Below are 288,358 nucleotides of genomic sequence, written 5' to 3'. Positions count from 1 at the left end.
GTGCTCAGTATTTTCTTTTGATTGTTCACTATTGACTGCTTTTATAGACACACTGTGTATGTTCTACTTTAAACAATATGAAGGGCAGTGTAGATGTCTTCTTAAAGTACACGACGCATAATTAACCATTGAAATTTTGCCTAATTGCAGATGAGGTAAAATATCTTTTTTAATATCCATTGTACATCAATACTTACACCTGCTTGAAAATATCTCAATTGGGACTTGAGAAAAAGAATTTAACTGTGGAGTCAAACTCAACAGCTATAGCAATTACCTGCCAGATGTGTCTTAGCCCCATTTTATTCCATTGTTTGGAAATATATACATCAGAGTTTTTATAATTTACCAAAATCTAATTAATAATATGGAACTTATGGAACTGTCTGTTTACAATTACAGTTTTATCTAATGGCTTGTATTCTCATTGGGCTGCTCAGCTCACCAAAACTTTTTCTCTTCACAGCCAAATGCTCTACAATGCTTGAACTAAATTTATCTTTAAATCCTAGGGCTAATTGTTAATATAAATTTTTATTATTCTTTTAATATGATGTTCTCTGTTAATAGAATCAGTTAAGTAAGGGCTGAAGAATTAGTTAAATCAATAATTTTTTAAAAGATTTTATTTTTATCTGTTTTTAGAGAGGGGTAAAGGAGGGAGAAAGAGAGGGAAAGAAACATCAATGCTTGAGAAAAACATCAATCGGTTGCCCCTCACACACCCCCAATGGGGAGCCTGGCTCGCAACCAGGCGTGTGTCCTGGCTGGGAATCAAACCAGCGACCTTTCAATTCAGGCTGGTATCTCAATCCACTGATCCACACAAGCCAGGGCAATAAAATCTTAATTATGAATATTCAGAGCAGCTAAGATCTTTGTATAAACTTCATAAGGCATCTTCGTATAAACTGGAGGAGGAGCTATTTTTCCTGACAAACCCTGTTTTCCTCTGCCTGCACCCAGGGCACAGGTTGTTTGATGAGTGGAGCACACACTAGATGTCAGTGCCCACTTGTCCAGGTTCCCTGCATGGCCATACCCAGGCACAGCTTGCTTTACAAAGCTATTGATTGATTGTTAGTGTGCTCTTGCCAATGAATACACATGTTCTAGAAGCAAGCCCAGAAATGGGCATTCTAACCGGTGATAATCACAAGTATTCTCAAAATAACAAAGAGGCAGGGGAAATGGAAGAGTCACAAGTCAGCTAAATTCATGAGGATATCTGAAAGAGTAAAACTAAACTGAATGACCTTCTGGGGTGAAAATCAGTTGGGAATAGGGACATTTGATTGTGCCTTATGTTTGTTTCATGGGACTTCTATTTTTGACTATTTTCTTTAAAACCTGTTTTCATAGAGCTATAAATTGATAAAGTCACCATACAGTTTAGAAATGACTATCATACATTTGGAAGTGCAAATCTTTGACCCAGCAAATTTATTCTAGGAATCTATGCTAAAGAAATATTCACAGAAACCAATGAAGACTACAGGATTTCAGCAACGTCTCCACTAACAAAAAATTGGAGACTACACAAAAATTCATCAATACTAGATTGGTTAACAAATTGTGGTATGCCCATACTATGAAATATAGTGTAGCCATCCATTAAAAAGAATGCGACAATTCTATTTGAAGTGACAAGGATTATAAAAAAACATAAAAGCAAGTTGTGGAATAGTAGGAGTCCCATAAGGAAACGTGGGTGGGGTGTTTATGGAGGCAGAGGAGTGTGAAGGCTTACAGAGGTGAGCTGTCTGTGAGGACACCTTCCTAGGTGGTCGTTTCTGAGGAAAGGACAGGAATTGAATGGAGGAAGGAGAGACAGGAGTGGAAAATGGGTGGGTGGAGCAGATTCCTGGAGTACTTTTACTTTCTGTTCTCTAACTTCTACAGTGTTTACCTTTTTTTTTTAACAGTAAGCATGCATCAATTTTGTAATTTAAAAGTTACTCTAAAGACATTTTAAAGGACTAAACAAAAAGAAAGTGATTGCTTTGTAATTAGATCATCCAAACTCAACTATTTTTATTTTTGTGTTGCTTTCTAGGCTCTTAATAAGGGCCTAATTAGGGGGAAAACACAATATTTCAAAAATTTACAATAAGAATGGTGATACATGATTATTGTAATTTTGAATTTCATATTTTTAGTATCAAATACATAACCATAAGATATAAATTGCCATTTTGTTGCAAATAACTATCACTTGGCATTCTGGCACTGATACATACATAATACATCTGATCATCATAACAGAATGTAATTAAATATTTTATAGCTACACATATTCACTGCTTTGAATTTTAAAGTTTTCATAAATAATGCAGAAAATAAGTTTATAACATGTTATCTCTTTGGATTTTATCTTTAAGAAAAATTCTAAGTAGCAAAATGATCAAAGTAAAAAAGGAATCTAAACATTTATGGCTCTTAATACATATTGCTGATTTTCTTTACTAAAAAAAATAGTTGTAATATTATTGCCACAAAAAGTGTATCAGTTTTAATTTTTAACTATTTTGGTAAAAGAATAATAATATAGTTCTTGAATAGATCGTGAATTTGGACATTTCTTTGTGTTTATTAATTACATTGGTGAATTAATTGTTCAGTTTCATTTTCCACTTAATTAACAATTTATTATTAATAATAATAGCTAACTCCTACTATTTATCAAATGACACTGTTCTAAGTACTAGTCAGACACATCACATTTTAACCTCACAAAACCCCAGAGTATTACTATTGCCACCATTTCACAGATAAAGAGACTGAGGCCTGCATATGTTCCCATCATAGGAAGTCTAACATCAGAGCCAAGACTCTTGTTTTGACTGCACTGTATGTGTTCATGTGAATGTGCTAAAAAATTAGGATCTCATCCCTTTATCTGTTCTACTTGTTTGAAATACTTTCCTAGTGTGTTGTATTTTTTGTGTTCTTATGCTTTTACATGCAGAGTATATCAATGTTCTTATAATCACTTCATTTTTATCTTTTAGACTTCTTCTCTCATTTCTAAGCTTATAAAAGTACCCCTGCTCCACAGATGTGAGAAATTTTCAAATCCATTTTTCTCCAGTGTGTATGCGTAATATGTGTGAATGTACATATGTATTTCCATTGAATATATATGTATGTGTACATATACATAAACATATACATATAAATCAATTCTTTAACCCACGTGGACATTATCTTGGTGTAAAATGTGAGGTGCCCCTGACACTGTTGCTAGGCAGAGAACTACTCTGACAAGGTCCAGATGAGATAGTGAGCCTCCAGGGTTTCAATCCTTGACTTAAACTTTGCTCCAAGCAATGTGATTAGCCCAAGATTATATAACCCAAGTCCCACTGAGTCATTCCAAACTCTTGAATCATTCTGACAGACCTGACTAAACATCTGCTGAACTACTGCCATGGTGGGATTCTTTACATGACTGTTGAACATAAGATGTCTGCTGAACATAGGATGTCTGCAATCCTAATAATGTATAGCTCTTCACCATTTAGGCACATGTCTGCCCTAGCAGGCTCTCCCATTTCATTACCAAAGAGAAGAAATATTCTAGATATTAAATTTGTAGGTCCCAGCTGGTTCTAAAGTGGAGATCAGCAAAACGGTGCATGTGGTATCCAACCTTCGGTTGTCTGGAGGAGAGGGAATATATATTTCCATGTATAGAAAAAGATGTACATTAATGTACAAATATAAACATAAACATAGGTAGACATAGGCATATGCATAGATGGAGATATATATATGTATACGTACATATAAAAACAAACTGGTCAGAGGGGTGCCTCTGGGCAAAAGAACCAGGTTGGCTAAGGATGGTAGGGAGTAGCTGACACTTATCACATCCTTAAGTATATTCTTATGTAGGTTTTTTATTGATTCTTAAATCATTTTTATTTTTCCATTATAGTTGACATACTTCATAATATTAGCCTCAGCTGTAACTCCAGTCCTTAGACATTATACAACTTACTAGGTAATCACCACAAGAAATCTCACACCCATCTGACTCCATACATAGTTACTAGAATATTATTGATTATATTCCCTGTGCTATACTTTATATCCTTATGACTATTCTGTAACAACCAGTTTGTACTTCCCAATCCCATTACCTTTTCACCCATCCCCCAAGCTCCCTCCCATTCAGCAACTGTGAAAATGTTCTCTGTATCTATTAGTCTGTTTCTGTTTTGCTAGTTCATTTATTTTGTTTTTTAGATATGTTTGTTGACAGATATGTATTTGTTTGTTGACAGATATTACCATTTTTAAATGTATTTTATCGATTATGCTATTACCGTTGTCCCATTCTTTTTCTCCTTTTTATACCCTCCCCCCTGCACCCTCTCCCTCCACTATTCTCCCTCCCATTATTTCATGTCCATGGGTTATACATGGAAGTTCTTTGGCTTTTCCATTTTCTTTTTTTTTCTTTTAATATATATATTTTATTGATTATACCATTACAGTTGTTCTATTCCCCCCCTTCATTCCCCTCCACCCTGCACACCCCCTCCCCCACCATTCTCCCCCCTTAGTTTATAACCAAGTGTCTCAGGTTCTTTAGATTCTATATTTCTCTTACTATTCTTGCCCTCCCCCCTATCTATTTTCTACCTACCATCTATGCTACTTATTTTCTGTACCTTCTCCCCTTTCTCCTCCTCCCACTCCCCTGTTGCTAACCCTCCATGTGATCTCCATTTCTATGGTTCCACTCCTGATCTAGCTGTCCTCTTGGTTTGCTTTTGTTTTAGGTGTGGTTGTTAATAACTATGAGTTTGCTGTCCTTTCACTGATCATATTTTTCATTTTCTTTTTCTGAGATAAGTCCCTTTAGCATTTCATATAATAAGGGCTTGGTGATGATGAACTCCTTGAACTTGAACTTATCTGAGAAGGACTTTATCTGTCCTTCCATTCTAAATGAAAGCTTTGCTGGATAGAGCAATCTTGGATGTAGGTCTTTGGATTTCATGACTTGGAATACTTCTTTCCAGCCCCTTCTTGCCTGGAAGGTCTCTTTTGAGAAATCAGCTGACAGTCTGATGGAAACTCCGTTGTAGGTGACTGTCCCCTTATCTCTTGCTGCTTCTAGGATTCTCTCCTTCATTTTCATCTTGGCTAATGTAATTATGATGTGCCTTGGTGTGTTCCTTCTTGGGTCCAACTTCTTTGGGACTCTCTGAGCTTCCTGGATTTCCTGGAAGTCTATTTCCTTTGTCAGACTGGGGAAGTTCTCCTTTATTATTTGTTCAAATAAGTTTTCCATTCATGGCTGTTTCTTTTCCCCTTCTGGTACCCCTATAATTTGGATGTTGGAATGTTTAAAGATGTCCTGGAGGTTCCTAAGCCTCTCCTCATTTTTTTGAATTCTTGCTTCTTCATTCTTTTCTGGTTGGATGTTTTGTTCTTCCTTCTGGTCCATTCCATTGATTTGAGTCCCAGTTTCCTTTCCATCACTATTGGTTTTCTGTGCATTTCCCTTCATTTCAATCAGTTTAGCCTTCATTTGTTCCTCTAATTTATGACTAAAATCAACCAGTTCAGTGAGCATTCTGATCATCAGCGTTTTGAACTGTGCATCAGATAGGTTGGCTATCTCTTGGTCGCTTAGAGTTATTGGCTCTGGGGCTTTGAATTCTTCTTGAGCCATATTTTGGACTGTTCGTGCCTATTATGTAAGAGGAGCGGAGGCCTAGGTGTTCACCAGAGCGGGGCGACCCAATCACTGGGTTGTGATGCTGTACGTGGGGGCGAGGTCAAAGAGGAGCAATGGCGTCCCGTCTGCCACCTCCCGCTGCTGCTGCCACCGTCGCTGAGGCTGTGTATTCCGTCCCACTGCGTGCGAATGTGCGACCGCGGTCAGCCTGCCCCGCACCCTCACTGGGTATGCTCTGCTACTCCGGCTGCCTGCATGCCTGGGTCAAGGGATCTTTCCTGCCTGACCCTGCTCTGCTGCTGGCTCTGCCCCTCTTACCAGTCCCAGTTGAATGGTTCATTGTTGTTGGACTTCCATATGGTTTAATTTTCTATTCTTTGGCTGTGTCTTTGTTTACTAAACCTTTGTTGTATTCAAACTTGGTTGTGGGAGAAGGCACAGTGTTTCCACCTATGCCTCCATCTTGGCGGAAGTCAGCTTTTCCATTTTCTATACTATCCTTAACTTCCCCTGTCTATTTTGTACCTACCAATTATGGTTCTTATTCCCTGTACCTTTTCCCTCCATTTCCCCCTCCCCCTCCAAGCTGATAAGCCTTTGTGTGGTCTCCATATCTGTGATTCTATTCCTGTTCTAGTTGTTTGCATAGTTTGTTTTTGTTTTTTTTTTAAGTTCAGTTGTTGATAGTTATGAGTTTGTTGTCATTTTACTGTTCATATTTTTATCTTTTCCTTAGGTAGGTCACTTTAACATTTCTCATAATAACGGCTTGGTGATAATGAATTCCTTTTAGCTTTACCTTATCTGGGAAGCACTTTATCTGCCCTTCCATTCTAAATGAAAGGTTTGCTGTTCAGAGTAATCTTGGATGTAGGTCCTTGATTTTCATCACTTTTAATACTTCTTTCCAGCCCCTCTTGCCTGCAAGGTTTCTTTTGAGAAATCAGCGGGTAGTCTTATGGGGACTCCTTTGTAGGTAACTCCTTTCCTCTTGCTGTTTTTAAGATTCTTTGTCTTTAATCTTGGATAATGTAATTATGATATGTCTTGGTGTGTTCCTCCTTGAGTCCAACTTTTTGGGGACTCTCTGAGCTTCCTGGACTTGCACATCTATTTCCTTTGCCAGATAGGAAAGTTTCTCTTCATTACTTGTTAAAATAAGTTTTCAATTTCTTGCACTTCCTCTTCTTCTTCTGGTACCCCTATGATTCATATGTTGGAACATTTGAAGTTGTCCCAGAGGTTCCTAAGCCTCTCCTCATTTTTTTGCATTCTTATTTATTCATTCTGTTCTGGCTGAATGCTTATTTCTTCCTTCTGTTCCAATTGTTGATTTGAGTCCTAGTTTCCTTCCCTTCACTCTAGGTTCCCTCTATATATTTTTTTATTTAACTCTGTATAGATTTCATTTCTTCCTTTATTTTGCAACCATACTCAATCATTTCTGTGAGCATCTTGATTACCATTGTTTTGAAATCTGCATTAGATATGTTGGCTATCTCCTCATCATTTAGTTCTTTTTCTGGAGTTTTGATTTGTTCTTTCATTTAGGCCGTATTTATTTGTCCTGGTGCACCTGTTCTATTGTAGGGGGCAGATCATTAGGTGTTTATCAGTGTGGGGTAACACACGTTACTGTGTTGTGGTGCTCTATGTGTGGGAGGGGTCAATGCCACTTGATCAGCTCTTGCCCTACTTTCAGTCTTGTCCCCCACTATCTACAAGCAAATTGTGTGCTTTCAGGGTCTGCCCTACTGCTGATTCCCCAGTTTGTGGGTTTGTGTATATTACAGGACACTGTGAGCCCCTCCAATGAACTGTCCTGTGAGACAGGCAATTTTTCCTGCCACCACAACTCCCATAGGTCTTTACAGCCAGAGATTTTGAGGCTTTATCTCCCCTCACTGGAACCCTGGGGGACACAGTCTGTCTCGCTCCCCAGTTCCTCCTAGTTTATCACAGGGGAATGTGGGACTGCCTTGTCTGCCAGCAGCCACCTTGCCCTCTCAGTTCACCAGCTACTGCCTTGCTCCATATCCTGTCTGCCCAGGCTGCCCGCACCAGTTGGGCAGTCCCACATTGGGCATCTCATACCAGTTGGGATGAATATTTCTTCTTTAACTCTTTGTTGGACTTGTGTACAGTTTGATTTTCTGACAGTTCTGGTTTGTCTTTGTTTTTAAATTGGTTGTTATCCTTCTTTTGATTGTGCTAGGCAGTGAAGCATATCTACCTATGCCTCCATCTTGGCCAGAAGCCTGACTCTAGAAGCGTTCAGTTTCCCTCAGCCTCAATCCCTGATGGTTTTCACAGCTGGAAGTTATAGGGATTTCTTTTCTTGGCACTGGAACACTGGGATGGCGCCTGGTGTGGGGCTGGGACCCCTTGCTTCTCACAGCTGACCTCTGTATCCCGATCATTATCTGCCACATGTGGGTGTAGGGCCACGCTGTTATGCACCTCCACCCCTTTTACCAGTTTAAAGTGGCTTTTTCTTGAACTCCCTAGTTGTAGGATTTCCATTCGGCCAGATTTCTGGTGGTTCTGAATGAGAGTTGTTATATAGTTTAGCTGTAATTTTGATGTCCTTATGTAAGTTATTTTTTAAGATTTCTTTACATTTAATTTTCAATACAGTTGATATACAAAATTATACCAATTTTAGGTGTACAACATAGTAGTAAAACATTTATGTATCTTAGGAATGATCATCCTAATAAGTATAGTACCCATCTGGAATCATACATATTAAATCGTTATTACAATATATTGACTATATTCCCTATGCTTTACTTTATACCCCACGACTATTTTAATAACTGCCAATTTGTACTTCTTAATCTGTTATACCTTTTTCACACATTTCCCCAAACCTCCTCCCATCTGATGACTAATTTGTTCTTTGTATGGATTTCTTTCTGTTTTGTTCGTTCATTTATTCATTTTTTTTTTTTTAGATTTCACATATAAGTGAATTCACATGGCATTTGTCTTTGCCTGACTTAATTTACTTAAAATAGTACCCCCACAAATAGCAAGAATTTATTTTTTATGGCTGAGTACTATTCTATTATATATATGTACCACTTCTTTATTAACTTATCTAACAATGGGCACATTAGTTGCTTCCATATTTTGGCTATTGTAAATAATGTTGCAATGAGCATAGGGGCACATATATCTTTTTGAATTAGAGTCCTGGATTTCTTTGGATATATACCTAGAAGTGGAATTGCTGGGTAATATGGTAGTTCTAGTTTTAATTTTTTTGAGGAAACTACATCATGCTTTTTATAATGGCTACACCAATGTACAATTACACTAGCAGTGCACAAGTGTTCCCTTTTCTCCTCATCTTTACTAACACTTGTTACCTATTGATTTATTGCTGATAGCCATTCTGACAAGTGTGAGATGATATCTTGTGGTTTTAATGTGTATTTCACCGATGATTAGTAGCAATGAGCATCTTTTCATAGACCACCTGCATGTTCTCTTGGGAGAAGTGTCTATTCAGGTTCTTTGCCCATTTTTTAATCAGGTCGTTTGTTTTTTGGAGTTAAGTTATATGAGTCTCTTATATATTTTGAATAGTAGCCTTTTATTTGATGTATCATTGAGAAATACCTTCTCCCATTCAGTAGGTTGTCTTTCATTTTGTCAATGGTTTCCTTCACTGTGCAAATCTTTTTAGTTTGACGTAGTCACATTTGTTTATTTTTGTTTGTTTGTTTTGTTTCTTTTGTCTGAGGAGACATATCCAAAAACATATTGCTAAGAGTGAGGTCAGTGAGTTTATTGCCAATGTTTTCTTCTAGGAGTTTTATGGTTTCAGGTCTTACATTTAAGCCTTTAATCCATTTTGAGTTTATTATTGTAAGGCACAAGAAAGTGGTCTAGTGTCATTGTACTGCACGTATCTTTCCAGTTTTCTCACTACCATTTATTGAATGGACTGCTTTTATTCAATTGTATGTTTTTGTCTCCTTCGTCACAGATTAATTGACCAAGTAGGTATAAATTTGTTTTTAGTCTCTCTGTTCTGTTTCATTAATTTGTATATTTGATTTTATGCCAATATATGTTGTTTTGATTACTGCAGTCTTGTAGTATAGTCTGATATCAGGTAGTATGATACCTCTAACTTTGTTCATTCTCAAGAGTTGTTTGGCTATTGTCAAAGGTCTTTTGTGGTTCCATGTAAACTATAGGATTATTTCTTCTGGTTCTGTGAAAAATATCATTAGTATTTTGATAGACATTGCATTGAATCTATAGATTGTTTTAGGTGGTATGAGCATTTTAACAGTGCTAATTTTTCCTATCCATGAACATAGTGTAGCCTTCCATTTATTTGTATCTTCTTCGATTTATTTCTTCAATGTGTTACAGTTTTTCAAGTGCATAGGTCTTTTACATTTTTGGTTAAATTGTATTCATAGATGAAATATCTATGCAATTGAAAATGAGATTCTTTCCTTCATTTCTCTTTCTGGTAGTTTGTTATTAGTATATAAAATGCAACTGACTTATGAATATTAATTTTGCAACTTTTTACCTTACTGAATTTATTACTTCTAATAGGTTTTTGGTAGAATGATTAGGGTTCTTTATATATAGTATCATGTTATCTGCAAATAATGACAGTTTTACTTTTTTCTTTCCTATTTAGATGTTTTATTTATTTATTTATATTTGTTTGTTAGATTGCTTAACTAGAACTCTAATACCATGTTGAATAAAAGTGGTGAAAGTGGATATTCTTGCCTTGTTCCTGACCTTAAAGAAAAATCTTTCAGTTGTTGCCTTTGAGTATGATGTTACCTAGGAGTTTGTCATTTATAGCCTTTATTATGTTGAAATATGTTCCCTCTATCCCCACTTTGCTGACAGTTTTTATCATGAATGAATGTTGGATTTTGTCAAATGCTTTATCCATATCTATCGACATAATCACAATTTTTATCTATTTTGTTAATGTAATGTGTCATGTTAATTGTTTTGTGACTATTGAACCAGCCTCTCATCCCAGGAATAAATCCTATTTGATGATGGTGAATGATCTTTTTAATGTACAGCTAAATTTGGTTTACTAAAATTTTTTGAGGATTTTTTGCATCTATGTTTATTAGGGATATTGGCCTATAATTCTCTCTCATTCTCTCTCTGCGCCGCCCCCACCCTCACCCCCATCTTTCTCTCTATATTCTGTCTGTCTTTGAGGGTCAGGGTAATTCTAGACTCATATAGTGAGTTTGGGAGCCTTTCCAATTTTTCAGAATTGTTTGAGAAGAATGGGTGTTAATTCTTTAAATGTTTGGTAAAGTTCATCTGTGAAACCATCTGGTCTGGGACTTTTGTTTGTTGGGAGTTTTTTGAATACTGATTTGATTTTATTAGTAGTTATCAGTCTGTTTAGATTTTGTATTTTGTCTTGTTTCAGGCTTGGAAGATTGCATGTTCCTAGGAATTTACCCATCATTTCAGCTTATACAATTTGTTAGCCTATGATGTTTATAGTATTTTCTTAACATTCTTTGTATCTTTGTGGGTTTTGGTTGTCACTTGTCTTTCATTTCTGATTTATTTGAGCCATCTCTCTTCTTTCTTGATGAGTCTGGTTAAAGATTTATCTTTTGTTTATATTTTTAAGGAACTAGCTCTTGGTGTTCCTGATATTTTGTATTGTTTCAGATGCTATTTTTTATTTCCATTCTGATCTTTATTATTTTCTTTCTTCTACTCACTTTGTACTTTGTTTCTTTCTTCTTTTCCCAGTTCATTTTGTTGTAAGTTTAGAATATTCATTTGATAATTTTCTTGTTTCTATATTGCTATGAATTTCCCTCTTAGAACGGCTTTAATTGTGTTGCAGAGATTTTTGGATCATTGTGCTTTTGTTTTTATTTGGCTCAAGGCATCTTTTGATTTATTCCTTGATCTTATTGTTAACCCATTCATTTTTCAGTAACATGTTTTTATCCTCCATGTGCTTGTGGGTTTTCTTTTGCATTTTCTTCTTGTCATTGATTTCTAGTTATATTCCATTGCGATTAGAGTATTTGGTTGATATGAATTTAGTCTTTTTAAATTTATTGAGACTTCTTTTGTGGCTTCACATGTGGTCCATCCTGAAAAATGTGCCATGTGCGCTTGAAAGGAAAGCATATTCTACAGCTTTTGGGTGAAATGTTCTAAAAATATGAATTAAGGCCATCTGTTCTAAAGTGTTATATAAGGACAGTGTTTCCTTATTGATTTTCTGTCTAAACAATTTACCTATAGATGTTAATATAGTGTTAAAGTCCCCTACTATTAATGTTTTGCTTTATATCCCTTTATATCTGTCAATATTTTCTTAGATATTTAGGTTCTCCTACATTGGGTAGATGTTTATGACAGTTACAATCTCTTTCTGGACTGATTCTCTTATCATTATGGAATTCCTGTCTTTGTCTCTTGTTACACACTTTAGTTTTAAAGTCTATTTTGTCCTATGAGTATTGCTACCCTTGTTTCTTAATATTTCCACTTGCATGAAATATCTTTTTCTACTTCTTTTGCTTTCAGTCTGTGTTCTTTGATCTGAAGTAGGTCTCCTGTAGACAACATAAGTACAAGTCTTCTTATTTTTACTCATTTAGCTACCCTATGTCTTTTGACTGGAACATTTAGTCCATTTACATTTAAAGTAATTATGAATAGGTATGCATTTATTGCTATTTTATTAATCATTTTCTAATTTTTTGTAGTTCTCTATTCCTTTCTCATTCTCTTATCCTGTTATTTTCTATATTCATTACTTTCTATAATGCTACATTTAGATTTCTTTCCCTTTGTTTCTTGTATATCTCATAAATTTTTAGTTTGTGGTTACCATGAGCTTCATATATACCAAACAATGTTTATAGCAGTCGATTTTAAGTTGATAGTCTCTTAAATTTGGCATATTCTAAAGTCAGTACAGTTTTTATTCACTCCCTTTATCTTTATGTTTTTGTCATTCTTTTTTTACTTGTTTTGTGTGTGTTTGTGTGTATCCCTTAATTTATTGTTGTAATTATACATAATCTTTTTACTTTTGTCTTTTAACCTTTGTACTTGCTTTATAGTTGGTTGATACACTGCTTTTACTGGTTTTCCTTGGCAGTGAAAATTTTTTTCCTCTATTTTCTTATTCTAATTATATATCTTTTCTTCCTTTCTTAAGGAAGTTGTTTTAACATTTCTTGTAATACTGGTTTGGTGGTGATGAACTCCTTTAGCTTTGTTTTGTCTGGGAAACTCTTTATCTCTCCTTTATTTCTAAATTATAACTGCTGAGTTGAGCAATCTTTGGTTGTATGTCCTTGTTTTTTATCATTCAGAATATTTCATGCCATCGCTTCTAACATGGGAAGTTTCTATTGAGATAACAGCTGATAGTCTTTTGGGAGATCCCTTGTATGTTACTAATTGCCTTTCTCTTTTTACTTTTACTTAAAAGTAATCTGTAACTACTCTTAAGATTCTCTCTTTGTCTTTAACCTTTGGCATTTTAATTATGATGTGTCTTAGTGTGGGCCTTTTTGGGTTCACCTTGTTTGTAACTCTGCACTTCCTGGACATGCCAAAGGTCAAACAAGTTTCACCAGGTCAAACAAGTTTTCCATAATTATTTCTTCATACCAGTTTTCAATCTCTTTCTCGCTCTCTTTTCTTTTCAGTACCCTTCTGATGTATATTTTGATATGCTTGATGTTATCTCAGAGGTCCCTTAAACTGTCCTCACTTTTTATTCTTTTTTATTTTTGCTGTTTCAATTGGATATTTCTGCTACTTTGTCTATCACATCACTGATTTGATCCTTTTTTAAAATCTAATCTGTTGTTGAGGATTTAATCCTCTAATGTTTTCTTCATTTTATAGTATTCATTTCTGAGTGTTTTTTTTCATGTTTTATATTTCTTTGTTGAATATCTCTCTGAGTTCATCAATTCTTCCTCTAAATTCATTGAGCATCCTTATAACCAATGTTTTGAACTTTGTATCTGGTAGATCTTTCTCTATTTCATTTAGCACTTTCTCTAAAGTTTTGTTGTGTCTTTCATTTGAGTAAAGTTTCTTTGTCTCTTTATTTTGGCTGCCTCCCTGTGTTCAATTCTATATTTTAGGTAGATCTGCTACATCTCTCAGTCTTGACAGAGTGGCCTATGTCAAAGATGTCCTGTAGGGCCAGTGGCACTGTTGTCCTGATCACCTGAGCCAGGTGGTCCAGTGGTCTACCCTGTGTGAGTTGTAGTTGAGGCTTGATTGCTGTTGGCACATGAGTGGTCTGGGTTGACCCTCAGCCTCACTGGCTGTGATGGCTGGCCATGACTACAGCCAATAAGCTATTATGCATGGGCTTACCTCATAGGGCAGGAGTTGCTTTAATGGTGCTTTGGTGGCAGCTGAGTCTACCCTTCAAGTGTGTCACTTATGAAGCTGATTGGGTGGCCATCTGTTGTGGTCTGTAGCTGGCCACCAGGTACATTGTTTGCAAAGCCTCTCAGGTGGTGTTTCTGTGCATACCAAGGTCAGACTCTGCTTGCACTAGACTTGGAGTGTCTAGATAAGAGCTATAAAATGGTTTACAGTTGATTGTAACTTGTGTTGGGCTTGGAGATTCCTGGGAGAGGCTATGCTGCAAACTGAGGTTAGCTACCACTTGTGCTGCATTTGGGTCCCTTTGGAGGGCACCATGATGTGAGATCAAGCCAGCTGCCACTTGTGTTGTTGTTGCTGCTTAGTTTAAGCTACATTCGAGGTCTAGACCTGCTACCACTTATACCAGACTTGGGGCCACCTAATGGATGTTATAATTTGAGACTGGTCACTTACTTGTGCTGCACCTGAAGACACTTAACAAGGGCTACAAGGCACACTGAGGTCAGCACTGCTTGTTTGGTGTTTGTGGACCTCTGAGAAATTTGGAGAAACTGCAGCATAAACTGAAGCAGGCCATTATATGGAGAAACCTCTGGAAAAGGCTCAGACCAGGCAGATGAATTAGGTGATAAAGGGTCTCAGGGAATCCCCCTTGTAGGAGCAATGGTGTTAGCTAGGTTAATGGAGAGCATAGATTTGGTACACACCTGGGCTGGGCCAGCTGAGTGGGAACGGAACTGCACAAAGATACAGTGGTACCTGTCAGCCTTTCAATTCCCAAAGAGTGTTGCTCCAACCCCTGCTCCTCCAGCCCTTGCCCTAAAATTAGTCAATTTATTTTTTCCTTATATGCCACTGGCACTTTTCATGCTGCTGTCCCTGTGCTAGAGCTTAGAGGGAGTGAGTTTGTGAACAAGTGAGTTTCTGCATAGGCCCCATAAGAGGTTTGTCTCAGTCTCCAGCAATACCCCTCTCCCTTCAGATTCATTCTCTGGTTTTCACAACCAGATATTATAGAGACTCCCTTTCCCAGCAGTGTGCACCAAGTTGAAGATCCAGGTATAGGGCCACACCCCCTCACTCTTGAGAATGCTTTTGCAGTCAAGATATATCTCTCTCTCAATTGTTAATTGCCACATTATGGGTGTGGGGCATGTCACTCCCTGGTCTCTGCCCCTCCTGCCAGTCCTGTTATGGCTTCTTCCTTACATACTTAGTTATAGGAATTTTATTCAGATAGTGTTCAGATGGTTCTCAATGGTTGGTGTTCTACAATGTGGGTGTAATTTTGATGAGGTTATGACAGGAGGTAAGCACAGAGTTTATCTACTTTGCTATCTTGACCAGATGTCTCTCCTCCTTATGTAACTTGAGTTTTGTTTCATGTGCCTATGTTAACAAATAATTTTTATATTAAAAATAAAATTTAAGTTCAGTAATGTCACTGATGATTCAGTGATATTTTCCAGTCACTTTATAGAAACAATGCAGGGCTGATAATATTAGGAGTTATTAATTCCAAGGTGGTTTGCTAACATTTTGTATTATACTAAATTTTAATGATTTGTGACCCATAGTGCACATCCAGTTTGCTCTCACATGCATTTGGTACTCTGTTTTGGTTGTAGAGAACTACAATTTCCCAGGTTCCTTTGACCTCCTGGTTTCCATCTAGATTTAGCCGATGAAAGGCATGGGCACTAGAATGAAGGTGGAAAAAAGAAAGTAACCAGGGTATTTTTCTCTGTGTCTTGTGTTATTTCTAGCACCAGTCATGTGGTCTCACCTCCAGCTGGAAAGCCTCCACTGTGGTCCTAGTTCCCACTGGGTGACCCTGGTTTCATCCTACTGTCTCTCCAGCCTTGAGGTCTCTCTCTGGTCTTAAGCTTCCTGTTGTTGCTAATCTCTAGAATTTCACTCTGGATTTTATGTTTGGTTTCTCAGATCTTCCATTTCCTAGGTAACTAATTCTCTACATCAATTTTCCTACTTTGGAAAAACCTGAAATGGTTTCTATTTTTCTGGCCAGAGAGCCTGACAAATATACTTCAGAAGCACACATAATCTTTTTCTTGCTTCAAAATATCCCAGACCATGAATAAGCAAGATACCTCAGGATTTTTTTGTATAATGTATGACCTTAGATTCAGATTGAAGAACTCCAAACACTCGAGCATTTGGTTTGTTTTTTGCACTCCACTCCTATATTTCATAACTACCATTCTTTATCATTGCCCAGTGTTGGGTATGTTTTTTTAATTAGTGCTATTTATAGATAGATACTTAGAAATAATAGCCTTTGCATTCTTTTCAGAACCAGAACATTTAGGGCATTAAATGTGAAGGCCCCTGTGGTTATATTCATCGTGGCTTGGGGCCATGGGAAGCTAAGAAAAAGTCAGGTTCAAGATTCTTCCTGACAGAGATTTTAGGGGGAAATTACCGTGTAGTGCTCAAACATAGGCTTTCGTTTCTCAGCTGGCTTTGTTTCAAGCTGCTCTAGTGTAACAAATTGAAATCTCATTTCATGTTTTTCCTCAGAAAAGACGATTATTCTTGACCAAGCCAGTGTCCTTTATTTAAAGATCACAGGCCCATTACTTGTCACCACAAAGTGTTTACTAAGGTTTATCCTACACCTAACTACTACAGATGGATTACAAATTCATGTAGGGTTACTAACAAATTGTTTTAATTTATTTGAAATGATTGGGTTTTCTCAATTGTTAAGTATCCAGGCATGCTCTGGCCTGGTATGATTACCATTCCTCATGATTACAGGCAGCGTCTGACCCCTGTCTTCCAGCTGACACAGGGCCCTTGCATCACTGCCCTTCTGGACCTGATGAGACCCAAGTCCACCACAAAACCTGCACTTGCCCCTACTTAGATGATATCTCTCTTGATTATCTTGAAACTAGGGGAATGTTCGCTCTCCAACTCCATGGTGCTTTTTAAAAAAAATGTACTTCTAGAACCGCAAATTGAACTTTGAATGCACTCAGCCTTAGATACATTGTTAAGCTTAGTGGTTAGTTCTAATTATAAGACTAGTGCTTTATTTTGGGTACTTCATATGTTAAATAGGTTTTGCTGATTGGCTTTGGAAACCAACCACCAAATAAGTGACTTATAAACAAACTTCTGGAATGTGAGCCATTTCTAAAATTGCAGGCCTTAGGGAATTAACATTAATGAAAGTTCAGAAACCACAAGATATGCACACAATTTTATAACCATGTGGAAACGTATGTGCACATACTGATATTTTGTCACATGAAAAAAGTGACCTGTTAAATTCAATCAATGGATATAGCAAAATTTGCAATTTCCAACATATTGTGTTGTATATCAGTCGATTTAGATTTTGGGGGGCAGTTTTCATTTTAAATGTTCCATTCTATGATTAGCTGCTGTGACACTCTAGTGCATCACCATATACCCAGAACCTAGTACAGTACCTGGCATACAGTAGACACTCAAGCAATGCATACAGAATTATTGAATTATTGTATGATATTGTTTGGCAGACAATATGCCCCACTTTTAATTCTAAAACTATGGTCAATGACCACATTTAGAATGGATACATACAAGCAATTTAACATACCTTTTTATGATTTTTAAGTATACACTAGCAATTGTGTAAATGTGTTTAATTTGCCAAATCTTACTTGTCGAATAAAATAGCATAGATTTCCATGGAGGATATAATATCTACATTAATGTGTTTACCCTTAGTGAAACAATTTTTTACCAAATGATTACACAACCTCTTCCACAATATTGTGTTTATTTTCATATTCATGTGAAAGAGTGCATTTATATCTATTTTAGCATGTAAGTAGTTTTATTTTTAAATAATTAGTATAGTTACAGCATTGTAACCTCCCACGTAATTCCACTAAACACTACAAATATATTACACACACTCCAATTTTCAGTCTATGAACTCATTATCTCACAGTGAGACTATGGATTCCCTGCAGTAAGTAGATTAACAAGGTGAGATTGACGAAGAAAATTTTTCACGTAAATTATTTTAGTCTGTCTAAGAATACAATCGGACTAATTATAATAGAGTGATGGCCAGGATTGTCTTTTATTTCTAGATTCTTGGACTGTACCAGTATTACAGATTGGTAGCAAGCTTCTTAATGGCCTCTTCTCCCTCCCCTTCTATCCCTTTACTCCTACAAGAGAAGTTAATAGTCAACCGTTGATGTTTGGAGAACACATTGGGGAAAAAGTAAAAGGGTTTCTTAAATTAAAATTGAACATAAATTCTTGATTCAAGGAGAATGTATAGCTTTGGGACTAGTTTGGGGATTGAAACTTTCATTTTTCTATTAGAATAGTAGTCATTAAAAAAAAAGATATGTTCTCTCCATACCATTTGCCCTTTTCCCCTACTCCACCTCCCACTCACCAAAGAACACTCCAGAAGAAATGTTTTTCCTGTCCTCTTTTCTACACCACAAGCATTTTTCATCTCAAGTCATACCCAGGCACATCAGGCATGGTCCTGAGTTGCAAAATATGTGTGTGTCCACTTCCCTTCCCAATCATTCCTCATCCTTAACCACCAAAGTGAGAGATACAGCCAAATTGCAGAGATACACTCCCTTCTCCATAGAACATGACTCACGCCTTTCATGGCTGGGAATTCACCCAGAACAGGCACAGGATGTGATAGATCTTACAGGTTTTTTATTTTTCTAAGTATATGAGCAGTCTCCATAAAAACTAGGGAAGTTGCTCAAAGTCTGGAGATGTTTTCAGAATACCTGAAAGCCAGATACCACTTAGCAGTTCTTTGAAGAAGAAAATTGCAGGCATTTCAAAGGGGCAGACCATTCAGACAACTGGTGTTCCCATTGCAAACCAGCTAATATACTGGCCACCCCCCACCCCTTCTAAAACCTCCCCATCAGAGTCATTACAGTGCTGTTTGAGATGGTGGTGGTTTGAGGGGAAATACCAGGTTCTCCCACTTCAAAGAACAGCTAGCAGAGCTGTGAGTTATTGCTTCTCCCTGGGGAGTTTTCACTGCCAGGGGTTTAAGGAGGAATTCCCGTTTTTCCCTATTCTACTTCTCTGAACTGTCCCAAAGAGAAGTCCTTCTGAATTTCACTTAAGGCAAGATTTATGAAGATCTCAAATCTACTACCTTGTTTCAGGGTTGTAGAGAAGAAAACGTGGGAATTTTGGGGGAGGAATCAGTGGTGAATTGAGTGCTTTACAAAACCAGGGCACATGTAGGGGCCAACAGCTCATTTTCTCTTTCTACCCTTTCCCTTCCCTCCCTTTGGTATGACCAGCCTCTGCATGACCTTGGTGCCCAGATGTAACAGGGTGAGGGAGCAGTTCCATCTAGTTCCAGGGAGATGGCCAGGAAACTCTTTGCTCACTAACTTCTAGTAATTTGGGGTCTTTTAATCACCAGTCTGTGCTCATAGAAAAGTGGAACTCAGCAAGAGGCTGGGAACCAGAGCTTTAAATACTAGATCTTTTCTGCCTAAGGCTTGTTAGGGCACTAGATGAATTCCTGACCTTGTTCAAAAAACGTGTTTCCAGCAAAATCAAGTGGAGCAGTCTTAACTCTATTGAATATTTGACTATATTAACCACCTTGCCTCTTAAAGCAAGTTTCCACTTAGATCACAAGCCTCCATCCTTCAACCCTGGCAGAGACAACAATCTGAAGTTTGGAAACCAGAAGCAAATTGTCAGTGGACACAGAACACCCCCTTCCCAATTGTTCTTAATCCTTCTCTGAATAACAGAGCATGAGCTCTGTCTCCTCACAGAAGCCATTCTGGGATGCTACAGGGTTTTTCTCCTTTCCCCCCTCAAAAGCTGCATTTATCCCCCTGTTATTTCCTACAGAAGTAGTCACTCATTTTGCTCTTATGAGCAAGTAAAGATGCTCAATATCATTAGTCATTAGAGAAATGCAAATCAAAACCGCAAAGGGGTACTATTTCACATGAACTAGCATAGCTATAATTTTTTAAAAGATTTATTTATTTTTAGAGAGAGGAGAAAGGAGGGAGAAAGAGAGAAAGAGAAACATCAATGTGTGAGAGATACATCAATTGGTTGCCTCTCCCACACCCCCAACTGGGGACCTGGCCAGCAACCCAGGCATGTGCCCTGACTGGGAATCGAACCAGGGATCTTTTGTTTCACAGGCTGGCACTCAATTGACTGAGTCATATCAACCAGGGCAGCATAACAATAGCTGCATTTTTTAAAAATGCAGACAATAACAAGGGGTGTCAGGGATGTAGAGAAATTGAAACTCTTATCTATTGCAGTGAAAATGTAAAATGATGCAGTCACTGTGGAAAACAGTCTGGCCGTTTCTCAAAAGGTAAAACTCAGAGTTCAGGTGGTAGAAACATTTTCCCACAAACCAAAGGACTGCAGGTTTGATTCTTAGTCAGGGTGTATGGCTGGGTTGTGGGTTTGGTCCCTGATTGGGGCACATATAGCTGGCACCAATCGATGTTTCTCTCTCACATCAATATTTCTCACCCTCTCTCTCTCATTCCCTTCCTCTCCTTCTAAAATTAGTAAGCATGTTCTCAAATGAGAATAAAAAATGGTTAGAGTTTAAAAAGGTAACTTAGAGTTACCACATAACCCTGCAGTTCTATGGCTAGGTATACACCCAAGAGTAATGAAAGCATATATTCACATAAAACTTGTATGCAAATGTTCATAGCAGCATTATTCACAATATTTGTATGGTAGAAAGAGATGAACTGCCCATCAACTGATGAACAGATAAATATAATGTAGTGTATCTATTTAAAGGGAAAGTGTTCAATCATTAAAAGAAATGAAATTTTGATGCTAGAACATGGATGAACTTTGAAAACATTATGCTAAGTGAAAAAAGAAACCAGTTACAAAGACCACATATTGTATAATTCCATTCATATAAAATATCCAGAATAGGCCAATCCATAGAGACAGAAAGTAGATTAATGGTTGTCTGGGTGGGGTCATGGGTTGGGGGAGGAATGGGGAATGACTGCAGACAGATAGAGTTTGTTGTTGTTGTTGTTTTTGCAGTGATGAAAATGTTCCAGAATTACATAATGGTAACTGTGACACAACTTTGTAAATATACTACAAAGTTACACAAGTTTGTAAATATACTAAAATTGTACACTTTAATGGGTGAATTTTATGGTACATAAAGAATATCTCAGTAAAGCTATTTGAAGGAAGGAGAGAAGGAGGGAGGGAAGGAAGGAAAGAAAAAAAGAAGGGGATCTAACCAGGTAGCATAAACCCTGAGCTATATTCAATCTTGTTCTGTCAATATTTCTTTCCCAAACAAACCTCTCCTAGGACTTGTAAGGAGGGAAGACCCAGTCCTCTAATTGGCAAAGTTTCCCCCCAGGAAGTGACCTCCAACCTCCTTGTAATTTAATTTATGAGGCTGACCTCACTTATATCCACTTGGTGCATCTTCCTGCCCCACAACTGCTTACCCACTCTGCCTAGAGCCCTGCCTTGGGCCTTCTGCTTGTAGGACCCTGTCAGGGTTTGGCTGTGACCTCCAGTCTATCAGAGCTCACCGCTGCTATGTGGTTGAGAAAGGTCCAGTTTCTTGCAGAGGCAGGTAATCGTAGCCCTTTCAAACTCACCCGGCTGCCTGTCTCTGCCTCTGCCTCTGCCTCTGGCATAGTAGAGCGCTAACTGGCCCCTAGACTTACACATCCTTTACTGATCTGACCTGTGATTGGCTTTCCTATCGTGCCTTTATACCGGTGTTTTCTTCTGTCCTCCTTGCCATGTTTATGCAGCCCCTGACCTCTGTTAGAGTGCTTGGACAAACTAGCTCAGCAATGTACACCCAACATCTCCAGTGGCCTCTGACTCACCGAGCTAAATTCAGGATGGCCTCTGCTTAAACTTTGAAAGACTTACTTCTATGTGGTAAGTGCTCAGAATACAAAATTCCACTTGATCTTCACAACATCCCTGTAAAGAAGGAATTATTATGCCCATTTTTCAAGAAGAAGAAACATTCAGAGAGAGTAAACAGCTTAATCAAAGTCATATTGTTAAAACTGATGATCTTTCTACTGCCCCAGATAATTCTTTTACTTTGTTGAGTATCTATCATATGTCACATTAAAAATATTATGTCATTGATTTTCATAATAACCCCATGAGATAGGTATTAGCATCCACATAATAGATGGAGAAACTGAGGTTCAGAGTGATTCAGTAACTCTTTTGAGATTATATGTATTTTTCACTAATTAAATGTCTGGAAACTTGGGGAGATTTTTGTTTTTCCTGATAAAGGTGAAAGATGTAATGGTACTGTCATCTTCCCCCTCTTCCTGACTTTGAGCAACTGGCATAGGACCATAACAGAAAGGGAGGAGGGAAGATCACAGAAACACTTTCCCAAATATCAGGTGGTGGTTATAAATAACAGGTGAACTGAGACAAAGCAATATGGCCCAGATGAAAGAACAGATCAAAACTCCAGAAAGAGAGCTAAGCAATGAGAAGATAGACAACCTGTCTGCTGCAGAGTTCAAAACACTGGTAATCAGGATGCTCACAGAATTGATTGAGCTCAGTTGCAAAATGAAGGAAGAAAAGAAGGATACCCAAAGTGAAATAAAGGAAAATATATAGGGAACCAACAGTCAAGGGAAGCAAAACAGGACTCATATCAAAGCTTTGGAACAAAAGGAAGAAAGAAGCATCCAACTGGAACAGAATGAAGAAAGAAGAATGCAAAAAAAAACAAATGATGAGGGCTTAGGAACCCCTGTGACAGCTTTAAGCATTCCAATATCTGAATCATGGGGGTGCAGGGAGGAGAAGAGTAAGAGCAAGATATTGAAAACTTACTGAACAAATAATGAAGGAAAACTTCCCCAGTCAAGTGGAAGAAATAGACTTCCAAAAACTCCAGGAAGTCCCAAAGAAATTGGAACCAGGGAGGAACACATCAAGGCATATCATAATTACATTACCCAAGATGAAAGATAAGGAGATAATCTTAAAAGCAGCAAGAGGAAAGGAGTTACTTACAAAAGAGTTTCCATAAGACTATCAGTTGATTTCTCAAAAGAAACCCTACAGGCAAAAAGGGGCTGGAAAGAAATATTTGAAGTCATGAAAGGCAAAGACCTACATCCAAGAATACTCTATCCAGCAAAGCTTTCATTTAGAATGGAAGGGCAGATAAAGTGCTTCCTAGATAAGGTAAAGTTAATGGAGTTCATCATCACTAAGTCTTTATTATATGAAATGCTAAAGGGACTTACCTAAGAAATTGAAGAAGATCAAAAACTGTGAACCGTAAAATGACAACAAAGTCACAACTATCAACAAATGAACCTAAAAGATGACAAAAAAGAAAACCTAAGCAAATAGAACAGAAACAGATTCACAGAAATGGAGATCACATGGAGGGTTATTACAGGGGAGAAGGGGGGGGAGAATGGGCGGAAAAGGTACAGGGAATACGAAGCATAATATGCAAGCACAAAATAGACAGGGGGAGGTTAAGAATAGTATAGGAAATGGAGAAGCCAAAGAACTTATATATACAACACATGGACATGAACTAAGTGGGTGGAGAGGATGCTGGAGGGTGGGGGAGCAATGCAGGTAGGAGGGGAAGAACGGAAAAAAGTTTAGGACAACTGTAATGGTGTGATCAATAAAATATACTTAAAATCATCTTCTACTTTATTTTGTTTTATTTTTCCTGCCACTTTCAACAAGGCCAATACAAATTCAGAAGCAAACCTTATATTTACTTTTTAAATACATTATTTCCTTATTACATAAGCAATGTTGCTCATTGTAAAAAGAATTTAGAAATGCATATATGCTTTGAAAGAAAGAGAGAGAGAGAGAGAAAGAAAGAGAAAGGAAGGAAGGAAGGAAGGAAGGAAGGAAGGAAGGAAGGAAGGAAGGAAGGAAGGAAGGAAGGAAAAGAAAGAAAGAAAGAGAGAGAGAGAGAAAGAAAGAAAGAATGAATGAAAGAAAGAGAAAGAAAGAAAGAAAAAGAAAGAAAGAAAAGGAAGGGAGAAAGCCCCACATCCTGAAACCCAGAAATAAGCTAACTAACATTTTGGGGCATAGTTTGTCAATTGGCATATCCCTTTAAAAGTCTGAATTACCATGCCATCAGATCACCCAACTACTCTGCCTAGAAAAAAGGTAGATGCTTAAAAGGCCAAGTTAACAACCTTTCTTTCCTCCTCTCTCATTCCACCCACATTCCAGGAGAACTCTGAGGAGCTTTATTAGTCAGTTTTCAAACTCTTTCAAGAGTTTCTGTTCTGGCAAAGTCTCCCCATTTGTCTCCAGCCAAACCATTCCAATATTGGCCACTTTGCCTCAGATCGTCAATTTACATATAGAATATAAATATACAACAAAAAAGGACCTCCCAAATTTTCTAAAGGAGAAAAACAACTTTCACTAAAGCAAATTCAATGCAGCAGCTGGTCTAGTTGAGTGAGAAAGTGCATATTTTGGACATGTGGCCTCCATATTTTGAAAATTCAGGCCATGCTGAAGAAATTTACATTTTCCAGGAGGAAAAAATAATGTCTTCTGGCAGAGTTTTTATAAATGCCAACACTTGAGAAATGTATGTCCATGGACATGTCCAGACTCATTGTCCATGCAAAAAAATATACAAACTTGAAGATTTTAAGAACATGGATTGAGTGCAGGCCTGCGACTCAGACGATCGCGGTTCGATTCTCAGTCAGGGCACATGCCTGGGTTGCAGGCCAGTTCCCTGCAGGTCAACTCCCAGCAGGGGACGCGCGAAAGGCAACCATACATTGATGTTTCTTTCCCTCTCTCCTTCCCTTCCCCTCTGAAATCTTAAAAAAAAAAAAAGATTTTAAGAACATTTACTAGAAAATTATATTTTTAAGTAGTATGCTCAGAGAGAATAAAATATTAGGCTACAATTCAAGAACTGGATTCTATTAAAAAAGAACAACCTGAGGAAAAAAAGGAGTTCTTAGAAATTGAAAGTATGGTAGGTTAAAAAGAAAGTTCAATAAAGAGACTGAAAGATAAACTCAAAGATATCTCCAAGAAAGTAGGAAATACACATAGATTGGAAATGAGAAAGAAAGAGTAAATTGTAATATATAAATCTAAGAGGCTAATGTCCAGTGAATAGAAACTCTAGAGAAAACAGACAAAAGAAGAGGAGACTGTAAACAAAGATACAAATTTTTTTCTCAGCTGAAAGACATGAGCTCTCAGACTAAAGAAAGATGGAAAAAAAAGTCTATGATTCCAGGCTCAATGAATGAAAAATGATTCACACTTAGCCATAGAATGGTGAAATTTCAAAATATCATAGATTTTTAAAATCCAAAAGAACTTTCAGAAACAAAAAATAAATTGTCTTTGAAAAGAAATCAGTTTGGCACTTCTTTTTAGCAATACTGGATGCTACAAGACAATGTGATTGTGCCTTCAGAGTTCTGAGAGGAAATGGTTTTGAGTGAAAATTTTAACATTCAACCAAATTGTCAACTAAATTTGAGAATAGAATTAAAATATTCTATGTCATGGGAGGGCCCAGTAAGTTTATATCCCATATTCCCTTTCTATGGAAGTGACTCAAAGACATGTTCCAGCAAAGTTAAAAAGTAAACTGAAAAGAAAAAGGTGAAGTTCAAGAAACAAGCCAATCCAAAGAAAAATGTAAGGGAGATCTAAGGATGACAGCTTTTCACCCAATCTAGATCACAAAGATCCAGTATGGAGTTGGTAGAATGTGGAATCCAGAAGGCATGTGTCTGGAAAGAGAATGTATATGAGCAGAAAAATTCAACTTGATGCTACCACTAAGAAGTGGGAATATCAAGTTGTGAAGAACAGCAATGCAAGAATTGGGGTGGGGAAGAGGGTACAGCAGAAATTCCAAGAAACATACAAAACTATGTAAAAAAGATGTGTGATCATATACTATGTGGTTGACCCATGAACAATCTTTACAGAGTCATAATGTTGTAAACACCATCGATTCGTCTTCAGCTCTTGGAGTCAACCCACAGGCCAAGCAAAAAAGAAGACTTAGGTCCAGTTGCAGGACAAAGTCCACATTTTCTTTCTTGACAACATGAGTTAAAATTAAGCATTTGATCAAGATAACAGGAAATACAAAGATGAAGGAAAGTATAAGGACATTCATACAGGTACCTCACAAAGTGAAGAGTGAAGAGATACTGTCAGTTGTTGATAGAATTAAAAATAAGGGTGTGAATATATAAAACTATATATAGTTACAAAGGCAACTGATAGAAAGGATCTAAAAATAGAGGCATCATTTCATTAGGAAGTGGAAAAAAAGAAGGTTCAGTTTGGATGATGGAAGATAAGTGAAACTAAATCTGTATCCATCACCAGAGAAATCAATAAATAATGTCTAGAAGTGTTAGATAAAGAAGTAGGAAAATAATGACAATGTATTGAAGGGTTTACTCTAGCCAAAACGTATGACGCGCCTAGCACAAAGGCTGGGCGGGAACTAACAGAGCTCTCCTGGAGGTTCTGACACTCTAGCGCCTAGCACAAAGGCTGGGCGGGAACTAACAGAGCTCTCCTGGAGGTTCTGACACTCTACGAGAGGTGCTGTGGCACCACTCGAAAGCAGATTATGATTAGTTAAAGAGGCATACAATATTTCTGCTTCCAGTCGAATGGAGTAGTAAGAAGGATCAGATTTACTGTCTTGCCTGAGGCAACTAAAACATTAGGCAAAATATATGAAACATGACACTCAAGACATTGGACATTAGATAATGAAGAATGACCATCATTTAAAGAGGGAAGAACGAAGAAAATATGTGTCCATACAAACACTTGTGCACAAATGTTCATAGCACCTTTATTTGTAATAACCCCAAAGTGGAAACAGCCATAACAGCCATCAAAAGATGAATGGATAAACAAAATATGCTATGTCCATACAACATAATATACAACTTAGTGATTAATAAATGAATGATAGGTACACTGAATTACATGAATAAATCTCGAGTTAATTTTATTGAGTGAAAGAAGCCAGAAAATAAAAAAGTGTGTATCTTGTGATTTTATTTATATGAAATTGTAGAAAAATAAAACTAATCTATAGTGACAGAAAGCAGAGCAGGGACAGCAGAAAGAGATAGGAGGGAAAAATTGAAAGGGGCATGAGGAAACTTTCAGGGGTGATGGATATGCTCACCACCTCAATTGTAATGATAGTTTTGTGGAGTATACATACAAGTGTCAAAACTGTTCAAATTATTCACTTAAATATAAGCCATTTATTGTATGTCAATTATACCTCAATGGTCCAAAAATAAGAAAGTTATGGCATTAACATATCATGGCAATAAACAATAACAAATAACATACACATCACATATCTTTATACTTACATTTACACATAACAATACCAAATATGTAAAATATATAACAAATAAATACCAAATAATATACAATAAAATATATAAATAATAAAATATGGTATAAATATATTTTAAAGGTATGGACATAACTCCCAAATAATCAAAAAGAGAAACTTTTGAAAGTAGTTCCAGTGTGCTGGAAGGGGGAAGTGAGGAGAACAGGTTAAGCAAGGGGAGAGGGAGAGGAAACTGTTGCTTCTTAATATAAACCCCCTGGATTAGGCACATTTTTAACAATGTACGTGTATGTCAGTTCAGATGCTGGCAGAAGCAGATGCTAAAATGGGATTCGATACGAAAGTGATCTATTGGAGAATTGACTATGAAGAAGAGAGGGAGGAGCCGGCAGGAATCTGACAGGAACGTTTCTTTCTCCCTTTAGAGAGGTTTGGGTAGGGCAAAACGCAGTTGTCATTATTGTTTTGTAAAGCTTTATATTTTAGTTGTATCCCTACCAGTTAATATTTTTATAGGCAAAAATAAACAAAACCCTCTAGTGGTAGTTTTCAGACTGGCTAGATGTCTAACTGATAAATAATCTATCTCCCCCAACAGGTCAAATCTCTATTTCTATCCATGGATTTCAACACATGAACAAGGAAACTCATGAAATCAATGCAGAACACACCTGGTTAAAAAAGAACCATTCAAATGGAAGGTCTGTCTGCCTTGGGATTTTCTTTTCTAATGAATTAATTTATTTAGTAGAAAAGGCCTTATAAATAATATCAAAATTTAACCCATTTTTATATATTTAATAAATTATCTTTATCAAAAAAAGTAAAATTGTGACAAATGAGAAATGCCTTGAAATTAGAGACATAGTCTTACAGAAAATGCAGGAGAGCATCACTTCTCCCTAACCAGGATAGAAATGGGAAGTTGGTCTGTATTTGAAATTACTTACAGACTCTTTTAGAGAAGGAATTGTCCTACATTCATCTTCAAATCCCAGATGCCCAGGAGAATTCTAGACACACGGAGAAGGTCTTGAAGTATTTTCTGAATGAGTAAGGAAAAAGCAATAAATGTTTCAGGGAAATGATATGACTACAAACCCAGTTCTTACCCTAATTTCCATTTTTCCCTTCATCCCCTGTGTTCCTAACATCCCCTGACATCAAGAGTCCCCCGGAAAAGCCTGGCCTTGGCATCAGTAAGTCACCAAATTCCCTAATGACTCCTGACTCTTCATTCCATCAAGGCAAATTAATTCCCTGTCCAAACTGATATTTTAAACTCTAGTCCATATTACTAAAAGAGAGTGAATCTGCCCAACCCTTTGTTCCTTTAACAAACAAAAGGCATGTATTTTTAACACCATCACATTAATTTCTCACATTTACTCTGTTTCCCAGTGTAAGAATTGTACATGGATTCTGAAGCTGATGGGTCCCACCTTTTTGTCCAGCTGGAAAGGTTCTTACAAGTTCTTTATCTTCTCTTAGTAAGAAATCTCCCCTCTCCCACCATCCCCCCCTACCCTGAGTCTGCACTCTCGCTGTTAAATTTCCCAGCAAGTTCAAAGCCGCTCTCATCTCCCCAAGAGCTGCCAGGTGACTTACGCTGCTACATGGTATTGCCTTTGATAATTTAGTCCTTCCCAGAATCAGGCTTTTCTCTATCTCAGGATTAAAATCAGATTTTATCAAACCGTCAAAGCCCTGGATTTTGGCAATGTCTCTAAAAGAGTGTTAAAACATCCCCAAACGATGAACTTTCTTGAACTAAGAATTCACTGAGAGGAAAGGAATGCAAGCAAGTCAGACGGGATCTGCAGCTTTCCCCTGATTTATTGCACCTTGCTTTGTGGGGACTAAATGTTCACTCTAGCGAGTTCAGTAAAGATGAGACAGTCTCTGTGGATTGAGCATTTCATCACCTGCGATTGGGTCATGCTTATCAAAACTCAGGTGTGGTCATCGCTGAGTTAGTAAACTCACTATGTAGTTACTTTCAAAATGTTTACCCCAGCACGTACCGTACTGCTCCAGTATTTTTTCTTTTAAGGTTGAGATTTTATCAGGCACCATTACAGTTTCTTATGAGCTATTCAAAGTTTAAGTACTATTTTTTAAAAGTCAGAGGTTTACATATTCAAGTACACTCTGGGCCAGGGTAAATCAGACCCACTCAAAATGTAAGGGCTACGATTGGCCTTTTTGTCATTGTTGTTAGAAAAGCAACTGTCCCAAATTACAGAAAGAATAAAAACAGAGCGAAGAAATAGATAAAATAATTCTAGGTTATTTTTCAGTATGTTTACTTTTAGATTTAAAAAAAAGCATAAGCCTTTCAATTCTTTTTTTTTCTCAACCTGTTATTCAAACACTTTGGCCCCCACCCCCTATCTTGCTACACAGTCCGTTCCATACCCATGGCTTCTAGAGGTAGCTCTTGTCAGGAACCAGTTTTATTAAGCAAAATTGGGCTGGAATTTTTTTAAAGAAACAAAAAGGCAAGAAAGAAACCCAAGTTATCACACATTTTATTAAATTATTTTTCACCATCAAATTATTTTTCATATATATTAGACTATTGTTGTTTCAAGCAACACTGAATAATGCATTGTATGAATTTCGGGGGAAAGCCTGAAATTATTTTTTAAGGTTTTTTAATCCAATTACATAGCAATGACACTTTTTCATCTTATTTTCTTAAAGAATTCAGTCACATGAAGAAACAGGAATGTCTGGAATTCTGAGGTCTATAGGAGACCAGTTAGTTTGAATGTGCCCCCCAAGGTATAAAAATGGTTTGCACGTTCCAGCACAGGGTGAGATCTTACAAGAATCTAGTGAATGACAGTGCAGATAGCCCACCCTGAGACCCCTGGCCCTCAAAATTCACACATAGCATCCCATTTGCTTCTCTTCGAAGTTTAATAACAAAAAATAAGTTGATATTTTGGAAGGTTTTGGAAATTGAGCAAAGATAAAAGGAACAGTGTTTTACGTTTGTAGTTCCTTTATATTTGATATCCTCTCGTACTAGAAAGGGAAAGAAAAATATGCAAGAGTACCAAGGGCAGTGTTTTTAATAAAACCTTGGCTGCTTTTCTATATAAATTGATGCAAGTAATTTCATCTCTTTGGGGGTCATTTTCAAAGCAAGGGAAGAAATAAATTGACAGTATCCTATGAAGAATTTGGAAAATGCACTCTTTCGGTGCTTTCTTTAACTCAGCTAGAGAAAACAACTCAGTGAAAAAGGCAAAATTTTACTGATTTAGTTCTGCTTCATATTAGTTTTAGGAAGGAATGGAGGGAGAGAGGGAGGGAGGAAAAAAATCCTTCTTGAATCTCATACCCTGTATCATAGCACTCATAGTGGACTTCCAAAAGGATAATAACATATGTCAACATTTTTAATGGAAGTATGATTAACTGTACAAATTTGAGTTATGGATTTCTTTAGTGATGGAAGAAAATTATATTTACATTTTTCTGACATGGTATGAAAACTTAAGTGAGCTTAGAGACCCTGATGTCAAGCTGGACTGCCATTTGAGCCCCTGAGGAAAGGTATACTTAGGGAAGATTGTGTTTTACCGTCCTGCCCTCAGCAATTCACCTGTGCTGTATTCCAAGATGCATTTCTGCCTCGTATGCCACAACCAGAAAACTTTCTTGACCCTTGGAGGGTCATATTTGGAAGATCAAGAGCAAAATGTACTTGAACCACCTTCTCTCCTAGGACAACTACAAGGCAAGCTGCCATAGAAACTGAAACAGGGCATACCTGACCAGTTCTGGGTTTTCTCCTGATGGCAGGATGTAGACCAAATTTTCTGAAAGGGTCACTGAAGTTTGCAAAACTATCTCTGCCCCTCACTGATTGAGTAAAACAGGGCCAACTCTTGTCTTAGCTTGGATTGTGAAACTTATACTTGTCATTTTTTATTTTCTCTCTTTAACTCCCTATCAGACATTGAGCAGAGTGCATCCAAGTCTGGAGCTGGTTTACAATCATACCAAAAGTAACACTCAATACAGGGTGTGAATCCAGGTGAACAGAAATCAACATGGACTCTTTGTGAACTGAATCATCATTGCACTCCCCTCTTCAAAGTCCTCATACTCCTGAGTAGCTCCCATAAATCTGAGCTGATTGAAAGGATTTGCTCCAGGCTTCCCACCAGTAGCTTACGTCTACATGCATCAGATTCAGCTGTCTCTTAAATCTGCAACATGTTATCTCTCTCACTGTGCACAAACTACTGTCCCTAACTGCATTCAAGCCATATGGGTGGCTTTGCTACTTCTTGACTTCCCTTCTATTATAAATATGAATATTTTAAAACAAGGCAACTAGGAAGCCAACATCCCAACTGAATGGGAGGCATTTATTATTTGGGGGAAAACTTTCTAATGGCCTCTCAGGAAATGAGGAAATTATGCCTCCCAACCTGCTGTATGTCTGAAATTTTCAACTCCCAGAATATGCTTCAGATCACATTTGCAAGAAGGCATTCCCAGGGTCCAACAGTGGTGGCTTTTCCCCCAGCTGGAGTTTCAATACTCAGTGAACCAGCTTGACCTCCACACCTTTCCTTCTCACTCACAAAAGAAAATTAGAATATTAATTTAATTAATTCATATTATTTAATTAAATCAATTAATTAATATTAATATCATTTAATATTTAATATCACAGGAACAAGTGATTATCACAGGAATAAGCTCTAATGTATTTTTAAAAATAATCTGCAATGCTATCACTTTATTAGTAACAACAGTTTACCATGACAGCTGATCAGGAGTGCCGGCGTTTTAATCCTGATCTACTCAGACCACCACCACTCCCATAAGTATCTCCAACAGGGCATTTGTCAGTTACATGGTGGCATTGGTTTATGTGTCCTCAGGGGCAGGGGCCAAGTCTTGCCTCTCACTTTAAATAAACTAGTGCCCAGGCTGTAGCAGGGATTCAATAATGGTTATGAAAACTAAGGGAAAGGTACATTTATGTGTTAAATATCCCTAGAGAGACCCTCAAGAAACTTTTAGCAGTGGCTGTCCTTAAGCAGAGGAACTGAGGACTGGGCTGAGAAACTTGCTTTTTGTTGTATTATTTTGTACTCATCGAACTTTTTGCCCTATATTTTGTAGTTATGTGAGTAGATTAGAATAGGCCTTTATTAAATGAATAGACAGATGAATGAATAAGCTGTATCCAGGAGCACAAAGTTGTGACCCACATATTTTTAGCTGTACCATCTCAACAGCAGTGGCTTTTCCCCCAGCTGGAGTTTCAAATCCTCCTAGTGACTCATGGTAAGCTGTGTGCCAGGTCAAGAGAGTGCTGACTCTCCGACTGAGTCACTGTGTCCAGACATTCTTTGCTGAGGAGGAGACAGAGAACTGTCACAAAAGCCAACATTTGATTCATTCAGCAGAAATGGAAACACTCACTGCTTTCCTCAATGTTAGAAGTCATATCTTGTCTGCAAAGAGAAAGTATAGTTACTTCTTTAAGATAAAGCTGTAACCTAAGCTCAAGGAAAATTGAATTCTTTAGGGGGGGAAGGCCTTTTGTTTCATGTCCTTAGGTTTATATCTCCTTTTAGCCCCAGAGAGGCATTTTATTACAGTGAATCTAAGAGCACTGGCTTTGGAGTCAGGCAGAACTTTTCTAACTTCCCCGGGCTTCAAAGTCCCCAGTTACATGTAACTGGGAGACAATGGTATCTATCTGACGATGCTGCCGTTAGGTCTAAATTACCTGGTGCATTTAGAAACCCTAGAACGTAGTGCTCAAAAAGTACTAGCTATTATTTTTACCCTAAAATAACCTAAAGCCTCTTTCACCTTTCAGATTGGCTGGGAATCAATACCAATCTTTGTAATGAGACAAGCTTTGAGAATGACCTATAAGTGCAACTACAATATGCATTTAAGGCTGTTCTGCTGTAATAAATATATTCTGGGTGTGATGTTTTCGACCTGTCACTTTTTTTGCCTATAGTGTAAAGATTAGCATTAATCTTGCTGCTTCCAGTATTCACCCTATCATCTGTCTGCCAGTCACAATCCCCAATCAATCACCTTTGCTAGCATCACTTTTTATCCAACCAGGTCAAGAGTATATAGAGTTTGATGCTGCCCTGGTGCTGTTGAAAATTTGTCAGCCCTGTAATTTCGAGGATGGTAGAAAGATGTCGGTGCTACAATCAGAATTTGTAACAGTCTACCACGCCAAAAGAATTTTTAATGAGGTTTTTTGTTTGTTTCTGGAGTTGGGAGATGAGGGGACAAAGACCAGACTCTTTGAAACCACAGCCCCCAGATTCCTGACTGTTTGTCAAGTTTGCCAAGAGGTGTAAGCTCCCCTCTCACTAGTCCAGCTCCTGCTGTTGCCTAAGCCATCTGATGACTTGTTGGGCTGCCAGAGGCCCTGCCTTTCCCAGCATGGAAGTGTGTGGCTCTCCCTACACTCCCTGCCCCAATAATGCCAAGAATCAGAAACAAGGGCCGTGAGTGTTCGCAGTCCCACATGAGTGGCAGCTTAGAGGGCCTTCATTGTGCATGGTGCACGGAGAGCAGATTGTTATTCTGTAGGCATGAATTAGAGCCTGGGCAGAAGGCGCTGTGTTCTTGCCCTGCAATGTCTTGCTGCTGCTGGGGAGGAGAAGGGGCTGCCATTGCACAGAACTTCTGGGAGCCAAGTTCTAAGAATTGTCTCTTGAGGGCCCAGCAGAAAGGAAAAATACTTATTTTCTGAATTCACAGCACCATCAAATTCCATTAGTCTATTCTTTCCCCCCACCTCTACTACCGCCCCTGCTGCAAAAAGCGTCATTTTATCAACCCCACTCAAGTATGATTATATTCTCACTCGTCAATTTATTATCATTTGAAATTTTATATTTTGCATAAAATTTTATTGAATAACAATCCAATTTGAAAACAAGTCTCCCTATTATTTTCAATTGTCATACAATTGGAATAGTTCAATTGTTATACAGATAACACTCCCTGGCAGGTTAGTTACTACAGATTTAGCCCAATAGCTAAAAGAAAGAAGTTAGTCTGTTTTTATAGGCTTTTGTGGAGGCATCAATCATAAAATGACTCTGTCTTTCCTTCAGGTATTGAAAACCCAGTTCTCCGTGTAGTCTCATTGGCATGAAGTCATTAACAATTAAATTTGTGTAGAAGATGTCAACTTCAGAGTCATCTATGACAAAATCATTCATTATACTGCAAAATTAAATGATCACTGTGTTTTCAAAGTCTCCCTGATTTTGCTGCCAACAGAAATATGCTAGAATCGATATCACACTATTCTGATGGTGGGATGCTGAATGGCTTTCAACAATCAGAAAATGTATAAATACATCTGGGCAAATTGAATGGCAGGAAGTGGTGACCAAAGACATTTGCAGAGACCATTTTGGGAAAAGCCTGCAAGAACTTAACATGCACATACCATCTCCTCTACCTCACCCTTCTCCAATCCCCACCCCCACCCACCAAAGTGGAATTTATCAGCTTTGAAGGAATGAAAAACATCAAGTGCAATATCTAAGGTGGAGTTTACAGCATTTTCCACTCCCCTTCTCCTCCCACTCACCCCTTACCATTCTGAGCCTAGACGATCAAAGACACCAAAGGTATTGAAAATCTTCTCCCACTGACTCAGACGCGCGGTAATGGGTGGAGATGGCAGGGAAGTGTGCATGAATTTCTCTAAGCCCTTTTTCTGGTTCAAGCAAAAGGCAAAGGAAATGAAGGAATCTGTCTGGTGCGCAAAGCACAGACTATGATTCTCCTCTAAGACATGTGCCTGCAAGTAGGCTATCATTATTTGAGGCAACTGTGAGTGTAATTAAACACCTTTCAGCACTCCAGTCATATTTCCTGTCACAAGAACAAGATGACACACTGAGAACTGATCAGGCTTAACTCTGTTGGCAATGGAAATAGTGAGGACATTGTATGAACATAATCCCTATACAGATATATGTATATGTAGTGACAAAAATGAATTTTTTCAACCACTCTTGAAAAATATTCCATTCAAATCATTTTTTATAAGGAACAGATTTGGGTTGTGTAGAAACCTCTCATTCATGCATTTACAAGACATTTTTTGAGTATATATAGATGGTATGTATTTTTAAATGAATAAACTGTTTGTATAACTTCTTAATTCTACTCATAAATTCATGTACTAGTGGCCCTACATTTTATGAGTTTATCCATTTTGACCAGATTGTCCAATATTTTGGCATATAGTTGTTCATAGTATTTTCTTACAATCCTTGATATTCCTTTGGTGTCAGTTGTTACTTTTCCTCTTTTATTTCTGATTTTATTTCTTTGAATCCTCTCTTGTTTCTTCTTGAGGAGTTTGGTTAAAGATTTGTCAAATCTTGTTTATCTTTTTAAAACATCAGCTCTTGGTTTCATTGGTTTCTTTGTATTTTTTTTTACTCTCTATACCATTTATTTCCACTCTAACTTTTATTATTTCCTTCCTTTGATTGTTGTTCTTTTTCTAGTTCTTTTAGGTATAGGATTAGATTGTTTATTTGAGATTTTTCTTGCTTTTTGATGTAGGCCTGGACTGCTCTGAATGTCCCTCTCATGACTGCTGTTGCTGTGTCCCACAGATTTTGGGTTGGCTGGCGTATGGTCATTTTCATTTTTTCTTGATAACTCACTTCTTCCTTGATCTCACTGTTAACTGATTCATTGTTTATTTTAAAGTATATTTTATTGATTATGCTATTACAGGTTTTTCAATTTTCCCCCTTTATCCCCCCTGTGCCCTATACCCCCCCAGCTCTCCAGTATTCCCCCCTTAGCTCATGTCAATAAGCTGTATTTACAAGTTCTTTGAATTCTCTGTTTCCTATACCATTTTTGACCTCTCTCTGTCTATTTTATGCCTACCAATTATGTTTCTTATTCCCTGTACCTTTTCTACCCTACTCCTCCCCTCCCCCTCCTCACTGAAAACCCTTCATGCAATGTCTATTTCTCTGATTCTGTTCCTGTTCTAGTTGTTTGTTTAGTTTTTATTTTCATTGTTTTTCTTTTCTTTTTAGGTTCAATTGTTAATAGTTATAAGTTTGTTGTCATTTTACTGTTCCGAGTTTTTGATCTGCTTCTATTTCTTAGATAAGTCTCTAACTTTTCACATAATAAGGGCTTGGTAATGATGAACTCCTTTAACTTGGCCTTATCTGGGAAGCACTTCATCTGCCCTTCCATTCTAAATGATAGCTTTGCTGGATAGAGTAATCTTGGATGTAGATCCTTGCCTTTCATGACTTCAAATACTTCTTTCCAGCCCCTTCTTGCCTGCAAGGTTTCTTTTGAGAAACCAGCTGATAGCCTTATGGGTACTCTTTTGTAGGTAACTCTCTCCTTACCTCTTGCTTCTTTTAAGATTCTCTCTTTATCTTTAAACTTGAGTAACTTAATGATGATGTCCTTTGGTGTGTTCTTCTTTGGGTCCAACTTCTTTGGGACTCTCTGGGCTTCCTGGACTTCTTAGAAGTCTATTTCCTTTGCCAGACTGGAGAGGTTTTCCTTCCTTATTTGTTCAAACAAGTGTCCAATTTCTTGCTCTTGTTCTTCTCCTTCTGGCACCCCTACAATTCAGATATTGGAATGTTTAAAGTTGTCCCAGAGGTTCCTAAGCTTCTCTTCATTTTTTTGAATTCTTGTTTCTTCATTGTTTTCCAGTTGGATGTTTATTTCTTCCTTTTGTTCCAAATCATTGATGTGAGTCTTGGTTTCTCTCCTGTCACTGTTGGTTCCCTGACTATTTTGCTTTATTTCAATTTGGGTGTTTTTCATTTTGTGACCAAGCTCAATTAGTTCTGTGAGCATTTCAATTACCAGGGCTTTGAACTCTCCATCAGATAGGTTGGCTATCTCCTCATTGCTTAGCTCTCTTTCTGGAGTTTTGATCTGTTCTTTCATTTGGGCCATATTTCTTTGTCTTGGCACACCTGTTAAATTGTAGGGGGGCAGGACCTTAGGTATTCACCAGTGCAGGGCAAATGTCCTTTCTGTGCTGTGGGTGCTCTCTGTAGGGGCAGGGCCAAAGAGGGAACAGTGCAGCTCGCCTACTCAGCTCTAGCCCACTTTCCAGTGAAGCCTTCTGTGAGACTGGGAGTTTCTCCCACTGCAGCAACCTCTGCCTTAGTCCAGTCAGCTCTAAATCTCAGTTTCTCGTTCAGCCAGACTCACCTACATGCTCCACCACCTTGCGGTTCTCTCTGTCCACCCGTCTTACCAATCTGGTTGGTCTGGTTGACTGTTTCTTGAATTTCTTGGTTGTTGGAGTTCCATGCAGTTTAATTTCCTGGCACTTCTGGTTGTTTATTGATTTTAGATTGGTTGTTACTCATAAAAATGATGCAAAAAGCACTCAAGTATGATTATATTTTCACTACTTCAATTTATTATCATTTGAAAATTTATATTTTGCATACAATTTTATTAAATAACAATCCAGGTTGAAAACAAGTTGTGCAAGGAAGTGAAGGGTTTCTACCTATACCTCCATCTTGGCTGGAACTCCAATTGCTTAATAACATATTATTTAGCCTCCACAAGTTTAAATGTTTTTTAGTTTTTATATTGTAATTGATTTCTAGCTTTATACTATTATGGTCAGAGATGATGCTTATGATTTCAATCTTCTTGAATTTACTGAGATTTATTTTGCATCCTAATATGAGAATGTTCCATGTGTACTTAAAATATATATATACTCTGCTGTTTGGGGATGAAATGTTCTATAAATATTAATTAAATCCTTTCAATCTAGTGTGTCATTTAAGGCTGATGTTTCCTTTTTGGTTTTTTTGTCTGGAAGATCTATCCATTGATGTCAGTGGGGCATTAAAATCCCCTACTATGACTGTATTGCTGATATCCCCTTAATGTCCACCAAGATTTTTGTTATATATTTAGGTGCTCCTATCCTGGGAACCTATATGTTTATAAGGGTTATATTCTCTTGTTGGATTGATCCTTTTAATATTAAGTAGTGACCTTCTTTGTCTTGTTATGCCCTTCGTTTTAAAGTCTGCTTAGTCAGATATAAGAATTGCAATCCAGCTATTTTTTCATTTCCATTTACATGGAATATTTTTTCCATCCCTTTACTTTCAGTCTCATTGTATCTTTTCTTCTGATATGGGTCTCTTATACACAGCATGTTATATGATCATGTTTTCTTATCCATTTAGCTACCCTATATCTGTTGACTGGGCGTTTAATTCATTTACATTTAAAATTATTATTATTGATAGGTACTTATTGCCATTTTATTCTTTTTTAAATATTTTATTTATCTTTAGAGGGGAAGGGAAGGAGAGAGGGAGAGAAACATCAATGTATGGTTGCCTCTCGTGAGTCTCCTGCTGGGAACTGGCCTGCAACCCAGGCACGTGCCCTGACTGGGAATCGAACTGCGATCCTTTGGTTCACAGGCCCACACTCAATCCACTAAGCTACGCCAGCCAGGGTCGCCATTTTACTCTTTATATGTATGTTCCTCTATTTCTTTCTTTTTTCTTCTTCTCACAGCAGGCCTTGTAACATTTTTTGCAATGCTGGTTTGGTGGAACTGAAATCTTTTAGCTTTTTTTTAAATCTGGGGAGCTCTTTATTATGCCTTAATTGTATGATAACCTTGCAGGATAGAGGTTATCAATCTTGACTGTAGGTCCTTGCCTGTCATCACTTTGAATATTTCATAAAGTGGCCTTATATTTTAGAGTGATATTGAAAATCAGTCTCAATCAAAGGGAATGTAATCACAAAACAGTAGTAGATTTTATGCTCTTTTTTCCTACTCAGCATAATAAAAATTAATATGAAGACTAGAAAAAAACTGTTTGCTTCATGTAGCTTTTGCCTGGGGAGCCTGATATCTGCTTCTGATGGTCTTCCCTCAAAAATATATAGGGTGGATAAAGGCCTAGTTTTTTGAAATAACTCACTCACCAGAGCTCTGATTCCTGAGCTTATAAAAAGACAGCTGTATGATAGTTAGATGATGGAACAGTGTTAGTAGGGCACAGAGTTCCGAAGCTCCTTCTTTCCTCTGCCAGTCTACAATCCAAATACAGACCAACATGCCATTGCTTGAAATGTCTTTCCTTTGAAATATCAAAATAAGACCCAGGAAATGTAGTTTTAAAAACAGATAAACTAATCAAAGGTGTTTTTTTAATCTGCTCCCAAAGCAAGGGGTAATAATGCTTTCTTCCCCAAAGTGTGAAAATTTGCATATAAATTAAAAAGCCACTTATTGATCTCTTTTGTACTTTACCTAATTGTTAATGCCAAAATGTGGTTTATCTGGTAGCATTCCATTTTTCAAGTTGGAAATAGAATTTTAAAGACATGGTCTCTACCTTGAAGGAGTTCACCTAATTAGGAAGATAAAATATTGTTTGCTGGCTAGATGTGTGATTAATTATAATGATTCACAGTTTCTATTCTCAGCTGTGCCATTCTACACTAGGTAGTCCTAGTCGAATTGTTTAAATCTTCCCATTTCTAAATTTCCTCATCTGTAAAATAGAGCTAAGAATATCAGTCTTCCTCAGCTATTTAATGAGAATTAATTAATGTTTGAGATCCTCAGATGAAAGACTCTCTGGATGTGCAAAGGCCTATTACACAAACAATAAAATTGCATTATACCCAGCTGGGAATGATTCACATGAGAAGAAACAAATTCCTGTAGGCTCTGCATCCTGTCAAGATGTGTATCTGCCCCTGGATGGTATAAGGCTTAGACTCTGTCCAACAGAAATATAATGTGAGGGAGAGGAGAAGATGGAGGCAATGTAGGTGGGAGCTGAGTCCACTTGCTCATACACCCAACTAGGACACTTAGCCAATCTTCCAAAAAAAAAAAGTGAACAGCCAACTGATACAAATTTTGGAAGCCAAAGTGTGCAGAGGATGCTTCAAAACAGGCAGTAAGGAGGATTTTTAGGCCAATGGGGAAGACCCGGGGCCTGGCAATGGAGACGGGGGCTGTCCCAAGGACATTGGGTGAGAGCTGGGTCAGTGATAGCGGCCTAGCTACTCTCTCTCTTCCCAGGGCAGGGAAACCCCAGACCCATCCAGGAGAGACCTGGACATGTAAAGTCACTTGGGGGAGAAGAGGGACAGTGAAGACAGCAAGCAACAGACAGCTGGCAGCTTACCTAGGCTGGGGCAGAGAATTTTGGGGATCCTGGAAATACCTGGAACTGGGAGAGGAGGTGTGCCATGACTTGCCATGACTCAGATAGACCCTGGACTTGTCAGAGAGTTGGAGTGCGTGGAAAGCCAAGCAGTGGTTCAGAGAGGCAGCAGCACCCAAAGAGACTTTTTTCAAAAGGGGAACTGAGGCACATGGTCAGGAATCTCACCAGCTTGTGTAGTGGCCAGGGCAACAAAGAGGGAGGAGTATGGGTGGGATTGGCTCTCACTCAGTGCACCTCATGGACTGATCAAAGGGGTGCAAAGTGAGGTGGCTTTTTGGAACAGGCCTGGTGCAAATGTGCAGAGTGGAGAATGTGATCAGCACAGTACTCTGAGGGCGTGAGCTGGAAACAGGGCACCTGTGACTATTATTGCCCAGACTGAGCTCCTATCCTTGCAGAACCACAGAAAGGAATAAATGGAGCCCAGCCACACTCTGCCTGCAGGAACCAGGAAGATCTGCAAAACCAGCTGGGCAGGCTTGACAATCAGCAGCAGGGTTTTTTTTTTTTTTCCTGTCTTTCTAAGAGAAAGACATAAGACCTGGAGCTGAGAGAAAACCAGAGACAGATCCAGAAAGAAGCCAAAAGGCAACACAGATCCAGATAGATCCAGAAAGAAGCCAGAAGGCAACAGCTGAGACAAATTTCACATTGTTCTTCATCAGAACTTGTGTGTGTGTTTTTAATCTTTTTCTTCTTTCCATTTATTAAGTGTTTTTGTTTGTTTGTTTGTTTCTATCATTTTTTATTCCCCCTTTCATATTGCATTTTAATTTTTCTTGTTTCACTTCACTTGTATTCCAAGCAACTCACTAGTCTTGGTCTTTTTATTCCTTTTATTCAGATTATATATTTCTTACCATACTATTGTTATTCAAATCTCACACAGCACCCTCCCCTGGTCTTAATCCATTTTGTCATCTTCCTGAGCTTTATTACTGTTGTTGTAAACTTTATTTTCTTTCACACTATGCAAAGTTTCTGTCCCTTACTCTCACTATCTCTCCTCCATCTAACCTTGCATAAGCTCGTTTCTTTCTTAAGTCAGCTCACATTCTTTTTCCTTAGAGACTTACTTCTTTTCCACCTTTTGTAAACAGTGGCTAGTTGGGTGAAATGACATGGTTATTGCTGTACTTCTCCAGAGGAACTCCTATTTGTTCACTATGTGTTTGTAATTTAAAACCTATGATATACTCTCTCACTGTCTTACTTCATTTCGCCTTTCCCCACCCCTAATCAGTTGAGTGAGGAATTTTATTTCATTGTTTTATCTCTCCCTTTCCCCCCACCTCTGTCAACCTAGGCTTTATTCCTTACTCTTATTAGTTTGCTTTTCCCACCCTCCCAGATCATTTTCTTTACTGTAGACATCTCATATTCACTTTTCTACAGTATTCTTATTTCTGTTCCACCTTTATTAAACTGCATTCAGCTGTCATTGCTAATGACTATGCTGTGGTTTTTCTGCAATTTTGCTTCTGTTGGTCCAGTAACTTTTCAGTTTTACTTCAAAACTAATAGTATACTCTTCCCTATTGTTCCCACCACCCTTTCATGTTTTACTTATGTTCTCTTGCTTTCTTCCCCTAAGTTCTACCATAACTCTTATCGATTCTCTTCCCCCTTACCACACAATAACATTTCCACCCTTTTAGTCATCTCATACTCCCTTTGATATATCTTATAATACCTGTAATCTCTCTTCACCTTTATTAATCTCAGTTCAATTGCAGTTCAGATTACTAATGTGGTAGGGGGTTCTTTTTGCTGGCATATGTTTGGTTGTCTGGTAATACTGCTTTGTTAACCAACACCTATAAAACAGCATGCAAGACAAGGTAGGAGTTGTGAATACCAACAAACCCTCCAGAGGGGAGAACTCACCAACAAAGAAGCCACCAACAGGTAAAGCCCAAGTACAACAAGAGAACCCACACAAGTGGAAGAAGGGGAAACCCTAGAGCATGCAGACAAGGAGATCAAAGAGACCATACCACTGAGTCCCACAGAGCTCCTACCACAGAAGTTCACCCCAGTAAAACAGCTGACAAAGCAGAGAATCCAGAATCACAGAAACAAACAAAAAGAGTCACATAAAATAGGGAGACAAAGAAAGAATCTGTAAATGAAAGGAATACATGATTCTCCAGTAAAAGAACTAAATGAAATGGAGGCAAGCAAACTACCAGACATAGAACTCAAAAGAATGGTTATAAGTATGTTCAAGGAACTCAGTGACAACTACAAGGAACTGAGTGGGAACTACAACAGCATGAAAAAGGAAATAGAAACTATAAACAAGAATCAGGAAGAAATGAAGAATACAATATCTGAAATAAAAAAATACACTTGAAGGAATTACAAGCAGTCTGGATGAAGCAGAGGACCAAATTAGTGAATTGGAGACAAGGTATGAAGAAATACCCAGGTAGACGAGCAGCACAAAAAATAAGACTAAAAAATATGAAGATAGCTTAAGAGAACTGCAGGACAACATGAAATACAACATTAAAATCATAGCAATACCAGAAAGAGAATAAAAGGAGCAAGGGATAGAAAACCTGTCTGAAAAAATAATGACAGAAAAATTTCCTAACCTGGAGAGGGGAAAACCAATGCAAGAAGCATAGAGGATGCCAATCAAGATGAACCCAAAGAGGCTCCCTTCAAGACACATCCTAATTAAAATGCCAAGTTTTAAAGACAAAGAGAGAATGTTAAAGGCAGCAAGGGAGAAACAGGAAGTAATATACAAGGGAGCTCTGATAAAGCTAGCTGATTTCTCAACAGAAACACTACAAGCCAGGAGGGAATGGCAAGAAATATTCCAAGTAATAATAAGCAAAGGCCTGCAACCAAAACTACTCTATCCAGCAAGGCTCTCAATTAAACTGGAAGGCAAAGTAAGGGTATTCCCAGATGAAATAAGGCTAAAAGAATAACACCTCCACCATACCAGCATTGTAAGATATGCTAAAGGGATATTAAGAAAATGAAGAAAAAGAGTGGAGAGAGAAGAACACAAGTACAAACAGGGAAAGTGAATAAGTACCTATCAGTAATAACCTTAAATGTAAATGGATTAAATGCTCCAATGAAAAGGCAAAGAGTAGCTGAATGGATAAGAAAATATGACCCTGCCTACAAGGGACCCACCTCAGAACAAAGGACTTACACAGACTGAAAGTGAAGGATTGGAAAAAAATATTCCAAGCAAATGGACAGGGAAAAAAGCCAGAGTAGCAATACTTATATGAGACAAAATAGACTTCAAAATAAATAATGGCCATAAAAAGAGACACAGAAGGACACTTCATAATACTCAAGGGAAGAACCATCAAGAAGACATAAACATTGTAAACATATATGCAACCAACATTGAAGCACTCAAATATATAAGAAAAATCTTGGAGGACTTCAAGGAAGATATGGACAACACATACTTATGGTAGGGGATTTTAACACCCCACTGTCAACAACGGACAGATCTTTCAAACAAAATGTCAGCAAGGATATTGCAGCATTGAACAATGCCCTAGATCAAATGGCCTTAACTGATATACATAGAACATTTCATCCCAAAGAAGTAAAAAACACATTCTTTTCAAATGCACATGGAAAATTTTCAAAGACAGACCATATGATAGGGCAAAAAACAAGCCTCAACAAATTCCAGAAAATTGAAATCATATCAGGCATTTTCTTGGACCACAATGGCCTGAAACTAGAAACCAACTTCAATGAAAAAACTCAAGGAGATTTAAGTCTCCGTTCAAACTCATGGAGATTTAATAGCATGCTATTAAACAATAAATGGGTCAAGAATGAGATCAATGAAGAAATCTAAAAGTTCTTGGAAAAAAATGAAAATGAACACACAATAGTCCAAAACCAATGGGACACAGTGAAGGCAGTCCTAAGAGGGAAATTCATAGTGATACAGGCATACCACAAAAGATAGAAACATTTCACATAAACAACCTAACCCTATATCTACAAGAACTGGAAGAACAACACAAACAAAACCCAGAGTGAGTAGAAGGAAGGAAATAACCAGGATCAGAGCAGAATTAAATGTCATAGAGACTGAAAGAACAATTCTAAGAATTAATAAATTCAGCAGCTATTTCTTTGAAAACATAAACAAAACTGACAAGACTTTAACCAGACTCATCAAGGAAAAAAGAAAGAGGACCTAAATAAATACAATCAGAAATGAAAAAGGAGAGATTATGACTAGAGAAATACAAAGGATTGTAATAAATACAAGCCATAGCAATACAAAGGACTGTAAGAGATGGTAACAAACAAGTATATATAAAGCAATTTGAAAACCTCAGTGAAATGGACAAATTTCTAGAAAAATATAATCTTCCAAAACTGAATCAAGAAGCAGAAAGCCTAAACAGTCTGATAACAGCTTGTGAAATTGAAACAGTTATCAAAAAACTCCCAGCACACAAAAACTTTGAACCAGATGGTTTCACAGGAGAATTTCATAAAACATTTAAGGAAGGCTAACCCTATCCTTCTTAAACTATTCAAAAAAATCTAAAGAGGGAAGACTCCCAAACTGTTTTTATGAGGCCAGCATCATCCTAATCCCCAAACCAGATAAAGACACAACAAACAAAACTGCAGACCAATATCACTGATGAACATAGATGCTAAAATCCTCAACAAATTATTGGCAAACCACATCCAGTGGTTGAAAGCAATACATCAAAATCATATACCATGATTGAGTGTGATTCATCCCAGCAATGCAAGGATGGTGCCATATTCACAAATCAATAAACATAATACATCACACAAACAAAAGGAAAGACAAAATACGCATGACCATATCAATAGATGTGGAAAAAGCATTTGATAAAGTACAGCACCCATTTATGACAGAAACACTCAGCAAAATGGGAATAGAGGGAGCATACCTCAACATAATAAAGGCCATATATGAGAAACCTATAGCTAACATCATAATCAATGGGCAAAAACTAAAATCTTTCCCACTAAGATCAGTAACAAGATAATGATGTCTGCTTTCACCACTTCTATTCAACACAGTATTGGAAGTTCTATCCACAGCAATCAGACAAGAAGAAGAAATAAAACTCATCCAAACTGGAAAGGAGGAAGTAAAACTCATTGTTTGCAGATGACATGATACTGTACACAAAAAACCTTATATACTCCACAAAAAAACAACTCAACCTGGTAAGTGAATTTGGCAAAACAGCGGGATACAAAGTCAATATCCAAAAATTGCCTGGCTGGTTTGGTATAGTCGATTGAGCACCAACCTGTGAACAAAGGGTTGTCATTTTGATTCCTAGTGATGGCACATGCCTGGGTTCTGGGCCAGGTCCCTAGCAGAGACTGTGCAAGAAGCAACCACACATTGATGTTTCTCTCCCTTTCTTTCTCCCTCCTTTCCCCTTTCTCTAAAAATAAATAAAGTCTTTTTAAAAATCAAAGGCATTTTTGTGTACCAACAACTAAAGATCACAAATAGAAATTAGGGGAAAAAATCCCATTTGCTAAAGCAACAAGAAAGATAAAGTACCTAGGAATAAACCAAACCATGGAGGTAAAAGACCTATACTCAGAAAACTACACAACACTGAAGAAAGAAATTAAGGAAGATACAAATAAGTGGAATCATATACTGTGTTCATGGATTGCAAGAATTAACATCATCAAAATGTCTGTACTACCCAAAGCAATTTATAGATTCAGTGCAATCCCTATTAAAATAGCAATGACATATTTCACAGACATAGAACAAACATTTCAAAAATTTGTATGGAACCATAAATGATCCCAAATAGCCTCAGCAATTTTGCAAAAAATGAACAAAGTAGGAGGGATCACAATACCTGATATCGAACTATATTACAAGGCCACTGTAATTAAAACAATATGATACTGGAGTAAGAACAGTCACATAGATCAATGGTACAAAATTGAGAGCCCAGATGTAAACCTATGCCTCTATGGTCAATATTTGACAAAGGGGGCAGGAGTATAAAATGGAATAAAGATAGCCTCTTCAACAAATGGTGTTGGGAGGTCTGGACAGCTACATGCAAAAAAAAAAAAGAAGAAGAAAAAAGTAGAAACTCAACCACCAACTTACACCATACACGAAACTAAACTCAAGATGAATAAAAGACTTAAATATATGTGGCAACACCATAAAAATCCTAGAGGAGAACACAGGCAGGAAAATTTTAGCTATTTCACACAGCAATAGTTTCACTGACATGTCCCCTAGAGCAAGGGATATAAAGGAAAGAATAAACAAATGGGACTTCAACAAATTAAAAAGCTGTGTGGCTAAAGAAAACATCAGCAAAATGAAAAGGGAATCGACCATATGGGAAAATATATTTGCTAATGATACTTTGCACAAGGGTTTGACGTCCAAAATATATAAAGTACTCACATGACTCCACAGCGGGAAGACAAACAATCCAATTTAAAAAATGGGCAAAAGACCTGAACAGATACTTTTCCAAGGAGGACATATAGAAGACCCAGAGACATAAAAGGATAAGTCATCAGAGAGGTGCAAATTAAAATCACAATGAAATACCACTTCATACTTGTCAGAGTAGATATCATAAAGGAATCAACAAACAAGTTCTGGTGAAGTCGTGGAGAAAAGGGAACCCTAGTGCACTGGTAGGAATGCAGACTGGTACAGCCACTGTGGAAAATAGTATGGAATTTCCTCAAAAAACTGAAAATGGAACTGCCTTTTGACCCAGCAATTCCACTGCTGGGATAATACCCTAAGGATCCTGAAACACCAGTTCAAAAGAACCCGTGCACTCCAATGTTCATAACAGCACAATTTACAATAGCCATGCACTGGGAACAGTCTAAGTGCCCATCAGTAAATGAGTGGATCAAAAAACTGTAGTACATTTACACAATGGAATACTATGCATCAGAAAGAAAGAAGGAACTCCTACCCTTCATGACAGCATGGATGGAATTGGAGAGTATTATGCTAAATGAAATAAGCCAGGCAGTGAAAGACAAATATTTTATGATCTCACTTATAATTGGAGCCTAATCAACAAAACAAACAAGCAAGCAAAATATAAGCAGACGCATGGAAATAAAGAGCAAACTAACAGTGACCAGAGGGAAGGGAGGAAAAGGGGAATAATGGGGGAAAGAATGGGAAAACAAACAGGTATAAAGGACCCATGGACAAAGACAATGGCATGGGGGAGGATTGAATGTGGGAGGTGTGGGTGGGTAGGGTGGGGGAGAGTAATGGAGTGAAAATGGGGACAAGTGTAATTGAACAACAATTTATAAAAGAAATATAATGTGACCCACATAGGAGGGAGAACCCCCCAAAACAGAATTATCTCCTGGAGGGTAGGACCCTTGTAGTGCAGGCTTTCCCACTAGGTGAGTGTTCTAAGAACCCATCTGAATCAGTGTACCAGCTGGCATTGTTGTAAGAGGCTGCATTCAGTTTCAGTGAATTTTTTTTTGAAGACTCTTTCAATGCATTTGCTCATTCCATGATGGGTGATTTACGAGCACATCTAACCACACTGCATTTAGTATTCAGCAGTTTTTGACCAAAAAAGGCATGACTCCCCACTCCATGCCCCACCCTCCTTAATCACCCAATCTCGCCCCAAGAGATTTTTTTTTTATTTTCCTGATGAAATCTGTTCCTCAGAGGGCAATGTTTTGCTAATATGGAAGAGGTGAAACAAAAGACGGCAGAAGAAAAGGCATCAAAAGCGAAAGTTAAAAAACTGTTTTGAGCAGTGAAAAAAAACATCTCAATAGGTGTGTTCCATTAAATGGAGAATATTTTGAAAAAGGTTATTGAAGTTTAAACGTGTAAGAATAAATACACATCTTTAAAAAATTAATTCTGGGGTTCTTTTGGTCCCCTCTCATATATAATTTTAAATCTTCTAGTTTCCAAATTTAAAAAGTAATGAGAAATAAGTAAAATAATAATATATTTGACTTAGGTCAATATATCCAAAATATTGTAACCTGTAATTAATGTAAACGAGTATTAATGAGTTCTTTATGTTCTTTTTAAAAACTAAGTAATTAAAATCTGGTGTGTATTTTGTACTCACAGCACACCTTGACTCAGACTAGCCAAATTTCAAGTGCTTAATAGCCACTTGTGTATCTGAAAACTCAAGTCCAAGAGCTCCCACAGTTCCAGGCTTTAAGTGTCATCCATTGATTCATGTATCTCTGTTTTCTCTTACATTGATAGGTCAGCACATATATACTCCACTTTCTTCTTCAGGACTGTGGGGCTCCAGAGAGGATGATGTTAGAAAGTCTCTGCCTCCAGTAGCACTCAGGAAATTAGCAACATGGAGATGGAAAATGCTCCAGAGAAAAATGTGAAAAAATCTTCCCTGCTTCTCCCCTTCTCACGTAGGGGTATCTTGAGCCATTTGGGGCAAGCTCCCTGTGTTTTCTACCATGACTACCAGTATACTCAAAACATCCCACAGAGAAAACGCAGCATCACAGAATCACCCTAAGTCTCCAATTAAGAACAGTCAACTTTAAATGATTCCAAGTAAAGGTGATGAGAGTTAAGTGCAATAAACAAAAATCTGTGTTGTGTTGGTTTTGTTTTGTTTTTGTTTCATCTCTTTGGAGGCAGATTGTCTTCATTAGAGTTTTGTTTGGTTGGTTGACTGTTGTTTTTCTTTAAACAGAATTTCATCAAATTGTTAAGGACCTAAACCATTGTTGATTTTAATCCTTAGCTCATTTGCTTTAGACAAATCCTAACTCAAAAACTATAAAGATTTTTCAAATAAATTTGAAATAGACAAGCTACAATGTAATCTTACATAATGGCTTGGGTAGTACAAAATGCTCAAGAAGATATATGCATTACATGGATAGTTGCCATTTTACTCTTCCCATTGATCTTTAGGAAACTTTCTTTTCTTTGTAATCCCAGGTTTCATATTGATACCAAACCGTCTATTTCCACCTGAACTCCAGTCTTGATTTGCCCTAGAATCCTGCCTAGTACCTGTCCTAAAGTCATTCTCTGTGGCTCTCTTCACACAAATTGCTGCATAATCTCAAGTCATTCCATATTGACCTCAGGTTATAAGATATATATATATATATATATATATATATATATGTTGAGCATCTACTCTAGGCAAAACAGGGCACCGCATGGAATGCTAACATAAGTATAAAGAAGAACTTGCCCTCACACTGACTATATCTGAAAAGAGTAGTAAAAAATATACATAATCAGAGTGAAAAAAGGGCCAACCCAAAGGGGAAATGCAAAGAATCCTACGTACATGGGTGTTTTCATCAGTTCAGGCTGCCACAACAAAATAGACTGGGTGGCTTAACAAATATTTGTTTTCTCACAGTTCAAGAAGCTGGAAGTCCAAGGTAATGATTGGTTAATGGTGAGATCTCTTTTCTTGGCTTGTATGTAGGTGAATGGCTGCCTTTTTGTTCTGAGCTCACATGGCCTTTCTTACACACACACACACACACACACACACACACGGCTCTTTTTTTCTAGGGCATCAGACCAACCTGCCCTATCCTCATGACCTCATCTTATCCTAATCATCTCTCAAAGGATCTATCTCTAAATATCACATTGGAGGGTAGGACTTAAACATCGATGTGATTGGGGAGGACATAAACATTCAGACCAGGAAAAGGGGTTTCAGAGTAAAGAGGCCCTCCCCAGTCGATCAGCAAAGATTTTATGATGGAAGTTGCACCGAAATAACCATTAAGATGCCTTCCCTTTTGGGTACTAACAGAAGTCATGAACCAAGGGCCAAATAGATTAAATAATTTGTGTACATCAATGCATCTGGCCAATGAGTCTCTTATCCTGGCATTTGGCTCACATGGCCTTCTCTCTCCTTCCTGAGCTCCGGGCCTGTACATCCATCTGTCTTCTGGACATCTTCACCTTTATGGCCCCGGAGTATTTANATCCTAATCATCTCTCAAAGGATCTATCTCTAAATATCGCATTGGAGGGTAGGACTTAAACATCGATGTGATTGGGGAGGACATAAACATTCAGACCAGGAAAAGGGGTTTCAGAGTAAAGAGGCCCTCCCCAGTCAATCAGCAAAGATTTTATGATGGAAGTTGCACCCGAAATAACCATTAAGATGCCTTCCCTTTTGGGTACTAACAGAAGTCATGAACCAAGGGCCAAATAGATTAAATAATTTGTGTACATCAATGCATCTGGCCAATGAGTCTCTTATCCTGGCATTTGGCTCACATGGCCTTCTCTCTCCTTCCTGAGCTCCAGGCCTGTACATCCATCTGTCTTCTGGACATCTTCACCTTTATGGCCCCGGAGTATTTAAAACTAACCATGTTCAAACCAAAATTCATTATTTTTCCCCACTCAACATGTTCATGTTTCTACCTTCCCAAAATATTTTGGTACCAACAGCCTTCACTGAGTCATTCAAGTGTGAAATCTCCTTCTTCACCCTCTAATCAACTGAGAATCCTGTATAATCCACTCCTTATCTTTTTTATCCCCATTGTCTTCTCACAATTTCCAGTGCCTGTACCCTAGTTCAGGCCCTCATTATCTTTCTTTTGAACTACTAGAAGATAATAATTATTGTATTTTAAGAATAATAGCTACCGTGTATTGACAGCTTCCTAGATGTCAGCTGCTGCCCTGAGCACTTTATAGGCATTGTTTCCTTAAACTTCACAGCTATTATGATTTGCATTTTACAGATGAGGAAACCAGGTCAACAGAGAGGCTAAGGAACTTGCCCAAATACACAGCTACTAAATAGTAAAAGCAGTTACTGAATTCCTACCAGCAGCCTGAATTCTAAACTTGCCCTCATCATGACCCTAAGCTATTCTGCCGCCTCAGCAGTGGACCCCTTTGTTCCAGACTACTCACTTTCACCTTTCTCCATATTATTCCCATCCTGATCTGTCTAAAACGTAAATCTGATGTTCCCATTTGCTTCAAATCCTTCAACAGCTCCCATTTTGAAATTAGGATGAAACTCCATGGGATCCAGGGCCACCACGCCCTCCAGACTGTGGCTCTGCCTTTCTCTCCAGCTTTGGCTGCTTTTGTTTCCTTCCTCACCCTTTTCACTCTAGCACTTCTAAAGACTCACTGTTGTCACAACATGCCATTCCATTCCATGCCTTCAGATGACACACACAGAATACCTTTTTTCACAATTCCCTATATTCCTTCCCCTTCAAACTATGATGATTCTTTACATCCCAGCTTGAATAAAGTTTCCCCTGAAGAAAGCAAGCAAACTATAGTAGTTAGTTAAAAATTATTTGCTGAGCCCTGGCTGGTGTGGCTCAGTGGATTGAGCGCGGGCCTGTGAACCACACGATTGCGGTTTGATTCCCAGTCAGGACACATGCCTGGGTTGCAGGCCAGTTCCCAGCAGGGGACTCATGAGAGGCAACACACATTGATATTTCTCTCCTTCTCTCCTTCCCTTTCCCTCTAAAGAAAAATAAATAAAATCTTAAAAAAAATTATTTGCTGAAAATGGACTCCTGAATGATCACTTTATCAACTGACCAATTCACCAAATATATTTTAAACTTTACAACTTTAAGCTATTTAGAAAGTTTACAACAATTCATCTTGGATGGGATGGCTCCTCAGCTCTTGAAGATTTCTGTGAAGTTATAGTTGAGTGCATTAATTAATCCCAGGACCCTGAACTATAGATTTTTCCTTTCTCTCTGTGATTTCTGTACCCAAGTTCATACTTGATGGATACACTTGTCACTCTGCAATAATCACATGTCTGAAATTCCCAGGATACTGTAAACTCCATAAGAGTATGGTACAGCCCTCACTAGTGTAGCTCAGTGAACTGAGCATGGGCCTGTGAACCAAAGGATCATGGTCCGATTCCCAGTCAGGGCACATGCCTAGGTTGCAGGCCAGTTCCCAGCAGGGGATGCATGAGAAGCAACCATACATTGATATTTCTCTCCCTCTCTTCTTCCCTTCCCCTCTATAAAGATAAATAAACTTTTTAAAAATCTTAAAAAAAGAGTCTGGTACTTTTACCTCTTGTCCCTGTACCCAGTGGAGTATGGAATATAGTAAAGCTTAATCAATACCATATTAAGCTGACTCTTAATTAATCAATAAATAAACACTTTTATGTACTACTCCCTTTCATCCACAAGAAAAAGGTAAATTATTAAAATAAAATACACATTCTAGAAACTTAGAAGTAATAAAATATACATATTCAAGCTTGCTCATTTGGGGGGCTTTACCTTTAATGCAATGGAGGACCACATACCTACCATATGCAAAATATTTTGAAGTTATAAAAGTAATCTAATTATTAAATTAAATATATCTTTATACATTGAAAAATATAGCTTCAAAATTATCTCAAAGGCAGCACTGAATTTAGAATTCTCAGTGGTAGTGTGGGGTTAGCCATCCCCTGACCCTGGCCCTTGGTTCCTGGCCAATGGCCTACAGTTCACAACCCTTTCTACCCCTAGCTCAGTCCCACACTGTGAAATGCCTACCACACACACACACACACACACATCCAGCCACCTGAGAGATCCGCCCCTTGGCTACCACACAATGATATAGTGGTACAGGACACTCCTCAGGAGACTAGACTCTGGAGGGGCTAAATTTTTTAAGGTGAGGAATTCTTGGTCCCATGTAACTAGAATCCATGAATTCCCTTGGGTAACAGCCATTAAATAGTATTTTGAAGATGAAAAGATATCCAGGATATAGAAAAATTTAAAAGCAGGGTTTGAAGATTTTAATACATCTGTATGACAATCTATTTGTGTGAAACATTATACACATATAAAGGTACATAGAAAAAATCTAAAGAAGTATACACATTTATTATGGTTGTTACTATCTCCAGGTGGTGAGATTGGGTGTGATATTTTTCTTTTTACTTACCTGTATTTTATATGATTTCACTATAAACATGCATTATTCATGTTATTTTTAAAATAGTAGAATCAAAAACACAAAAAATGCACTTATACTGGGATAATTTCTATACTGTTTAAGTGAAACATTACATTTGTTAAAGCCTCAGAAATTAAGTACTTCCTATCCAGAAGTAGTGGAGGATTTATAAAATATATCAGAGGACTCACTAGCTAGTGAGGAAAATGCATGAGATTATTGAGACACCTATATTTACAGACATGTGCTCATGAGGTTATGAATGTATACATTTATACTGAGTCATATAAAAATACTCAAAGTATACAGTGCACGTGTTTATCCTGGTGCCCAAAATTCTGTGGACAGAGAAGTGCCCTGTTTCCCATAGAGCCTGTCACTAGCTCACTGTCTGAATGTGGGCACACGGCTGTGGGCCCCAAACGGTGAAGTCAGGGTTTAAAACTAGTCATTAGCAAGATGTTTGTAGAGTCTTGCAGAATAACCATCCATCTGGCTAATGTTACTGCACTAACATTGAAGGTAAGCTTATTATTTGTTAATATTCCAAGTAATTTAAAAATTGTTTTGTGTATGTGTATGACTGCACCATATTCTACATACCTATGGAAATTGCAAATGGAGTCTGAATGCTTATATGAATGGCATTTCAATAACCTTAGATATTATTCAGGGTTTTGGGTTTTGTTTTGTTTTTACTACGGATAGTAACCTCTGCCTAGAGATAGAATTAGAATGATCATTGTATACATTTCAACAATCTCAGGGAATAACAAATTGACCCAAATACCCTTAAAATGTTCAAGTTGTATATTATTTCTAAACTAAGTTCTCTGCACTCATTTTTAATAGTGTTTTAAATTAGCATTTCCTGCCATATTTGTAACAGTTACATACAAACAAGAATGTGACATTTCTATTTTCAAGGGATTCTATCTCGGCCGTAAATATTCACTCCAAGATAAATGTGTGAGACCAAAAAAAAAAAAATCTGTTCCCAAAAGAACTGCTTATTTTCTCCACACTATGAAAAATTAATCTGTTCAAAAATAAGAAAATTAAATACACCAGAAAGTTTATGTATGCTGTTATCAATTGTGTTTCTCACAATACTAAAATAGAAACACAATTGCTTTTATGAGCCACACAAAAAGCAAGTGAGAAATTCAAGAAACATTCTATGGTAAACGAAAATTTAAAACATTGAACTCATTGCCATAACATGCCACATTCATACTTAGTATCATATAGTTACTCATTATATTTCTTGTTTACTCTGTTCTCTACTAATTGTAGGAGTGGATTCCAAAAGCTGGGCATCTGGACATTAAATATATATGTTTGGGATCAGTATTAAATTTGGTGGTGGGTTTACAAGACAGTCTCAGACAACCTACCACAGAATGGGCTAGTCTTGGAATTCATCACTTTTATAACATTGCTAGTGTGGGAAAATGCAACTCAAAACATAGCTCAGGAAGTCATTTAACCACCCTCCCTATACACCTCCCTACACTTTTAAACACAAGAAGACAGGGGCATAGCAGCTGGGGGAATGCTCTGGCACTCCAGGGTCAGACATGGTCTGTCTCTCTCTGTTCGCTGGTGTTTTAGCTTTTCATTAACTGTGCCTTGTTTTTCTAATTATAAAAGAAATCTATGTCTGTTACTATAAAAATTATAAAGAATGAGAAGACAGAACTTAAGAAGGGAGCATCTCCTATGATCATATTCTTCAGCTTCACCCACTCCTAACAGTTTGGTGCATGGTCTTTTTATCCTTTTTATGTATATTTTATGAGTGTTAATATGTTGCACTTTTTAAAAAATTATCACATCATACATAGTATTCTTCCAATAAGCATGTTTTAAAAACATTCAACATCCTTAGCCACTAGGGAAATGCAAATCAAAATCTCTTCACGAACCCACTAGAATGGCTATCATCAAAAAGACAGATAATAACAAGTACTAGTGACAATTCTGAGAGGTTAGAGCACTTAAACTTCTGGTGGGAATGTAAAGGGGTGCATCCACCATGGAAAATAGTCTGGCAGTTCCTCAAAAGGTTGAAATGCAGCTGCCATATGACCCACAAATTCCACCTCTAAATTGTATCTGAGAGAAATGAAAACATATTCACATAAAACTTGTACACAAATGTTCATAGCAGCTTTATTCGTAATAGCCAAAATGTCAAAACAACCCAAATGTCTGTCAGGTGAATAAGTACAAGGCTGTATATACATATAATGGAGTCTTTATTATTTAGCAATAAAAAGAACTAAGTCCTGACATACACTACAGTATGAATAGTCCCAAGGATATGAGGAATCTGGTGAACCAAATGAACTAAAAAGCAAAATAGAGACAGACTCATAGATGGACAGCATGCTGACAGCTCTGGAAGAGGGCAGAGGGGCGGAGTGAAAAAGAAGTTAAAAAAGAGAAAGAACTCACAGACAATGACAACAGTCTGGTGACTGTGGGGGAGGGGGCAAGTAGAGGTACAAGGTGGTATAGAGGGAATAAATGGTAATGGAAAAATATAATAAAAACAAAATTTTAATTAAAAAGCCAGACTCAAAAGGCTACATAGTGTATGATTCTACTTATATGAAATGTCCAGAATAGTCAAATTCATACAGAAAGAAACTAGAGATTAGTGATTATCAGGGGCTGGGAGGAGGAGGAATGAGGAGCAAACGTGTAAAGGCTTCTTATGGGAACAATAAAAATAAGATAATAATTCACTAAATACATTAAATATAATGAAAATCACTGAACTGTGCACTTTAATGGGGTAACTTTAATACTATATAAATTGTATATTAATACTTATTAATATATATATTAGCTGTGTGACCTTAGGTTATTTAATGTCTCTGAGTATTTCTTATCTCTATAGGGTTCTATGAGGGTTTATTTACATATAAGTTTAATAAATATTGGTATAAAATCACTATTATATACATAATCACTGATATATGTATATAACATACAATACTATATAATATTATTTTGAGTGAGCTATATCTATTTTATATATATTTTTAAGTGAGATATATCTACAAGATCTTTCTGGAAAAAGTTCAACCATTGTTAATATAATGAGAGCAGTCTGAATGACAACTGTGTAACCTGGCAGCCAAAGAAAGTGGACTGGAATGTGCATGTGTGAACAATGATGACTGCACTGTACTAGTCAGTGGGGGTGGTAGATGTGATTGAGTGAGCATGTGTACTGTGTGGCCATCACGTTCAAAATGACTGAGCAAGTAGAGCAACAAATCTGCATCAAATTTTGTGTTAAGCTTGAATATTTTTCTGCAGAAACTATTTGCAGCCTCTGCTACCAGAGCAAAAGGAACATCACATTAGCAACTGCAGTTGCTAATGACTTGATTCAAACCACTACCAATGAACCAGATAGAACCTTAAGAAGGTCAAATCTTTAAAGAAAACTCAGGCATCATTTTCCTGTACACGATGTTTCTTTTATCTTGTCTGTTCTTCAATAATGTCTCTATTTTCCATAGTATGCAGCTGGATACTTTCTGGACAGACCTCGTATGTCTAGATCTACATCACTTAACGCCATGCCTGGCACAGGGAAGGCCCTGTGACGACAGTACTATTTCATTAAATTCCTTATGCTGTATCAAACGCCTTTTAAAAGTGTTTTTAAGTGTCTTTTCTCAATGTAAAATAGCTAGCCCTTCTCATCTATATGATTCTTCATCATATATTTGAAAGTCATACTTACTAAGCTACTCCTCAGTTCACCTCTCTTCTTAAAAAAAAAAAGCCCATATTTTTAACAACTACATGACTGGTGATTTTGCATTTATCTGCTTGATTTCATTAATGTGTGTCCTGTACTAAACCATTCCAAGAAAGCAGGGCTCATGCCTGGGTTTTTTCTGTTTTTTGTTTTGTTTTGTTTGACAGTAGCAATATTTATTAGAACAAAATGTGACAGTACTCTTGGAGAGGCAGAGAGTGGGCCGGCAAGAAGGCAGCAGCTGCATAGACTCAGGGAAGGCAGTTCAGAGGCAAAAGGAGAGCCCTCTGCCACTCTTGCTGCCCCCCCTGGGTGCAAACCTAATGGGGACCCTTAGAGTTTTAGGAGAAAAGAAGGCAAACAGTATGTGCATGAGAGAAGGAAGGGCACAAACGTGCCCCAAGGAGAACGTGCTCATGCCTAGTTTTGTTCAACCCTGAATCATCAGTGCTAACCCAGGTCAAGACACATAGTTAGAGCTATAAAAAGTTGCTTAATGAATGAGTGAATGAATGGATAGATATTATATCTGCTTGATGAGTGGCCTTCCTATAAATGGGTGTCTCCTAGCAAGGGATGGGGTGTGGAAAGAAGGCAGGCTGTCATACAGGATATAGGTTGTCATACCTGAATCATCTTTGATGAGGTGTTGGGTTTTTTTTTTTTTAATTACCTGACAACTTCTTCCCAGGGTATACCATACCAGAGCTTACAGTGTGCTACTTCAGGGACAGAAAGGCCCACTTCACCCGAAATACACCTTGTACAACCAGTATGGTGATGGAAGGTTTTTTAAAAGGACCTAAAACCTTTCAAACATAAGCAGAAATAAAGGTTAAAGTACAAATACCTACAACCAATGTGATAAGATGGAAACACCACTGACTAGACCAGGAATCAACAAAGCTGACCTTTAGATCTGCCTTGACTCTGCTTACAGGGATACGGCAGTAAGGAAGCTTGTCATAAGGACACAGACTGCTGAGTGTAAAAAGAAGGTGTGGAAGAGCTGAGCACAAACAGGGACAAGTGTAAATGGAATAAGGTGTTTAAAGCTACATCTTCATAATTTTGCCCACCATTTCTTGAGCCCACCTGTCTTCCGCTCTCAAGGTGAAAAGCCAGTGAGTCATACTGTTCAGGTTTAGGATCCGCCTTGTCAATAAGGATTTGATCACTGGCCACCCCAGAGGTTGTTCCACATATAATCTGGGAGGATAGTTTCTTGTTTACTTGTGCTATCTCCATTCTTTTTTCCCAACATGCACTGTTTTTTAAATATATTTTATTGATTATGCTATTACAGTTTTCCCATTTTCCACCCTTCACTCCCCTCCACCCATATTTCCCCTCTTTAGTTCATGTCCATAAGTCATACTTATAAGTTCTTTGGCTTCTACATTTCCCATACTGTTCTTACCCTCCCCCTGTGTATTTTCTACCTACCATCTGTGCTACTTATTCTCTGTATCTTTTCCTCCTCTCTCCCTCTTCCACTCCCCTGTCGATAACCCTCCATGTGATCTCTAGTTCTGTGATTTTGTTCCTATCCTAATTGTTTGCTTAGTTTGCTTTTGTTTTTGTTTTAGGTGTGGTTGTTAATGATTATGAATTTGCTGTCATTTTACTGTTTATATTTTTTATCTTTTTTCTTAGATAAATCCTTTTAACATTTCACTTAATAAGGGTTTGGTGATAATGAACTCTTTTAACTGGACCTTATCTGGGAAGCACTTTATCTGCCCTTCCATTCTAAATGATAGTTTTGTTGGATAGAGCAATCTTGGATGTAGGTCCTTGCCTTTCATGACTTTGAATACTTCTTTCCAGCCCCTTCTTGCCTGTAAGGTCTCTTTTGAGAAAGCAGCTGACAAAGAGGTTATGGGAACCTCTTTGTAGGTAACTGTCTCCATATCTCTTGCTGCTTCTAGGATTCTCTCCTTCATTTTAATCTTAGCTAATGTGATTATGATGTGCCTTGGTGTGTTCCTCCTTGGGCCCAACTTCTTTGGGACTCTCTGAGCTTCCTGAACTTCCAGGAAGTCTATTTCCTTTGCCAGATTGGTGAAGTTCTCCATTAATTTTTCAAAAATTTTTCAATTTCTTGCTCTTCCTCTTCTCCTTCTGCTGCCCCTATAATTCAGATGTTGGAATGTTTAAAGATGTTCTGGAGGTTCCTAAGCCTCTCCTCATTTTTTTAAAATTCTTGTTTCTTCATTCTTTTCTGGTTGGTTGTTTCTTTTTTTCTTCTGGTCTACTCCATTGATTTGAGTCCCAGTTTCCTTCCCATCAACTATTGGTTCCCTGTACATTTTCCTTCATTTCACTTAGTGTAGCCTTCATTTTTTTCACCTAATTTGTGACCAAATTCAACCAATTCTGTGAGCACCCTGATCACCAGTGCTTTGAACTGCGCATCTGATAGGTTGGCTATCTCTTGGTTGCTTAGTTGTATTTTTATGGGGCTTTGATGTGTTATTTCATTTGGGCCATTCTTTTTTTGTCTTGACATGCCTGTTACATAGTGAGACGTGGAGCCTTAGATGTTCAACAGGGAGGGGTAACCCAGGTTGTTGGGTTGTGGGGGAGGGGTCCAAGGGAGAACAACGGTGCTTGCTCTGCTCTCTCTTGGACTTCAGTCCCCTCTGCCATTTCCCCCAAGCAAACTGGGCCCTTCTGGTTTTGATTCATGTGTAGGTGGGTTTGTGTACATTCTACAACCCTGTGGGTCTTCCCAAAAACTCTCCTGTGAGGCTGGGAGTCTCTCCCAGCACCTCAACCCCCACTGGTGTTTTCAATCAGTGTTTTGAGGCTTTATTTCCCCACGCTGGAACCCTGGACTGTGCTGTCTGTCTCGCTCCCTAGTTTCACCTGGTTTATCTGCATGTGAATGTGGGACTGCCCGGTCCACACCTTGTGTGCTGCACCCCTCCACAATCCTCCACCTCGCCGGTCCCCTCAATGCCGCTCTGGGTGCCTGGGATCCGTCAGCCACCACTTTTTTTTTTTTTGCCATCACCCCTCTCCAACTGGCCTCCAATCTCTGGACCCCCTACTGGTCTGGATGAATGTGTCTACTTTAACTCCTTGATTGTTGGACTTCCATACGGTTCAATTTTCTGTCAGTACTGGTTGTTATTTTGTTGTTTCTAATTTTTTGTTGTCCTTATTTTGGTGGTTCAAGGAAGCACAGTGTGTCTACCTATGCCTCCACCTTGGCTGGAAGGCCCCAACACGTATCATTTTTTAACTGAGCCCTAATTGCTAGCTCCCATTCACTTTGATCCAATCTGACTCCCAAGATCTTCTGCTGTATTCAAACTCTATTTTTAATGTTTTAAACTGTAAAATATAACACACATAGTACATAAAAACCAAATATGCAGTTCAATGAATTATTTTGAAGTCAACATCTATGTAACTAACATACAGGTTACATTTTACATTATGTATTATACCTTATACATAGGTTGAGTTAGTTTTATTGTTAAACCTCAGTAGGAATGATTTTTAAAGGAAAAAAACAAAAAAAATAATACATTGTGAGCACCTCTGAAAGTCCCCACCGTGGCTCCTTTCCAGTCACAACTGCTACATTCCTCCCTATTCTGACTTCCATGGCATTCACTTTTCTTGCTTTTCTTAATGAATTTACCACCTAACTATACACCCCTAAAATAGTTTCATTTTGTCTGCTTTTGAACTTTCCACAAATATAATCATTCAGTATATATTCCTTTGTGCTGGATCTCCTCCACCCAAGCTTGTTTATAAGATTCATCCACATTTATATATTTTGATATAGTATTCTATTGAATGAATGTTTTGTAATTTATTTACACATTCTAGTGTTGATGGATACTTGATGTACATATGTACATCCTTTGATGTACATATGCACCTATTTCTGTTGCCTATGTGTCTAGGACTAGGATTCTGATAACTTATCTGGTGGTATGTGTATCTTTACCATTATTAGATAATGTCAAACTACTTTCTGGCCAGCTGTGTTTGAGAATTCCTGCTACCTGGAACTGTAAGAATTTTTTATTTTAGCTAATCTGGTGAGGAGTAGGATCTCATCATCATTCTAATATTCATTCCTACTCCATCGTTTTGGTACTTTTTTCTTTTTAGTGTTTGTTCTTTGATATTTTCTGATAATATCTTCCTTATCTACCAGCATGAATTCATTTTTTGTTATTGTGCAGTAAATTATATCCAAAATTAGTGCCTTTAAACAGTAAACATTTACGATCTCACCCACTCATTTTATAGGTCAGGAATCCAGGAGTGCCTTGGCTGGGTGGCTCTGTCTCAGGGTCTCTCATGAGGCTGTGGTCAGGGTACCTACCAGAGATGCAGTCATTTGCAGGCTTATCTGGAGCTGAAGGATTCACTTCTAGGGTGACTCACTTGTTAACCTTACAAGGTTAACAAGGTTAACCTTACAAGGTTAACCTTAACCTTAGTGCTGGCCATTGTCAGGAGGCCTCAGTTCCTCTCCACAAGGAGCCTCCATAAGACTGCATGAGTGCCTTCATTACATGGTAGCTGACTTCCCCTAAGGTAGATGACCCAAGAGAGACAGCAAGGAGGAAGTCACAATGCTTTTTATGACCTAGTCTTGGGAGTCACTTCTACCATATGCTATTCATTTGGAGATAGGTACTAAGTATGGGTATTAATAAAGAGAGTAAGTATGGCCACACCCTGGCTGTTATGGCTCAATGGATTGCATGCTGGCCTACAAACCAAAGGGTTGCTGGTTCAAACCCAGCCAGGGCACATGCCTGGGTTGCAGGCCAAGTCCCCAGTACGGGGCACATGAGAGGCAACCACACATTGATGTTTTCCTCTTTCTTCCTCCCTTCCCCTCTCTCTAAAAATAAATAAAATCTTTAGAAAAGAGAGACAGAGAGCTAAATTGGGTTCCATTTCTTGAATGACAGAGTACCAAAGAACTTCTGGATATGTTTAAAATTAAAAACATGTCCATTAAAAATTAGAAAGCACACCAATTAAAAATCTCTTGATTTTTACCATTTGGCAAACATGAAAGTTATCATATTTAAGGTATCAATAGTTTAAATGACTAGGCAAAATTTCGTTTAAAAATAAAAGAGGAAATGTACATACTCTCAAAGTATTTTCTTATAAAGTACTTACCAATTACACAGAGATCCTTAATAACTTTACAGTGGAAAAGCTTGGCAAACACTTGATAACTTGACCTTGACCAAGTTATCAAAATTAATATCACCAATATTGAGACATATCGAGTGACTTCCAATATGATGCATTGAGGACACATAACATCATTTCTGTGGTTTGCTTGCCTAAAAGACATACATTACATTGAATCATGGGGAACACCAAATAAGCTAAATCTAAGTTGACAGACATTCTGCGAAAGAACTGGGTGGTATTCTTCGTAGTATCAAGATTACGAAAGACAAAGAAAGGCTGAGAAATTGTCCCAGATTAAAGGAGACCTAAAGAGACATCACTGACAATAAGGTGTGAATCGTGGACCAGAAAAAGTATGCCAGTTAGAAAATTGGTGAGATTTGAATAAGGTAGTAAACCAAAGTGTATCAATGTTAATATCCTAATTTTAATCATTGTACTTTAGTTATATAAAATGTCAACATTTGATGAAGTTGGGTGAAGAGTGTATAGGAATTTCCTTATATGAGTTTCACAACTTTTGGTGAATCTGAAATTATTTTAAAATAAAAACAAAAATAAAAATTATTTAAAAATATGTATTTAAATTTAAAAATCAATGAAAAATGTGAGTGATAGGGTCACATCAGAAGCTCACTAGCCTCTTACAAGAGTAGCTACTGAGAAGAACTACAGTACTTTCCTACATGGCCTCCATCCCTCTTGACTTCTATACCTACTAGGCCCTTCTGGTGAAACCCACAACAGCTATCTGTCTAAAACGTATCATGTCAATCTCTTACTTAAACTCTGTCAATGGTTTCTCATATCTCGGAATAAACCCATTTCCTAGCAAAAAACTCTAACATGAATCCTTGGCCATAACTAATGGAATTGAGCACATTCCTTAAGACACATCGTGGGTCTTCCACCTTCAGATCTTTACATACTCTCATTTCCTCTTTTTTACTGGAAAAGCCCTGATGTTTCTAGGAGATTTATCTCCAAGTGTCTATTTGTAAGGCTTTTTTTAACCCCTTTTCTCTCCAAATAGGGTTGTTATATCCTGTGCTTCCTATGGCATTTGGTAAGAGATTTCCTTTATAGCATCTATTGTACTGTGTCGTAAGTAGGTGCTTACGTATCTGTTGCTGTTGTTCTGAGTACTGTTAGTTTCTAGAGGGCAAAATCTACACTATATCCATTCTCAGCACCTGGCATAAAAACAAACAAATGGTAGGTATATTGTTTATTGCTATGTAAAAAAATACACCTCCAAAATTAACAGCTTAAAGCAACAAATATTTATTATACAGTTTCTGAACATCAGGAATCCAAGAGCAACTTATGTGTCTGAGTTTGGCTCATTCTTACAAGGCTGAAATCAAGGTGTCAGGCAGGGCTTCAGTCCTCCAAAAGCTTGACTAGGGCTGTTGAATCTGCTTGCGAGATGGCTTACGCACATAACTGCTGACAAAAGACCTCAATTCTTCAGCTGTTAGCAGAGGGCCTCAGTTCCTCACCACATGGGCCTCTCTAAAAGTCACAGACTGTCCTCATGACATGGCAGCTGGCTTCCTCCAGACCAAGTAGTCCAAGAGAGAAAGCAAGACAGAAGCCACAATATTTTTAATAATTTATCTCAGAAGTGACATGCCATCACTTTCGCTATATTCTATTGGCCATGCAGAAGGACCTTGTAAATGTGGAAGGGCAGTACACACTGCATGGTCATTGTGGGCCATCTTAAAGTCTGACAACCACAGCAGGCACGTGTTTGATGTCTAAATGAAGGGATGAATGAGTGAATGAATGAATGAAATGAGCTTCTCTGGACCATATCCCAAAGTGATCAAAGAGCCAGAATGAATTCATTTATCTTAAGGCAGTCTTGACTATAATAAAGTCACCCCCAGACACTGATTAGGACTACAAACAGCACTTCAGAGAAGTTCCTATGAATTATTCATACACTCTCTGATTAGAAGGATCTTGTATTTTTCAGGAATATGGACTCAAACCAGGAAAGACACTGATTGACCCGAGGTCACTCAGGAGTTCAGGTGACCCAGGAGTAGACTCCTTGTCCACTGGGAATTACCAGTGAGCTTTGCTTGAGCACGCCTCCTGGGGGCTGATGAGTTGTTTAAGATGCTGAATTTTATCTTAACTTCTTCATTCATAGGTTTAGCGAATGAGCAGCTTATAGCACACCAACATGTTAAAATTTTTCCTTTTCTAATTTTGGGATGAGACACACTTCACACAACATTCTAATTTCTGGTATAAAAGCAGAACAAACAACTGGCCATCCTTGCAGATTTCTGTAGACGGCTCTCACATTACTTCCCAGTTGTGTACATGGCCTTATACCTTCATCTTGTCTTTTTGTTTCACACTAGTCCCCATATGACTTGTCCTGTCCTTAACTTTGAACACCAACCTATTATAATTCTACCAGTTTTTCTAGTTCCAGCCAAATATCTGCTCCTTCAAAAAATCTCCCTGATCATTTCATCCAGAGTTCACTTTGTATCGGACCAGCCCTGCATCCCAATTTGTTTTACTCTTCTAGCATTTGGGTTTGTTTTACTTATTTAAGTACATGCAGGATGTATCATGTATATTTTTATTCTCTACTTCCCAAAATAAATATTTCTTGAATGAATAAATACATACATTTTATTTCCTTTAATACAGCAACATATAAAAAAGGGTCTTTACCCTTGAAAGCTCTCAGGTAAGTACTTTTGTAATATTCAAATTATTTTTAATCTTTTCTTTGTTTTATAGTTTGTTTTTGACTATTGTTTTGATTTCAAAATTTTAAAATTATTACACTCTAGAAGGCAGGACATCAATACTCTCAAGTTACATATGTGAAATACTGATTCTCTTCTCCTTTAACAAAATGAAATTTACTAATCACATTCACTTCTAAAGCCCTCTGCAAATGTGTGTCAGCTTATGGGTGGCCACATTCCAGAGAACTGAATATGTTCCATGAAATGAAAAGAGGCCTGGGGGTGGGGAGGAAATCCTGATCAGGCAAGAGAGCTGAGCATACTCGAGCAAGGCTCTGTACTAAATGCAGGAAGGCAAAGCAGCACAATTTTTGAAATTTTGACAGGAATGGAAAGAAAAGGGAAAATTAAGGGAGAGGGGGGAATCCAACCACATTTAAAAAATCAGCCAGAATCCACAAATGGAGAGAGTCTACTGAAGGAAGGACATCTTTTAATCAGAGCACTGCTGACATCCAGGATCCTCTGGTATCTCTTTACCAGGATCCACCTTTTCAGGATGCCCAGACCTAGATACTATGCCTCATACTCAGTGACTCCTAAGACTCAGCCCTTTTCCTGACGTGTGTTCTGGTACCTGCATTGAAGTTGTAGGTTTGGCCCCTGGCCAGGTAGCTCAGTTGGTTGGAGCGTCAGCCCGATACACCAGGGTTGCAGTTCAACCCCTGCTCAGGGCATATACAAGAAACTAATGAGTGTGTGAATAAGTGGAACAACAAAGCAATGCTTGTCTCTCTATCCCTCCTTCCCTTCTTCTTTCTCTCTCTATAAAAGTCAATAATAAATTTTAAAAAAATTTAAAGACTTATAGGTTTGAATTTTTGAGGGTGGTATTGTATGGTATAGTCCCATGGTCTTGAAAGAATGCTGGCTCTGCTTCTTGGAAGCTGGCAAATTACCTCATCTCTTGTGGACTCATTTTTCTCATCTATAAATTGCAGATGATAATGATAATACCTAATGCAAGTATTATTGTGGATCATGACTATCACAGATATCACAGCATTATCGTGAGGATTAAACATTAGTGAACATTCAATAAATAGCCATAAGAAGCAGTGTGCATGGTGGTTAAAAGCATGGAGTCTGAATGTAAGCTACCAATTTTTGTTTCATTCTCTACACTCTGTATGACTTATTTTTCTGTACCTCACTTTCCTGATCTATTTCACAGAGTTGATGAAATGATATGAGTGTTATAAATACAGGCCTGGGATACAAAAAGCATTCAGTAGATGGAACTAGTAGTTGTTGTTGGTTTTGTTATTATTATTATTACAAAAGAAGTGGTGGTGGAGGGCAACAGTTAAAACTGTGAACGCTAGTGCTGAATTGCCTGGGTTCAGATCCTGGTTCTACTCTTTACTAGCTCTATGACTTCAGCATCTTTATCCCCTTATCTTTAAATTAGGGATAATAATATTATCTATTTTATAAGATTAAGTAAATTTATATATGTAAAGTACTTAGTGCTGGTGCACAGTAAACAACAAATATTAGCCATTATTATCATAAATTCTAATCAGCCATAGCTCCAGTTTTTATGCAATTCTGTGGGTAACTTTTAGGCTTGATATTTTGTACCATTAAATAAACTTATGTGTTATGTGTACTGTGGTGATTAACTTGGACTGCAAGTTCCCCTGGAAAGAAGCTGGGCTTTTAACCATAAAAGGTTTTAAACTGGGTCCCAGCTGACCACCTCTTCAGTGTCTATGTGTACAGCAGATGGTGGGATGCATTTTGTAGACTCCTCCAAAGAGAAGACTGTAAAGTTCTTAGAAAAATTAAATGCCCTCATTACTAAAGTGTGCCATTGCCTCAGTGCTCTCACCCTACTTAATAACTAAGTAGTTCTGTGGAGTCCCACGGAAAAGGAAGACACCTCATACTTAGGCAGGTTGGAGAATTTCTCCGTGTGCTATGAACTGCGGTTTTCAGGGACACACCAAAAGCCGGTCACTTCTACTCAGATTTTCCCTTTGCTCTCGGGCTGTACTGCAGTACAAGTTGTTCATTTGGATACCAGAAAGGCTGACAGTTCAGGAAACTTCTTTTGTTTGTTTGTTTCTTCAGCCAATAATTTTGCAGCGTGGTGATGTCACCTAACAGTTATGCAATATGACTTAACATTTGGATAGGTGACAGGAATTCCACTGACACCAAGATCACAATGAAACTGCTTGGCTGCTAAATTAGTCATATTGTATATTGCTAAGAGGTCATTTTTAAAGTATGATTAACTACCAGGTCAAACAGCATTGTTGTTGACTTAGGGAAGTTTGGGCTCCATCACTTATAGTTAATAATCACATCCAGTCATTCCAGTGTCTGAATAATGCAGATGAGGTGGTTATTGAATTTCACAACATCATAAGCTACTTGAAAAGAACACAGTGTGAAAAAGAAATACTTTTTATTCTCTATTTTTAGCAGAAATTTTATAAAATATTTCCTTGACTGTATCCTAAAATGTTATTCTATCTCTTGATGATTTTCTCAACCCAAATGGAATAATAATAGGATCCTGTTTCTCAGTAGAAGTGGATTATTTAGTGTTGTTTTCTTTTTCTTACACAAGCTGGCCTCTGTCCTACAGTTCAACTACACTGTGAAAACAGACTTTTTACTGACCACAAACCACAAGGTAGATATCACTTATTCCACAATATCAGTTTTAAAATAATGCTTAAATTTCCCTGTTAAAACATTTATGTGATAGAAACAATTTAGAAATACTAAAAAATACAAAAAAAGAAAAAAAAAGGAAAGCCTTCACAATCTTATTCTCTCCAAAACAACCATAAATAAAACTTTGTAAATTTCTTTGAGTCTCAGAAAACAATGAATACCACAAATGTCTTGCCTGGCAGTGTGGTAGCTGCTGAGCATAGAAAGATAAATAAGTTTCCATCCCTCTCCCTTAATATGAGCACAGCTTAATGTAATGGGGTATCTGAACACAAAAGAGGCATTTAGCACAGGCTGGAGAGAGCGGAATGTGGAGTGGAGGAGATGGAAGAGATTATCAGGACAGATGAGAGAAATCCTAGAGCAGGGCTACTCAAAATGTGGTCCACAAGTGACACCAGATCTTACAAGCTACCTACAGAAACTGAGAAAGCATTCAAAACGTTTGGAGCCATTTGATAGAATATTAGTATGTCGTAATAATTTTTTAATGGGACCTATTTTTTAAATGTCCTTTTGTATTCCATTTTGTTGCATTTTTATTAGATTTTCAAAGATCAGTCCACAATGGATTAGAAATTACAAATGAAAAACTACTCTGTCTCTATAAATAGTTAGAAAACAACTGTCCTCAGGGACACAGTACCTTAGCTAAGGGTAGGGTAACCAACCGTCCTGGTTTGCAAGAAACCTGGCAAATTCCCAGGTAAACTGGGATGAGTTGGCCACCTTACAAGTGTTTAATTCCAAGAAAAGTTAGATACATAACAGAATAGATCAAATGAAGGAAAAGCAATCATCAAAGAAATACAGGAAGAAAATTTCTCTGAACCAAAAAAAAGAGAGGTTTTACTCTTTATTTAGCTAAAGAAGGTTCATTAATGGCCAGATAAGAGTATTGAAAAGAGAGCTACAGCTAGCTACATCCTGATGCATTTCCTCAATTCCAAGTATCAAGAGAAAATCCTATGAGATTATACAGCAAGTTGAAACAAAGAAAATAAATTATTAAGGTGGTAAAACACAATATTTATAATATTACATTCCTTTAATGAAAAGACATTTGCTTTAGTTTTTTAAGAAAAAAGAAATAAGAAAGAATTGTCCTTTATATACAAATATAACAATGAAGACAATAAATGGAAGCAGAAAACAATACCACAAAAGAGAAAAGTGCAAACATGTTAACATTATAATTTACTTAATTTGGCATAACATTTGGCTCAAATTTTTCTGGTTGGTGATGGTGAAACCAGGAATCACAATCGTTCAAATTGTTATTATGATAAAGGAAGAAGTATATGAGTTTCAGCAAGACATTTTTTTCTGGCACTAAAATCCAAAATTCTCCCAAAGTGTTTAATATTGGGAGCATCAAGTGTGTGATAGACACTGTCCTCCATACATTTCTATAGCAAATGTAGGAGTGAACTGCACATACATGCTTCCTATATGGCTCCTCATTAAAGTCAGCCGCTTCAAGATGTATGAATACAGGACAGCCAAAAGACCTTATTTGATGAAAGGATGGGACTCAGAGCACCCTAGAAGGGAAAATGAATAGTATTTCGCTGTTCATATTATTTTTCTCAGCCACACTAATGTAATAACATAATTTTAGGTCTCATAATACCTGAAAAGAAGTTACTCTTGTGGTCCTTGTGCTAAATGAAGGTATGTAAAAATTCTAGTCTCAAAGGAAATACATTTAGATTTTGTGTACCCAGACCATTTCAGTCCTGATTATGAGCATTAACATCAAATTTCTGTGAGATTAAGCTAGAATGCTTCACACACTAGATATTATTTTAGAATAACACTATTTATATAGTGTTAACACATTTGTTTTACTTTTCTTTTGGCACTCAATAAATTCAATAAATATTGTACACTTTCATTAATATAAATGGAATTGCTTATCAAAATATTGTTATAATACCAGTCCTAATAATTTTAAGGTAGAAAAACTTCTTTCATATGCCATCTGTTTAAATGAGCAAAAATCAGTTTGCAAATCAAATACGTGTGTACATTATAAGCATTTGATAAACTACATATTTGTATAAGCTCAGTATTTATAAACATAAGTATAGAAAAAAAGCATTAAAGAGATGTAATAAGAATGTTAATCTTATTCATCTCTGGGTGGCAGGATTTGGGTGACTTTGATTTTCTTCTTTTTTAAAAGATTTTATTTATTTATTTTTCAAGAGAGGGGAAGAGAAGGAGAAAGAGAGGGAAAGAAACATCAGTGTGTGGTTACCTCTCACACCCCCCTTGCTGGGGACCTGGCCTGCAACCCAGGCATGTGCCCCAAGTGGGAATAGAACCATGACCTTTTGGTTCCCAGGTCTGTACTCAATCCACTGAGCTATACCAGCCACTGCTAATTTCTTCTATTTATTGGTCCGTAAGTTTGAATAACTTGTATCATCTTTGCAAGAATAAAAATGATATTATTATTGTTTTATTTAAAGGTATATAGGGGTGGGAGCAAGTGATGTCTGTATATCATCCTTAAAGCACATTAGCAAGGTGACTTTTCTGCACCACACACTTCCTCTTGCATCATAGTTCCCCTTTAATGACTTACATGATGACAGTAAAGTTTGGATAGTTTAAGAAAGGGTGCAATGTGGGTTGGAGACAATTCCCCAGTTTGCCTCCTTAGCAGTTATGTGATTTTGGACCAATTTTTACACTTTTGATTCTCTGGTTTCTCATCTTCAAAATGGAGACCAGATTGTTGTGGCCATAAAATGAAATTGCTGACACATAGTAAAATGCTTGGAACACAATAAGTACTCAATAATTATTATGTCTTAATTAGCTCACCCCATTCCTAAATTAATTTGTACTGGTTGCACAGACGCTCATTCTCTTCCCTGCAGTAGCTTCATGTAAGCCTGGTTTCAGTCCCATAAAAGTGTTGGAAGAATAAGGAAGTACTCAGTCTCTCTTTTCCCATGTTCCCTAGTTAGGAGTAGAGAAAGGGATAAAAAGAAAGACTTTCTGAGGATCTACTAGGTATCAGGCACTATGTGATTTATGTTACTTTGCTTAAGGCTCCATATTTTCCCACACACTTTTAACATTTATGAAGTCTCAAATGTCTACCTTATTATTAATGCATTTGCCTCTTTTTTTAATTATATTTTATTAAGTACGCTATTACAGTTGTCTTGATTTTTACCACTTTGCTCCCCTCCACCCCCCACTACCTCGAGCAATCCCCCCACCACTGATCATGTCAGTGGGACATGTGTCTAAGTTCTTTGGCTACTCCATTTCCTATCATTTACATCCCCAGGGTTATTCTGTGACTACCTACTTGTACTTTTTAACCCCCTCACCTCTTCACCCATCCTTCCATATCCCCTTCCCATCTGACTACCGTCAAAGCACTCTGTATCCATGATTCTGTCTCTGTTCTTGTTTGCTTAGTTTGTTTCTTAGATTCAATCAATAGATATGTTTTTATTGTCATTTTATTGTTCACAGTTTTGATCTTCTTATTTTTCTTAAATAAGTCCCTATAACATTTCATATATAATGGTTTGGTGATGATGAACTCCTTCAGTTTTTTCTTTTCTGGGAAGCTCTTTATCTGCCCTTGGATTCTAAGTGGTAGCTTTGATGGGTGGAGCAATCTTAGTTATAGGTCCCTGCTTTCATGACTTCAAATATTTCTTGCCCATCCTTTCTGGCCTGTAAAGTTTCTTTTGAGAAACACACAGACAGTCTTATAGGTACTCCTCTGTAGGTAACTAACTTCTTTTCTGTTGCTGCTTTTAAAATTCTCTCTTTAGACTTCCGCCAAGATGGAAGCATAGGTGGAAACACTGTGCCTTCTCCCACAGCCAAGTTTGTATACAACAAAGGTTTGGAGAACAAAGACACACCCAAAGACCAGAACATTGAATTATACAGAAGTCCGACAACTACAAACCGTTCAACGGGGATGGTAAGAGGGACGGAGCCAGCAGCAGAGCAGGGTCGGGCAGGACAGATCCCCCGACCTAGGCAAGCAGGCAGCCGGAACCAGTTGGGGTGTGGGGCAGACTGACCGCGGTCGCACATCCGCACATAGTGAGACAGACCACGCAGGCCCCAGGGGGCAAACCCAGTGGTAGAGGGCTGACAGCGGTGGCACACTCGAGCGCAGTGGAACGAAACGAGTGGGCCCAGTGACGGTGGTGGCCGCTGCACCAGTGGGGGCCGCGGCAGCAGGCGGCAGACGGGACGCCATAGTTCCCCTTTGACCCCGCCCCCACATACAACATCACAACCCAGCGACTGAGTTGCCCTGCTCTAGTGAACACTTTAGGGCTCCGATCCTGCTACGGAACAGGCACGAATAGCCCAAAAGATGGTGCAAGAAGAACTCAAAGTCCCAGAGCCAATAACTCTCAGCGACCGAGAAATTGCCAGCCTCTCAGAAGCACAATTCAAGACACTGTTTATCAGGATGATAACAGAACTGGTTGATTATAGTCACAAATTAGAGGAATATATGAAGGCTAAACTAATTGAAATGAAGGAAGATGTCCAGGAAACCAATAGCGATGGAAAGGAAACTGGGACTCAAATCAATGGAATGGACCAGAAGGAAGAACAAAACATCTGACCAGAAAGGAATGAAGAAATGAGAATTCAAAACAATGTGGAGAGGCTTAGGAACCTCTAGGACATCTTTAAACGTTCAAACATCCGGATTATAGGGGTACCAGAAGGGGGAAAGAAACAGCCACGAGTGGAAAACTTATTTGAACAAATAATAAAGGAGAACTTCCCCAGTCTGACAAAGGAAATAGACTTCCAGGAAATCCAGGAAGCTCAGAGAGTCCCAAAGAAGTTGGACCCAAGAAGGAACACACCAAGGCACATCATAATTACATTAGCCAAGACTAAAATGAAGGAGAGAATCCTAGAAGCATCAAGGGATAAGGGGACAGTCACCTACAAAGGAGTACCCATCAGACTGTCAGCGGATTTCTCAAAAGAGACCTTACAGGCAAGAAGGGGCTGGAAAGAAGTATTCAAAGTCATGAAATCCAAAGACCTACAGCCAAGATTGCTTTATCCAGCAAAACTTTCCTTTAGAATGGAAGGACAGATAAACTGCTTCTCAGATAAGGTCAAGTTCAAGGAGTTCATCATCACCAAGCCCTTATTATATGAAATGCTAAAGGGACTTATATAAGAAAAAGAAGATGAAAAAGATTAACAGTGAAAGGATAGCAAACTCACAGTTATTAACAACCACACCTAAAACAAAAGCAAACCAAGAGGACAGCCAGATCAGGAGTGGAACCATAGAAATGAAGAACACATGGAGGGTTAGCAACAGGGGAGTGGGAGGAGGAGAAGCGGGGAGAAGGCACAGAAAATAGCATAGATGGTAGGTAGAAAATAGATAGGGGAGAGGGCAAGAATAGTAGGGGAAATATAGAATCTAAAGAACTTGAGACATGTGGTTATAAACTAAGAGGGAGAGAATGGTGGGGGAGGGAGTAGGCGGGTGGAGGGGAATGAAGGGGGGGAATAGAACAACTGTAATGGTATAATCAATAAAATATATTTTAAAAATTTTTTTAAAAATAAAATTCTCTCTTTATCTTTAACCTTTGGCATTTTAATTATGATGTGTCTAGGATTGGGCCTCTTTGCATCCATGTTGTTTGGGATTCTCTGTGCTTCCTGGATTTGCATGCCTATTTTTTTCACCAATTTAGGGAAGTTATCTTTCATTATTTTTTCAAATACATTTCCAATTTCTTGCTCTTTCTCTTCTCCTTCTGGCACCCCTATGATGCAAATGTTGGACTTCTTGAAGTTATCCCAGGGGCTGCTTATACTATCCTCATTTTTTAAATTCTTTTTTTCTTCTTGTTCTGATTAGTTGTTTTTTTTGCTTCCTGATGTTAAAAATCATTGGTTTCATTGTTTCATCCACTCTACTGTTGATTCTCTGTGAATTGATTTTATTTCAATTAGTGTATCCTTCATTTCTGACTGGATCTTTTTTATGCTGTTGAGGTCCTGACTAAGTTCCTTGAGCGTCCTTATAAGCAGTGTTTTGAACTTAGCATCTAACAGATTGTTTACCTCCATTCCATTTAGCTCTTTTTCTGGAGTCTCTATCTGTCCTTTCATTTGGTCCATTAGTCTTTGGCTCCTCATTTTAGCAGCCTCCCTGTGTTTATTAGTTAGAGCTGCTTTGACTCCATGTCTTGGGAGTATGGCCTAATGTAGTAGGTGTTCTATGGTTCAGTGGCATCCTCCTCAACCACCCAAGCTGGTACTCAAAGTTTGCCCTTTGTGGGCTGAGTACACCCCCCTCTTGTAGAGACTTGATTTCTGTTGGGTGATCAATGGTAGGGATTCACCCAGGCCAGTCAGCTGCAAGGAATGGCTGTGACCACTGACCACAATCCTCTGCCCTCTGTGGAGGATCAGCTGTGCAGGAGCAGGGTGGTGGTGCTCTGACAAGGTCTGTAGTTTCCCACTGGGTATGCAGGCTCTGGGGTTTCCTGAGTGATGCAGGGAAAGATCAGCACCCACCTATGTTTCGTCTGGGGTCACCCTACCTGAGCTATAAAGCAATCTGAGGTGGCTGCTACTTGTGTTGGGCTTGGAGGTTCCCAGGTGAAGCCAAGCTGTGAATCTGGGCCAGCTGCTGCTAGTGCTGGGTCTAGGGCTCCTCATTCCTGAGATATCCCTCCCCAATTTTTATCTACCACATGTGGATACGGGAACAGCCCATTCCATACCTGTGCCCCTCCTACCAGTCTTGATGGATGTGGTTTTTTTAATTCCATAGTTGTCAAATTTCTATTCAACTAGACATCTGATGGTTCTGAGTCATGGCTGTTCTATATTTTAGATGTAATTTTAATATGGTTGAAGGAGGAAGTGAGGCATTTCTGCCTACACTGCCATCTTGACTGGAAGACCTGCATTTGCGTAACTATCTTACATTAGTTCATAATGTCATCATTCACCCTAAAACAGCTTCTTTTTTGCTGTTTTTATCTTCACAGACTCCTGGTTATGACATAAAAGTTGGGTTGGTTGTGTCATTACCATAGGTTACATGTTCAGAACTTCATCTCATAACATTTGGGACCCTAGAAATGTAAATTATATTTTTCTATCACTTTATCTACACGTCAAAATATCTTCAGTCTTTATTTTCTGCTTTAATTGCTTTGTAATCAGTCTCTCCCATAGATGGTAAGCATATCTTACTTAAATGAGCCTTATTCAATGTGGAAAAAATTAAAGCAAAAGACAATAAAATGGAGATGCCCTAATATCAAGCCCCAGTTTTGAAAATTTGGCTAGATTTAACCTTCTAAAAAGTACTAAATCTCATTAAATTTACAATGCAAAACAGCATTCCAGTATGAGGCTATTTCTGGGTCTATGACTTGTTGTTCTCTTGATAACTTGCCTCAGTATTTCAGGCAGAGACAGTTAAGCAGTTGCACGGAGGCCTACACGACTTGGGAGCAGGGCGTCCCCTTCGAATGATCTGTTGCAGTTGGATTGCACATGGGTTGCACAACAAAGGTTTTTATTTTCCCACTTCTTGTCTTTATCATGTGCCAATTAAGCCTCTTTTTTCCTCACTCCCTTAAAACCTCACCCTTTTTTATCTTCTAAGTTTGTGCTCCCCCGACATGAAAATTGTTCATTGTAACCCTCAAAGTCCCAAATAAATATGATATAATAAACATGACCTGCATCTTTTCTGCTGAAAGCTTTCACAGCAATTTATCTACTAACACTTGGGTTTTCTTTCTACAAACACATTTCCGAGGAAATGTCCCCAGATGGCATGTGATCTTTCCATTTTAGACAGGCTGCCTTGATCAGGTGTCACCCAACTGACCTGCTTTTCTACACTTTTATTCTCAGCACAATGTTGTCTCAACAGACTATCCACTAAGTCCTGGTTTTTCTTCACTGAATTCTATTCTCAGCCCTATCCCTACACCACACTTGCCACATGCACTGGTTGCTAACATACCTTTTGTTATTCCCTCATGATTCTCACACAGCCTCTGAATGACTTTGAAACTCCAGAATCATTTCCTCAGTGTTCTTCTCAGATACTTTGGCTGTATGAAACTTGGCTTGGGGCTTGTCATCACCTCAATTTCTTTTTTGCTTTCTAGCTGGCTGGGAACCAACCATGTGCACCCTACCCCATTCACCCTCATCAGCTACCTACCTATTCAGGTCATCTCTGTTCATATTTCTTTCACTACTTAAAGTAGTAAATCCAACCCATAGGAGTGAAGATAAATAACAGGGGGAAAATAATGAGGCTCCAAGATGTTCTTAGATCATAGAGCAGAGAGCAAAAGGGTTCCTTGAGGCTGCCCAGCCCAATTCTGCCACTTTATAGATGACAAAGCTGGGACCACAGAGTCTAAAGTCACAGACTATTCAAATAAACCAGTACTAGAGCTAATAGGAAAAGTATTTCAAGTGTTTCAAATCATTGATTTTAGACTCATATAGACCTGAGTTCAAATCCCAAGCTTGTGACTTTGTACAATTAATTTAAACCCTCTTATATTATAATACATAATCTCTTTACTATTAAAATGGAAATGATAACACCTATTTTACTGCATTATTGAGTTGGCTATATGGTCACTATTAATTACTAACTAGAATCAAACTCTTTCAATCTACAGTCTAATGCTCTTCACACGATAATGCTGTTATTATGACTCTAGTACCATCCTCCTAGATTCCATTTTTAATCTTTACTAAATGGTGGCATTTCTCTGAACAACTTAATTTATAAATGGTGCTTCTAAGTTGATTAACCCACAATATAAAGCTAGTAATAATTGCATATAGATAGTAATGAGGATTAAATAGATAATCCTTGTAAGTACAACATTTCATACAGTGTCTAGCATGTGGGTAACAAAAGAATATTAAGTAGTTTTTACATAGTCCCAAATACCCAAAACAAAATGCATAAATCATCAGGATAATCTCCTGCCATGTACCCTCAGAAACAGATCTTGGGTTATATCTTGGTTCTCTTTTACCCACATATTCATTCATTCAAGCTACACCTGAAACAACAGGAGGCATTAGAGCATGTGGAGGTGGAAAAAAAGATGTTTTCTTTTTTGTTTTTTTGATTGTTTACCCCCTTTATCTGCCTCCTTCCTCTATGCCACCCCTCCAGCACTCCCATCCCCAACTTAGTTCATGTCCATGGGTTGTATATATAAGTTCTTTGGCTTCTCCATTTCGTATACTATTCTTATCCTTCCCCATCATTCTCCCCCTCCCCAATGATAATTCTCCATGTGATCTCCATTTCTGTGATTCTGTTCCTGTTCTAGTTGTTTGCTTAGTTTTTGTTTTTGTTTTTTAGGTTCAGTTGTTGATTGTTTTGAGTTTGTTATTTCACTGTTCATATTTTTGATCATCTTCTATTTCTTAGAAAAATCCCTTTAACATTTCATATAATAAGGGCTTGGTAATGATGGACTCCTGTGACTTGACCTTATCTGGGAAGCACTGTATCTGCCCCTCCATTCTAAATGATAGCTTTGCTGGATAGAGTAAGCTTGGATGTATACCCTTGCCTTTTATGACTCTGAATACTTCTTTCCAGCCCCTTCTTGCTTGCAAGGTTTCTTTTGAGAAATCAGCTGATAGTCTAATGAGAACTCCTTTATAGGTAACTCTCTCCTTTCCTCTTGCTGCTTTTAGGATTCTCTCCTTACCTTTAATCTTGGATAACTTACTGTATTTTTCAGACTATAAGATGCACTTCCCCCTGCTCCCAAATTTGGGAGGAATAATGGTTGTTAATGCTGCTGTTGAGTTCTGTTTAAATTTAAATTGGTGAAATATTATGTTATTTATGTTATGAAATATTTTACCACATTTTTTGCTTCAATTTTTTCCTATTTTCTTCTAAAATTTAGGTGCACTTTGTCGTCCAAAAAATAGAATAATTATGATGTGTCTTGTTGTGTTCCTCCTTGGGTCCAACTTCTTTGGGACTCTCTGAGCTTCCTGGACTTCCTGGAAGTCTATTTTCTTTGCCAGACTTGGGAAGTTTTCCTTCATTATTTGTTGAAATAAATTTTCAGTTTCTTGCTCTTGTTCTCCTTCTGGCACCCCTATGATACCAATGTTGTAATGTTTAAAGTTTTCCCAGAGCTTTCTCAACCTCTCCTCATTTTCTTGAATTCTTGTTTCTTCATTCTGTTCCAGTTGAATGTTTATTTCTTCATTTTGCTTCAAATCCTTGGTCTGAGTCCCAGTTTCCTTCCCTTCACTTTTGGTTCCTTGTATATTTTCCTTTATTGCACTTTGAATAACCTTCATTTCTTCCTTTATTTTGCTACTGAGTTCAATCATTTCTGTGAGCATCTTGATTACTAGTGTTTTAAACTCTGCATCTGATAGGTTGGGTATCTCCTTGTCATTTAGTTCTTTTTCTGGAGTTTTTATCTGTTCTTTCATTTGGACCATATTTCTTTGTTTTGGCACACCTGTTGTGTTGTAAGGGGTAGAATCTTAGGTATATTCACTAAGGCAAGGCAACCCTCTTTGCTGCATTGTGGCACTGTATGTGGGGTGGGGTCAGAAAGAGAAGAATGCCACTTGCTGGATCTGCTCTAGCCCCAGTTTCTGTCACTTCCCTCACTTCCCACAAGTGGTTTGATTCAGATGAGAATCAGAATGAGAATGAGAATTCATCTGAGAATCAGATGTTGATTCTCAGGTGGGTGGGTTTGTGTACGTTTTAGGACCCTGCGGTTCTCTCCCACGGACTCTCCTCTGAAACTGAGAGTTTTTCCCGCTGCCACAACTCCTGCAGATTTTTACATCCAGAGGTCTTGAGACTTTAGTTTCCCACACTGAAATCCTGGGTTCTGGAGTCTGTCTCTTTTCCCAATTGTTCTTCTCAGTTTATTGACCTGTGAATGTGCAACTGACTGGTCCACCAGCCACCTCCTTGGCTATGCATCCTCTTTGCCCTGGCTGCCTGTTTTGCCCCTCCTATCAGTCTGGATGAATGTTTATTTAACTCCTTGGTTGTCAGACTTCCATGAAATTTGAATTTCTGGCAGCTCTGATTATTTATTGTTTTTAAATTTGTTGTTGTCCTTCTTTTGGTTGTGTAAGGAAGTGAAGCATTTCTCCCTATGCCTCCATATTGGCCAGAACTCCTGGGCTGCTTTCTCCAAATCTTTGGCATATTAGTATATGAGCAGATCCACCGGAAAGATGTTTTCCACCAAAGAAACAACTATGAGCAAAGGAAAGAAAGGGCTAAGTGCATGGTGGGTCTTTTAAATGCTAATTAATTCTCTTGGGTTTCAAAGGATTCAAATTGGCCTCCCCACCTATAGTCTCATGCCTTTCTATCCATCATCATTTCTGCTGCCAGAAATAAAATACGAAATTGAACAATACAATTCTTCTGATTTTACTGCCCCCATCCATTTCAGAATAAACTCCAAACTCATTAGCATCACCTTCCAGTCCTGTCACTATTTCTTCCTGGTGGCCTTGCCAGACTCAATACCTCTACTCTGCCAACTGCCTTCCTGGATCACTTGCACTTTTCTGCATTATCTAACTCAATTTCAGCCCTTTCCATGGGCTATTCCTTTGACCAAGACATTATACTTGGCCTTCAAGACTCAGTTCAGAGGTTGCCTATACAAAGTCTTCTGTGACACCTGTGCTCACCCCACCACTGCTGCCCTAGAGCAGAATTTCTCCTTGGAGGTCCCATGGCAGCCAATATTTTCTTCAAGAACAGCTGGTAACATGTGAGATTCCATGTTTGTATTTCTCTCCCTGTAGAATGAACATTCCCTGACCACAGAGTCTGGGCCCAAACAGGGCCCACTGTATGTCAGGCACAGTTGTAGGAACTGGGAATATAAAGAACAAGAGATACAAAGTCCCCGATGTCTCAAAGTTTACGGTCCAGTAAGGGATAAATCTGACAATTCACAAATAGACAAATGCATTAATAAATATTTTCAGATTTTGACAAGTGCTATAAAGATAATAAAACGGCACAATATGCTAAAGAATAGTAAGGGAGGGGAAGAGCAACATAAATGTGTTCTAATCATGGCACTTAATCAAAAAACTGATGAACCAGCCAGTCATGCCCAGGAATGTCAAGGGCAAGACTATTCCAGGTTAAGGGAAGAATAAGAGCTTATAAGTGTTTACAGAAGGCAGGAAGGGATTGGGTAGGACCTACTTTAGGGATGACAAGCAGACTCAAACTCCACCCACAGAGAAACCAGGATAATACTGACTTTTCAGTCCAGGAATATAAGACAGAGAACAGCACCAAAAGTATCAGGTACATTTTAGACTTGGGACCTTTGGGGAGTGGGGGTGGGGAGTGGTCAGGGGCTAGGCTGAACTGGTGACCTTAGGGTAAAGCAGGTTTCTATAAAGCAATATTTCTTAAAGAATGTTGCAGACATGCTGTACTAGACCTTGGAGTCACCCTGAAGTCTCAATTTGGGAAATACTGCTTCTCTTACACTGCTCCCCACCCCCTAACCCCTATACCCTGCCTGGGCATTCATAATGCATAAGAGCAAATCAAAGGCCCTGAATACCTCAGCACTTGGAAAACCTGCTTAACTTTTAATTTCCATCTTAATTTAACCACTGTACATGTTTTGTTTTGTTTCTTTTGAACATAATACTGCTTAAATTCTGTGAACAGTGTTTTGCGAAACACACTTTGGAAAGCTCTGGTCTAAATCACTCTTCTCAACCCACAGGTCTTGCTATAGTAATCTCTAGCTTCCAGTTCCATTTTGTTCAGTGACAACATTAAATAAACAGAGGGATATGATTTTTAAAAACATGCAATACTTTGTTTGGAAGGGTGCAAGAGTCTCAATAAATCTAATTTCACCACATTTAGTCACCTTAAAATTATCTCAACAGAACTAAAAATGGCTAATACATGTAGGGATAAATATGTGTAAATATATATTAATTTAAATTCCATGAAAAATAAGAAATGTTATTACTAAAGGTTAAAGTCCAATCTGAGTGTATTTTTATGCACCAAAGATTAATTAAGTTTTTAAATTAAAGTTAATNCCATTTTGTTCAGTGACAACATTAAATAAACAGAGGGATATGATTTTTAAAAACATGCAATACTTTGCTTGGAAGGGTGCAAGAGTCTCAATAAATCTAACTTCACCACATTTAGTCACCTTAAAATTATCTCAACAGAACTAAAAATGGCTAATACATGTAGGGATAAATATGTGTAAATATATATTAATTTAAATTCCATGAAAAATAAGAAATGTTATTACTAAAGGTTAAAGTCCAATCTGAGTGTATTTTTATGCACCAAAGATTAATTAAGTTTTTAAATTAAAGTTAATAATTTCTGCTCAACCAAGTTAAAAAAATTAAGCTTACTCATCACAAACCCATCTTGCTTGTTTTGATTACAGCCATTTTAAATGGTAGAACCATTAGGCAGTTTTAGATTAATTTTTAAAAATAAAATACATTAGATTTCATAATAATATAGATACTTAATAGAGGAGAATGTCAGAGGTTAATTAATTCTACTGATCCTGTCCCAGTAGCTAAAAATAAAACTACTAGGAAGCTCCTCCAATACTGAACTATTTTATAATATATTTAAAGTTTACTTAGGAAGCTAACTTTATGTTTCTTGATTAAGTTTTTTTTTAAGATTTTTATTTATTTATTTTTAGAGACAGGGGAAGGGAGGGAAAGAGAGAGGGAGCTAAACATCAATGTGCAAGTGACTTGGCCAGCAACCCAGGCATGTGCCCTGCCTGGGAATTGAACCAGCAACCCTTTGGTTTGCAGGACAATGCCCAATCCACTGGGCCACACAAGCCAGAACACCCAATTAAGCTTATTCTAATAAATCTAACCATGCAAAATGATTTTTTCTAACCATATAAAATGTTAAATTTTAATCACAAAGTTCACACATATACCATCAGAATGTACAGAACCCACTTCCTAGTTAAGTTTTGATTATAGCCATCTTTGTCATGAGCTTCCATTTTTCCAAATGGGATAGACTGACAGCTGTAAGAGGGGAGTGTGGAAGGGGGCCTGATTGAAAGAAGGTGAAGGGATTAGTCAAAGAACATATATTGTATGAAAGGCCCATGGACATGGACAACAGTGTGGGGATTGACAATGGGAGTCAGGGGCAGGCTGGGTGGACGGGACTGAAGAGAGAAAAATTGGAACAACTGTAATAGCATAAACAATACAGTATTTAATTTGAAAAACATTTCCATTTCTCTAATACCTTTAAAATTGAGTTATCTTGATAAAGTGACCTCAGATAAGTCACTGAGAAAATGAATGCGAGTAGTGTAATGATAATAAGTGTTATCAGCATAATTCATTCCCAAAACAAGTTTCCTCTGATACATATCAAATCATCTGTTATAGTCCCCAATATGATCTTCAAAATATAAAATAGTAGCTTAACTGTTCAGCTGACTAATGTGCATTTAATAAAATAAGAACAGCATCAGTGTTAACTAAATTTAGCCTAAGCTCCCAAAAGTACTGATGGATGAAAACCTCTAGTCAAAATTCACTTTTTAAAGTCTACCTTTTATTTTGCCTTGTAACAGCCAATTCGGAATTATAACTAAGAATTTTCATCATATTTTAACAAATGCTTGGCTGTTTCTAGAATCTAAATATTTGTCTTTATAGAATAAAGTATGTTAGCACTCTTCCCAGTAATTTGTTTCTGGAAGTCAATCAGGCCAAATACCAAGGAAGAATATACAAAATGCTCAATTAAAATGCTTTCTCAAATGAAATGGCACATATACTTGTGCATACTTTACATACTTGTAAAACTTACATTGTGTGAGGAGAGAATGGCCTTTTGATACATGATACCATGTTAATTAGATACACATATGAAAAATATCTTGATCTTCTACTTAAAACTAGACCTAAAAATCAACTTTGAATGTATTGTAGGTATAAATGTGAGAGGTAAAATATATGACTTTTAGAAGAAAACAGAGGGAGTATCTTCATGACCTTAAAATGAGCCAAGATTTTACAAAAAGGACACAGAAAGCTCCAATTATAAAAGAAAGTATTGACAAGTTGGGCTACATCAAATTTTACTTTTCCATGAAAAGTCAGCATTAAGAGTAAAGGGGAGCAGGGCTGGGAATACAAGAAAGAAAACTGTACTTGAACAAGAGTTAAAGAAAAAAGAAAAAAAGAAAAAAGAAAAAAAAGAGTAAAGGGGAAGCCGTAGAGTAAAAGCAAGTGTTTGTAATACGTATCTGACAAAGAACTCATCCAAAGATAAAGAATTCCTACAGGTCAATATAGAATACACAAAAATAGGCAAATGACTTGAACAGGCATTTTACAAAACAAGATATCCAAATGGTCAATAAACATATGAAATAAAAATGAAAACCACAGGATACCACTACCCCCATCCAAACGACCCAAGTTTTCTTGGATTTCTTTAGGTGAACATATCACCATGGTAATAAAGAAGATAAATATTATCCATATGCTCTTGTAGAATTTATACAAAAAAAATAAATATATAGGCCTTATCTGTCCAGGTAAAAGAAGAGTTTAAAGCAGTTACCTTCAATGGTCTACTTTTTAACATTGAAAGTACCAAGTGTTGGCAAGAATGTGAAACAAGTGGACCTCTTATACATTATTTGCAAGAGTGTAGAATTGGTATAGCCACTTAGGAAAACTGTTTGGCATTATCTAGTAAAGCTAAACCTATGCCTACAATATAATCCAAAAGTCCATGCTCTAGGAGAGAAAGGAGTGCATATGCTCACCAGAGTTTATGTACAATGATGTTCATAGCAGCACTGTTCACAATAGCTCTGGAGGGGCAAACAACACAAATGTTCATCAGAAATAGAATGGCTAAATAAATCATGGCATGGGCATACAATGGCATAATACACCTCAGTGAAAGTAAGCCAACTGTAGCCATAAACAAAAATTGAATGAGTCTCACAATCATGATGAGAAAAGCTAAACCAAAAAAAAAAAAATCCCTACCCCTGTAGTTTTTATAAATATTTTATAATATACCATTTATTTTATAAAATACCTTTTTTTAAATCCTCACCCAAGGACATACTTATTGATTTGAGAGTGAGGGAGAGAGAGAAAGAGAAAAAAACATCAATGTGAGAGAGTAACATTGATCAGTTACCTCCCCACATGCCTGGAGGGAGGATCAAACCCACGAGCTAAGTATGTGCCCTTACCAGGAATGGAACCTGCAACTTTCAATTTATGGGACAGCACTCCAAGCAAATGAGCCACCCAGCCAGGGCTAAATATAGCTTTTATATAAAGTTCAAAACATGAGTAAGGTTGGGGTGGAATCCATGCTTTGGAAGTCGGGATAGTGGTAACACTTGAGTTGGAGCACAGTGTCTGGCAGTGGGCATGAGAAAGGCTTTTGGCATGCTGGTATGTGGTGTTCTGGGGTGCTCATTGTGTTCCATTGGTTACATGGGTATGTTTACTTGGTGAACATTCACCAAGCTGCACATTTACAATTTGTGCAATTTTCTGACTGTTACACTTCAATCAAATTTATACTTAAAAGTTCTGTTGTATCCATAGAACTATGTCAATAGTATAGTGTTAAATAATAAGGGTGCAGAGTGGAATGAACACCATGGTCCCTATTGGGAGAGAAATAAAGAGATAAATGGGTGTATGTATAGAAGTCTGTCTGGAATGGATATGTGCCAAATACTAATAGCAAGTCTCTCTGAGGGTGAGGGCTTTTATTTTTCTTTTTTGTACTTTTTCTGGATTTCCTGGATTTCCTTAAGTGAGCATATCACAACTGTAATAAGAAAGACAAATGTTATCTATATAGTCCTGCCAGGACTTTTGCAAAAAGAATAAATCAAACATATCAACATAGACCTTTTCTGTATAGGCAAAAGAAAGACCTTGAAGCAATTACCTTCAGTGGCCTGGTAAATTGAGTCAAAATATCAACCGATTTTAATATAATGAATATATATTAAATAATAATATCTTCAGTAATAACCTTACATTATGAAATATTATTATTTCCAATAATAATGGAATAAATTATTGAAGGGCTGTGAAGTAAACTTGGATCAATATGGTCAACATGTGACTGCTCTTTCAAGAATTTCTCGCTTAGGAAGTTTCCAAAAACTAGCATCATTTTGCCCATAAAATCTTAGCATATCTATACCTCATCTATCACTTGAAAATTTTAAATATCTCACTAGAAATCTCACATGAAATGCATCTTAATGAAGTAAGGGACAGGATATTCCAGCTTTCTTCTAACATAAAAAAATAGATAAAAAGAGTAAATTTTTTTTCTCCTCCTCCTCTCCTTTCTCCTCCTTTCCCTCTTTGCTTGGACTTTTCCCTCGCCTCTCTCCTTCTTCCCTGTCTTCCTAGGACTGCCTTGCACTGCCCTAGTGCCTCCACTTTTTCCTTCCTTTCTTTATTTGGTCTCAGTTCTGGGGGTGCATGTGGTGCTAAGAAAGTCCTAAGTTTCATTCTCCTAGTGTCCTTGAAACACAAGTTGAAGTGGAGGCCTCACTTACAGAGGGAGATTCGCCTCTAGTCACTCTAAAATTGGAACTGCAAAGAGGGAAGAGAAAGTGAGCAATAATCGGTTTCTTCTCCCTTCTCCCAGCTTCAGATCCTCCCCCTCAGTTCCCCAACACAGACCCAGCTATAGATCAAGATAAATGCAGCTGCCAACACTGTGATGCTAACTGTTCACACTGACCAATGCTTTTCACATGGTAGGTCACAGAGCAGTAGGGGAAAGGGAAGTGGTGATTCAACACATAATAGCCAAGCTAGGGGTTGGGACCAGAAAGTTGTTAGGATAAAAAACAAGATCCGGACAGTGGAATGAATGGAGAGGCTAGAGAAACCTTTCTCACCCATAGTCACAGAATGTACAAAGCAGGAGCTGTGCACATTACAGAACAATAAATGATGATACAAATGAGATGACATGTATACAAGTTATTTGAAAACCCTGACATTTTCCAAGTAAGAGGGATTAATCATAATTATAAAGATAAATGTTTTAGGGACTTTCAGAGCAAGTCATGTATTTAAAAATAGCATAAAAACTCAGGAAAATTAACAGCAATCCTAGAAATTCCTCCAACAGAAACTGTGAAACCTGCAACTAGACTCCATTTCCCAGGGACAAGAGGGTGGTTTCCACCGGGCCTAGCAAAGGGAGCAGAGAGGTCACCTTCCTCCAATCAGCGAATGTCTAAAATCCCCTCCTGCAGGGCTGTGACATGGGACTGGAAGAGACCGAGCACACGGGGTAAGACTTCAGGCCAGAGCCAGGAGATGAAGAATTAGCCCACAAAAAAAAAAGGGAGAGAAGCTGCTCTCTCAGTCCTGATGGCACAGCAGCCCCCAGAACACAAACAGAGGGTAAGAGGACTGCCTGACGAAACCACGGGGTGCATTGAGAAAATGGCAGGAGAGCACCGGCTAGGTTTGCGTGTTTGAAGTCTGAGGGCAGTTTGGGCGAGACAGAGAGCGAAATGGTTTGATAGGAAAACCGTGTAGGCAGATGAAAGAGACAAGACCGAAGAGGGGATGCTAACTGTAGGAAGTGATGGTCAACAGGCTGAGAGGCAGACAATAGACGTGGGGTAGGGGGCGTGAGTAAAGATAAAGGAGAAGGAAGAAAGCAGCCCCAGAAAAAGTAGAATTCAGTGCACAACACAATCTGAGGCCCATATCTGAGATTGTTCAGGCCCGAGAGCTGTAGTTTGGGATATCCTTTTTATATTCTACTGAGGACTTTCTTTTTAAATAAGGCCGAGGGTTTTCTTTTTAAGTAACCACAAATGATCCAAAAGGGTTTTTTTTTTATTTTATTATAGAAAATTGAACATACAAAAATGCAGGCAAAATATAATAATGACTTTCATGTACCCATTATTCTGAATCAATAATTGTCAGATCCCAGGTAGTTATGTATCATCCAAACTCCATCCATTTTTCCTCTCTCATATTAGCTTTTTTAATTTTGTGGTTAAATATATTCTCATATTAGTTTAAAGCGCATTCCATATACTGTTTGGTTCTATCTGTAAATATTAGAGTATTAAACTAACAAATAAGGATTCCTTTTAGCCTTTATAAATAACCATAATATCATTATCATATCTTTAAAATTATTATGTATTATTATATTCCTTAATATCAGGAGGTATTTTGAAGACATTTTCACACTAACTCACCTCCTGTTGTACCCAAAAGTGCTTATGCACTTTAGAGTATCTTAGAAGGGTGAGAGAAAATGTTGCTGTGAGAAGGGACCAGGACATGAAGCTATGTCAGGAACTCTTGGAAGGGCAGAGGTCCAGCAAGAAAGACTGTGTTTATGGCTTTTCATACAACACTGTCTGTTCTGGGGCTGTGGAGCAAAGGGCAAACACCTTAAAAGAGTCTCCACAAACTCTGTGGCTATTGGTAGGCACAAAGCCAACATTTGAGCTGTCTTTGGTGACAGCAAAGGATTGAAACCTAAGTAATGAGAAAAGAAGGTTTTATGTTGTGCCTATCTCAGAGGTGTGAACATTTTAATGGTGCGTCCCCATCTGAACTAATAAAGTATATTCACCAGAGTATTCTAAAAACAGAAATGAGAATGAAAAGTAGAGATAGACATTTTTATATATTTCCCATACCCTAGTAAGTCATCTTGAGCCCCTCCCTCTGAGACCACTGCACTTGCCACAGTTATCCCAAGCAGTCCTTAAGTGGTTGATAAGGAAGTCAAGTTTGGCAGGTTAGAAATGAGCCTGGTAATACCTGCACAAAGGACAGTAGAAGTCAGTGGTCTCGATTCTTTTGTTCATTAGAGTCAGCCTGGAGGTTTTAAGAAGTGTGAACACCCAGCACCCTCCCCCCATGCCAATCAAATCAGCAATTCTAGGGGTGGAGTCTGTGGTGCTATTTTGTAAAAGTACTCCAGGGGATTCTATGCATAGGCAGGGTTGAAGAACAACTGTTATAAGTGTTTAAAAACACAAGTGCTTAATGTGAGAATATTATTTCTGATTTACAAGCATTTTATTTGACTGTTTTCCTATCTAAGAGTGGGGAAAACGCTTCACTCTCCAATAAAGGATACTGGGAAGTAAGGAAAAAAGAAATGCAACTTCTTTCTCTCACCTTGAAGGAAACTTCAAGGTGAAAACCACAACTAATAAAATAATAGTGAGGTTTTCTAAAAAATAAAGGGTCATTTACATTTCTATATTCCAGATTCCAATTTACTACATCTTACACTGTTCCAATTTTGACAGACCTTATTTTCATTTAACAAAAAAACACATATCCTATTAGATTATTAAAATTATATAATGACTATTTCATACTGCAAGCATGGTTATTTCATATGTCAAAACAATTAATTCTGGCTACTTAAATCTTTTCTGTTTAATTCTCCCAATTGGGGAGAAAAAAACAAACAGAACTGACCTTAAAAAAATAAAAAGACATTTTTTATCTCTAAGGAACTGACTTCATCAAATTATCCTGGAGGGAAAAGCAAGTACAAAAATGTGAACTACAGACAGCTGGAAAGCAAAATTCTGCACGAGAATGACACACCAAATCCTGCCGGGAAATATGCACTACAATACATTATTTCCTGTGGCTTCCGGCCTGAGGAACACTGAAGAACAGTAAAAATTCTCCCAGAAATTGTTTCTTCAGCTGTGTCATTGATGGGTTTAGCATAGGTATTTAGTTAAATCACTGTCAACCCCAACCATGTCCATTTACAAACATTTACATATCTAATCATAAGTGGCACTTGGTTCCTTAAAATGGAGATTAAGAGAACTGAGACTTGATTCCATTTTAATCACAAGCCTGGAATGCTGAAAATGCTGCGGCAAAGCCATCTACTTATTCAACTAAGTGAAAAACCTGCAAAATTGCAGCATCTTTAGCCTCATCTTTAAATTTCGCCATTTTACTAATTCTACCAAAGAAATACTAACATTTTCTTTTGCGCTAGAAAGCTCCTGCAGGATACTAAAAGCAAACCAAATGGTCAATGTAGGTTTATTCTATGATGTTTAAAGAGGCTAAAATGAGCTTGTCCCACAAATAGCCCTCATAATCAATTCGGGCAGTTTTCATGAGGAGACTGATGGTAGCACACACCTACTACAATAGATGGCCTTGTGCATTAAACTGGCCACACAAAATATTTATTACTAGAGATAGGTTACCACAACAGACTCCAGTTAGGGCAGATAATAATTCCAATAATAAATATCTTTTTATGACTTTACATAGTACTTTTTAAAGTATATTTTATTGATTATGCTGTTATAGTTGTTCCATTTTTCTCCCTTTTATCCCCCTCTGCCCTGCACTCCACCTCCCTCCAGCATTAGCTACCTCCTTGGTTCATATCCATGGGTCTTCCATATAAGTTCTTTGGCTTCTCCATTTCCTATACTATTCTTAACCCACTCCACCCCCCCATCCCATCTATTTTGTATGTACCAATTATGCTTCTTATTCCTTGTACCTTTTCCCCAATTCTTTCCCCACACCCTCCCTGCTGATAACCCTCCATGTGATCTCCATTTCTGTGATTCTGTTCCTGTTCCAGTTGTGTGCTTAGTTGTTTTTCTTATTTTGTTCCTTTAGGTTCAGTTGTTGATAGTTGTGGGTTTGTTGTCATTTTACTGTTCATAGTTTTGATCTTCTTTTTCTTAGATAAGTCCCGTTAACATTTACATTCACATATAAAGCCTTGGTACTATGAACTCCTTTAACTTGACCTTATCTGGGAATCACTTTATCTGCCCTTCCATTCTAAATAATAGCTTTACTGGATAGAGTAATCTTGGCTGTAGGTCGTTGACTTTCTTCCCATCCCCTTCTTGCCTGCAAGGTTTCTTTTGAGAAGTCTAATGGGAACTCCTTTGTAGGTAACTCTCCATTGTTCTCTTGCTTCTTTTAAGATAATCTCTTTACCTTTAATCTTGGGTAATTTAATTATTATGTGTCTTGGTGTGTTCCTCCTTGGATCCAAGTTCTTTGGTGCTCTCTGAGCTTTCCTGGACTTGTAGTCTATTTCTTTTGCCATATTTGGGAAGTTTTCCTTCATTAATTTGTCAAATAAGTTTTCAATTTCTTCCTTTTCCTCTTCCCCTTCTGGCACCCTTATGATTTGGATGTTGGGACATTAAAAGTTGTCCTAGAGGTTACTAAGCCTACCCTCATTGTTTTGAATTCTTTTTTTTTTAAAGATTTTATTTATTTATCTTTAGAGGGGAAAGAAAGGAGAGAAGGAGAGAAATATCAATGTATGGTTGCTTCTCATGAGTCCCCTGCTGGGAACTGGCCTGCCACCCAGGCATGTGCCCTGACTGGGAATCGAACCATGATTGTGTGGTTCACAGGCCTGTGCTCAATCCACTCATTGTTCTGAATTCTTGTTTCTTCATTCTGTTCCAGCTGAATGTTGATTTCTTCCTTCTGTTCCAAATTGTTGATTTGACTCCTGGTTTCCTTCCCTTCACTGTTGGTTCCCTACATATTTTTCTTTATTTCATTTTGTATAGGTTTCAATTCTTCCTTTATTTGCATCCATACTCACTCATTTCTGTGAGCATCCTGATTACCAGTGTTTTGAACTCTGAATCTGATCGGTTGGCTATCTCTTCCTTGCTTAGTTCTTTTTCTGGAGTTTTGATCTGTTCTGGGTCATATTTATTTGGCCTGTTTCATTTGGGCCATATTTATTTGTCTTGGCACATCTGTTACTTTATTGTAAGGGAGAAAGCCTTAGGTATTTGCCAAGGCAGGGCAACCCAGGGCACTGGGTTGTGGCACTGTATATGGAGGAGAGGGAACAATGCCACTTGCTTGGCTCTCACACCACTTTCTGTCACTCCTCTCTCTACCCACAAGTGGATTGTGCCTTTTCATGTCCTGAATCCCAGGTGGGTGGTCTTGTGTATGTTCTAGGATCCTATGACCCCTCCAATGGACTCTCCTGTGAGACTAGAAGTTTCTCCCCCGACTGCAACCCCCATTGGTTTTTACAGCCATAGGTTTTGAGGCTTTAGTTCCCTTGCTGGACACCTGGGTTGCATGGTCTGCCTCACTCCCCAGTTGTTCCTCCTGGTTTATCTGCACATGAATGTGGGATATCCAGATCCTCCAGCCATTAACTTGTGTGATTTCTCCTCCCCATCTGCCTGTCTCCACCCCACCTACCAGTATGGATGAATGTTTTCTCTTTAACTCCTTGGACTTTCATACAGTTTGATATACTGTATGAAAGTTTATCAAATACTGTATATCAATACTGTATGTATTTCATACAGTTCTGGTTTGGTTTTTTTGTTTGTTTTTTGTTTTTAAATTTGTTGTTATCCTTATTTTAGTTGTGCAGGGAAGCAAAGAGTATCTACGTACACCTACATCTTGTCCAAAACTAATTTTACATAGTACTTTATATTTTTAAATTATTTCTAATTATTTATCATCCCCTCCTTGACATGCGTATTGTCATACTTCAGGACCCCCCTATCTCTCATCTAGGCTACTCCTAATTACTCTCTCACCTCACTCCAGCCCATCCTCACTGTCAGCAGTGTTCTGTATACCATATATCTTGGAGCTGATCACTCCTATTACTTATCTATGGGATGTTCTACCTCTTGTTTCTTGCCTCTCACCTCATGCTATTGCCTAAACATACTACTTGGTTCTAAACTCTATTTCTTTACTTTATGCTGTTCCTTTGCTATCCTTCACAAATATTCTCAATGTCCCCTTTACCTGATTGGCAAATTCCTTTGAGTCCAAGCTAACAATTCATTTCATCTGTTGAAGACTTTCTGGAAAGCCCCAGGGTTGGCCTTACTAGTTTTTGTGCTACCTTAAGCTTTGTACTTACTTTTATTGTCATTCTTATCATCATTGTCCATTTCCAAATCTCAGCTCCTCCCCCTCCACCATCATCCCTAAAGAGAAAATGAGCTCTTCCAAGTCAGCAACTATTCTGTCACAGTCATTTAGTATCTCCAGAGTCCATCAGGTGCTCAATTCGGGGAACTGATAAATTCAATTGATAAAAGATTGGAAGAATTAAAAAAAATTTTAATATGTTTGTTTGAGCCAAACTGATGACATATGCTAGGGAGCAAGATCTCAAGTGCTCCCAAGAACAACAATTATACAGCTTCTTTCATGCAATTGAAATGAAGAATGGAATGTATATGCGTGGGAGAAAGCAAAGCAGAAATTAGATTACAAAACAGGTAACAAGATTATGTACTTTGTTGAGGGTGGTTACCTATTTCCAAGGTGCATTAACTAGGTTAGTTTCTGGATGCACAAAAACAATAGACAGGGCTTGCTTAAGGCAAAGATAAATCTTTCACTGAAAATTTATATGCCTGGGGCAAAACTACCAATCATGCACTACCAAGATAGGGATTTATGATGAAATCACCCTGTAGGTGGTTATTCTCCACAGAACCTCTTTTTTCATGGACAGTTCTCCTTTTTGGTCATAAATCAATCAAATTGATATACTGATGACCAACCTTTTAATTAGATGGTATGGTCTCACAGCACTAGAAAGATTCATTCCTAGGCAGTCTCAGTATTGACATCATTGGGGATGGGGGCAATACCATAACCATGGGATCTGAATTGAGACCAAATTTTTTCCAAAAAGGGAAGGGCAGGTAAATGGAAGGAAGTCAGGTCTTTTGGCCTTCATTAAGAAAAAACACTGTGAATCCCATGAGTCCTTTGAAGTATCATGATCCAAGTTTGCTGTTGCTCTCATTTTTTTTGTATTTCATATCTAGTATAACATTTACATAAGCCATGAAAAGAGTGTTAACAGTTATATATATTCAGTAGCAATAACACTTAGAGTATATAGAAAAACTCGAAGAACAAGTAAAACTATTATTATGACTAATAATAATAATACCTGTCATTACAGACAGGTAAAGACAAACAAAATGGATTCTGAGTTCAATAGCAATCCATACAAGTACAGGCTGTGTCGATGTCTTGAAATAGCTGATTGAAAGGACTTTTATTCCTGCTTTAGGTTAAGAAAGGCAATAATACAAAGGAGGAACTCATTGCTCTTTCATCTAGATCAAAAATGAGAAACCTATTTTACTATGAGCCAATTCTGGAAAAATGTAAGTGGGTACTGGCTGTATTATTTTTAAAATATATAAAATAAAATATTTTTATTGAATGAAAATAGGCTCTGTTGTTATAGGCACTATACTATTAATATCTGAGCAGATTTGAGAGGTAAGAACATAGAGATTTTTCTTTAACCTTTCACCTGGAAATCCATTTTGGGCAGAATCACTAAACTGAGTAAGTGGCAGGTTGCTCTTTGCCAAACAGAATTTTTTATTCTTATCTGGATGATATAGGACCACAGGACCCTCTGGTCCCTGTTGCCTAGGAAGAATTTTCTTCAAAGACTCACTTCTCTTTGCAAATAGGTTTCTTTAGCTTCTTTTCCTAAGTGCATTCTTCTTCACCCTCCCACTTCTGCCTTTGTGAGCCAGGTGCTTGAGTTAATACTTAGCAAGGAAAAAAAATTGCTCTTTAACAGCCTCACATAAATAATACCTTAGGGGAAATACCTACATTTATGAGTAGTTGTTTAAAACCATGATTCACAAGGTCTCAGGGGTTATGTAGCAACTTGGGAGACTGGCTGGATGGGGCATGTTTTGACTACTTCATCAGCTACTGGCCTTGGAGTGTTTCTGAAGTCTTCTCATAGTACTAAGCCACATGTAACACATGAACATTCAGGTTGTGTCTACAAGACATCAAAATAGTTATCTAATTTGAGCAAATGAATTCTTTTTAAAGCATATCCATCTGGGATAGGAGAAGTGGTTGTTTTGCATATGTAAGAGGTAAAACAAGCATTTATTTAAATTTACATCTTAATTATCTACTTTATTGTATTAGATTAGACACCACTGTAATATAATTCAAATGTTTACTGCTCTGAACCTGTGAGAGGAAGAAACTAATATTTTTCGAGCTTCTGCCAAGTACTTTATGAACATAATTTTATTTAATCACTTAGTGCTGCTATGAGGCGCGTTTCACATAGCCCCATTTTACAGATGAGGAAATTATAGTTCAGAGTGATTAGGTAACTTTTCTGAGGTCACACAAATAGCATATGATTGAGCTGGAGTTTGACCTAAGGTCTACAAAGTCAGTGCTCTGTCCTTCACACCACACCTCTGCCAGGGGCCCATGGAGTTATAAGGAACTCAGAAGAGGAGCCAGGGCAATGTACTCAGGCTTTACTCCATAACTACACAGAAGGCATGCCAGATGGTTGAGTATGGACTGTTAGTCCCAAGAGCTTCAGGAGAGGAAATACCTCATCTGTTTGGGAATACCCATAAAACAATACTTACCAGAACACAGCATGAACCAAAGTCTTTTTCTTAAATTGATTTGGAGGTAGGGGGAGAGAGGGAGCGAGAGAGTGAGAAACATGAATTAGTTTTACACTTATTTATGCTTTCATTGGTTGCTTCTTATACATGCACTGACTGGGATCAAACCCACAACCCTGATGAAAAACAGTCGTCCAATCAGGAAGATGCTCTAACCAACTGAACTGTCCAGCCAGGGCCTTTTTCACACCTGTCCCCCAAATTATAAGACAGAGTTTATTTAGAATGCTTCAGAGGGAGCAGAAGTGAGCCAGCTGGGCTATCTGGGCTCGGGAAACAAGTTACAGAAGCAAAAGAAGGGCCCTTGGAACTTAGGAAAGAGAAAGGCAAAGGTAAGCCTAGGGGAGGATAAGAGGGGGAAGGAAAAGGCGCAACTGCTTCAGAGAGGAGAGTATGTGCTGGAGAGGAGAGTGAGCCTAACCAAAATCTTGACTTCACAAATACAACAAGCAGTTGGTTATCACTCTAAGAAAAGACAAATTTCCCTACCTCAGATATTATTAGGTCACCTCTTAGCTATAATTTTTATATAGTTACATAATGTGATTTTCTTTTTGGTTTTGGTTGTTTTAATCAAAATTTAAAATGCACATAGTTTAAAGAATCCAATTGATAGAGTCAGTTGTGAAAAAAAGCAGTCCCTCCTCCCTCCAATGCCCCGACATCTTGCACCGTTCTACCCAATCCATGACAACCACAATCAGTGTTTTTAGCTTTTTGCTTTATTTGATTAATTAGTTAACTAATGTTTCTGGTGTTTACTTTCACAATTTTAAGTGTGTTTTATTTGTTTATATTGCTAACTTGATTTTTCAAATGTAGGTATTATCCATAACTTCTCACTGTGAATTACAAGGATGTAGGTTTTTTTACCACCCTTCCCATCCCCATCATACACATCCCCTCTTCTCTTCATCCACTCAGTAGCATTAGATAATAATTTACATTGGATTAATATTTAGTGTTTATATTATAGTTGGTATATAAATAAATGTTATTTATAGCTAAGCTCGGTCATATATATACTATAATTATTTTCTTTTTGGCTTGAACTTTTGTTTCCCTGGAGTTCATCTTTGTTTGTTTTGTCAAGTAGATTATGTATTCTCACTAATTCAACCCACACTGTCCATCAACCGTTTAACTTTTTTCTTAAAATATTCAAACACACCTGGATTTTTTTCATATTCATCTTCTTAATGAAGTCTCTCCTGACACTTTGTAATTTACATCAACCAGATGGATGGTCCTGGACACAAGATGCATACTTGCCTCCCAGGCTCACCCTCCCCTCTGCCCTGGGAACTTCCTTTGCTTGTATCTTGTATCCATTGTCTTCTTCTAGTCTCTGATTAATTCCCTCATTTTGGGGGAGTGTATCCTGGCGTAGCTTCTGAGAATGTATGTTTGAGAGGTAAAAAATTTTGAGACCTTACGTAACTGAAGTTCGACTTATTTTCTATGTTTTCACATTTCCAAATTTCACATTTTCAGCCTTTAATAATTTTTATATTCCCTGAATCTGATACAATTCATAACAATTCCTTAAACTGGTAGGCCCATGACTGACCAGAGTATTTCAGTTAACATCTGAAGAAAGTGACACAAGAATTACCTTGAGACTACTCAATTTGGTACTCTGAATTCCTTCCTACCACATTTGCATATTACGGTTATTGTATATTTGTCTTTCATGCCTACATGTGTCCCTCTTTAAAATGATCAACTTTAAATTTCTCCAAGTTCATTTTGAATTCCATTTTTATATTCTAAAGTGCTAATAACCCTATAACTTAGAATCAACCACAAACTGAATTCATAAATATCATCTAAATCACTAATAACACATACAAAGTACTTCTAGACTCTCAAACTTGCTTCCATCTCTTCTAACGGCTAATTCAAAATTATTTCAAACCACTTAACAATGGGAAAGCTTGATACATATGACAGTTGTTTCTTCATAAATAAAAGAATACAGAGGTACCTTGGTGCTCATCATTAATTCATTCCGAAAATCATGACCAGTGTCAAAACTGATGAGTACCAAATGATAAAACATTTTCTCTTTTGGGGCGGCATAGTGATTCATACAAATGCTACCAAGCATGAGTCCTGAGCAAGTTCCAAGCACTGAAACATTTTTTTCTCGCCAAAATATGATGAGTATAGGTTTTGACAAGTTCTGAAGCCAATGAGTACCGAGGTATGACTGTACTTTGACAGTTGAGTTTCAAGGTCCAAGTGTTTTTGCGAGGGTATTCAGCTTCTTGTTTTCAAAGGCCATCTCGTTCCTTATTTAAAAAATTAGGTAGGCCCTAGACAGGTGGCTTTGTTTGTTGGAGCATTGTCCCATACACCAAAAAGGTTGCTGGTTCGATTGTTGGTCAGGGCATGTACGGGAGGCAACCAATGTTTCTCTCTCACATCGATGTTTCTCTCACGCGCGTTCTAAAAAAATCAATAAACACATCCTTCTTTGAGAATTTAAAAAAAAAATAAAAAAAATTAAAAATTAGCACATAGTTCTTTTTTCAGACCTCAAGTACCCCTTCTATTAATACTAAACAGATATAATTAAAGAGACAGCAAGACATGGTGAAAGAGCATTTGCATAAATGGTGAGAAGACTAATGCTACAAATGCTTATCTGTGATCCAATATTTGATGGTGTACTGATGACCCAATACTTATTAACCCACCAAATGTGTATTGAGAACATACTGTGTTCCAGGTACTGTGCTAGGCACTGAGGCCTGAAGAGTAAAAAGACAGGTGAGAAAAAGTTCCAGACTTTGTTCAATAGTGCAACAAATACTAAGCAAGTAATACCAAGTTGACTATTACTTAACCTCTATGAAACTTAACCCCTATGAAACTCAGTTTCCTCATGAATAAAATAAATAATACCACCTCATTGCTTCAAATGAGGTAATATTGGTGAAAAACTTTTTTTTCCAGATGAACAATGGGTATCTTCTGCTTGCTTTGATTCTCCCAGGGCAGGAACCATCTCTAAATCATCTGTACACACTCAGCAAGCAGGCAGTGCTTGTCAAATTAGCAGGAACTCAACACAGGTGTGTGAACAAATGCAACTCCAAAAGATGAATCCATATATTCCCATAATTAGATGGGAATATATCTTGTTTTCTTACCAAGATTATACACCCATTTGTGATCTAATGAACCTTATGCAGAAAAGCTTAAAGTAATACTATAGTAAAATGTTCCATTTAGCATGTGAGCATCATTAAGGTGTGTACGTTTGAATAACAAAAATATTATAACATTTAATTTTTATTTATTTCCTTTCATATAGCAAGCAATTGTCTCTAAAATCATTTTCAAGGGCAGAGTATAGTTTTTGGAATGTTGGACAAACTCATCTGAGATTTAAAAAGCACCTACATAGGACAACCAAAATAAGTCAATTACCTGAAATTTCAAAATGAGATGTTAAATTAACTCTAAGCAAAGTTTCAGCCTACAAAAATACTGTCTAACAATGCTAAAATACATTCATGTATGTATGGAAATGTCAACGGCCTGCTTCCTGGCAAGTCTACAGGATTAATGGACTTTAAGTCTTTGACACTGAAATCTGAATAGCAGACACAGCAGTTTACCATGGAAGGTAACTATTTTGGTTTTGTTTCCCAAGGGTGCGTAAGGGATAAACTGTTACTACTTTTCTTCTCCTAGAATCACAAACCTGAAAAGCTGAAAGAGGGTCTAGGAATTGTTCCTTTCAGTCTCCTTATTTTCCAGAGGAGGAAAAACAGAGGCCCAGAGAGGTGTGATGATTTGCCAGTTGCAGAGCTGGGACCAGAACCAGAGACTCTTCTCTGGGACAGGAAGCAGCAGTAGCCTGCTGGAAACATTGCCTGGTACCCCGGGAATTTGCTTGTCTGCTATGTAGAGATAGTCTGACCCTGGAATGTCTAATTCCAAGACAATTACATATACATTCCAGCTAAAGATGCATCTTCAATTTAATTGAAATAGAATGTCAGACCAACACCTCCAATTGTTTGGGGTTTTTTTTTTTTTAGGAATAGAAAAATAAATTCTTTACCTCATATTATAAAAGCTCTACTCCATAATGTAAGTGCACAGCAAGTCCTCCACAGAGCCTTATCCAATTAAGCCAGCAGTTCCCACCACCAGCCTTATTAACTGGTGCACTCCAAAGACTGCACTGGTCCACTGCTTCTTTCACATGGCAAGCACTACCTCCAGCCACTTCACCACTCAAGAACCTCACTTCAGCAGATGTCCTCCTTGGATTCATCTGAAAAAGGTTCACCTCCTTTCTCTTGGCCACTCTTTCCACCACCATGAGATCTCAAAACAAAACAAAAACCCACAAAACAGTTTCTCTTCACAAGTTTGGGAACATCTAACCTGGTACTTCATAAATTATAAAATGGAGTAAAAGGAGAAAACATGGACCTAAGCAGCACTCAGGTACAGTTCAAGTGGCTCTGATCCTGAACTCTTGAGGCACACTCAATGTCCTTGAGGTTCAATTTCTTTATCTCTACATTAGAGATGATAATGCTTATCTCGCATAGTTGTTGTGGAGATTAAATAAAGACAATTTAAGTGCCTACCACACTGCCTGGAACATGCTAAACACTCATTGTTTTCATCTCTCTCTGCTGTCACTTCTCCATTTTCTAGGAATCCAGTGAATATTGGCATTTATTATACAATTCTCTATTTTTACATGTATTGTACTTTTTCATTATAAAAAAATTAAATGAAATAACTTACAATGATCAGTTCTGATTTCAGTAATATTTAGAAGTACAAATAATCTATCAATCATGTGATTTGGGTAACCATATGTTTTTTAAAGAACAATAATTTTAAAAATAGCCAATATAATTTCATTTAAATTGAGATATATTATAAAAGTTAATGTTCTTAAGGTTTTACTCTAAAGTATGAGCTATAGCACAAGGCCTAACCACCTTAACTATTGCTTATGAAATATTATTTCTGATTATATATGGAAAAATATTTTTATCAAAAATATTACCTATTTCTTCTTCAGTTTATATAAATCATAACAATTATGGGATTAGTTACCCCCCAATTGGGTACCTTTTCAAACAAATTGGTTTTGTTATCAGTTGTCATATGTAGAATGAATGTTGATCAATGGGTGATAAAAATCATATTCAGTTTGATGGATTTAAATAAAAGTAGTGAGTCCATGGTTCAGAATGAATATTTGATTATGTTTTTACAAATTAGTATTCCCATTTATGAGGCATTTTTCCCTTTTTTCCTAAAAAGTCTAATGCTTTTTATCTAACTTGTAAAATATAAACACTTTAATTTACGGTTCTCTGTGTTTCTTGGGATCGATGTGGTTAAATACTGTAACTCAATTCAGTCTCTCTAAATTTGCTTTCCCAGTTAGTGGACTAATAATACCTTACATTTATAATAATATCTTTGTTTTAAAGAGTTCATAATATCTTGGACTACTCTATTATTAATTCTGAAACATTCTTGTAGACTTGTAGATGGCATCTATTAAATGATGCTTATCAAATGAGAGCCATGGCCATGGGCTGAGTGACTTGCTCAAGGTCACACAAATATGGGTTATAAGGATGAAATGATATGATGCATATGACAGCCATAAAGTGTTTCACAAATGCAGGTATCATCAGAGATATAAACAGATCTGTGATGAGTTCTTACAATTATTGACTGATATTCTTAACAGTTGTCTCCCTTGACTTTCTGGCCAAAACTAAAATAATACTTGCTACCACTAACCTCATGGAGAAAAATGAGGAATAAGAAGTTGAGAAGTATACAGATCGCCTTGAAAATATGGTGCCATGTTATTTTTATGAGTATTAATAGTGACCCTGCTATTGAAATAACCTCCATGACTATTTATTTATTTACCTATTTACTTATTTATAGACTAAAACAATTAAGTTTGGAATCCTTACCAAACCCTAATCAGGCATTGAGTTTCAGTACCTCTGAATCTCTCTGGTGCATCTACTCAATTTTCTATTTGGCTGGAGAATTATTGAAAAATCTTAGTGCTTTTTTTTTTGCTACAGGATGCTCTCAACACAGCTACAGAATATCAGCAAGACTTGTGTATTATTCCCCCATATCCTCAGAGCTGTTTCGGAGCATCACGATCTGCTTCAAAGGTGTTTAGGACGTGCCAAATACCATGGTTGCTATGAAAATTACCAACCAACTAGAAGTATTAGCTATTTTATGCCAAAGAAAACAGTGTTTTAACAATGATTCATTTTTTTGTCATTAGCTGATTATTTTGAGCTCTCATTATCTTGAAATTATTGGCCACAAGAAAAAAATACGTTTTCAGATTTGGCTTCTTTTATATGATAGTTCCATCTCTCATGTACCAGCCATAAATTCTTTGCCTTTGGGACTGTAAATGCTTCAGGATGTAATGGAAAGTTAGTATCACATGGCAAGACATTTGTTCCCATTACAAAGTGCAGCCAGCTCTGAAATCCAACCCCTAATGAGAACAAGTATGTAAATGAGAGCAGCCAAACCAAACAGATGAAAAAAACGAAGCGAAAGAAGTCTATAAAAGACATTTTTTTAGCCTAGGTATTCATTAATCCAGAGCATTTAGATTCTGCATTCAAAATAAAGCCTCTTTTCCAATAGTTTGTTACTATAGTGACTTATCTATGGACTTACATTTTAAAAAATTAAATGAGAAGAAATTTTTACCCCTGGAGTAGCTCTACTTATTAAATATTTCTATGTAAAAATGTAATTTAAACTAGACTATTATACCAAAAACATATTTCAATGCACATTGAATTAAATATGATTAAAAATGGCTTGTATCAAAAGAATGTATATCTTGATCAAAATTTCAATCTTGTTTTCTACAGAACACTGAAGTGCTGTATTCTCAGAATATTAAAGATACTTTCTACAGAATACTTCCACATATGATGCAACATACAGCTTTCATATTTTCTGAAATTTCTGCAAAGAATAAAATTACTTCAATAAAAAGGGTTTTTAAAATCTTTGTCTAATAATTAGAATGATATATTTCCTCTTAAAGATACATATTTAATAAAAATACCTAGTTTTGCAGAGAATTCCCCACTGTACCAATGTCTCATGATTTGGGGCATATTTACTGCTTTATTTTCTTACCACAGAATGAAAATGTAAGGTGGTGTACAAATGAAGAATTTATTTATTTATACAACATTTACTGATAAATCTATTTATAGACCTTGGGAATGTAAGAAAAGAGATGAAAGCCTTTGTCCTCCTTGGAATAATCTATTTTAGTGTGGGGAAATGGACAACAAACAACATAAGTGAATAATATATTAGAAGGTAGTAAGTGCTATAGGGAAAAATGAAGCAGGAGAACAGGATGAGAGTGGGAGAGGCTTGTAGTTTTAAGTAGTCAGGGTAGGTCTCACTGAAAGGGTGACATTTGGGCAAAGGATTGAAGAAAGTAATGAAATTAGGCATGAAATATTTCAGGTAATAAGCAGGGAGTACTGTGAGTGCAAAGGTCCTGAGGCAGAAGAGTACTTTAGGGAGTCAGACAATAACTAGCAAATTTGAAAGTCACCAAAGCTGAAGCCAAAAAATTTTGTGGAGCCATACATATACTGGCTGTTGCATGCAAAACCAAGAGTCTAAACTTTGCCTTTTAGACTCTAGGCTCATAAAATTGTAGAATTAAAAATAGCTATCTCTTTAGTTAGCCTTTTTATTTTACAGATAAAGATGAGTCTACAAAGAAATCAAAGGTTTCCTGATATTCATTTTCTTTCAACTTTCCTTCTCATATTTTAATTATTTTTCTGTCCTTTAGTCCTTTTAATTCCTTTTTTATTTCATAAATTAACTCCTTAAAGTGTCTTTGTATTAATTTAATTAAACTGAAAAAGCACTAATTATTCCTGATATTATCATTTGATGGCATTCAAATATATACTATTCTTGAGGGACAATTTATCTTTGGATAGCAATTATGAAGTGACATCTATCATATAATTAAAATACCAGTCTTGTCTATTGTTATACCTTTAGTTTTGGTTTAGGTGATGTGTGTAGGTACATTTTTTAATGTAAAAATCATGTGCAATTATTGTAGAACACTTGGAAAATATTTAAAAATCAGGCAAAATAAGCCTATAGTCTCATCACCCAAAGACAGCCACAATTTAAATTTTTATGTAATTTTTCCCCAAATTATTTTCCTATGTGTGCATATAATTTTCTTTCAAAGATGAGATACAATTTTGTTTAATGATTTTTAATTTGATATTCTACCATATTTAACATTTAAAAAATATCATCAAATGAAAACAAACATTTATCTTCAAAATAGTTTTGATTTTTTAAAATAGAAATCAACTAGCCCTGGCTGGTATAGCTCAGTGGATTGAGCTCAGGCTGTGAACCAAAGGGTTGCCAGTTCGATTCCCAGTCAGGGCACATGCCTGGGTTGCAGGCCAGGTCCCCAGTGCAGGCCATGTGAGAGGCAACCATACACTGATGTTTCTCTCCCTTCCTCTCTCTCTAAATAGATAAATAAAATCTTGAAAAAAAAAGAAAAATTAAAAAAAATAGAAATCAACTAGAAGTAAAGTTCATTAATAAGATAGCTATATAAAGTCTGGGTAATATTTGTCAATTCATAACAAGGTGCTATGGTAAACTAATATCATCAATATTAATAAACTTCATTATGTAGTTGTAAAATGATTTAAGAGTTTTAGAATGATATTTTAAAAAATGTAACATTAGAATATGTGTGTCCCTCTAAAAGAAAGGCAATCCACTAATACCAAAATGTATGGCCTTGCCTCTTACCTCTTCCATAAAGTTACCTCCTCTGCGGCTCTTTTATGACTAGCTGCATGCTTCAAAGTGTCGCTAGATTTATCTAGGTATATTTTTATCTCATTGGAAAAATGAGGCTCAGCTCTAAGCCTCCCTAAAATTAGCCCTACTTGTTAGAAGTTATCCTTGTCTTTTATCTAATGATTACATTTAAACATAATGGTTTTTTTTCACTGTTATTCAGAGGATTTTTTGTTTTTGTTTTTTTTAGAAGTACATTTCAAGTTCTTCACAGGGTAATCAAAATCACTGCCATTAAGTTACCTAGGGTTTTACTGAAGAAAAGATTCCTCTCTTACAGGCATATAATCAGTTGTTTTGCTACCAAGTCATTAAATCTCTGTATAAAAATGTCATGTAAATCCTTAAATATTTCTACTACTTTGGTATGATACAATATTATGGCCCTATGAAGATAAACTATCTTTGATTTGTAAGAGTAGCTTTTTTAGACCTGTCTAAACATAATACCCAACATATTCTAAACTATGAGAGGTAAAGAAAATAAAAAGGATTCTTTAAAAATGTTAATTGGATGATGTTAACCCTCTGCTTATAATCATCTCTTGGCTTCCCATTACATTTAAAATGAAAAGCAAGTTCCTTTATTTGGCCCACAAGGTTCATAGGTCTGATTCATCCCTGCAGAGGCCCTTTTAAATGCCCTACTTCCTCTCAGTTGTCCCTACTTCCTCCCCACCACATACTAGTTTCTTCCATAGGGCCACTGTCCACCTCTGTCTCTCTTCCTTAAATACTGGCTGTCCACTGGCTTGCTCTTGGCTCAAAGAGACTTTCCTTAGGCCCACTTGCAAGACACCTAAAGTGCCCTTGCCCCCACCTTCCACAGTTCTTTTGTTTCTTCTTAACACTTATTTGAAATTCCCACATTTAGTTGTTTATTTCTTTGGTGTCTGCTCCCCTATTAAAATACAAGAACTATTAGAACAAAGGCTTTCCTTTTCTTGTCTAGTTCATATGTTTCCCAAGCCTGGCAAAGGGACCTGCACACAGGAGGTTTCTAAATATATGTTGAATGAATAAACAAACATATATGCAGCTGTTTTCTTCAAACTATAAGGTTGTTATTACTAGAAAATTTTTTCTTACACCTAAATAAAATATTTTAAGTAAAATATTAATAATCAAAATTATTTTAAACACAGTAGTTAAAGAAATTCATTGGAGAATAATTGACTAATAAAAATCATAACCACATAATTTATGAAAAGATGCATCTTTCTTGAAAAGATGCATTTTTGTGGGATAGGTTGATTTTTTTCTTAGAGAGTAAAACCATGGTATTAATGGAGTACCTATAAAATAGGTAGGAATGTAATGAACTAAAATCTAGAATTAGGCCAGTTGTTGAATAAACATATACAACACACAAAAAAGAAAAATATCAAAATCCAGAAAAAGTTGAGGTGAAGATAGAAAAATATTCTAAATATTTGAAGATGAAAATATATTTGTGTCCAGTCAGTTTAGTTTAAAAATAGGTAAGTGCCATAAAATGGGTATCATAGAAATGCTGTTCCAATCATTCATTAGGGATTTGATGGCCACAACTGGAATGACCCTATGATTAATATTTCACCTTGATTTTGAATTTTCTGCCTATCTTTTCATTTCTTACTACCTTTCTCCTTCTTCAAAGATCCCACATTACAGATGGGAGTGGGGATTATGTATTAATTCATACAGAAGCAGATTATTACATAGCCATTTTAAGTAACACCCAAATCTTTGTGCAAACAAGGATCATGAGTTGAGTTTTTAATGAGTATGAATGCTGTCAAAATAGGATTTCAGGTACTGTAAAGTTAAATGCTAAAAGTGTTTTGTGTCCAGTGACTCAATAGCCATTTATTCTAAAATTAAAACATAATTGTGAATACAAAGTAGGTAAGATTCTATCTGTGCCTTTCAACCCTGGCTTCCTATGAATTAAAAGTAGGCTACTCAGCCAGGTGAGAATGACCTTCAGAGAGATTACCAATCAAGAGAAACAGAGAGAGGACCCAAATAAACAAAATCAGAATGAAAGAGGAGAAATAACAACACAAAAGAAAAACAAAGAAAAGAAAAAGTTATGAGCAACTGTATGCCAACAAATTGGACATATGAACAAAATGGATAAATTCCTAGAAACATACAATCTTCCAAAACCGAGTAAGGAAGAATCAGAAAACCTGAATAAACAGATTACAGCTAATGAAACTGAAGCAGTAGTAAAATAACTCCCAACAAACAAAAGTCCTGTAACAGATAGCTTCACAGGTGAATTTTACCAAACATTTGAAAAAGAACTAACACCTATCTTTCTCAAACCATTCCAAAAACATCCAATAGAAAGGAAGACTCCCAAGCTCATTTTATGAGGTCACCATTATACTAATTCCAAAATCATATAAAGACACTACAAAAATAGAAAATAATAGGCCAATATCCCAAATGCACGTAGATGATAAAATTCTCAAGAAAATATTAGCAAGCCAAATCAAGCAATACATTAAAAAGATCATACACCATGATCAAGTGGGATTTATTCCAGAGACACAAGGTTGGCACAATATCCACAAATCAATAAATGTAATACATTTCATACAAAATGAAGGATAAAAATCACATGATCATATCAATAAATGCAGAAAAAGCATTTGATAAAATGCATCATCCATTTATGATAAAATTTTCAGCAAAGTAGGAATAGAGGGACCATATCTAAAAAAATAAAGGTCATATTTGAAAATGCACAGCCAACATTATACTCAATGGGCAAAAACTATAAGCATTTCTCTTAAGATTGGTAAAAAAGACAGATGTTCCCTTTCACCACTGTTATTCAACTAGAAGTTCTAGCCATGGCAATCAGACAAGAAGAAGAAATAAAAGGCATCCAAAGCACAAAGGAAGAAATAAAACTGCCATTATTTTAGATGATATGATACTGTGTACAGAGAACCCTAAAGATTCCACCAAAAAATTTCTAGAACTGAAAAATGAATTCAGTAGAATAGCAGGATACAAAATAAATATCCAGAAATTAGTTGCATTTTTATACACCAATGATGAGCTATCAGAAAGAGAAACTAAGAAAACAATCCCATTTACAATTGCATCAAATGAAAATAAAGTACCTAAAAATAAATTTATCCAAGAATAGACTAGACCTATACTCAAAAAATTATAAGACATTGAAGAAAGAAACTGAAGATGACAGAAATAAGTGGAAGCATATAACATGTTCCCAGATAGGAAGAATTAACATCATAAAAATGTCCATACTACATATATGGATTTAATGCAGTTCTTATAAGATAACAATGGTGTATTTCACAGAACTAGAACAAATATTCCAAAAATTTATATTTGGAAGAGACTCCACAAGTCTCTTGTGGAGAGAGAGACTCCACAAGAGACTCCACAAGAGACTCCAAATAGCTACAGCAATGTTGAGAAAAAAGAGCAAAGTTGGAGGTATCATGCTACCCGTTATTAATCTATACTATAAGGCCACAGTAATCAAAACAGTATGTTGCTGGCATAAAAACAAACATATAGGTCAATGGAACAGAATAGAAAGCCCAGAAATAAATCCATGGCTTTATGATTAATTAATATTCAGCAATGGAGGCAAGAACATACAATGGAGTAAAGATTATATATTCAATAAGTGATATTGGAAAAATTGGACAGATATGTGTAAAGAAATGAACTAGACCACCTTCTTACACCATACACAAGAATAAACCCAAATGGATTAAAGACTTAAATGTTAGACTCTAAACCATAAAAATCATAGAAGAAAATATAGGCAACAAAATCTCAGACATTTCTTGTAGCAATTTTTTTCCTGACATGTCTTCTCAGAAAGGGAAACAAAGAAAAAAATAAACAAGGGAGACTACTAAAAAGTTTTTGCACAATGAAGGAAACTATCAACAAAATGAAAAGACAACCCACTGAAAGGGAGAACATATTTGCCAACGATACAGCTGATAAAGGATTAATATCCGAACTTTATAATGAACTTTTAAAACTGAACACCGAAAAAAAATCCAATAAAAATGTGCAAAGGGCATGAATAAACACTTCTTCAAAAAGGACAGATGGCCAGTGGGCCTATGAAAAGATGCTCAATGTCACTAATTATCAGAGAAATACAAATGAAAGCCATAGTGAGATATCACCTCCCACTAGTCAGAATGGCTATCATCAATAAATCAATAAACAACAAGTGATGGGAGGATGTGCAGAAAGGGGAACCCTTTCGCACTGTTGGTGGGAATGCACATTGGTGCAACAACGGTGAAAAAACAGAATAGAATTTCCACAAAAAGATTAAAACTGGAGCTGACATATGACCCAGTGATTCCACTTCTAGAAATATATCTGAAGAAACCTGAAACACTGATTTGAAACACTACATGCACCCCTGTGTTCACTGCAGTGTTATTTACGATAGCCAAAATTTGGAAGCAGTCCAAGTGACCGTCAAAGATGAGTGTACAAAAAAGCTATGGCACATTTACACAATGGAATACTGCTTGCCCATAAAAAAGAGGAAAATCTTACCTATTGTGACAGCATGGATGGACCTGGAGAATATTATGCTAAGTGAAACAAGCCAGTCAGATAAAGACAAATAATATAGGATTTCACTTATGTGTGGAATCTAACCAACAAAATAAACAAACAAAATAAAAATAGACTCATAGATACAGAAAACAGACTGACATCTGTTAGAGTGGAGGGGTATCGAAGTGCTGTGTGAAAAAGGTGAAGTAATTAAGAAAACAAAACCTTACAGACATAGACAACAGTATGGTGATCACCAAAGAAAAAGGGTAGTAAGGGGAGGTGAAAAGGGTAAAAGGGGCATAAAAGTGACTGAAGGAGACTTGACTTGGGTGGTAAACCCACAATACAATATACAGATGATGTATTATAGCCTTGTACACCTGAAACTGATATAATTTTATTAACCAATGTCACCCCAATAAATCCAATAAAAATTAATATATGTGTATATAACATATTTTCAGACAATAAGACATACTTTTTTACCACATTTTTTGTTTCAAAATGTTTTTCCTATTTTCCTCCTCTAAAAACTAGGTGCATCTGGGGTCTGCACCATAAGACACACCTAAATTTTAGAGGAGAAAAATAGGAAAAAATTTTGAAACAAAAAATGTGGTATAAAAGTGCATCTTGTAGTCCAAAAAACATGGTATATAAACACAAAAGAACACTTAGACCATCCTTCTTGTCTAAATCAGTTTATACAAATGTTGACACTAAAATACATTTTTGCCTTCTTTAAATTTTATTTTTCAATTACACTTTGTATTCAACACTTTTTTTGTGTTAGTTTCAGGTGTACAGTACAGCAGATACATGTAAGTTATAAAGTATTTCTTCCAATAATTCAGGTGTCCACCTGGAACCACAGATAGTTATTACAGAATTGTTAACTATATTCCCTGTGTTTTACCTTACATTCTCATGCCTTTTTTGTAACTATAATTAGTGCTTCTTAATTCCATCACCTTTTTTTGACCCTGTCCCCAACATCCCTCTTCTCTGGTCTCCATCAATTTGTTCTCTGTATCCTATAAGTCTATTTCTATTTTGTTTGAGTGTTTATTTTGTTCTTTAGATTCCACATACAGATGATATCACTTGGCATTTGTCTGTCTCTGTCTGGCTTATTTCACTCAGCATAATACCCTCTAAATTAGCAATTTTCAACTGGTATTCTGCAAGAAGCATACTGATGTGCCTCAAGAATTTTTAAAACATGCAATACCTAGTCAGGGGCACTGATGTCTTTTCCCTCAGATTGTCAAATAAAAAAATGAGACACTTTTATGCTTAATATTTATTTAAAAAATGACAACAGTCATCTGGTATGAATGCCCTGTCTTGAATAAATATATAGGTCATATAACAGAGTTGCATCTTATTGGTCACCTTGCATAATAATGTTGTGTCTGATTGGTTAATTCTTGGTACCACAAATCCTTACATATAAGTACAAGCACCTGATTTTTTAAAAAGTCACTTTGGAGGAAAAAAATGTAGTAATTACTATTATTATTATTATTGTAAATAAATTAAAATTATACTTTTTTACAGATAGGCAAAAAAATCTAACATTTTTTGGTGTGCCATGGAATTTTAGTAATTACCATATTTTCCTATGTATACGTACACCCATGTTTTTGGCCCAAACTTTCAGGAAAAATATCTTTTGTTTTAATTTTTTAATTCAAGTTTTAATTTATTTATATTTAGAAAACATATTATTGTATTCCTATGTATTGTATTCCTATTATTGTGTTCCTATGTATTGTATTTTTTTGCACATGGATATCATTATTGCTTTCTAGAGTTACACTTTCAATGCATAAGCATAAATAAAAGAATTAAAAACATGTATATAGGTATGGAATTAGCACTACTCATGCATAATGCTTTTGAGGTAAAAATAAATATCCTTATTTTTCCCTCCAAAATTTAGGTAAAAAAGGTGTGCATTATACACAGTAAAATGCACTAGTTTACATGTGCCATGAGATGAAAAAGGTTAAAAAATCACCATTCTAGGTCCATCCATGCTGTTGCAAATGGTAAGACTTCATTCTTTTTTATAGCTAAGTAAGATTTTATTGTATATATGCAAAAAACTTTAAAAACTTTGTAAGCTGATAATAGCAACATTCAGAAGGAACTATAATTCAGAAGATGTCTAGAAATTGTCAATGTCTTTCAATGTTCTTTTGTGTTCAAGTTACTACTTAAAATTACATGTATATTACCCACTTCTTAAAGAGATACAAGATCACATCTGCTCATATATCCAATTCATATATACAAGAAAGACAAAATAAATGGTGGTGATTCACCTTACCAAATTCTATACCAGTATATATCTGTACATAACTACTTCATCTCTGATAGAATATGGCTTCTTCATAAAATCATGTACACCTAGGACTGTTTTCTTTTTTAACTAATAAATATAATATTTATAAATAAATAAAATATTACTGCCAATAGTATCACATTGAGTTGTACTCTTTTCCCCCAAAGATGCCAAAAACACTGCCACATGTGTTATTTTTTCTATCCTTTCTTTCAGTGGGATTGATGGTTTTAAGGCCTCATCAGCACCATGTTGCTTGTTTTTAGTAATGGGAAACTGAGTGATTAATAGACTTATAAATAGTTGCCAAACAACTTTATAGTAAAACTGGTAGTAAATTCTTGATCTCAAGTCATACCTAATTGGGCAATGTAGATTTCTTTAATTTTATCCTGTAATTGTCACATGTAATATAATAAAAAATATATAGTCATTAATAGCTTTTCTATTGAGGTTGCCATACATGCAGCATTTAAGGTAGATTTCAGAACCACAGAACTTATATTTTTAATTTTAAATTAAGTTCCATAATAAAATAAAACAGGCTTTAATAAAACATTGTATTTATTATTAATTCAAAATGTACCCCTTTTTCTCCCACCAAATTGTTGTGTTTTGCTTAACCTTTAAGGTATTTGAGACTCAAGGAAATCATCACTATTTTAAAAAAAATCATTGTTTCATTGTATAGCAGATTCTAAAAGAACATCTTATAGAACTTCTCTTAAATGTGAAAATTTTACATACTTCATTCTCAACTAAAATTTGTGCATTTCAACCAGAGTGCATTTTCCTTAATAAAAGTATTCATGGAATTTCATTAGCCTTTAGTCCTTCTTTCATTGCATTCCCCCCTTTTTAAATACTATTTCACAATGGCCCAACTGCAAGGGGTTACTAATAAGATATTATTGAAGCATTGGAACCCCAGGAAAATCATAGTAGTAAATCAAGTACTACTTTTTTAGACAACTGATGTTTATTTCAAGCAAATGCTTTTGAGGACCTGAAAACTTTCATTTTTTATTTTTCTAACAACTTGGTGACAAAAACATAGAAATAAATATAAGCTATTTCTAAATCCCAGAAAATCTTGTTGGCTGGGATACAGGCTGTCCAATTTCCAAAACACACAGGGAATGCTCAATAAATGTTACTGTCTGATTGATAGTATTACTTCTGAAGAGTTTTTTCTCTTAACCTAAGCAATTGCTTAATTTTTACTGAAAGTGTGGCTTTCTTTTCTGTATCCCAGCATTTAGATTATTGTACCATTACTATTTCAAACATAATATGCATTCATTAAAAAAACAGTCTGTTTTTCTTGAGTATCTGCAGATCATATTCCAGGATCTTGTGAATATGATCTTATGACTTAAATAATGACCTAGTAGAATTTTGGGATATGGTGTTCTCAAATGATGAAAAGATCTTTCTACAGTAGTTTTTTTTCTCTTTCTTTCTATAAGTGGAAAGTCCTTAAGTTTTTAAGTTGTTCCCCCCACCACCACACTGTTCTTCCTCAATGTACATCCCATGCATGGATTCAAATTAAGTCTTTAAAGGAAGTTCCTGGTGTAGGATAGTCAAACTGGGGACAATGGAGCAGTAATCAGATTCCCACAGTATCCACCTATGCTTTCTGGATGCAGGCAGAGAGCCAGGATTGCATTAAAACTCCTGATCTTGTGGTTGGGACTCCAGGGATTTCCTCATGATTATTTACTAACAACTCTCTACATACGGAACATACATATCTACACATAAGTTCTACTTTCTATCATTTTAATTAGTTATATGAAGGCTTTTAATCCTTTGTGGACAAACCATGAATGACAGACTTTTTGTTGTTTGATAGTCATATAATTTTTTGTCCTCTGTAAAATGATTTCAAATCTATTTGCAACAATCAAAATTCTTATCATTCTTCATAAGAGTTTGATGCAATAAATTCTTTACATTTTAAAAGAGCAAGTGTATAAAAGAAACTAGGACCTTTAAAATGCTTGGAAAACTTACTTTTAAGAGAACTATTTTATTAAATACACACAAATCCTTAAACATATAAATAAAACATTTCACTTTGTAAATCTTAATCTGCTAAGATAACATTTTTAACCCTATCCTCACCAAAACCTTACTGATGATCTCTTCTAAATTACGTTTATCATCTTAATTTCATAATAAATCTTTTACATGTTCATTAAGAGTACCATAACAAGTAATAACTTGTTACATAACTTTATGTAATAAGAATGTAATGGGACAAGTAGGCATATGAAACTTACTTTTCCAAAAGCTGAAAGCTCAACATCATGCATTTATCATCACTTTTAACTATCTGTTAAAGCAATTCAAAATTACATTAAACTTTGATAAGTTCATACTGGATTTAACCAGTTGATCTAACTTATTGATGAAAAACTGCCTAAAACATTCCGTTAGCTATCCCTGACACAACAGGAGCATAATACACTTTGTTCCTTTATTCTCCTACCCCCTTAAGATACAGGAATATTATGTGGTCATATTTCACATCCTGGCCTCAGGTACTTGGGTTTGGAAGACTTAGTTTCTAGTAAGGTTAAAAGACATATCTGTATATTAATTATGATTAAGGACCTAAAAAATTCTCTGTCAATTTTAACTATCAAAACATCCTTTGACAACAATAAAGTTAAAAAAATAAATGAAACATTCTCATACTAAAAAAATCCTTTGGAATAAAAACTATTTCTATTCTTCAAAGATTAAAGAACTGAATATAATGACTAACTGATTTATGTAAGTGATCATATGACTGCTAAAGCTGTAATATTAATGACATTTTGATTCCCAGAAAGACATCTTAAACTTGACCTAAAAGATGTATTAGAATGTCAAAGTTCAAGAGCCTCCTTCCTCATTAAAAAAAAAAAAACATTTAAAGGAATGACCTTACCATTTTCTTTTGCCAGAAAGTAGCTAAAAGATAATAAATTTGCCAGTACTTTCATAAAATAAATGGTGGTGATTCACCTTACCAAATTCTATACCAGTATATATCTGTACATAACTACTTCATCTCTGATAGAATATGGCTTCTTCATAAAATCATGTACACCTAGAACTGTTTTCTTTTTTAACTAATAAATATAATATTTATAAATAAATAAAATATTACTGCCAATAGTATCACATTGAGTTATAACTGCTCTCCATACTGGGACTGGAAAGGGTGCTTGCTGAATTGTTCTGGTTTTCATGGCCCAGTCCAAACCATATAACACTCTGGCTCCAACTAATAGTTTTAAAATAAACAAAAGAAAAAACAGTAACTGTTTAACGCAGTAGGTTCTACATTTATGGAGCTCATAAGATGATTTCCTGGGGAAAGTGAAAAGTCTCAAGACTTTAAATGAACTCTTGGATGCTGGAATCACAGCAAATACAAAAAAAATTAGGAATATGTTGGTAACCTCGAATCTTTCATAAAACTGACCTCACCCTGGGCAAGTAACCATCTCCTGATGCCATTGCTGAAGACAGAACTTCTGGCTGAAAGATCCTTTTCCTGACTCGATTTGGCATGCTATTCTTGGTTAATCATCCCCATTTCTCTCAACATTTCACTTCTCTGACTATAGTGGTCAACATTCACTTTCAGGAAAGATTTTGTTAAGTGATTTGGTTCTTCCAGCCGTCTCCCTCTTTATCCTAGCTAAATCCCCCCAGACCCTTTATCTATCGCCCCTGTTTCACTAAGCTTTTGCTGAACATTAGATACATCCCATGACCTCCAGTGTTCCACTGTCTCGGAACAGACAGATATAAAAACATTGATTGGTGCGTTTGCAAGCTTCTCTAGGCTTGGTATTTAACAGTCATTAGCTCTTCCACTCTTTAAAAACCCACAGAGCAAAATTTAAATTAAAAATTTTTAAATAAAAGACGCTCCCTTTTTAACCTTTAGCCACGCCCACTGCTTCCCCCTTAAGGCTCCACGCGAATCTGCAGGAAACCGGAGGGGCGGGACAGTGACGTCATGACGCCGGTGCGTCGCGGAACGGCGGCGGCTGCGGCGCTGGCGGTGGCTGCGGCAGCGGCGGCATTTGAGTCGACAGTAGCGGCGGCCGCGGGACTGCTGCTCCTCCCAGCATCCTTGGCGCGGCCATTTCAGCCCCATCTTGGCCGAAGGGAGGGAGCTGCAGCCGCCGCTTCAGCAGTTTGAATTTTAGTTTCTTCAGGGTCTGCGGACCGGGCATACCGAGAAGGAGCCGAAGAAGCTACAGCCACTACCACACAACCGGAGCGCCTCCACTCGCCGGCTAGCCGGCCGCCGCCCCTCACTCTCTCAGGAGCTGAGAGGGGAGGCCGGGAGTGCCGCCGCTGCCGCCCGCGGGGGTGGCTCCCCCTGTGAGGGGAGGACCGAGCCGGCTTTCTCCTCCCTCCCCTGGAGCGGGTTTCCGCCAGAGACGCTCGACATGTCCCTGGGGCAGAGCTTCGGCTAGTGCCGGGGAGGGAGGACCGCCTGCCCGCGGACCTTCAACCAGCCCCAGCCCGCGCCTGTTGGCTGAATCAGAAAACCCCGGCTCAGGACTCGCCGCTCCTTCTTTTCAGCGTCCGAGAGCCCGGACCTGACGCCGGCACCAGCCTGAGGAGACCGAGCGGGGCAGCACCGCCCCTCACGCCGCCGCCTCCTCCCCCTCCAACCCCAGCGCCCTCCCACTCCCACCCCCAGCCAAGGCCTGCTGACCGCGCGGAGCGCCGAGCTGGACTGACCACGGCGGCTCGGGGACGGGAGAGGGAAGCAGCTGGACCGCCCCTGGGATCGCTCTCTAGCCTCCACTGAGGGGATTGAATCGAGGCGCCGCCGCTGCGGGAGGCGAAAAAGGAGGAGGTGGAGCAGACGCCGCGCGAGTGAGACGGGGGCAGAGCAGAGACCGACACTGAAGGAAACGGCGCAGAGGATGTCTCACAGAGCGGCGGGCGCCCGGATCAGCCCTTGACTCTCCCTGCGGCGGGCCTCAGACCCCGGCGCGGAATCGGACTTTGTCTTTGGGGGCCCGTGCTCTGCCCTTCCTGGTTTCCAGCAAGTTCACAGAGGAGCCGGAGTGCCTCTCTGCCCTCCAGCCTGCCTCACCATGTCCAAGATGCCGGCCAAGAAGAAGAGCTGCTTCCAGATCACCAGTGTCACCACAGCCCAGGTGGCCACTAGCATCACCGAGGACACCGAGAGCCTGGACGACCCGGACGAGTCACGCACCGAGGATGTCTCCTCTGAGATATTCGACGTGTCTCGGGCCACGGATTATGGCCCTGAGGAGGTCTGCGAGCGTAGCTCCTCCGAAGAGACTCTCAACAATGTTGGGGATGCGGAGACTCCCGGAACGGTCTCCCCAAACCTCCTCCTGGACGGGCAGTTGGCGGCCGCGGTGGCAGCCCCCGCCAACGGAGGAGGAGCCGTTTCGGCCCGGAGCGCGGCTGGGGCTCTGGCCAATACTCTGGCGGCGGCTGCCACCTCAGTCCCCTCCTCGGGAGCACCTGGAGCCCCCCCAGCCGCAGGTTCAACTGCGGGGCCAGGGACTGCAGCCCCATCGCAGCCCCCCACCACTTGTAGTTCCCGTTTTCGCGTGATCAAGCTGGACCACGGGAGCGGGGAGCCCTATAGACGCGGTCGATGGACGTGTATGGAATATTACGAGCGGGATTCCGACAGCAGCGTCCTGACCAGGTCCGGGGATTGCATTAGGCACAGCAATACTTTTGACCAGACTGCGGATCGGGACAGCGGCCTGGGCGCCACCGGAGGGTCGGTGGTGGTAGTAGTAGCCTCCATGCAGGGGGCGCACGGGCCTGACTCGGGAACTGACAGCTCCTTGACTGCTGTGTCACAGCTACCCCCGTCGGAGAAAATGAGCCTGCCCGCTCCGGCCTCACTGCCGCCGCCCGTAGGTGGGGCTGTGGCTCCAGGGTCCGCTCCGATGCCGCGGTTTTCGGGACCGGTTGCCGGTCCGCAGCAAGTGATGGCAGCCCCACAGTCCAGCCAGACCCAGGGAACCAATGGACAGAATGTAACCCTTGCGCAGCCCGCCATGTCCCTGCCTCCGCAGCCTGGCCCGGCTGCCAGCGCTTCTGCGACGCAGCAGCCCCAGCAGTTTTCGTATCCCCAGCCTCAGAATCCGCCGGGGCATTTGCTGCCGGTCCAGCCATCCGGCCCGAGTGAGTACCTGCAGCAGCACGTGGCCGGCCTGCAGCCGCCGAGCCCCGCACAGCCGTCGGCCGCCGGTGCAGCCGGAGCGAGCCCCGCCGCGGCGGCCAACCTTCCGGTGGGCACTGGCCAGAATGCCTCCTTGGGGGCTGCGCAGATCATGAGTTCCTCTTCCCTGCCCAGTGAAGCCGTGGCTCCGGGTCTGGGACCCGCGCCAGGTGGACAGGCCGCACCTTGTCAGCCGGCTGGAGTTCCCCCGGCCGCTCTAGGAGGCGTGGTGCAACCGGGCCTGGTTCCTACCGGGGCCGGGCAACCCCAGTCCGCGCCTCCACCTCATATGGGAGGCAGCGGTGCGCCGTCTGCCGGGCCTGGTGGCCCTCACGCCATGGTGCCCGGAGCTTCAAACGTGCCTGCCACTGTGCCCGCTCCAAGCGTGCCTAGTGTGTCTACCACTTCTGTTACTATGCCAAATGTACCCGCGCCCCTGGTCCAGTCGCAGCAGCTGAGCAGCCATACGCCAGTCAGCAGGAGCGGCAGCATAATCCAGCAAGGGCTGTCCTTAGTGCAAGGTACACCCAGTGCACCAACAAGTCTACCACAGTCTGATTTAAGCCAGTTTCAGACTCAGATCCAGCCTTTAGTCGGGCAAGTTGACGATACTAGAAGAAAATCAGAACCCCTACCTCAACCACCACTTTCTCTCATTGCTGAAAATAAGTCTGTTGTGAAGCCTCCTGTTGCAGATGCCCTGGCAAACCCCCTTCAGTTAACACCTATGAACAGTCTGGCCACCTCTGTATTCAGCATAGCTATTCCTGTTGATGGCGATGAAGACAGGTATGGAAATCTCATTTTACATATTTTATAGGAGTATTTGGACAAACTAGTTTGGGAGTTCTTCGGGAGTTCTTTTTTCAATTTGAGGTTCTTTTGCAGTTTTAAATATAACAGTTTGTGTTTAGTAAAGTTGATTTATCAGTTCGTGGAAAAACATTAGTTTTAGATTGCTGATGGAAAAGTGTGTAATGAGAATTAGTCTTGTCACAGTTGCTTAAAAGGACTAAAGTGGATAGGGAGGCAACATTGTTTATTCCAAAATGATTAATTTTATCTCAATCCTCCCAATTTGGAGGTGGTAGCTGGTAGGTTATGCCCCATAGGATTGTCCCTTTCTTAGATGTCAATCACACTTGAACACTTATGGCAGACTTTTATCAGTGTGAATTTTGAGACAAACAATAGCAGTTTCCTATTCTGAAAAACCAGAAGGCCCTTTAATACGGAAAGGTATCTATCTCCTCCAGTGTATCTGGAAAGGCTGGAGAGATAATGGTGAAATGGCAAATCTGGCTTTGAAGATCATATCTTCATTCAGCCTTTTAATGAAAGAGAATAGAAAGTGAGGACACTTCCTAGTGACTTCTTTTAAGATTTTTTTTAAAGCAAAAGTATCTGAAGATGCTCTTATCTTCCATCAGTCATTGTACTATGGGAAAAGAAGGTATAAGATACTCTTTGACAGTAGTAAAAGGTATAGTTCTTGAAATTAGAGTAGTTTAATAGTAAAAGAGTAAAGTGTCAGCAGTTGGCTCCCTCTACTTAAGGGAAGCTTTTTTTAGTGGTGTAAGTGAAAATTGGTGTATTTCCCATATCAGTTCTACAGTTGATGTTTGTTTGTGGTTTAATGATTCTAAATGGTTTTAAGGAAATGTCACATGCAAATGTGACATAACAAATTCGAAAAATTGATTTGTTACAAAGCTTTAAAATTACATTTAAAGATTACAGAGAAAGTTTCAGGTACTTCATAGGGAGACATTTATTTGCTGAGGTTTTTGTTTTCTGAGGTTGATTTTAGATGTTAAAAGATCAAAGCTGTTTAATGGATTTCTAGAACAATTGGTATGTAGAATACAATGAGATCTGTTAAAGCTTTTTCTTATGCTTCTGGGTTCCTTCACATTCTTTTCTTAACTTTTTGTTTCTGTTTAGCCTTGTATTTTGTATACTTCTGTTGGTTTGAAAAATGCTCACTGAAATTCATCTTCTCTGCTTTTTGTAATTCAAAGTTCACCTTTTTTTGTAGGTGACTTGCTTGTGGGGAGTCTTTCTTCTATTTGAGAACTCTTAGAGACTACCACGTGTCCATAAGTGAGGTCAGCTAGCTAGTCAATTGAGAAATTTTATATTGATGGGACTACTGAGTAAAGAAACTGATTCCACAAGCCACTCAGAAAAAATCCTCTTTTGCTCCCATGTTTCACTTCTCACACATAGGTGCACACACACCTAAAATGCAGTTTGAGTTTAATTGTTCACCTTTGGTAATAGTCAACAGGTGATCGTCCCTTTTTCTAGCTGTTAGAAGCCATTTTTTTTCTGATGGGTTGGTAAATAAGCATTTGCTTACCTCTCTGTTCTGTTGTACAGTGCCCCATATTTCTTAAAGAAATGGTAATTAGTTTTCCAACCCAGTCCCCACACCAATGCACACCTGTGAGTGAAGATTGTATTTTCTCTCTTCACACCTCACTCAGTTTATAGCATATGTAAATTACATTCCCCGTAACTTTAATATGATGATATTACATGAAGCAGAAAGACTTGTTGACAAATAGAAATTCTGGGATGTATTCTTTAGGGTATACTTCAAAGATGCATTTATTTCTCCCTTCTTTATTAAAAGAGTTGATAATCTCAGTCTTACTTCTAAACATGTGAATGTTTGAACTAATGTATCAGTGTTGTTATCAATTGCAATAGTTAATCCAGTGTAGGAATTTTGATGTGCGTGCATTCCTACTTTAAATGTGGCACTATCCCTCCCCCCACCCTGCACCTAATCTTTTAAAATCTGTTGCTTATCAAAGTGTATTTCTAATTTTTGTTATAGTCTTTCATTTTTAATTTACCATACTAGTTTCCAAGATGTAATCTTACACATTTGACTATTTTGTCGCTGGACCAACATACCTGGTGAAGGAATAAATCCATTAAGTAGAAATTATTTTCTTTTTTTTTAATAAGTGGAAAGCCTTTGTAAAAGGTCATTTTAAAGTTGTATGTTTGATATTAAATAACACAGTTTTTCCAGGTGTATGTTTAAATTACTGAGTTGAATACGTTTGAGGGGACGGTAGAACAATTAAAATGATATAATTTTAAAACAATTTGATTAAAATTTGCATACAATTTTAAAATATTTTTATTGAACTTACTGCAATGACATTGGTTAATAAAATTATATAGGTTGCATACAAGTTTATTTACAGTCATTCAAATGTAAAATAAAACATTTGGAGTGAGAAGTCTTGAATAATTAGGACTTAAATTGATGAGCAGGTTGAAACAAATTTCCAATCCTAAGAAAATATTTGTAAATAAGTGTTTGCTTTTAAAAAAAATGTTGAGAAAAGGAAAATGGAAGAGTAACATTAGGTTGACATACTGAAAACTGTCTTGTAAATTTGAACCTAATATAAGGTTCTATATTGGCTCATTTTGAGACCATTTATTTTAAAGAATCAGAAAAGACATTATAGTAATACTTGTATATACTTATATATACAAAGTAAGAAAATGTCTTAAAGTTTTTGTTTAATATTGTCCCTTGGCCATATATTATTAAGTACCATAAAGTTAACGTATTATTTTAGTTTTTCTCATTGGGCATATAGTCAATTGTTGAGATTCATCAAATTGATTTTGTCTAAACTGAGGGTATAGCGATGGTTGAAAATGTAGCTCATAGAAAAATATATAGCCACTTTTACAGTGAACATTACAAAATTTGTTTACCTCCACACTTAACAGACTCCTTTTTGGTAAATGGGGAAGATGCAAAACATTACTGTCCCTTTTTGAAAATGAATGCAGTACAGATAATTTCCTATAGAGGGATGACCAATGTGAACTCTGCAGGCCACATTCCAGGAACTCTTATGAATAGCTACAGTTGTGGACTGTCAACTGCAACCAAATGACTGTTGAAAACCTGATTGTAAGAATCCCTTAGACACAAATATTTCTGTGTCTTATTCATGGTTTTATTTGTGTAGTTTGTTAATTATTACTGATAAAGTATTATAAATTATGAATGGTTTAGTGGTGTGTCCTGGTATGTGCTATAAACACAAGTTTTGTTTGTACAATTATACATATATATGAGATATATGTGTATTGTACATGCATGTAAATATATATCAGGAGGCAGAACTGTCACTCTAGATAGTTAGAGTGCTAAAAGTCTTATGGCATTTTGCCTTTAAAAATAAAACTCCTTGCCCTGGCCAGGTAGTTCAGTTGGTTGGAGCATTCTCCCTATAGGCCAAGATTGTGGGTTCAGTCTCTGGTCAGGGCATATGGAAGAATCAACCAATGAATGCATAAGTAAAGTAGAGCAACAAATTGGTGTTTTCTCTCTCTCTCTCTAAAGTCAATTTTTTAAAAATCTCCTTACTTAAATCTGTATTTCTTGGGAGATTATTTTTCTTTATTTATATCGTGGAGGTAATTTTGCCCTTCCAGCTTTATAGTTGATGTTTAAATCACACACTACATATGATCTTATGCCTATCTAAGTATTTAAGTACTCTTACCACAGATTTTGTAATCAAAGTGTAAAATCCCATGTGTGAGTGACATATTATTTACTATAAAAACTGATGTTGATTTATTCATCAGAGTACCATGTTGATGACCAATATATACTAAGTTAAGGAAATTTTCATATATTTTCAGAAAGATGGCTGATCCAAAACTGTTTGCAATCCCAAAACCAAGAGTTGTATGAGTAGGAATATGGCTTTTTTAAATTCACACTGACATTGTTTAAAATTTTCCGTGAACTAAATCATAGGCTGAACATTGATTTACTTTTTAGAAAATGAATGTGCTTATATGTGTGAGGATAATATATACTCCAAGTAAATATTTTAGTTACCCTTGGTTTTTACTTGTAGGGAAGAGTACTTTTTTTACTTGTAAGGAGAGTATCTTGAACTTAATCGCCTTTATGAGACATAATTTTTTATAGTACTGTTAGTGGGGTATATATGTTTTCTAATCCCTGAGAATAAATGTAATACCAATCTGTTTGACAGCACTAATTTGTAAATAGTAAAGCATGATACTGGATTTATGGATCTGATACTTGCTAATTTAAAGTGAGAGTCTTTCTCTACACCAAAGGATATTGGAAGCAGTCTCTAGTGTCCTCCAGTAAAAAGAGCAGCCCCACCAATCAGATGGTTAAGAAACTACAGTGAAACTCTTTCCCAAAGAATGATTGATAGGGGAATATAAAATGATCTAGACTTTTCTTTCCTACATTGGCAACATTTGGGGGGACTGTGGGGGAAGAGTGGTGGCAGATAACCAAGACACAGAAAATATAGTGAAATGACATGAAATACAGTCTCAGAAGGAATAGAAACACCTGTTACTAGTGAGGAACCGTGGTCTAATTCCTGCTTCTAATGATCCTTTAACCAGTGTATATTTCCTTTTCTGAACAGATACTGTTTATTTCTGAAATACATTACTCTTTAAACACTTGAGAATGAGGAAAAGAGGCTTCACATAAACAGGTCTGGTTAAATGTACCCTGAATGATGATGTTCCCTAAGTAATTTCTTATTAATGGAAAGAACAGATTTTAATAAGAAAGCTTTATAATCGATAGTATTAAAAGAATGTATTTAACAAAATTTGCAATAAATCATTTACTTTTTTTTAACACTAAATCAGTGGGCTTGTGATTTGAGGCTGCCCTTTATATGGTATAATATGAATTACTGCATCCACAAAGAATATGCATACCTGAATAATTATTGATTGTTGTGATTTAGGTGTTTCAATTCTTAAACATACCAAATTACTCAATATTTGTTATATTCCTTATCTTAATTCTTAAGACATAAATTGGGAATCTCCCATAAAGATTTAGAAATAATAGTATTAGTATCCAGTTTGTATCAATACCTGCCTTCCATGATATATTTTAATGTGTATACTTCAAATTTGACTGGTAATATTAAAGGTATATTGATTGTCTAATTTACCTGTAAAAAGTATGTACATAATTTCTACTTCTAAATCAGGTGAATTAAATTTCACCTATGCTACTCTGGATTATTTACCTCTCAAATTTAGTGCTCCAAATCAAATATAAGTCTTAGTTTTCTTTGTACCCAAGCTAATGTATGTTTAAAAGAATGAACTCTCATCAAGCTGTACATTTACATATGATGGTTATGTGAAAATTCTGCAGGTCATTGTGTTAATTTTAATGTTTACCTAGTACACAGATTATTAGTAAATGTCTTGCCCAAATAAACTAATCAGATTAGGTAAGACACAAGTGAAGTCAAAATTTTAAATTGTGCAAAGCCTCCTTTCCCCCCTTTTGCTAAAATTTGACTGAAGATTATTGATGTATAGAAGAGAACTGATTAATGTGTTGACTATTGTACTTACTGCTCGTGTATTTTAAGTGTTATTTTTAATGTTTAGGCTACCCCTCTTCACTTTTTACACAAGTAAATTAAATGAAGGATACCCAAAGCAAAATTTAAAGCAAACTAGTTTCTAAAGTAGAATTAGAATTCACTTTTACTAAATGGTTTTGTAAGTTAAACCAAAACAAATTCTTGCTTAGTATCTGGCCTACCTAGCCTTTGAAAACAAAAACAAAAAGAAGATGGAGGCTGATGTTCAAAGAAAATCAATGGTATGTTTAATTATGCATTAGCATATTATATGACTGACCATTACAGACAATGAAGTCAGACATGCCTGGGACCAAATCCAACTTTGCTGCATATTTGAGGTATTTGTCCTTGAGCTACTTATTTAGCCCTCTAAGCCTCTCATTTCCCTATATGAAAAATGGGGATAATACCTCCCTTTGAGAGTTTGAGAGAATTAAATGAGTTATGCAAATAATTTGTGAACAATCTGTACACAACATAAGGTGCAGTATGTATGGCAAGCATATATCATACAACCTCAGTATTTCAGTGTCCAAACTGCTCTCCTATGTCACCCCTTGACATGCTACAAATCATACCATAAGTCTTCAGTTTTGATCTGAAAGTGTAATTTTATGGTATGGATATAATCAGAAAAGAAGACATTATTGCAGGCTGGAAAGTCTTGGTGTAGTAAGAAGTAAACAAATTATGTTCTGATCCTGGCTCTTGTACCACTTAGTTGGTTTCTTTGGTCAAGTCATTTAACTTCTTTCAGTTTTCCTCATTGGTAACATTAGAATTTGAGACTTAATAAGATTTTAAAGTTCCCTATATATTAGTTCATACATTTAGACATGTTTCATAAGAGAGCTGCCAACTTAAGCCTTTCCCTTGCCGTGCCCTTTTCTTACCGCCAGACTATTGTGTGCCCCCAAATGAAATTTACAAATACACGGTAAGTAGGTTGAATACCCAAGAAAACATTTAAAGCCACAGCATGTCAGTCATTCAACTAGCTTTGTGCTGAGTAGTAAGTATTGGGATACAGAAATAGGACTATCCTTAAAGATCTTGGGCTGTATGAAAATAATTTGAAAATAGAAGGCGCTAATGGGAACAGTTCAGGATATCCATATGTCAAACTGGTATGGGGAGAAAGTAGTTAAACTGATCTTCCCTTCAAGTTAATTTTGTTCTCTGCATAGGTAATGCATTTATAACGTTAAAAAATTTTGAATGTACAATAGTATAAATTGAAAGCCTCACTGACACCTCTTTCCTCCAGCCACCCAGTTTGCATCCTTAGAAGCAACCCATTATTGTGCATTCTTCTGAAGCTAACTCTTGAACTATCTTAAAAGGGTCATTCATATTAAGGCACTAATAAAAGAAGGGGATGATTTTCCAAGTAGAGGGAGAAGGCAGTTTGTATAAGAATGGAAGAGTGAAAATATGTCACATTTGGGAAATGATGTGATTAATTTGACAGGAACCAGAGCAAAGGGCTTAAATGTCATGGTAAGAAATTGAGATTTTTATCTTTGGTGTATAGTTGCTGTTAAAGGCGGTTTTTTTGAAGCCTTAATTTTAAAGTAGTACATATCTTGGAACCATTACAGTATACTTTTCATTGAATATTCTACTTGTAATTAAAATCTTGTGATAAAATTTTGTATAAGGAAATCCTGGGGGAACTCTGGCTCCCAGAACTCAGGATTCCCATCCAATAAAAAGTACTAAATAGCTTGGTATACCTAACTGTAGCTTAAGTATTCTGTTTGCTTTAAATAGCTTGTTTGCCTCAATATTACCTTAAAAATGATTAAATATTTTGGTGCATGTTAAGGTAGTCTACCAAAGATTGATTTTTGGTACAGCAGAACTTTAAAAACTGTAACCCACCCTACATTAACCACAAACCAAGCTTGTGTTAAGCCCTATGCATACATAATCTGATTTACCTTTTAAGCAACTCTAAGGAAGTGTTTTTATCCCCTCTTTATAAATGAAAGAAACTGAGGCTCTGAGGACTCACATAGTTATTAAGTGACAAAGCATAGATTCAGACTCAGGCATTCTGCTCCCAAAGCCAGTGCTCTCGGAAATTGCCAGAGTTTATTTTATTACTTTGCTGACTGTAAAATAGGAGGAAGGAAAACCTGTAGTCACTGATCTGTTTCTATTGTAACCCTTTACTTAAAGGATATTTTTAATCATTTTAAATCCCTAGATGATAATATTGGAGATGTCCCTTGTTGTTTTCTGCTTATTGTATTTCCCTGGTTTTATTTTGAGATCTCTAAAGTTGAGGTTTGAAAGAGAAGAAATTTGCATATTTCAGGGGTCATGTATGTACCTTAACCTTAAAACTTTGATGATTTTTGTAGCTTAGTTTCGATGTACAGTATACATGGGGTTTTTTTTCCTCTCTGTTATAGTTACCCTGCAAAGATAGACATATGTCACATTTGCATCAACTTTATGATGTATTACTTTCATGTACTTGGAAACTAACATGACAGACTATGTAGTATATAAAGTCAGGGAGAAAAGAATATACTTTATTCATTGGTTTTGAAAAATAGGCTGGTCAGTATTCACAAATGGCTCTTTTGAAGTTCTGGATCAGCTAGGTTTCACAGACTTGACTCCTTTAATCTGTGCCTGTTAATCAGTGTTTTGAGACTAATTACTGTTACAATTTGCTAAAAATCTTTTAGTTTATTTATAACAGCTCAGCTAAAGTATGGAAGAAACCAGAGATTTCATACTTTATACAACTGTCTTTATCCTTGCAATATGCACTGTTTAAATTTTTCCCTAGTGCATAGATTATGTAACTCCATATAGTTTTTTCATTTTTAATATATGTAGAAACTGATTGTTGACTGCAAACTTTTGCAACCTAAGTGTATTTGTTCTGACATTTAGGTCCATTTATAGTATTTTATTTCACAGGTTCCTTTCTCACCCCAAGAAAAATGACTAACTGCAGATAAGATCTTTTTTCACTTCTACATTTGACTTATGAGAACATTTCATTAATAGTCTATGCTGTAAAAATACTGGAATTTTGTAACTTAAATCATATGACTTCCTTTAAAACAGATTTATTTGGCATACAAAGTTGATTCAAATTAAATATACATGTATATGTTTTTCTAAAGTCAGGATCTGAAGTTCTTTTAAAGAATGCCATCCTTATAAATATATTGTAAATACTACTTAATGAATCTTAAATTTCAGACTTGCAGAATAACTTCCAAGTTTATTCTTTGTTACTCTCTTGTATTTACTACCTCTCTTTTCAAGTCATTCTGTTTACTTTAAATCCATGGTCTCCAAACAGACCTGTGTGAATAGCATACTTGTTCCCATATGGTCCTGGGTACGCCTTGTAAAAAAGCCAGGTTCAGTTTTCATTGGTTCAGTTGCCTTTCATTTAATTTGGCAGACCTATTCTAAGTACAGTGAAAAAAAGAGGCCTAACAAATATATCTTGAGAGGATACAAGCTGTTAAATAAACAGCAGTTAGCAGCCTCTTAATCCTTTCCTGATATTAGTATGTCTAATCAGTGCTTTTCATTGCCTTAAACCCAGTCAAGAGAAAAGTAAAGGGTTAAAAAAATAGAAAGGAGTTGAAGTAGGACAAGCAAAGAAAAGTACACATACTGTAGACTTATTATTAATCAAACCTTAGCTTTGGTGACACTCTGGCATCTAGTTTTGGATCATCTAAGAGATGCCCTACTGGTTAAAAATGTCTCTTACAAATGTGTTTTAAAAATTAAGTAGTTAACACCATGGATCTTAATTTTATATTTGAAACCATCAATTCCATTATTTGTTTTTGAGACTCTCTTAAGGTACCTGTTAGGGTCTCAGAATTGTCATACTGTATCTGAACCTCATTTTGATGATAAAATAATAGCTATTATTTACATTGAACATTTTTGAACATTGACTCTGTTTCAGGAGCTTAACATATAGTCTTAGTTCTTGAACCACCCTACAGGGGTAGATAATAATATCATTATTTAACTGATAAAGTGACAGCCTAGAGAGGTTAAATTTTAACTCTGCTATATGTTTAGCATAGTAGTTTAAGAGCATGAACTTTGGGACGAGATTGCAACCTACTAACTCTGTGATGTAAGGCTTCTATCTGACCCGTTTCATTGTCTGCGTGATTGTAATAGTAATAGCACCTACCTCTTAGGGCAGTTGTAGAATTGAGTTAATGAGTATAAAACACTTAGAGTAGTGTCTGGTATATACTAAGCACATATATTCTTAGCTGTGTTACTCTGCTACAGCATGGACCAAGAATTTTAAAAGTGGTGTTTCAAGTTTTTGTTAGTTCCCTAACATACAGGTTGGGGTTGGGAGAGACTTTGGAAATATGCTGAGCTAGAGGGGAACTGTTAGCAGGTTTGTCAAAAGTTTAGTCCCCTGAGAAGCCACTCCTGAGATGTGAGGTGAATCATGCTTCCTGGGAGCTTGCCCAGATGAGCTCATCAGTTAAGATTCTATGGTTATAGCCCTAGGGAAAGTGTCACCAGGGACTAGTAGAAATGGAAGATAATTAGGTACATAAGCTATTACCCCTTAAAGCGGCACACTACTAATTCTAGAAATTAGAAAGCTGCCATACAATTACAGCACCATTTTTTGCCCTAACCCAGAGAAACCACACATAAATAAATGGATTCTGAAGGTGGAAATTTTGTAAAGTCCAGTCTAGGAAAGGATTCATTGTTCATCATCAAACCCTATCAAATAGAGCCAATGAAAGATTTTTGTATTATGAAGGTACAGCTCAGCTTATTTTACATGTACCTTAGAACAGCTTTACTAAACTGCTAAACATATAGGGATTTATGAAGCCATCTGATACAGAGTAGTGTTCATTGGGCAATGAACTAGACACACTTGTATGTGTATGAGTGTATATCCACAAACACAATAGAATACTAGTTAATATTTGATTTTATTTCTGTTACCCCTTTCTTTTAGAAATGTGATCCTGAATTGTCAGGGTCTGCTGGATTTTGTCCAGTTTTAATTTTTTTCACAATGCTTTCAGGAAACTTTATTGCGCCTTTTTCTCTCTATTGAAGCACTTACACTGTATTAGAAATCTAAAACCTTTCATCTCTTTGGGAAAAGTAGTGATTTTACTGTATTTTCTCAACCTCGTTTCCATTTGATTCTTGGATCTCACAGGAATCCTTCAACTGCTTTCTACCAAGCGTTCCATTTGAACACGTTTCAGGAATCAAAGAACCTCTGGGATAGGTATGAATACTTACATATGGAATGCATACATGCAAAGGTGTATGCATGAATTGCTTTGCACTGTACTGGTTTCTCATCACTAAAACTGATCTTTGTTATTGGTGGGGAGGGGATCATGTATCTAGCATGGGACAAAGCAGCAAAATAAACCAAACGGGCAGTCTGTATTTTAGAGTATATAAAACATTTCTTCTTACTGAACTTTTAATTATATTTATTTTTGGAAGGATTTACATATTCTATTGGATTTTATTATATGAAACATTTACTTACCTTGTGTATTTTAATGTAAAAAATATACTATAAAATAAACTACCTACAGTTCTTTTAATTTTGTGCTATTTTTATTTCTCTGTAAGAGCCTTAGTGACTCAAAGCAAAGTGTTATTTTATATTAAGAAGTTCGAGGAGGGACAATACCAAGGAATTAAAGTAGCAGTCATTGTTTAACTCTTGGCGAGAAACTTTACCATTAAGCTCGTTTGCTAGAATTAACTAGATCTGCATTACAGTTTTGTAAACCCCTAAAACAGTTTGTCTTCTCACAGAAATGTGTAAATTTTATTTTTAACTTTTAAAAATACTGAATGAAATTTTGAGTTCATTTATGTAAAAGATACTTTGGTTTATCTTTCTGCTTAATACACATTTTACTAGTATATGCTCTGTTAAGTTATTTTGCTGAATATTTATTAGCACTCCATTATTCTGTGTCTAATTAATAGAAGTTGAGCACAAATGATGTTTTTAAAATTCTCACAAAGCTTTGTAAAATTCTTTTAATTCTGCCTGGCAACGCATTTTTGTCCTCTGGCATAGTTTGGATAACACTTGTGGACTCAACTCCATCTCTTTCATTAGAAAAGAGTATTGCTAAGTGCATGTCATGCTTAACATGTCATGTTAAGACGTGGTCTGCATTGCCTAGAAATGGTAACAGTCTTTTAATTCTTTGGCCTGATTTGCTGTGTGTGTCACTCTAAAGAAATTTCTAACAAACTTTCTTTTTAGTGATGTATTTCTTACTTACTAAAAATGTTTTTAAATAGTTACTTGCAGAAGTTTTAAAATTTATAGTACTGTGTTTATAACTTCAGTTTTTAAAATTTTTTGCTCATAATATTAATAAGTAAGTTATTTGGCTCTAGCAGTAAATTAAGACATAAATGTAAATTGTAGCATGAAATAAGCATGATAGTTTAATCATCCAAATGGCTTGCCAAATGTAGCCAGGGGGAGTACTTTGGGGTATACTTTATGCTTTCTCTTAGAAAAGAAGAAAAATAGCACTGTAGATAGAAATATAAGAATAGTTTTCAGATGTATGGTAATTTATTTCAAATAGCTAACTTTTGTGAGCTGCTATGACATCAATGTGAATGATATATATTGTTTTCATCAAATCACTGTAGAAAGGTTTGAGCTTTAGTTTTTTATCATTCGGACTTAATACTAAAATATTTCTTTTGTCCTATTATAAAACAGCCATAGAAATTGCCTGCTTCTCATTTGTTTTTACAGCTAAATACTCCTTATCTGTTTTCTTTTTTAGATACCAGAAACATTTAAGGTATCAGAAATGAGGCAAGTTGCTGTATCTATAGTTTCTCATGGGTTGAAAATATATTCTCTTCTCCTTGGAGCCTGTTGTCCAGAGTCAAAGAAGTTAATGGATAATTGTCTATAGTATGTTAAAACCAAAATATAATTAGAATTCATATTCTAGATCAGCCATTCTTTACTGTAAGTTGGCCTGTTGGTACCAAGGTGATAAGCCCAACCTGGCAGAAACTGACTACTGGCTTCCATGTAACTTTTTAACCAGCCTATTAAATTTTTAATTTAGAAGAGATAGTGACTAGCTTTTTTAGTTCCAGCTGTCTACAACTTCACTTGACAGATATCTACAGACTTTTTAATTAGCTAAAAAAGTATTGTGGGACTACTTTTTTTTTTTTTATTTCAGGCAGGAGTTGAAGATTTGTGTGTGGTAAGCTTTAAAAAATATCTGACTTCTCCTTACCTCGTTTTTCTTAGATCTCACCAAATTACCATGTTTGTTTTTCACTATTATAAATTTAGAATTTAAAAAAAAATTTACAAGTAGTTTGGCAAGTAAGTATTTTGCTGTGATTATTCTATTAAATAGAACCATTCAGGAGTTTAAAGGACTGTAAATCCCTTACATCGTCTACTTGCTTTGAGGTATAAATCTACCTATTTCAGGCTCCTATTTATGAGGTCTTGGAAATGATTTTCAGGAGGGGCAGCTTTTAAGTCCTATGCCAGTTTTCATTAAATCTGCCCTAGAAATCTTAAGATCCCTGATTTTGCCTTAATTGAAATATTGGTATCTTTTTCTAGAATTCTTTTCATAGAGTATCTTTTAATCAAAATATAAGTAACTAATAAACCTTTCTCACATTGACAGAGTTCTCACATTGTCCCTCTATTTTCTTAATTAAATTAGAATTACCAAATTGAGAAGGTTTTCATTAATCAGTCTGCTTCTGCCTATATTTAGATACTCTCTTTCCTTTCCCTTTTCTTGTAGGTGCCATCATTGTTTTCTGGCTCCCCCATTTGTCATTTGCAGAGTCCTCAGGGAATCAATGAGATGAAACCATCACCAAGTATAAGGACAATAGATACTGATATCTCAAAAATAATAAAACCTTTCTTAGGAACTCCAGATGTTTTCAAGAACTGTTTATTAAAATGAATAACATAGCCTCCATGGTTAGCTTTGTGAAGATTATCTTACCAGGAAGAAGTACATTGTTAGTGATATCATAGCCTATAAGCATTTCACCATAGTGGCTTTAAAACTTGACTTCTTGTTTTTTGCTTTATAGAACAGCTTTCCTTATTTAATTATTGGCATTGCTTTGAAAAATCGATAGAATTCGTTTAGAAATTTACCTTGTTGGGCACTGGGGAACAGGCACTCCTTGTGATTCCTTCATCTGCAAAAGTTCAGAATTAGAATTTATAGCAAACAATTTCACTGTCTTGTAAATATCATTAGGTCAGTAAGGAGTACTAGAGGGAAGAAGTTGAGCTCAGGTAGACTAAACAAGGAAATCAGGTAGCTTGTAAGGATTTAACCTAATTGATAAACAACTTGGAGTATTTCTGCCTTAATGAAGAAAATGTATAAATGCAGTCAACAAATGAGAGTAACAATTGCTAGGTGCACCATCCCCATGAGTTGCTTATTCTTGATAGCACTAGTATTTTAAGAGAAATAAATAAGGAAAGTAGTGTACATGAGTTATGAACTCAAAATTAATGTCTAGTTTATGGTATGTCTTTTACTAGATACTTTATGATTTTGCTTAAATTTTACCCAGTAATTATTTATTTATAGCTAGTTTTTGAATGATTAGACTTAAAAAAATCTTTTTTTAAAATTATCTAAAGTATTTTGTGTTAGAAAAGGCTTCCAGTATTTTCTGTCACTTTTCCCTGTGGGATTCTATTTTTGAAATTAGGAGTAAATAAGAACTAAGCTGATGCTTGTATGAGACTGTTTTATTTTACTCATCTTCCAAAAAGCTTTGATTCATCATAACACCCACTTGTTAACCCAAATGGTAAAAAAGTTAGGTGTTAGAACTTGACTAATCTAGTTTTTGAATGCTCAGTGATACGACTTATTAAAAATCTTTTTTATGAGAGTATAATTTATATCAGCAAAGTTCACCATTCATAAATGTACAGCTCACACTTAACACACCTTTGTACCCAGCACCAGATCAAGGTACAGAATATCATAAGCTTCTCCATGACCCCTTCCCATCACTTTCTGTCCTCCAACTTATAATAAGTGGAATCATACACTGTGAATTCTATTTATGTCCCCTTTGACCCAGTATTGTTTGAGACATCCATTATAATTCAGCATAATTGTAGATCTGAACTACACAATTTTTAAAGATTTTATTTATTTATCTTTAGAGAGGAAGGGAAAGAGAGAAGGAGAGAAATATCAATGTATGGTTGCCTCTCGTGAGTACCCCCTGCTGGGAACCGGCCTGCAACCCAGGCATGTGCCCTGACTGGAAATCGAACTGCGATCATGTGGTTCGCAGGCCCGCACTCAATCCACTGAGCTACACCAGCCAGGGCTTGAACTACACAATTTTAAAGAATCACCAATAGTGGGTTACTTTCTTGAGGTGGTTAGTGGTTTAATGCCTTCTTCTAATGATTATGTTGTTAAGTAGCTTGCGAATATGAACCTGAACTGTTTTAGAGCCTCCCCAAATACATTCGCTAGTTATTTGTATGTAGTACTGACATAATTTATTCTCTGATTACATTTTAACATATTCCAGTTAAGAATATCAAGTATAGGATAATCAAAGACACTAAAAATTAGAGGACAAGTTTTTAATGACCTGTCACCTTTTAGTACTGGATCTCAGATTTAGATGAAAACCTAAGAACATACTTATAAAATGTTAAGATGACATTAAAGCAGAAAGTCATAGCTACTACTGGATGACAGCATTTATAAATTTAATAATCTGAAGCACGTATAGAAATTGAAAGAACGTGTATGTAAATTCAGGAAGGTTGAGTGGGTAGAGTAAAAATACCTTGGTATATTAGTTGACTGCATTTATAGTTTTGGTTAGCAAGTGACAGGCCTACCACAAAAGATAATGAAATTTTAGGCAGTGTTTCTATAACTAGAATAAACAGGAAAAGGTGACAACACACTTACTGTGCTCCATTTATATAGGATAGTTATGCTAAATACCTACGTAACTAGACAATCTATTTTATACTCTATCTGAACAGCCAGGTGGGTGTTTCAACAGGCAGGCTTGAGCTTACTGTCTGAAATTGTTTGGGCCCCCTGGAAAATAATCTTGCCATCACTAGAAATAATAAAGCTGTCTTCTTGGCTTTTCATCAGGAATGTTAACTTAGAGCAAGGTATAGAGCCAATTTCTTTTAAAATCCCTACTTTGTGGAGTTTTATTTCCTGTACTTAGTTCTAAATGGAAAAGAGGTAAGAAAAAACATTAGAATTGAGCCCCTTTACTTTTCATCATTGTTGGCCATGATTATCAGAAAACCTCAGAGTTGTATATTTGCTTAAGAAATGGGAGGCTCCTATATCATAGGCAATTAAGTGGTAGTCCCAAATAGGGTAGCCAGTGAGCTGGGTCTTAATATGTAAAAAGATCAGATCGGTAAAAAACATCATCACCTGATTGAAAGTAATAACTACCATTTAAGATTCAAGTATTTTATGCCTCTCAAATACAACTGGAGGGGTTGGTCAAGGTTTCATTAGGAGGTAGCCTTTTGAGTTGCAACCTAAAAGATGGGTAGAATTTGGTCTGAAGGCTTAAAGAACTGAAGGAAAGGGAGTATTCTAGTTAGAGGAAATACTGTGAACCACTGTGAAAGTACAGGACTTATATGATAAGGATGGTTAAATTTGATTGGTGCATAAAACATTTAAAGATGACAGGAGATCTTGAATTGGATAAATACTAGAAAGGTAATGAAGGCTTTAATTAGGCAATGGAGATGAGGAAGGACTAATTATAAGAAGACAGGAATTATACAATTTTGCAGCTGATTCAGTGTGGTAAGGAAGCAGTCAAATTTGAGTCCAAAAATGTCAAACCTAATTGAGGGAATGGTGCTACCATTGAAAGCTTTAGTGAAAGAATTGGTTTGGGAAGAAAAACATAGTGATGAGATTCTGTTTTTATCTACTTTTGGATGAGTTTGAAGAGCTGATGGAAAGTCAAAGTGAAAGTACTTGTTGTATAGCTGGAGCTGCAGACCTGCAGCTTGGTAGAGAAGTCTAGAAGAGATTGAAGATTGATTGACTGATTGGTTTACTTATTTCTGTATAGCATTTCTTCTCCTCTGTTATATGGCTACCTGAAATGGGACACCTGACATGCTGACATTATTTTCAGCACATGACTGGACTTCAGAATTGGTGATGAGAAATTATTAATTACTTATCCATTATTATATGCTTCTGCTCATGCAGTCACCACAGCCTATTCTTGATAGGTTATGGTAATTATTTCAGGGTGAAATTTGAGAAACAGTTAAAAAAGGTGTAAATAATTGGTGAGGTGTTATTGTTTATTTTGTTTTTACTTATCAACAAGTGGGTTTTAAGTAAACCAAGCCTTTGAATAGAACAGAAACTTGTGTGTTTATAACCGTGTTAAATAATTTGTTAAAACCCAATTTTTTTTCTATACAATTTTGAACTCTAGCATAACTTTCTAAGAAAAAACTCTTACTAAATTTGTTCACATGAGAAGGGAATTTACATATAGCCTGGAATTATTGAACAGGAAAAAATATGTAACATCTGTTTTATTTTGTTTCCATTCTAGTCTTCAATTATTTAAAATTTTAAACTCATATTTCTTCATTTTATTTAAATCTGCAGATAGTTTGGCAACCTTTTGAGAAGAAAGAAATACTAAGTGAAATTAATTTTCATTTTATTAATATTCAAGTGGATAGTAGATGAGAGAAATGACTACAGGCTAGCTGACATTGTTTATGTGTGTGTGCATGCACATACTAATATTCTGCATCACTTAAATCAGGAAATGTATTAGATTAGTAATAGATACAGAGCATTTAAATGGGTTAGCTCACCAAAAATTAGCTTCTGTGTTTAGGTATCAGTTTACTACTTCTAAAATATCTTTAATATTTGACAGGAATAAATTTAAACGTGATAATTTAGAATGGATATTCACTGATAAATATCCTTAAGAAATAGGATTTTTGTACCACTTTGTTTTCTAATTAAGCTTGAAGATTGTTATAGATACTTAAAGTTAGAACGTGCTCATTGTACTTTTTTTAATTTAGTTTTTAATTGTGATATTTAGCCCAGAAATAGTGGTGTATATAACCTGTGTCCTGGAATCCAAAAATATATCTTTCTACATATCTACTTGGTAATTTCAAAATAAGTAAGGTAGTCTCTCCCAAGACCTATACACTATTAGAAGGGGAACAAGGATGGAAAAAAGTTGGTCTCGCTAATCCCATTCCTTCTGTTCACAGTGACTTAACCATTGAGCTTCAGAAAATTTCTGTGTTTATTTGCAATAGCTATTTCTGTTTTAGTTACTGCTAACTTTTCCAGAAAAATGTTAATTATATGTCTGGGATTATCATAACTTTTTTTTTCAAGAAATGAGTGTCAATTCTTAAAAGAATATGTGATGGTATTTTAAATTTTAAGAAATTGTATTTTTTCTTTATGTTAGCTATTAATAAAAGCTCAGAGTCAAATATTCAGCTTTCTGTTAACAAAGCCTGCAGATCCTTATTGCATATATTTGAGTGATATATAATTGGCATCCACTTACCTTGTTTTTTCCCTTTTTATCTTTTCCCAATCCCAGTTTCAATTTCTGTATCTCTATAAACTGTTTCTACTTTTGAAAGAATAAGGAGTATAAGTTATTAGTGAATAAACATGATCTATTAAAATATTAATAACCTATCTTATTAGAACTATTTTTCAAAGCTATATTAATGAAATCCTTTAAGCTGTACATTTTGCATTATCTTCCAATAGGTGCATTTAATATAATGCATAACATGCTAAACAACTTTTTTTAGTATTTAGTATCTTCGCTCAACCACAGATATATGAGGTTTCCTGTAATTGTGTATGCCTTTTTATATGTGAATTTCTTGGAACACATTCTTTCCAGTGTTCTATTAGGTAGGTTTGGACTAATTTTTTTCTATAAGTTTATCTTTGCTATTTCTAGCATTATTTCCTCAATACGTATGGAAAGACTGTCATATAATATTGGAGACATACAAGGTTGCTCCATTTTCCCCTTTCTCTATTCAAAAATAAGCATTTCTTAAAAGAAGCAAACACTAATTTATCATATGTAGGATTTCTCAAAACAGTATAGTGAAATTTGTAAAGAATGTGGCTTAAACTTGAAATTTTGTATCTAATGAAGTCAAGCATATTTGTTCAAATAAAAAGTTCCTTTAGGAATGCTTTTAGGTTTGTCTGATTTCACATATCACTTTCCAAATAATGACTTGGAAATTACAAATCATTCACCATTTTGCCCTTCTGTTCTTTTGTTCTGTTAATGTGAATTTGCCATAAAACTGGCTAAATAATGGTAAACTTAAGCCTACTTCTTCCTGGACTGTACCAAAAGAACTTTTAATAGCATATTCCTACTTAAATGGGATTTTTTCCTTTTCAAAAATTAAAAAAGGATGAAGTGGTAACTATTAGAAATAATCAGGATTTGTTTTTATGCAATCTTGCCACAGATTCAAGATTATAATTGATATATTAGAACAGATTTCTAAGTAAATACTCATTTTTTAGAATACTTCTAATTTCAAATTAATTTTTAAAGCATATCTAATTAATCTCAATTTATCCACAAGCACTTCAATTACCTGATTTTATTTCATATTTTTAATAAGGATTTTTTGCATGTTGGAATTTAGTGATTGCAGTTTATCAAGTGTAACCCCTGAACTAGATACCAACTAATTTTGAAAATGTATACTCAGGAAAATTATGACATAGAAGTTTTATATTTTTAAATGTATATAACTCTTAAGCCCAGAATTTATTATAGATTTGTATAATGCACACACACTTTAAATTTTGTTTTCTGTAAGCTTCAAAGTGAAATGACTAAATTTGCTTTTTATGGCTTGTTTAAATTATGTTTTCCAAAGGCTTTCCAGGCATTTATTATTATAACAGTGCTTATTGTAGCAGGCCTTTTAAAAAAGTGTGGGGCAGTCTGCCCTTTAAAAGACCAGTTCATCCAAGTCATACAGGCAAGCAAATTACCAGCATACATGTGTTTCAGGGAGCATTTACTTTGCTTAATATGGCCGGGTTTGTATCTTCTTACAGGACTTGTTCCACAAAAGAGTAAATTATCAAAGTGACATTTTAAAAAATATGGTAGTATTTTTGGTTGGTAGGAGACAAGAGTTGCATTAAAATTTTCAAAAACCATTTAGGTGATATGTTGATGAAATGACCACAACTTTAAATTATTACTTATCTTCATAAATATGGATTTTTGCCTTCACCAGGTGATTACATTATAAGGCTGTGCTTTGACAAATGACAGTAAAGTTGTATAATTTTATTGAAGTCAAATGTGTTGTGAGATTATATTTGGAAAGATATTTGTAAAATTGGAAAAGCCCTAATAGTTCTTTAGATTGTATGAGAGACTTTTAAATGACCATATGTAATAATACTTTTTAAAAATCCAGTAAAGTTAAAACTGTGACAGCATAACTCCAACGCATACATTTGGGTCAAATATCTCTGGAGATGGCTGTAGAATTTCCTTCACAATGCTGTCTTTGAGTCTTCTATAGCTTTGCACATATTGATCTTCCTTAACAATGGCCTCCTTCTTCCCTCTCCCCCTGCTCAGTTACGTCATCAGGGGGGTTAATTTAAGCAAAAATATGCCCATAAATATGTGGGTTGCCTTTCCTATGTATTTACTGGTAACTGAAAATATAAATGAGCATTCTTATCAGACAAAAAATGTTAATAATTATCCTTAAGCAATTAAAATAGATACCAAATTAAAAGCTTGTAAAAATTTAATAAACTTAAGGTTGTGTTCTTAGTGAAGTAATTATTACCATTATTAAATCTTCCTATTTCCAATTTTCTTGTGTGCCCATACACAGATGAACAGTGAGACCACTTCTGAGTAGGATACATTGTTATGGCTATTACATAAATCACATGAAATAACATTTTATTCTTTCCATCATGTTGTCTAATTTTAAAATTGGGCATGGTAGAGACCGACTAGGATTTAGAAATAAAAATTGCTGTCTTGAGCATATAAATGATCAGTATAGATTAGTACTGATCCAGCCACCTATACTATAAGTCTAGAAATCATAGATGAATGTGGACCAAACAGAATTCTAGTGCCATTCTACAGGACTACAAAACTGTTGATAGCAACTTATGGTGGTAAATCATTATTTCTGGATCATGATCTTAAATCTACAATTGATTCCATTTCTATTGACTCTTTACTAACAAATATTCCTGATGGCCTGAAAGTCCATGTTGAAATTTAAAGTTTGAAGTACCAGATCAAATATGAAATTATTTTATATTAAAAGTACTTAAGTACAAAATATCAGTTGTGTAATCATGGTAAAACATAAAATTTTGCTATGAAAGATTTTTAAAGGCTATTTGATTAAAACACTTATTTACTTAAACTCTTTGCTAGAATTTTTTTTAGAATTCAGCATCGGAGGAGGAATGTGACATAATAATGATCGAAAGCCGAAAGTTTAAAAGTTGTGATGCCCTCACATGGTTGGAGGGTTATTCTAGCTTCTAAGGACTGAATGTTGTCCACAAGAGTGTCTCATCAGGTCATAAATTGGTAAGACTTAATGGATTAGATTTTATGTATTATACCTGATGTTATTGTATTGAGATGACTATTTATGAACAAAATGAGCACATTGTATAACTAAGAGTATAGTATTAAATATAAGTTAAAACTTGGAATTTTAAATACTTGATGTAATCCTTTCAAAGTCTCATGCAGCTGAAGGCCATGTCTTTGCAGTGGTTTTTAATAATCAGTTTTTTAAATAAAGTGACCTCCTGTATTATAGTAAGATTATCTAAATACTGATACTGCATCGGCTGTAGATGCTTACAATATAGGTAAGAGTCCCCAAACACTTTCTAGTTATTATTGCAGGAGATAGTCAAGAAATAATACATTAATCTTTCTTATAAAAAAACACCTCACATTTTCTTCATAAACTAGAGTTTACATTAATTGTATTGCCTTTGGGATTTTATTTTTCTTAATAAAAGGCATCTTTCTTCTTGATGTCTCTAAAAATCAAGCCAAGAAAAATTTTTTCAGTTTACATTGAGAACACCTAAGATGCCAAAAGTGAATAAAAATGTTAGTGGTCAATATACATGTTTTGTATGCCCTGAAGATTAAAACATTCTCTTTCAGAAATATATTGAGCTTAGAAAACAAATTTTTAACCTGCTTTGTGTGCCTACTTACTTTGCTTTGTTTTCACACAGATGTATTTTGTAGGGCGATTCTTGGAATAATATACTTTAGATTAGAATGTGATATTAATCTGTAATCTGAAGATAATCATATTTTGTAGATGAAGAAAAATACTTGGGTTAAGTTACATGTCCAAAACCATAGAGGTGTAGAATTAATATTTTTGTTAAAGTATAGTGCACAAATCCTGCAAGCCTATTAAATGTTATATGAAATTATCTAAACAGGCTATTGTATTTATTTTTTACTTCATTCTTAATCAGAGATAGGTTATGCTCTCCCTTCCACATAAACACACACATACTCCCTCACACCCATCCTTATTTTTTTGAACAATGTTCTAAATTGTTTCTGATACAGTATTCCATGACTTCATATTAATCGTATTCTGTAAACTTGGATTTTTTAAACCAATAATTTCAATCACAGGTAGTCTGGAAGGAAATATAACAACAGTTGTCCCTTACTTTATATACTTGTTTTTCTTCTTCTTTTTTTTTTATTTTCCACAATAAATTACATAACTTTGGTAATTAGGAAAATAATTTTTAGTTTTTAGTGTAGGATATTCATATTTAGTAGTCAGTAGATGAATTTCAGGGTATTACAACCCCTATGGAATTTTGGATTGAATATTATGTAAGTTCAGTTTTCAGTGAAAGGCTCAGAGCATTTGTCAGATTTGTCAAAAACAGTGGAGTAGCGTTGCTGTTGAATGTTTGTGTCTAAGGGACAAGCCTTGATACATACCTAAGTGTGTAACTAATGAAAGTAGTGTTTAATGGATACACTGATTATAACTCTTACTCATAATTATACAAGGCTAGTTTTATTATGAGCGGCCATTAGACCCATGGAACAAATAGAGCCTACCTCTATCTGTTCCATGGGTCTAATGACAGTATGAATTCCATGCTGTCAATCTCTGTGCCCAGGTGTTGGTTTGATTTCTCCACAGAGTAGTTGTGTTTTTGATACTGGCTGGTTACTTCCTGTCAGACACAGCTCAGTATTTTTGACAATAGTCAAAATTTTCACAACAGTCATGTTATATAGATACTATCAGTATCCTCAATTTACAGAGAAGGAAACTGTGAGATTTACAGAGATTCCGTAACTTGCTCAGGTCACCGTAGCTATGATTCAAATCTAGCTTTCTAACTGGAACTTGGGCTCAATTGGTATGGCAGTATGCAAAGTAGCCCTGGAAAACTTGAAGGATAAGAGAGAATTTATATTGTATGTTGATGTGAATACAAAAATGTGGTTTCCTTTTAACATAAGTAGTGATGGCTCATCCTCTATTTTAATACCAGATTTTAAAGCACTTGCCAAAAATAAATATGATGTTATTATCTAACATTAAGCATTTATTGCATTAGAAAATAACCTATTCAAATTTAATCCTTATTATAAGCTCATTTATTATGTATTTATTATAAAAGTTTTATTACTTACTAGAATAGTATTATAGTATTAACCATTAAGGAACTCACCACTTATTATTTAGGGTTTATAAATAACACACACTCTGAAGGGGTTTAAAAAGCTACTTTGAGCTGCAAATGTTTCTTGGTAGGGGGATGAACCCCATGTAAAATCCTGCTCTGCTAAGTGCTCCATCAGTTTCCCATTTGTCCTTAGTTGTTAATAATTCTATTAAAATCCTCTTAATATCTCCTTTTAAAATAGTTATGGCAAAAGTTATTTTTTGAATACATGGAATTTTTAATTGAGAACCTATTCTGTGTGAATTCTTTTGGTCTTTTTAATTTTATTCTCAAATGATCTCCAAATCTAATAACCATTTTCCAATTTTATGAGTTTATAAAAAAGTTCCTTTGTCTAAATATGGCTTAAAATGAAATACACAATAATACTGCTTTAAAAAAAAAACAAGTGAAACCATAGAATCGTTTATTCTTTAGTTAAATTGAAATAGTCTACAGATCAAGTATAAACTTAATTTCTTCAGGACCATCATTAAAAATGTACAGACAGCCCTGGTGTGGCTTAGTGGATTGAGTGCCAGCCTGCAAAATGAAAGTTTTCCAGGTCAATTCCCAGTCAGGGCACATGTCTGGGTTGCAGGCTAAGCCCCTGGTTGTGGGCATGTAGGAGGCAACCATCCGATCAGTGTATCTCACATATATTTCTCTCCCTCTCCTTCTCCCTCCCTTCCTGTCTCTCTAAAAATAAATAAAATCTTTAAAAAATGTACAGACAACTTAATAGGTCATCAGAATATGAGGATTCTGTCTTAAAAATCTTTTAGAAAATACATTTGCACATGAGCTTCTTTATTAGTAATATGTTTGCCTCTTCAATTCAAGTTTTTAACAGTATTACTGTCTCAGTGTTCACATATTCCTTTCCTGACCGTGGTTACATTTGCATGGATATTAATAGTTGTGATGTGGTTAAGTAGCTTTTAAGTAATTTTTAGTGTTCTGAATATTTGTACAAGGCTAACTCATAGGTTTCGTGGTTTTTTACTGATATTTAGACATCTGTGAAACTGTCCCTTCCAGTTTTCCTTCTGCCTCTCTGGTTATTTCTTCTTGGGACCATTGGTTGGCTTTTCCTTTCTATTTGTCCTTTTAAGTATTATTGGTGTCCTCAGGATGCTGTCTAGACCCACTTTTCACATTCTTCATCATACTAAGGCATATAGATGATGTTGGGTGTCACCTATATATTAAAGGAAGCTATCAGTCAGTATGCTTTTTTGCACCCAAACTTGTTACCTAGGCATCTCTCCTTTTCATTCAAACTTCCCTGTTATCTCATAGCCAGTTAACCACATAGTACTGCCGTGTTTGTCTCCTGAGTATTTCTTCAGCCTTTTCACCTCTCTCACCCCATTCAGGGCACAATCCTTTCTTATGTGAACCTTCTAACTGCTCTTCATTATTTGAGTTTTCTAACATGGTTAACTGTACCTACTGTTATTTTTACTTGGAACATTTTTATGTGTGTTCCTTTCATCTCTACCCATCTGTGGCACTTGCTCTACTAAACATTCTTTCCTGACCCTGTTTCTTGATTATGTGTCCCCAAAATATTCTGTAAAATCTTGCCCTGACTTAGCATTTCTTACATCTCTAATTTGTAAACTTGAATCCTAGGTTTATGTTTATTTGTTACAGTAACCCTATAATCAGGAACATCATCCGATAAGTGTTTAAGTACATTAAAATCCCTCTGCAATGTGGAATCTCAAAATTTGGTATCTGTAAAGAATGTTAGAAATTATTGCATACAATTAGAGTTAAGAGTCAGGTGTAAGAGCAGATCACCTGATTCCTGAGTCAGTGTTCTTTATGTATTTTGTGATATTTAGATTTTAAATCACTAAACCTTACTAATACAAATTATTTAATTAACGTATTGGGTGTTTACCTTGTGTCAGACAGTAAATTAATGCATTATCTCACTGAATCCCAGTATCTAGTCCTGTTATTATCCTTTGGAGAGGCTAAGTAACTTGCTGAGGTCATATTGTAAAAGTCATGAAATTGGGCTTCAAACCTGGGTATGACTCCAGAGCCAAAGCCTTTACTCAGTACCATCTCTGAATTTGTCTTCTGAGTCTACAGTTGTAAATCTGAGTTGGGAGAGAATTTAGTGGGCATTTCTTCCAGCCACTTTTCTCATACTTGAATCATGTCTACAACATACCTTCTAAGTTGTCATTTAACCTTTGAACACTTCCACTGGTCTGGTCTTACTTTTTCCATTTTATGTCCAAACCTTCTATAAACCCTTTCTGTAAAGAGAGAACCTAAAATGTGGAGCAGAAAAACCAGGTAACTGCCATCACTAAAAGCATTTAGTTAAAGGGATTAGGTTAATATGAAAATACAAGCTACACCACAAATTCTGTGGAAACACTGAACTGAGAATATTCTCAAATTAGCTCTTTGATTTCATAGCTGCTGTAATCAAAAATATGTGTTTTTGTTCATGGCCATAAGTTATTGGTGTTAGTGCATACACCATTCTAAAGTTTTGTGGGGGGGGTTCCCCAAAAATGGATAAGGAGACATTGTTTAATAAAAATGGGTAAATACACATTGTTCAATCTATTAGAGATTACAAGGATGTTTTCCACTTTATAATTATCTCTTCTAGTGGTGATGCAAGGATTTCATGGGACTCCTTTAGATGTGCTTTGATCCACTAGTGTAAAAAGAGGGAGGCATATTTAAAGTCTTGGCACTTTGAATTATCTTCTGTATCTGACCTAAGCAAACCAGCAGCTTTTGGCCGCCTCTTTCCACCTTCAGGATAGCTATTCATTTCTTTTATTTCTTTTCTTTAGACTCAGCTCTAATTGTCTATAGAGTGTAATACTGGTCAGTTGAGAGAATCCATAGATGGGTATTTATGAGGTATGAGTATACATTTAAGGCTTTCACTGGACTTACAAAATGATTTCTCCCTAAATCCATGATTCTCATGTAAAAAGATCTTTGTTAAGGTTTTTATAGATCATTAAGAGGTTTTCAAGTCCACTTTCTTTTCCACAGTCTTCTGACTTTGTCATTGCCACAATCAGTATATGGAACTGCTGAGTTTCACTGGCATAATTTTGTCAAAAGTAACCTGAAAACCCATAGAGTTTTAGCTTTTCTATTCCTCAAACCTAAACAGCTTTTCTCCTTACTTCAGTTAGCTATGATATGTAGAAACTACTACACTATCTTCTTCCTCAGCAACAACCAGACACAAGGAGCATCACAAAAAGGTTTATTACCTCTGTACTTCAGCTACCTTTGTCAGGGAGGAAAAACCTCGAAAGATCTGCCTGTTTTTTACTATATTTCAGTGATACCCTACTCTAATTAGTTTCTAATAGATGAGAGAGCTGGGTAATTTCCTGGTTCTTCTTACTGGCGTAATAAGCCTAGCATAGCATAAGGTTATACTGAACTTAGAAATGTAATTAGATAATATGTTAAATACTATAAGTTTTATTCAATCTTTGTCTTCAGCTAAATGTTTAATTCCGTTCTATATCTGATTTTAATGTACTTAATTAGAGTTGTAATAAATAGGCCCTTGAGATAGACACAGTTCCTACCTTACGGTTTAATTCAAGGAGAAGAATATTCAATAATGCCAACAAAAACAAAATTATCTGTGGAAGAATCAAAGAGGTGAGACCTATTGGCAGGAAAGGAAGAGAACAAAGAGAATGTAGGTGAAGCATCCCATTTCAGATGATGGTCTTAACTCTAGAATCTAAACGAAATTAACACATTCTCAGGTTATGATGTAAGTCTAGAATTTATCATAAGATATTTTACACATATTGATGTGTACAAACTATTGTAAAGTTCTGTTATTTACCATATCTATATTACAGAATTTTTATTGCCCAGAATTCAAGAACATGGATCTATATTGAAATGGGAAAAAGTTGTTAGCCATTAAAAAAACTTTTTGCCACTGAAAATGTACTTACTTGCGTACAGTTCGGCTTGACTGAAAAAACCTTAAAACCCTTTAGATTTTATGGTAGTGCTTCTTTATACTTTTCTTTGTTGTCCTGTACCAGAGTCCCTTTTTGTTAAGTAATTCCAAAGCAGTGATATTCAACTAGAGTAATACGTGGTTTAGAATCAAAAAAATACTTTATCCCACTCTTTTGATTTGTATTCAGTAATATTTATTGTTGAAATTTTATATAACACTAAAGGAGGCCATGGGATATTTTTATTTTTATTAAAATTTTATTTTTAAATAATTCAGCTCTATTTTGGGCCTTTGGAAAATTTTTTCACAGGAAGTTAAGATTATTTTTATCATATACAATGAAACATTGAGATCCTACAAGAGAATCAATAAGAACTTGATTAAAGTTCAGTCCACAGGAATGCTGTACTAATACATAATGTAAGTTTGAATCTCAAGTCAAGTAACTTATAAGCAACATTTTGTGACTGCAATAAATCTTTAACATGTGACTAACTGGGTACAAAGAAATCAAGTAAATTTAAGGCATAACTAGAATTATTTCATTTTGGGGGTGAGACATACATAAAAGGCTGTTTTAAAAACTAATTATAATTGATTTCTATTTGTACCTTACTGCTTCATTTGTAATTTAAGATATACCATGACCCCATTTTACAGATGAGAAAACCAGCATCAGTATGTTAACTTGCTAGGATCTACCCACTTGTGAGTAGTAGAGTTGGGTTTTAAAACCAATTTCTATTATGCTAAAGCCTCTGCTCTTAAACCACTTTATTATTCCTTGAGAATTAAGCCTTTTGCTTAGGCAGACATAAGCTCTTTTACTACCAGAATGAAGTAGAGAGCAGAAGTTAAGCCAAGTGGCAGTAAACTGATAACCTAGAAAACTATGCAGGGCATATATTCCTAGTACTTTCTTTTTATTCATTGAAGATGAGCAGTATAATTCTGTGCTCAAATCCAAGCCAGTCTAAATCTTTAAAACATCCCAAATACAGAAACATTCATTGATTTATTAAAAGCTAAGTAGACCAGATTTTTTTCTGATAAAAATACTCTTCATTTTATTAAAAGGTAATGGCCATGCTTGGTCCTGTCGCTGTGATCTAAAGTTGCATGAAGCAACTGTTTAAAAACCTCATGGTACTTATTTTGATTCCTTTGGGTTTATCATTGTTTTAAAACAGTTCCTCAATAACCTCTATTTTTATTTATTACTCTCCCTAAACTTTGGGGACAAATTAGAAAGGGATATAAGATAGTGAAGAAAGATTAGTTAAATTAGAAACAAGAACTGAGTTTTAGTCAGATAATCCTAGTGGCTAGCCTAATATAATTTTACTTTGTCAAATATGTTGCCCATAGGATTATGCTTTTTCTATAAAGTATTTTAAGCAACATCTCTACCCTCAAAACATGGGCATAAATGAAAAGATTAGCTATGGAATGAACAAAATTACCTATGTGCTCTTCACTGGTATTTGGCATTTGTTATTCCGGAGGATAGTCTCATTTTCATTCATTTGGTTAAGCTTCATTTTGAAATGGGGTTGAGAGAATTTGTTCAAGAGTAGCTGTTTGGTTGAAAAAAGTGGACTGAGGAAAATGAGGCAAATATGAAGTTAGTCAACGAAATAAATAATTAGGTTTCCCAAGAAGGGTAGTTTCTTCCTAAGACCATCTTCCATTGGTCTTCTGTTTAAGCAAGTTCATCTCTCACAGTTTGAGCTACTTACCACATTCTGACAATTCTCAAGTCTATACTTCTAGGCCAGAGATTACTCTTGAACTGTAGATACCTATTTCCAGCAACCTTCTTTCTAGATGTTCGGCTCTACATTTCAGTTGTCTCAAAATTCAATGCCAAGTGGAACTTATTATTATCATTGTACTTATCATTTTCTCATCTTTATTCCCAGGTTCCTCTGCTACTTGTTGTTCATCCCCAACAAAATCTAGTTTTCTTCCTATGACATGTTAACCATCTCCCCAACTCCTAGTTGCTCCAGTCATCCTTGACTTTTTTTTTCCATTATAGGTGAATCCCTTTCCTTTTGTTATCTTTCTGATCTCTCACAGATTTTTATTCTTCCGTTGTACAAAACTGTAACATTTTACCTTGCTTAATGCCCATGACCAATGTTTTACAGTGTTCTGCTATGTACCCCTTCCCTCTGTCTTGTTTAGGTAACTTCTTTTCTATACCTGTCCTGAATGTATTATCTTTCCCTCTCCCCAACCTCTTCTCCCTCCTTAGACCAAAATAAAATAAAATAAAAGTTTTTGAAACTAATGATGAAGGAAAAAAGCCCAACGAGAGCAACTTGCTTCAGGACACAGCAAATCTGAGGTGAGGCTAAACTGCAACATTTGTTTGCTATTTCCACATCTAGTGATCTTCCCACTGGTGGACACTGTCCAACTTTGTATTATTACATCCAGATTCGTTGAGTGTTGGGCATTGCGCATAGGAGACAAATTGGGATTTATCACTTTTTACAAAAGTATCATCTAGAAAGATAAATGTTACTTAGACTTAGCTATATGGGAAATAAGAGGCAAAGTTTGTTCAGGATTTATGACCCATTGCCTCCAAAGGAATTTGTGTTACCTAAATATATGAATTACATAATAGGCAGCAAGAACATATGGCAAGTTTAGTTTCATACTGGAAATAAGGAATGAGATTAAATATTTTCTCAATTAGTTGTTTTCAGTTTAGTGAAAATGATTGTATTACCCATATCCAAGGACCACTTGTGAAAATAATTTTGCTGTTAAGAATAGGAAGTAGTTTTGGTGGGAAGGAAGTGGTAACCGAGTACAGCTGCCTCACATTATAGCTAGAGAAATTACAATTGTGATATATTTAGGAATTCAGATTCCTAAGTATACAATTTCTGAGTCCTGGCTCCTACAGCAAATGAATTCTTTAGTAGATGGCTGCCAGCCTTGTCATAGATTTTGTATACCACACAGACCTTTGTCTAGTAAAAGATGTAACTGTTAAAACATAGCCTAAGTGGTTAGTGCCTTTAGAGTAGTATGGGGCTACTGAAGAGTTGGAGAAGCCTTTACAGAAAACATTTTAGCTGAAAGCTACAAAAGAATGGTAGAATATCCGTGGAAGTATTCAGATAGTAAGAAAGCACTGCAGAGTGTGAGTAAACCATGGAGGGTCTCAGGGAGTTTAGGATATCCAATTTAAAAGTTGAGCTGGCATTTGGAGTGAGGGAAAGAATGTAATGGTTAGCATTAGAAATCAGTAAAATAATTTCTGATTGTTTTACCCATTTGGCCCATTTTTATGTCATTGCTAAAGAATTCTGAATTACTTTTGCAAATGTTACATGGATTTAGCTTGCATAAAAAAGTTTTTATACTACCGGGTGAAAATTTACTCAGTGCTTGTTGGTCTCTGAAATGAAACACAAATCTTAGAGGTTTGTTTTTTTTTTTTTTTAGAGAGAAGGGAAAGGAAGGAGAAAGAGTGGGAGAGAAACATCAATGTGTGGTTGCCTCTCATGCCCCTACTGGGGACCTGGCCTGCAACCTAGGCATGTGCCCTGACTGGGAATCTAACCGGTGACCCGTTGCTTCACAGGCCCATGCTCAATCCACTGAGTTACACCAGCCAGGGCCAAATCTTAGAGAGTTTTTATTTCCCTTGACATTCTTTATCATGTTCTTCAGTTTTGTTCATTTTTATACACTGATGCCATGAAAATTTCCTTAGGTGATGAGAGTGCTATTATGTCCTTGTAGTCAAGAAGAAGGAATGCTCTTGACAACCTTTTAAAGGAGAATTGATCTTTATGACAAAATGACTGTTAAACATAGTCCTTTCTCCAGAAGACTTTTTCTAAATCTTTATTCTTTTCCTAACCCAGTGGAAGTAATTTGAACTCCTATTTAGGTTTTTAATCTCTTAATTTATATTAAGAATTTTTATTGAATTTTTCTGCTTTTCTATTTAAATTTTGTACTTTCTAGGAAAGATAGCTCTTAATATCTGTATTGGAAAACATAGATCTTTTACTAGATGAAGGTGTACTTTAATTGCTAAATTTGATGTTTTTAGAAGTTGGTTGCCATCAGCTTCTTTTTCAAAAGACTAAAAGAATGGTTTTAAAATATCTGGAATATGGAACTACATCCATTTCATTCCCTTTCAATAACTACATTATTTAGATTTTTGTTTGGTATTCTGAGCTAGACATCAACTGACAAAATTTAAAATCCTTTCTAATCCCTCTCTACTTTTTTACCCTTAGGTACCAGTGTACATCTCAGTCAGTCTACATAATTGTTAGTCACATACTGTTTTCCTAGTCTCCACAAAGTAATTTAAAGTAGCCAGGACTAGAGTATCAAATTTTCAATTTGTGCTTAAGCCCCTTAGCATGTAGCCTTCATTCCCTAATAATGAATTGTGCTGTCATCAAATTATCTGTTGCTGCTGTGTGAACAGTACAATGAAATCTCTTTCAAGAGAGCCTGCTCTAGCAATGACCAGTATGGTTCAGTTAATAGGATGCTGTCCCCCAAAGCAGAAGATCACTGGTTCGATTTGTGGTCAGGGCACATGCCTAGGTTGCAGGTACAGTCCCCAGTCAGGACATATATCAGAGGCACCCAATCTATGTTTCACTCTCACATAAATGTATCTCTTCTTCTCTTTCTCCCTCCCTTCCTTCCTCCCCTCCTCTACATATAAATAAATAAGTAAGTAAATAAATAAATATTAAGAGAGCTCACTCTAAATGTAGGCACTCCAACATTGAGGAAATGCAACCTTCCTCCCACCTCTTTCCCATACTCTTTCTTATTTCACACTGACTCAGGAAGGAAATAAATTTTTCATCCTGTCAGACCTTGTTTAATGTTAAGTATAATAAGAAATAACTACCTAGTGCATATACTCATTTATCTTAAATAGATACGATTTCATGTTTTTATAACATTTAAATATTTACTTTGAAATAATAGAAAATTAAACTGTCTTAGTTCATTTGGAATATTTGTGTTGTAATGGTAAAATTGCTATGTGTATTTCACTTATGTATTATTCTCTAGTATTTCCACACTAAATTTTTACATCTTCTTTCCTGAATGTTTTAATAGAAAGAATTTCAGTTCAGCTAGTTGTTGAATTGTTTGCTTAGAGTAGCTCCACATGAAAAAACTATAATATCAGAATTTTACTACCAAATACTAAAATAATTCCTCCCAACTGTCATAACTCGGAAATGTAAAGTTATCTGGGAAAAGAAGGTGAAATTAATATTATTCTTACCTACATCTTCTTTGGAATGCATTTTTATTATATAAGTTTATGTAGCCTATTATATCATAGATGTTTATTACAAACTTCTACTATTTACCTGCCAGAACCACTTCCAACAGAAATTATTGGAAGTTATGAACATTATTTACACCATATTTTAAAGTGACTATAATTCACTTTAAGCCAAGGAAATAAATTTTACAAATCGCAAATATAACTTAATATTGATCGTTGTTTTTATGTTGAACGTAGTAACTTATCTTCTAGACTGAAATAAATAGTTCCTAAAGAAAGTGAAATTGTTTGTTCCTCTTCCCTCCTTTATCCCTTTCCTGTTTGCCATTTGATCATGTCTTGAGTTCACATGTTACAGGGTAATAACTCCATGAGTCATTTTCATTTTGGAGTGTTTTTTATTGTTCTCCAAAACTCAATGAAAGTAGTCTTACTTGTGTGCTCCTGTCCCCCATCTGCCTGCCTTCCCAAACAGATAACCGCTTCTTAGTTTGTATGTGTATTCTTTCTGTTTCTTCATGTATAAACAAGCAAATACAATATACAATATTATCTCCCCCTTCACACAAATGCTAATAATATACACACATCTGTACCTTTACTTTTAAAGATCTCTAGGACACATTGTTTCCATTTCAGAAACGTATCTTTGTGGGTTTTATTTTTGTAGATAGGTAATATTCAGTTAAATGAATGGTTCTACCATGATTTATTTAACCAGTTCCCTAGTGATGGAAGTCTTGTTGTTATAAACAGGGCTGTAATGAGTAGCCTTGTAAGCACATTATTTCCTATGTATATATAAATACCAATAGGTTAAATTCCTATATGTAAGATTGTTGGCTCAAAGAGTGAGTAAATGTGTGTGTGTGTTCACAAAATTGCTCTCTGTTCTGGTTATATCACTTGCAACAGCACTGCATAAGAAGGCCCATTTTCCCACAGCCTCACTAACAGTATATTAAATTTTGATTTGTTTGCCAGTAGTTTTGGGTAAATTGCATTGCATTATAGTTTTAATCTGCATTTTATTATAAATGAGATACTGAATATTTTTCATGTCATTTGTGAATTCTATCCATTTTTGGGCTTTTAGTCTTATAGATATGTAGAAGTATTTTACATTTTAGAGAAATTATTGAAGGTTTTTTCCCATATTTTGAGGCATAATTAGAAAGAGCTTTCCTTCCCCAAAAGTATTAGACATTCTTCCTAAATGGGCTTTTTAAAATGCTGTTAAAATAGATGATATATAGGGTTGGCCAAAAAGTCCATGCAGTTTTTGTCTATAAGAGAGCTCTCTCTAGTAGTGCTTAGTTGTCTTTAACTTCATTCAAAACAATTTTGTTAACTTGACTATATTGTGACAGCTGTCATATCAGCGTGCATTAAAAAAAATCAAAATGGTTATTTTTTTGTATAGCCATTTTAATATTGAAGATGGAAGCACATAAGCAACATTTTTGGCACATTATACTTTTTTATTTCAAGAAAGGTAAAAATGCAACTGAAATGCAAAAACAGATTTTTGTAGTGTATGGAGAAGGTGCTGTGACTGATTGAGTGTGTCAGAAGTGGTTTGCAAAGATTTGTGCTGGAGACTTCTCACTAGAAGATGTTCTGCAGTTGGGTGGACCAGTTGAAGTTGATAGCCATCAAATTAAGACATTGAGAACAATCAGCATTATCATCTGCATGAGGGATAGCTGACTACTTGAAATACCCAAATCAAGTGTTGAAAATCATTTGCACCAGCTTGGTTATGTTAATCATTTTGATGTTTGGATTCCACATACATTAAGCAAAAGGAACCTTGATGTATTTCCGCATGCGATTCTTAAAGGTAATGAAAATGTTTCATACTTAAAGGTAATGAAAATGTTCTGTTTGTAAAACAAATTGTGAGGAGCAATGAAAAGTGGATACTGTACAATACTATAGAATGGAAGAAATGATGGGGCAAGCAAAATGAACCACCACCAACCACACCAAAAGCTGGTCTTCATCCAAAGAAGGTGATGTTGTATGTATGATGGAATTGGAAGCAAGTCGTCTGTGAGCTCCTTCCGGGAAATCAAACAATTAATTCCAACAAGAACTCCCCATTAGACCAGCTGAAGGCAGCACTGGATGAAAAAGGTTGGGAATTGATCAACAAAAAATGCATAATCTTCCATCAGGATTACACAAGGTGGCATGTTTGGTTTGTTTGATGACCAGGCAAAAACTGTTACAACTTGGCTGGGAAGTTCTGATTCTCCACCATATTCACCAGATGTTGTGCCTTTGGATTTCCATTTATTTTGGTCTTTGCAAAATTCTCTTAATGGAAAAAATTTTAATTCCTTCCCTGGAAGACAACAAAGTGCACCTGAAACAGTTCTTTGCTCAAAGCAATAAAGAGTTTTGGGAAGATGGTATTATCAAATTGCCTGAAAGATGGCAAAAGGTAGTGGAACAAAACAGTGAATACATTGTTCAATAAAGGTATGTCTTTTATTTGTATTTAAAAACCAAGTGAACTTTTTGGCCAACCCATTGTCTCAAGACAAACAGAGTCTAAAGTAGGAGAGGTCCTTTGTATTGACTGTATACTTTTTTTATGTGTCCTCTTTGAATTTATTTTTTTACCATGTACGTGTGTATTTTTTAACTTTTATTTTGAAATAATTATAGTCATAAGTTGCCAAAAAAAAGTCCAGGGAGGTCTCATGTATCCCTTCACCCCCTCGGTGGTGACATCATACACAACGAGTATAACATCCAAAGCCAAGGAAATTGACAGCTGTACAATCCACAGCATGTATCTTTTATTACTCTCTTTAAACATCTGACCAGAATTTTGACCTAAAATTAATTAGATGAATGTAAAATATTCTGAGGGCATTGGTGGGCAAGGTTTTTATAGGTGGCTAAAGACAAATATCAATCCTGATACAAATATTTAGCTGGGTTTTTAATAGTTCCTTGATAAAAGCTTTTGTAAAACTGGTTACTTGAGAAAATAATAGTATTTAGTTTTGAGTGTCTCTTTTACCTGCTTTGTTTAGCATGAGTACTAGCTTTCACAAAATCGCTTATTTTGCATTAACAATAATAAAATTTCCCAGGGGACACTTGTGAGTTTTTTAAATCATGAAATACAACTTTACTTGTTTTTACATTGGTATAAGTTATGATCAATAATTCGAATACATAAAGTTTTGAATGTTTTAGCTTAATTTACTGTTAGCTTTGATAGTTTTACTCTTAATCACAGAAGTTTGCACTTGGCCAGAGATTAAGTCTACATGAATTTTATCTATTTAGGCTCTTTTTGGATGGAGAATTGCTATTTGCTCTTAAATTGTTAAGCTATAAATATTTTTCAGTTCCTCTTTACAGAAGAGTGATGGATTTTTGTTCCTACTTAACCTTCACAGGCTTGCTAAGCTAGGTTCATTACATTTATTTTTTTGAAATCAGCTTAATTTTTTTTTAAACAAAGCATGAATTTCTTAGAGAAAAGGCAAAGTGTTACCCAGGTTTGAATTAATGCATGTTAGTAGTAATGATGTCATTTATAGAGCTCCCTGTGTGGGGGAGGAGGACAGTGTTGAAGGTTGTAGATGTTATACTGAAAACAAGAGGTGATTTCTAAAGACTGGCTTCAAGAATGATTATAGCTTCTACTTGAGAGTTTATGAAGAATTATTTTTACTTGGTTTGGATAGGGGGCATTGAACATAAGTATAGCAGATATGCCAGCTCAAAGAAGTCTGTTCTTTATACATGAAAGATTTGATTTTGGCCCTGGCTGGTGTGGCTCAGAGGATTGAGCGTCGCCTGCAAACCGAAGGGCCACTGGTTTGATTCCCAGTCGGGGCACATGCCTGGGTTGTGGGCCCAGGTCCCCAGTAGGAGGTATAGACAAATCACACATTGGTGTTTCTCTCCCTCTCTTTCTTCCTCCCTTCCCCTTTCTAAAAATAAATAAATAGCCCTGGCTGGTGTAGCTCAGTGGATTGAGCGCGGGCCTGCGACTCAGACGATCGCGGTTCGATTCTCAGTTGGGGCACATGCCTGGGTTGCAGGCCAGTTCCCTGCAGGCCAACTCTCAGCAGGCGATGCACGAAAGGCAACCATACATTGATGTTTCTCTCCCTCTCTCCTTCCCTTCCCCTCTAAAGATAAATAAATAAAATCTTAAAAAAAAAGAATGAGACAAAATTTTTAAAATAAGTAAATAAATAAAATCTTTTTAAAAAAAGATTTAATTTTGTACTTGGGAAATTTCTATAGTGGATTTTGTGATTGCAACACAAAAAGTTAGAAGGGTCTTTGAGTAAAGCAAGGTAATTTTCTTTTGCAGTATTCTGTATATACATATATTTAAGATACGTTCAGCTTTCTAACAAACCAAAAGAATATTAATTCTTAGCAAATAGGTAACTATACTGGATGTCGAAAGATCACTGAGCAAGCACCTTTTCCAAGAAGTTACCTCCCTTGTTCTCAGAGCTGAACCTCTTCTAAGAATGTGCTAGATAAGATAAATGGCAATTATGAACTGTTTTAATTTTTGGATTTATGCTTATTGTTTCATAACTAGCATGTGGGGCTTAGTCAAAGCGCTCTTCATGCACAACTCTATTTCTTTTATATCATTATGGATTGTTTTTTTCAGTCTTACTGTTACGGTTTAATAAAAAAAAAAAGGCACGTGTTTTGACGTTATTAGGTCTGGGTTTGAATCCTGGCCCCAGCATTGTGTTTTTGAGTAAGCTGTTGACCTGAATCTTCTGAACTGTAAAATGAGAATGTTGCTCATGTTTGTAGTAATACTTGCTAAAATAACCTGTGCCTGCCAAAAGCTAGGCAGTTATTTAAGTGTTTTTTCCCCTCTACCTTTCTGCTTTGTTAATTAGCATTTATATCCAGAGGAGAACAGAAGAAAGATAAAGTAGTCAATATGTAAGAGAAGAAATTTGCACTATTTCTATTTTAAACAAGTAGCCATGATGTCTCTGTCCACACTAACAGAGAAAAAAATAATTTCATTCCTCATAGTTTTGTGTGTGTGTGCATGTGTGTGTGTGTGTGTATAAGATCAAGTTATCATTACTCTGGTTTTAATTTTTAGAAAAATGGGATGGTTTGTACAAATTTGCTGAGCTTGAGAGTATGAACAAAGCATTTAGTCTATTAAGGATGAAAATATGGGGAACTTATGAAGCTAGAGCAGGGGTGTAAAATTCATTTTCATTGGAGGCCACATCAGCCTTGCCAAATGTAGAGCTCCTTGCCCCTAGTTAAGGAGTAGTTACATTTATACAGTCCTAAAATAATACATTTGGCCCTGTGAGGCTGATGTGGCCCCCAGTGAAAATGAGTTTGATACCCCTGAGCTAGAGGATTCTATCTGGCCTCTTCTCAGAAGTTGAGAAGACTTCTCTGGCCTCATGAAGTTGCAAATGATCTGTTCTGATAAAAATAAGGAGGCCTGGGAAGAAATGCTGTGGTATCGGGGGCCAGTTGGGATGAATTAAAACGAGCAGCAACATGGAAAGCCAAGCTATCTTGCTGTAGCATTGATTCTTTTGAGTTTTACTTCTCCTTTAAATGTGATTTTAATTTACTTTATAAAAACCCTACATTCAGGCCCATTTGGTTCTTTGGGGGCTGCAATTCTAGTAAATAAAAATCCAACATACAAAAAAAAATACAGCCATTCTTGTTGTTTTCCCCCATAGGTTCTATATTTCTGTCAATTTTCTCCATACGCATAATTTTTAGTAAATGCTAATCAAGGTATTTTATTCTAAAAGAGTAACCCATTGTAAACAGGAAATTTCTTTTTAAAAAAGAAAATTATCCCGTGTCTTTGTATAGCACTTAAAGTTTACAAGAGTCATTACAAAGTCTTAGGAAACCTTCCCTTAAGAACCGTATGTTCAGAAATGGGTTAACCATCAAGTTATAGTGTGGTGAATGCAATAATAAAAAGAAAATAACATATACTATTACACCATTAGGTTGAGAAAGCAAACGAAGGAAAATTATTCATTCTGCTTCAGTCGGTCTTTCTCATTTTAAAAGAGAACATGAAGCCCAAAGCACTGTGTTGATTTTGAACACAATAGAAAACTTGTTACCCTCACTGAAACTGTGTTCTTAAACCATGTTCTGGGGTTTTGAAATAGAATACCCTCTTATCCGCTTATTTAAGACTACCTACTGTATTCGTATCTTTATTATAAATCAAGCAATTTTAAGGCAGTAGTGCTCAAACTTTAGGTTTTATCAGAATCATCTGGAGGGGTTATTAAAATAGATTTCTTGGGTCCCACCTCAAGAGTATCTAATTCATATTGGCCCTGGGGTATACCCAAATACTTATATTTCCAACAAGTTCTTGGGCAATGCTGATGCTGCTGGTCCAGGGAATGTACTTTGAGATTTAGTCAAACTCAAAAAATTTTAATGACTTCCTATTATAAACCAGCAATTGTTTCAAATCCAATTACTCTCTCATTGACTCATTCAGTATGCATTCGAACTCTTATGTGCCAAGCACTGTGTTCATTTTTTACTCGGGTCAGGAAGATAAGGAACCTCCCTCAAGAAGCAGAGAGTTAACAGTGGTAGTATTGTTTAAACTCACTTAATCATCATAGGAATTTATGAATTAGGGCATATAATCCTTATTTTAGATGAGAAGAAAAAGGTCTAAAAAGGTTAAATAATTTTCCAGAATTCACACAGTGAGTATATGGAGAAACCAGAATTTGCTTATCTGCTTTCCTGCAAACCAGAATTTGCTAATCTGCCTTCTAATCTGCAAACTAAAAAGTTTGTGAAGATTAGTGGACCATAGGAGGGATGGAGTAATTAGATCTACTTTAGGAAACTAGAAGGCAGCATGGAAAAGATGGCACTAGAATATCATAAGGAACAAGTGAAAGATAACCAGATGAATTAGAACTGTCAGCATTTCCAGTGGAGAGAGCAGTTTGTGCAAAGGTATGGAAACCTGAGAGAATATGGGTTCCACAGACTGAAAATAGTTATGTAAGATTATAATACAGTAGGCCAAATGGAGTATGAGGGGAAAGGAAACTGTAGAAGGCAGTGCTCAGGGTTATGAAGGGTTTTGTGTACTGGGCTAAGAACTTCTCAAAATAGAATTAAGTTTTTATTATTCTTTATCTTATAAGTTTCATCTCTGTTAGCCCATGGTTCTCAAAGTACATTTGATATGGTCTCTCTGGCAGCAGAATCAGCATCACCTGGAAACTTGTTAGAAGTGAAAATTCCTGGGCTCCAACCTAGACGTACTGTATCAGAAACGGAGGTGGAGCCCAGCAATCTTTGTTTTAAGAAGACCTCCAGATGACTCTGGTGCTAAAGTTTGAGAACCACTGCAGTAGGTTATGGAACTCTCAAATTCTTCAAAATAGTCAAAGGTCACTGTAGTGATAGTAGTATCTGACTGAATTCTGTTAAAGTACAATGCTTAATAAAATTGAAGTATTAATACCTCTTAAGGGACATATTTTTAATGTGGTTTATTTATGTTTTGAAAACCAGTTCCTCTTGCTGTTAAGAGATAGTCAGGACTAAGTTTATTAAATCAGGAAAAAAATAAGATGCTAATTACGTTCCTTTGCTAAGGGAATGATTTGGAAACTTAACTGATTTTATTTTAGCTATCAAAAAAAGACGCAGTGAAGCTTTTTTTTAGAGTTTGAGGTTTTTTGTTTGCTTGTTAATATATAAAACTGGTATTAAAATTAGCATTTAAAGTGTTGCGTTTAAAACAAATGTGTTAAAAGAATTGAATATTTAAGTCAATATTTAGCCATGAAATGGCTAAAACTAATTCAGTTTTTCCTTGACATAGAAATAAAAATAAAAATGTAGAAAGTATAATCTAAAATTCTTGGGCAAACATTAATCTAAATGCCTATCACTATCTTTTTTATCAAATTGTGGCCAATATGAGTACTTATTAATGGTAGATCTTTCCCAGTTATTTAAGTATAGAGAAGTTCCTTTTCATCTTAGAAATAGCAGCAGCAAAAAGTGAAGTAGTATGCTGTCATTAATGTTGTTAATGCTCTAGTGTTTTCCACATATTGATTCAGAGCTTTGAGGATTAAGAAGTGGCAAGGCCAGTGAGGCATTGAGACGAGTCCCTTCATTCTATGGATAAGGAAGCTGAAGTCCCGGGAAGTTAAATAGTTGATTTGCTAATGGTCACATAGGTAGTGAGTAGCAGAACCAGGATTATAACCATATACTTAGATTATAATATAAAAGGCAGTACTAGATCAGACATTTCTGAGACCCACTTTGATACAACATTGAAGGTCCACATCTAAAGTAAAATACTTTTCAGTTATCAAGATTTTCTTGGCTATGGTATATTTTATGGAGGGCATTTAATAAAGTTTTATAAAAAGTTATTTAAAGATTTATTTTTGTATTGATTCAGAGGACTAAAGTATTAGATTTGTCTTATAAGAGAACTTAATAACTGTTCAAAATTTACAAAACACTAAGAAAAAGATATGGAGCCTCACTACACTTACTATTTAATACACAAGAGACTGTAAACTGCTGAAGACGACAGTTATTCACCCTTCTGTGTCACTATCATACAAATTGCTAAGCTGATATTTGAACTTGGATGACTTACCAGCTAGACTGCCACTTATTTCCAAGGAAAACTGGTCCAAACCACATACCTTACCTAGAAGGTGATTTTGCGAGCTAATAACCTACAATCAAAGCTTCGTAGTTTAGCCAGAATTTTGACTTCCTTGTTAACCAACCCTGCAAGTACTGTTTGCCCTAAAGCCCTCGGAATCATTTTTATGAGCAAGATCTAAAAATTGTTAAAGCAGATATTAAAATATCAAATCTATAGAAGAAAAGTCATCATCTGAAATTTGATGCAATAAGTAACTACTGAGGGGATTTCCACCTGAAAAGTAATTTAGGATATGTAGCTGTTCATTGAAGTTTAAGAGTTGTGGAGAGGGTACTGTTCATTCAGATGTTATCTTTTTAATCACTGAATTGAGAAACCCTGAATAAAATTGTAAAGTAGCATATTTTGCCATCGGCAAATTAGAAAAGTTGAAACTACAAAGGATTTTTAGAAGTGTCATCTATTTACTGAGATCCTAATTTTCAAAATGAGAGCTCTCTTAGTACTAAAATTGTGAGAATAGACCTAATAAACTTTAAATTACTATTTTTGGTTTTAAGTAACACACAGATGTTCTTAATTATTTTAAGAATTGGAAGGGAGATTACATTTTTTAGAATAATTTAATGAAATATTTTAATTTTTTCCAGTGCATCTGGGGGAGGTGTTGTAGCCATTGACAACAAAATAGAACAAGCAATGGTAAGTAAAAGTTTATAGTCCTTATTTTATAGATTGCTGGTTGTGCAAAGCACTTGGTTTATATCAGTTGTAAAAAACAAACCTAATTTCTTTAAATCAAGATGACCAAAGTAATTTTTTAATAATGAGATTAAACTGAAGATGTTAGAACATTGAGAATCTTAGTCTAAAAATATCAATGGAGTAAATATTTTGTCCATTTGAACATCTCACATTTTTCTTGCATTGCCATTGATAAGGGCCATTTGGGGGTTATACAATGAAAATGCATTGTGTTTTTCCAAGTATTTCAGCATCAAAAATAGTTTAGAGACAAAAAAAGTATTAAAATGAAAACTTCAGCTGCAAATTTTTGTCATCCTTTGGTCATACGCAGACACTGTTTTACTCAGCTTTAATGAATAGACTTGTTCTGTTGATTCTGGTTCTGATTTCTATTACCATCAAATATTTTTATTCCCTTAAAGATACTATGTTCATGTTATATAAAATACTTTGATTCAAATTGACTAAAACTGTGGCAAAGCTATAAATTAGGATTGTCAGTCCCAATCTATTAAAAAACACAAGGTTTTAAGGTTGGAGATTGAAGGATCACCTTATCTCTTAAAGCAGTACTATGTAACTAGTTTAATATCAAACAGTTTAATATCCTTTGTTCTCTAGTCCCACATCTAAGCATATGACTTTCAAACTCTTTTAATTCTAAGCTTATAATTGACAATTTAAGGAGCTAGTATTGTTGGAAATCTCTTCAAACTTTGAAAAGAAAGTCCTGGGCTTACTGCCCTAGTTGGAAACTGGATTTTTTCCACCCCATCTCCCTTAGGGCCATTCAAGATACAGTAGAAGTACTAAAAGCAAGAGTAGGAAAAGTGATATAAAAACACCTTTTGTTTATAAGGCACTGGGTAGGCTAGAACCAAATAGCAACAGCTTTTCCTTTCTTTCTTTTTGACATTCCTAATTTTGTTTTTCACAGGATTTGGTGAAAAGCCATTTGATGTATGCAGTAAGAGAAGAAGTGGAAGTTCTAAAGGAACAAATAAAAGAATTAGTTGAAAGAAACTCTTTACTTGAACGAGAAAATGCACTGTTAAAATCTCTTTCAAACAATGATCAATTATCCCAACTCCCAGCCCAACAGGCCAATCCTGGTAGCACTTCTCAACAGCAAGCAGTGATAGCACAGCCTCCACAGCCAGCGCAACCTCCACAGCAGCCGAATGTCTCCTCAGCATAAAGCTTTCTTGCCTCATTAAGAAAAAAACTGAAAGCAGTCTATCTTGTGTGCCACTGGTGTTCTTTCCACTTTATACGAAAGCAAGTAGCCATGCTTCGGTTGTGTGTTTGGCCTTTTCAGTATTAGACAATCATTCTACAAGAGCTTTTCCTCTCTTTGAGATGACATGCAGCACTGTTGATGTCCAGCTTTACGTCATCAGTACACAAGGAGAATAATAATTGGGGTTTATTAAAGCAAGCAAAGTCTGCCTTTTACCTGGTGGGCATGAGTGGGGTCTTTTAAGAGCTTTGGTGGCTCTTCCATGTTTCTATTACATGGGTTTACCCTGAGCCTTCCTGTCATTATAAATAACAATTCATCTAAAGAGCCACTTTTCTTTCAATATCAGTAACATTTGCCTATATAAGTTTTCATTTATTTGTGTTTTATTTATTACAGGGCTGCTATTTTCATAATGTACATGAACAATGTCACAGAACTTTTTTAATTTTTTGAATAATTATAAGTATCAGTAAAGGAATTGAAAGACAGGATTGCATTTAATAGATAAACGTTTAGGCAATAATTGAACAAAAGAATCCTGGCATATTTCTAACACTAATGGCAATTTACCTTCGGTATTTATTTTTAGTAGTGAAGACCCAGCTTGAATGTAAATTTTGTATAGTGTAAGTATGAAGAACATAGTGCAACTGTACAGGTAGTCACCAGTTATTGTGATATAATAAATAATTGGGCTATTTTGATGAAGAAAACTTTGTTCATTTGTTTCTACTTTCTAATAGAAAAATTGCCACGATTCCTCTGCTTTTTGACATTTCGTATGACTTTTTTTTGAGAGGGTGGGAATAAAAAGCTGTGAAATTGTTCAACCTACTTTGTAACCAAAGAAGCAAAGCTGTGTAATGGAGTTTTTGTTTGTTTTTTTTTTTTATATATATAATGCACATTCTTTATGTATTTTTTTTAGTGTTTTCTCAGTCACAATTTTCTTTACTGTCTAGCATGATCTGCATGACCTATACTCTTTGAACCACTTTCGTACCTCATGTTTTTATCCAGCACTCTTATTGTAATATGTACTAGTCTGTGAACAATGTCAAATAAAAAAGAACGAACAGGTAGTATGGTGGAGCAGAGCTAGTGTACTATACACTAGTTGTAAAATACAAAAAAAAATTAAGTGAGCCATCTTTTGTTCATTTAAAATGGTGTTTTGAATTTCGTATGCAGAAAACGTTTTGTTACATTGCAGATTTTAATGTATTTAATAAATGCAACTTGCAGATAAAGTGCAGTGTATACTGAGTATTTAAATTAAAATGTACATTTCATAAATACAGTTTCAAGAGAAAGCATCATTTTGTGTATACTAACACATTAAGTGTATATGTCAGAAATTGATGTATAAATATATATTTTAACACATTTTCTGAAATTAAACTGCAGTTTTGTTGAAATATTTGGCTCTATATGTGTTCAAAATTTAATTTGATTAGATTTGTACCTTCACAGTTCAGAATACTCCTTAAATGAAAACCAATGTTATCGAAGACTTAATGATAGTTCTTAAATTTTCAAAGTTAAATAATTGAAAGAATGCAGGAGTGGTGAGCAATATTCATATTATGTCAATGACATTTAAGTAGAAAACCCTTGTCTACCAAAAACATTTACTTGAATTCAGAAAGGTGCCTATAGAGATTAACGTGCTCTGTATCTATGGCCTGTTAGCTAGTCAGGAGTTAATGAGAACCAATAGTTAGCTCTTTACATTAAAAGAGGATAAATAAGTATTCTTTATCTATTTAAATAAAAACTTAATCAGATTAGCCACAAAGTAAATGCATAAGGTGGGGTATATGTGGGATTATCAACTATTTTGTATTTTAGTTGTGCTGCAGGATATATTGTTCAGTATAAACAAATTTTAATGTTAATAGATGCCATTAGCAATAGCTAAAGGAACCCTAAAAATGTGAGTAAGATTTTAAGTAGAGCCACCACAGATGAGAGAAAGCAAAGCTTCCATGTTGGAATGAATGTTAACCAAAATGCTCACTAGTGCCCCTCAAGTGCCAACAGCATGATATTTAATACAGGTGGAGAAAAACTAGTATTAGGAAAGGTAGGAATTCATGAAAATACAACTTTTGGTTCTGGTGATAGAAAAACACTTTATAAACATAAAAGTAAGACACAAAGAAAATGATTAATATTAGTTTAAAGTAATTAAAAGTGATTTTTTTACATTTTAAGAAAACAACAGAAAAGAGGAAACATGGATAGGCCACAGAAGAAATAGTGGTTTCTAAAGGTTCTACCTTTAGTAACCTAAAAGATGCAAGTCAATATTTAGAAAATTCTTATGTGTCTTTTTAATAGCGGAACCTGATATAGAAAGGCAGGCTTTTCTGTGTACTTCCAGAAAGCAATTTGGCAATACATATCGAGCCTTAAATATTAATATACTTTTCAGTTTAATGACATGAGAAGATACTCAACTCATGGTGCAATGTTCAAAAAATGCAAAATTATAATAGTACCTATTTTCTGCTCTTACTGTTCCCTTTTTCCCTTTGAACTTGACCTTCCCTTATATACACCTCCCCCCCCAAAAAAAAATAACTGAAAGGATGCCTTTACATCCTACTCATAAGGCATGCTCTGACTCCAAAGTGAGGGCCAAACTTAAGGGTGCAAAAGCTATTGTATTTTTCAGCATCAGATACACTGTATTTGGAAACATTAAATATTCTCCCAATTGATTAATTTCTTGTTTCAGTTTTACCTAAAAAATTTAGGATCTTTGCTCCACGTGACTAGAATATTAATTTATGGAGATGGCCAGTTTCGGGGCAGTCCTTATAGGAATGCCATCTATAATTTTCTTAGTGTGATGCTTGTGGACCAGGGTGCCACTTAAGATTTTTGTTAGTTTATTTTAGCCAACTAGAAAGTCATAGAGCATGTTGTTTCTGATACGGTAATATATCTGTAATACAAGCCTAACTTTTCCCAAAGAAAATTTATTTTAGGTAGTTACAATGTGATTTTACAGCTTACTGCACACACGCTTTGGATATTAAATATGCATTTACTTAACTAATATATCTCCAAACTAGCTGGATATTTCCGCTGTTTTTTCCAAAATTCTAAGCTAAGTAGGAGTATTGAGACAAGAACACTTTATCATCAGTCATCCAGTGATGGATAATAACAACTGCCATTATTCCCAAAGAATTGTTGCAGGTCAAAGATTGTGGTACTTCTACAAGTTCCAAACTCTAGTCACTCCTGGACCTTTAAAAAAAGGGGCAGTGGTCCTTAAGATTAGAATACCAAAATACCTGTTCTTCGTGGAAATACACATTTGTAGAACTAGAAATAGCTAATTTTCTGGGGACAAATTTTAAGACAATCTAAAGTCATTTTTTAAGACGACTTTATAGTTCAGTGGCACAAACTTTGTGACATGACTCCAGTCTCTTAAAAAGTCCTAAAAAGGACAAAACCCAGCCCTCAAAATAACAGTTTAATCAAGGGTATAAGGAAATCATTGGGACAATGTAATAATAATAAAGATACACAGTCAAGAATGGCTTTGTCAGAGGTTTCCTCAAGAGATGACACAGGTCATAAGAAAACTGCTCAAAGTTTTAAAGGAGAGGACAAAGCTTGGTTAGCCACAGATTTGTTTCATGGGTAAAGACAAAGATTACCTCGCCCACTTTAGTTGTTTGGCTTCTGTCCATGCAGAAAGAAATGACTTACTGAATGATTTTAAGCAGTGGGATTGTGATCAAATTTGCATTTTGGAAAAGTTAATCACTACAGTGGCAGATGTGAGGTAGATTGGGGGCTGAAACTGGAAGCTAAGAATTAATTGATGAGAGATGATAATGATCCAGGAAAGAAATGATGAATATGAGAGATTACATAGGCAATCCGTGATGCTCATGAAGGAAGTCTGTCTTGGGTCTTGCTGTACCATTTTGGCCTCAAAATGAACACTCCATTCCCAACATCAGGTATCCTGGTCTTTCTTGCTCCAAGGAAAGATCAGAGAGCTGCAAGTCTTAGCCTGAGTCAGACTTTTCCTTCCAACAGTCATAGGTCTCTAGGAAATTAAAATCGTAGTTTTCTGTTAAAGAAAATTCAAGAATTTAGCAAAAGGGGAATGAGTGGAAGTGGAAAAATAGGGGATCCTTTTTTGTCACTATAAATTCAGCCATAAAGATAAACTAAATTTAGTTATTTTATGGTGACTAGGATTAGAGTGGCCAGAAGCCTCTCAGAGCTGTCCCTTTCTCCCCAGAAAGGGTAATGTGGGTTCTGGCCCCATTGTAGGTACTGACAACCCATGTCAGGATAGGTTTTTGCTAGGCTTCAACCTTTCCTTCTTCACCACCGTTCACACAATTTCTTTCCTTCGAGTCCCTCATCTAAGAAACTGGACCTTTTCTCCCACCTCCTCCTGCCTCAAGCCTACTAATCCATCTTTCTATTTTCTAGCAATACTAATAGTTTATTATTTAGTCATGTATGTCTTTATCAGGTCACAGAAGTTCCAGAACAGAATCTTTCCTCTGAATGAATATATTTGCTTTGGCAGTGGAGAGATTACTGTAGAGTGCTACTTAACAATTTCCTTAGTGGGCTACAGTTAGTATTGCCTGCTGTGTTCACAAATGAAAAAGGCTAAATGAGGCACTATACAAAGCAAGCTAAAAGTCATAGACATTTTTTTAACAGAATCGTTATAAAGACAGCCTTTTAAAATTGGTAAAGGTAAAGTAAGAAATGAATTTTGCACTGGCGTAGTCTACTTGGTCACAGAATTTTTTTAACATACTTAGATGGTGAATTAGCTTTATAGTCCCTCTCCTTACCAGGGAAGCTGATAGATTAGGCAGTTTGGGGAATTTTCCCATGGCCCGATTTCATGTCTTGAGCTATATAAAACTCAGCATCTAAGTTTATGGAGTAAGTAAGACATTGTCTACAGAAGGGAAAGTTATCCCATTGAAAGAGGGAAGAAAAGGGTATGCTAGGTTAATCCTTAAAAACAACTGAGGCAAATGCCAGACTTCTCCTTTCTCATTAAAAAAAGCTGAGTTTATCTTTCCATTTCATTCTTTTGCATGCTTAAGATATTTCTATATAGCAACTATAAAGTATTCTCACCCACTGCAATCTAAAAATCTAAAAAGCTCTCCAGATCACAGTTATTGCTGTCATTTTACAAGCATGCAATGCATCTATTGATAAATTGTACCTGAAGAAGTCCACAGAAAGCAAGGACCATTTTCCCCATAATTGGACATGAAATATTATAATATCAGATCAAGTTATAATTCTAGTATTTCTACTAAAAATGCATATATAGTTTAATCAGGTGGCAAATGGACAGAAAAAAATAACATGTAACTTTGTAAAGCCTCTAAAATAAAGGTTTTGTTTTCAAGAAGTTTGGCTTTTACTTTTTATCTTATAGAAACTGTTGAAATGCAATTGAATTCTGTTTCTATTCAGGTGCTGCACACTGTGCTATGTGTTTGGGGATAGAAAGATGAATGGGACATGATTTGTGCACTTCAGGAGCTCATAGTTCAATATAAAAAGTAAAAGCCAAGGTGCCATTTTATTTATTCAAAGTATGTGTCATAGTTTATGGCCCTCATATCATTTGTTGAATGAAAGTTTCGTATAAATCAACAGTAAAATTGTCATGCCACGTCAAACTCTTTGACTTGCCTGGAAACAGCACTAATCACCACAAATATTTAACATCAAATAGTGCTTTTAGAAAGAGGGGGCCTGGTGAAAAGCCTCTCCATCTTTTCTTTGAGCCTATGAGTTGTCTCCTAAAGAGGAACCAATCTGAGAGAGAAGCTTGTACATTTTTTAATAATCCAAGTTTGTAGAGAATGAAACTGAATTAAATCAAACTTAACTAGAATTAAGTAGAATGTTGCCATGAATTGTATCCTCTATTGTCTCACTAGCAACACATTTCCTTGACTGACAAAATCTGCCACCATTCATTCAATGAACCAAGTTAAGAATAACTCGGGTGCCTGATGCCAAAATTAAATCAGATAGCTGGGAACCTGGAAACAAAAACATGTTTTGAGTACGTGATAAAGGTGACCTTTCAAGTCAGTAAGGGAAGAACAGTTCATTTAACAAATAGTATTGAAATAACCATTTGGGGAAAAAATAAATTTAGGCCTCTTAACTCATAAAAATTAATTCTAGCTAAACTAATAGTGAGTTTTATACTTTTCTGTCACATAACCTTTTTAGAAATCTCCCTGTGAAATGCACATGAGCAAAAAGTTTTTCAGGTACATTAGAAAGAGATGATCACTCTCAGCAAAATAAAGGAAATGCACACTAAAACACAAGAAACTATCTCAGATCCAGTTGGCAAGTATTTAAAACATATAAATCAAGAGCTGGCAAGGCTGTGGAAACAGGAATCTGACATTGCTGGTGAGTGTGTAAATAGACACAGCCGCTTAAAAATAAAATTAAGTGGTATACATTAAAATTTAAAATTCATATGCCATCTGACTCAATAATTTCAAATTTTAATGAAATACGTGTTCACAAGGTTGATTCAACTTTTGTAACACTATAAAATTGGAAAAAACAAATACCCATCAAGAGGATGATGAAGCATGGTATACACTACAAAATACTAGGCATCAATGAAACAGAGTGAAAATCCTACATATACTAACATGGAAAAACCTCAAAGATACAATATTATGTTTTTTCAAAGTTTGAGAAAAAATTGAAGGACAACACATGTACTATATATAACACCATTGATGTTAAAACACATACTGTGCACATTCACACACACGAATACTGTATAGTGTACTTCTTTAGTACCTATTTGTGTATTATAAAAATGTATAGAGAAGGTCTGGAAGGGTAAAACCGAACAGTTAACAGTAGTTTGATGGAGTGCATTAGCTTTAACTGTAACATTTGATGTGTTTGAATATACACTCATGTAATGTTTGTGTAATGATGAAATTAATAAATTAGAAATAAAATAAAATAGATGTTCTTGTCTGGTGCTAATGTCTCCCCTGGTGCTCTGGGTCTCATCATCTTTAGCCTTCTCCACTCCCCAGGATTCTTTTTCTCTCCCATTTCTCCCGCTTTGCTGGCTCCTATGGCTTCATTGCATCAGTATTTCCGCAAACTCAGTAAGTAAGTAAATGATAAGTAACTCCCCTCTCTTAACTGGGAATGTGCTCCTTCCAGCTTGCTTTTTCTGCTACCTCTTCTTCCCTTCCATTTCTCCTGTTGCCACTCATTGCTTGCCTCATGCATTCTGGTTGAGGCTCCCACGGTACCCCCAAACCATTCTCATCAGAGTCTCCAATAATCACTTTGGTTCTAATTCCCTCTGATATATTTCAGTTCTTATTTACTGTTTTATCTAATTTCTGCTTATGGCTTATTTAGTCTCATAGATCCTTTTCTATCTCATTTTCTTCCTTTTCATGTTTTAGGATTTTTTCTTACAAAAAAAATATATATATAAAACTTTTAACCCAATCTGTCTTTTAATATACTAATCTGTTCCCACTTCTTATTATTACTGGCATGTTTGGATTCTTTTCTGCCATTTTATTTTGTGTTATCTCATCAAAGTGGTATGTTATTTTTCCTTTTCCTGGCTTTTATTCGATTGTTTTCTCATTTACTTTTTCACCCCTCTAATGCTTGGGGAGTTAGTTATACATTCCATGTCCATTCTTCCAGTGGTTTACTCTACAATGTATCATTTTGTTGTGGAAATTTTTAATCATACACAAAACTGAACAGTGTAATAAGCTCCTGTGTATCTATAACCCAGCTTAAATGATTACCTAATCATGGCCAATCTTGTGTTATTTACAATCAAACCCAATTACCCCCCTATCATCTGGATTATTTCAAAAAAATTTAAGATATCATAATACTTCATCCACATATAAATATAGGGTGGGCAAAAGTAGGTTGCAGTTGTGTTGACATTCTTTTGAGTTAATAAAACTATTGTAATCATAACCTGTATGTCTTTTTCCACGTGAACAGCTGTAAACCTACTTTTGCCCATTCATGTACATTATATTTAAGTATGTATCTCTAAAAGGTATTTTTTTTAATCTTCTCCTGAGGCCATGCTTATTGATTTTTAGAGAGAAGGGGAAGGAGGGAGAAAGAGAAAAAGAGAAACACTGATGTGAGAGAAAAACATCAATCTGTTGCCTCCCCGACCAGCACTGCACCGGCAACCCAGACATGTGCCTGACCGAGATTCTACCCCACAGCCTTGTGCTGCATGGGATGATGCTCCAACCAGCTGAGCAACCTGGCCAGAGCTGAAAGATGTTCTTTTTAAAAACAACACACAATACCATTCTCCCACTTCAAAATTAATGATAATTATTTAATATCATTAAAAATCTAGTCAATGTAGCCAAGTAGAATCATCTGTCACCTGTATTTTCTGTAAATTAGTTAAATCTAGAAGCTTAATCAGATTTGGGTATATATTTTCCCAAGATTAATTAATAAGTGATGGTGTATACTTCCATTATGTAGTGTCTGGTTGTCTCAATTTTGTGGTTTTGGCAACAGTGATAATCATTGCCTGGACACATTAGTCCGTTAATTCTGTCATTACTTCTCAGTCAGTAGTGAAATACTCCTCTCAAGGGAAACTTTCTTTTATTAACTGCTCAGTTACCTGGAGGCACAGTTCCTACAAAAAAAAACAGGGGTTTAATTCTTTCTCTTTATTTCTATTTCTGAGATGAGTAAAAATAAATAAGGAGCAATTGAAGAAGACTTACGCTAATATTTTATTCTGAAAAGGAGAAAGAAAATAAAGCAAGTTGATCTAGGGTGCTACGTATTTCAGGTGTTATTGGGGAAATGCCAGGAAATTATAACCCCTAAAAAGTGATGACAGGAAATGGCAACCTGAAAACTTGTCTGTTTATTGCTGAGTTCCGGAGTAGCTTCTGAGTCAAGTGTACCTTGAGGGAATGAGGGCAGTAGGTAGGATCCATATCTGGGCAAAGTGGGAGCTGGCTCAGAAGCGGCATCCGCAGCCAAAAAAAAAAAAAAAAGGTCCGGGCGCCCTGAGGATCCAGGGAGTGAAGAGTTACACAAATGAGCAGTATTGTGTGCTTACTTTCTGCCAAATGTAGACTTAAGATACTGCCCTTACAAGCTGACAACAAGCCAGGAAGTTTCCTAAGAAACACAGCAGGGGATGGGTAACAATGTAGCTTATGCAGCATTAATTTCTAAGCAAGGCAATAAAGATGTGCACTACTGTCTTTGTTAACCATGTCTTGACTGCATAAGGATTGGTTTCTTTATCATGATGTGGTCTTGTCCTGGACACAAGAAGAGGTTTCAGTGCTGGGACATCAGCTTGAGAACCTAGATGACTGACACGAGAACCTGGGTCTCTGTGGCCCTTCTAGTAGCTACTCTCATACTCACCTTTCTCTTCCTCAACCCATCTTGCCCCCAGCTGACTGTCCTTGTTAAACACTCATTGAGCACGAGCAAAAAGGAGCCCCTTCCCAGGAATATCACCCTCTTTCTAAATGGGATACTTGAAAGCTACGCCGTCCTCTTCTCCAGAGAGAATGAACAAGCATAGGCTTGGCACCGGCTGCGGAAACACGGCCCTGGCGATCTCGAGTTCCAACCCTGTGAGTCTTCGCTGTTTCACTGACTTCAGCTTCCTGAAGCCGGCCCAGTTCAGCATTAGGTAATGGCTGTGATGACAGCTGACTCATCCAGAAATGCAGCTTTCCTGGAAGTTTCCTTTGCCCAGATAACCACCCTGGGAGGAAAAACTGGTTAATGCAAGCTTTCTTCTCCTGAATATTCATGAGTTTTGGCACAGCGTGGGGAGTCTCAGAGGAGGAGGGGAAAAGACATCAGGGTTCTGGCACCTATGTGGGGGCGGGGCGGGGGGTGGTGGTGGTGGTGCGAGGCGCTGGGCAGGGCGGGCAATGCTACAGCCAGAAGCTGAGTGGCCTAAGGCTGAATGAGAATCCCCCTTAGCCCTTTGATAGCTGGAAAGTTCAGAGCAAGTTGCTTTGAAAGTAAACTCTGTGAGAGAAGCTTCTACTTTTTTTGTTCATGGTTGCATTCTTGGTACCCAGTTCTATTATTAAATGGACGGATGGATGAATGAATGAGGGTTCACATTCATGTTACACGTTCTTTATTCTTTAGTGTTCTTTAAGTGTAGCCTGAGATAACCAAATCATAGGCTTGTTGTGGGGATTAAACAAGACAGAATATGTACATCCCTTAACTGGCCCCTGACCCATAGCAAGCATGCAATAAATGCTTGTTCTCGCTTTCCCTGTGACCTCTTTCCAAGTGTCTTGTTGAGGTGGTGGTCTCAATCACTTTTTGACCAAAAGCTCTAGGAAAAGACTGGGTGATTTTTAGGCTCTGGGGATAGCACCTATGGTAATTCAGATGACATAAATAAGTTAAACCACCTTCTTCAAAATCTTTTTCCCCCTTTATATTATTAGAACCTCACAACCACCACAGTAAGTCCAAGGAAAGCAGGTTACTCATTTGCCAGATGAGTTCACAGAATTCAAAGAGCCTGTAAGCTGCCCAGGATCTCAGATCTAGTTGGTGATAGAGCTATGTATCCCAGGCTGTGGGGCACCATATCCTGTGTCGTTTCTCCCCTTTGTATTCAAACGGGTTTGAGGTCACAGGAAAAATCGCCCCTTTTCTGGAGCCTCCATTGAGGCTGTACACATGTTATTTCTAATCATTGCCTCATCTTCTTGATTTCATTGAGGCGGCTCGGTGATTCAAAAGATAACTGTATGAGATAGACAAAATGACTGCAATGTATGACAATATATCCTGTTTGGAATGAAGACAGGTAGGTCTCCATTCACAGAATACCAAACAGATTGCAATCAGCTTACTGGTAGCTCTGAGTTCTGCAGCTTCAGCTCAAGGGAGGGGCACTGACTGTTTATCATCAGAAATGTATATTTTCTTAATAAGTAACACATGCTCACTGAAAAATTCTAATGGTTTATTTTTTTAAATGCAAAACATCTCCTTCCTACTCATTCTCAAACCCACTCTGCAGAGTTTATCTCCGCTATCAAATAGTTTTCTCCGCATATAATTGAGATATACACATATATGGGATTTTTGTAAAATATTTTTTAGTGTTGTTCAAGTACAGTTGTCTCCATTTTTCCCCCCACAACTCCCCCTCAACCCAGCCATCCCCATGGGTTTTTTTTTTGACATAAGTGGAATTATACAAAACCTATTCTTCAACTTGCTTTTTACAAATCCACACTAATCATGAACATCCTTCCCATAATAGCACAGAAGTCTTTATTCTTTTTAATGGTTGCATAGTATTTTATAATAAGCCACATTATGGCTTTCCCTTACTAGTGGACATTTAGATGGCACTCGAGTTTTTCTTTTAACCAAAATTGTTTCTCCATATACCGTGGCCCAGCTGCACGAGAATTTCTTCACAATAACAATGGCTTTCTGTTTTCTACTTATTTGCAGCATAAGGTAAGATCTAGTTCCAGTTACTTCATCATTGCCTGACGTGAAAATCCATTTTTTATTTAGAAAATTTACTAATTTATCCAAACTAAAACCTGTATAGGCCCCTTACTTAAATTTATCAATTATCAGAGGATCTGGTAGTTAAGAATGTATTATTGTATAATTAAAAATTGCTGAGAGTGGATCTTAAACATTCGCACCACACACACACAGAGTTAACTATGTGAGATGATGGATGAGTTCATTATCGTGATCTTGGTAATCATTCCATGATCTGTCTTTATATCAACTCTTCATGTTCTAGACTTTTTTTTACATTTCAGACTTAGGGAGAGAGAGAGAGAGAGAGAGAAACATCTATGTGAGAGAAATGTCAATTGTTTGCCTTCCTTAGGGGCCCAACCGGGGACCGAACCTGCAACCCAGGCATGTGCCCTGACCAGGAATTGAATCCTCAACCTTTCAGTTAATGGAACGACACTCTAACCCACTGAGCCACACCAGACAGAGCATGTTCTACACTTTAAATATATACGATTGTATTTGTCAATTATTCCTTAACAAATTTGGAAAACTAAGTTAATTAATTGAATTGACAATTATCACCATTCTCACTTCATTCTGTGGTAGATTGAACGAATGGTGACCCCTCCCCAAAAGATATGTCCACACCCTAATTCCTGGAACCTGTGATTAATATAGCCTTATATATGGCAAACAAATGATTATTATCTTATATGGCAAAAGATGTGATTATGTTAAAAATATGAGAGGAGGTACTTATCCTGAATTATCCAGGTAGGCTCTAAATGCAATCCATGTATCCTTGTGAGGAAGACAGAGGGGTTTTGACACAGGAGTGGAGGGGGCAGTGTGAATACAAGGCAGAGATCAGAGTGATGCGGCCACAAGCCAAGGAACACCTGCAGGCAAAGGAAGCTGGAAGGTCAAGGAATGAATTTTCCCCTCAAGTCTTCAGAGGGAGTGCAGCTCTACCAACACTGTGATTTTGAACGCCGGGCCTCCAAACCTGAAAGAGGATAAATTTCTGCTGTTTCAAGCCACCCAGTTTGTGGTAATTTGTTATGGCAGCTACAAGAAACAAATGCATATTCCTTTTATTTCTTTTTTCTTGCTGAAGTACTTTAAAGCAAATAGCTGAAATGTTATCACTTAACCTTCTTCTCTCCTCCCACCCCCACTTCCTGTAAATAGGAGTTACCTCTAGAGGCCCGCTTGGATTCCAGCTCCACATGGTTGGCTCTGTGCTTCGTGCTGCACTCACATTAGCTGCACACGGGGCCTGACTGTTCCTTAATGCACGTTTAATCAGTCCCAGCTTTCAAATAAATTATATGATCTCTGCTTAAAGACAATTTTCAAACTAATTTTAAACCCACATTTAAAATGTGTCTTCTAATCCAAGCATAAAAAAATGTTTCAAATAATATTTGGTTTGGAAAACTATTCTCATTCACACTTACCAAAATTATCCCCAACTTCTCTTCTAACTCCAGATTAAAAGCCTGGAAGCGTCTGTCCCCAGCTATCACTGAATAACTACCCACATTCCGAGGCCCCCAAGATAATCAAAGAAAGCAGGAATAAAAGAGACAACTATCAAACAACATCTACTTTCCAACAGGCCTGCCTTGTGTAATTTTTGAGTATAGATCTTCACTTTTCCTCCTCAGTTACAGGGTAATGATACGATAGAAACTGCATTCGTTTATTTATTTTTTAGTCACAATCTCTCTCTTTGGCACTTTACTTCGGCTTCAAATCTCTCTGACCTATCCACTGGAAACTCAAAAATCCAACCGTTTCTTCTTTCTCTGTTCTTCACCTCAAAATGTCTCACTGCCGACCACCCACCTAACAAGGCTGCTAGACTCAGTTTGTTTCCTGGTCTAATACCTAAATACCAGATGTGATGGTTTTAGAATAAAAGTTCTTTTGTATTATAAGGAAAGCATACTGGACTAAGAATCAAAGGGCCTAGATTCCAGCCCTTGCTTGGGCTCTATGTGGCTTAAACCCTTTTGAGGGGAAAGTTACCATATGATACAGGGTAGAGTAGCCCACCCTGTGAGATGACCTGGGTAAACATTCATCCAGCAAAAAACAATATTGACTCATATAGAAAGTTATTTAAATGTCTTAGATTAACTCTCAATTTGTGTGTTTAGATTACCTCCGTTTTGTGCTATTACGTCTCTAGTATCTCTATGAAGATTAGTTGTCCTCTTTTCTTTTTAATTGTGATAAAAAACACATAATAAAATTCATCAGTAAGAGGACAGTTCAGTACATTTACACTGTTGTACCACCATCCCCACACAACTCTTCTCATCCCGACAATCTGAAACCACGCCCACCAAACTGTAACTGCACGTTCAACCCCCACCGCCGCCTCCTGGCAGCCAGCCTTCTACTCTCTATCTCTATGGATTTGACTCTTCTAAGTACCTCATCTAAGGGAAAACATACAGAATTTGTCTTTTCTGTGACTAGTTTATGTCACATAGTATAATGTTCTCAAGGTTCATCGATGCTGTAGCATGAACCAGAATTTCCTCCCTGTTTAAATATGAATAATATTCCATTGTGTGTGAGTACCACATTTTGTTTATCCATCTATCAATGGGCACTCGGACCTTCTGCCTATTGCAAATTATGCTGCTATGACAGTGACTATAATGTTGGCTATTCTTCCCTTCTAATGAAGACATAGTGAGGCTTAGGCCTGTCTTCAGTAGGCTCATAAGCATCTAGCTGGAATTTAACATTTAGAGCATAGTCTTATTTTTATTGCATATGTTTTTATGGTTTCATTTTTATACCAAGTATATTAGTTTATGAAGACTGCCATAACAAAAAACCCACAAACTAGGTGACCAAAAAAACCCCAGAAATTTATTGCTATCGAGCTTTGGAGGCTAGATGTTCAAAACCAAGCTGTTGGTAGAGTCATGCTCCACCCGGGACTCTGGGGAGGGTCCCTGCTTGCCTCTTCCTAGCTTCTTGTGGTGACCAGCAATCCTGGACATTCTTCGGCCCGCAGCTGCATCAGTCCAGTCGCTCTCTGCCTCCGGCATCACAGGGTCATCTTCATATTGTCTTCCTTTCATGCATATCTATGTTCCAATTTCCCCTTTTTGTGAGGACACCAGTAACACTGAATTAGGACTCACCCTAATGACTACCATTTAACTTAAGTGTCTCTGTAATGACATTCTTTCCAAATACTGTCTTATTGGCAGTGGGAGTTAAAACTTACCTTTTGGAGACACAATCCAACCTCTCACAGCAAGGAAAACTGGTTTTCCACTTTGACAGCGACACAGAGCAACAGAATCAGAACCCCAGGGTGCCCGATATCCTCTATGAGCTAAAAATGAACACGCTCTCCTTTAGCAGGAAGAAATTGCATATCGTTCCTTTTCTTCTTAAATTTCCATTTGTTATCTCACTCCCCCCACAAAAGTATAACCTAATGCAATGATTCTCAACCATTTGTGATTTGGTCCCACAAGGGGCTTTTGGCAATATCTGAACACATTTTTGGTCATCATAACTTGGTGGAGGTGGGGATGCTACTGGTATCCAGTTGGTAGAGGCCAGAATGCTGCCAATTATCCTTAAAAACATGGGGAAACGCCCCCAAATAGCAACAGAGAATTAACTGCCCCATAATATTGCAGTTAAGAAACCCTGACCCCATGTCATATACTCTTAAGCCTGAAAGTCTTGATAACCCTATTCTACTTACTGAAATAAACACATACTTCAGAGAGTCAAAATATGTTTTGCACTATGCTGAATGTCTATGTTTTCCCCCAAATTCATATGTTGAGATTCTAACTCCCAGTGAGATGATACAAGGAGGTGAGGCCCTTGGGAACAACCAGGTCGTAAGAGTAGAGCCCTCATGAATAGGACCATAGTGTTGTAAAAGAGACGACAGATTCCTCGCCCTTTCTACATGTAAAGACACAGCAGGGAAATGGCCATCTGTGAACCAAGAAACAAGTTTTCGCCAGACACCAAAGCTGCCAGCAGCTTGCTCTTGGATTTCCCAGCCTCCAAACTGTAAGAATGAATTTCTGTTGTTTGTGAGCCATGTAGGCTAAAGTATTTTTGTTATAGCTGCCTGAACAGACTAGGACAATTCTTATTACCCTGGACTATAATGTTCTTTCTCAGTTAATTGTATCATTAAATTATATAAATATATAATGGTTTTATCAAAAACCAAAAATCCATTAAAAAGTATGATAAATTTCAAACTTAATAAGAAAATCCATCCTGGAAACACGTATCTTATTGAGATGGATAAGGCTGATAACTTTTTTAAGTTAACTCATGTATTCATGGATGGATATTACTGATTGAATGAGATAGATTTAGCATCCATTCTATTTCTGATTTTCATTTTATAGATGCGACCTCTGAAAAACATGGTTGGCATAAGTGGATGAGAATCGGAGTTCTGTTACAGCAACGTTGGTCTTTGAATTCATTTGAGTTCCACTTCCAAATGCACATAGTGATGTCTCTTCAGATATTATTTTTAGCGACCAACAAACTAAAAACTCAGATAGGTCTCTCTTCAATTTTGCCAAAAGAAAAACTTGAGAAACCCTTAGCTTACGGAATGAATTGTTACCTGTCAATACCTAAGCTGATATTTTAATTGCCTGTCTATTTGAACCCCAGAGATTTTTATTCCCCAGGGCAAGGCCACACAACAAAAACAGAGGAGGGGGAGGGGAGAAGGGAAGGGCACATCCCAGGGCAGACCACTGTCAGCAAAGGGCACCTGTGGAGGGTGAAGACCTGAAAATCAATTGCCTTAAAACTATTCTTGCCTGGTTCCCTTTGTGAAGTTATTACTCCCCACTTTGAAGATTACTAATAATTTTTTTATTCAATAAATGTAGTTAGAAGTGTGTCATTTTTAAAAAATTTTATTTATTTATTTTTAGACAGAGGGGAAGGGAAGGAGAGAGGGAGAGAAATATCAATGTATGGTTGCCTCTCATGTGTCCCCTGCTGGGAACTGGCCAGCAACCCAGGCATGTGCCCTGACTGGGAATCTAACTGTGATCTTTTGTTTCGCAGGCCTGCACTCAATCCACTGAGCTACACCAGCCAGGGCTAAAATTTCTTTATATAATATGCCTTGTGTAAAACCAAAACAAGAAAACAGTCACTTTAAAAATATGCCTTAATCAAAAAATAAAGCAGTGGTACATGTGACAAGATTTTAACAGCGAATGAATGGCTGAAGCATAGGGAATCCCATCATGGTGAACACAGCACAGGTCTGACATCAAACAAATACAAATATGAGGTCTAGAGACCTTGCACAAGTCAGTCACTATACCTCTCTGGGCCTCGGTTTCCTAATCTGTACAATGACAACAGCATCTGTTTCACAAGGTGTTACTAAGGGCTGGATAAAATAATAGAAAAATGCTTCTGCAGATTATAAAAGAATATTGTAAAGCCTTGTGTTTCCCCTCCTCCACCTCCTCCCTAATATTAGATAAATTAATAGCAGATATCTCAGTAGAGGAATATCATCCTCCTTGGGCCTGAGTCCTGGGCTGAATAACCCAAATTCTAGAGTTTGCTTCTTATAGCAGAAAAACAATTGACCCAAAAGTGAAATCTATAGCATCTATCAGCATTCATTCATCGCCTTGCTAAATGTAACAGTTGTGTCCTAAGCCATAAAACTTCAACAAAGACCAAGGTTGCTTCGGACGCCAGAGCACTAGGAGAGTGCAGAGGACAGATGCTCATATGTAGTGCATGCCTGCCAAATACAACTGCCTCCTTACACATCCTCCCCTGAGGACCACTGCCCCACGGCAGGCGTCCTGTCTCACGATTGCCATGCACCTTTGAGGTTACTATTTGATGTTTACAGCGCAATATATTATACACGTATAATACGCAAACTTGTTCCTCATGCTGAAAGACAAAACATTTAAAATAAAGAAGTCTCGTAGTTCGAAAGCTTTGTGCAGACTAGAAGAGGAAAGTCAACATAAAAATGAATGAGTGTAGCCATCAGATTCTAGAAAAATCAGCAGAGAGCTACCAAACAGGATATAATTAAGGATTTTTAGAGCATCTAAATCAAGAGTATATGAAGATTGTAAAATGTATTGTTTATGTCTTCTTTCCTTTGTTACTGTGTCCTTATATTTTGAAAACTGGGATTTTTAAACTGTCGTGCTGAGACAACATGTAACGAGAGATGTGATATTTTACCCCACACGAAGTTTTTACCCCACAACAACAGCATTGCAGCTATGAAGCTAGCTATGTGATAAAATAACTCCAAAATGCTATTTTTATTTTGAGTTTGTTTTTATGTCATATTTCATAACAAAATATAAAATGAGAACATTTTACTTNGCCTCCTTACACATCCTCCCCTGAGGACCACTGCCCCACGGCAGGCGTCCTGTCTCACGATTGCCATGCACCTTTGAGGTTACTATTTGATGTTTACAGCGCAATATATTATACACGTATAATACGCAAACTTGTTCCTCATGCTGAAAGACAAAACATTTAAAATAAAGAAGTCTCGTAGTTCAAAAGCTTTGTGCAGACTAGAAGAGGAAAATGGTTCAACACATCAACATAAAAATGAATGAGTGTAGCCATCAGATTCTAGAAAAATCAGCAGAGAGCTACCAAACAGGATATAATTAACGATTTTTAGAGCATCTAAAAAAATCAAGAGTATATGAAGATTGTAAAATGTATTGTTTATGTGCTTCTTTCCTTTGTTACTGTGTCCTTATATTTTGAAAACTGGGATTTTTAAACTGTCGTGCTGAGACAACATGTAACGAGAGATGTGATATTTTACCCCACACGAAGTTTTTACCCCACAACAACAGCATTGCAGCTATGAAGCTAGCTATGTGATAAAATAACTCCAAAATGCTATTTTTATTTTGAGTTTGTTTTTATGTCATATTTCATAACAAAATATAAAATGAGAACATTTTACTTAATCTCAGTCTACTTTGTTCTTAGTAAAATATGATTTAATTTTTCATCCTTATCATTCTTCCTGTTATAAAGATTTCAAAATGCAATAAACTAAATTTATATCATTTCTTGCAGTATTAATCTATCTGTTCAGGAGACATTGTTTGATATTCCTTTCATCCAAGTACACGTTGTCTGCTTAGAGTTCTTGAGGATATGCAGTCAAAATACATTCTCATTTTAAAAGTGTTCTGAGGTCAATTAAATTTGGTAGAAATTAAATCAAACATTTAAAATCTGCAGGTGTTCAAAGATTTGGCTAGATATATAATGACATAGAACATCCATGCTCGATTATCTACTGAAAACTTATAGCATAATATCAATTAATCATTCCATTTTTATGTGTGGATGCTTAAAAAATCAGAAAATATCCTCCAAACTGTTAGCAATGATTATTTGGGGGATTAAGACCGAGAATGGGAGCAGGGTACTAGAAGGTTTTCAGATTTTTATATGCATTTTTATTGAATATATTTATAATGTGAAGGAATTATTTATATAGGATTTTATTTTTAAGTACAGTCAACTGGGGAGGTAGGTTTAGCAGCAACACAACCAAGTCAATTGTGAAAGTTACTTTTAGAAGTGGGGTCTCTACCCTGCCAATACGTTCAAAATTTGTCTGACTTGGCTATGAAGGAATTTGAGAGCATCTATTCCAACGCCTGCCCAAACCTCTGAGTCTGGAGCTGCCTGTCTCACCCCACACCCTGCCCCAGGATGAAATGATGTAGGCATTCTAGGCTCATTCTGTTGGCACTTCTTGAACATCTGCTGCGTACCAGAGTTGAAGTGCTGTCCAGAACTCCAGGGCAAGGTTTTCAGAAGAGGTTCCCAGGCTCAGCTCACTCAGATGAAAGCCAGGTCAGTTCATTCAGTTTAGAAATGTTTAGATACTTCTTTTTTCTTAAGATTCTATTTATTTATTTTTAGAAGGGAAGGGAAGGAGAAAGAGAGGAAGAGAAACATCAATATGTGGTTGCCTCTCCCGCACCCCGTAATGGGGACCTGGCTCGCAACCCAGGCAATGTGCCCTGACTGGGAATTGAACCTGTGACCCTTTGGTTCACAGTCTGGTGCTCAATCCACAGAGTCACATCAGCCAGGGCTGTTTAGATAATTCTTAGCTGTTAAATTTCTGGTTTGAATTGCTTATTTCCTGCCTTAAACTTGGTTTATCTATAACACCGTTTCTGCTGTGTAAAACAGTGACATTCTACAGATTCCCCAGTCTCCATATTTCTTGTAAAGTGTCTCCCAAACTTCTCCAACCACAGGAATCACCAGAGTCGTTTGTCAAAAATAAGATCCAAGCCCCTATGCCCCTACCCAGAACTGCTTAGATAGGATTTCTGCGGTACTTCTATTTTTTTGTAATTTTACTTATTTAATTTTTAATTTTTCATTGTTTTTTTTTCACTACCATCTAATCAGTCCCCTTATAACCCCTGCTCCCCTGCAGGCACCACATTTGTCCATGTCCACGAGTCCTTTTTCCTTTTGGTTCAAACCCTCCACCCCCTAACCTCCTCCACCCCATAGCAGTCATCCTGCTCTCTATCTAGGAGTCTGTCTCTATTTTTCTGAGGTACTTTTAAATCACCCAGGGAATTCTTATGATCAGGGAAACTTGAAAAACTTTGCCATAGTTAAAGGAATAGCTTGACAAACTCTTAAACTTTTGTAACCAGATGAATCCTAGTGATGTTCTAGGCCGGTGGCTTTAAGCTCCAACACTCATCAGAGCTACTGGGAGTGTGTATGGAGCCTTAATAGCTGGCCTGCACCCCACTTTGATACAGTAAACCTGGGGTGGGATGGAAGAATTCATCTTCCTAATAAATTCCCATCTGCCGCTGCTGCTCATCTGAGGGACACACTTGGAGAACCAGCGCTCTAGTCCAGTCATTTTCATTTTTTTTCAAACCACAAGCCACCATAGGAGGAAGTTTCTACCTCAGCACCCAGTACTCACACGTATTCCTCTGACAAGCTCACAGAACAATGCCTGATTCTTACTGTGAGCAATGCATGCTGCTATTTTATTTCACTCATTAAAAATCTACTAAGTTGATTGTGCAACCAACCAATAAGTTGCAACCAGTAATTTGAAAAAATACCAGATCTACCCTAATCTTTGAAAGGTGTAGATCCACACTTTCTAAAATCGTAAGACATTAACAGTATTACATTTTTGAGCGTATGCTTCCAAAATGTGTACATTGACAAATGATATATTTGTATCCTCTCGATTCAAATGTCAAATGTTAGTAAAGCTTAATATTTTTCTTCTTATTTCAGATGGAACAAAAATGTAAGTAAAGCTGCTAACATTTCTTGCAGGTCCCAGTGGATCGCTCTGGCACAGGCCCCGGGCATGTGCGCTCTGGTTTTGAGACCCAGACGCCCAGAGACATTGGATGAGTAGCCCAAGTTCACACAGCTGCTTCCAGTGAGGCATTCGTTTGTTCTTGTTCTAAAGAAAATGAGTAAGTAGGTTCTTGTTAAATAAAAAGACAGTGTTAACTTTTTGTTGTTGTTGTTGTTGTTCAATTTTTTCAAAAATCCACAGACAGTACAGGAAGAAATGTGAGTACTGTTGCAGTTTTGTCAAAAGACTCCCAAGCTTTCATCTGATATAATTTCACAGAAGCCTCGCCTGTTCGGAGAGGTGGTGAATCACCGTGCCTGTGAGATGACCTTTTCTGAAACACTGACGCTGGTTCCAATACCCCGGTTACTTTTTAGTTTACAGTGACAGCTTACAGCCACACAGTTTACTAGACATTTATTTCATCTGGACAACAAGACCCTCACTTCTTTGTTCTGCCCATAACTGGAGTCTGGCTCTTAATTTCATCGTGTCCAGTTCCTGATACATAAGGAGAAGTGAAGTACAGACACAGGGCCATTTCCCCTCTTTGTGGTCAGTTCTAGTGACTGAAACTTTTGGATCCCTGAAGAGGCAGGAAGCAGAGTCCCCTGTTACCCAATGTTCCCCGAAGGGAAATTCTTTGTTCCAATCATAGAACATCTTCACAAGGCCCTAATTAGGTATGCAGCCCCATGACCTGCTGTGGCTCTCACACACACACAGACAATAGGTTTGATTGGTGATGTGTGGCCACCGGAATTAGTATAACTTCCAAATATGATGGTATGAAACCCCTTACTTAAAAAAATAGACACAAGGCTGACTGTTTCTGAATATGAAATATCTCATTTCCAAGGCAAGCACTTGAAGAAGGAATTTTAAAAACTCAGGTGATTTCTTTCCATGGGGTGGGAAACTTTTCATGTGTGAGAGAAAAAGGAATCTTCATTTTTAAGTTAAACTTTAAAGTTTGAAATAAAAGCAGACAGAAGTCCCAGTTCAGAAAGGGGATGCTTGGAGGTTAGTCGGCTTTTGAGAGAGCTCCATGGAACTGCTGACCTGGTACCCTCCACGTACAGGGACAAGAAGAAGGACCAAACCAGTGCTGGCCCCAAGACGGACAGTTGGCCTCGGCTCCCTCTCGCGCCTCTCTCATCCTCCGGCTTGGTCTTCGCTGCTCTCCCATGTTTCACTCTGGGTAGGCCTGTCTGCATCTGCTTTTCTTTCTTCCTCATTGTTTTGCTACTGTTTTTGCCTTCTTCATCTCACCCACCCTCTAACAGGCAATCGTGTAACATGGAAATATGTACTTTTGTTAAACTTATTTAAAATACCAGGTTCCCCACTTTTAATTTTAAAAAACATTCCTTGATTTGAACACATTATGGTTGCCTTCCCAACGCTGTGTTTGTTTTGAATTTACATGTGGCTTTGATCTACGAGGTTAAATTCCCTATGAGGTCAGTGGCTCACTCATAAGACAAAAAAAATAATTCTCCATGCCCTGATTCAGCTCAAGGAATTGTTCTGGATAAAGCGGATGCACAGGGAATACTTTTATTAGTTTTGTATGATCTCCACCTGGTGGCCGAAAATCAGAATGCAAACCCTTAATGGAAGTAAAAAAAGCCCTATCTCCCTACTCTCTGCAAACACAGTCTCCGCAATGAAGACTGACAGGTTTCTTCACCGACAGCGGCCCTACTGAACTCTAAGCTCCGCCAGGGCAGGACTGGTGGCTCGGCCTGCTCACTGTTTCCTCAGACACAGTGTTTTACAGTGGGCAACAAATGTCTTATGAACGAACAAGTAAGTATAAGGCACTTTATATCGTTTCATTCCCAATGTCTTTCCTTGCCCTCCTATTGTTATTGTTCTTTTAACATACCATAATTACACTTTACATATATATTTTCATTTCCTAATATGCAGAGAAGTCAGAACGAGTCATACACACAGACTGTGTCCTGTGCTCACTGTCCTCCAGGCAGCCACTGTGACACAGTTGTTACTGCCTGTGCACTCATGAACTTGGTCACGGCTATCTATATTGTTTTCTCTTCTGTTGAGTTGTTTGCATTGGCCTCTTGGATGTGTTAGCTTTGCTGTCCCTTCAAATGTCTTCAAAATGCATACACTATGATTCAACGTTGAAGCAAAACGCCACTGTGTACAAAGAAAGGTCTAGTAGCAAAGGTGCGGGACTTCAGTTCGATATTTGTAAAGCAAATATTTGTCGTTGGAGGAATTACTGCAACTCTACTTTTCTTTGACAAAGCAATAAGCAAGCGCTTTAGAATACCTAAAAAAAGGGAGATACGCGTGAGCGCATGAATAGGGGTCCCATGTAGTTAGAGAGATACATGTAAAAGCTTGCCAGTCACCTTCACTCAATGACTGCTGCACAGCCAGGAGCACCGGCATTATCTGGAAGCTTACTAGAAACGCAGAATTTTAGCCCTGGTCTAGACCTACTGAACCAGAACCTGCATTTTAACAAGACTCTGAGTGACTCATGTGCCCAGGCCAGAGTGAGAAGCACTAGCCTATCACATGCCAAGAAATGCACCTGAATGAACTTGGCCATGTTGCCAAATCTCTCCCTCAGAATAGATGAAAGAATTCTCAAAGTAATGAGAGATCAGCATGACCAATTATTGCCTAAGGCCTTTAGCTGAGGCACTGTGTCATAGATTAACTGGCAGCATTCTTTTTTGTTCTTAGTGGCATACGCATACCTCAAAGATATTGCAGGTTCTGTTCTAGACCAACACAATGCAGCAAGTTAAAATCCTTTTGAAAGAAAAGATCTGAAAAAAAAAGCAACATCTATGAAGCACAATAAAGTGAAGTACAATAAAACAAGTTATCCCTGTACATACAGTAAAATAATGGTGCTTCCTAAATTGGTGGCATCTTAGTTTTGATGAAATACAGTACTATTGGTTTAAGACCTTTTTTGCTCTAAGTTACTAGGGTCACAGGCATGGAGACCCAACAAAAGATAATGTGCCATAATTTACTGTCATTGAAGCAGCAAATTCTCAAACCAATAATGTTTTTCATTCTCAGCTCTTGGAAAAGCCCAGTTAATTTTAATACTATCAGAGGAGGAGAGAGACAGACAGACAGACAGACAAAGGGTCATTCTTTGGAGAGAAGAAAGGTAATAAGAAAGAAAGCCACATTTTCACAGGTGATCGAAGAACATGGAATACTGCTACGATTGAAGATTGAAGGAGCACTCAAAAAATTCAAAAGAAGAGGAAGTAGAAAAGGAAAAATAGGCAAGAATGCTCTTCATTTTAAGAGGTAAATTGTATTAAAATTTTCTATTAAAATTTTATGACATTCCTTCACTCTTCACTATCCTGGTCCACAATGAGGGATAATATATTAAAAAATGAATAAAATTGGTGGGAAAGGTACCAATAGGATTATTATTAGCAATAATGATTATTTTTTCTTAACCATCTCAAGATTTTTAATAGGTTCTTACATGAGTATATGAATATATACTTATTTTAAACTATCAGATATGTTACTTGACATTATAGAGGTTCATTTAAATCCGTGGGTGCTAAACCCGGTTCACAACCCAGCACCAGCACCTACAGTGTGACTTTGAGAAAGATAGTTCACTTCTCTGGGATTCAGTTTCCTCTTTTAAAAATAGAAAAAGCAAAATTATTGTAAAGACAAAATGAGTAAAGGACTTAGAATAGCATCTTATATATAAAGTGACCAATAATATCAGATGTGATTCTTTTCCAATTATTATTATTTTTACCCTTGAGAATTCATTCTCCAAGAGTCATTCCCAGACCAGCAGCATTAGCATCACCTGGGAATTTGTTAGAAATTGCAAATCCTCTGAGCCCAGACCAGACCTGCTCAATCAGAAGTTTTGGGAGCAATACCTGGCAATAATTTGTTTCGGCATGCCGTCAGGTGATTCTGATGCGATCTTAGGTTTGAGAATGCCTACCATTGGAAACAGCCTTTAGTAACGCCTGGGTTCCCTGCTCTTCAGCTTCCTGCTCTCTAGTTTTTTAGCACTGGAAAGAGCCTGTGGAGGCGCCAGGTCCACTTATAATCTTGTGCAGACCCACTCAGAAGGCTGGCAACACTATTTAGATTGGAATGAGCAAGCTGATTGAAAAGCAGGTAGTAGTAAGGATCAGGCTACACAAAGAAGGGAAGTCAAGTGAACAGGAAACCAAAGTCCCAGACAAAGTACTTAAAGCACAGCCACAGGAGAAGCTCAGATGTCAAGATTATAATAGTAACATGTGAATACAGGGCACCAACTACAGTTAAGATACAAGGAGACAAAATAAGCCGGAGAAAAGATGAAATAGCCAGAGATGTCAAGGCTGCTGGGTTGTGAAATACGACACATCCCCAGTGCGCAATGAGACACTGAGCCCTACTGTGAATTTTGTTTACTTATTCCTTAGGGAATGGTTCCTTTAAAATCTAGGTTACTGACAGTCACAATATTGAACATGTCTAAGGCCTGTGGTGAACTGCAAAAGCTGAGGTTGAATTGCCTCCTGGAAACTGGGAGCTAGTTTCCTTGGTTGTTTAACCATGAATGCCTGGGTACTGGCTGCCATTCTTTTGATATGCTAGATTTTTATTGGCTCCTCTTGGCAATGATCAAGAATGCTCACTAAAAGTGCTTTAAAGCACCAAAGTATTGTTTACCGAACTTTAGACATAACTGAAGAGTAGATTAGGAACTCGTAGCCATGTAGCCATGTGTCTAAATGCTGCTTTTCCATTTTTTGTAGTCCTGGAGACAATTTTCCAAATTCACTAAAAGCTGTTGAGAAGACACTCTCCACCCTTGTCCACTCTTCCCCTCCTTTTCCCCAAGAGTCCCCAAGATTCTTTCCTTATGACGTGTTAGATCTGGAGATTCCATTGTCCTGTGCAAGGCACTGTACTGATTACAAAATACATTCTCAGAGAACTTTTAAAATGTTTGCTTGGCTCAACTGATCACGTGACATTTTGCAAACATTTACTGTGACATAAAATCTCAACTAGAAAGAAATAATACCTCTGATAAGTGGCTATATTCGATGGTGCCATCTGACTCTTTACTATGTTCTCAGATAAATTGTCCCAAAGTAGCCATGTGACTCATATTCAGTTAAACAATAAGCTCAGAAGAACTGAAGACCGTACAAAACGGGTAAGACAAGTGATCAGAGGGTCACAAAGTCTACCACAATGTACCAGAATTTTCTTCCAAGACTGTATAGCCACTTAGAATAAGTATACAAATACCATTAAATGACATATTCTGTTTACTTTTCTTGTAAATATATGTTGTCCTCAAATCACAAAAATATTCCTTATAGCAAAAATAATCCAAAAAGTCAAAGGGGGAAGCAATTCAAGTGTCTATCTAATAGATAAACAAGATGTGGCATATTCGTATCATATATTATTATTCTGCCTTTAAAGAGAAGGCTATTCAGATATATTCTGACACATGCCACAACATAGATGAGACTTGAGGAGTATGCTAAGTAAAAAAAAGTTAGTCACAAAAAGACAAATACTTACATGAGGTATCTGAAGCTTTCAAATTCAAAGAAACAGAAACTAGAGTGGTAGTTGCCAGGGCCTGGGGGGTGTGGGCCTGGGAAGTTGCCGTTTAATAGGTGTAAACCTTCAGTTTGGCCAGATGTGGACAAAAATGAGGGCACATGCTAAATCTGACAAGCTTAGGGAGGCCCTACAAACCAAGGCCACAGGTAACCACACAGGATGGTCTGAACATAAAAATGCTTTTTCAAAAAAAAATATTTGTTTGTTTGTTTGTTCGTTTTTCTTAGAGCGAGGAAAAGGGAGAAACAAGAAAGGGAGGGAAAGATCAGTTGGCTGCCTCTCATACACACCTCGATCAGTAGTGAATCAAACCCACAACCCAGGCAGCATGTGCCGGGACTGGGAATGGAGTCGGCAACCTTTCACTTTGAGGGATAATAACCAACCGGGACACACTGGTCAGGGCTGAACATACAAGTTCTTAACTAAACGTGAGTCACAGTGGGTAGTCACATCCTAGGTCTATAGGTTGCTTCCTTGACAAAGGTCAGTCTTTTTGCATCGAAGATAACTTATACTTGGAATGTCAGAGTAATCCCCTTTTTTCAGGTCCCCTAGTGTACATCCACTGCACTGGAGCATGAGACCACAGAACATGAGCATGAAACCACAGAACCCCTCATCGTTATGTTGTTCCCTGCATACCATCTCTATGTACTGCAAATGTTGACTCTTAGCCATCCTGTACCCACCAATGTAGAGGAAGGACATGTCTCTCTCCATTTTACTTTTTATTCAATCACAGAGATTTCTCTGCTTTGCTTTCTGCTGCCTCCCTAATCTGCCACCAATGAATTTTATGTAACCATCCCCGCCTTAAGTCTCCTTCTTTGACTGTGATATATAAAATAAGCTGCAAAAATGCCATTTTCCAGAGCTTTAGATTTTGCTTTCTGGTCATTGTCGTCAGTTTGGCTCAGATAAACTCATAAAAAGTACCTACACATTTGGATGTTTTTTACATCGAAAAAAAGTAGTGGAGATCTACTACTGAGATTTTCACAAAAATCTGAACATACTTACCATTACTAGTTTTACACTTAAAATGGTGCAGCTGGTAAATCAATAAGTTTTTTACTACAATGAAAAATTGGTTTCCCATAAAAATTGGATAAAATGGTAATTTATGTGTTTTACCACAATTAAAAAGAAAAAATACATGTAAAAAAGGGTAAAAATAATTTAAAAAACAAAGTGCTACATAAGAATGCTACACTTATTTCCTTATACTTGAGTTCAGAAACATTCCTATTGGACAATAGCTTTTAGTGAAATAATAATGTTTTAATTTTTTTTTAGTTTTTTTTCAAAGATTTTATGTATTTGTTTTTAGAGAGGGGAAGGGAGGGAGAGAGGGAAACATCAATTTGTGGTTGCCCCTCACGCGCCCCCTACTGGAGACCAGGCATATGCCCTGACTGGAAATCAAACCCTTTGATTCGGGGGATAGCACTCAATCCACTGAGCCCGAACAGGCCAGAGCTAATGCTATTATTTTTGATGAGAAAGAAAAAAAAACTGAAGCCCAGAAACAGACCCAAAATATAACCTTAGAGTGCCTGCCTTAGGACCTGCTTTGCTGTAAATGCTGAACTAAACAACAACACTCTTACAACAGAAAAAGAGAAACAAGTTTAAAAAGAAAATACCCCTTGTCAATCCAGGGACACTACAGTGGTCTGCAGTGAGGGACAGATTGTGCCTCTGACCCTGTGGGTAAAGCTGAAGTCTAGAAGTGCATGCCCGAACATGCCGGGGGAGGTGGTGAGCAGCTGCTTCTTAGTTCTGAGAAAGGAACAAGAGGAATGAACCTAAATTTCATCAGAGAGATGGGGATGAGTATTTGCAAAAAATTTTGTCTGCAGACATAACAAGTGAAGATTTCTAGAGGAAAGTGGTAGAGTTGGCTGGAATACTTTTTCTGGAATGTTGATGCAATTCTGTGCCAGGTCAAAAGGATGAGCGAGAAAAAACCTCATCAGGGTCTCTTTTTAACTCCATGATTCTTGTCAATTAAGGTTGTTTGCATTCTCAGGAATTTCAGATGAGGTCAGCAGGAGCTCCTGTGCTTACCAATTCACTGGGTAACAAAGAAGAAATGAAGTTGTGGTTGTGAAAAACTACCAGTGTGAGTGTGTAATCACAAGTGGAGTCAGGTCTGAGACTAGACGAGATTAGGGGGTAAGTATAATTTCTCCATTTTGACTTTAGGTTTTACATATGTCCACAGTTTCCAAATGTCCTACAATGAACAAGTATGACCAGGAATAAATAAAATAAAACAAAAAACCAAACAAACAACAACAAAAAATCTTCTTCCAAATCTATAGCAATTCTCTCTCTTTTTTAAATCCTCACTCAAGGATATGTTTATTGATTTTAGAAAGAGAGGAAGAGATAAAGAGAAACATCAATGTGAGAGAGAAATATTAATTAGTTGCCTCCCATACAGTCTCTGACCAGGGATCGAACCTGCGACCTAGATATGTGCCGTGATTGTGGATCAAACCCAAGGATATAAAAACCTGTACTTGGAAAATTAATAAGATGCTAAACAAAGCAAGTGAAGAAAATACAAATAAGTGGAAGCATATACCATGTTCAAAGATAAGAAGAATTAATATCATTAAAATATCCATAGTACCCAAAGCAATCTACAGATTTGATGCAATTCCTTTCAAGATTCCAATGGTGTATTTCATTGAACTAGAACAAATAGCCCCAAAATTTATATGGAACCACAAAAGACCCTGACTCCCCACATCAATCTTGAGAAAGAAGGACAAAGTTGGAGGTATGCACAGTACCTGATATCAAACTATACTACAAGTCCAAAGCAATCAAAACAGCATGGTACTGGCATAAAAGACATATGGATCAATAGTACATAATAAAGAGCCCAGATATAAACCCACACCTTTATAATCAATTAATATTTAACAAAGGAGGCAAAAACATGCAATAGGGTAAAAATAGTCTATTCAATAAATGGTGTTGAGAAAATTGGACAGGTATGTGGGAAAAAATAAAACTAGACCACATTCTTACACCATACACAAGGATAAACTCAAAAGTCATAAAAGACTTAAATGTTATACTTGAAAGCATAAAATCCTAGAAGAGAACTTAGGCAGTAAAATTTCAGACATTTCTCATAGCAATATTTTTTTCTGATACATCATCTCGGGCCGGGGGGAAAAAAGGAAAAACAAACAATTGGGACTACATCAAACTAAAAAGTTTTGCACAGCAAAGACAGCCATCAACAAAACGAAAAGACAATCACTGAAAGGGAGAACATATTCACTGATACATCTGATAAGGGCTTAATATCCAAAATTTATAAAAAACTTATATAACTCAGCCCTGGCTGGTATAGCTCAGTGGATTGAGCACAGGCCTGTGAAGCAAAGGGTCGCCAGTTCAATTCCCAGTCAGGAAACATGCCTGGGTTGCAGGCAAGGTCCCCAGTAGGGGACACATGAGAGACAACCACACATTGATGTTTTTTTCCCACTCTTTTTCCTTCCCTTCCCCTCTCTCTAAAAATAAATAAATAAAACATTTTTTAAAAACTTATATAACTTAAGACCAAAAAACCCCAAACAATCTAATTAAAAAATGGGCAAAGAACTTGAAGATACACTTCTCCAAAAAGGACATACAGATTTCCAAGAGACTAAAGAAAGAGTGCTCAATGTCACTAGTCATCAGAGAAATGCTAATTAAAACCACAATGATAGGTCATCTCACACCTGTCAGAATGGCTATCATCAATAAATTAACAGACAAGTGTTGGTGAGGATGTGGAGAAAAAGGAACCCTTTACCCCGTTGGTGGGAATGAAGGCTGGTGCAGCCACTGTAATAAGCATTATGGTGTTACCTCATTAAATTAAAAATGGAACCTGGCCAGTGTGGCTCAGTGAATTGAGCACTGGCCTACAAACCAAAGGGTGGCCATTTGATTCCCAGTCAGGGCACATGCCTGGGAATTTTTGTGAAATGATTCAGTGCCTGGGTTGTGGGCCGGGTTCCCAGTGGGGGTGCGCTAGAGGCAGCCACACATTGGTGTTCCTCTCCTTCTCTTTCTCCCTTCCCCGTGCTCTTAAATAAATAAATAAATAAACAAACAAACAAACAAACAAATAAATAAATAAAATATTTAAAATTAAATAAAAATGGAACTGCTTTATGATTCAGCAATTTCACTTCTGAGAATACAACCAAAGAAACCAGAAACACTAATTGAGAGATATATGCACCCCTATATTTGTTACAGCATTATTTACAATCACCAAGATTTAGAAGCTACTCAAGTGCCCATCAGCAGACAAGTATATGAAAAAGCTGTGGCACATTTACCCAATGGAATACTATTCGGCCATAAAAAGAAGGAATCTTACCTTTTGCAACAGCATGGGTGGAATACTATGCTAAGTGAAATAAGCCAGTCACAGAAAAACAAGTATTATGTGATTTCACTTACATGTGGAATCTAATGAACAAAATAAACTAACAAAATAAAAACATACTCATAGGTACAGAGAACAGACTGACAGCTGTCAGAGGAGATGGGATCAGGGCCTTGGTAAGACCAAAGGGATTAAGCAAAGAAAAAAGAGACTCGTGGACACAGACAACAGTATAGTGATTGCCAGTAGGAAAAGGGGTGGGGGGAAGTATAAGAGGGAAAAAGGAGCGTAAGTAAAGGTGATGGGAGGAGACTCGAGCTGGGGTGGTAAACACACAATACAATATACAGAAAATATATTGTAGAATTATATATCTGAAACCTTTATAATTATATTAACTATTTTTTAGAATTTATTTTTTTTGCATTTAAATGAAGCATAAGAGAAAATGATGCAACAAGAAATACAGTAAATACGAGATGTGTGAGGATGCTGCTAGCTTAACCCAACATACAATTTTGCAGCCGTTTTTTTGTAAGTAGAAAGAGTACGCTCTAAAATAATGATTCAGGCCCTGGCCAGGGAGGGCAGTGGGTTAGAGCATCATTCTGATAACCCAAGGTTTTGGGTGTGACCGAACCCCAGTCATCCCCAATCAGGGCACATACAAGAATCAACCAATGAATGCCTAAATAGGTGGAACAACAAACTAATGTGTCTCTCTCTCTCTGCCTTCCTCTCTCCCTAAGTAAATTTAAAAATAAATAAATAAAATAATGGTTCAAAGTATGGTATAGTAAATCCATAAACCAGTAGAACAGTCATTTATTATCATCACCAAGTAATATGACTGTACATAACTGTATGTACTGTACTTTTATACAACTGGCAGAGCAGGTTTTGTTACATCAGCATCACTACAAACCCGTGAGTAATGCATTGTGCCAGTACATTAAGACGGCTAAAAAGTCACTAGGTGATAGGAGGTTTTCAGCGCCATTATAATCCTATGGATCACCATTGCATCTGCACGCCATCGCTGGCCAGAATGTCGTCATGGCTCATGACAATATTTGCACACCTCAACGTGAGAAAGACCTTTCTTAACGTGGCACCAGTGCCAAAAACCATAAGGAAACAACTGGCAGGTCTACGTCCACAAAACTAAGAAACAACCAAGATAAACAGTGATTCTGGAAAAACATTATAAAAATTAAAATACTACTGACAAATGGAAAATGTCTTCATCCATAAAGATGACTTAAACCCAATTTAAAAATCAAATATCTTATTTTTTTAAAGGCAAGGGGCATGAAAAGAAAAATCACACTATAGAAATGACCTACAGAGCTTGAAAAATTTGTTTTCTATCATTAATAGTAAAAGAAACAGAAAATAAAAATGTTTTTAATTCCACATACTCTGTTGGCAAATATCAAAACCCTCCCCTTCCACCCCACAAACTGAATTGCCTCCAAAGCTGACATGGGGATGGTGAATTAGGGCAGTTACTCCATTTGCCGAAGTCTGGGAACCACTGTCCACAGCCATGGTGCCTGGTAAGCAGGGAGACTGGGGGAAGCTCTTTTTTTACGGCAAAGATGAGAAAAGGCTTCACTCTGCAGTTGGTTTAATAAACTGTCATTTCACAGAGAAATTGGAACCCTCTTATAATGTTGGTGGGAGTGTTAATACAAGGACTTTGGAAGACTGCTTGACAGTGTGCACTAAAGCTAAATACATGCGTACACTATGACTCACCACTTTTATTTCTTGGGATACACAAAACAGAAAGCATGGGTGCTTAATGTGTATTCAAGTTCTGCAAAAGTAATATACAACAATGCTCATACCTTTGGTATTCTTCAGGGTAAAGCACTCAACAAACTAGAAATAAAAGTGAACTTCCTCAACCTGATAAAGGACATCTACAAAAAATCCACAGTAATATAATTCTTAATGTTGAAAGTCAGAATGCTTTCCCCTAAGGTCAGAAACAAGATAAATATGTCCATGCTCACCACTTCTGTTCAGCACTATACTGACAGTTCTAGTCAAAGCAGTTACACAAGAAAATGAAGTAAATGGTATATAGATTGGAAATAAGTAAAATCATCTCTATTTGCAGAAACATGATCTTGCACATGGAAAATCTTAAGGACCCCACTAAAAATGCATTAGAACTAACAAATTCATTTATGTTGCAAGATACAAAGGTCAGTATGTGAAACTAGTTATATTTCTACACAGTTGCAGCGAGCCAATAGACGACAAAATTAACCATTTTGTATACAATAACATCAAAAAGAACAAAATAGGAATAAATTTAACAAAAATGCAAAATTTATACTCTGAAAATTATAAGATACTATTTAAAAAATTAAAGAAGTTCTGATTAAAAGGAAAATAACGCATTTTTGTGGATTGAAAGATTTGATGTTGTTAAAATGGCAAGGTTCTTCAAATTGATCTACAGATTAAGTGCAACCACTTTCAAAATACTAGATAGCTTTTTTGCAGAAATTGAAAAATTCATATGGAATTTCAAGGGACACAGAAAGCCAAAATAATCTTGTAAAAGAGCAAAGTTGGACAACTCAAACTTCTCTATTTCAAAACTCACAACAAAGCTACAGGAGTCGAGACAGTGTGGTACTAGCATAGGCTAGACACATAGGCTAATGGAACAGAATTCAGTCCACATATAAACCCTCACAATTAGGGTCAATTGATTTTTGACAAGGATAGCAAAACAATTAAATAAAAAAAGAAGAGTCTCCAATAAATTATGCTTGGACAAGTGGATATCCACATACAAAAGAATGAACTCTGATCCCTCCCTCACAACATTTACAAAAATTAACTAAAAAATGGATCAAGATCTCAATATGAGATAAACCTATAAAACTCTTAGAAGAAAACACAGGCACAAGTCTTTATGACATTCATTTCTTATATATGACACCAAAACACAAGCAATAAAAGAAAAATAGGAAATGTGGACATGATGAAAATTAAAAACTTTGTGCCTCAAAGGACACTATCAAGAAAGAAAAAAATCCACACAAAGAGACAAAATTTTGGCAAATAATATATCCACTAAGGGACTTATATGTAGAATATTAAAGAACCTTTACAACTCAATAATAAAATGGCAAACAACCCATTTTTAAAAAACAGGCAAAGGAGTCTGCCCCCTGCCCGTGGACCCCAGAGTGCAGCCTGCCGCTGACCCACTGGCCCCAGGTAGTGGCTGAGGCTACTGGGGCGGGGGTGGTGCGCTGGGGTGACAGCAGAGGCGACCACCATAGCATTCCTCAAACTCCACAACCAGGCCTGAGAGTAGAATTGAAACAATACAACTACTGCTTCCACCAGAGGAAAGTGGTATGGGGTTCCTATACCATTCTGTTCCAGCCACTTGCAACCCTGCAGGGTGGTGACCCACACACATGTGGGACACTGGCATCAGCCTCACCCCCAGTTTCTAACAGAGAAAAGGGAAAGACCACCAAGGCCCAGGCGGTGCACCTATGTCGGCCTGACTCAGAAAATCACAAGATGGAGGAGCAGGTAAGCGCAGCTTGCCTCCTGGCTCACCTTGTGCAGCCACAGCATAAATTACAGCTAAGCTACAAAACAACTATCCCCCAGAATCATCAGAAAATTAAGCTGTGTGGAGGTCCGAGAACCAAGGAATTAAAGAAGTCACATCCATCCAGATGGCTAGGAGGAGCGGACTTGTCGAGATCCAGAATGGGCAGTCCCACACCCACACGTGGTGGATAAAAATTGGGAGGGAAACCTCAGGAGTGAGGGATCCCAGTCCCACAACAGACCACCCAGCCCAGAGTTTTAGCACCAGGAAGATAAGTTCCCTAAACTGGTAATTTCTGAACCAGTAGGGTCTGTGACCGCAGAATAAACTGTGGCATTCTCAAGCATCTACTCTTAAAGGGCTACAACAAACTTAGAACTTATGCAGACTCACACCCTCTGGGCTCCAGCAGTGGGGCAGCAGCTGGAAAGACACCAGTGGTGTACGGGGAGAAACTGAAGTGTCTGGCATCAGGGCTAGTGCTGGGGGACAGCTTCCTCCCAGACAAAACTCCAGAGACCAGGCAGTTGTCATTGTCCCTTTTCTGAGCCTTCCCCAACACAGAGCCACAGAGCAATGACACCATCTCTGAGACTCCATCAACCTGGTTCACATGTGTTGCCCCATTCTGGCAATTGCCTAACACCCTGCCCCAACCAACTTATGGATGTGCTTTTCTACATTAGGCCACACTAATAAGACAGGGAGTCAAATAGCTCTAACGAATACATAGAAACAAACACAGGGAGACTGCCAAAATGAGGAGACAAAAAATATGGCCCAAATGATAGAATAGAACAAAACTCCAGAAAAAGAGCTAGACTAAATATAGATAAGCAGATGCAGAATTCAAATGTAGATAATCTATCAGATGCAGAGTTCAAACGACTGGTTATTAGGATGCTCAAGGAACTCATTGGGTACTTCAACAGTGTAAAAAAGACGCAGGCAGAAATGAAGCTTAGTGAAATAAAGAATAATTTACAGGAAATCAACAGTGGAATGCATGAAGCCAAGTATCAAATCAATGCTTTGAAACATAAGGGAGAAGAAAAAAACATTCAATTGGAACAGCAAGAAAAAAAAGAATCCAAAAAATTGAGGATAGGCTGAGGAGCCTTTGGGACAACTTCAAACATATCAATATTCAAATCATGGGGTGCCAGAAGGAGCGGAGAAAGAGCAAAAAATTGAAAATGTATTTGAAAAAAATAATGAAAGAAAACTTCCCAAATTTGGTGAAGGAAATAGATGTACAAGTCTAGGAAGCATAGAGAATCCCAAACAGGATGGATGCAATGAGGACCACACCAAGACATATCATGATTAAAATGCCAAAGGTTAAAGATAAAGAGAGAATCTTAAAAGCAGCAAGAAAAAAAGTGAATAGTTACCTACAAAGAAGTTCCCATTAAACTGTCAGCAAGAAGTATTCAAAGTAATGAAAAGCAAGGACCTACAACCTAGATTACTTTATCCAGCAAAGTTATTATTTAGAATGGAAGGGCAGATAAAGTGCTTCCCAGACAAGGTAAATGTAAAGGAGTTCATCATCACCAAGACATTATTATATGAAATGTTCAAGGGACTTATTTAAGAAAAAGAAGATCAGAACTATGAGCATTAAAATGGCAATAAATTCACAACTTTCAACAACTGAATTTAAAAACAAGCTAAGCAAACAAGCAGAACAAATCATAGATGTGGAGATCATTTGGAACGTTACCATTTGGAAGGAGGAAGGGGAGAATGGGGAAAAGGTGCAGGTATTAAGAAGTACAAATTCTAATAGGAGTGGAAATGGGAGGGAGGTGGGGAGCACTGGGGGGTGGGCTAAAAAAAAGAAATACAAATTGGTAGGTACAGAAGAGATGGGGGAATGTTAAGAACTATATAGGAAATGGAGTAGCCAAATAACTTATATGCATGACCCATGGACATGAACCAGGAGGGACTTTGTTGGAGAGAATGGGGGTACCGGGTGGAGGGGGGTAAAGGAGTAAAAATTGGGACAACTGTAAATAGCATAATCAATAAAATATATTTTTATAAGAATAAAATAGGCAAGGTATCTAAATAGACATGTCACCAAAGGAGATATACGGATGGCCATCAGCACATGAAAAGACGCTTAACACTATTAGACATCAGGAAAATGGAAGTTAAAACCAGAATAAGATACCATTTCACACCCACCAGGATAGCTAGAATGAAAAAGACAGGTAATAACAGAGTTGGTGAAGACATGGCGAAACTGGAATCCTCCTACACTGCTGGTGAAAATGTAAAATGGTATAGCTGCTTTAGAAAATAGTCTGGCAATTTTTCAAACAGGTAAATTGAGTTACTATTTGATCCAAGAACTACCCTCCTCACCCCTGGGCATCATAAGATAAGTGAAAACATATGTCCACTGTCCACACAAAACCTTGTACATGAATGTTCATTGCAGCATTATTCATAATGCCTGAGAGCTAGAAACAACCCAAATGCCCATCAACTGATGTATGAATAAATAAAATTTGGTATGTCCATATAATGGAATATTTGGGGGCAATAAAAAGAAGTAAAGTATTGCTATAAGCTACAAAATGAATGAACTTTTAAAGTGAAAGAAGCCAGTCACAAAGAAACACATATTATGTGATTTCATTATATAAAATGTTCAAACTAGGAACATCTAAAGTTATAGAAAATAAATTAGTGATTTCATAGAGCTCAGAGAATAGGGTGATTAGGATTGATAGCTAAGAGGTCAAATTTTCATTTTGGAATAATGAAAATATTCTAAACTGACAACAATAACGGTTGCACAACTCTGTGAAATACTAAAAACCACTGAGTTCTACAGTGTATATAGGTGAAGTATATGGTGTATGAATATCTCAGTAAAGCTGTTTTTTTAAAAAAAGTGTTCATAGCAACTTCATAATAGCAAAATATTGGAAACAATTCAAGTGTGTACTGACCATAGAATGGATAACTAGAAATTGTACTATATTCACATAGTAGAACAATACATTACAGTGAGAGAGAACACTTCTTGATACATGCAAAAATGTAGGTGAATTGAGCAGACATAAAGTTGAGTGAAATAAGCCAGACACAATATAATACATACTGTATGATTCTTATTATATCCTAAGTTTAAGAACAGGTAAAACCATTCAGTGGCAGTAGGGGTCAGCAGTGCTTACCTTTGGGAGTATCGTCTGGGAGGAGACATAAGGAAGCCTTGTGAGATATTGGAAATGCTTGATTATCTTGATCTGGAAGACGAGGTAAAAGAGTGTGTGTGTATGCACATATATATGTAAAATAGCCGTTCAGTTGTACACTGAGTTATTTGTTCACTTAACTATGTAAGATAAACCACCATTTTAAAAATGTTTTAAAGAATAGACAAATAAAATTAAAAAGCCCCATCTCACCAGTCTAGTTAGCCTGAGAACTTTCCCATCACTAAAGCAAACTGGGTCATAATGCTTCTCTCCTCTGTGTATGTTAACTTTCCCCAATCAAGGCTACCTTCAGTTGTTAGTTATAACTGATTTCAATTAGAAAAAATAGGAGTGGTAAGGAGCAGGGAGAAAACAAGGGGAGGAGAGAAGGAAAAAAAGACTCTGAAGCTGAAATATCTTCTGTGTCTGGATCTCAACTCCCCTCTAGAGATAGCAGTTTTGTTTATTTGCTTTTTATTCCTTTCAACTTATTTCTTTTCCTATTTCAGAACTCGGGCAGTAAGTAAAATTGTGGAATTACCTTCTTACAAGACCAAGCTACCCTATTTCCTCCCCACTGAATCTCACTTCTTTCCAAGTTGCTAAGCCCACATTCCTCACATTCACTCTTTTCCCCCCCTGCAGGAAAGGCCAAACATTCTCGGATTTTCCACTTCAGGATTTGTGCTTGGCATCCTGGTTCTCTACCCCATTCAAGTTGTGAGGAAGTAAAAACAAACATTGCAGAGAGAACTCAGGCAGGAATTGCAGTACACTGTGGCTTCGGGGAGTGCCCTGAAATATAGAAATACTGGTGGGCCCCAATCAGTTTTGGAATATGGGCATTTGGGTGACAGAATTTATCTGAGAAAGTTTTTCCTCCGTGGCTAAGGCCTCCTTCTTTTTCCAAAGGAAGGCTTATTGGGAAGGAGGTTGGGAGCGGAGAAGCTGGAGAAACCTGTGCACATGAGGTGTCATTATAGAGTCATATGATTAGTATTCCTTCACTGTGATTAGGTTTCCCCCTCATTATCTGCTAATCACACCCTCTTTGTAATATCTTAGATGTTATACCACAAATGCTCACTAAGAGGCAGTATGGAGCTAATCCCAGCTCTCTGACATACTACAAACCAGAAAAAGTACTGTTTACCTCACAGGACTGCTGCTAAAAGCCAAAAGGTTACACACACACACACACACACACACACACACACACACACACGTGTGTGTATACATATATATACATATATGTATATATATATATATTTAGTATTTACATTAAGATACCAGATAATAAATATGAAAACTTTATAAACTGATAGAAGTTACACAAATGATTCTTTTAATTACAGAATCTCCTAAAAATTACCGTTCTCTATACAGTGAGCGAAAGCACTGAAACAGCTTCCTCCAAGGGGCCTTTGAAATGAATCTAATAAACTACAAATACTCCATTCTCAAATCTGAAAATAAACTTAGTCGAAGTCAGGAAAACAATAATGTTTGGTAAAAGACATCATACCACACTAGCAAATGGTGGCAGCTGTTAAGATGTTTGATAACAAATTATCTGAAAAACATGTACATTCACCAGTTAACAATGTATTGTCTGGGGACCAGCAGCATCAACCTCACTAAGGAATTTGTTGGAAATGCAAATTCTCAGGCCCCAACACAGACCAACTGGAATCAGAAGCTCTGGGGTGGGACCCAGAAATTCCCACTTTAAGGAGCTCGCCAGATGATTCTGGTGCACACAGGTCTGAGAACCACCGCCGTACCCAGTTCTCCATTTGTGTAGTAAGGGCTTTATAAGTGCTCAAACATTTCAAACACCTGGCTTTAACTTGCAGGCACTGGACAAAGACTCTCTGACTTTAACTCTCCTTTCTCAGTCTCTGCCAGGGTTATCTGCTCTGTGTGGTGTAAATCGCAGGCCACTCGGGGAGGAGGAAAATGCCATCTCAGTCATGACTGGGCCGCTGCCCTTCCTGAGCTATGCAGCTCCTGGGAGACATCTATGGAGCGAGGGGATGGGTCTATTGTGACTAAAGGGGGTCTTTGATCATCATGGGCCTGGGGGACTCTCTGCCTCCACACGGTCACAAACAGTGTTTGTTGAACAGAACAGGAAGTCCTAGCCCTGCTAATCAAACAAGAAGAAAAAATAAAAGAAATCCAAATTGGAAAGAAGCAAAGCTGTCATATGCAGATGACATGATACAGTACATAGTGAACCTCAAAGATTATATCAAGAAACTACTAGAATTCAACAAAGCAGCAGATACAAAATTAACACCCAGAAATCAGTTGCATTTTTATATGCCAATAATGAACAAACAAAAACAAAAATTAAGAAACAATCCCGTTCAAAATTGCTTCAAAAAAGAATAAAATAGTTAGGAGTAAACCTTACCAGGGATGTAAGAGACCCATACTCAGAAAATTATAGGACACTGAAGTAAGAAATCGAAGAAAATACAAAAAAAAAATGGAACCACATACTGTGTTCATGGATAGGGAGAATTAACATCATTAAAATTTCCATACTACCCATAGCAATCTATAGATTCAACACAATGCCTACCAAGATTCCAATGACGTATTTCGCAGAACTAGAACAAGTATTTCAAAAATTTATATGGAACAACAAAAGGCCCCACAAAACAACAGTGATTCTGAGAAAGAAGAACAAAGTTGGAGGAATCACACTACCTAGTACCAAACTATACTGTATAGCCATAGTAAATAAAACAGACTGGTACTGGCATAAAAACAGACAGATCAATGGAACAGAATAGAGAACTCAGAAATAAACCCACACCTTTGTAGTCAATTAATATTTGCCAGAGGAAGCAAGTACATGCAATGTACTAAAGATACTTTATTCAATAAATGGTGTTGGGAAAATTGGACAGATACATGCAGAAAAATGAAACCGGATCATCTTCTTACACCACACAAAAGAATAAATTCAAAATGGATTAAAGACTTAAATGTTAGGACCAAAACCATAAAAATTGTAGAAAAAAATATAGGCAGCAAAATCTCAGACATTGCTCCTAGCGATATTTTATCAGATTTATCTCCCCAGGCAAGGGAAACAAAAGAAGAAATAAACAAATGGGACCACATCAAACTAAAAAGATTTTGCACAGCAAAGGAAATCATCAACAAAAAAAAGACAACCTACAGAATGTGAGAACATATTTGCCAATATATCTGATAAAAGGTTAATATCCAAAATTTATAAAGGCTTTACAAAACTCAACATGAAAGAAGCAAACAACCCAATTAAAAAATGGGCAGGAGCCCTGGCTGGTGTAGCTCAGTGGATTGAGCACAGGCCTGCAAACCAAAAAATGGGCAAAAGACCTAAATAGGCTCTTCTCCAAAGAGGACATACAGATGGCCAATATGAACAGCTGTTCAATGTCATTAATCATCAGAAAAAATGTGAATTAAAACCACAATGAGATATCACCTCACACCTGCCGGAATGGCTATCATCAATAAATCAACAAACAACAAGCACTGGCAAGGATGTGGAAAAGGGAAAATCCTTTTGCACCGTTGGTAGGAATGCAGATTGGTGTAGCCACTGTGGAAAGCAGTTTGGAGATACATCAAAAATTTACAAATGGATCTGCCTTTTGACCCAGCAATCCTACTTCTGGGACTACATTCAAAAGAACCCAAAACACTAATTCAAAAGAACATAAACTCCCGTATGTTCATTGAAGTGTTATTTGGAATCACCGAGGTATGGAAACAGCCCAAGTGTCCATCAGTAGATGAGTAACCAAAACAACTGTGTGACATTTACACTACTGAATACTACTCAGCCTTAAAACAGAAGGAAAATTTACCCTTTGTGACAGTGTGGATGGGCCTGGAGAACATCATGCAAAGTGAAATAAGCCAGTATGAGAAAGACAAATACCATATTATTTCACTCATATGTGAATCTAATGAACAAACTGAACTAACAAGGCAAATAGAGACAGAGTCATAGATAGAAAACAGGATGACAGGTAAGGGGTGGGGGATATTAGGGATGGGGGATATTAGGGGTGGAGGGATTGAGCAAAAAGGAAAAAGAACTCATGGACATGGACAACAGTGTGGTGCTTTCAGGAGGCTAGTGGAGAGGGGTATAGGGGGACTAAACAGTAATGGAATGTAATACAATAAAAAATAAATGGAAGTGTTCACTGAGAGACTAGAAATGAGATGTACAACTAGGAAACACACAGAGATGGCAAAAAGGAAACAAAGAAATCTCAGTGGACGTTCCCATACAGGGCACCCAGAAACTACTAGAATTCCCTAAACTACGGGAGCGTGACTGCTGTGCTCCAAGCACCAGGAATGGAGAGACCGACCCAGACCTCCATTGCAGCCATGTCCAAGAATAAAAGCAAAACTAGGTGCAGAGGTAAGAATGAGAATGAATCTGAAATAAGGGAACTCCTATTCAAGGAGAATGGACCACTAGGCCCAGCTAAGCAAATGTTGGGAAATGGATAATTAGAAACAATGTGTTTTGATGATCAGGAGAAATTGGTGGCCAGCGGGGCAGGGGTTGTTGGTGGGCTTGTAAGACTACTGGATAGCCAAGTTAGATAATTTTTTATTACATTGCTAAGGAGGCTGGACATCTGAGCATATATTGAGCTTCCAAAACAAGCTACGGTCAAAGGCAGGTTACATTAGTTCCCAAGGATGATGCCAAAATCCAGTTTGATGATGGAGACATTGAGGATTTCTTAATTGAACTCAACATTTCACATTCTGGTCTTTTCAGAGAATTGTTACATGCTTTGCATTATAGCCACAATCTGTGCAAAGACTAAAACATCATTAGCATGAGTAAGTTTGTTAAACAGATGGTTTCCAATGTTTGTTTTCAAGTATCATGTTTCTTTCAAAACTCATGACACTAACTTATCTTAAGTCAGATGTTAAATCTACTTTTTCTGTAATTTACTTTAAAAAACAAACAACACCCCCCCCCTCAAAAATCACAACATCTGCTGTTTAGAAAGATAAAGAAAAAAGTGTTAGTAGTTTTCTTGCTGTGACAACTTCATCTGCAGTATATGAGTGTTTTGAGTAAATTCTATCCCCTACATTTATCATGGATTATGTGTAAATCCCTAGTATTGAATGGTCTGTGCACTGATAAGTTTTTGTGCTCCAGCTACTTTGATGTTCTCTTGAGACTTGGTAAAATTTAAGGGAGGCAGAAATCTGCATTTCATATCACAATCCATCACTCTTCTTTTAATATTGCAGTAGTTTGTGGAGTTTTTTTTTTTAGTAATTTTGATCACATACATAGTTTTTATAATCTTCTGTTGCCACAATAAAGAAATCAACAAAAAGCCACTTACAAATGTAGCTTGACAGGTTGGGTTTGATAGTAGTTGCAGAAGTTGAACACTTGGTGGCGACAAATCATCATTAAAAAGTTAAGGTGCTAGTTTACTTTTTAAACTTAATGTAAAAATGTTTCCAAAAAATATTTTTTTAAATATTTTGCTAAATATGTAGCTTTAAAGATTTTTCTTTTGAAATAATTACAAATTTATAAAATGTTGCAAATACAAAAGTAGTACATGGGCAGAAATCTGTAATAGCGTGAAAAATAAAAAAACTTGTGACAACTGTAATAGCATAAACAATAAAATATTTAAAAGAAAAAAAATAGTACCAAAAGAGTCATATACTTTTTTACTCTGATTTACCTATCATTAACATTTTATACCATTCACTTGTACCATTCTCTCTTTCTTTCTGTCTATAATTATTTTCCTGAACCATTTGCAGATAAGTTAACATATCATGAGTCTTTGTCCCTTAAATATTTTAGCATTTCTTAGTCATAGGGATATTAAAAAGATTCTATCTTTTGATGATAAGTATTTTTAATATATTTTATTGATTATGCCACTACAATTGTCCTATTTCCCCCCTTCATTCCCCTCCACACTGCACACCCCCTCCCCCCACATTCCCCACTTTAGTTCATGTCCATGTGTCACAAGTTCTTTCACTTCTACATTCCCCATACTATTCTTGCCCTCCCCTTGTCTATTTTCTACCTACCACCTATGCTACTTATTCTCTGTACCTTCTCCTCCTCCCACTCTCTTGTTGCTAACCCTCCATGTGATCTCCATTTCTGTGGCTCCGCTCCTGATCTAGCTGTCCTCTTGGTTTGCTTTCGTTTTAGGTGTGGTTGTTAATAACTGTGAGTTTGCTGTCCTTTCACTGTTTGTATTTCTTATCTTCTTTTTCTTAGATAAGTCCCTTTAACATTTCATAGAATAAGGGCTTGGTGATGATGGACTCTTTGAACTTGATCTTATCTGAGAAGTGCTTTATCTGCCCTTCCATTCTAAATGATAGCTTTGTTGGATAGAGCAATCTTGGATGTAGGTCTTTGGATTTCATGACTTGGAATACTTTCCAGCCCCTTCTTGCCTGTAAGGTCTCTTTTGAGAAATCATGACAGTCTGATGGGAACTCCTTTGTAGGTAGGTGACTGTCCCCTTATCTCTTGCTGCTTCTAGGATTCTCTCCTTCATTTTCATCTTGGCTAATGTAATTATGATGTGCCTTGGTGTGTTCCTCTTTGGGTCCACCTTCTTTGGGACTCTCTGAGCTTCCTGGACTTCCTGGAAGTCTATTTCCTTTGCCAGATTGGGGAAGTTCTCCTTTATTATTTGTTCAAATAAGTTATCCACTCGTGGCTGTTCCTCTTCCCCTTCTGGTACCCCTATAATTCAGATGTTGGAACGTTTAAAGATGTCCTGAAAGTTCCTAAGCCTCTCCTCATTTTTTTGAATTCTTGTTTCTTCATTCTTTTCTGTTTGGTTGTTTATTTCTTCCTTCTTGTCCACTCCATTGATTTGAGTTCCAGTTTTCTTTCCTTCACTATTGGTTCCCTGTACATTTTGCTTCATTTCACTTAGTGTAGCCTTCATTTATTCATCTAATTTGTGAGTAAAATCAACCAGTTCTGTGAGCATCCTGATCACCAGTATTTTGAACTATGCATCCGATAGGTTGCCTATCTCTTTGTCGCTTAGAAGTATTGGCTCTGGGGCTTTGATCTGTTTCTGTTTGAGCCATAATATTTTGGTCTGTTTGCGCATATGAGGGGTGGAGCCTTAGGTGTTCACCAGGGCCCGTCTACCCAGTCGCTGGGTTGTGACGCTGTATGTGGGGGCGGAGTCAGAGAGAAGTAATGGAGTTTGTTCAGCTCCCTCTCAGATTTCAGTCCCCTCTGCTGCTGGTGCTGGTTCCCGGGTGCGTGGGCTTGTGCACGTTCTAGGGCCCTGTGGGTCTCCCCAACGAGCTCTCCTGTGCGGCTGTCACCTCAACCCCTGAAAGTTTTTCCAATTGGTGTTTTTAGGCTTTATTTCCCTTCACTAGGGCCCTGGGTTGTGCAGTCTGTCTCACTGACCATTTTTAAACCTGCCTGGTTTATCTGCACGCGAATGTGTGTCCACGGTCAGCCAGCCGCCTTGCAAGCCTTACTGGGTTTTCGTCTGGCACCCACCTGGTCTGCTAACCACGGCCTTTTCCTGCTGGGAGGACCCTTCTCCACTAGCTGCCAACTCCACCCCTCTTACCGGTCTGGATGAATGGTACATTTTGCTGAACTTCGGTACAGTTCAATTTTCTGTCTGTTTTGATTATGTTTTTGTTTCTAAATCTTTGTTGTCCTTAAATTTGGTTGTTCGAGGAGGCACAGTATTTCCACCTATGCCTCTATCTTGGCCAGAACCTGATGATAAGTATTTAGAGAATATTTCTACAGTACAAAAGATTAAGATAACAATAGTTTTCAAGAGTTTTATACATTATAAACTACAATTCTGTGTGCTTTATATACGCTTGTTATAATTTAGAAATTAAAATAATTTCATGTTAGCTTCTACCAAATAAGTCTTTCTCAAATTATTCTGAGACTGAAGGAAATGAAGCAAGACTACAACTTAATGAAAAGATGGTCTCTAATTTCTGAAATAAAAGAGCCACAGGTAAAAGTTATAATAATACATGTCAGGGCTGCTAAGATAAATTTTACCCTTAAGAAAACCCAAAATCCTAAACTCAGTAATCTGATAGAAAGCAGGAGTAGAAGTTAAAAATGAGCAAAATGAAACAATTAAAAAAAATAGTAGTCCTCACTGGCGTGGCTCAGTGAGTTGGGCATTGACCTCAAAGCGAAAGGTTGCCAGTTCAGTTCCTGATCAGAGCATATGTCTGCGTTGCCAGCCAGGTCCCTGGTTGGGCGGTGGGGATACAAGAGGCAACAGAGCGATGTCGCTCTCACACATAGGTGTTTCTCTCCCTCTCTATCTTCCTGCCTTTCCCTCTCCCTAAAAATAAATAAATAAAATATTAAAAAGTAATAAAAGTAAAAGCACATGGTAAACAGAAAATAATAAATATGACAGTAGAAATAATTCTGAAGTGTTACTAATTATAATCCATGAAAATGAAGTAAACACAGTTTTTAAAAAAACTACATTAAATGTATCAAAAATTCAGATATATGTTAATTAAAATATATACTTAAACATGACATAGAAAGATGAAACACAAAGGCATAGGAAAAGATACCACACAAACAGCCTCCAAAAGGTGACTATATGTAGAAATCAATGTGTTCAATATGAAATATAGATTAAGTAAAAAATATTTATTAAAGAATGGGATTGATAGTGCATAATGGAAAAAACTATCAAGAAGGTATAATTTAAATATACCTAGTTAGCCTCAAAGTATTTTTTTTAAATGTACAGAAATAAAATATTAGAAGAAACTTACAAGCCCATACACTTCTATCAAGAAGTTGAAAACTATTAATAATCTAGATTTTAAAAAATAATGAACAATTTGACCAAAGTAAAAATACAGAACTGGCACCAAAAACTAGAACATACACATTATTATTTTCAATCATACACAGAACATTATAAAAAGTAATCACACCGGGATACTGACTGGAAATATGAAACAGAGAAAGCTTAATGGAAAGGAATTTGATGCTACCTAACTGAATTTATTCTTTCCCGCAGAAATCCCACTTCTAAGAATTTATCCCAACAGTGCATATACAAAAATATGAAAAAATATTACCATATATTCCAGTTCAATTTGTAAAAGCAAGAAGACTGCCTTCTTGCTATTTACAGTCTTATAGATCTTGGCACATCCCAATTATGCAACTGTAAAAGGAAATAACTATGTACTGTTATGGACTGATGTCCAGATTATATTGTTTTTATTTTCTTTTCCAGGATATGTTTGACGAGAGCAAAGAAAGTGAAGTACATGTACACAATGCTACCATTTACCTAACAAAGTGATGATATCTGTTTATCTATAACTCTATATCTATCTATCTATGGAAGAATAAAACAAAAAAATTAAAGGTTATCTCTAACCCAGCAATTCCACTCTTTGGCATACACCAAAGAGAAAAAAAAACATTTACAGCCACAGAAACTTGAACAGGAATGTTCATAGCAGCATTATTCATAATAGCCAAAAATGGAAATAACACAAATGTCCATCAACTGATAAATAATTAAATTGTTTTTTCGCCAGACAATAGAATGTTATTCAGCCACAAAAAAGGAATGAAGTATTGATTCATGCTACAAAATAAATGAACCTTGACTATGTTATGATAAATGAAAGAAGTCAGTTACAAAAGGTCAGGTATTGAGAAGTCCAGAATAGACAAATCCAAAGAGAAAGAAAGTAAATTAATGGTTGCCAGGGGCTAGGGGAAAGGGGAGCTAGAGAGCGACCATTAACAGGTTTGGGGTTTCTTTTGGGGGAGGTGAAATATTCTGAAATAAGATAGTAATGATGATTGCACAACTTTGGAAGCATAATTTTTAAAACCACTGAACTATATAATTGAAAGGGTAAATGTTATCACATATTAATATTTCAATAAAATGCTTTTAGCCCTGGCTGGCGTAACTCAGTGGATTAAGCACGGGCCTGTGAACCAGAAGGTTGCTAGTTCGATTCCCAGTCAGGGCACATGCCTAGGTTGCGGGCCAGGTCCCCAGTAGGGGATACTTGAGAGGCAACCACACATTGATGTTCCTCTCCCTCTCTTTCTCCTTCCCTTCCCCTCTCTCTAAAAATAAAAATAAATAAACTCTTAAAAAATAAAATGCTTTTAACCTCATCAATAGAAAAAAGCGACACAGAAGAAAGGATAGGAATAAGAACCGGATTTCTCTGAATATACATGAACAGATTTGATTTTAGAATCATGTAAATATATTATATAGTTATACGATCAAACTGAAAAATTAAATAGCAACACCTAAAGATCTGTTTTCTGGCATGGCAATATGAGAAACCTCATGGTCCCACAATGAAATTGGTAAAATCACTTTAAAAATTTCAGTTCATTATAAATGGTTTTTAGACCTGATAGCAAATGAGGACAATTCATTTGTTTCATTCAGGAAAACCTACTAAAACTCAGTGAGAACAGTGAGAGTCTATGGCATTTGAAGATGGACAACCTGTTTCTTCCCCGATCCCAACTCAGAGTGATGGAAACTCCACCCCAGAGGGGTACGGCCAAAAACACAGGGTTCTATCTCCCACCCAATTCCTACTCATGGGACAGAAGCTCTGCCTTGGGTTTGGCACACTGAGAATACTGGGACCTGATTTCCTTCAATCCAATTCATTCATAAAGCAGAGGGTTCGTGCCTAGACAAGCAAGCCAAGAAGACCATTGCCTACAGAGCAGATATTAAAGAAAGAGAGAATAGAAAAATGAATAAATGCAATAGCTGATTCTTTGAAATGCACAGCAAAGTTGAAAAACCTTTAGCCAGATCAATCAGGAAAAAGAGAGAGAGAAGGCTCACACGTAAGAAGGGACATTTCTACTCGCTTTACAGAAATAACAAGAATTATAAAGGAATATTATAAACAATATGCCAATAAATTATAGAAGTTAGATAAAATAGTCAAATTCCTTAAAAGACACAAACTAAATGAGTCGAGAAGAAATAGAATATTCGAATAGACCTAAACAAGTAGAGAGACTGAATTTGTAATTCAAAAAAACTATCCAGAGCTTGTACCCAGATGGCTTCACTGATGAATTCCTCCTCCATTTTTAAATATTTTATTTGTTTATTTTTAGCAAGAGGGAAAGGGAGGAAGAAAGAGAGGGAGAGAAACATCAATGTGTGGTTGCCTCTCACGTGGTCCTCAGTTGGGACCTGGCCAGCAACCTAGGCATGTGCCCTGACCGGGAATTGAACTGGCGACCAATCCACTGAGCCACACTAGCCAGGGTGGAACCTACTCTTTGTCTCATGTTTTCATACACCAAATGAAGTCCATATGTTGATCAAATATTCCCGATTACAGGGGATTCATATCAGAATTTGATGCCCCTGGACATACACAGTTTTAGGGGAAAGGTCAGAAAGATCTGACTGTAAGGTACAATGAACAACAGCCTGGGACTTTTGGATCTATAAACCCTATTTGTAATAGAATATACAGCTTCCTGTCTAAAACACTTTTCAAAGCTGAATTTGCATATGATTCACCTGGGGATCCTGCGAAGATGAAAATTCTGATTCAGTGGCCTTGTGTGGAACCTGAGATTTTACATCCTAACAGACTTTCAGGTTCTTGTTGGTCCTCTGGCCACAGTCTGAGTAACAGATCACTTGGTTTAGCCCCTCGCACAGGCTGGATGTTAAACTCCACTGCTCTGCTTCCTGATCTGCTTCCCTTGTGCTTACTTGGTGAGGAAGATGCACTCTTTACATAATGTTCAACAACAAAAAAAAGGATCTCACCTTGAAAAACATCCTGATGCTGTTCTCAGTCAACCAAAAATGAGTTCAAGATTTGGGGATGGTTGTCATTCTCCATGGCACCTTCCTTCTTCATGTAGTCCATCTGTAATTCACAGGTGGACTGTACAGGAGTAACCAAGGCTAGAGGTAGGCAGAAACATGCTTGGGTACTCTCAGTCTTTATTTATCTTTGTGATTTGAGTTTGGTCAGAAATACTAATCTATCTCAATTCCAGATGCATTTCAGCCTTGGAATGTGGTCCAAGGGCACTCCTGAATGCCAGGAACTAAGAACTGTTCCGGAACTAACTGTTCTTTCCATGCTTTGCATGTCTGTGTAGATGACATTTTCCCAGAGAGGCCCTGGCAATCTTCTCTGCACAATGTTTGAAAGCTAGTTTGGTAATCAGGCCACATCCCAAATGTTAGTCAGTGTGGTGTGAATTTACTATAGAAAATTCATTTCTGAAGGGAGAGCACACTCACCCTTCCAGAGACCGGATCTGGTATGAGGAGTACAAAGCCATTCTGGTTCCATAGTCTGGTGTGGAGAAGGGTACGCCACGGAGCATCCTTGCCCTTCCTGCACCCTAGAATAAGACTGGGGACAGAGGCCAGCTGACGGTCCACAAGCACCTGTTCTAAACAGTAAGTGTGTTTGTTTGACTCTTTCCTCATAACCGGACAGACTGGTATGGTGAGGTGTCAGCTTTCTTTATGAAACACTTTTTCGTTTTCTCAATGACACTTATTATGAACAGTCCTCAAACATGACTGAAGGACAAATACCACTGTTGATACATGTGCAAATATCAAACCTATCCTGGGAGTTTGTTTCAAGGGCAGACTGACTTCTCGTGCTGAGCCCACCCATTAAGCAGAGGTTGCCAGGATTGGAAGAATTTGGGGTAATTGTTGTATCAGGAGTAGGTTTTACAGAATACGTTCTTAAAGATTATTCTGATATAATAGGACATTTATCATTCTCCTTCACTTGATTCCTCAACCAAAATGCTGAGCTCCCCCTACATGTGTACAGTTTCATACTAGCCTTGCAGGGGGTACAGAGCAGTGGTGAGAGTAGATTTTAAAAAAGAGTGAAATAGATACGGCATTAGTTCTTAAGGATTCCATACTCTGGCTAAGAAACTAAAAAATAAAGCTAAATAGACAAGGCAGTATAATAAATGGTAACTGGTTCAGAGTCATAGTTCCCAAAGAGGATGTTTCTGATTCCCACAAGGAGAAACTTCACAGAGGAGGTGAAATTTAAGCTAGACTTTGCAGTATAGGCAGTATTGTAATGCAGGGGAAATGAACAAAAACGGTTAAAGAAAGCTCAGGGTAACTGAAAAGTGAAAGTAGATTCATTAGGCTGGAACAGGTCTGTATAGTGACACTGTGGGGAACATGGCTGAAAATGTAGGTTGTTGCCATGTGGTAAAGTATCCCAAAAATCAAAGCTAAAGGGTTATTTCAATCCCATGGCAGTGGGAACCCACTGAAGTTCCCTAAATCTTCAGATTTTACCCTAATGGAACACTCATAGGGTTTCCTGAGATTAATATATAATCTCCTAAAGTAAAAGGAGACATTCCTACAGAATAACTCCATGGCACTCAAAATACTAAGGAGCCAGTTTGGTCGCCACAAAACCAGTTTCTTGCTCTGCTACAGGTTCATGGGTAATGGGAAAGATAACCTCTCTAGACCATCATTTCTTCAATTATAAAATAGAGGGGTTAATCAAAATCACTTCTAAAGTTCTTTCTAGGTCTGAAATCAATCATTCTCTTGTTTGATTTTCTGTGTAACAATGAGGAAAGAAAAAAACTGTTATAATCCAATTGATGACACTGAAATCAGTTTTAATTATTTAAATTTGCAGATTTGTTCTAAATCTATCTGCAAAGGAGAAAGTTGAACACAGGAAAAGTCACACATGATTTATTCACTGAACCTTTGTTATGAAAAGTATCTAAGGAAGACATGGAGGCACTTTTGACAACTAAATTATCAAGTAAAAATTAGTTTTCAACATCACAGCTGAAAATTTTAAAGCAAAGTTCTTAAAAAGTGTACTCTTGTTACAGTGCATAACACTAGTGATTTGATCTTTGTATTTTTGTGCTGGACTGGAAATTCCAACAGTAAATTTTCAAGACACTGCATCCATAAAGGAATGTTTGGGTTTTTTTTTAAACTTTCTTCAAAGAGCTCATGAAAACAGAAGTGTTCTATGTGGATGTTTTGCAAACACTCCTAAGTTTCTACAGGGTACACTGAGTCAAGAAAACCTGCTTCCAGTTTCTGTTCTACCTCAACTAGCGCTTAGGGGAGGCACCATTTATCTGGTTTTCTCCTTCGAAATACTTATCACAATTCTGGACAGTCTTTTCCCTCACTACTGGACTGAAAGATACTTGAGTGCTGGGACTCTATTTACAGTTCTGTCTCTATATCCAACACCTAAATTACCCACTAGTCATTAAATTGTTTTATCTATCTGTCAAGTGAAGCAGTTGGACAAAATTTCCCATGTTCTTCCCATCTTTGATGCTAATATATAAGAATTACTCTGAATTATTGAAATGCAGACAGTTGAATTTTTCCCTTCAGCTTAATTTATAGCCTTTTATTGCATAATAGTACTTCTTCTGAATTAGGACTTTGTCTGAATTCAACTTGAGGATTAAGCAGTGTGAGTGACTAGACTGGGACTATGCTTGGACAAGGAAGGATTCTCTGAGGAGTGATGTAGATTGTGCTGTTGGACCCAACCCTGACCTTCTGAAGTTGTGGTTTGTGTTCAGAAGTAGAAAAAAAAAAGTAGATGGAGCCAAATCAAACTTCAGAACAATTTCCATATATCGGATTTGATATCTTAATTTTACAGATGCTAAAGCACAATAAAATTTTGTTGAACCTCCTGAGAACGTAATCCAGTGCCACATGGTAATCCTTTGTACCAACAAAACAGCTCTGCAGTTGAGTGTACATATTTCTCTAATACATCAAAGCCCATTACAATGCATTCAGTTACAATGAAAATCTTTTACTTGTTCTGAAGCCCACTCAATTACTTTGATCAACATTATATACAACCCAACAGATACGATGCAATCCTTGACAACTCTTTGAAATGTAGCTAAATTACAAACAGTAATTGGATAATGTAGACAACTGCAATAAAGCATTTATTCTCATACTGTGGTTGATATAAATGACATAAAATTCAACTGGGGGAGATCAAAAGAACTGTGCTTCTTCCTTGAACCGAACTCAGATAAAAATGAGATGAGGATAAATCCTAGGTGGGGAAGTATTTAATTCATTGTGCTTTTTCTTATTTTTCTTGCTACCCATTCCCATTTATAAACCTTAAATCTGTGCATCTGGGTCCTATTTATTTTATATCAAGTACAACATAATACTATTAACTGTAAAAAGTATACTCAGATAAGAAGTCTGTAAAATCATTTTCTTTTAGAAGGCATCAAATATTCAGGGAACTTTATTTTTAAGGAATAAATCAAGTAAGACATCGTTTTCATTGATCCAAACATGCATAATCCATCCTTAATATAAAATGCACTCAATTGAAAAATTACACACGAAATACAAAGGGAATGGAACTTTACATATGTAAAATGATTGCTAGCTTCAGCAATTTAACAATCAAATTAATAAAAACATCGTACATTTTTTTAAAAAAACCAACACCTTAAAGTCAATGTATAGTACACCAAGGGAAATTCTATGGAATGGTTTGACTCAAAGCAAAGAATAAGGCACCTGCTATGAATTTAGAACAATAACTTTCATTTTAAAAGTTACCATGAAATAGAATTAGTTAACCAAGACACTTGTTTCAAAGAGGGAAACAAGCATAGGGGTTGATTTCCTGGGTGAGAAAGGCAAGTAACAATGAAGATAAAAACCTGCTGGCCCCAGGTCAGCTGATTCCTTTCCTATTCTAAGGTAGGCCAATTCCTGACAGTCCTTAACCACCCCCTTCTTCTCTCCCCCAAACTTTGGGGCATCAGAAGCTCTCTGAGGTTTACACTGTGTATGGACTATGTAGCAGATTTCCCTTCTGTTCCTCTTAACACAGCTTATTTTAAAAAGAAATATCCTGAGGCAATTAAAGCAAATAAGCAGCTTTCTTTCCAATTCATTAATACATAGACACCTCCCAGGCTTTTTAAACTAAGTTATGGCTAAGTATTTAAATAGCCAATACTTGTAGTTTCCATCAGAACCAGAACACGCCAAATCTGCCTTCTCACTCCCCCTTACCATCAATAAAGAATGTGATCACAATCTATAAAATTATACAACAAAAGGAAGACCAAAGATTCTTATCAGTAAATCCATTTAATTCCAGATAACACTTTAGTCTGATGTACCTAGAACCCTAATGGAATTTTAATCATAAATCTAGAAAAACATTTCCAAACTAAGTGTAACTCTTTAGTTGATGTGCCTTTTTGATGTCAAAAGTGCTTTTAACATGCTAAGATGTCTTATGGCACACTGGACTCAACAGTACGTCCTGTGAAGGCATCCATTTTTAGTAGTATTTTTCCCTAAAACGTTTATGTAGCATAGTAGACCCCTTTGATACATTAAAGTAATTCTGGTGAAATCAATGGTGACATAAACAAACCTTCCCTGACTTTACTCCACCAGTATCTTTTAGTGAAACTGAAATGACTAAGTTTAAAAATGCTTAACCAAGTTTTCTTATGGCAGCTTAGATTAGTATATTCACTCATGCAAAATCCAAGGTAGTGTGATACAAATATTGTTAAAACATGGCTATAAGCGTCTCCCTTTACATTAGGCATTTAGAAGCTTTTAAAATTTCCTAGGTGCTGAAGATTGTGGGATTTTTAAGCTAACTGTACTGTTGTTCCATTTATAAGCAAGCACCTTATTACAGGACAGTTACATGACCCTATTGGGAGTGTGCTTTCAATTCAAGGTATTGTAATAAAGTGCCTACCTATATAAAACCATAAGATTCCGAATTTTAAATTAAGCTAATTTCATTTACATGTTAGCATTAAAAAAAAAAACTAGACCTCGTCTACACAGACTTAATCTAATTATTGATGCTATATACCGTTTTAATAACCACATTAAAAAACTTACTCTTAAATGACTGAATAAGTAGGGTCCACTACTATAGCTTAACAATCAAATTTTATTGCTTTATTCATGTGGTGCTTTTGCAAGGCACTGTGGTATGGACCAGAAAACTTGGAATGATTCATGAAGAAACCTTGGAATGACACATGAATGATGATATGAAAAGTCATTCTGAGGCAGGATGATTTACTGAATTGTTTTTAACCGGGGTATCAAACACTGGGAATGAGTTCAAGTCAAAATTCACAGGAGAATGGAAACATCTTAAGGTCAGTCACTTCACATGCCCATCCTGATACTTTGAATAATCTGGAAAATTGCTGTAAAGAGAAAGAGCAAATATTAAAAGATGCTTTGAATAAAATAAGTCTCGCAAGTGGCAGATATTTATGAAGACATTTTGAGCCCAAGCACCCTTAAACAATTACTTGAAAAGACTAGGTAACTTCATTGTATTAAGAAAGGAAGACAGGCCTACCTTAATAAAACAATTAAATGTCCATAAGCTATTTTTAAAAATCTCAGCTTCCGAGTTTTATATCTAAATGTCCAAGAGAATTTGAAAATAAGCAATCGCTTCCAAAAGAACTTAAAGTACCAAAACAAACAGGTTGCTCAAGCACAGAATTACTTTGGTTTATTGCTAAATATTGCGTACTCTAAAGGCCTGGCCTATAATACATGTGTGTTTCCTTATTCTCACAAAGCTGAAATTCAATAATCTTTAGGTTATATAAATTGCTTGGCTCTTGGCCATTTATCAGGAAAACTTCCAGTTGGTAAGTTTAGGAAATAGGGAAAGTGAAAAAAAAACCTCAAATAACTTTATAATGCCAGAATGTGAAAAACAGAAACATGTACCTCAATATCAACAGCTTTTAAATTATGAGAGGAAAAACATTCTGTAATCTATTTGCAGAGGCAAGAATCTATTGCTCTAACAGCAGGCTGCCCCGATAATGAATTTTCCTACAATATGTCAAACGTTTCTTTTACTAATCTAAAACCATTTGTCACATATTAAATTGCCACGTTTCTCTATAGTGAATCAATTCTTTGCACTAGCTTTATCCTGTAAAATACACCCAGATTTGACATAAAGATGTTAGATTCTGAGACATGTTAAATTAATTTCGAACATCTATATGTACATAATGTTCAAAAGTTTCTGTTTTGCAAAGGTACTGATAATAGGATTGCAAAACCTTGTATTTCCTTCTGGGAGACGTTTTCCTTTATTTTGGCCTAAACTTCCAACTTGATCATTACTAAGAACCTGACCTCCTTTTCTGATATCCTGTGAGCCAAATCAAGCTGAAAGAAGTTTCTGGAACACCACCCTCTGTGCATATGTGGGACAAGTAAATTGGTTCAAATGAAATAGAATTAAGTGGAGCTCCCGGCAGGTGGGTTGAGAACCTACGCGGTTAAGATTCACCACTGATGGGTCACCACGTCATCCCAAATCCGTCCTCTAACATTCAGCCCAATGGTAGCCCCCCAAACACTTACCAGAACCACAAACAACAAAAATGAAGAGAGCCAATAACCAAGGTCCTACAGATGCCTTCTCTTCGGGAGCATTTCTCTGCAAAAAGGAAGACCCACCGTTTCAAACGCTACTCCGACCCAGGGCTCCCACAGCCTTCACTCCATGCCAAGTCTCCCCTCAGTTCCCGAGCCGCCCGGCTCCGGCACCCACCGCCCCAAGCCCCCCAACTTATGAGTCCAGATCGCGGCCTCGGACCCCCACAGTCGGCCGGGTCTGGGGAGAACTCGGTGCGGCCCTAGGCTCGGGCCTCAGCTCCGGCTGCAGATCCGAGGCGCGCCGCTCTTCCCTTACCGAGGTCTTGGCGACGTTGCCGCGCTGGGTGATGTTCTTGCTGTGCTTCTCGTTAGCCATACGGATCCGCTGCTTGGCGACCATCTTCGCGGCGCCACCACCTGCCCAAGCCACCCCTCAGATTCGCTCGCTTCCCCTCGGGCCCCTGCGACGCTCTGCTCCCGGTGCCCGCGCCGCCGCCGGAACGAGGAGGTTCTCAGGTGGGGCGCTAGCTCTGGACACTGGGCCTGACCGCGGGGGCTGAGCGCTAGCGGGGCGTGGGCCGCCAACTGAGGAACTCCGGGCTGACCAGCTCAGCGTGCAGGGAGCGCGGGAGGACAGCAGGCCGCCGGGATGGGCTCGCCCTGCTGACGCCGGGAGCGTGGACTGAAAGAGGAAGGAAAAGCTACAAGAGGACCGCTCAGTCCGTCGGCTTGAACTACTTCAGGTTCGGCTGCCAACGTCAGCACTGGGCGAACTCCGCCCCACGGAAGTGCGGGCTCCGCCTGCTGAAGAACGGAGCGAGGGAGGGCTAAGGCAGGCTTAAGGGCCTTAGCCCAACCCTAATCCAACCCTCCCAAATTCTGTTGTGTGGCCCCAGAGCTGCGCTTGCGCGTTGGGGATCCTTTTCTGTTGCTGGCTCCAAACGGAAGTGAATTCGCCCCGAGGTTGGTGACCCCGGAAATACCAAGTTGCCGTCTCCACGCCGGAGTAGACGTGTAGGGGCCGGGTTTGGCCCCCGTGAACTGTGACCGTAGCTTCTGAGTTTCTCTTTCCGGGACGAAATGGCGCCGTCCACGCCGCTACTAACAGGTGAGTTCTGAACAAGCCAGGGACTGCCTTTTCAAAGTAGTTTCTGTTTGCTTCTGTTTTTGCGGACTAGCCGAGAAGCCTTGGAGGCTGATTGGCCTTTTCTTGTGGATTGTAGAAGAGCTGGAGGGCCTTTGGGTTTTTGGTGTAGCATGGTAATCGGAAGTGAGGTCCCTTGCCTCTGTGCAAGTGCATTCCCCTCTCTTGTGCTCATTCAACCTTCGCTGCCGCTTCAAGTTCTACAGGAACTTGAAGGGAGTTAAAGTGCTAGTTGAGTTTGTTACCATGGGTTTCCAAGAACCTTTATTTGTTGGCAATGTGAAATCATTTAACACTGTAAGAGGAAAAATATAAACATTTGACTTACAAGAGTGGCCAATCACTAAAAACACGTGAACTTAAGTAATACCAAGTTTTGTACTCCTTGTTTTAATGAAATTTGTAGGATTGACTTGAAAGAATGGAGCTGTGGCAGTGTATGTTTCAAGGGGTGAAACTGTGATCTGGAATGGTAGTATTGAGCATTATAGAGGTAATCCTAAAAATGTTTGATGCTGAAATGGTGCATTTTAGAATTAGAGTATTAGAGGATTCCTGAGATTTTTGAAGCTAAGGTAGTGTTTTTAATGTTGGAGAAGATAATAAACTTAGTCTTGGGCAGAGTCAGGGAAGATTCTGGACTAGGGTAATAGCTGGAGTGCCATGTGAATATCAAGGAGGTGGGAGTTGGAAGGGAAAAGAAACCTTTGTGAGACAGGTTGTATAATTTGTGGAAAAGGATGATTTCTCCCTGAGACTTGTAAGCAAACTTTTTAGCTTTTTCACTTTTTGCCATTCTACATTTTAATATCTTTGTTATTACTCTTACGCCACTGACATTCAGTCTCTCCTCCACATTTATCAAATATTGACTATTTGTTAGATAATATACCAGACAGATACCGTTTAAAGGCATAAATATATAATTGAATGAATTTTTTCTCTAGCTTTATAAAGGTAGCTTGTATGCCCTTCACAGCGTGGCAATACTAAATGTTTATTAGAACTCTGATTTTAAAAATTAGTACATTTTAAAATCTGATAAATTTTCCCCCCTTTCAAAATCTGAGCAGTGGCTCCTCACTGCTTACAAGGTGAATTTCATCCTGTTGAGCATAGTATGTGAATCCTTTACAATCCTTCTGTAAACACAGGTCCTGCTGCTTACCACTATGAAAGCCAGTATTTGAGAGGCAGGTGCTGATGTAAATGAAAGTCCTTTATTTTTAGGTGCCAGCGACCTGGAAAACGGGGGACTCACAAAGTCCATCTTCTCCTCTCAGTGGAGGCAGAAGTTTTTGTAGTGGGGGAGGGGGGACAGAACAAAGAGATCAAGGAAGGGTGTTCAAAAGTTCTCTACATGCAGACACACAGTCCACTCTGATAAAGCCAGTGATGGTCTGGTGTGGGGCATCCTGGTTTAGTCATCCTGCATTCATTCATGTTATCCTGGTTCCACTGTTGAAGGTCAGCAAATCTCCTGGAGCTGGGATGCCTGAACTTTAGAGACTATCTTTTGAAGTTAGTTCTAGGATTCTTATACAAACAGGCTTTTTATCTACAAGCAACATAGTACTCAGTTAGCATTTACAGAAACAATGCGAAAGAGTGGTGGAGTGGGTTAGAATTTCCCAATGTTACAGTTTTCCACTGTTACATGTGAATAGCTCTTGACGTTCATTTCCTTGCCATTCCATCCTATTTTGTTTTCCATCTATATTGAACTGCTTATAATACCCTTAAAAAACCTATTTCTTCAGTCTAGGGCTTTCCTATGTTTCTTTATTTGGCTAGAGTCTGCTTATTTTTTTTAAATTCATTTCAGACATCATTGCTTTGTGAAGTCTTTCCTTCCTCTTCCCAGGTAGTCACTCCCCAGGCTATTTTTGTATCTCATATGTACTTGAATTTTTTTTCTCACTTACACATTCGACAATTATCCAGTTAGGTGCTTTTCTTCCTTGCTACACTGTGAGCTCCTTGATTGTAGAGGTACAGTCTTTCTCATTCTCGTCAGTTTAGTACCAGCTACTGTGCTTGATAAACAATAGATAATCTAAATGTTTAGTGGAGAAATAAATTAATGAAAAATAACCACTTCATTTATAGTCAAAGTAACCAAGAATGACAGTTTTCTTGCGGTGCTTAAAATAAGGGACTTTGTATAAGTTTAAAGGTTATCTGGTCAATTTACCCATCATATTCTCATATTCATGGAGACCCAGAGAGATTAAGTGGTCAGAGTCACATGGCGAATTGGTTGAGTCGTTATATTCAGTTATTACACTTCATGGTTCTTTTTTTTTTCTTTTCCCACTAGAACATACTGATTGTTGACATGAGAAATGTCAAAACCTGTAGAGAATTTTCTTAAGAATTTGAGCCAAACTGATCTCATATGCAAGGGAACAAGATCTCAAATGCTCCAGAGAAGACCATATTTTGCCATGTGTAATGCACACTTTTTTGCCCAAATTTTTGAGGGGAAAATAAGGGTGTATATTACACATGGGTAGTACTGATTCCATATCTAAATGAATGTTTTTATTTTATTTATGCTTATGCATTGAAAGTATAACTCTAGAAAGCAATAACAATACCCATGTGCAAAATAATACCCTGGAATATAATAATCGGTTTTGTTTCTAAAAATAAATAAGTAAAAAATTGAGTTAAAAGATTAAAATAGAATTTTTTTTTGAAAGTTTGGTCCAAAAACGTGGGTGCACATTATACATGGGAGCACATATGTGGCAAAATACAGAGTAAGTTTTGCAGCTGCTTTTTCACTTGAAAGTAAGGAGGGAGCTTACAGAACATTATATGAAGGTGGGAAGAACAAGGTGGGCGTTGGATTATAGGATTGTTAACAAGATTATGAGCTCTTCTAAGGGTGCTGTTTTAAAGGTGTGTTAACCTAGATGCACAGAAACAATGGACAGGACTTGTTTAGGGCAAAGATAAACCTCTTACTAAAAAGTGATACGCCTGGGATGTGACTGCCCACCTCGACCTACCCATTTATGGATTTATGAACTAATTGCCCTGTTCAGGTATTTTCCATAGAATCCCCACCTTTTTTGCCCACATGATTAATCTTTTAAACATTTTTAGAATAGATATTTTAGTTAACAATGGGTTCTTTTACTTGTAGAATCTTTAACACTTACACTCATGGGATTTGGAGTTGTGAACAATTTGGAGATTATCCAGTAAGTTTTATTAGTCATGACTTTTACCTGGAAGTGGCAAAAAGCCAAAGAATGTGAAAAGGAGATTTTTTTAAAGAAAACTTTAACCTTAAAACTTCGATGACTGCCACATGTAGGTATTTGCACGACTCCAAAAATCTTCTTTATCCCTGTGCTTTTGATTTCTTCTCAATTAAATTCATTCTTGGGCTAACATTCTACATGGGAGCTCCAGGTTTACATTCAACCAGTTAAGCAGCCCCTAAAGAAAGAGCACATTTTTGCTAGTCACAAGGCTGGCTGTCTTTAGCTTGGCTTAGCTCTTGCTCATCTTTAAATCAGTTGATTGTTAATCTGATCACTAGGACCAAATTATACTCTCATCCCTGAATAGTTTCCAAAAGAAAAGTAGAGTCACCTAAAGTGGAGCCTGGATGCTAGGCATGTAAAACAACAGCAGCATTAACGTGTAACCCACATTGTCTCATCGGCTTGCCTAGATGAGGCCATTGAGATAATTTATCAAAAGTTGAGTCACTTTCCTAAGTTCATACTTACTTCAGCGAATGTAAGGGTTGGAAAGAGTATCATATTAGAAGAACCACCATATCCCTGGCATAGGGCCCTTGTTTGTTGAAGCCCAGTAGTTTCCTCATATTAACTCAGGTCTGGAACAACAGATTATACTTGGGTGTCTGGAAAGGATAGTAGGTTTAAAAAATACATTATGTATTTACACTATTTAATATAATTATTATTTTTGAACAGTTATTCTGTGTGAAATTGGCACTTACTTGTTGCTCTAATGAAAAGAACAGTTTGCATCCTGGATTTTTCTTTGTAATAGAACATATTGCTAGATCCCCTTTGATGAAAGAGATAAAATTATTAAAAACAAACCATATCAAATCTCAATACACTGTTGAGCTAGCTCCACATTCTGTTCACTGTTTCACATTCAGTCACTTCCAATTAAAATGAATTCCTCATTAGAAAGCCCTGTGTAGAAAAAAATTGTTTCAGTTATTGAAAAGAGTTTGTTTTGAGTTTATATTTATTTTTGCATTTATTAATTTGTAATACAGTTTATATTCTGTTATTAACCTGATTTTGTGTTTCTTCTGGTAAATTTTGTGTATCTTTATTCAAATTTGTATAAAAATTTGCTCATAATGATTAAATCCAGTAAAGTATCTTTAGCGGCATTAAAATGTCTTACAGCACTTTCTCATAGTTATACTTCTATGAAGGGAGGTTTGAAGCAAAACATTTGTTTTAAATAATAGTTTATATGTATGAATAAAACTGTAATGACTCAATATGACTTTAATGATGAATTCAATTTATAATTAGTTCTCCTAAAATAGACCTATCTATGGTAAAGCATCATGTACAAAGGAGGGTGTCTAATGTATTGGGTACTTTTATCCTGTGGAATATGTTTTTTTACCCTAGTATAAAAATCTTGGTTTATTCAGCTTTTGATTTGAATTCAATGTTTTTGAGAAACATTGAAAAACTTTTGATTAATGTTCTTTTTTTTCCTGTATTGTGAGCAAAGCATTACCAAAAATGATAGGCTTTTTAAAGCACTTTATTTTGATAGTGATAACTTAAGTCTATGAGAAGTTACCAAAACAATAAAGAGAGTTTCCGTGGACCCTTCACCTGGCTCTCTTTGATGACGTCCTGTAGAGCCATAGTACATTATCAAAACCAAGAAATTGACACTAGTACAGTAGTATTTACTAAACTGCAGTCCTCCTGTGTGTTCTGCCAGTTTATATGTGTGTGTGTAGTCTAAGAAGATGATTCATGTATTTGCCATTGTTGGAATATAGAACTGCTCAATCACCACAAAGAAGATACTACCCTTTTGGGGCGGGGGGCGGGCAGGGTTGGGAATATAAGACAGAAAGCTGTACTTGAACAAGAATTAAATAAAAAAATTATATTTTTAAAAAAGATACTAACCTTTTATATAGCACTTCCTTCCACCTTTAACCCGTGGCAACCACTGATTTTTCCTCTATCATGATAATTTTTTTTATTTCAAGAGTTTTATATAAATGGAATCATGGCGTGTGTAACCTTTGGATTTTTGTTTTTAAAGGGTTATTTATGTAGAATGCAAACATGTGCATGTTGAAAAGCACTTGATTAATTTGACTCGATTTTCACTTCTACTGACACATTAAAACCAGGTGTTGAAAACCACGTGAGACTGAATGCTACTTGCAGAGGAAAGACCTGACACTTCACTTTTCTGTCAAGTGTTACCTTGTAAGATTTGGGGCTCATCAGTCTATATGAAAGAGTATGGGCTAAGTGGGGTTCCCCCCCACTACTTCTTAGTCTATTTAGACTTCTGTAACAAAATACCACAGGCTGGGTAGCTAATAAATAATAGAAATTTATTTTTCACAGTTCTGGAGACCGGGGAGTCCAAAGTCAAGTCACTCAGATTCAGTATCTAGTGAACACCTGCTTCCTGTTTCATAGATAGCTGTCATACTCTGTGTCCTCATATGGCAGAAGGGGCCAGGGATCTCCCTAGAGTCTCTTTTATAAGGGTACTTAACTTATATTACCTCACAAAGGCCTCACTTCCAAATACCATCACATTAGAGATTAAATTTCAACATATGAACTTTAGGAATGGAGTGCACAGACTAGTGCACTTTGAGTCTAGCACTTTTTTGGGGTCTTTGACCTATGTTAGTTTGGGATGAAGGTATGAAATAGAAATTTAGAAAAGGAAAGCTTTGCACTGGTTGCTTTGAATACCCTGAAAATTTCCACTATTGTGACCAGAAGGCTATCTTAATAGGAAATGAGGTACAGCTGCCACTTTACTATAATGTACAAAACTTGGAGTTTTCCCACGTAAGCATTGTGGTCAGTGATAACAGCAAAACAAGTATGAGGGCCAAGGCCACTAGTCACAGGTGTCGGGAGAACATAAGAAGCTGAGTTTGGGAAAGCTTTTTTCTTGTTTGCCGGTCACCTCCAGCGTATGTTCTTGGGCCTGCAGTTAAATCAATAGAACATGGACTGATTGTATCACCATATGGCACATTTTCTAATTACACTGCAGCTTCATTGGGACTACACTGACAATATGTCATTTTGTTTTCCTAGGCCTGCGTGTGATTTCTGAAAGAGCACACTCTGTGTTCCGTTGCCACTGCACCTGTGGGAGGGGGACCTCATTAGCCTGACAAATGTTATGTAACCCAGGATTAAAGTGAAATCTTGTATCTGAACTCCTTAGTTTGGGAAACTTATTTTTATTAATCCCTCAAATAAGTGTTTGTTAGAATCTTAATTACAGTATTAAGAAAAGAATGACCTGTTCTAAATCATACTGCATCATATGCAGTATTGCAGCAGGTAATTAATTTTGTGATAAGAAATAGCACTGTTTTATCTGTGTGGTAAGAGAATAGTCAAAAGGCTAAGAAGCAATTGAGAATATTGATTCTAAAGAATTGAACTTTTTAAAGAATATTTTTATTTTTAGAGAGGGAACCGGAAGGAGAAAGAGGGAAAGAAACATCAGTGTGTGCTTGCTTCTCGAGCGCCCCCTACTGGGGGCAGGTGCCCTGACTGGGAATGGAACCAGCGATCCTTTGGTTCCCAGGCAGGTGTTGAGTCATGAGCCACATCAGCCAGGGCAAGAATTGAACTTCATAATATTTAAACCTTCTAGAAAAACATTTTCTGGCTCAAAATGTTTTCTAGATGTCTTTAGATTTTTAGAATAGATATCTTTAGTGTTTCATTCAAGGTATAGCAATAGATTGAGCTGTTTTGAAATCACCTTGAGTGCAGTGATGGGTTAATTTTTTTCTTAATCCTTACCTAGCACATAGAGGTATGCAGGGCCAGGTCCCATTTATAGAGAGAGCCTTGTAGGCTGTTGTGTAAGGAGTTTAGAGTTTGATATATGCAGTATACTTTGCTAAGTTCCATTCTATTTCAGGGTAAACTACCCACAACAGTTTAGCAACTCAGTCTGGTTCTCTGCATATGGTATCAGGAAACATGATCTCCAGTTATATATTTGTAAATGTCTAAGAAACTCATAATTCAGTTATATGTTTACTTATTTTCCATCTCTCTATGGAAACGTAAGCTCTGTGAGGATACAGATTTTTATCTTGTTCATCAGTGGTTCTTTTACTTCTAACTTTAAATTAATTACTTTAGGAGTATAAATTATATTACTTTCAATATCTGAAAATTGAGCTCATTCTCAGGCAGAATACTAGTGAATCTGAGAACTGTCTTTGGAGAAGGGAAAGGAAATATGGATTAGAGTTGGAGGAAAGAGCAGCCTGTCTCTACCAACTTTGCAGTTTTTCCAGTAACCAAGAGAAAAGGAAGATTTGTGAACAGCTGGCAGAAAAGGAAGCAGTTGTAATTGTGGCCATGGACCTCAGTAGAACTTTTTCTTTTCAGCTTTTAGGCTATTACTGCTAGCAAGAATTTTAGCTCATAAAATAGTAACTCAATCACCAAGTCCTGTCACATTTATCTCTTACATATTGAACACTCATTTTTCACTCTCTGTTTCCATTGTTCCACCTTAGTCCAGGTTTCCTTCATCTCTCCTATGGGGCTACTATAGAACCGTCCTGATTAGTCTCTTCACATCCACTCTTGGTCCCTTCCAGTTTATTCTCTAAACTGATCTTTTCAAAATGTAAAACTGGTTTTAAAAATCTGCTTACAATCCTCTTGAAGCCCTTACCACTCTTAGGCCGTAGGCCAACTGCCTAACTTTGGCCACAAGATTCTGCTTGGGATGAGCCCTACTTTATTCTCCAGCTCCATCTCCTTCTAGCCACACAGGCCTTTTTTTCCATTCCTCTGATGCTTCATCATCTCTGTTGCCATGGAGTTTTTGCACTTGTTGCTCTTGTCTTTGCTTGTTAACCGCTATTCGTCCTTCAGACCTCAGCACATAAATTACTTAATCAAGGACATGTTCTATAACCTTCTATTTTTAAATCAAAACTCTGTTATTCCCCTATTAGCCCCATATATCTTTCCTCTGTAGCACTAAACAGTTATAGAATTCCATATACTTGACAATTACTTGATTAATGAGGTCAGGGACAAGGCTGATTTTCCTCCCTGTGTATCTCCAGTATTTCAACATAGGGTGTAGGAGGTAGTTTCCCCCTCCCCCAACCCTCCCTCCCCCAATAAGCATTTGTTGACTATTGAATGAATTTAGTTCATTCAGCTTTAGAAGCTGCTGATTCAGCCATTTTCAAAAGTATAATCTAGTTGTAAAAATTTTTCTTATTAAATCTTAAATTTTGTTCATGCAGTATTTTAAGATATTACTATCATTGGGGGCTTTGTAAATGAATGTAGAACCTCAGTAGAACTTTTTCTTTTCAGCTCTTAGGCTATTCTTACTCTAGCAAGAATTTTAGCTCATAAAATAGTAACTCAATCACCAAGTCCTGTCAGATTTATCTCTTACATATTGAACACTCATTCCTCACTCTCCATTTCCATTGCTCCACCTTAGTCCACGTTTCCTTGGACTAAGGAAACCTGTGCTTATATTAAGCACTTTGGCTGTATTCTATATTTTATATTATTATTTTATATAAAGCACACAGCTACCCCCTACTCTAATATTTTCATTCTTACAAAGCACCAAACAAATTCAGAGGTGGTGACGTAGCCAGAGTTCCACTGCCAGGTAGGAGCAGAAGTCTGCCTCTGCGTTTATGTCCTTTCTACTACAGCACAACTACATTGAAGGTTTAAGTTTTTATTTGTAAAAGGTACTTGAGAGAGTAAGCTAATACAAAGAAGATTGAACTTAGACTCAGCTTCTAATTCTGTTTCCGATATCCACACATTCTGAAAATGGGATTAAAAATGTGAAAATGTAATACGAAGATCACTTCTTTTTCATTTGAATGAAGGGATATAAGTATGAATGTTGTATCTCAGTGCACATGCATAGATTTCTTATAAAATAGATAAAAGTGGGTTTATTGAAATAGTCTCCTTAGAGACTAAAGGAATAGTCTTTACAGGAAAAGAAATAAGAGCAATATTGCCTCCCTTAGTTCGGACTGCTGTAACAAAGTACCACAAACCAGGTAGCTTATAAACAACAGAAATTTATTTCTTACAGTTTTAGAGGCTGGAATTCTAAGATCAGGGGTCCAGCATGGTCTGGTTCTGGTGAGGACCCTCTTACAGGTTGTAAATTACCAATTTATGTCTGGATCTTCACATGGCAGAGAGCTAGGTCTCGGGGCTCTTATAAGGGCACTAACCCCATTTATGAGAGCTCTACCCTTGTGATCTAATTATCTCCCAAAAGCCCCACCTTTCTCTCTTTTTTTATGGTTACAATATGTATATATTTTACTTTAATTGTTCAAGTACAGTTTTCTGCACCCCCCTCCCCCAACCTTTGACTATCAAATTGGGATTAGGGTTTCCACTAAGGGATTTGGGAGAAAGACAGACATTCAGTCTGTTGTATTACCTGTTTAGTCTCAGCAGTTACATGATTTTATGCAATAGGGTAAGAAAATTGTGTCCTTTTAATGCTAACATTCTATAGTTCTAGGAAATGTTTAATAGTGTTATGATATTTTGACTGAAAGCTTTTTGTTATTTAAGACATTTGTGATGACTAAGTATTTATTAACAAAGTCATTGTGCGCTTTCCATTTTGTTTCTTTAGTCCGAGGATCAGAAGGACTGTACATGGTGAATGGACCGCCACATTTTACAGAAAGTACAGTGTTTCCAAGGTATGATGTATTTTGTTGACTGATGTTAGTAGGAAATATATAAGATATTCTAAATTATTTTTGCCATTGTCATAGTCTGAAAAACAAGGAGGAAGAACAACTAGTCTCTTGGGACATATTACATAATATTAACAGAAGATGGAAGAAATTGCATATACTCTATCAAGGAAATGGAGCTTTAGATTAAAAAAGAATAGCCTAAGTATGCCCAAAAGAAAAAGTATAAACAATAGTGTAATTGAGTTTAAGCCACTAGCTTAGAAGAATTTTATCTTAGAGAATGAGGAAAAATTTACAAATGTGATCGCCAAACCACTGCCTGTAATTTTCATGAAATCGCAGAATGAAAAAGGTATAAAAGTGAAGAAAATATGAAAATATATATACATAATATATAGCTAGGTAGATACAGATATATTTTTCTCAAGAAGAAACATTGAATGGGTAAAGCCAAAACGAATCAGAGTGAGTATTGGGGAAAGAGTTATAGGACACGGAACATAGCTGTGAATGAATTTTGGTATGTGTAGTTTTGACTTTGGGCCATGTTATTGTTTTAAATTAAAACAATTAAAATGGAAACAAGTAAGTCTTGCTTTATATTAAATTGGTAGGATAACCATATAATGACCTGAAAAATTCTTAAAAGCACTCAACAGTTTTATTGTTAACAGAATTGATACTGTCATTTTAAATCTATTGTAGAATAAAACAGTGTCATAAGAACTAAGATTTTCAGCATAACAGTGAAGGGATAGACTTGCATATGTCAATATGACCACATGATTTTTTTAATAAAATTACTTGTATTTCCTAGTTTTATCCACTAAAAGGGCCTAAAAGCAGTGATAACATAGTAGCAGCGAACACCCCTGCATCACTGACTATGATCTCTAAACACCGTTCTTCACTAAAAGGAACCAGTTCCTTGGAGAAGGGGCTGACTGCAGGTCTAGGGCAGGAAATGTGCAAGTTGAGCTGGGGACACCTAGTGCTAAAAAGCAAGGAAGCTGTAAAGGACTAATAAATGGGGTTTTGTTAAGGGGTCACAGGAGCCAGCTTGAAGGGGTTCATGCCAACCTAAGAAGGGAAAGTTTCTTGAGTGTGGGCCTGCGAAGCACACGATCGAGGTTCGATTCCCAGTCAGGGCACATGCCTGGGTTGCAGGCCAGTTCCTGGCAGGAGACACACCAGAGGCAACCATACATTGATGTTTCTCTCCCTCACTCCTTCCCTTCCCCTCTAAAGATAAATAAATAAAATCTTTAAAAAAAAAAAAAGAAGGGAAAATTTCAGCTTGAAGACAAATAATGAGTAAAAGGATTGAGACAAATCAAGTATATAAACACTTCCTCATAATTCCCTTTTCTCAAAATTTATTGGTCAGCATTAAAGATTGATGTGGTACTTGCTCAGTATTTTGAAAATTAATCGATAAATAGAAATCAGCATTTATCTTACCCTTCCTGTACAAACTTTTTTAAATTAACCAAACTGTTGACAAGTAAAATCTCTTTATAGAAGAAACCCAGTTAATGCAGAAGGAATGATGAGGTTATATAATCACAATTTGTAATTCTAAAGAAATTATGTATCAGTGGTTCTCAAACTTGAGCATACATCAGAATCATTGAAGAGAATATTAAAACACAGTTTGCTGTTCTCTCCCCAGGTATTTTGATTTAAATCTAAGGTGGGATCCAAAAAGTTGAATTTTTAACAGGTTCTCAGGTAATGCTAATTCTGCAGGTCTGGGGACCCTACCTTGAGAAGCACTGATCTAGACAAATGATCATTAAAAGACATTGAAACTGGGATAAACTCTTAATGGGTAACTTTTTAATCAGACTGACATCATCTGAATCTAGTTATCAATTTTTATTAGAACCAGTTCTCTAGGATCTTGTTGTGGAGGCATAGGCCCAAGGCTAGCCATGTGGGTGTCACCTTGAGCCAATGCAGAATGTAACACCTCAGTCCCTACCCAGCTTACTGAATCGGAATACTTTAACTAGATCCTCGGGTGATTTGTAAGTACATTAATGTTTGAAAAGCACTACTCTAAGAATACATGCCAGAGCTTTTGTGCTGCACTTCATTGTGCTTTGTGGTCCAAGGCATCAAGAATGAGAGGGAAAGGGAGTGAGCCAAAGAAGTGAAAGCAAATACAACATGGGGTGTACTGAGCTGACCAGATTCCCAAAATGCAACTAGGTTGCTTGGTCATGCAGAATGTCTCTAGAAAGGCTATATGGAACCACTGTGCCTCCAAACAATCTTGCAGAGAGGAAGGGTAAGAAATTTACCTGCAGCCACAGCTTCTCTTGGTCTGTTGAAACTGAATGGCAGAGCTCCTCTTTCTGCTACTGCAGTTGGCATAATGGAAGCCATGCTGAAATATGGCCCTTACTTCTGAAAAGTATGAGATGACAGTGGTATTAGAGGAAGAGGTAGCCAGGTCTCTTCATTGAAAAGCTGATGCCTGGGAGCAGGAAGGGTTATGTGAAACTGGGGAGGGACATAATGAATCCAGTACAATCTCAGCATCTCTGAGAGTAGAACAAGGAGACGTTACGTGTCTCTTGGTGAGTTGTAATAGGAGCTACATGGCACTTACCTCCTACAAAGGTGAGAAACAAAACATATCACCCGCCTGGCTGGCGTGGCTCAGTGGATTGAGTGCTGGCCTGTGAACCAAAGGGGCGTCAGTTTGATTCCCAGTCGGGGCACATGCCTGGGTTGTAGGCCAGGTCCCCAGCAGGGGGTGAATGACAGGCAACCACACACTGATATTTCTCTCTCTCTTTTTCTCCCTTCCCTTCCCTTCTCTCTAAAAATAAATAAAACCTTTTTAAAAAACCGGGTTTTAGTCAAGCTTTTGGATGAATGATTCTCAAATTTGATTACATGTTAGAATGACCTGAAGCACTTTTAAAAAAACCCTGGATATTCAAGTACTGGGTATTAAATAATAGTAGGGAATTGACAATAATAGTATTGTCAATTTTGTGAGATGAAGTAGCATGGTAGTGATTATGTTTTTTAAAAATATCCTCATCATTTAGAGATGTATACCGAAGTATAGCCTAAAATAATATGAGATCTGGTTTTGCTTTATAGTATTCTGGCATTAAATATAAAAGTAGGCGGTAAATTAAACAAAATTGGCTATGAGTTGATACCTGTTTAAGCTTAGTGATAGGTACATTGGTACATTATCATACTCTTTCTCTATTTTTGTGTATATTTGAAATTTTTATTTAAAAGATTATTCCAGAAGGAAATAGACAAAATTTCTCAATTGCCAAGATTAAGAAAAGAATTAGATTCTGGATACTGTAGTCTAGTCTAGTAAGCTTGTCTTCAATTTTAAACAGAATTATAGAATAAGTTATTAAAAGGACAATTTATAGTCATGATATGGGGGGTAAATATTGAAGTCAAAATGAGCTTGTTAAAAAAGTTGTGTTAAGCTTATCTCATTTCCTTTTTTAGTAGAATTTTCAGACACAGAATAATCTGTGAACATGATTTTGGCAGTGTATCTGAGAAATGACGACTTCTGTTGGCTGGGTGATGGTAGTGGCAGAGTTGTCTGTGGCTAAGAGCTGTGGAATCAGCTGATTTAGTGAATTGATTTGAGTTTCAGGAAAAGACTGTTGGTGAGCAACAGGATCTTGTTTGGAGCTCATTCAGCATTTTAAATACTTAATTTAGATGATAGCTTAGAATGATGTTTTATAATGTACACATTCCATAAAGCTGCAAGGAATAACTGTTTTAAAACATAAAAATCAAGATGTAAATAGATCTTAGTAGGCTGGAATAATAAGCCTCAACCTCAGTGGAATTGAATATGATAATTGTAAAATTCTGCCTTAAGATTCAGAAATAAGTTTCACAGTATGGAGTGGAGGACATCTTGGTCATAGCCGTTTATTGTGAAAGGAAAAATAGTATTTCAGTAAGCACACACTGAGTATAAGCTACTATTATTATGCGATTGCAGAAACATGTATGTCATCTTCAGTTGAATTAATGCAAAGATAGTAACCAGCATGAAAGGGATGTACTGGTTAGCTCTCAGTGCACTGTTACTTAGTAATTCAGTGTTGATTAGCCATGAAGTTCTGACCTAATGTTGACTACACGCGGACATCTACATGTACACACATCCACATTTCAGTTTGGCTCCTCACTGTCACTGGGAGGTGTAATCATAGTCGTCTGCAGTTGGGAGACACAGTACTTCAGAGTTTGGGTCACTTGATAGAATATTGCCAAGACATCTGATTTCCACAAGTTTGTTTTTATATAGAATCCTGCACCTGCACTTATTTAATGTGAAGATCCTCTTACTATTATGCTTTCTGTCTCTACACATGAGAAATTTATGGAAGGTATTTGTCCTTCAAATCCAGGCGCACTTCTTGGCCACTTGAGGATATTCTGGTCACCACTGTGTTCTCTGCAGGTGGTCTGGGACATCCTTCACAAAACCTCCCTTTCCACATCCTGTAGCTCTTTCAGTTTCAGGGCTGACTTCCGCATTCACTTACATTTTTAGGTTGTCATACAGACTTGATATTCACTCGAAAGGGCTCTTTTTTTTCTTCCTAACATTGATCTGTTGGTACAAAATCACCTTCCAGCCTACTTTACAGTGGTTGGTGACACTGCATTTTAAGAGAAAGTATTTTGGTAGACAGAAGCATTTTGGAATTATTTTCTAAAATTTATATAAGTTCTTGGTTGTTAAATTAGTAATAAGATTGTGAATTTTTAACCAGATTTTTTGGAAAATGTTAATGCTTATTAATTTAAACTTTTTTTATTGTCCCTTTCAGGGAATCTGGGAAAAATTGCAAAGTCTATACCTTTGGTAAGGATGGGACCTTATTTGCCTGGAGCAACGGAGAAAAGTTAGTGTTCATTTATATAACATTTTATGTATGTGACATTAATATAAAACATAACTGGCATTATTTGAGTGATATGTATTTGGGTGTTATTAATAAAGTCCATCTTTTAATGTAACAATGTAGTTAAGGTATTATCTCTATCATAACTTCCATGGAATACCTCCAGATTGTTAGCTTCAGTTTATGGGCCATGATTCATTTGAGTTATCTAGTTACTTTGAATTAAAAGGTAACATATGAAAAGGAGTATTTACTTTAATGTTGAATAATCTGAGAGGTTGTTTTAAATAGTGTTCTAGGTTATTGGTTAGAGTTTCTTAAATTCAGCACTAACACTTAGAGAATAATTCTTATTTACACTAGATTTAGATACTTTATATCTTTGCTGTGAAATTGGTAACATTGTCTGCAGTTATTACTATTAGTTTTTTTGTATATAAAAATATATACCTATGCACTGGCTGGTTTGGTTCAGTGGGTTAAACGCCGGCCTGGGAACCAAAGGATGGCCAGTTGGATTCCTAGTCAGGGCACATGCCTGAGTTGCAGGCCAAGTTTCTGGTTTGAGGCATATAAGAGGCAACCAGTCGATGTATCTCTCACACATTGATATTTCTCTTTCTCTCTTTCTCCCTCCCTTCCCGTCTCTCTAAAAATAAATAAAATCTTTTTAAAAAGAAGTATATACCTAATTATTTGTAAGTTAATCAAAAGTGTGTTTAGTATAGCCTATATTATATGAAATAATCAGATTACAAAATGGTCTTGTAAAAATTATTTTGATTAAATACTCATGATTTTGCTAAGAAAACCAGTCCTTTTTAATTTTTCCATAGTCAATAAAACACTTCAGTTCATAGAGCCAGGAAAATGACTAAATATTTGTTGCTTGGTTGAAAGTCTATTTTATTTTAAGATTTAATTTATTTATTTAGAGAGAGGGAAAGATAGGGAGAATGAAAGGGAAAGAAACATCAAAGTGCAAGGGAAATGTCAGTTGGTTGCCTCTTATACACTCCCTAATGGAGGACCAGTCCCGCTACCCGGGTATGTGCCGTGATGGGGTATTGAACTAGTGACAACCTTTGGCTTTGCGGGATGATGCTCAACTGACAGACCCATGCTGGCCAGCGCTTGTTGTTTTTAATCAGATGTAAAATTTTAGGGTTTTTTTAAAAAGGATGAAAAGACATATGTTAGTTTCAAAGTACATTTTTTAAGGTTTTTGGGGTTTTTTTATTGTTAAAGGGGAAGGGAAGGAGAAAGAGATGGAGAGAAACATCAGTGTGTAGTTGCCTCTCGTGTGCCCCCTACTGGGAACCTGTCCCACAACCCAGGCATGTGCCCTGACTGGAAATCAAACCAGCAACCCTTTTGTTCTCAGGCCAGTGCTCCATCCACTGAGCCAAACCAACCAAGGCTCAAAAGTCTATTTTTAAATTGATTTTTATACAGTGGTAATGTATTCTGAAGTCTTTCAACTATTAGGTCAGATTGGATTAAATGCATGATTTTTAAAAATTAATGCTAAAAAGATTGTGTTGAATTAGTTGGTTCATTTTTTATGACTATAAGCTGGTAGAGTTAGCTTTCATAATTAAAAATTTTACTCAGTATTTTTATTTTTAAAATTATTAAATCCAACCAACTACTACTCTCAAGTTACTACGTATATAGTTATGTTGGATCTTACGCACGATGGTGACAGTCTTAATCTCAGTTCAATGAAAGCATGTACTCTCAGATTTTTTATGATTTATTAATATTACTTTTTTGGAGAATCTTGTGGGATTTTGTCTTTTATTTTTTAAATCCATATTTTAGTTTATACTATTTGAGTAATAAGTTAATAGATATTTACTGTCTAATAGGACCTGTCATACTTCTTTGCATTGTCTGTATTGTTTTGTGGTAACCCTATTCTAGCTTAGAGTTTGTTAAGCTGATTTCAGTTTTTACCTTGGCAATTATTATAATTATTTTATATATCTTGTATCTCTGCTTGGCTTTCCAATTATTATAATTATTTTATATATCTTGTATCTCTACTTGAATCTTTTTAGTATGTCCCCATAGGTTATGTTCATCTTTTTAATAGGTATTTCTGTACCTGGTTCTAGCATTTATTTCCTTAAAGTGCTGTGGCCACAATGATATATTATCATGTTCTTTGGGCAAGAAAAATAGATACAGTGTTTGTGGTCTCTGCTGAGTTCATGGTCAACTAAGTCAGAGACTAACTGATTTTTCCTTAAATATGTGATTTTTTAAAAAATCAAAATATAACTCTTTGTTAAACTAAGAATAACTAATAAAAAAGAAAGTTTCATGTAATTCTAAAATACGTAATTTACAGAAAGTTGTAAAAAATCTTGTCTGTTTTTGTATGTAAGAACAATATGCAGTAATTTTGTATTCTTACCAATTTCTGTTTATCCTAACTCAGCGTCCTCAAAGTTGAGTACAACTAAGTAAGCAATTTCTGGAATAAGATGGATTATCTTTTTTTCTTACCCTAAAAAGTACATAATAGCAAGTCACCAACCTGGTTTTAAAGGTCGGCTCTGGTGTTTGTCAGTGTCACCATTTGTAAAAGGGATATGATAATAAACTATCCTATAAGACTGCTGTGAGTATTAAATTAAAAAATGTAGAGAGAGTGGTTAGACCAGAACATGGTATGTCCTAAAAACTGGAAACTTTTTATTATACAGTTATTGTAAATCTCTGTCATTATCACACCACAATAATTCTTATAGTCTGTTCTATAGAGCAAGGGTGTCCAAACTTTTGTTGTCTCTGTGCCACTCTGGACGAAGAATTAATTGTCTTGGGCCACACATTAAATACATTGCAACACGTAATCAACACACACACACACACACACAATCTCATAATGTTTTAAGTAAATTGACAGTTTTGTGTTGGGCCTTATTCACAGCCATCCTGAGCTACAGGTGGCCCCCCGGGGTGACAGATGGGATGCCCCTGCTCTGGAGACTGCTTTTGAGATTTTAGTAGACATCAGAAGTTTCTCTGCTGATCTCCTCAGCTGCTGCAGCTTTCATTTACCCGGTTGAGAATACGCTTTTTGTCTGCGATGAGAACTCAGAAAGAAGGCAGCTTTCTACCAGCCAGAAAGAGGGTCTCAGCAGGAACCAGATCCCCCAGCACCTTGACCATGTACTCCCTAGCCTCCGGAACTTTAAGAAATGAATACCTGTTAATTAAGCAAAAATAAATAAATAAATAAATAAATAAAGTAAACTATACTTCTGTTTTAACACCTCTTTTTTTCTCTTTGGTCTGATATACCTCAGCTTGTCTATAGGTTAACTCTCTTCACCTATACGGTAAAGGCCTGTGGGGTTTTTTTTCAGCTGAAGGTGGAGTCATCTGTTGTGCCTTTCTTCCAACTCCACTATTTCTCAACACCAATCTTATATAGGGGACTTTCAGTAAAATGTATACTTCTTTCAGTTAAGGTATTTTCTAGAACTAACCAAAAATTGATTTTTATGAAAAGTGAACAAAGTGATCTGTATTTGAAAAGAGATATGAATGTTTTTGATAGTGCTGGCTAGTGTGAAACCATATTTCGATGCTGAAATAATTTCTTTTAAAACCAGAGTAAATATTATCAGTGTCACTAACAAGGAACTACTGCACTCCTTCGACCTTCCAAAGGCAGTTTGCCTTGAATTCTCACCAAAAAACACTGTCCTGGCAACCTGGCAGCCTTATACTAGTAAGTACTTTACAATTATAAAAATATTCTAACAGGACCAATTCAATACAGTGAGGGGGAAAGAGAGTTTATAACCTTATCAGAATGTAATTGATCTTTATGATAGTAAGTAGTGTAAATATTTTTAATCAACAATGAATCTCATATTCCCTAAATATAATGTACTTTAATTAATTTGAAGATATAGTAAGTTAGTGAAGAGATCTATCATGAGATAAAGGAAAAGAAAAAAACCAAGGGAAAATTTAGACAGTAAATAACCGCTAAATAGAGACGATCTCAAAAATTAAGACTAATAACGACCTTTAAAATAAAAAAATTAAATATTATAAATGAAAGAGAAAGTACAGTAGACTCAACATCTAAGAAATGTTATGGCATGACAAAGAATAGGAAGTGGTGTACCATTGTCTAATACTTTTGGAGAGATACTAATAAGTCATGGTAACATTTTATACAGCTGTATGTCATAGATGGGTGATAAAATACTGAGAATTGGTATAGGGATTTATTTTAAGAAGCATGTTCTAATTATGTGGATATTGCTAAGTAAATATGTAATAGTTCCCTGTACAATTGTAAATCTTCTGGGTTGGTTCATCCAGGAGGCATGGACTCTAATGAATCTTCTTTTTCCAAGTAAATAAAAGGGAAATTGAGAATCAAGAATGGTTTTATATAACTGTGTATATGAGTGACTTACAGATACAAGGTTTTATAAGACAGTTTCATCCACTTAACAGCAAAACCATGTCAACCTTAATAAATAAGAAATCTCTTACATAGTCTTAAAATCTGTAGTAATTAACTCATTTCAGAAATGCTGAAACTTTGCTCAAACTGCTATCATTATGCCTTTAGGAATGGGTGAGTAAATTCATAATTAAAGATATGGGGGAAGTTTATTTAAAGCAGCTCTTTTACTTGATCTGTATAATCTTGTTCAAGTTTTTTCTAAGAAAGAAACCTTTATTACTAGTGTTAGGGGACAGTTACTATTAAAAATTTTGTTTTTATTGTAGCTTCTAAAGATGGCACAGCTGGGGTTCCCAACCTGCAACTCTATGATGTGAAAACTGGCACGTGTTTGAAGTCTTTCATCCAGAAAAAGATGCAAAATTGGTAAAAAAAAATGCTTTAAAATACTTACTATTTGACCCTGGCTGGTGTAGCTCAGTGGATTGAGCACAGGCCTGCAAACCAAAAGATTGCGGTTCGATCCCCAGTCAGGGCACATGCCTGGGTTGCTGGCCAGTTCCCGGTTCCCAGTGGGGGACCCACAGAGGCAACCATACATTGATATTTCTCTCCCTCTCTCCTTCCCTTCCCTTCCCTTCTAACGATAAATAAATATTTTTTAAAAAGTAAAATAAAATACTCATTATTTACAAAATAATTTAAACATTTTTATTGTATAACACTTACTTCTTTGGTATTGGTTTAGAAAATAACTTTTTAGACCAAAATCTAGATCTTTATGGATTCTGAATGTAGGCATAAAATAAACTCTTGATTTTTCTATTGTTTAGTATTTGACTGAAAAGGAGTAATATTTTTCTATTACATATGCTAACTAAAACTATTAGTAACTGACTTAACATCTTTAGTAATTTTCCTTAAATAGTAAACAATATCACAAACTTTAGTGTGTTAACATGAGATGTTACATTCTGTCTAAAATTATTTTATATTCTTTCTTTTCAATGTAGGTGTCCATCCTGGTCAGAAGATGAAACTATTTGTGCCCGAAATGTTAACAATGAAGTTCACTTCTTTGAAAATAATAATTTCAGTATGGAAAGATTTATGAAATAATTTTATTATTTACTATAAATGTATATAGTTTTTATTGTTTTATATGGTGTCATAGAGTTGTCCAAAATAACATTGCTATATTAATATACTGCTATATATTAATATGCTATGTGTAAACATAAAATATGTGTTATAATTGCTGTTATATTTATTTGGATAACTAATAAATCTAAATGCCAGTGAAATTTTATACCACAAAGATTTTCTTTTAAAATAACTTTTTTATTATCTAAATTTCTAGTAGACTAAGACATTTGAGTATCTGTTTCCGAATTTATTTGCTATTGAAATTATGTGATACAAATAAATGTTGTATTGCATAGAATTTAAACACAAAGTAGTACCTAGTCCCAATAATTATCAACCCATTGCCAATCCTGGCTCATTCATACAGCTATCCATTTTCCATCTCTCGTACTCTACTACAGCAAATCCTAGAGATAATACAATTTTACCTGTAAATATCTCAGTATGTGTGTCAGAAGATTAGGACTCTTTTAATTTTTTTAATTTAAATCAAAATGCCATTATCACAGATTATAAAATATCTGTTCAGTGTTAAATTTCTAATAATTGCAGTGTTACAGTTACCATATTTTAAAACTCAGGATCCAAGTAAGGTTCCTCACATTATAATTATAAGCTACAGTTTCCCCCTCTCTTTTTTCCTCTTGCAGTTTATTACTTAAACAAGGTTACTTGTCCTGTATATTTTCCCATGGTTTGAATCATATCCCATCCCTTAATTTAACATATTCATCTGCCCCCTGTAACTATTGAGTTTGCCAAAAAGTCCATTTAGTTTTTTCCATAAAATAAAAGACACATTTTTTATTTTCATTGATTTGGATATTTTTAGTACTTTGGTTACTTCCTGCTATTGACTTCTAGTGGGTAGAGGTCAAGGGTGCTGTTAAACATCTTCTAATGCATAAGACAGCCCCACAGCAAAGAATTACTTGGCCAAAATGTCAGTAGTATCCAAGAAACTCCACAAACCAATTTTGACCCCTTCTCCATATACTGCACAAATCTTTTTTTGCACTTCAGTAGTGTTTTTAACCTTTTTTGAAACAATAAAGCATAATATACTGAAAATGTTGCCTATTTTATTCCATCTTCATCTTCAATATTTAAATGGCTGCACAAAAATTCACCACTTAGGATGTTTTTATTATTTTTTATGTTTATTTTAGTTGTCTTTGCCCCCCCTCCACCCAGCCCATCCCTATAGCTCACAGTCAATCCCCTCTCTCTTGTCTATGCCTATATGTCATTCCTACATGCTCTTTGACTCCTTCCTCATACCATCTTCCCCCACCCCCTATACCTCTCAGTCTGTTCCATGTTTCCATGTCTCTGGTTCTGTTTTTCTCATTAGTTTATTTTATTAAATTCTTTATAAGTGAGGTCATATGGTATTTGTCTTTTGCCAACTGGCTTATTTTACTTAGCATCATAGTCTCCAGTTCCATCCATGTTGTTGCAAAAGGTAGGACTTCCTTCTTTCTGCTACATAGTATTCCATTGTGTAAGTGTACCACAGTTTTTTAATCCATTCATCTACTGATGGGCACTTGGGCTATTTCCAACACTTAGTGATTGTAAATAGCACTGCCGTGAACATAGGGGTATATAAGTTCTTTTGAATTGGTGTTTCAAGGTTCTTAGGGTATAATCCTAGCAGTGGATTCTCTGGGTCATAAGGCAGTTCCATTTTTAATTTTTTGAGGAAATTCCATACTGTTTTCCACAGTGACTGTACCAGTCTGCATTCACAGCAACAGTGCACTAGGGTTCCCTTTTCTCTACTTCCTTGTCAGCCATTGTTGATTTATTAATGATAGCCATTTTCACAGGTGTGAAGTGGTACCTCGTTGTGATATTAATTTGCATCTGTGATGGCTAGTGATGTTGAACATTTTTTCATATGTCTGTGGGCCATCTGTCCTCCTTGGAGAAGTGTCTGTTCAGGTCCTTTGCCCATTTTTTAATTGGGTTGTTTGTCTTTCTGGTATTGAAGCATATGAATCTTTATATATCTTCAAGATTAAACCCTTGTCTAATGTATCATTGGCAAATATGTTCTATACAGTTGGTTCCCTTTTCATTTTGATGATGGTTTCTTTAGCTGTGCAGAGACTTTTTAATTTGATGTAGTCACATTTGTATATTTTTCCTTTATTTCCCTTGCTCTAGGTCTAGGAGATGTATCTGCAAAAAAATTGCTACATGGGATATCTAAAATTGTACTGCCTGTGTTGTGCTCTAGGACTTTTATGGTATCATGACTTATATATAAGTTCTTCATGCATTTTGAGTTTATTCTGGTGTATGGTATAAGCTGGTGGTCTAGTTTCATTTTTTTGCATGTACCAGTGCAGTTCTCCCAACACCACTTATTGAAGAGGCTATTTTTACTCCATTGTATGCTTGTGCCCCCTTTGTTGAATATTAACTGGCCAATAAACATGGGTTTATTTCTGGGCTCTCCATTCTGTTTCATGGTAAGTTTTTTTTAAATGCACACTGATATGACAGCTGTCACGGTATAATTTAACAAAATTGTTTTGAATGAAGTTAAAGACACCTAGGCGGTACTAGAGCCATTGTACGGAAAAAAAAAACTAACTTTTTGGCCAACCCAATAATTTGAGTCTAGAGTTGGGCAGCTTCAGATTCTTACTTTCTGGGAGAGGTGAGAATAAGACTACATCATAGGGCAGTAGTGAATTCTTTTGTCAAGAAGCACGTACTGCAGTCTTATTGTCTTGAAGTTTGTAGGGAGTTAGCTGACATTCACGTTCAGTGCCTGGATCCATTATTTTGTGAATGGTTGCGAATTGGTGATATTCTGATTACCCTCCTCTCTCATGTGTTAGCTGTACTACTTTTATAAAGAGAAATGTTCTCATCTGCTCTCTGGTTACCTGGTAGTACCACTTATATGGAAAAGGCAGGATTTTCTTTCCCTATATCATTTTTAATATGATGAGTTCTTTCTTTAGCAATCTTCATTGCAACTAATTAACTTCCCCACCCTAACTCCATCTTTATGAACTATGGATTTAAATCTATATGATGTGTTTCAATACATTGCAGTTACTGTTATTTTTGATGCTCAAATTATCCCATCGTCAGTCAGTTAGTCTTTAATGACTTTTTTGCTATGTGGTAAGAGAAGCTGTTCTAAGATTATTTTGTCCTAATATTTTCTGCTATATACCTAGAATAAGTCAGTTCTTCTAGATACTCTGGTTCCTTTTAGCGGAAAGTGGTATTTAGAGACTACAGTCTGTGGGTAGGGGGTTCTTACTGTTACTGTGTTGATTATTGTTTCTAGGCCTTTTTTTTCTTTTTTTATATCTTATATTTGTATTGCCTTTTGCCAACACCAGGAATCCTGATTCTCTGGGATACCGTGGGTGATAGATAGTTTGAGAATATCACATTCACATAAGTATTCATTTGCTTTGCTACACATTAACCACATAGTGTTCTTAGAATAACAATGCTAACAGTAATAGCAGTAACATCACTACTGAAAATAATTTTAAGAAAAGGTTTTGCAGTTCCTTATCCCATTAGTGACAGTACACATTTGACTGTATTAAAGTAGAATAGGAATTGGCAACTCTGTTCCCCTGTACCAAAGGTGGCATGCAGGCCAATTTTAAGCACCATTCACATAATCATTACTGCAGGATACTTTATTTTCCTGCTTTTGAGACTCATTCTGGCCCCCATTCATTTGGGGTTCACTTGCTGGCTTATCTTATTGCCTGTTTGTGAGCATTCCAGAAGAAGGGGGCTGCCGGTTTTGCAGTTTGGTGTGCTACTTTTGAACAGCTGTTGATCTCTGAATTTGAACAAAGGTGGTGTAATAGCTCTCGATATTATTAACTACATGAGCAATATTGTTTAAAACATGGGTTCTGACTGCTTGGCACAGTGTTAGTAATTAATAAATATCAGCCATTTTTACACTTGTGATCATTATTATCATGTACTTAGTTATAGACTAGTTATATCCACATTCTATATTAGCGGGCTAAAGTCATCTTTCCCTTCTAATCCACCATAAGACTACTTCATTTCAGAGGTTGAAGGGATGAAAACTGACATTTATTGAATACCTGCTATGGCCTGGCACTGTGCTCTTAAATTATCAGTCACTGGGAATTAAGTGTATAATCGCATCACTTGCCCAAGTTCACACAGCTGGTAAGTGACTGAATAGGATTTCAAGTGTAGATCTGTCTTGCTCCCACCCCATGCTTTTTACCCTATGTCGCTCTGCCTCACCTACATGAGACTGCAGTGAACAGAGTTAGTGCACAGTTACATTAACTTTCTATAATGTATTCAGAATTTAACATCACTATTAGCATCACCCATCAGTCTAATACCCTTTACTTTTTTTTAGACACAATTGCATATAAACTGCATTTGCAAAAAATTAATGATTTTGTGTTATCACCTGGACCCCAACCATGCAAGGTAATTGCTCTGTTATTGTTTGTTCATGTGAAATATTATAAGATTAGCCTTTTTCTTAGTTTTTAGTGATATCCATCTTAGTTTATATGCTTCAAAAAATTAAATGATTTTTATTTGTGTATCGTAGGTGGCTGTTTATGTTCCCGGAAGTAAGGGTGCCCCTTCATTTGTTAGATTATATCAATACCCCAACTTCGATGGACCTCATGCAGCTCTAGCCAATAAAAGTTTCTTTAAGGCAGATAAGGTTACAATGCTGTGGAATAAAAAAGGTATGGGAAATGTATTTTAATCTCATTTTGTTTATCAAGTATTGATTTAACTTGTATTCTTACGTAGACAGGGGAAAAAGTGTCAGTGCCTATTTAATGAAAATTTACATGGCTTTGTTACATTGTATAATACATTTTTTATCACCGTTAGGTTAATTTATGCTTTAAATCTAATCAAGTTTTTACTGTTACAGCTACTGCTGTGTTGGTGATAGCAAGTACAGATGTTGACAAAACAGGGGCTTCCTACTATGGGGAACAGACGCTGCACTACATTGCAACAAATGGAGAAAGTGCGGTGGTGCAGCTCCGTGAGTATTTCAGTGGTCTTCCTTCGATGAAGAACAGGGACAGTAAAAAGTGATGATGCAATTTAAATTCTTGATCAGGTGATAAAGCGCACTATTTTATAACCTTTAAGATAAAATTCCTCTTAATTAAGAAACTATACAGTCATCTCCAAATACCTTATTTTGACAGAATCCTATTAGTTAGCTTAGTTGTCTGAGTAGAAAACTCGCAGAGCGAGGCAGTTCCATGTCCTAGCTCTTTTGGGACTAATTTAACTTACTGGGCAGTAAGTTGATCTAGCGAGGTTAGCACTATCTTCAGAATTGAAGAATGCTAGCACTTCCTTTTTTGCTTTAAGGAGCTAAATTAACTGTAAAATAATATAGTTTTAAAATTCTGGCAAATCCTTAATTTTTTCATTTTGAATTGAACTTGTAAAATGAAAACTATTCTATAGAAGAGAGAAAACAAAGATGACTTTCCTTTCCACTATTTAACATTCTGAAAGATCTAGTCGTTGTAACTGATCAAAAGATAAATATACACTGTTAGCTTTTTTGGCTGGAACCACCATCTTCCAGTAATTAGCCAAAATGACTATATATATATATACACATACTTTGTAAGGAACAAAATAAAATCATCTCAGCTAATAGATAAAGTCACAGTGTAAACAACAGCCACTTAAAAAGACATAGCAACAAAAAAAAACCAACAAGAAATAGTATAGGTCTGATAGAAAGAAAACTAAAAACTTCTGAGAAACAAACTTTGACCTTTAGTAAGAATTTTATAAAGATGTCATTACTCTCCAAATTGCTCTAAATTCTAAAAATGAAATTAAAATGCCAGTAGATTTAACTTAGGTAACCTGACTCTAAAGTTTACTAAAAAATAAACCTGCGAGAATGTTTTGAAAACTGCAAAGAAAGAGTAGGCTGGGAGGTTCTGACACTACTAGGCACTAAAGTATAAGGTGGTTGTAATTAGGACACTTTGGTTTTGGCTGGTGGGTAGACAGATAATAAATTGGTGAAACAGAACAGAATCCAGAAAGAGAGCCATACTTCCACAGCTGCTGCTGAATAACAAAGTCAACACAGGAAACAAGGGTGAAAATACTGACTTTTTAAAAACATACAGTAAACTGTCTAGCTATTGAAACAAAAAGTTAATAATGCTCTCTCAACACTAAAATAAAATGTAGTTGGGCCAAAATTTTATACCTAAAACTACAAAACTAAAAGCAAATACTCAAGATTTTCCCCCTAATTTTAAAGTAGAAAAAAAACTTTCTAAAGAAAAGTGATAAATTTTAATATATAAAAGTTATAGATTTCTAGATTGGGGGAAGAAAAGATTTCATAAATTAAGCAAAACAGAAACATGGGAGAAAGTATTTTTAGACTTCTAAAAATAGATGTCTTCTATTTTTAGACAAGGGATGAGTGAGAAAAGGTGAATTTTGTTTAACATACCAAAGAAGTTAGTAAAAGACCATTAACTGAAAAATAGTCGTGAGACAGTAAAAAGTAGTCTACCGGAAAAGAAATGAAATTATGTATGAATATATTTAAAAGATGCTTAGTTTATAATAAAAGAAATAGAAAGGGAGACAAGATGCAGTATTTCACGTCATTAGCTTGGCAAAGGTAGACATACGGAACCACACAGCATGAGTGAGAGTGAGGGGAACTCTGCATTGTCAAAGGTCATTGATAGTGCAAGTTGGCATTCCTTTGAAGGACTTCTTGGTGGTGTGTCATCAAGGGAATGGAGGTGTGCACCCTTTGCCCAGACCATTCTGCTTCTGCAGATGTATTTGTGAACACTCACAGTGGAGAGGTTGTATAAAGGTTTGTAATGGAATACACTGCAGCTGAAAAAGAGTAAGGCAGATCATAAAGTGCTTATGTGGAAAAATCTCCAAGACAGTAGTAAAATAAAGCAACAGAGGTTTAGAACTTTGGGGGTTTTGTGTGTGTTTAAGAGAGATTTAATTTCAACAAAAATAGTCTGAAAGCATATGCAAGAACTACACCAGAGGGTTGCCTTTGTGTACCAGGGGTGTCCAACCCGTGGCCCATGGGCTGCATGAGGCCCAGGATGGCCATGAATGTGGCCCAACACAAAATCACAAATTTACTTAAAACCTTTTTTTTGCTCGTCAGTTTTTGTTAAGGTTTGTGTATTTAATGTCTGGCCCAAGACAACTTTTCTTTTTCCATTGTGGCCCAGAGACGCCAAAAGTTTGGATACCCCTGATAGAAGGACTTATTTTTGTGGCATGTTCTTTTATATAGTTTATATTTTTATTACTATGTGTATATATTACCTAGTTCAATAAAAACTAGTTTGTTAATAACTAGTAGTAAAGACCTACACTACTATGAGCCCACATTGATAAAATGTAAAAGAAATTAAGATTTATTAGAGACTCAAATACATTTATGATTATACATTAATTTCCATAGTATATTATGTAAAAATATTTTAATTTTAACATAGCATAAACTTTGGTATTTTTTACTTTTTGACATGCTTGAGTATTATGTAATTATAATTTGTGTTAATAAACATTATATTAATATAAATCATTGCTAATTTGGGCTTTATATTATTTTTCTAGCAAAAAATGGTCCCATTTATGATGTAGTTTGGAATTCTAGCTCTACTGAGTTTTGTGCTGTTTATGGTTTTATGCCGGCCAAAGCAACAGTTTTCAACTTGAAGTGTGATCCTGTGTTTGACTTTGGAACTGGTCCTCGTAATGCAGCCTACTATAGCCCTCATGGACACATATTAGTGCTGGCTGGATTTGGAAACCTGAGGGGACAGATGGAAGTGTGGGATGTTAAAAACTACAAACTTATTTCTAAACCAGTGGCCTCTGATTCTACATACTTTGCATGGTGCCCAGATGGTGAACATATTTTAACAGCCACGTGTGCTCCCAGGTTACGTGTTAATAATGGCTACAAGATTTGGCATTATACTGGCTCCGTCTTACACAAGTATGATGTGCCATCAAATGCAGAATTATGGCAGGTTTCTTGGCAGCCATTTTTAGATGGAGTATTTCCAGCAAAAACAATAACTTACCAAGCAGTTCCAAGTGACGTACCCAGTGAAGAACCTAAAGCTGCAACAGCTTATAGACCCCCAGCTTTAAGAAATAAACCAATCACCAATTCCAAACTGGTAAGTCAAGTTTTACTACTTTGGTAGGAAAAGGTTTCTAGTGTGTGGACTTCCAGTGTGTGGAGTTCTCGACCTGCTTATCCTCAGGCATGTTCTTGTGTGACTTAGTACCTGATTAGATTATAAACTCGAGAGTAGAAACCATGTAGAACCTATTGCTGAAAATGGTGAACAGCTCATACTAAGTTGCCAGGGTTAATGTGAAACAGTTTACATTTTGCATGTCAGAGATAGATACCTGAGCATGGCACACTGGGTTTGTAGATCATGGACTCAAATTCAAATGCCTCTCAGGTTAGGCCGGTGATGTCAGGCAGTGGTGACTGGGAGAGGACGGTGGTCGGAAGGAACGCTGCTCTCCTTAAAGACCATGCTACCATACACAGCAGGTCATTGTTTCCATAGGAAATTTTAGGCCCAGTTTGCTAAAATATTTGATTTTTCAAGATAAAACAAGTCTGGATGTTTATGTAAAATTTCCCTATTTCCAAAACACTGTTGCTCAAACTGAAGATTTGTTGTGCTTTGGCCATCAGTTTCTACCTCTGTTGGAAAGTTATTATCACTGCATTGGTCAGATTCTTGACTGCTTTAAAATGTTAGCATTTCAGAGCTCAGGAGAAAGCATTTATAAATGACCTGAGTTTCTGGGATGATGTTAAGGAGTTGCTCTGTAAGTCTGCCTATTATTTATTAGAAAGGTAATAATACAGTTGGTGTAAACTAAAACTGGTCAAAGTAAACAGAGATATATAGTTACTTAATGATTAGGCACTCAAGCAAGTAAATACTTTTTAAAAGGGTAAAGTATTCACCCTGGCTGGTATGGCTCAGTGGATTGAGTGCCAGCCTGTGAACCAAAGGGTCATCCATTCAACCCCCAGTCAGGGCACAGGCCTGGGTTGCAGGCCAGGTCCCCAGTAGGGTGTGCATGAGGGGTAACCACACATGGATGTTTCTCTCCCTTTCTTTCTCTTTCCCTTCCCCATCTCTAAAAATAAATAAATAAAATCTTTTTTTTGAAGGGATGAAATATTCCTTTGCCTTCCTTGTGCTACTCCTAACCCTCTCAAAACAAAAATGACAATTTTCCTTTTCCTTAAAATGTAGCAGTGATCTGTGACTTCTTAAAATGTCTGTTTAAACTATTTTGTTGTATTCGATTATCTAGTAAATATATATATATAAAAACTTATTTACCAAATTAAGCCCTATTTATGATATTTTTATTAGATTGAAAAAGAAAGTGTATTGTAGTCTTTAGCTTTGTCTGATGTATATTTAGATGTTTCTAACCTGAGATAAGAAGAGGAGTAACCTCGACCTATCTTGTTTTCTAAATCTGTGCAAGACAGCAGAAGAGGAAGAAATTTTGAATTAGTGTATATTTTTATTCTCTGATCCATGAAACTGTAGTTTGAAATGGTGGTAAACTGTAGATTATAGTTTGAAAATGATGGTAAAACTTGGTAAGAACTTCTTAAAACCAAGATTTTCTAACATTTAAGGTTTTTAATGGGTTTTTGCTTTTGTATGTGACAAGGTAATTATGTGATCCTGACAAATCATTTTAGTTCAAGTAACCACTAATAAGAAATTTTTATTTGTGTCTAATTCTGGAATTAGGTAAATGACAAAGAAAATACTGTCAAGAAATTACTAGAAACAAAGATGTTCTAGTGAATAACTTCACAAAGGCAGGGGAGTTACATAGCAGAAGGGGAAAAAAAGGTGTTGGGATTCTTCCCCTTGAAGAAAAAAATTGTGTTTTTATAGTAAAAATTTGTATATAAATTATACTTAGAAGGTATTTCTTGGCTTTCAAAAAAACCTCCACTTTATTTTATGTTCATCAAACAGTTATGTAATAATTGATATAACTGAAGAAACAAATTTTGTTAGGAAGGATGAAATTATGTACAATGGGTACATAATACTAAAGCCAGAAAAGCTCATGATCTGTAGTAGCTGTGTGGATTTTTTTTTCTTTGTCTTAAATGAAAGTCTGTCAGTCTACATGGTGCTTGTGGTGTGGAAGAGATTTGTAACTCATTCTTTCTTCTTGCATCATTTTTTATTGCTTTGTCACTTTTTGAAGTTCTCATCGGTAGAAACTTTGAGCTAGAGCAAGGTACTGTAGAAGAGCCCACTACTGAAAGAATTTAGATGTATAAAAAAATGCTCAGCACATACTAGTATATCTTAACTCATGGTGCATGCAGTGGAGACAAAAGGGGGGGATGACAGAGGCTTGGTCTCCAGGTTATTCTGTTTTGCAGTGTGGGATTTTATATATAGGATGGGGCAAAAGTAGGTTTGCAGTTGTTCATTATGGAAGAATACTACAATAATTAATAAATAGTAACTGAAGAATAAACTCTGTTCGGGTACTCACTACTACTTTGCCCCACCCTATATTCAGTTGCTTTAAGTAGGATGTGTACACACAAAGAACTTGATCTGAAATAGTTAATGCAACTGCTAAGATAAAGTCACTGTGGTTTCTTATATTCCTCTGTATCTTAAATGCCTGAGCCCTGCCCATTTCCTCATAACACTTACAAATACAACGTTGATCTGAGACCTAGTAATAAAGAAACTTCCTAGAAATCTGGTCCTTTTGAGGTGCGAAGTGTAACAGAGTCTAAGAGACATTGAACACTAAGGTAATAGCAGTGCAGAGAGAATCAGTTGGTAGATGAATATTTTTATTTAGGGTGAGAACATTTCCATTCTGCTCTCTTAACATATTTCATTTGTACCACAGGTGGCAAACACAAGGCCCACAAGCCTAATCCGGCCCAGCACTTTGTTTCTACCCAGTGGCAGCGTCAAGCTCTTGCTTAACTGTTAAGGAGTAGTTACATTTATACAGTCCTAAAATTACAGGTGGCCCTTTGCAGGCAACCACAAGACTGATGTGGCCCCCAGTGAAAATGAGTTTGACAGCCCTGGTTCATACAACACAGTGTTGTTTACTGTAGTCACCATGTTGTACATTAGATGCTCCTTGATCTTAATTCACTCTCTTTCTATTGTGGAAGATAGTTGAAATCTAGTTACATAAATATCTGATTATAGAAATTATTGTCTATTTTCATTGTATAATTTGGCAAGTTACTTAGATTTTTGTAGGCCACTTCACTATGTTAATCCTGGATTTATAATTACGCAGTTACTATTCCTTTCAATTTGATCTATTTTTCTGTTTTAGTTTTTCTATTTGCTTTGGTTTTTATATTCTAATCCCTGACTTTGCAGGTAAAAAACTAGAAAAATTAGCTCTGGCCAGGTGGCTTGGTTGGGTAGAGCGTCATTCTGTCCCCCAAAAGATTGCAGGTTCAGTTCCCAGTCAGGGCACCTAGGCTGGGGCGCATACAGGAGGCAATCAGTCAGTGTTTCTCTCTCTTTCTCTCTGTCTCTTTCCCCACCCCCACTGCCTCTCTCTCATTTTAAAATCAATACACATAGCAAGTGAGAATTTTTTTTAAAAATATCTAGCAAATAATTCTTTTTGCAAAGAAAATAAATGAGGAAACTGGCTTTCTGTTGGCAGTAGTCAGATCCAAAAAGATTGCAGAAGAAACTATTGTTGGTCTCTGATTTCATAAGAATCACGTCAGTAGTAATACTAAAAGAATTTCCATTGTTTAAACAAAACTGAAATGAATTTTGCCAACTCTTGTGTAAGAGACATCTGTGACTAGGAAGATCCTCATTACGTCCATCCCAGAGTTGGAGTGTGCCTGCTGCTGATCAGCGTTTTGAAATCTTCGCCGGTGATCTTACATCTCATAAAATAAGTTTATCCCAGATTAGCAAAGTTTTACAATTTGTTGTATGCATTTTTAAAAACATGGACTCTATTTCAGAGTTGTTTATTTTATGTTTTTCCATAGCATGAGGAGGAACCGCCTCAGAATATGAAACCACAACCAGGAAATGATAAGCCATTATCAAAAACGGCCCTTAAAAATCAAAGGAAACATGAAGCTAAGAAAGCTGCAAAGCAGGTATTAAAACAAAATAAATTAGCTTTAAACCTTAAAAGTTTTATTGACTTAAAAACTTGTTACATTATAAAATGAAGTTGGAGTTAGAATTTCTTTCGTGTTTGACTATGAATATTAAAGTATTCTTGTGTATGGAAGAGGACATAAAGGAGACTGTCTCTGACCTTTAAACCTCAAACCCCAATTGGATTCTGTAGTATCTTACTTGCTATAGACCTTTCTTTTGTGAGATGGTATAGTCTGCTTTCTTGAAAACATGTTTAAGAGAGACGAAGTGCATGACTGAAGCCATTTTATCATTCAGTATTATATTACTATAGGAAATTATTAATTTGGGAATCTAAATACCAGAAGTACCCAAACAATGGAATTGTTCTAAAATAATTTTTAATATGATATTATGGTTGCAAGACCATACTAATGTAATAATACACCGATTGCGGTTCTGTATGACTTACAGTGGTAGACCTCCTAGGCTAAGACTTTCTGGTTAGTGAAGTCATGATAACTACATATTGGTGATTCAAGTAATGTGGTGTTGCTGGTAATACTTGAATTTTTTAGGTAGTTCTAGTTTGCTTATTTGTTTTGGTAGGCAATTAACTGTTTTAAGGTGTAGAATTGCTTTATATAACCATATTCTGGGCTTTAAAAAAATCAGTGCACTCTTTTGTAGTTAATAGATTTCATCCAGTAATATCTTTAAATACTTCAGGTTTAGGTCATTCTGAGCAAAGTCATATACTCCTTGTAGTAGACTTGTGCAAAAGCAGGATGTGTGCTTTCACCATTATTGATGGAGATCTCTGCTAGCCCTGAATGTTACAAGTTAGTAATGTCCTTGTAGCTACTAGTAAGTAAGATTCCTTCTTTCTTTTTTTCTAGCTGATACAATTGACAAATAAAAAATTTTAAGTATACAATGTGATGATTTGATATACGTGTACATGATGAAAGGATTCCCACAGTCAAGTTAGTTAAATGTTTATCACCTCACACTATCTTCTTGGGAGTGAAAACACTTGAAGTTCTATTCTCTCATCAAATTTTACTGATATAGTGCAGTACTATCAACTATAGTCACCATGTTCTACATTAGATCCTCAGACACTATCTTATAACTGGAAGTTACGTCAACCCTTCTATCAACCCTACACTTCTGCCACGCCCAGCTCCTCACAACCACCATATTACTCTCCATTTCTGAGTCTGATTTTTTTTTAGAGTCCACATGTGAAGTGATGCCATCCAGTATTTCATCTTTCTGTGTCTGGCTTATTTCATTTAGCATAATGGCTCTGGTTCATTTATGTTGGTATAAATTGTAGAATTTCTCTTTTTAAAATACATGTATGTATTACATACTGGTGTATAATTCATATATGTACATACATATACCCATATATATATACACACACATGCACACACACTAGGTCCAGTAGAAGTAAGGCCTACTTGAGTGTGGTTGGTAGGATAATAAGATGGGTATAATAATTTATAGTTTTAATTTGAACATTTCACCTAAAATGTTACATGGTGTGCTTGAGTGTGATAGTTTTATGTTACAGAATTACATGCTTATGATATTGTAATAAAAGATTTTGTAATAAAAGGCATTATTTGTGCTGGACCCTATATACACACACGCGCGCGCGCGTGTGTGTGTGTGTTTGTGTGTATGACTTAACTGTATTTCACATCTTGGCTATTGTGAATAATGCGGCATTGAACATGGGAGTACAGATATCTCTTTGAGATGGTTTTGTTCCCTTTGGGTGTATACCCCAAAGTGGGGTTGTAGGTCATGTGATAGCTCTTTTCTTTCTTTTTTTTTCCCCAATTTTTTTGTTTAATTATTTTTCAAGTACAGTTTTCTGTCTATTACTCCCATCCTACCTCCATCCTACTCCCCATGCTCCCCCCTCCATTTCTACGCTTATTAGTTGTTGTCCATGTATCCTTTATATATGTTCCTTTAAATCCCTCCCCTATTTGCCCTGAAATTCCCTCCCCTCTCCCCTCTGGTCACTGTCAGCCTGTTCTCTATTTCAGTGTCTTTGGTTATATTTTGCTTGCTTGTTTGTTTTGTTGTTTAGCTTCCTGTTAAAGGTGAGATCATATGGTATTTGTCCTTCAACACCTGGCTTATTTCACTCAGCATAATGCTTTCCAGTTCCATCCATGATGTTGCAAAAGGTAGGAGCTCCTTCTTTCTTTCTGCAGCATAAAATTCCATTGTGTATATGTACCATAGTTTTTTGATCCATTCATTTACTGATGGGCACCTAGGTTGCTTCCAACTCTTGGCTGTTGTAAATTGTGCTGCTATGAACATTGGGGTGCATAGGTTCTTTGGGATTGGTGTTTTAGGGTTCTTAGGATACAATCCTAGCAGTGGAATTGCTGGGTCAAAAGGCAAGTCCAATTTTAGTTTTCTGAGAATATTCCATAGTGTTTTCCATAATGGTTGTACCAGTCTGCAATCCCACCAACAGTGGACCAGAGTCCCCTTTTCCCCACACCCTCTCCAACATTTGTTGTTTATTGCTTTGTTTATGATAGCCATTCTCACTGGTGTAAAGTGGTATCTCATTGTGGTTTTAATTTGCATCTCTCTGATAGCAAGTGATATTGAGCATCTCTTCATGTGTCTCTGGATCCTCTGTATGTCCACCTTGGAGAAGTGTCTGTTCAAGTCCTTTCCCCATTTTTTAATTGGGTTAGTTGTCTTCTTGGAGTGAAGTCATGTGAGTTCTTTGTATATTTTGGAGATTAAACCTTTGTCTGAGGTATCATTGGCAAGGCCACTGTAATCAAAACAGCCTGGTACTGGCATAAAAACATGCACATAGACCAATGGAACAGAACGGAGAACCCAGAAATAAACCCAACTCTCTACAGTCAATTAATATTCGACAAAGGGGGCAGTACCATAAAATGGGGTAAAGATAGCCTCTTCAACAAATGGTGTTGGGAGAACTGGACAGCTACATGCAAAAAAATGAAACTCGAGCACCAACTTACACCACACACCAAAATAAATTCAAGGTGGATAAATGACTTAAATGTAAGCCGTGACACCATTAAAGTCCTAGAGGAGAGCATTGGCAGAAAAATCTCAGATATTTCACACAGCAACATTTTACTGATATGTCCCCTAAAGCAAGGAATATAAATGATAGTTCTTTTCTTAATTTTTTTTTAAATTTTCTTTTTCATTTTTTATTTTCAACTATAGTAGACATACATTGTTATATCAGTTTCAGGTGTCAACCCAGTGATTAGACATTATGTGACTTACCAAGTCATAACTCCAGTAATCTCGTGCCCATCTGACACTATAGGTATTTATTAGAATATTATTGACTATATTCCTTACGCTATATTTTACATCCCTGTGACTGTTTTGTAACAACCAGTTTGCACTTAATTGCTTCACCCTTTACCCAGCCCTCAACTTTCTTATTTGGCAACTGTCAAAATGTTCTCTGTATCTATGAGTCTGTTTTTGTTCTGTTTGTTCATTTATTTGGTTTTTAAGATTCGTTGTTGACAGATACGCATTTATCGCCATTTTGTTGTACGTATTTTTATCTTTTTTTCTTCTCCTTAAAAAAAGACCCTTTAACTTTTCGAATAATACGGTTTGATAGTGATGAGCTTCTGTAGCTTTTTCTTATCTGTCATTCAGATAAGAAGAGGCTCTTATCTGTCCTTCAGTTCTAAATGATAGCCTTGCTAGGTAGAGTAGTCTTGGTTGCAGGTCCTTCCTCTTCTTGGCTTGCAAATCCCTTCTGACCTACAAAGTTTCTCTTCAGAAATCAGGTGACAGCCTTAGGGGACCTCCCTTGTAGGTAACTAACTGTTTTTCTTTTGCTCTTTTTAAGAGTCTTTCTTTGTCTTTAGCCTTTTACATTTTAATTATGATGTATTTTGGTGTGAGCCTCTTTTGTTTCGTCTTGTTTGGGACTCTTTGTGCTTCCTAGACTTGTATGTCTGTCTTCTTCACCAGGTTAGGGAACTTCTCTGTCATAATTTTTTCAAGTAAGTTTTCAATTTTTTGCTTTCTCTCTTCTTTGTAGCACCCCCATGTTGCAAATGTTGGTACACTTGAAGTTGTCCCAGAGCCTCTTTATGTTATCTTTTTTTTTATTCTTTTTTCTTTTTGCTGTTCTGATTTGGTGGTTTTTTGCTTCCTTATATTCCAAATCACTGATTTGATTCTCAGTTTCATCTCTACTGTTGATTCTGTGTAAATTATTCTTTATTTCAGTTAGTGTGTCCTTTACTTCTGACTGGTCCTTTTTGTGCTGTTGAGGCTTTTCACTATAAGTTCATTGAGCATCCTTATAACCATTGTTTTGAACTCTGTATCTAGTAGATTGTCTCCATTTTGTTTAGTTCTTTTTCTGGAGTTTCATTCTTTCTTTTGGGCCATGTTTCTTTGTCTCCATATTTTGACAGCCTCTCTGTATTTGTTTCTGTGTACTAGGTAGAGCTGCTGTGTCCCACAGGCTTGGTAAAGTGGCCTAATGTAGTAGATGTCCTGAAGGTTTTAGTGGTATAGCCTTCACAATCACCCAAGCTTGGCACTTGAGGTGCATTCCCCCTGACCCCACATGGGCTATGTATACTCTCCTCTTGTAGTTGAGCCTTGATTGCTATTGGAAGATCAATGGGAAGGATTTACCCCCCAGGGGAGTCAGCTGCAAGGACTAGCTGTGACCATTAACCTCTGGCCACCATGGAGGATCAGCTTGTCACAGAGCAGGACTTACTTCATTCAGTGGGGCTCTGGTGCCCATTGAATGTGTTGCTTGTCGAGGTGATTTGGTGGTGGTGCTTCAATGTGATCTGAAGCTTTTCACCGGGTGCACTGACCCCGAGAGGTTCAGGCCAAGGTCAGCCACCGCCTGTGTTCCATCCCGTGACCACCAAGTGTGAGCTACAAAGTCATCTGCAGATGGCTGCTACTTGTGCTGGGGTTTGAATGTGCCCTAGCTAGGCCAAGCTGTAAACTAAGTACAGCTGCTGCTGGTGGTGCCAGGCTGGAGAGAAGTACGAGGCTGCTAAGGATAGATGCTGCTTGTTGGAGAGATGTTAGGAAAATCTGAAGCATGGGCCAAGACAAGCCATTCATCTAGAAAAGCCACTGGAAGCACTGTGGGTGGGCCTGAAAGCTGCATGGGGTGGGGTCTCAGGGAATCACCTGGGCAGAGCAAACAGTATTAGCTAGGTTGATGGAGTCTCAGATATGGCACCTTGCCTGCCAGCTCTGTTGGTGGTTAGGGCTGGAGTGGGCATATCAAAGAAACAACATCCTCTTCCAGCACTTTTGTCTGGGAGAAAGCTGTCCCCTGTCCCCCAGCTCTTGCCCTGATGCTGGACAATTCATTTCCTCCCTGTATGTCTTTGGTGCCTTGCAAGCTGCTGCCCCCACGCTGGAGCTCAGAGTTAGTCTGCACAGGGCCGCTTTAAGAGGAACTGTCTGGGACTCCAAGAGCCTCTGTCTCCCTCAGCCTCAATCTCTGCTTGTTTTTACAGCCAAGAGTTACGGGGACTTCTCTTTCTGGCACTGGAACTCTGAGCTGTGGGGCCTGGTGTAGGGCTGGGACCCCTCATTCCTCTAGGGGGACCTCCATAGCTGAGATATCCATCCTAATTTTTATCTGCCACAATTGGGTTTGGAGCCAGCCCATTCCATGTGTCCACCTCTACCACCAGTCTTCAAGTAGCTTCTTTAATTTTCTACATCTAGGACTTCCATCTGGCTTGATTTCAGGTAGTTCTGAATGATAGTTGATATGTAGTTTAGTTGTGATTTTGATGTGTTGTGGGAACAGGCCAGTACAACATTTACCTATGCTACTGTCTTGATTGGAAGCCTGCTGCTGCCACCTTGCTGGGTTCCCTGGCCTTCCGGGCCAGGCATGGGCTGCAGTCTTCCCAGAGACCAGCAGTTCATCATTCTATTTTTAACTTTTTAAGGAACTTCCAGATTGTTTTCCATTACAGTTGTACAGGATTTTTTCTAATAGAGATTGAAGGGTCTTCTGAAACCTACCCACTTTAGAATCCTATTTTATAAGTGATATTTCTACCTTTTATCAGATATTTTCAATATGGCTATCACTGGTACTGTGCTAAGGTGCCTTTGCAGTAAGACATCAGTAGTTTGTTTTTTTTGTGTTTTTCTGATAAAATTTGCATTAGAGTCATAGAATCAGTATCTCTTACTTATAAAAATCAATTTAAAATATTTGGACTTTCTTAAAGAGAGCCCTTGTGGCTTTAAAAAACAATCAGTGCCAGTGCAATTAAAACATGATTGCAAAAACAAACCCTTGCCCCACCACATGTGCTCCACACAAAAGGCAGTACTGTCACTGCGTCATTTTTGGAGTTGCTCTTGGTGTGTCTTCCAGTGATGGCAAAGGTTTTTTTCTTTCAAGATTATCCTTTCTGTAAGCACTTTTGAGACAACTGGCGGGACTTAGTAAAAGTTATGGCTGTGTAATAGAACAAAGGTGAATGGTCCGTGACAGTAGCATCGGGACCATACCTTCTCGGCCCCAACTCCAGGTTAAGTAACCAGAGGCAAGGGAGTCAGATGCACATGATCTGACTAAGTACTTTCAGAAACTGGTGATGGTTTTATAGGCTCATCAACTGTAACAAAAAAAAGAATTGAAACCAAAAATTTAACTCTACTATATGTATATCCTTTCCAGGGAATGACCAGAATTTGAATATAATAATGCAGACATTTTAACATATTCTTGGGTATCTAAAGTAGGATAGAAAATTAAATTTTGTATTTTACCTAATAGTTTTTTACATTTATAACATTAACCTTCCTTCGTAGTAGAAAAAGTACTATTCTTAACTCATTACAAACAACTAAATTTAAAATTTTTTATCTGACATCAAAAGTGAATTTTGATAGGCAAATTCTCTCTTCTCCTTTAATCTATTCTTTAATTTTATATTATGAAAAATATCAGACTACATCATATCAGAACTTACAGGCTTAAGAGTAGAAACTAAACAGTTTCTTTCTGAGTACTTTTAAAGTGCTCAGTAATGTGTTTTCACATAGAAAGTAAGGAATTAACTTTTGCTGCACTGGAATGTACAAAGTGTAACTCTGAGTAGGAGCTTTTGGATGCTTGGGTCCTGTGTATTCCACTGGGAACTGTGTGAAGAAGTAGAAGCCCTACACTGATGGCAATAAAAACTTAAATAACTTTGTTCCCCTTCTTGTCAAAATGTATGTCTTGTCTTAAATATAAAAGGATTGTCATTCTTTTTCTCTTTCATTTATTTAGCATGTGCAATAAAGCACGTATTATGCTGAGGACACCAGTAGAACAGTGAACAAGGAAACCTCGGGTGCAGTCTACTGAGATATAGTGCATACAGGGTGAGAGTAGGGTTACATACCACATGTGTGGGCCTAACTAACCTGGCCTCCTGGGCGGTGAGGAAATGTTCCAGGAGGCCAAGAAGATAAGTAGAATTAGCTAGGTCATCTGAGGGTATTCTAGGCACAAGGAACAGTGAACAAGAATAGTAAACACAAAGTCCAGGAAACAAGAGTTTATAGCACCTTAGGGTAAATAAAGATGGTTCAGAATCAGTGGTACCTCAGTGAGGAGGGTTGAGGCTAAAAGGTCATCAGAGGTCTGATCATATTGAGAGCAATAGAGTATCATTTTCAGGGGGAAAAAGTTTGCAATGGCACTATGTCACAGAGTTCAATTGAACTGATTATAAATCTCTATAGGACTTGTCCTGTAGCATCATCCATTACATGTACTTGATCATACATATTCGTAGTTTTGGAGGATATCATAGGAGTGAAACTTCAAATACCTGAATTAGAAAATCCCTCTCACATTTCCAAAGCATCCATATAATGGCACCTCCCAAAATATCCCAAAATTTTGAATGCTTATTGGGTCATACAGAAACCTGCTAGTTTGCTCTGCTAAGGTTTTTAAGTTGCGTTGTGTATCATGGGACAATGTCACATACTTTATGGGGCCTTCCATGCAGACCCTCTCTTTATATAAAATGTAGCAAAAAAGATAAAATCACGTTTTTGTTTCTGCATTTTATATACCAAGGCTGTTTTGGTTGAAACACTTTGATGTTTGTGTTTTAGAAAATTAAATTTTTGAAAATATTTCCTGCAGGAAGCAAGAGGTGAAAAAAGTCTAGATTTGGCACCTACTCCTGCCCCACAGAACTCAGCACGGAGCACTGTCTCTCAGTCAACCTCCGGAGACCCTGAGGTCGACAAGAAAATCAAGAACCTGAAGAAGGTGAGGGATTTAAATACAAGTCAGATGTGTTTTTGAAATAAATATGTGAGAATTATTACAGAAAGTAATATTTAGATGCCTGAGTATCGGCATCTATGTAGTTTATAGCAGTTCTCTTGTTGCTTTCTCACTGTGAAATACTGTGACAGGAATGGTGCTGATTTAAGTTCTATTCACAAATGTCTAGTGGCTGTGAGTCTTTTTATTATTGATTTTTAGAGGAATAAGAAATATACATTTGCACAGAAATATGATGAACACTTTATACTTAGTATTTCATTAGACACATATGAGACAGCTAGGCACAGAACTTTACTTCAGTTTTAAAGATGAGGAAACAGAGACAAAAGAAGTTTATTAGTTTTTCAAGTTGTAACGGGTTTGTGAAAATAAAACAGGTCTGTGGAGCCCTTCCCAGGCTGCACTATATAGTTTCTCTTTAATGGAGGGTGGGATGGGCAGAGGAGGGCAAAGGGGGGAAAATCGGGACAACTGTAATAGAATAAGAGTTTTTAAAACCAAAAAAAACCCCACCAAAAACCAATAGTTTCGCCTTAACCTAAAGATGTCATCCAGGTCCATCTAAAATAAATGGTGAAGTTGGTTATATATTTACATACATATATGCATACATATATTGGGTTGGCCAAAAAGTCTGTTTTGTTTTTTCCATAAAGTAAAAGATACATTTTTTATTTCTACTAATAACTTTATTGATTTGAATATTTTTAGTATATCAGCTATCTCCCATGTGGTATAATGTTGATTGTCCTCAATTAATGCCTAGATTTGACCTTTTATCAATTTCAGTTGGTCTGCCCAACCATGGAGCATCATCTAGAGAGAAATCTCCAGCATGAAACTTCACAAACTACTTTTGAACCGTTAGTCAGTCACAGCACCTTTTCCATACCACTGCACATCTCTTTCTTTGCATTTCTGTTACGTTTTTAGCTTTCTTGAAAAAATAAGTATAGTATGCTGAAAATGTTGCATGTTTTCTTCCATCTTCATCATTAAAATGGTTGCACAAAAATTCACCAATTTTGGTAAGTGTTTTTAAATATACACCAATATGACAGCTGTTAAAATACGGTCTAACAAAATTGTTTTGCATGAAGTTAAAGACAACTAAGCACCACTAGAGCTGTTTTACAGGGGGAAATGAACTTTTTGGCCAACCCAGGACGTATATAACATTAACTTAAAGCTTGGAAAATATTTCATCAAATCCCATGTTCTTATTTTTTTCAGAGCTGGAGTTTGTTTGTTTGTTTATGTTGATTTTAGGAAGGGAGAAAGAGAAACGTCATTTTGTTCTTACACTTATGGATGCATTCATTGGTTGATTCTTGTATGGGCCCCAGTTGGGGATAAAACCCGCAACCTTGGCATATCTGGACAACACACTAACCCACCAAGCTACTCCAAACAGGGCTTATTAATTTATTCTTACATTTTTCAGTTAAAGTTGACATTCAATGTTGTATTAATTCCAGCCGTACAACACAGTGGTTAGACATTTACATAACTTCTGGAGTGGTTCTCCCCTAAAGTCTAGTGCCCACTGAGAACATGCTGTACTTTACATCCCCTGTGTTCTTAACATATCTGATTTTACATTTAATTTTAAAAAATTAGTTTACCTTAGCAACTTAACAGATTGTTCTTAATAGAAATGAAATATAATTGACCTCTTTATTCAGGGTTCACATTCATATGATTGAATTGTTAGGAAATTTACCATATTTTGCTGTGTATAATGTGCAGTTTTGGGCCCAAATTTTAGAGGGAAAAATAAGGGTTCTGATTATATATGGATAGTACTAATTCTGTATTTCTGTAAATATTTTTTATTGTTTTACTTATGCTTATGCATTAAAAGTGTAGAAAGCAGTAACGATCAATATCTGTATGCAAAATAATACTCTGGAATATGATCATTGGTTTTGTTGAACATACAGTGAAAGCATTTTCAGCCAACATTCAACTTAACAGGTAAGATAGATAATGCTGATTGTCATCCACTTGATAAGGTAGGTGATATGGACTTTATTTTTGAACCATAATATGTTCAAAAGTAAATGCTAAAATTCCTTTATAATAGAAAAAACAAGTATCTAAATATAAATGAATAAAGAATTCGATTAAAAAATTAAATCTAGATTTTTTTTTTCCCCTGAAAGTTTGGGCCAAAAACATGGGTGTGCATTAATAATTACATGGAAGCACATTATACACATCAAAATGCAGTACATTCTAAAATGAATTATTCTTCCTTCCTCTTTACTTATGAGATATTTGATGTTTACAGAAACTGAAAGCAATAGAACAACTGAAAGAACAAGCAGCAACTGGAAAACAGCTAGAAAAAAATCAGGTCTGTGTTTCTTACTTAGGTTCGTAGTCATGCCTACCCTTCATTTTTTTTATAATAAACAATTGTTTAACTGGGTAAAAGAGCACATGGATTTTAAAAACTTCTTTTGGAAATTATATGCCATAGTTTTTTAAATGTTTTTACTCTTAAACAGGGAAAAAGATAGGGGGAGACGTAATGTAGATCGTAGTGAATGAGAAAGCCACTATTTAAGAGGTATATTAGTACTATTGCTGCTAAAAACAAGAGCATTTATTATGTTAGATATAAGATTCTCTTTCTTCCTGTATCTCAGGTTGCACCACTCTGTTTTTGCTCCTTCCCTTCCTCCTCACCTCAGCACTTTTAAGCCCAGAGATAAAATGGGAGGTGTACTAGGCCTAAAGGAATACAGTAGTAAGACAGCTTCTGCCCTTTGGCCCCTTGCTTCATACCGGATAACGAATTAGAACTTGTTTTTAATCTACAGTTATAAATCTGTGTTTGCCAGTGGATCCAATAAAGTGTCAGAAATAGTGCCTCTAAATATTTTCTTCTTTGCTATTTTGTCTGTAGAGCCAATAATTATTTTATTTCCTATTTAATAACTTCATTGTTTTAAATTTTTCTAGTTGGAGAAAATTCAGAAAGAGAAAGCCCTTCTCCAGGAACTGGAAGATTTGGAATTGGGTGTTTAAAGATTCACAGAAAACATGTTGATCAGCAGAAATTAGTGAAAACACATCTTCTGTTAAGTTCATTGGTGTATACAGAATACTCATATGCCCACATTTAACATCCATGATTCTGTATATGTGTGAAATTACTTAATAATGCCAATTACAATTGATTTTTGTATCTTGCATCTTATATCATGTTAATATGAGATATAAAAAAGAGACACGTGAATTTTCTAGCTAAATCAGACAGATTGAAAGACAATGTCAGTTTTTAGTAGGGGGCAGTATTTACCCTATACGTTAATAAAGACATTATAAATTTAATCAATTTTGGCTTTGTTGTAAGTTTCTCACTCAAGACATCCCTTATTACTTTAGAAGGCAAGTCTGGGGAAGTAGACCTTTGAATATATAATATGGTTTTCTTGATCAAAACTTTAAAGAAATTCTTAAAAATCAAGTTTAGTAAATGTCTTAAGTTGTTTATATTATTTGTATTATTTGATGTAAAGTTTTTCTGAATTCTAAAGTAAATGTAGACTTTAAAAATAGAAAATAATAAAACATTTTCTTTTCATATTTCAAATAATAAACCTAGTGATCTGAGGATGAGGTGAATACTGTCTAGACATGAACTACGATTGTTTTGGTTGTCTTTTCATATGAAAAAAAGGTAGAATGATAATCCAATACATTTGACTAGCAAAATCATTTCATATTTGGTTTTGAAGTCCATTAGAATTACTTATTTTCATGAAGTTTATGTTTGAAATAGGCTTCCATTTTCCAGAACTAGTATTTTAACTGATAGGTAGAGAATTCAGAAACACCTTGAGAGACACACACAGATAACTGAGTTTATTGATGCACTGCAGTTTTTATTAAGATTTGGTAAAGATCAAATGCATTAAATTTGAGTGGTATTTTTTAAATGTTTTGTGTGTGGAATGTGTGTGTGCACATATATACTCGTACATACATTTGCTTTCAACATTAATTTGTTTCTGATAATATGAATTGGTACAAATAGATTGCTTTTACAATATATTACTTCAAAATTTTTTTTAATGAAATATTAAGCATTCTGAAACGGCTAATGTTTTTGTTTGGCTAACAATTGTTTTTAATTCCTATTTATAGCACAGTTTATAGCAAATGTATTAATCATTTTTAAAATGGCCATCTGAGAGGTAGTATCATTGAACTTTTTGTTTTAGTTAGATATTTTTTAATTTCTCTAGGGCCACTATTCCTACCAAAAATCTTTTTTTTTTTTTTCAGAAAGTTATCTATAATGTCAATGCTAAATAAATAACATTCACACACATGACAAAACCATCATTGGCTTTTATAAAAATCCAAAGTACAAGAATCCAAGGTAAATGAGGAAGTAGATCAACTACTAAAATTCTTACACTCATTTTTCCTTTATTTCTGTAATGATTTAAACCATTTAATTCTTTGTAGAAAATTTCTGAGCACACATCAATATAAAAATCACTGAGGTGTTCTTTGAGTACTCATTTTGTTTAGTTTTTATTTTAAAGATATTATTCTCAGGAAATGAAAGTAAGGTGATCGAAATAAAAAAAGAGTATATGGTGCCCTGGCTGGTGTGGCTCAGTGCACCGAGTACCAGGAGGTTGCCGGTTCAATTCCAAGGAACGGCACATACCTGGGTTGCTGGCCAGGTCCCCAGTTGGGGGCATGTGAGACAACTAATGGATATATGTTTCTCTCACATCAATGTTTCTCTACCTCTCTTTTTCCCTTCATTCCTTTCTCTCTACAAAAGAATTGGCCCTGGCTGTTGTGGCTCAATGGGTTGAGTGCAGCGTGCAAACCAAAGGGTCATCGCTTCAGTACCCAGTCTAGGACACATGCCTTGGTTGTGGGCCAAGTCCCCAGTAAAGGGCACAAGAGGCAACCACACACTTGTGTTTCTTTCTCTTTCTCCCTCCCTTCCCCTCTCTAAAAATAAATAAAATCTTTTTTAAAATAAATAAATAGAATATTTTTAAAAAGAGAGTATGGTGCTTAAAATGAGAGTTAAAATACAGTCTCTTCTTATCTGGGGGTGGTATATTCCAAGACCCCCCGTGGATGCCTGACTGCAGATAGTACCAAATCCTCCATATACTATGTATCTTTCTATATATACCTATGATAAAGTTTAATTATAAATTATGCACAGGAAGAGATTAACAATAATAGAACAGTTATAACATACCATAACAAAAGTTACATGAATATGGCCTCTCATAACCAATCTGTATTATTGTATTTGATTTGTTAGTAGTATTTTGTTTAGGATTTTTGCATCTATGTTCATCAGAGTTATTGGCTTGTAATTTTTTGTGTTCTTATCTGATTTTGGTATCCAGGTAATGTTGGCCTTGGAAAATGAGTTATGGAGTATTCCCTCATCTTCAGTTTTTTGGAAGAGGTTGAAAAGAATTGGTGTCAAGTCTTTTTTGAATAGTAGAATTCATCAGTGAAGCCATCTGGTCCTGAACTTTTTTGGTGGGAAAAGTTTTTGATTGCTGTTTCTATTTTCTTGCTACTGATAAGTCTATTTAGGTTTTCCACTTCTTCATGATTTAGTGTAGGAAACTTGTATACTTCTGAAACTCTTTCCATTTCTTCCATTACTGGATTTAGTGGCATGTAGTCAGTCTTTCACAGCATCTTGCACAGTTCTTTGTGTTTCTGTTGTGTCCATTGTAACTTCACTTTCATTTCTGATCCTATTGGAGTCTTGTCTCTTTTCTCTTTAATGAGTTTACCTAGAGATATGTCGATTTTTTTTCTTTTTTCAAAGAACCAGTTCTGCCCTGGCTGGTGTAGTTAAGTGGATTGAGCTCGGGCCTCTGAACCAGACAATCGCAGTTCGATTCCCAGTCAGGGCACATTCCTGGGTTGTAGGCCAGTTCCCAGCAGGGGACTCATGAGAGGCAACCATACATTGATATTTCTCTCCTCTCCTTCCCTTCCCCTCTAAAGATAAATGAATAAAATCTTTAAAAATATATATTTAAAAAAAGAACCAGCTCTTTGTTTCATTATTTTTTTTGTTGCCTTTTTGTTTTATATCCATTTATTTCTGCTCTGAATTTTTTTACTTCCTTTCTTTTACTGACTTTGGGCTTTGTTCTTTTCTAGTTCTTTAAGGTGTAATGTTAGGTCGTTTAAGGGGGATTTTTCTTGTTTCTTAATGTAGACTGTTAAAGCTATGTGCTTCCCTCTTAATACTGCTTTTACTACATCTTGAAATTTTTGGTGTGTCATGTTTCATTTTTCTTTGTGTCTGTGTTTCTTTTGATATCTTATATCCCCAATAGTTTTTTCAGTAGCATGTTGTATAATCTCCAGATTTACAATTTCCCCAGCTTTCTTCTTATAGCTAATTTCCAGTTTTTTATTCTTATGGCTGGAAAATATGCTTGGTCTGATTTCAGCTTAATTTATTGAGACTAGTTTTGTGCCTCAATATATGGTCTGTACTTGAGAATGCTCTATGTGCACTTGAGAAGAATTTATATTTTGTTTTGAGATGAAAAGTTCTATCAGTATCAAGTCAGTTTGGTGTAAAGTATCGTTTAAGGCCTATATTGCCTTATTGACTTGCTGTCTGTTGTGAGTGGGGTATTCCAATCCCTTACTGTAATTGTATTTCTATCATTTTCTTTCTATAGGTCCACTAGTAATTGTTGTATATATTTTGGTGCTTTCAGATTGGGTACATATATGTTGATAAGTGTTATCTTTTCCTGTTGAATTGTTTCCTCTATCATAAAATGTCCATCTTTGTCTCTTACTACCTTTTTTATATTGCAGTCTGTTTTGTCTGGTATGAGTACTGCTACCCCTGCTTTTCTCAGGACGCCATTTGCTTGGAGTATCATCTTCCACCTCCACTGTGTTTGTTGTCTCTGCAGCTGGGATGAGCCTTCTGTGGACAATGTATAGTTGCGCCTTTTTTCTTTGACTCATCACACTATGTGCCTTTTGATTGGTGACGTCAGTTTATTTACATTTAGGATGATGGTAAAATACTACACCCATCTAATTTTTTATTTTCTGATTGTTCTGTATCTCCATTGCTTTTTTCCCTTGTGTGTTTGTCTACTATTTTGGTTTGGTCGTTTTCTATGGTTTTCTTTCTCTCTCTCTCTCTTTTTTATTTTTAATGTTTGGTGTCTCAGCTCTGGACTTTTGTTTTGTGGTTACCGTTAGGTTTGTGTAAAATGTCTCATAATAGTCTTCTTCTAATTGCCACTTACGCTCATTTGCCTGTTCACATTCAGTCCTTTTCCTCCTTCCCTATTATGACTTGTCACAACTTATCTCTTTATGTTATGCATTCATTACCAATTGCAGTAGTTATTTTAAATGCCCCTTTTTACCCTTAAACTTTGTATTGCAATTGAGTGCTTATTATCCTCATCTGAAGTAAAGTCACAATTTCCTATTTGTCTCTCTGTTAGTCATCTTACTGAGTTTTGTATCCTTTTCTCTTTTTGTTTCCAGAAGAGCCTTTCACATTTCTCATAATTCATGTCTTATGATGGTAAATTCTCAACTTTTGTTTGTTAGCGAATGCCTTTATTTCTTTATATCTACAGGATAACTTCTGCATATATTATCCTTGGCGGCTGTTGGTTCCTCTTTTTCAGTATTTTTAGTATTTCCTTTCACTCTCTCCTGGCTTGTAAAGTTCCTACTGAAAAAATCTGATGGGATTTAATTTAATGGGATTTTCTCTATACATTACAGGTTACAGTCTTTCCCCCTGGTTTCCTTGAGAATTCTTTGTTATTAATTTTTAACAGTTTAAATAAAATGTGTCTTGGAGAAGATGTCCGTGTTGATATAATTGGGTGTTCTGTTAGCTTTCTCTATTTTAAGTTTCGTTATTTCCATAGGCTTGGGTAGTTTTCATCAATCATTTCTTTGAGTAGGCTCTGTTTTCTTGTCCTTCTGGTATAGCGATTATTCTTAATGTTGCATTTTATAACAGAGTCCAATAGTTCTTCTAGAGGTTTTTTTTTTTTAACCCGCTCTTACATTTTCCTCTTCCTCAGTGGTCATTTCTACGTTTCTGTCTTCAAGCTTCCTGATTATTCCTTCCATCTGGTCTGCTGTCTCCAGTGCTCTCTAATGTGTTCCTCATTTCATTTATTGAGTTCTTCAGCTCCAGAAGATCTGTTGTCCTTTTTTTATATAGTTTTAATCCCTTTGGTAAAGTACTCCTTTTGCTCATTGATTTTTTTCTCTGAGCTCATTGAATGGTTTTTCAGAGATCTTTTGTATCCTATTGAGCTTCACATAGAATCTTATATTCTCCACCATTTAAGTCACAGTCTTCCACAACTTTGAGTTTGGTTTAAAGACTTCTTTTTTTTTTTTTCCTGTGCTCCCTTATTACCTTGGTTTTTCATAGTATTTAATTAATTGTTTCTCTGTGCATTTGAGATACCAAACTGATTTGTTTAGATACTGTTTTGCTCTGTGTTGTGGACCACTCTGCCTGGTTCTAGACCCCTTGTGGCTCAGGGCGAGGGATGACCTTCAGAATGTGAGCCATAGGAGACAAAGCTTGTCTCTGGTAGCAAATGCTGCCTCAGCTTCCCCTCTCTGTCCCCAAAGCTTGGTCGGAAGTCAATGACAGGTAAGACCCCTTACAGCGGGGGGCAACCTAAGCCAGACTTGATCATGTGGGAGGCCTTCATGGAAGGACTCGGGGGGCTGCAACAAAGAGGGAGCAAGGGACTCTCACCCCCCGGCTTTGGTATAGCCTGAGTCCCCATGTCTTCTGGGAGAAGCACTTCCTGGCTCTAATCCCCTTAAGCCTGAAGACCTGATGGGGTGGGGTGCAGCTACTTGCCTTGCGAGAGTGTGTCCTGGGGAAAAATCTGGCATCACAAAGACTTCCTGATAAACCTGTGAAATCTGCTCTGCTAAGAGTGCTTTCATTCATATATTAAGGGTTCAAGCAGGAAACCCTAAAACTGTTCTTGACAGACTCTGACTCATGCTAAGCCCTCAGATTTCTTTGAAATGTTATGTACTGTTTGATCCTTACCACCCAATATTCCTGTGTATTACAACCCAATAAAGGTCCCTGGAGGAGGGAGCTCAATGCCTTTTACCCCTGAGAAACTGGCCACCTCTCCTCCCCAAGCAGATCACATCATATCTCTGTCATGATTACTCTCATTCATGGCAGCTGGGGGGACTTGCAAGGAAAGTCGCCCGCACAGCTCTCAACAGTTGAGGTTGAGAGGTAGGATGCTCTCTTGTTTTTCAATAGATGGTACTATAGCACAAGTTTTTGTGTTATCTTACCTGTAGTATTTCTGCCTCTGAGATTGTGGAGATTGTGGTGGAGCCCCACCACTTTGGTTAAGGAAAATTCTGTGTACCAAAAGGATGGTAGGTGTCTCCTCTGTGACCACATTGTCTCAGTTGCGGGACACCACTAGTGGGGCAGTGTGAATAGTGGAGAATCAGTATTGTATGGTCCGAGTGCTACCTCCATTTTACTAATTGTCACTGGTCCCACTGTGTTTTTGAAGGTGTCTCCACGGTCTCTACCAGGCTCTTTCATGATGGGTGGATCAGGGGAGACAAGTTCATGATTTTGTGGTTCTACCCCTTTGCCAGTCATGGCTGTTAAAGGCATGTCATCCTTCTGTGCCTGGCTCTGTCAGGATGGATGTGGCTAAGAAGACAAGTTCGTGTTCTTGTAGCTCCACCCTCCTGACAGCAATGGCTGTTAGCACTGCTGTGCTGTTTGGGGTGTCTCAGCTTTCTTTACCAACTTCTGCCAGGATGGGTGGGACAGTGGAGGCAAGTTCGCAGTCTCATGGTTCTACCCCCCTGCCAGAAATGGGTGTTGGCACTGCTGGACTGTTAAAGGCTTACCAGCCACTTCTACCAGGGCCTGCTGCAGTGGGGCATGGGAAAGGGCGGTGCTTTTTCCAGGAGAACTCTGCTTCTGCCTGGCTTACATTCCAGGCTGTAGTGTGAAGGCTGCAGCCCAACTTCTTCACTGCTACCACACTCCCTGGAGCACTGATGGGCCCTGAACTGAGTCTGCAGTCACCATCCCTTTCTTTCTACCCACCCTGCCTCCCCTACTCCAGTCTTCTGCATCTTCAGACATTTTTGCAGTTCTTTCAGATATTTTTGTGTGTTGAACAGGGAATACTATGTTGAGTTATAGTTGACTTGTAAATTGAAGGGCAGAAAAAAAGGCATCTCCTCAATACTAAATTTATAAGACTAATGGTTTTTATTCCAAGCATTAGCACTCTTTTTTTTCATTGTCCAGTCATTGGAGTAAAATGTAATGATATGTTAGATACAAATAATAGATGATTTGAGCACATACTGGTTAATTGACTGAGAAGGCAGCAAATATTGGTTGTGAGGTAGCAACGCTATGTGATTGCTCAAAATGTTCATCCATTGGGGTACTTAAATATGAAATTGGCACAAAATAGGTAAGTTTGGGTGTCTTATGAATTGAATGTTTGTGTCCCCCAAAATTCATGTTGAAGCCCTAAACCTCGATGTGATGGTATTTGGAGGTAGAGCCTTGAAGAGGTAATTAGCGTTAGATGTGACTGTGAGGATGAGCTATGATCATGGAATTAGTGCCCTTATAAGAGGAGACACCAGAAAGCTTGCTCTCTTTCTCTGTCATGTGAGGATTTAGTGAGAATGCAGTTGTCTGCAAGCCAGGAAGAGATGTCTCACTGGAACCTCACTGTGCAGCCACCTTGACCTTGGACTTCCAGCCTTTAGAATTGTGAGAAAAGCAATTTCTGTTGTTTGAGACACCCAGCCTATGGTATTTTGTAATGGCATCCTAAGCAGACTAATACAGGATGGGTGTATAAATTTCAGGTTGTTTAAAAGTCAAGGACAGCCAATTAGAAGACTTCATGGGGGGAAAAACACTAAGATTTAACATGTATCTGTTGGGGATGTTCTGTATAGGAGAAATGTGTGCTTTGCTCGTGGTTTATTACATTTATCCTGGTTGGCAGCTAAAAGGACAAACCCAGTCCAAACAGAATCTAATATTTGGACTTTCCTTCCATATAAACAGTAATGAAAATATTTACAATCCTGTTTTTTCTCTCTTATTTGTGTGTCGTCATAAAAATTTTGTTCTGCCACTGCTGTGAAGTTACATCAGGTAATTTATCTTTCATTGTAAACTCAGTGAAGGTAGGAACAGCAACACCATCAACTTTTTAGCCTTTCTCAGTTTCAATTGAGTAGCTAGGACAAAATCATTTGGTTCGGTGACATGCCCACTGGCCTTGTATGTTAAAACGTAGCTAAGAGGGAGAAAGCAAAAGAACTAGAACTGAAAGAGAGTGTAATAAAAAGCAGAGGTGAAGAAACGAGAAAGATAAGTCAAAAAGGAAGATGACAAAAAGAGGTGTAATATTACATAGCACTTTGTGTATCCTTTTGACCCAAATAATTTACCTCCAGAAGTTATCCTAAGAATGTGTGTAAAACTATACTACAAAAGAATGTTTATCCTAGTAATGTTTACAGCAGTGAATTAATTATAGAATGGAAATCCATGCAGCCTTTTCTTTTTAAAAAAAAATGATGCTGTAGATCAGGGCTCAGCAAACAATAGCCCTTCGGCTAAATCCTATGCGGCACAGATTGGTTTTTACATTTTTAAATGGTTGAAGTATTAACAGTTACTTGGTGATGTAAAAACTGAAATTCAGATTTCTGTGCCCTTAAAAAGTTTTACTAGACCACAGCCATAGCTGCTTTCAGGTTCCAACTGCAGAGATGAGTGATGACAACAGACAGACCATCTGCCTTGCAAACTCTGAATCATTCTCTGGCTCTTTACAAAAAAGGTTTGCTAACCCCTACTGTACAGGAATACAAAGTAACAAGGAAATATCACATAATTATTTTGCTTCTTATATTCACTATATAAATTCCTAGAAGTGGAATCACTGGATAAGATCATACTAAGAATTTTAAATGCTCCTTTATTATCTTTTCTTTACCAACCTTTGACTTGATCATTTTTCACATTTGGGACTGTTACTCTGGGGCTGTTATTGAGACTATGGTTTTTACTTAATGGAAGTATGATCAAATTGCTTAGGTGAGTGTGCAGATTGGCATCTTAAGGCCTAAACTTTTTCTTTTTTTTTAAAGAAATAATGCCCTGGCCAATGTGGCTCAGTTGGTTGGAGCATTGTCCCCAAACCGAAAGGTTGTGGGTTCAGTTCCGGTTCAGGGCACATTCCTAGGTTGTGGGTTCGATCTCTGGTCTAGGAGCACCTACAGGAAGCAACCAGTCGCTGTTTCTCCCTCACATCAATGTTTCTCTCGCTCTCTAAGAGCAATGCAAGCGTCCTCAGGTGAGGATTAATATAAAAAAAAAAAAGAAGGTAAAAGGTGAAACAATTAAGACCCCTCTCCCCAGCAAAAAAACTTTGTCCACACAGACAACAGTGTGGTGATTACCGGAGGGAAAGTGGAAGAGGGAAATAGAAGAGGGTAAAGGGACGAATGGTGACTGAAGGAAACTTGACTTAGGGTGGTGAACACAATACAATACACAGACGATGAATTACAGAATTGTACAGCTGAAACCTATGTCATTTTATTAACCTATGTCACCCCAGTGAATTCAATAAAAAACAGAAATAAGGTAATAAGCCAGGTTGATTTTTACATAGGTTGAACCATTTAAACATTTATTGCTTAGAAAATTAATGAAAGAAGTTTATGGGCCAAACTGTTTCAGGGAAAATTTTACGCCATTTTTGAAAAAGTAAATTTGCACTCCCTAAATTTATACCCCCTGCCAAGTGAAAAATAGCATACAAGTTTCAGAAGAAATTTTATATCAGGAAGTCTGTGAAACGTGAAAAAAGTAAGATGTTCAATTTTCCAAAATTAAATTAAAAGGTGCGCATGTTATTTATTCTTGACTCTTCAGCTATCTAAAGACACGATCCATTAATGGCCACAGTCCTCCACCCTGCAGGTGTCTGTCCCAGGTCCCAGCAGTGAGATTGCCACTCCGCAGACAGAGCTCAGCACTGCGGAGTCTGTAAGGTAGGTGTCAGCGTGGATGCTGCTGCAGGTGTGGAGACCTGTTGACACTGAAGGCCACTCCTGAAAGGGGGCCGGCACGCCTACTCTAGTTCCATGAGTTGCTACTTCCTAGTCCTCTCCTTCTCGATATATTGCTTTATTTGATTCTTGCAGCCTCTCTAGGGATTCACCAGCTTCTGTCTTCACCTTTTTCCTGGTATGTTGTGGAACTGATAGGAAAACCAATTAGTATGGTTCCATCCACTTTCTGTTTCTAGAGTTTCTAGTCTGCCGTCAAACTGCCTTCTTTCCAATGTTGTGATGGACTCATTTCTTCTAACACTTTCCTGTCATTTCTCTGAGATGCTAAAAAAGGAGAGAAATGCATGTACTTATTTTACTATCTTAAACTGGAAATCAGAAAAGCACATTTCTAATGTTTTTTTAATATTTTATATATCTTTATCTCTTATTTTTTGTTTGTCTTTGCTACTGTTCATATTTTTCAGATTTCTCTCTTTTTAAATTGTTTTTCGAGTACACTTGTCTTCATTTTCCCCCTACCACCCCCACCACCACCCCAGCCATCCTCATAGCCCACCCTCAATCCTACCCGCCCTTTGGCTTTGTCCATGTGTCCTTTATACATGTTCCTTGATGACCCTGCCCCCTTTTCCCCTGTTATCCCCTCCCACCACCCCTCTGGTTATTGTCAGTTCTTTATTTCCATGTCTGTGGTTATATTTTGCTTACTTGTTTGTTTTGTTAATTAGGTTCCACTTATAGGTGAGATTATATGGTATTCGTCTTCACTGTTTATCTTGTTTCACTGAGAGTAATGTTCTTCAGTTCCGTCCATGCTGTGTGAAGGGTAGGAGCTCTTTCTGCTGCATCATATTCCATCTAAAACCTGATATAATTTTTGTGTGTTGTCTAATAATAGTTGAAAAGAAATTATTGTCCAACTCAGAAAAACAAATTCTATTTTGTCTGATGTAAGTATTGCTATCCAAGGTTTTCTTTGTTTGCATTTTTATAAAATAGCTAGGGCAAGGGATATAAAGGAAACAATAAACAAATGGGACTACATCAAACTAAAATTCTTCTGCACAGCTAAAGAAAACATCAATAAAATGGAAAGGGAACCAACGATAAAGGAAAATATATTTGCCAAAGATACCTCCGACAAGAGTTTGATCTCCAAAATACATAAACTCAGATGACTCTACTCCAGGAAGACAAACAACCAAGTAAAAAATGGGCAAAGGTCTTGAACAGACACTTCTTCAAGGAGGACGAACATACAGAGGACCCAGAGACATATGAAAGGATGCTCAGCATCACTAGACATCAGAGAGATTCAAATTAAAACCACAATGAGGGACCACATTGTACTGGTCAGAATGGTCATTATACGAAACAACACAACAAGTGCTGGTGAGGTTATGGAGAAAAGAGAACCCTAGTGCACTCTTGCTGGGAATATCTTTATCTTTTACACTGATAAGAACAGATACTACACCTAATATTAGCCAAAAGGCTGAGAAGTGATTCTTTATCTTTTAAATAAATTTGATAATTAAAAGCATTTAATAGGTTCACCCAAAACATTTCTGATACGGCCACAAGAGGATCCCAAAGTTCAGGGTATAGAAGAATTAATAAGGAATTAGAAATTTTAGAACATATCTGGAAAATACCTGTACATGTATGTTCACTCACTTAAAACTTCCCAATATAATAGCCCACAATGCTGTTCTATTTTTATTGCCAAATTTCTTTTTGTGTGTGTTCTTGTTCTTTTTTGCCAACCTTCTTGAATTAACCCTCTTTAGCCCCTAACCATAAGACTTATTCCTATGCTTAGTCTGAGTTCCGTCAATGATCTCCTATTGGCTACAAATGAGCTATGTCTGGAGAGTTGGTAGGTTAACTGTTTACAAAATGGAATGTGTTTCCCCATACGGGTGGGGAAGTGGTTATAAGTGCTGAGGTGAGCCCATGAATACCTTAAACAAAAGAAGTATGTATAGATTAACTTTTTAAAGTTTAAACATTAATTTTCAAAAATTAATGCCAGAATAAGAAATATAAGAAAATAGAATGAGGTGGGGTTTTTTTTAAGTTTGAATGCTAACTTTTATTTAAGAAGACTTAAAGAAATAGAACAAAAGAATTTTTAGGAGATTCCTGAGGAGGATTTTGGTCATTTTTGTGTGTGTTAGATACTGGTTCTTTACTACATATGTATAAAGTTACTTTCTCTTTCCTGGGATGTAAATTTTCACTATTCTTTAACTTAACTATCATTGAGGTTGTTTAGTGTTTACAAATAAAATTAAGAGAGAGGGAGAGGAGAGAGATTTTCCTAAGATCACTAAGCAAAATAGAGAAACAGGAATGAAAGAGGAAAAGGCAGTACAGAAAAAAGGTAATATACGAGATGGACATAGAAAGAGGGAAAGAAAAGGAGAAATGAAGGACATTAGAACTGGGTTGGAGCATCATGCCGAGGGTACCATCTCAGCTTCCTGTCTGAGCTGGGGAGGAGTGGAAAAATGGTGAACACTCTTGGAAGAAGAAAGAAGTACTCTATAACCCAGGAAGAGTTGCAAACCAGGCACTTGGCAGTACCTCCACAAATCTCTTAAGAAGTTTCTCTTCAAAGAAAAGACATCTGTATTCTTTAAAGTTAAAAGTCTCACAAAGCAGACTTCTTGCATTTTCACTCTCAGGCAAAATCTCTTCTAGGTGCAATTTCGTTTATTTCTCTACGTTCAGTTGAAGCTAAACAGGTCAAATTCCAGAACAGTGATATCACCAGAGAAAACCTTTTACTGTGTCCATCCTGTTTTGTTTTTCCATCCTCACCCCCACCCCTTCCCTGCAGGAATATTTGCCCCCCACTGGAGAAACCAGAAGTCTCTGGTTTATACTTCCTCCAACCTAGTTCCCAATCATATAATGAAGAAAATCTTTTCACACTTTATGCTTGAAATAATACATTTGGACCACAAAATTGAAGCAGACATTTGCACTTTAAACACTGGCAATGAAATTCTTTCTCAAGGAGTTGAGACAGAGGGTTTGGTAATATTCACTGTAGTGGAGAAGGGCCCGGTTGTGGGGCCCAGTTTCATTTTTATTTAAAAAAAATAAAATTGTAGTTTCTTACTCAAAAATGAAAAGTTCCCTGGCTGGTGTAGCTCAGTGGATTGAGTGCGGGCCTGCGAACCAGACGATCGCGGTTCGATTCCCAGTCAGGGCACATGCTTAGGTTGCAGGCCAGTTTCCAGCAGGGGCCAGTTNATTCACTGTAGTGGAGAAGGGCCCGGTTGTGGGGCCCAGTTTCATTTTTATTTAAAAAAAATAAAATTGTAGTTTCTTACTCAAAAATGAAAAGTTTACCACGGTGACAGCAAAGCATTAAACCCAATGCAGTGCCCTTCTAAGCACACGGCACTGTGTAGCCGCACAGGGTGCCTGCACGTGAAGCTAACCTGTGCAGAAGCTACTGGAATTCCAGCTCCTTCTAAAAGAAGAAGAGTCTTCTTAAAGAAGAGTCTTTACTTTGTTTCCAGACATCTCCCAGCTCCCTGGAGGAGGAACAGGTAATGGCTGATCCTAACCAGACTACTACCATAGCTGAGTTTGGAACTGTTGAGGAAAGGAAAGATTTTTAAAAATATTGATTGATTGATTGATTGATTTTAGAGAAAGGGGGAGAGAGAGAAAGAAACAACAATTTGTTATTTCGCTGATTTACGTATTCATTGGTTGATTCTTACTATGTGCCCTCACCAGGGATTCAACCCGAAAGGTTGGTGTATGGAGACAATGCTCTAACCACCTGAGCTACCCAGCCAGGAGATTTTTTTTTAATAGGACTTTTAGGTTCACAACAAAATGGAACTAAAGGTACAGACTTCCTGAGGCAGGAGAGCAAAAAGCTAGGAAAACTTCTTGGTAAGAGGAATGGAAAAACTGAGACAGATACCTGAACACACTGGCCAAGCAATTTACAGCCAGATGCAGAAGTTCACCTCCCTGAAGATAACATCTGGGCTTCGGCTGTGTTTCAGATCCAGGCTCTGAAAAGCAGCAAGACCAGGTGCGTGGCGCCAGGACCAGCGGCAATGACTCATGGTGATGACCAGTTAGTGAAGAACACAACCCTGAAAGAGCACATGTGAGAAATTGGCGAACAGTTTCCTGAAACCCTCCCGAGACCTACCCTAAGATCCCCACTACAAGAGAGATTAGAGCCCTCAAGACAGAGGATCCAGCATCTGCTTTTTCTCCCAGGAGCACCCCCACTCCGTTCCCTTCTCTTTCCCTACAGGCACGCACCAGGTAGCGACAGGCAGCAGCAGCTTGTCCCAGACTAACCCCTGAACTTGTCTCCAAGGCCCCTTTTTTCTGATTTCTTAGTGGGTCAAAGCAGACCTGCCTAGGCTTTCTTTTTTCTTCTATGCTGAGCCCTTTCTTGTTTCACTGTCCCCAGTTTTAATAAATGTACCCTTGCAGTCACCAGGATTCGTGTTGTGAAATCTTTCCTACATGAAGTCAAGAACACACAGACTGCCAGCTGGCCCTAGGCAGGCCCACTCAGGGCCAGGCACTTGTCCCCACATGAGCACAGTCTCCCTCATTATCAACACCCCCCACAGAGTGGTATATTTGTTACAGTTGATGGAAAACCAAAATTCAACCAAGTAAATTTGAAAATTGAATTGGCTTTATTAAATAATTCATGAATCGGGAGCATCCCATCTAGCAACTAGAAGGGTGCTCCAAGAGACTTTACAAAATAGAAGGTTTTCACACAAACTCGGTTGAGGCAAGGGAGATATTAACAAAAAAAAAAAAAAGAAAGGATTCTGTGGGCGTGTAAATGTCTTTTTTTTAGGGAAAGAAAAAGGGGAGGGTTTTCATCATGCAGATTGCCTCTTTCTTTGGGGTTGGGAGGTATGGAGACAGACCAGGTGACAGACTACCTTACTGGTGCTTAACCAGAAAATTCCAGGCTAATTATTTAAGATTATATTCCTGGGACAGGCTGAAAATGCAATTAAAGCAGATATTAAATCTAAATTTGGTATCATGGGTTTTAGCACAAGTGATGTCATTTTGGGCCTGTGGTTTTAACTGAACTGATGAGCCTACCTTGACACATCGTCGTCATCTGACGTCCACTCTCACCCAAAATTTACATTAGGGTTCACTGTTGGGGGTGTCCAATGTATGGGTTTGGACAAATGTACAACGGCGTGTATTCATCATTATTCTACAGTGCAGTTTCACCACCCTGAACATTCTTTGTGCTCTCTCCCATTCATCTCCCCACCCTCCCTCCTAACTCCTGGCAGCCACTGATCTTACAGTGTCCATGCTTTTGCCTTTTGCAGAATGAATCATGCAGTATGTAGCCTTTTCAGATTGGCTTCTTTCACTTAGACAATAGGAATGTAAGGTTCCTCCATGTCTTGCAACAGTCTGGTACCTCATTTCTTTTTAGTGCTGAGTTATTTCATTGTCTAGATGTACTACAGTTTATCCTTTGAGCTGCTGAAGGACAACTTGTTTGCTTCCAAGTTCTGGCAACTGTGAATAAAGCTGCTCTAAACATCTGGGTTGCTGTGTAAACATAATTTTTATCCCAGGCCTTTAGGGGACCAAGAGTATGCCACCAAAATATGCCTTTTGGTATATGGATTGTTTGAAGCTGGTTATTTTTGAGAAACAAAAGTCTCAGAGAGCAACTTTGACCTTTTCTCCAACTGCCTAACAGAGTGTAGAGAGAGGACCTGCTCTAGGAAGAGAGCTATCATCACAGATAATTATAGCTCAGTATGAACTGAGCGTGATAGATAGGGAAGCACCCAGCAAGACCCACTTGATCAAAGGCCTCTCTGTGTCCCACTGTTAAGGACGCCCAGCAAACATTTATTTACCAAACATTTGCTTTTCTATCTCCCCGTGAATTGCCTTCCTGTTCTTTGAGTCAAAAACCACAGCCCCTCACCCTCTTCTCCTTAGCTCAAGATGGTGTATAAGCCATAACTGTCCAATCTGTCCTCCAGTCTCATGTTTCTATGGAACCTCCAAATATACATGTGTAATAAATTTGGTCATTTTCTCTTGTCAATCTGTCTCAAGTTGACTTGATTATTAGTCCAGCCAGAAGAAGTTTAATAGAAGGGTAGAAGAAAAACTATTTTTAACTACCCCAGCCTTTTCTCCTCGGCCCTTTGCCGCAGGTTTTTCCTGAGGTCTGGACTTGATTCTGAGCTCGCTGACCTGAGCAGCTTGCCGGCCAGCATTGTATTGCAACAGGAAAAGTCAGCATCTGTGCTGCCTGTCACACCACAAAGAATAACTAGAGACAATAATTGAATCTTTATAGGCACTTTATTCAGATGGCTGGTGATCTGAGAAGACGGTGGGTTATGCACCCGAAAAACCCTTTTAACATCTCAACTCAAGCCAACCTTTTTGTAAGGAGAAGAACCATGTAGGTCAGGGGGTTCAAATTCCAGGAAGAGGTTAGTAAGATAAAAGTTGCAGTCCTGAGATTCCAGCAATTCTTTACCTGCATCTGGACATTTTCTCCCCGGAGCACAAAGGCTCAGGTACCACCTTGATCACTTGCAGTCCTTTGAGGGCACAAAGGTTGACTTGCCTCTGGGCCTCCTGGAGTCAGGTAGGCCTGGCCCTACATTCCAGTTCCTGGAACAACAGGTTTCTATACACATTAATCACCAAGCCTACTAACTGTATAACTAAAGCTAAAAGTTTCTAACTCTTGAGTTTCCCCATCATTCCCCACTACTAGTCTTGACTATCCTATTTCTAAGAGATTAGTTTCATATGGAAGTAGTCATTTTGCTGTTGAGCATGTATCTTAGCTTTAGAAAGTTTTGTGGAGGGTTAGGAATACACTTAAATGCAGATCCACGTAAGAGGGCACACTGTATGCAACAGCAAGCTGTGACACTGAAAAAGATAGAAAGAATGAAAACAACAAGTGTTTTTCTAAGGCCAGAAATACTAGGCAGCCAGGAGGTTAGTTTAGACAAATTAAAACCAAAGAGCCTCTTTCTTTGCTTATCTTCGACACTACTTCATTTATTTGCTTTCCTTTATGCTCTATGAGCTGTGAATTATCAGTCAGGTTGAAACAGCAGAGTCCTTTAAATTCTTCACATCCATGATTATGTCTCAAAAGAAGGTAGTCTATAGCTGCAGGATTTCCTAACACTGCTTCCCTAACTTGTCCTAGGTCTTGACTGATGGTGTTACTGGCATTCAAAGCTTTTACCATAGTGCAGGGTAATCTACTTATTTCTACTATTTTCATCTACTTATTTCTATATTCAAAGAAGTTATCATGACTGGTATTACAATGATCATAAAAGATATGTATTCAGCAGGGCTAAAAAAGTGCAAATCACCACTACCATCAGGTGCGAGGGAGAGTTCCCATTGAACCAGAGTCAGGTGGGGCTTCTGAGGTATAAACACCATCAGTCTCCCCAGAGTGCATGGTCCCCCAGAACTGTTTGCTGGAACATAGGAATAAACAGTCCTTCCACATATTGGAAACCATCCTTTAGGCAATTTGAGGTAACCAAAGGCATGAGATACATCCGTGGTGGTGGTGTAATTTATTTCCACATCCACTGAAAGCACAAAGCAATTTTTAGGACAGTTGATAAAAGTCATATGCTCTCTATCTGGAGCTACATTAGTGACTTTTAAGGAAAACACCTCCCCATTCTTTAGAGTTACCACAGATCCCCAATCATAATAATGGAGTAGGTTATGGTCTTACTGATATGTTGCACAAAAGAAGAGTGCACGTGTATACCAACTTGAGGTGCACTTTCCTAATTTTGCATGTACATGGCTCCATTTAGAAGGAAAGAGGACTATAACCACCAACAAAAAGGAGATTATGCATGTAGCAGAAATTTTAAAATTATTAGAACTGGCCAGGTACCTTCACAGGTGGCAGTTATGCACTGCCCTTGGCATCAGAAAGAGAACACTGAAGTGGCCAGAGAAAACAACCTGGCTGGTTAAGCAGCAAAAGAGGCTGCTAAAGAAACATTTATAATGACTTTGGTACCTGTCCTAGACTTGACACAATTTGACATCAAACATTTGACTTCAGACTTCGAGAAAGCTGAGAGTTGGGGTTTTGATGAAGGAGGTCCTGATAACAGATGGAGAAAGAATAAGAAAGGAGGTAAACTGCTTCCTGAACATTTAGTGAAGCTAGCCATGAAGCACATGCATGAAGCCATTCACTATGGAAGAGGCTTATTAACCTCCTATATTAAACTGTAGCTCACAGGTCCTGGAATTTCTAAAGTCATACAAAAAGTAATAACTAGATGTGTTGTGTTCCAGAAGAACAACCCCGAGACAGATCCCCATCAAAAGAGAGAAGGGAAACGATACCATGAATGGTGCCCATTTGAGGACTGGAAAATAGACTTTACTTAGACGCTGAGGGTCCAAGGATGGAAACATTTCTTTGTCTTTGTTGACACCTTTTCAGGATGGGTAGAAGCCTCTCCTACTGGAACTGAGAAATCCTCGGAATTAGTGAAAACCTTACTGAAGGAAATACTGCCTTGCTTTGGCCTACCTGGCAACATCCAGAGCAATAATGCACCTGCCTTTGTTTCAGAAGGTTAGTAAATTTTTAGAAATCAAGTGGAGATCTCATATTGCATGGAGACCTCAGGCTTCTGGGAAGGTAGAGAAGATGAATCACACCTTGAAGAAAAATATAGCCAAACTGTGTTAAGAAGCTCATCTCCACTGGGATAAGTTTTACCCATTGCCTTGCTCAGGATAAGAGTGGCTCCTTGAAGTGGGATTCAATTGAATCCTTATGAAATTGTGTATGGGAGACCATTGCAGGCTATAACTGGGGCGAAAGATATGAATGTAGATCAAGAAGTGAAAGTAAAGAACTATGTACAACATTTAAGTCAGACCTTAGCTATAATTAATATCCTTGCTTGTATTAGATAATATTCCCCCCCACAGATTGACTACATTCCTTTGAGCCTGGAAATAACGTGCTACTCAAGACTTGGAAGAGAGGATCCCCAGAAAGCCAACCAGAAGAAAAGTTGACTGGAACTTGGGATGTACTTTTTGCCACCCCAGCTGCTGAAATTGGCAAGAATAAAACCTTGGATTCATTACACCAGAGTAAAGAAAGCAATGGAAGAACAATGGACCACTGAATTGCAAGAGGACCTGGAAGTGAATCTCCAGTCAAGATAGTAGCATAGGCAGACACAGCTCACCTCTTCACACAACCACATCAAAATTACAACTAAAATATAGAACAACCATCACTCAGAACTATCAGAAATGGAGTTGGATGGAAGTCTGACAACTGTGGAATTAAAGAAGCCACAGTGTCTCACATCAGGGGGGAAAGAGACCATTGTCCCTTTCCTGAACCCTCCCCCAAACAGAGCTGGCAAGCTGGTGCCATATCTGAGACTCCATCAACCTGGCTAACACTGTTTGACTTGCCTTGGAGATCCCCAGAGCCTCTGCCCCACCTATGGGCTAACTTATGGGCCCATGCAAGCTGCTTTTCCATATGAATGGCTGCTCTTGGCTCATGCTTCATATTTTCCTAAATCCTCTCAAACAAGCAACAGCTGGCCTCAGTGAGCCCCAGGCCTGGCACTAGCAACAGCGAGCCTAGACTCACAGCTTGACTTCACCTAGGAATCTCTAAGCCCAACACAAGTAGCAGCCATCTTAATTGCTTTACAGTACAGGCAGGGTGGACCCAGGCAAAACATAGGTGAGGACTGACCTTGGCCTGCATCACCTGGGAAATGCCGGGGCTTGCACACCCAGTGGATTGCTACAGACCATGTCAGAGCACCAACACCCTTCCCCTGTACAGCTGATCCTCCACAGAGGAGGAAGGTTGGTGGTAAGTGATTACAGCCAGACCTTGCAGCTGACTGGCCTGGGTAAATCCCTTCCATTTATCTGCTAACAGCAACCAAAGTTCAACTTCAAGAGGAAGGTGTACTCAGCCCACACAAAGGGTGCACCTCAAGTATCCAATTTGGGTGATATGGGAGGCTGTGCCGCTGGACCCCTACAGGACACCTACTACATTAGGCCACACGACCAAGACACATAGTCAAAGCAGCTCTACCTAGCACATAGAAATAAACACAAGGAGGCTGACAAAAGTGAGGAGACAAAGAAACATAGCCCAAATGAAAGAATAGATCAAAACTCCAGAAAAAGAGCTAAGTGAAATGGAGATAAGCAATCTATCAGATACAGAGTTCAAAATGCTGCTTATAAGGATTAAGTCAGCAGCCAAGTCAGGCTCTGGGAGAAGGGAGGCAGGATTTAACCTACAGTTTTGAGGGAGACATTGGGATTGTCACAAGCAAGCAACACTGACCACAGAATGTGTTGCTTGGGCACCAATCAAAAAGTCTACAATTTGTTCCCCCACTGTTTTACCTGAGGTTTTGGGGAGGTGACTTGTGATGACAGAACCTTTCAGCCCCGTCCTTCATCTTTAGAGCTATTTCTTTTTCCCAGCATAATTCCCAAGTTCTCAGACTCTGACTTCCTTTTTCCTCACTTGGGGCACTCATTTTTCCAGTGCCCCTTTCCTTCGCAATACATAGATTGACCAATGGCAAGCGTTTTAGATGGGACATGGGAGTCCGGTGCCTCATGGAATTGCCTTGTAGCCTGTTCCAAGAAAACAGTGGCCACTCAGGCCCTTTTCTATACTCTGTTGCTATAAACTTTGAAGGCAATGTCTACTAATTAGGAAGGATCTATGCCTATTCGTCCTTCTAACTTGTGAAGTTTCTTTCTGATGTCATGTGCACTTTGAGAGACAAAGGTCATAGTCAACATTCTAATATTTTCAGGGGCTTGTGGGTCCAAATCAGTATACTTTCTACAGGCCTGGTAGATTCTTTCAAGAAATTCAGAGAAGTCCTCTGTGGTCTTTTGTTGTACCTCCTGTACTACACTCGGACTTTTCTGCTTAGGAACATCTTTCCTCATTTCCTCAAGGGTGCATGTCTTACAATGCTCTAAGAGAGGAAGGTCATTCTCCTTAGGATCCTAGCTGGACTTGGTTAAAGTTATTGCCCCAGTAAGGTTAGGAGCTCCATCTGGATTTTCTCGGTGCAGTCATCAAGCCTCTTCTTCTGCCTTATCCAATACCAACTTCCACTCATCCCCCATAAGCAAAACATACAGCAAGGCTTGTGTGTCTGCCCAGTTGGGATGGTGGGTGGCAAAAATTTGTGTAACTAAGTCATTTTAATAGGATCCTTCCTATAGGAGGATTTGAGTTTTTCCAATGTAACAGATCCAATATAGAAAATTGAATGTGTGCCCAATAATATCCATCAGTCTGGCCCTCTGGCCTTATTCCCACAGGAAGTCTTTGCAAAGGGTATTGTCCTGCCCTGGTAGGGGCTTGTCCTCCACCAAATTTGGTTCCCTGATGGGTTCAGGATGGAAAGACCATTACAGGCTCACCTCCTCCAGCCCCCTCAGCTGAGTAAGGAAGAAGATCCCCCAGGGCTGGAAGAGCTGTGGGAAGCCTGACCCTGCTCGAAGCAGCAAAAACGTCCTGATCATCCTGGGCCCTCTCTTCTGAGCTTCTGCTCTCTGCCACAGGCAAAGTCCCTTCTCTCTGGACCATTAAACTATTTCTTTTTAATCTTGCAGCTTTATTATGTAAAGTCATAGAGGTCTGTACATAAAGTATTTCATTCCATTTCCCAGATTTTTGATAAAAACAGCTCTAATTGCCATGTAGTATAGTAATTTAAAGACCTGTTTGGTGGCCAGTGCTCTCCTGAGTTCAGATTATACGTAAGTCAAGTAGGATTACAATAAAAAGTCATTTTCTTTTTAATAGTAGGGTTTATAAGCATAGGTCAACCAATCAGCCAAAAAGCTAAAATTTGTCCCAAAGGACTATTTCCTGGAGTGGAGGCTCTCCTCTTGCCCCCTCTCCTCCCACCCCACCCCGCCATTCTGCCAGAGCTCTGTAATGTCACACAAACCAAACCAGAAGGCACCTTAATTCCTGATGACTGATTTAAACTGTAACCTAGGACTATAATCCTGAACCAGAAAGTACAGCAACTCAGTAGAAAGTGAAGGCGATGGGTCATGCCAAGAGTCAGAGAGGGAGAGTTCCCAAGTGAAATCGCTTGACAGCTGCTAGGGAGTCTCCAAATCTGCCCCCCGGGGCTTCCCCAGTCCAGGCAGCCAACAGGACTCTCCACCAAATACGCAGACTCCCGGAGATCTCATATCTGAAGCTGTCCCAGGAGGAGTCGCCAGAATATGAAACTGGAAAAGTCGGCGTTTGTGCCGCCTGTCACTACCAGAACTAATAAGTAGAGACAAAAATTAAATATTCATGGGTGCTTTATTCAGATGCTGGTGACCTGAAAAGATGGTCTGGTAGGTACCCTAAAAACCATCTTAACATCACATCTCACGCTGACCTTTTTATACGGAGAAGAAAAGAGTAAGTAAGGGGGTTAGAATTCAGGGGGCGTGTTGTTGCCTGGTGATCTTCCTGGCATCCCAGCTATTCTTTACCTGCATCCCCACGTTTTCTCCCTGGAGCACAAAGCCTCAGATTCCATCTTGATCACATGCTGTCCTCCTGGGCCACAGAGTTTGGGTTGCCTCCGGGCCTCCTGGAGTCAGGGTAGGTCTGGTCCTACATTCCAGTCCCTGGAACAACGGGTTTCTATATGCATTAATCATCAAGTCTACTAACTAAATAACTAAAGCTAAAAAATTTTAACTCTTGTGTTTCCCCATCAATATCATTTGTATAATGGCCTCACAGACACTGCTTGCTTACCATCCTAACTTCCAGCTATTGTGTGTTTATAATTCTATGTTTAAGAGTTGGGGGCGGGAGTGGCAACAGTTCAAAAACCTAAGCCAGGCTTAAGGAAAGAAAGAAGATACATGGCTCTAAGTTAAGGTTCTTGGTTTGTAAACAACAGAAATGGACTTCTTCTAACTTAAAGGAAAAAAGTAGTCTCAGATGTTATAGCTCACAGATTTAACAGAAAAGACAAAGCATGCAGCCCCGAAGATGGTAGCAACTGTAGTAGTTTGGGGGTTAGAACTACTTCTTCTATCAGAAGTAATCAGCTTCCAAGGAAACTGTGCCTCAGGCTGGGAAAGATTCGGGCACCTTAATTGACAATAGCCAAGACTGTATGCAATAGGGTCTGGCCAGTCCTCTGAAGAGAAACTTAGGTGAAATTACCAGACTTAGGTGTTAATGCTGGGGAACATTTCAACAACATATATTCACTTTATTAATTTTATGAAGAAGCCCACACAAGACAACTTGTTAATCAATCAAATTTTGTACAGTGTATATTTCTTGCTTTATTACGATCATAAGATAGATACATCTGCTTTTAGTTTTTCCATATAAGTTCTGTTATTTTGATATTGTTTTTAAATTAAATTTTAGCTGATTATAACCCAGACAAGAAAAAGCTAAAGGAGTTTATCACTACCACACCAATATTACAAGAAATTTTAAAGGAACTTTTTAAAGAAAAAGAATATAAATATGAATAATAAAATGGCAATAGCCACATACCTTTCGATAATTGCCTTAAATGTAAATGGATTAAATGCTCTAATTAAAGACATAGGGTAGCAGGATGGATAAGAAAGTAAGACCCACACGTAGGCTGTCTACAAGAAACCCGTTTTGATTGAAATGCACAGAGACTGACAGTAAAGCAATGGAAAAAGATAATTCATGAAAATGGAAACAAAAATAAAAAGCTGGGGTACAATACTTATGTCACACAAAAGAAGCTTTAAAACAAAGGCTATAATAAGATGCAAAGACAGATATTTTAAAATGATAAACGGATCCATCCAATAAGAGGACATAATCCTTGTAAACATGTATACACTCAACAGAGGAGCACCTAAATATATAAAATAAATATTGACAGGCACAAAGGGAGAGGTGGAGAATAATGCAGTTACAGTAGGAGACTTTTAACACCCGAGTTACATCGATGGATAGATTGTCCACACAGAAAATCTGGGAAAAAAACCCAACAAAAAACAACTCACTGGCCTTAACTAAACTAGATAGTTTGATATTTGATAACTAATATTTTTATAGCATCTCATCCCAAAACAGCAGGATACACATTTTTTTCAAGTTCATTGTTTACAATAGCCAAGATAGGAAAGCAATCTAAGTGCCCATCATTGGACAATTGGATAAAGACATGATACATATATACAATGGGATTTTACCTGGCCATGCAAAAGAATGAAATCTTAACCATTTGCAATGGCATGGATGGACCTAGAGGGTACCATGCTAAGTGAAATAAGTCAGAGAAGGAGAAGTGCCATGCGATTTCACTTATATGCAGAATCTAAAGAACAAAATAAATGAACAAACAGGATGAAACAGGCTAATAGATACAGAGAACACACTGATGATTGCCAGATGGGAGGAGGACTGCTGGGAGACTGGGTGAAAAACGTGACAGGATTAAGAAGTAGGAATTGGTAGTTACAAAATAGCCATTTGGGATGTAAAATACAGCATAGGGAAAATAGACAACAATATTGTAATACCTATGAATGGTGCCAGGTAGCTACAAGACTAATTACTATATTGTATACCTGAAACTAATATAAAATAATATTGGATGTCACTGATATTTAAACATTTTTAAAAAGAAAATATAGCTGGTTATATTAATTTACTCTGCATCTAGTGCTTTTGATTAAGACTTCAAGAAAATTCTGTGTTAACTATTGTGGGGGAAAGGGGGGCTCCATGGAAAGTAAGCTCACAGGGTGATCTAATCGTGAATTTTCTAACTGGGCAGGACATGGTGGGTAGTCACGCCCCAGACATATAATTTTTTAGTAGGGCTTATATTTGCCTTAAGTAAGCTCTCTTCATTGTTCATGTGTATCTAGGTTAACATACCTTTAAAATTCCCCTTCTTAGATCCATTCTTCTAAAGTGTAATCACCCCCAAGAAAGCACATAATCTTTTTTTTTTGAGAGCATATACTCTTAACTATCCTGAAGTCCAATATCTTCTGTTTTGCCTAAGAGAAACTGCAAAACTTTATCCTCTGGGGCTTTTAAGATCTTGCTCCTTAGC

At 37.1% G+C, this 288,358-nt stretch overlaps 3 protein-coding genes, 1 long non-coding RNA gene and 1 pseudogene across 21 annotated transcripts; 2 read left to right on the top strand and 3 right to left on the bottom strand.

The window, feature by feature from the left end:
* The first annotated feature begins 114,855 nt into the window (after window positions 1-114,855).
* Window positions 114,856-167,136, top strand: TSC22D2 (TSC22 domain family member 2). Of its 5 annotated transcripts, XR_005068756.1 has the most exons (5): window positions 114,856-117,786; window positions 128,650-128,721; window positions 139,017-139,175; window positions 159,967-160,018; window positions 161,001-161,022. XR_005068756.1 is itself a non-coding variant. In XM_037061824.1 (4 exons), exons 1-4 carry the CDS (start codon window positions 115,883-115,885, stop codon window positions 161,259-161,261), a joined length of 2,289 nt encoding a protein of 762 aa, XP_036917719.1. In that variant the 5' UTR covers window positions 114,860-115,882; the 3' UTR covers window positions 161,262-167,136. The 5 variants fall into 5 exon arrangements, 3 of the variants coding, with proteins under 3 accessions (XP_036917721.1, XP_036917719.1, XP_036917720.1); XR_005068757.1 differs by lacking the exon at window positions 128,650-128,721 and having other exon boundaries at window positions 161,001-161,021; XM_037061824.1 differs by lacking the exon at window positions 139,017-139,175 and having other exon boundaries at window positions 114,860-117,786; window positions 161,001-167,136.
* On the bottom strand, window positions 131,644-211,428 carry LOC118997923 (uncharacterized). 12 transcript variants are annotated; one of them, XR_005068760.1, is made up of 5 exons: window positions 211,075-211,428; window positions 199,169-199,240; window positions 185,073-185,144; window positions 176,158-176,268; window positions 131,644-131,687 (listed from the first exon to the last, which is right to left on the bottom strand). It is a non-coding gene; the product is annotated as an uncharacterized LOC118997923 (long non-coding RNA). The 12 variants fall into 12 exon arrangements; XR_005068758.1 differs by lacking the exon at window positions 131,644-131,687 and adding an exon at window positions 173,980-176,031; XR_005068762.1 differs by lacking the exons at window positions 131,644-131,687; window positions 176,158-176,268 and adding an exon at window positions 165,328-165,408 and having other exon boundaries at window positions 211,075-211,422.
* A 3,142-nt stretch (window positions 211,429-214,570) lies between these two features.
* On the bottom strand, window positions 214,571-218,539 carry SERP1 (stress associated endoplasmic reticulum protein 1). The gene is made up of 3 exons (XM_037061823.1): window positions 218,072-218,539; window positions 217,741-217,816; window positions 214,571-216,548 (listed from the first exon to the last, which is right to left on the bottom strand). The coding sequence occupies exons 1-3, from the start codon at window positions 218,153-218,155 to the stop codon at window positions 216,508-216,510; spliced, it is 201 nt and encodes a 66-aa protein (XP_036917718.1). The 5' UTR covers window positions 218,156-218,539; the 3' UTR covers window positions 214,571-216,507.
* A 179-nt stretch (window positions 218,540-218,718) lies between these two features.
* Window positions 218,719-263,342, top strand: EIF2A (eukaryotic translation initiation factor 2A). Of its 3 annotated transcripts, none has more exons than XM_037061819.1 (14): window positions 218,719-218,863; window positions 228,821-228,890; window positions 233,738-233,812; window positions 237,442-237,560; window positions 238,583-238,682; window positions 239,270-239,352; window positions 243,802-243,875; window positions 244,003-244,147; window positions 244,342-244,458; window positions 247,068-247,639; window positions 251,539-251,652; window positions 259,851-259,979; window positions 262,294-262,359; window positions 262,971-263,342. In XM_037061819.1, the coding sequence occupies exons 1-14, from the start codon at window positions 218,836-218,838 to the stop codon at window positions 263,034-263,036; spliced, it is 1,758 nt and encodes a 585-aa protein (XP_036917714.1). In that variant the 5' UTR covers window positions 218,719-218,835; the 3' UTR covers window positions 263,037-263,342. The 3 variants fall into 3 exon arrangements, with proteins under 3 accessions (XP_036917714.1, XP_036917715.1, XP_036917717.1); XM_037061820.1 differs by having other exon boundaries at window positions 218,816-218,863; window positions 233,738-233,772; XM_037061822.1 differs by lacking the exon at window positions 218,719-218,863 and having other exon boundaries at window positions 228,851-228,890; window positions 237,504-237,560.
* An 11,215-nt stretch (window positions 263,343-274,557) lies between these two features.
* LOC118997953 (uncharacterized) lies at window positions 274,558-274,671 on the bottom strand (annotated as a pseudogene).
* Between the last annotated feature and the right edge of the window lie 13,687 nt (window positions 274,672-288,358).

The sequence above is a fragment of the Sturnira hondurensis genome, unplaced genomic scaffold (genome assembly GCF_014824575.4).
Source record: "Sturnira hondurensis isolate 20B ecotype Veracruz unplaced genomic scaffold, ASM1482457v3 Scaffold0013537, whole genome shotgun sequence".
NCBI lineage: Eukaryota > Metazoa > Chordata > Mammalia > Chiroptera > Phyllostomidae > Sturnira > Sturnira hondurensis.
The sequence above is the reverse complement of the archived record's forward strand: the minus strand, read 5'-3'. Positions and strand labels throughout refer to the sequence as shown.

Coding starts and splice junctions, on each gene's coding strand:
- TSC22D2 (XM_037061824.1), top strand. CDS start 115,883: ATGTCCAAGATGCCGGCCAAGAAGAAGAGCTGCTTCCAGATCACCAGT. Junction 128,722..159,966: donor TCAAAGAACCTCTGGGATAG/GTATGAATACTT, acceptor AATTTTTTCCAG/TGCATCTGGGGGAGGTGTTG. Junction 160,019..161,000: donor ACAAAATAGAACAAGCAATG/GTAAGTAAAAGT, acceptor TGTTTTTCACAG/GATTTGGTGAAAAGCCATTT.
- SERP1 (XM_037061823.1), bottom strand. CDS start 218,155: ATGGTCGCCAAGCAGCGGATCCGTATGGCTAACGAGAAGCACAGCAAG. Junction 217,817..218,071: donor GCAACGTCGCCAAGACCTCG/GTAAGGGAAGAG, acceptor TCCTTTTTGCAG/AGAAATGCTCCCGAAGAGAA. Junction 216,549..217,740: donor TTTTGTTGTTTGTGGTTCTG/GTAAGTGTTTGG, acceptor TTCTCTTTACAG/CAATTTTCCAGATTATTCAA.
- EIF2A (XM_037061819.1), top strand. CDS start 218,836: ATGGCGCCGTCCACGCCGCTACTAACAG. Junction 218,864..228,820: donor GTCCACGCCGCTACTAACAG/GTGAGTTCTGAA, acceptor TTGTTTCTTTAG/TCCGAGGATCAGAAGGACTG. Junction 243,876..244,002: donor CTGGACCCCAACCATGCAAG/GTAATTGCTCTG, acceptor TGTGTATCGTAG/GTGGCTGTTTATGTTCCCGG.